This window comes from Hyla sarda, chromosome 6 (assembly GCF_029499605.1).
Source record: "Hyla sarda isolate aHylSar1 chromosome 6, aHylSar1.hap1, whole genome shotgun sequence".
NCBI classification, from domain to species: Eukaryota; Metazoa; Chordata; class Amphibia; order Anura; family Hylidae; genus Hyla; species Hyla sarda.
In genome coordinates, this window is record NC_079194.1 from 137196305 (window position 1) to 137458640 (window position 262336).

The 262336-nt window shown below is 43.7% G+C and overlaps 2 protein-coding genes, 1 long non-coding RNA gene and 1 pseudogene across 6 annotated transcripts; 2 read left to right on the top strand and 2 right to left on the bottom strand.

Moving 5' to 3' along the window:
• Window positions 1-25460: 25460 nt before the first annotated feature.
• IFRD2 (interferon related developmental regulator 2) lies at window positions 25461-75258 on the bottom strand. 2 transcript variants are annotated; one of them, XM_056525182.1, is made up of 13 exons: window positions 75179-75258; window positions 68763-68822; window positions 38481-38597; window positions 38300-38384; window positions 37210-37334; window positions 35438-35595; window positions 35146-35196; window positions 34660-34826; window positions 34351-34456; window positions 34117-34254; window positions 33879-34007; window positions 33704-33799; window positions 25461-28025 (listed from the first exon to the last, which is right to left on the bottom strand). In XM_056525182.1, coding segments are annotated over exons 1-13 (1314 nt in total). In that variant the 5' UTR covers window positions 75180-75258; the 3' UTR covers window positions 25461-27944. The 2 variants fall into 2 exon arrangements, with proteins under 2 accessions (XP_056381157.1, XP_056381158.1); XM_056525183.1 differs by lacking the exons at window positions 68763-68822; window positions 75179-75258 and adding an exon at window positions 47526-47661 and having other exon boundaries at window positions 25462-28025.
• Window positions 47792-206601, top strand: LOC130276182 (uncharacterized). 2 transcript variants are annotated; one of them, XR_008845039.1, is made up of 10 exons: window positions 47792-47918; window positions 81386-81508; window positions 134052-134162; window positions 148037-148233; window positions 148924-149067; window positions 151738-151899; window positions 152389-152472; window positions 171394-171499; window positions 171607-171742; window positions 205928-206601. It is a non-coding gene; the product is annotated as an uncharacterized LOC130276182 (long non-coding RNA). The 2 variants fall into 2 exon arrangements; XR_008845038.1 differs by lacking the exon at window positions 148924-149067.
• LOC130277948 (U2 spliceosomal RNA) lies at window positions 66756-66841 on the top strand (annotated as a pseudogene).
• Window positions 111912-172207, bottom strand: SEMA3B (semaphorin 3B). 2 transcript variants are annotated; one of them, XM_056525181.1, is made up of 18 exons: window positions 171674-172207; window positions 143945-144070; window positions 142090-142244; window positions 141582-141644; window positions 134094-134213; window positions 133626-133719; window positions 127995-128114; window positions 127469-127611; window positions 127223-127340; window positions 126319-126388; window positions 124517-124661; window positions 124215-124434; window positions 124048-124139; window positions 123768-123809; window positions 123520-123677; window positions 123292-123347; window positions 122811-122950; window positions 111912-114941 (listed from the first exon to the last, which is right to left on the bottom strand). In XM_056525181.1, the coding sequence occupies exons 2-18, from the start codon at window positions 144042-144044 to the stop codon at window positions 114462-114464; spliced, it is 2316 nt and encodes a 771-aa protein (XP_056381156.1). In that variant the 5' UTR covers window positions 144045-144070; window positions 171674-172207; the 3' UTR covers window positions 111912-114461. The 2 variants fall into 2 exon arrangements, with proteins under 2 accessions (XP_056381156.1, XP_056381155.1); XM_056525180.1 differs by lacking the exon at window positions 171674-172207 and adding an exon at window positions 149665-151484.
• Window positions 206602-262336: the final 55735 nt, after the last annotated feature.

A 262336-nucleotide genomic window follows, 5' to 3' on the forward strand; every position in this document is an offset into this window, starting at 1 on the left:
ATTGCTCCATGCCTGAGATCCAGGCAAGAGCAGTCAAGCGCCGATAACACTGATCACAGGCGTGTTAATACACACCAGTGATCAGCATGAGAGATCAGTGTGTGCAGTGTTATAGGTCCCTATGAGACCTATAACACTGCAAAAAAAAAAGTTTAAAAAAAGGTAATAAAGGTCATTTAACCCCTTCCCTAATAAAAGTTTGAATCACCCCCCTTTTCCCATAAAAAAAAATAACAGTGTAAATAAAATAAAAAATAAACATGTGGTATCGCCGTGTGCGTAAATGTCCGAACTATAAAAATATATCATTAATTAAACCGCACGGTCAATGGCGTACGCGCAAAAAAATTCCAAAGTCCAAAAAAGCATATTTTTTTGTCACTTTTTATACCATTAAAATGAATAAAAAGTGATCAAAAAGTCCGATCAAAACACATACTGATAAAAACTTCAGATCACGGCGCAAAAAATGAGTCCTCATACCGCCCTGTACGTGAAAAAGTTATAGGGGTCAGAATATGACATTTTTAAACGTATAAATTTTCCTGCATGTAGTTATGATTTTTTCCAGAAGTACGACAAAATCAAACCTATATAAGTAGGGTATCATTTTAACCGTATAGACCTACAGAATAATGATAAGGTGTCATTTTTACCGAAATATGCACTGCGTAGAAACGGAAGCCCCCAAAAGTTACAAAATTGTGTTTTTTCTTTGATTTTGTCGCACAATGATTTTTTTTCCGTTTTGCCGTGAATTTTTGGGTAAAATGACTAATGTCACTGCAAAGTAGAATTGGTGATGCAAAAAATAAGCCATAATATGGATTTTTAGGAGGAAAATTGAAAGGGTTATGATTTTTAAAAGGTAAGGAGGAAAAAACGAAAGTGCAAAAACTGAAAAACCCTGAGTCCTTAAGGGGTTAAGGACCAGAGCGTTTTTTGCACATCTGACCACTGTCACTTTAAGCATTAATAACTCTGGGATGCTTTTACTTTTCATTCTGATTCCGAGACAGTTTTTTTTGTGACATATTTTGTTAGACATAAATTGTTAGACTTAATGTTAGTGGTAAATTTTCGTCGATACTTGATACTTGCATCATTTCTTGGTGAAAAATTCAAAAATTTTATGAATTTGCTTTTTTCTAACTTTGAAGCTCTTTGCTTGTAAGGAAAATAGATATTCCACATACAGTGGGGATCAAAAGTTTGGGCACCCCAGGTAAATATTTGTATTAATGTGCATGAAGAAGCCAAGGAAATATGGAAAAATCTCCAAAAGGCATCAAATTACAGATTGGACATTCTTATACTATGTCAAGAAAAGTTAGATTTTATTTCCATAATTTACACTTTCAAAATAACAGAAAACAAAAAATGGCGTCTGCAAAAGTTTGGGCACCCTGCAGAATTTATAGCATGCACTTCCCCCTTTGCAAAGCTTAGACCTGTCAGTGTCATGGATTGTTCTCAATCATCATCTGGGAAGACCAGGTGATGTCAATCTCAAAGGTTTTAAATGCCCAGACTCATCTGACCTTGCCCCAACAATCAGCACCATGGGTTCTTCTAAGCAGTTGTCTAGAAATCTAAAACTGAAAATAGTTGACGTTCACAAAGCTGGAGAAGGCTATAAGAAGATAGCAAAAAAAATTTCAGATGTCAATATCCTCTGTTCGGAATGTAATTAAGAAATGGCAGTCATCAAGAACAGTGGAAGTTAAAGCAAGATCTAGAAGACCAAGAAAAATATCAGACAGAACAGCTCGCAGTATTGTGAGAAAAACAATTCAAAACCCACGTTTGACTGCACAATCCCTCCAGAAAGATCTGGCAGACACTGGAGTTGTGGTACACTATTCCACTATAAAGAGATACTTGTACAAATATGGTCTTCATGGAAGAGTCATCAGAAGAAAACCTCTTCTACATCCTCACCACAAAAATCAGCGTTTGAACTTTGCAAATGAACATATAGACAAGCCTGATGCATTTTGGAAACAAGTTCTGTGGACCGATGAGGTTAAAATGGAACTTTTTGGCCGGAATGAGCAAAGGTACGTTTGGAGAAGAAGGGGAACAGAATTTAATGAAAAGAACCTCTGTCCAACTGTTAAGCATGGGGGTGGATCAATCATGCTTTGGGGTTGTATTGCAGCCAGTGGCAAAGGGAACATCTCATGAGTAGAAGGAAAAATGGATTCAATAAAATTTCAGCAAGTTTTGGATGCTAACTTGATGCAATCTGTGAAAAAGCTGAAGTTAAAGATAGGATGGCTTCTACAAATGGATAATGATCCTAAACACACCTCGAAATCCACAGGGAATTACATCAAGAGGAGTAAACTGAAGGTTTTACCATGGGTGCCCAAAATGGGTGCCCAAACTTTTTATCCCCACTGTAAATTATTATTTTTTAAATCAGATATTTTTATGAAGGCATTTTCCAATTTGAACAAATACACACCATACAACAATAAACACCCTGCTCCCCAATCCCACCCTCCACCCAGGAACAGTACACCCCAGTGTCCACCAAATGTCCACAAGTAAGGCACAGGAGCCGTCAAATAACATGAGGCAAGTCCCTCAAATAGAAAGCATTAAATTAGCAATAACTGTCAACGTTAAACAGTACCCTAAGGCAGGCGCACAAATAGGAAGGAGAACATAAAAGTAGAAGAGATCACATACACGGAACAGCACGGTGAGCCAAGGATCCCAAGCAGACACACCAAGACTCCACTGTCACATTCATTCCCCAGGATAAGGTATTCCATTAAGTACAGATCAGATTGTCGATCAAAAACATGCATCCTAGGTCCCCAAACTGCCTGGAATTTACAGGTGGCTTTCCGCTTTTCATATATACCCCTCTCCATGCGAACAATAAGTGACAACCTAGCAGTAAGATCAGTAATAGTAGGGGGGTTAGCTCTAATCCAGTACTGGGCTATCAGTTTTCTAGCTTGGTACAATACCCGTAGCATCCCTATCTCTGCACCTGAGGGCTCAGAGTCACATCCAATAAGGCTCAGAAGACACAACTTAGGGGTTAGTGACAAATCAATTCCATACACTCTGTGAATCAAAAGCAGTACATCCCTCCAGTAAGGCACCAGATGCGAACATTCCCACATCATGTGAAGTAGTTGAGCATTCAATTGACCACACCTAGGACAGGCAGAATCAGTTTGTATACCTATTCTGTGCAATAGAGCTGGAGTTTTGTATACCCTGTGCACCAAGTATAACTGGGACAGACGATTCGCCTCCGAGAGAGACAAGAAGGGGGTGAGGGCCAGGACAGTAGTCCATTCGTCATCAGTCAAGGGACCTACATCAGCTTCCCATTTACCTCGCAACAACAGAGGAAAGCCATCATGGTAGGAGCTGAGCAGCTCCCGATATAGCCAGGAGATAACCCCCACCGACTCCCTCTTGGTAACCACAGATTCAATAACCACATTTGACCCAATCCCCAGCGATCCCGACCTGCCCTGCACCTCATACACATGGCGAAGTTGCAAGTACCGAAAAAAGGAGGAAAGGGGCAGGCCAAGCTCACTCTGGAGATCCCCAAACGATTTAAATACACCAGCCAAACACAGTTGGTCAAGAGTACATAGTCCCTTCCCCTCCCAAAATTCAGAATCATGGAAAGCATAGAACTCCCGCAAGCCTGGGTTATGCCATAGGGGAGTGAATTTAGTGTATCCCGTTAAACCTAGGATAGCTCTAACCCGTCCCCATAACTTACATAACAACTTAGTGGTGGGAGAATCATCTGGTGGTCTAGTGAGTACACCAATCTCAAAGATGTGTAGAGGGATCCTGCCCCCATGTTTGGCCATAAACAATATGCCTGCTGGGCCCACAGTATGAGCTCCCGCCCATCCCCTAATCTGGTGCAACTGGGAAGCAAGAAAGTAGAGAAAGGGATTAGGAAGGGCCAACCCCCCAGAGGATTTACCCCTCTGTAGTGTCTCCAACCTTATCCTAGCAGGCTTCCCCCCCCCCCCCCCCCAGACAAGCCGTCTGAAGAGACGCTGTATTCTGTGAAAGTGAGCCTTTGCAATCCATACCGGAGAGTTCTGAAAAACATAAAGGAGTTGGGGCATCAACACCATCTTTGTTAAATTAGTACGTCCAACCATAGACAGGGGCAACTTATTCCAAACTTCTACTTTTTGGGAACTCTTATCTAAAAGAGGAATCAAATTGTGCGATATATAGTCATGAATTGAGGGAGTTATCTAGATCCCTAGGTACTTAAATTTATTAACAACCTGAATACTAGAATCAGTTATCGGGGATAGGGGGCAACGTATCCAGAGGCATCAGCACCGATTTATTCCAGTTAACCATCAGACCTGAAAAAGAGCCAAAATCTGAGATCAACTGCATAACCGGAGCCAATGAGCGGGCGGTATCCCCCAAGAACAATAGCATATCATCCGCATAGAGTGCCACCCTCTCCTCTATCCTACCACAGCGAAAACCCACAACATCCGCTGAAGATCGGATAGTGCAAGCCAGAGGCTCAATAGCTAAGGCGAAAAGGAGCGGCGACAGGGGACAACCCTGTCGCATACCCCTACACAGCTTGAATGGCTCAGAGAGCCGTCCATTAACCCTAAGGCAAGCTACCGGAGACTGATAAAGCAACTTCACATAGGTCATGAACCTAGGACCAAACCCCATACATTCCATAACCCGCCACAAATAGTTCCACTCAACACTGTCAAAGGCTTTGGCAGCATCGAGTGAAAAAATAGACTGAGCACCAGCACCCTCCTGTGTCATTTGGAGATTAAGGAACACCCTACAAATATTATCCATTGTCGACTTCCCTGTCATAAATCCAGTTTGGCCCCCGTGCACCAATGACAAAACTACTTTAGCCAACCTGTTCGCGAGCGCCCGAGCCAGCAGCTTAACATCTGCACACAGAAGCGAAATTGGTCTATAGGATCCCGCAAGTAACGGCTCCTTTCCAGGTTTTGGGAGGAGTACCACAGTAGCTTCCATCATGGAGCGAGGGAGAGAGCCCTCCATCTCTGCCGACTGGAGCGCCCGCAACAGCTGTGGCAGTAACACACCCTGAAAATTTTTATAAACTTCACCAGGGAGGCCGTCAGGGCCTGGAGATTTCTCATTGGCGGAATCTTTTAAAGCCGCCTCCAGTTCCTCCAGAGCAAGGGGCGAGTCCAGCTCGCCCCTCTGATCCGAGGAAAGAGAGGGAAGGGAAATGCTCCCCAAATACTCCACAAGTTCAGTAGGGGAACAAGTAGTTTTAGAAGTATAGGTGTCCCTATAAAACTCTAGCATTACCTGCAGAATAGCTCCATCATCAGTAACCTCATTCCCCCTAGAGTCCCGAAGGCACCCAATAGAAGCTACACCCTGCTGAGCCCTAGCTATAGATGCAAGCAACTTGCCTGTCCCCTCCCCACTCTCAAAGTACTTTTGTTTAACAAAGAAGCGCTTGTGATCAGCAGCTTCCTCTAAAAATTGTTTATACAGTGACTGGACCTGAACCCACTGGAATTGTGATGCATCCGTGGGAGCATGAACATAGGTGTTTTCAGCTGTCACTACCGCTTTCCGCAACCGCTCCCCCTTCTCCCTGGTCATGGTCTTATGAATACTTATAGCTCTAATAAAAAGTCCCCTCAAATACGCTTTGAGGGAGTCCCAGACCACAGAGACCAACGCCGAACCGGCATTTAAGGTGATAAATTCACGCAACTCAGCAGTAATTATCTCTGAAGTTGATAAGATTTGCAACCAGAACGGATTCAGCCTCCACGGCAAGCGACCTCCCCCAACACAATCGACCAACTATAGTTTGAGGCGAATAGGAGAATGGTCCGATAGTCCCCTAGCTAAGTACTCCACCTCCCGTACCATATGAATCACATCCGTGTCACCAATAACCAAATCTATTCTAGACAACGTCCTATGGGATGCAGAAAAGCAAGAAAATTGAGCTAGGGATGGATTGCGATGGCGCCACAAATCTATCAAACCCACCTCCCCCACTGTAAATTATACATTGATTCACATATACAATATGTCTACTTTATGTTTGCATCATAAAGTTGACATGTTTTTACTTTTGGAAGACATCAGAGCAGCAGCAATTTTCCAATTTTTCACAACATTTTCAAAATCAGAATTTTTCAGGGACCAGTTCAGTTTTAAAGTGGATTTGAAGGGCCTTCATATTAGAAATACCCCACAAATGACCCCATTATAAAAACTGCACCCCTCAAAGTATTCAAAATGACATTCAGTAAATGTGTTAACCCTTTAGGTGTTTCACAGGAATAGTAGCAAAGTGAAGGCGAAAATTCAAAAGCTTCATTTTTTCACTCGCATATTCTGGTAGACCCAGTTTTTGAATTTTTACAAGGCGTAAAAGGAGAGATTTCTTCCTAAAATTTGTAACCCAATTTCTCTTGAGTAAGGAAATATCTCATATGTGTATGTCAAGTGCTCTGCGGGTGCACTACAAGGCTGCTCAGAAGGGAAGGAGCGACAATGGGATTTAGGAGTGAGTTTTTCTTAAATGGTTTTTGGGGGGCATGTCACATTTAGGAAGCCTCTATGGTGCCAGAACAGCAAAGGAATGTAACAAGGGGTACAGGGAACCTTAACACCCCACAGATGTTTGATGACTTTTTGTTAACTCCTTGGGGACGAAGGGCGTATGCATACGCCCTCACGTCCCGTCATTTAAGGACGGAGGGCGTATCCATACGCCCTCGGCATTTCCGATCACTGTCGCTCGCCGGGTGGGGATCGGACCGGGATGACTGCTGATATCTATCAGCAGGCATCCCGTGGCAATGCCTAGGGAGACCCCCCCCCCCATATCGGCGATCGCAGCAAATCGCAGGTCAATTCAGACCTGCGATTTGCCGCGATCTGGGCAAATCGGGTCACTGGTGACCCGATCTCCAGGAAAATAAGACTGATCGGAGCTGTCAGAGACAGCTCCGACCAGCCTAAAGCATAGGAGCGAGGTGGCAGTGTTGCCACCCCCTCCTATGCCCTGCCATTGGTCGGTCAGGCTGACCACCAATGGCAGGAGGGGGGGCGGTTAGAGTTAATTTCCCCCGCTCTGGCCACCGACCGGAAGTCGGTACAGAGCGTTGGAACACGGCCGGATAGGGGGGGGGGGCATGGCCCCGGCTTACCCGGACCTGCGGAGGCGGCATCTGGAACCAGCGGCACAAGCAGGAGGAGCGGTGGCCGGAAAGTGCGGCTGAGAAGGCTGCAGTGAAGATCGCAATAAATGATCTTCACTGTGGCCTTCTAAAAGCTGCAAAACTACAACTCCCAGCATGCCCACACAGCCAAAGGCTGTATGGGCATGCTGGGAGTTGTAGTTTTGCAACATCTGGAAGGTCACAGTTTGGAGACCACTGTGTAGTGGTCTCTAAACTGTGGTCCTCCAAATGTTGCAAAACTACAACTTTCTAACTCAGTGGTTCCCCACCAGTGTGCCTACAGCTGTTGTAAAACTACAACTCCCAGCATGTACGGTCCGTCAGTGCATTCTGGGAGTTGTCATTTTGCCACAGCTGAAGGTTTGGCCCCCCCCCCCCCCCCATGTGAATGTACAGGGTACATTCACACGGGCGGGTTTACAGTGGGTTCCCTTCAAGGAAACTTACTGTGAACCCCTGCCTGTGTGAATGTACCCTAAAAACACTACACTACACTACCAAATAATAAAAAGTAAAACACTACACATACACGTCACCCCCCCCCCCCCCCCCGCAATAAAAATGAAAAACGTCTCATACGGCAGTGTTTCCTAAACGGCGCCTCCAGCTGTTCCAAAACCACAACTCCCAGTGTTGCCGGACTGTCCTGGCAGGCTGGGAGTCTTGCAACAGCTGGAGGCACCCTGTTTGGGAAACACTGCTGTAGGGTTTTGGTGGAGACAAGCCCCATCCTTGTAACCGGGTCCACCCCTATTGCAAATTCCTTATTCAGGCCTCAAATGCGCATGGAGCTCTCTCACTTCAGAGCCCTGTCGTATTTCAAGGCAACAGTTTTGGGCCACATATGGGGTATCTTTCTCCCATTTGGGGATTTTTCTCCCATTACGCTTTGTAGAAATGGTAAATTTTGGGGGGAAAAACTGCACTTTAGTGAAAACATTCTTTTTTTCATTTACACATCCGAATTTAACGAAAAGTCGTCAAACACCTGTGGGGTGTTAAGGCTCACCGGATCCCTTGTTACGTGCCTTGAGGGGTGTAGTTTCCAAAATAGTATGCCATGTGTTTTTTTATTGCTGTTCTGGCACCATAGGGGCTTCCTAAATGTGACATGCCCCCAAAAACCATTTCAGCAAAATTCACTCTCCAAAATCCCATTGTCGCTCCTTCCCTTCTGAGCCCTCTACTGCGCCCGCCGAACACTTGACATACACATATGAGACATTTCCATACTCGAGAGAAATTGGGTTACAAATTTTGGGGGGCTTTTTCTCCCATTACCCCTTGTAACATTTCAAAAACTGGGTCTACAAGAACATGCGAGTGTAAAAAATTAAGATTTTGAATTTTCTCCTTCACTTTGCTGCCATTCCTGTGAAACACCTAAAGGGTAAACAAACTTACTGAATGTCATTTTGAATACTTTGAGGGGTGCAGTTTTTATAATGGGGTAATTTATGGGGTAATATGAAGGCCCTTCAAATCCACTTCAAAACTGAACTGGCCAATGAAAAATTCCGATTTTGAAAATTTTGTGAAAAATTGGTGAATTGCTTTTGAACTTTTAAGCCCTCTGATGTTTTCCAATAGTAAAAACATGTCAACTTTATGATGCAAACATAAAGTAGACATATTGTATATGTGAATCAAAATATTATTTATTTAGAATGTTTATTTTCCTTAAAAGCAGAGAGCTTCAAAGTTAGAAAAATGCTAAATTTTCTATTTTTTCATAAAATTTTGGAATTTTTCACCAAGAAATTATGCAAGTATCGACAAAAATTTACCACTAACATAAAGTAGAATATGTCACGAAAAAACAATCTCGGAATCAGAATGAAAAGTAAAAGCATCCCAGAGTTATTAATGCTTAAAGTGACAGTGGTCAGAATTGAAAAAAATGCTCCAGTCCTTAGGATTATAATAGGCTCCGTCCCCAAGGAGTTAAAGTTGGATGTGTAAATGATTTTTTTTTCACAAAAATGTTTGTTTTCCACCAAATTTTACATTTTTACAAGGGGTAATAGGAGAAAATAACCCCCAAAATTTGTAACCCCATCTCTTCTGAGTATGGAAATACCACGTGTGGATGTCAAGTGCACTGCGGGCGCACTATAATACTCAGAAAAGAAGGAGTCACGTTTGGCTTTTGGAAAGCAAAGTTTGCTGAAATGGTTTTTGGGGGGGCATGTCCCATTTAGGAAGCCCCTATGGTGCCAGGACAGCAAAAGAACAAACAAAAAAAAACAACCCACATGGCATACTATTTTGGAAACTACACCCTTCAAGGAACGTAACAAGGGGTACAGTGAACCTTAAACTGGGACCGATCCCGCCTCCTCCAGCTCAGCGACAGAGGACCGGCACTAGCGCCGAACAGCACACCTTCCACTTACCCACCCTGCTGGATCTGTCGCGGAGGACGCCTCCGACCCCCAGGACTTATTCCACCAGCCGCCGCTGCGATTGCTCCTGAGGCCTCCTGTTCTGCTACGCATGTGCCCGGGAGCTCTGCTACTTCCTCCCTCAGATGCCGGGACGACGCTGCTGGCGCTGACCTACAAGCATGTCTGCAGCAGACTCCGCTCTCCCCCTCTGCTCTCCAGGAGGGATGGATGGAGCTGGATGCCGCCTGCCCCCAACTGCATACAGGTACGGAGGGCCGGACACGGGAGGGACTGGCTCCACAGCCCCTGCCCTTGAGGGGACCGGACTCCCCATCACCCCCCTATAACACCATGAGGACCCTCTCTCCTTATCAAAGCTTCCCCTCCATATTTAGGAGCCCCCCCTGCTTCACCGGACCTGCTACTGTCCTCCTCTGAAGGGGAGCTTGCTGGGGAAGAAGCCGCCATGAAACCTGACACAGGCTAGGGGTGCCGGCCTCCACTTCCAATGAGCTACCAGGCCGCCACTCCCAGACTCCATCCTACTGTGTTCTAGCCGTCTCCATAAGACATCATTTGGGGACATGAGTTTGCCCGGCGCCATGACTCCCCTGCCCGGCCGGCTGGATTAGAGGAACCGCCAACTCCTGCTGTGGACCCCCTAAGTTCCACTCTCCCTCCTCCGGCCCAAGCAGTGGCTCTACTTCAAGGCTACCCAGAGCTCCAAGCTCTCCTCCCGACAAAATCAGATTTGTCGGCCCTGTCTATGGACCTGAGACAGGCGTGGCATCAGGACCTCCAACCTGTTCAGCAAGAGATGTCAGACCTGAGGGACCGCGTAGGGCCCTTGGAGGACTTTCAGACCTCGGTGATGACAACGTCCGGGAAATGCAGTCAACTATTACTACTCATACATGCACACATCAAGCTCTGGCAGACCATCTTGATGACATAGAAAATAGGAGCCGGTGGAATAATGTGCATCTTCGGGGCTCCCAGAAGCAATCCCGTTCCCAGGATCTGCTCCCAACTGTCACTGGGATATTTGATATGATCTTAGGCCAATCACCTGACTCTTCCATTGAGATTGCCAGAGTTCATCGGGCTCTGAGGGCCCCTAGCTTTGATCTCGCGCACCCAAGAGATGTTATCTGCCGAATCCATCGCTATACTTTGAAAGAGCAACTCATGCAGAAGGTGTGCCAAAATGGAGATCTGGACTTTGATGGGGCAACCATTCAGATATACCCGGACTTGTCCAGGCGCACCCTTTGCCAGAGAGCATTACTCCGGTCTTTGCTCCGCATTCTCCAGGACAGACACATTTCCTATAGATGGGGTTTCCCCTTTGCACTCCATGTGCCCTTGGAAGATTTGACAGCTACTCTCATGATGCCGGGAGATCTACCCCGCTTCTTGGAAGCCCTCAACCTACCGCCCATGTCGCTGCCTGACTGGACTGCCTTTCTCCAGGACCTGTGCATGCCTCCGCATATATCCAGGGGGAAGCAACGAGTAGCCACCAGACGTCCTCATCCCGACTGGCCGATGCCCCAGCGACAGAGGAGGCCACGCCATCGTTCGGATGGCCCATCAACGGAACTTTAACGGGCCTGACGGCACCCTGCTCACATTGATGTTGAGACTTGCAATCCTGCTTAGCCCACCTCGTTTTCCTTCCCATATTTTATAGTAGTTGTCATTCTCATTTCTCCCCTACCATAGTGGTATTATCTCACCGGACCCCTTGGGGACTGGAATTTCCCTAGCCGTGGCCATGGACAGTTCTCAGTGTCCACTTTGAGTGTTGTATCCCTCATATAACCAGTGTTAACCGTTTCTATAGTGCCCAACTTCAACTCCCTATCTGTTAAACGCCCCCCAATAGGGCAGGTGTGTGTGTTACACGCACCTATTTAGCAGACGGACCTTCTGTAATTAGTGTACACTCGCAAGTTTTCTTGTTTTGAGTTTAACATTGTTCTTTGTTTTTGTTTTCTGTTCTCCTTTTTTCTCCCCTCCTTGCTTCCCCCGCTCCACCACTGACCAGTGTTTTCTCCCCTTTTTTAGTCTCCTTCCAGGAATAGCTGCTCCCTGATCGGATAGATTGATCTGTGGTCCTGCTGGCGCCTCGATCTCCTGTGACTTGTGAGTATGACTGATGTACACTTAGCCACTTTAAAATGTCCAGGGGTTCAATGTCCCTGAAAAGGGAGCACAGGTGCTCTACCATATGCATAGACGGAAGATAGGCATCCATTGCCTCCAAGAGACACATTTCAAGACAGGCCATATACCTGACAGACATAGTCGCTACTACCCCACCTGGTTCCACAGCTCTAATCCCGAGTCCCACACGAAAGGAGTCTCGATCGGTTTTCACCGCTCGTTACCCTTTAGTGTCCAGGATGTTTGCTCTGACCCTGAAGCTCGATACCTTTATGTACGTGGCCAGGTCGTGGACCAGGTGGTGACAGTAGTAACTATCTATGCCCCCAATTCCTCCCAGGTCTCCTTTCTGACCCGAGCCCTAGAGACCTTGTCCTCTTTCACCCAAGGCATGTTAATACAAGGGGGTGACTTCAACATTCCGCTACAACCACTTCTAGACACATCCACACAATGCTCGACTGTCCCCTATCGCAAGCTTAGTAAACTCAGACGCCTCCTCCACTCTCTGCAGCTATGTGACGTTTGGCTTCTCCACCATCCAACTGACAGGGACTACACCCATTTTTCCAATCCTCATGGGACATAGAATAGACTAAATATTCCTCCCTCACTACTATCTCCCCCGCCTGTCCTCCATGCCCATAGGGAATCTGTATCTTTCCGACCATGCCCCGGTGTTTTGTTCGGTCCTCATCCCTTCTTTAAACGCTCCCCAATTCACATGGCGCCTTAATGAGTCCCTGTTACTTGACCCTCTCTGTATGACTGATTTAAAATCCACAATAGCTCATTTCTGCTCTGAGGGCCTGACCCCTCAGCTGGTACAATGGGAAGCATTTAAATGTGTCCTGAGTGGGGTGCTGATCAAACATGGTTCGTGCCTGAACAAGGCCAAGACAGCTAAACTGAAGCATCTGCTTGAGATGCTAAATGACCTAGAGACCCTTCATAAGCGTACTCTGCAGGAATCTACCTTGAGAGACCTGATAAAGGTTCGACATGACATCAGCACCCTCCTGAACAACACATGCAAAAGGTTTAAGCAGAGCTGCTCCCGCTCTTTCTAAAATATTTATCACTTAGAGACAAAAGAGCGGCGTTATACATCCCTTCCCTTACCACCCCTGAAGGCAGGCAGAGCTTCCTGACTAGTGATGTTTTAAAGACCTTCGAGTGATACTATACCGATCTCTATAACCTCCCACAGCCCCCATCGGCTCGCCACGCCCGAACCCACCACTTTCACTTGCGGACTACATTCAGGATTTGGCCCTTCCCACATTGTCTGAGGACGCCATAGCAGAGCTAGAGGCCCAGTTTACTGAGGAGATAGAGGGGGTGATAGCCAACCTGCCATCGGGCAAGAGCCCAGGTCCAGACGGGTATACCGGGAAGTTTTTTTTTAAACACTCAAGTCTGAACTGACCCCCCTATTATGTCAAACCTTTAACAGTATCACTCCCACTAGGGGGTTCATCCCCCCCTCTTTTAAGCGCACATATCACAGTCATACCCAAAGAGAGTCGCGACCCTAACCTATGCGCTAGTTACCGTCCCATATCCCTCCTTAATGTAGACATGAAATTGTTCGCTAAATTACTGGCCAATCGTCTGGTGGCGCTCCTTGGACCTCTGATTCACCCTGATCAATCCGACTTCGTTCGCTCGCATGAGGCGCATGATAATACCATCCATGCCTTCTCAGTTGTACATCGAGCCAGGATCCTGAATCAACCAATAATGCTCCTCTCTTTAGATGCCGAGAAGGTGTTTGATCAGGTCAGCTGGGGGTTCATGGAGGCCTCTCTGGCCCAAATAGGTTTGGGCCCCACAATGCTGAGTCGTATAATGGCCCTATACCAAGCCCCCCCGAGCTCAAGTCAGGGTTAACGGGTCTCTTTCCTCCCCCTTCCCCAACGGTACGAGGCAGGGGTGTTCGCTATCCCCCCTCCTTTATGTTTTGTGTATGGAACACCTTCTATATGCTCTGAGGAGGGACCTCTGAGTGGGGGAGAATGAGCACCTCTGTACAGCATTTGCGGACGACCTCCTCTTCTTCAACTCTTCTCCCAAACATTCCCTGCCTGCTATTACCCAGGCCTTGTGTACATATTCTCACTTCAGCAACCATAAAATCAACATGACCAAGAGCATGGACTTGAATATCATGCTACCGACAAACTAGGTGTTGGTTATACAGAGAGCCTACCTGTTTCATTGGGCCCCCCAAATCTCTTAAATACTTGGGAGTTCATGTCCCTGCAGACCCCCAGGATAGTTAAAAACTCAATTTCTTACCCCTGCTTGCCACTCTGGAGAGAGACTTATTGAAATGAACGACAGGGACATTTTCCTGGTAAGGCAGGGCCAACAGCCTAAAAATGAATATTCTCCCACGCTTACTTTACCTTTTCCAGGCGGTACCCCTTACGCTTCCTCTAATTTTTTTTTTTTAAAACGGGATAAGGCCTTCCTTTGGGCGGGGCGGCCATCGAATATTTCCAAAAAATTCTTACTAGACTGAAGCAAGCAGATGGACCGTCTGTCCCTGATTGTAGGGCCTACTATATCGCGGCTTCCCTAACACGGTTTTTGGGCTTCTTCTGTGGTCGCTCCTCGAAACGCTGGGTAGATATTACTGGGACAGACCTAAAAATTACGTTAGTGCCCTGGTTGCCTAGTGGGACTGTCTCAGCACGGAAAGTGAGCCTGTTGCTGTGGATATCCAAGGAATTGCTCACCACTAGAGATGAGCGAACTTACAGTAAATTCGATTCGTCAGGAACTTCTTGGCTCGGCAGGAAAAGTCATCAACTGCCGAGCCGAGAAGTTTGTGACGAATCAAATTTACTGTAAGTTCGCTCATCTCTACTCACCACCATTCAGCGCTACCTCCCCAGAACACAGCTCTTCTCCCCCGACAGTCAGTGGGTAACCCACGCTTTCCCCCGGGACTAGCTCGATCATCCTTCCTCGGGACCCCTGACCTTCCTATACAGCGATTTCTAGAGGGTACATTACTCCGTCCTTATGATCCCCTAGTCCCAGAACACCTTCGCAATCCAGCGAGACATATGAACTACCTACAGCTCGCACATTTTGCCAGGAAGGAACAAACACACCTGAGACTGGACAGGCCATTGCTCCCCTTTGAGAAACTCTGCACCTCCTCCTCCCAAGGCAGTCTCCTTAATCTATAGTTTACTCCTGGAAGAGGCAGATCAAAATCTCCCGATATATGTGGCAGCCTGGGAGGCGTAATTGCAGACCTCTTTTGCCCCTTCTGACTGGTCAAGGGTCTTCACTATATGCCATAAGCTCTCGATATCTTTTAGAGCACAGGAAACCAACTTCAAGCTCCTCTCACGTTGGTATAGGGTCCCCATGGTGCTCTACAGAATGTTCCCCTCGGTGTCTGACTTATGAAGGCGGTGTGGAGAGGGGCACGATGTCCCACATTTGGTGGTCTTGTTCTCTGCTTTCCCCTTTTGGACTGAGGTCATATCCCACATTGAGACTATCTCGGGGGGGTGGTATATCTGAATGACCCTGACTATCCTACCGCTATCCCGTAAGTCTCCCTCTAGCGTACTTGCCCACTTTCTCTTGATGGCAGCTTGGACAGTAATTCCCAGGTGCTGGAAATCTACAAGCCCCCTGACAATAACTGACTGGTATAAGGAGATACTCTCTTTGTTGTATGGAAGAATTGATGGCAGACTCATGTGGTTCAGGGCGATTTGGGGGGGCCTTGGTTGATCTTCCTGGAAACTCCTCTCTATAGGGCACAGTGAGACCCCCCCCCCTCCCCCTGCTACTGGACCTCAGTCACGCACATTTTTTGCATGATCAGAGGACGACAGCCAGCAGCGGATGTGATGATCACGATGACCGGGGACACACAGGTCAGTGACTCTTCCACCCTCCCTCACCTCCCTTCCCTCTTGCTTTTACTGATCCTCTCCCACTGTTTGCTATACTAATCTGTCTATTTCCGCTTACGTAGAATATCATATTAGTTGAAACGCATCGAGCTATGCTTTTCATGCACTACCTCCTAGCTGTGGACTCTTGCTCCATACGAGCATATTGTTAGGCAGCTTTTCTCCCGATGTTGACTGGAGCTTTGTACTATTGGACAAATGGTGATTTAGGTCTTTACTGTTTAACGTGTTTTTGATTAATAAAGAATTGTTTGAATACGAAAAAAAAAAAAAAAGTTAGAAGTGGCCTGTAGCCAGGACAGAAAAAAACAAAACAAAAAACAAACCACATGGCATACTATTTTGGAAACTACACCCCTCAAGGAACGTAACAAGGGGTACAGTGAACCTTAACACCCCACAGGTGTTTGACGACTTATCGTTAAGATTGGATGTGTAAATGATTTTTTTTTTTTTTTCACAAAAATGCTGGTTTTCCCCCAAATTTTACAAGGGGTAATAGAAGACATCGGGTTACAGACTTTGGGGGCCATTTTCTCCTATTACCCTTTGTAAAAATGAAAAATTTGTGGGAAAACCAACATTTTAGTGAAAAAAAAAATATCATTTACACATCCAACTTTAACGAAAAGTCGTCAAACACCTGTGGGGTGTTAAGGTTCACTGTACCCCTTGTTACGTTCCTTGAGGGGTGTAGTTTCCAAAATAGTATGCCATGTTTTGTTTTTTTTGGGGGGGGGGGGGGGGGGGTTGCTGTCCTGGCACCATAGGGGCTTCCTAAATGCAACATGCCCCTCAAAAACCATTTCAGCTAAATTTGCTTTCCAAAAGCCAATTGTGACTCCTTCTCTTCTGAGCATTGTAGTGCGCCCACAGTACACGTGACATCCACACATGTGGTATCACCATACTCAGAAGACATGGGGTTACAAATTTAGGGGGGCATTTCATCCTGAGTATGGTGATACCACCTGTGTGGATGTCAAGTGGACTGTGGGCACACTACAATGATCACAAGAGAAGAAGGAGTCACATTTGGCTTTTGGAAAGCAAATTTTGCTTAAATGGTTTTTGGGGGGCCAAATGCAGCGCCCTGAACCCCATATAGGGCAGGTTCATGCTGAAAAATCTGCGACGGACCTATTGGGGGGGGGGGTCAATGTTTTCACTTTTTTATTTTATTTTTTTTAAACTCCTACTTGTCCCTGCAGATAAAAACTCACCGTGCACTACTGGACACATGAGATCTGTTCTTCAGCCCTGAGGGGCACAGATCTCAGCTGAGGGGGGGGGGGGGGGGGATCTCTGGCTCCTTCTCACAGCTCTGCCCGCTGACTGAACTCAGTGGGCTAGCAGAGCTGCGAGTAGGGGACGTTAACCCCTCCCCTGCCTGTCCGACCAATAGCTGCGCTCTTGGGGGGGGGGGGGGTGTGACCAAATCGCCACCTCCCCATAAATACAGGAGGTGATTGGGGAGTGTATATTTTTTGCACCCCCAATCACCATGCATCTCCGGGTCATCGGGTCGCACATACTTAGGGTCCTTAGGGACCACGGGCGTACAGGTAAGCCCTGGTACTTAACCCCTTAAGGACGCAGGACGTAAATGTACGTCCTGGTGCGGTGGTACTTAATGCACCAGGACGTACATTTACGTCCTGTGCATAACCGCGGGCATTGGAGCGATGCCCGTGTCATGCGCGGCTGATCGCAGCCAGGGACCCGCCGGCAATAGCCGACGCCAGCGATATCGCGGGCGTCCGCCATTAACCCCTCAGGTGCCAGGATCAATACAGATCCCGGCATCTGCGGCAGTGCGCGATTTGAATGAATGATCGGATCGCCCGCAGCGCTGCTGCGGGGATCCGATCATTCAGAACGTCGCACGGAGGTCCCCTCTCCTTCCTCCGTCCGGCTCCCGGCGTCTCCTGCTCTGGTCTGTGATCGAGCAGACCAGAGCAGAAGATGACCGAAAACACTGATCTGTTCTATGTCCTATACATAGAACAGATCAGTATTAGCAATTATGGTATTGCTATGAATAGTCCCCTATGGGGACTATTCAAGTGTAAAAAAAAAAATGTAAAAAAATGTAAAAGTTAAAAAAAAAAGTGAAAAATCCCCTCCCCCAATAAAGTAAAACATCCATCTTAATGATACCGTACGGTGAACGGCGTGAACGGAAAAAAAAAAAAGTCCAAAATTCCTACTTTAATACATTTTATTTAAAAAAAATTATAAAAAATTTATTACGTTTTTTATATGCAAATGTGGTATATAAAAAAAAAAAAGTACAGATCATGGCGCAAAAAAATGAGCCCCCATACCGCCGCTTAAACGGAAAAATAAAAAAGTTAGAGGTCATCAAAATAAAGGGATTATAAACGTACTAATTTGGTTAAAAAGTTTGATTTTTTTTAAGCGCAACAATAATAGAAAAGTATGTAATAATGGGTATCATTTTAATCGTATTGACCCTCAGAATAAAGAACACACGTCATTTTTACCATAAATTGTACGGCGTGAAAATGAAACCTTCCAAAATTAGCAAAATTGCGTTTTTCGTTTTAATTTCCCAACAAAAAGTGTTTTTTGGTTGCGCCATACATTTTATGATATAATGAGTTATGTCATTACAAAGGATAACTGGTCGCGCAAAAAACAAGCCCTCATACTAGTCTGTGGATGAAAATATAAAAGAGTTATGATTTTTAGAAGGCCAAAATGGGCTGAGTCCTTAAGGGGTTAAGTGGTTAAAGATGATTTAACTCCTTCCCTAATAAGTTTGAGTCAACCCCCTTTTCCCATTCAAAAAAAAAAAAAAACTGTGTAAATAAAAATTTATATAAACATATGTGGTATTGTCGCGTGCGTAAACGTCCGAACTATAGGGGAAAAAAAATTATTAAGCCAGACAGGTCAATGGCGTACACATAAAAAAAATTCCAAAGTCCAAAATAGCGTATTTTGGGTCACTTTGATACCATAAACATTTTTTATAAAAAGTGATCAAAACAAAAATGAGACAGGCTTTATCAAGGTACAGGACACTACTGGGTAGCGTCCTGTACCTTGATAAAGCTGGTTCCTTCCGGCGAAACTATATCACATATTTTAATCAGCAACCTTAGTTGGACAGTGGAGGGAATGATAATGATCCCTACATAAAGGGACTCTAGTGTCATACAATTGACTTATGAAAATGAATAGAAAGAAACACTAGGGCAAGCCCTCCTTTACATTAGGGATCCTGAGGGACCCACAAAAACCAACCTAAGGTTGTGTTTTTAATACGCACTTTTCATATTATTTACACCTATTAGTTGGGATTTTAAAGATCAGAATAAAGGTTATATTTTAAAGGGGAAACCCTATTTGTTGTTTGCTTCACAATATATAAATAAAAATCTTCAAAGTTGTGGGTATGTTCTGTAAATTAAATGATCAAAATATTCAAACAATCCATGTTAATTCCTGCTTGTGAGGCACCAAAATGCAAAAAAAAAAAAGTCAAGGGGGTGAATACTTTTGCAAGGCAATGTACTCTTGTTTGCTATCTGGATCTGCTGTATAGAAAAAAACTCGTGAGAAAAATTCCGTCATGGAATCTCTGGTTCTTTCTGAATGTTTGGAGTTGGTTGAGAACTCTTCCATCCTTGTGCTGTAAAATTGCTAACATTCTCGCAATCAAGAAATCTAGCTTCCCGCTATTCAGCCAGTGAAAATCCTAAATCAGATTCACTTTACTGTTTGGACGTGAGACAAGCACTTCTCTACTTGAATAAACCGAAAGACTTCAAAAATTATGATTTCTGTTTCTCCAATATTTTGGTTCTAACAGGGGGGGAAAAAAAGGTAAGCAAAGCCTCAGAAAAGCATTACCATCTCCATTAAACATAAAAGATCTCTACTTGGGCAACCGCCACTTTCTGGGGTCGGGGTAAAGAGAATAACGATCACTCAGTGTATAGGAGAATCAGCAATAACCTCAGGAGTTGGACACCAGTTTCTAATAATGCAAATCCCTTGGTGCTCAGCAGAAGAATAGCTCAATATATGCTAACTAATCTTATATATCTTATATATTAACTAATCTTTGTCCTGGTGTTCTTTTTTCAGCAGCATACAAAATAAGTTATCTCTGGCTTTTACCAGTTGCAGTGTGGCCCGAGACACTACATCACTAGTTAGGTGTTGAAAGGGAGCATGGCTGGTGTCAATGAATGGAGCTATCGCTGGGTGAGAGGGAGATCATTCTCCAAAAGGGAATTTTAGCTTCAAGGACAGCACACATGGAAGGGAGCCCAGCTGTGCTGCAATGGGTAAAGTGGTTCATGTGTGGGAGGGAGACAAGTCACTTCCCACCTGAAAATTTACCACCAACACAAGCATGAATACTTGCTTGGCCGGTCCATTACTGTCTAGCAGGCATGTATTAAAGGAGTAGTGTAGTGAAAGTTATTTTTTCACTGCACTACTTCTTTAAAGTCACCTTATGTTGGATAACCCCTTTAAAAATCACACCACTTTTGGCATACTCTCGACATTTATGCACAATAAATCCCCATTAGGTTCTCATTTTGTAAAATCATAGCCCTGGCTAATTTAGCAGACCAGGACTTTTCCATTTTGGATTCACACTAAACCTGATCTACAGAAAGATTGCTCACTTGATTTTAAGCTGCAGTCCAGGGTCACAGGTGGAATTTCCATACAGAGCAGTTCAAATTGCAAAAAGGCCAGTGCCTCGAATAGTGGTCATAGAGCATGTTCTGATTTCTCCTGTCTTAGCACAATGGCCATACACATTAAATAGCTGTCAAATGAATGACATTTGGCCCACAGCCATTCCTCCCAACTTCACCATACACATGCATGCTCCTTTACGCATGCATGTTATCTAGATGGAAAGAGAGGAATGAGCTACTTGCAACATAATTCCTGTAAAGTTGAACATGTCCCATCTTTCTTCTTTCACTCGACAGCTACAATTTAGGAAAGTTGGGAAAACTCCTCATACACATAAGCTGGTTGGCTAATATGGCTTAAAGGGGGTTCTCCGGTGCTTAGACATCTTATCCCCTATCCTCAGATGCCTGATTACAGGAGTCCTGCCACTGGGGACCCCCGGGATCTTGCACACAGCACCCCGTTTGTAATCAGTCCCCGGAGCGTGTTCGCTTCGGGTCCGATTACTGACGACCACAGGTCCGACGGCATGTGATGTCACACCTCCACCCCTCAATGCAAGCCGACGGGAGGGGGGCGCGATAGCTGTCACGCCCCCTCCCGTAGACTTGCATAGAGGGGCGGAGCGTGACATCACAGGGGGGGCAGAGGCATGACGTCACACGCCGCCAGCCTTGTGGTTGTCGGTAATCAGACCCGGAGCGAACACGCTCCGGGGACCGATTACAAACGGGGTGCCGCGTGCAAGATCCCGAGGGTCCCCAGCGGCGGGACTCCCGCGATCAGGCATCTTATACCCTATCCTTTGGATAGGCGATAAGATGTCTAAGCACCGGAGTACCCCTTTAAGGTACAGCTTTAGGCTGCAGTTAACATGTCTTGACAATTAGGTCCCATTTAGAGAGATTCCTGCAGACCAGAAATTGCGCTGATGGCGATTGTTTTCTTCATCATGCACTACAAGGGCCCTGTTTACCATCATATACATTTCGTAAAATAAGTGAAAATTAAATATGCAGGTACTTTCAGCACCCTACCCCCAAAATACAATACAGACTATGTGGACTTTTTTTTTCTAATCTTTATTATTTGACATCTTTGGCTTGTGGCCAAACATATTAAACTGCAAGTATAAAATCTAAATGTTAAATAGATCTGACAATGCAGTTGAGAGTCACAACTCCCCAGGCACTGTTGTGAAGAGAGAGGAGACAGTCCTCAGCCATGTCACATGACTGAGGGAGAGGAGGGTAGAGTAAGATTAGAGCATTATAACCCTAAATCTTCAACAAATATTAGGGTGTTTTCATATTGAGGTTTTTTGATGCAGTTTTTGAGAATCAAATCAAGGAACAGAACATTTATCGTTTATTATGTAAATGTTCAGTGTCCCTCTGTTTGAAGGAAGCATTGGTCAGACATGCACGTGGCCATTTTCAACTCTATGGATCAGACAAGAACCAAGCACACATTTATCCTGCACATAGATGATCAGTGTTAAACGTTAGGCCCCTTTCACACTACAGGTATCATCCAGCTTTTTTTACTGCCGTTATTTTACAATAACGGATGCAATAACTGGTAATGGACGATGACTGATGACCATCAGCCGTTATATATATTTTATATATATATTTTTTTCAATCAGGTTTTTAACCCATTTTTTTTGTAAAGCTGTACTGAGCATGCCCTGTACAGAAAACAGATGTTAAAAAAAAAAAAATGACAATAGACTTCAATGTTAACTTTTAACATCCGGTTTTTCACAATTTTTTTTGCCAGACCAAAAAATTTGTGCATGCACCATATTTGGTGCCAGCAAAAATAAATTACATTCGTGATAACGGACATGCCTGCTGCAAAAGGATGTTAAAAAAAAAATTAAATCGCATTGACATGAATGGGACTTTTTGCCGGGAGTAAGAACAGAGGTTTTTTTTTACAGGATGATACCTTTAGTGTGCAAAAGTTGGTGCATAACTCAGGTGCGTTGTTTATTTTAACCCTTTTAGTAAAGTAACTAAGTTTACAGGAGAGTTACATTATTTACCCCTCTAAGCACTAGTAACCATAACTTTTTTTTATTTATTTGTTTTTTTTAAATGTTGTACGAAATTTTTTTTTTGTGGAAACCCCAAAAACAGCAATTCAACCATGTTTTTTTTTTTTTTTTTTTTTTTTTTTTTACACTTTCTAACATGGTAAAAATACCATGTGTCGCTGCATAACATTTTTCCCATTGACGCAGCCATGATAGTTTGTTTTTTTAAGATGAGCTGTAGTACAATAATTATGATAGTTTATTGATTGGGGGGGGGGGGTCTTATGGCAATCAAAATGTTATGTTTATTTTAGTCCCAATATAATGCAATCTGCAGCTAGCTTGCAATCTATTTTAGTATTAATATACCCAATTATTGCCTTTGTCAGGCCCCTAGTTACCATGGTAATCATTGGCACCTTTGATTTTGGGGTGCTGCTGGCATATCTGTGGAATCCCTTAGGGTATGTTCACACTGAGGAATTGGGGCGGAAATCAAGCAGAAATTTTCTGCCTCAAAATTTTGTTACTTTTGCGCAAATGCAGGTTTCATGCGGAGGAGGAGTATAAAGTATTTCTAGTCATAAATTTTTTCTCTTCATGCGGAAATTCCATGTGAATTCCGCGCGGAAATGCCTGACAAAAAAAACAAAAAAAAAGAAACAACAACATTGATCTCTATGGGAGAACGACGCTGATTCCGCCTGAAAGAAAGAACATGTTCTTTCTTCAAGCGGAACAGACTTCCTCATCAGAATTCTGCTTGAAGAAATTCCTCAGTGTGAACTGAGGGGCAGAAATTCTGTACAGCTCTATGGGTTTTTCACTGTTGAATGATTTGGAGAGGAAAAAGCGAGCAGAATTACTCGTGGAAATTCCTCTCCAATTCCTCAGTGTGAACATACCCTTAGATGCCATGGATGCTATTGGCCATGACATTTAATATATTATTTTGCCATGATAGGACTAGTGGCTGATGCCAGCAGTTTTCAAAGGTAGGATCACATTGCCTAGGCAAATGGGCACAGTGACAGTGCTCCAAAAATCAACCCCAAGCTCTGCTTAGGCTAAACTGTTATGACTTTACCATTATCTTAAGCAAAGCTTGGACAAAACTGTTAAGATTCCTCTCTTTTTATTGATAGTTTTTAAATCCAAAACCAGCATTAAAGGGGTACTCCGCCCCTAGACATCTTATCCCCTATCCAAAGGATAGGGGATAAGATGTCAGATCGCCGCGGTCCCACTGCTGGGGAGCCCTGGGATCCCGCTGCAGCACCCCTCTCTCATTACAGCACAGAGCGAGTTCGCTCTGTGCGTAATGACGGGCGATACAGTTGACGGAGCAGCGTGACGTCATGGCTCCGCCCCTCGTGACATCACGGCCCGTCCCCTTAATGCAAGTCTATGGGAGGGGGCGTGACGACTGCCACGCCCCGTCCCATAGACTTGTATTGAAAGGGGCGGGCTGTGACGTCACGAGGGGCGGAGCTGTGACGTAACAATTCTCCGGCCCCTGTACTGCCCGTCATTACGTGCAGAGCGGGGTGTCGCAGCGGGGATCCCAGGGCTCCCCAGCAGCGGGACCGCGGCGATCTGGCATCTTATCCCCTATCCTTTGGATAGGGGATAAGATGTCTAGGGGCGGAGTACCCCTTTAAGAATCTGAACATGTGAACACTCAATCCAAAAGTTGTTGCTTCTGTTCAGTTGTTACAAGTTTTACTTAGTTGTAAAGGTGACATTTGTTATCCACTTTCCTGAAACAGATATAATGTAGAAAATAAAACTGAGACCCAGCATGCGTTCACATGGCCGTTTGCCCCCATTCAGTTTATTAAAAAAAATAAAAAAAAGTAAAAAATAAAAAAAAAACTGATGGAAACGGCTGATCAATAGGGTATCCATTTTGAACAATTTTTTTAATCCTTTTTTTAAATGAAAAAAATCAGCCACCTACAGACTCCTGCAGCCAGGACTACTACTACTCCCATCATGGAACAGACTTGTTTCCATTGTTGGAGCAGTAGTTCCTGGCTGCAGGAATCTGCTGGCGGCTGGGGAGGCTACATTAGTGCTTGTACTACTACCCCCATCATGGAACAGACGCTGTTCCATGATGGGGGTAGTAGTACAGGGGCAGAGGGATTGATCGCACCGGGTCTCACTTCTGAGAGCCGATCAGAAGTTATTAAGCAGGGGAGCGGGCGGCATGGTCCGCAACGCTGCAATGTACGATGTATTTTACTTTCATTTTAAATTCCCCGCAGGAAACACTGAATGGCCCATACTGAGGAGCCAATCAGGGCTCCCTGTGGGATTTTTAAAATGGACAATGTATATTAAAAGCGCTGTGGGGGGGGGGGGGGGGCAAGATATATAGCGCTATATATCTAGCCCCCCAGCGCATTTTTAAAGATATAACCCCCGACAGCGCAAAAATATATACCCTGCAGTATATATGTGACCCCCCGCAGGCGCATTAATAATTATATACCCCCCCACCCGCGCATATGTCATTAATGCAGCACTATCTGTGAATAGTATTTTACTCACAGAGCATCGCACCAGCCCCCGCGATGCTGCTGATAGAATACTATTCATACATAGCGCTGCAGGGGCATGTTATATAGAAGTGCTCTGGGGGCCAGATAATACTATATATCTGGCCCCCACAGCACTTCTATATAACATGCCCCTGCAGCGCTATGTATGAATAGTATAAGTCAATAGCAACGTGGCGGCTGGTGCGATGCTCTGAGAGTAAAATACTATTCACAGATAGCGCTGCATTAATGACCTATGCGCTGGCGGGGTAGGGGTCACAAATGCGCTGTCGGGAGGTATATATTGATAATAGCATCGGCAGGGGGGGGTATATAATTAAAAATGCGCCTGCAGGAGGAGATATATATATATATATATATATATATACACATATATACACACTGCGGGGTATATATTTTTGCGCTGGCGGGGGTTATATCTTTATAAATGCGCTGGGGGGCTAGATATATAGCGCTATATATCTTACCCCCCACAGCGCTTTTAATATACATTGTTAATTATACATTGTCCATTTTAAAAGAAAAAAATTTAACACTTACCTAGCCCCAGTAAGGATGATTGGCTGATCTGGCAGGTCCTACTCTAAGCACTCCGCTCAAAAGCAGGAGGAAGGGAGAAGATATGGAGCTGCATGCAGACCTGCAGGAGTCCAGGTAAGTATGTTATTGACAGGGTAAACACTCTAAAGTTGTGCTGAGTGGTAGGTAAATCTACTAGACGAAACCACACAGGAGGCAGGAAAAAAAATGGGCTCAAAATCCTGTTTGTCTTCATAAAAAAAAAAAAAAATGTAAGCCTAAAAAAATAAAACTCCACCTCATAACTAAAGCTTCAACTATAGCACTCCCTACGTCACTAAATATTAGATTAAATCAGTCTTTAGCATATATGTCACCCAACACAGCCACAACTGTTGCCAAGAAGCAGCTCAGAGTCAACAATGGTCACCACCAAGTACCATTATACATGGATAATTTCCGTACACAGAACTTACTGTGTACCTAGAATAGGTACTATAGTGATCCCGAGTTACTCCCTCTCATTCTGTACATACATTACTGATCTAGAGTTACACTGCAGAGCTGCACTCTTTTGCTGCTGTTTTTTGGAATAAGTTAGGAAAGTGTGAAAACAGATATCAATAACAATTTCCCCAAGCTCTTGTAACACCGGAGGGCACTTGATTTTCTGTATGTGAAGTCTGTCTCCTTTCCATAACACAAATTACCAGAGTTAGTGTGGTGCAGACTCTGAACAAGCAAGAAATGCTAAGAGATTTTTAGTGCTGAAGTATACAGGAGATGGAACCTTGTGAAGATCGAGCATCTCCAAATACAATAAGGCCAATTTACTCATCATGCCCAATTCTTAAAAAGCTAAAGAATGCACTAAATTTATCACAGGTGGCCCATGCTGTATGATAAAGCTAGACAACCTTTACACTTGTTTTTTCATACCTACTATTGGCTTAGCTTGCACCCGAATTATATGCCAAAATTTTGCCATGTATTAGGTCATTTATTTTTATTTTTTTAAACCATGCCCATCCCTTGACGGAGGGTGCAGAGTCTAAAACTCAGTTTTAGGCTATGTTCACACGGAAACACTGTGCAGACATTCCACTGACAGCGGAGCGCCGACAGAACATGTGCGTGAACATAGCCTCATGCACAGCAGCAGCCATTTTCCATTGAACTTAAGCAGAAATACTGTTTTGTACCATAAAACAGCCAAATAACTGCTGTTTTTAGTGCAAAAAAGACCAGTATACACAGTAAGAATAGCCTATAGCATCTACAAGATGCACATTTTACATGTTCTATGGAATACGGTTTGCACATTTAGAATATGGTGCACATCCAACTCTGACCAGATCCGTGCAAAATCTTCACTTTGTACAAGCTCCAACCCCACCCTTTTTTCCCGCTTAATAAAAAGGTATGGCAAGACAAATGTAGAGGCATGGAGGTGCTCTATGCAAAACAAAAGAATGGTAACAGCTCTCTTTTTAAATCATTTCATTGTGTGTGTGTGTGTGTGTGTGTGTGTGTGTGTGTGTGTGTGTGTGTGTGTGTGTGTGTTGCAAGTTAAAATCTCCTTAAAAAGGCACCAATCACTTTTTAGCCTCTGGCTCTTTGGTGACATCAGCATAATGGCCATTGAAAACAGTAGAAATTGTCTGTAAGACCTGGCACATGCACCAGATGATCATTACTGTTTTAGGGTCACCTACAAGATAAACTCTAGAGCTAAGTAAATGATATGACAAAGTCAAGCTGGTATCAATAGAAAATACCTTCGGCACTGCTCAGATATTAGTGGTCTGTAAGACCTTTACCTTGCTGCACCAAGCACCAGTGTCATTGTTACCTATGGTCATGGAATGTAGCTGCAGATCCACATTAAAACCAACTCATAAAATTTCAAAATGCTCAATTGATGAAGCAATGCCGCAGAAGGAGACAACCCACAAGGTGTTAAAAAGCAGCATGTTCCCTTTAAAACCTCTTGTTTCTTTATATTTTCAGACTTTTTGACTGTAACTGTGTTAAAGTAACTCCAAGTAGACATTCTCCAATGGCAGCTAGTTGAATGATGGAGGACGTAGAGAGTTGTGTAAAGCACCTTGGTGAGGACAGAGCTCATTCATGATGTGTCCGTACTCCTGCCTTGGGCAATCATTACACCGCTCAATCTAAAAAAAAAAAATACAAGTCTTCGCAAAAATATTTTTCCTTCTGTCAGTTCAGCAATCACGGCAACAGTGATCCTCTTCTCGCTCACCCATAAAAGGGCAACGCTCTGGGCTGCAGATCACACTGGCAAAGGGATATTAAATATATAAAGAAGTCAAGGAAGGGCACAAGGTCCCAGTATAGTGGTGACTGCAGGAGGATAAAAATTATAGAATATCCGCTCTCTTGTCTCTGACCCGGTTACGAGCTTTTGTCCTGGCTTTGAAGGCAGCAGAATTGAACATATGCTATAAGGGGAGGGAAAAAAATAAATGTCAAGTTAGAGACCTAATATCTAGGCACAAAAGCAAAACGGCACTTCCATCCAGAACTGCACTGCATTCTCTGTATAGTAAACAGTTACAACTGGCCTGCTTTAAAAAAAAAAAAAAAATCTCATCAGAATAGTGTCTGCTGAAACAGCAGGGGATAGTAGTGAAATTAAATGTCCTGCAGCCTGAGAGCCTATAGAAAACTAGAAGAATTTTGAATGCTATTAAAATTCATATGTTAAAGGGGAATGCAAGGCAAGGTCTGCTTTAACCCCTTAAGGACTCAGCCCATTTTGGCCTTAAGGACTCAGACAATTTAATTTTTAATTTTTCATTTTTTCCTCCTCGCCTTCTAAAAATCATAACTCTTTTATATTTTCATCCACAGACTAGTATGAGGGCTTGTTTTTTGCGCGACCAGTTGTCCTTTGTAATGACATAACTCATTATATCATAAAATGTATGGCGCAACCAAAAAACACTATTTTTGTGGGGAAATTAAAACGAAAAACGCAATTTTGCTAATTTTGGAAGGTTTCATTTTCACGCCGTACAATTTATGGTAAAAATGACGTGTGTTCTTTATTCTGAGGGTCAATACGATTAAAATGATACCCATTATTACATACTTTTCTATTATTGTTGCGCTTAAAAAAAAATCACAAACTTTTTAACCAAATTAGTACGTTTATAATCCCTTTATTTTGATGACCTATAACTTTTTTATTTTTCCATATAAGCGGCGGTATGGGGGCTCATTTTTTGCGCCATGATCTGTACTTTTTTTTTATACCACATTTGCATATAAAAAACTTAATACATTTTTTTATAATTTTTTTTTAAATAAAATGTATTTAAAAAGTAGGAATTTTGGACTTTTTTTTTTTTTCACGCCGTTAACCGTACGGGATCATTAACATTTTATTTTAATAGTTCGGACATTTACACACGCGGCGATACCAAATATGTCTATAAAAAAATTTTTTTACGCTTTTTGGGGGTAAAATAGGAAAAAACGGACGTTTTACTTTTTTATTGGTGATGGGGATTTTTCACTTTTTTTTTACTTTTACATTTTTTTTTTTTTTTTTTTTCTTTTTTTTTTACACTTGAATAGTCCCCATAGGGGACTATTCATAGCAATACCATGATTGCTAATACTGATCTGTTCTATGTATAGGACATAGAACAGATCAGTGTTTTCGGCGATCTTCTGCTCTGGTCTGCTCGATCACAGACCAGAGCAGGAGACGCCGGGAGCCGCACGGAGGAAGGAGAGGGGACCTCCGTGCGGCGTTATGAATGATCGGATCCCCGCAGCAGCGCTGCGGGCGATCCGATCATTCATTCAAATCGCGCACTGCCGCAGATGCCGGGATCTGTATTGATCCCGGCACCTGAGGGGTTAATGGCGGACGCCCGCGAGATCGCGGGCGTCGGCCATTGCCGGCGGGTCCCTGGCTGAGATCAGCCGCGCATGACACGGGCATCGCTCCGATGCCCGCGGTTATGCTTAGGACGTAAATGTACGTCCTGGTGCGTTAAGTACCACCGCACCAGGACGTACATTTACGTCCTGCGTCCTTAAGGGGTTAAAGGGGTACTCTGGTGGAAAACGTTATTTTTCTATAAATCAACTGGTGCCAGAAAGTTAAACAGATTTGTAAATTACTTCTATTAAAAAATCTTAATCCTTCCAGTACTTATTAGCTGCTGAATACTACAGAGGACATTTTTTTCTTTTTGGAACACAGTGCTCTCTGCTGACATCTCTGTCCAGAGCAGCATGTTTGGGGATTTTCTCCTACAACAGTTCTTAAAAGAGGTTTCCACCAGAGTACCCCTTTAATTTACACAAATGACAGGCTTCTATATAAATAACAATCTTTACATAATGAGAAGTTCAAGACCCACCATTTTTAGCATCTTTATTTAACTGCCAATGAATTGTAACAAACAGCAAGTATCTTGAGTCCACCCCTCATATTTTTGTAAATGTATTATATTTTTTCACGTGACAACACTGGAGTAATCACCCTCTGCTACAGTGTAAAGTAATGAGAGCACAGCATGGATAACAGTGTTTAATGTTGTGTCCCCTTAAAAAGGAAAACTGTCAGCTTGCTCCCCCCACACTAACCAGTGGTACTGGCTGGTAGTGCGGGGCACGCTGATCAGTTTGATGCTTACCGTGCCGGGATCCGCCACGCCATTCTGCCGTAATCTTCGATTTTCTATATATGCTAATGAGATGCTATCTGGCACCGGCCGGGCTAACTGGCACTCTGACATCACTGCCCAGCTCATCACTATTCCTCCCCTCTCTCTCTCTGCGCATAATGATAAAGCCTGGCCTGCTAGGCTTTATCAATCAAGCGCAGAGCACACAGATCAATGGGATTGTATGTAATCCCATTGATCTGTATGAGGGATCAAGTGATTTCTCCTAAAAGTCCCCTAAGGGGACTAAAAATGTAAAGAAAAAAAATAAGTTTAAACACACAAACCCTTCCTAATTCAAAGTTTAAATCACCCCCCTTTTACCAAAATCCATATAAAAAAATATACAACCATAATAAAAATAAACATATATGGTATCGCCAAGTGCGTAAATGTCCAAACTATAAAAATATATTGTAAATTAAACCGCACAGTCAATGGCGTATGCGCAAAAAAATTCCAAAGTCAAAAATAGCATATTTTTGGTCACTTTTCATACCATAAAATTTTTTTTTTTTAAATTTATAAAAAAGCGATCAAAACAAAAACTGTACTGATTAAAACTTCAGATCACGGCGCAAATAATTAGCCCCGTACACAGAAATGTAAAGGTTATAGGGGGTCAGAAGGACAATTTTAAATGTATTAATTTTCATGCATGTAGTTACGATTTTTTCCAAAAGTACAACAAAATCAAACCTACATAAGTAGGGTATCATTTTCATCGTATGGACCTACAGAATAAAGATAAAGTGTCATTTTTACAGAAAAGTGTACGGCCCCCAAAATTTACAAAAAAATTCTCTTCAATTTTGTTGCACAATGAATTTTTTTCCATTTCGCCGTAGCTTTTTGGGTAAACTGACTGATGTCATTACAAAGTAGAATTGGTGGCGCAAAAAATAAGCCCTCATGGATTTTTTGGTGCAAAATTAAAAGGGTTATGATTTTTAAAAGTGGTTTAAGGGGTTAAAATAACACACAATCATAATAATGACCCAAAATATACCTCTAACACCAACACTGTCTTGCTAAAGAAACTGAGGGTAAAGGTGATTGACTGGCCAAAATTTCACCAGACCTAAACCCTATTGAGCATCTGTGGGGCATTCTTAAACAGAAGGTGGGGGAGCGCAAGGTCTCTGACATCCACCAGCTCCGTGATGTCATCGTGGAGATGTGGATGAGGATTCCAGTAGCAACCTGTGACGCTCCGGTGAGCTCCATGCCCAAGAGGCAGTGCTGGAAGATATTGGTGGTCACACACAATATTGAAACTTTTGGCCCAATTTGAACATTTCCACTTAGGGGTGTACTCACTTTTGTTGCCAATGTTTAGACATTTATGGCTGTGTGTTCTTTTGAGGGGGCAACATTAAACACATATAGACTGAACACTCATTACATTGTAGCAGTGTCATTTCTTCAGTTGTCACATAAAGATATAATAAAATATAAAAATGTGAGGGTGTCCTCACTTATGTGAGATACTGTATATCTAGAGGCCTATCTTTACAGAAGTTTGCTTACAACTCTGGGTTTGTTACAGTACGTAAGTGTAGATAGTCCTATGGGTAAAACAACAGCACAAATCTTGCTTGTTCTGAACTTCAAGCTGTTCGCTTCTACCTACACTGATTCGTTAATGTAAAACAAACCCTTAGTGGTGTGAACAGAACTAGGTCAAGGCAGATTTTCAGCCTTTCCATTTCCTGATAGAATGTTGAGATTTTAAAAAAACAGTGAGGAGTTGAAAAATACTAAGACTATGGCCCACATTTATCATTGTAGTGTAAGTGAAGCATTTTTTTATACCTTTTTTTGTGTGCTGTGATGTGTAGGAACACCAAATGTATTAAATGGTCACAGAGCATTTGATAAATTTTGTGCAGGTCACATTTTCTGAAATTTCTCTCTTCACATATACCAAAAAGCTACGCCAGGTCTGGGCTGGTGTAGTTTTAGACACTTTTCCGTGGCTTTGCGCCTTTTTACAAAAAGGCGCAGTTCATTAATCCCTTCTATATCATGTGTATTGCCAAAATCAGTGGATCGCAACTCAAAATCAGCAGAAATGTGTAATCCCTTAAGGACTCAGCGTTTTTCCATTGTCATTTTTTCCTCATCACCTTCCAAAAATCATAACGCTTTCAATTTTGCACCTGAAAATCCATATTATGGCTTATTTTTTGCGCCACCAATTCTTGCAGTGACATTAGTCATTTTACCAAAAAATCCACGGCGAAACGGAAAAAAAAAAATTATTGTACGACAAAATTGAAGAAAAAATGTCATTTTGTAACTTTTGGGGGCTTCCATTTCTACGCAGTGCATTTTTCGGTAAAAATAACACCTTATCTTTATTCTGTAGGTCCATACGGTTAAAATGATACCCTACTTATATAGGTTGGATATTGTCGTACTTCAGAAAAAAAATCCTAAGTACATGCAGGAAAATGTATATGTTAAAAATTCTCATCTTCTAACCCCTATAATTTTTTTCCACGTATGGGCAGCTATGAGGACTCATTTTTTGCACCGTGTTCTGAAGTTTTTATCGGTACCATTTTTGTATTGATCGCTTTTTATTCATTTTTTCATGATATAAAAAGTCACTATTTTGGACTTTGGAATTTTTTTTGCGCACACGCCACTGACCGTGCGATTTAATTAACAATATATTTTTATAGTTTGGACATTTTCGCACGCGGCGATACTACATGTTTATTTACACAGTTTTTTTTTTTATGGGAAAAGGGGGGCGATTCTAACTTTTAATAGGGAAGGGGTTAAATGACTTTTGTTAACTTTTTTTTTTCACTTTTTTTGCAGTGTTATAGCTCCCATAGGGACCTATAACACTGCACACACTGATCTCCTATGCTGACATAGCTTTGCAGGGATCAGTCAGATAGGCGGTCGATTGCTCAAGCCTGTAGCTCAGGCTTGTAGCAATTAATCGACGATCGGACACCGCGGAGAGAGGTAAGGAGACCTCCGCCTGAGTCCCAGCTGATCGGAACATCGCGATTTTATCGCGATGTTCCAATCAGCCCGACTGAGCTGCCGGGAATGGTTTACTTTTGTTTTCAGACGTGGCAATCAACTTTGATCGCCGCGTCTGAAGGGTTAATAGCGTGCCGCACCGCGATCAGTGCCGCGCGCTATTAGCCACGGGTCCCGGTTAGAGGCCGGGCCCGACCCGCGTTATAGATCGGGAGTGGACTCATGATGTAGCAGTACACCATGAGTCCTTAAGGGGGTAAACAAAAAGGCGCAAATAAACCCTACTTGCGCCTTTTTGTGCCTTTTGTAGACACAAAAAACTGTCTAAAGACAATGATAAATGTCGGCCTATATTTCAGTATACAGTGTTTAATGTATATTTCAAGAAGACTAGACAAGATATTAGACCTCTATCCACAGGTTCTCACCTTCTCCACTCTTGAGATTTTACTTGCTTTAATTGCTGCAGCATCCAAGACCAGTGGTGGCCCCAAGGAGAAGATGTCTCTCAAAACCTCGTTGTACTGGGTGGATAAAACATAAGAACAGGATTAGTATATGCGTTGCAGGCAGGCGTTCAGTTCTCAGCAGTCAATGATTTACCTGTAAGTGATGCCTCACTCCTGAGCCCAGTGCTTCTTTAAAAGAGCTGTATGTTCTCCTGCATGCCCAGCTGTCCACATACATCACTTCTAAACCAAACTTTATGGTCTCCTCTTGAAACTCGCTGCTCTGTGGAGGTCACAAAACAAGACATCAATTTACAGTGAATGTCCATTAATCCAGCACCAGTAGTCTGCACTGTTCACTAATCACACCCAACACATAGAAGGGATTTTACTTCAATGTAGTGTAGGACATCCCGGAAGATAGATCGCTGCTTTCGACGATCAGTCTTTGCTCTGTATTTGTTGCTGTCAGTTGCCAATTGCTTCAGTGTCACACACAGAGTGTCTGTATCTTCAGAATAGAAATCCTCCTACAGGAATTTAGGGAGATCATGAGCTACATAGGTAAAAAAAAAAAAAAAAAAAGACATGTGTTGTGTGTATATAAATTTAGAGGAATAACTTACATCCAGATCACGTGCCAGTTCATACAGAAGTGCAAGAGACTCTCCAGCAGCAATGCGGAGGCTGACAAACTCACATGCCAGGACTCCTGACAAACGGGGAAGATGACTGCAAGACAGAAGTAACAACTCCATATACTGGCTGTGTAGGGATGTATAACAATTACATAAGATGGTGAAGTTAAACCAGAATAGTCAATATAATTACAGTGCTTAGCCCATGTTCTTTCAATGTATCATTGTATACTAGCACTATACTTCTATATTTGTCACTGTCTTCTGTATTGCTCTATGCTCATTGTTGGCACTCACCTCTCCAGCATCTTCTTGACGTGGCTGGCAGGACAAATTGTTAACAGCAATGCCCAGGACTGAATGGCACAACAAACCAGGCCTTGCTGTGATGGTGGGGTGCCATTGTTTTCCGAGTATAACATAGTCAATATTCCCTCTAGGATGCCGAGACATGAGATGAGATCCTAAGAAGAGAAATGCAGACAATTCCAGTTACATCCATTTTAAATTTGGTCCCCCTTGGACCACTCAGTACCAGGCTGAAAACCTTCTGCTTGTACTTTGGAGTCATGGCATGAATCACATACCTCCTTCCCCATAGGACTAATGTTTAGCTATGCTATGGTATACATAGCTTGAGCAGAAGCCTAACACAGTAAGAGTTGCTTCCAGGAACCACTGTCATCTTCATGACCCTTCCATCAATGATTTTCACTGACATGTCAGGCAACTCCCAAAAATCCTGTGGGAAAGTGTATTTATATTATTATGTACAAGACTTACCTCCACATCAGCAGCAGCAATAAAACAGCACAGACCCAAAGCGGTGGCACACTGTGAGAAAGGAATGAAACTGATGAGGAGCCATTGGTTTGGGTATCCAATATCTAAAAAGGACTTATCACTTTTTTTTAAAGCTTAAAATATACTATAAAACCTTTTCTCCAATTTATATAAAATAAAAAAAATTAAAACCAACAACTTTGACCTTAAGTTTTCAGCTTCATTTGTACAAAAAAAAAATATTATATAATGTAATCTTTTGTCAGTGTGTTTTTCAGATTGGGATACTTACACTCTGCCGAGCTGTCAATCCAGCACTGGAATCAGTCAATATACTAATAAGAATCGGTTTTAGACAGTGGAAGACTTCTTCACCTTCCGGACCAGACCCCAATTGTATACAAAGAAGAGAAAGTACTGTGGCTGCCAGGGACTGCTCCTCATCCTTTCCTTAGAGATAAGCCAGAGAAGAAAAAGGGTTACATGGCAGCGGATATCCCTGCTGCTCTCTTACAGGTTGTATTCTCAGTGTTCTAACTTCTGATCTTTAGTAAATATATAGACTACATACTCTTAGCTATCAGCATTGCTTTCCAGTGGATGGACAGGCTGCATTCTGTGGGATGTCACTACTGGTCTCTTGCAAGTGAATAGGCTGCATTTTCAGTGATTTTGGGGGAGATTTATCAAAACCTGTGCAGAGTAAAGGTTGCCCAGATTGCTTCTTTCATTTTTCAAAGGACTTGTTATAAATGAAAGAAGAAGAAATCTGGTTGCTATGGGCAACTGCACCACTCTTCCTCTACACTGGTTTTGATGAATCTCCCCCTTTGTTCTCAGAAGCATTATCACCTCTGTTCTCTAACGAATAAGCTGTATTCTCAGGAATGTCACCCCTACTCTTCTTAGGTAATCAGAAGCACTACAGGGCCCTTAGAATTAGCAAAAAAAAAAAAAAAAAAAAGACACTATTAAAACCCTTAAAGATGCAGCCCATTTTGGCCTTGAGGACACAGGAAATTTTAATTTAGCGTTTTTGTTTTTCCTCCTCGCCTAAGAGGCATACATCTTATCTACCCATCTACAGACCCATATGAGGGCTTGTTTTTTGCGCCACCAATTGTTCTTTGTGAGTAGATCTTTCATTTTACCAGAAGATCTACGGTGGGAAAAACCCACAATTTTGCAACTTTTAGGGGTTTTTGTTTTTACGCAGATCACTTTATGGTAAAACAGACATGTTCTCTCTATTCTTTGCGTCAATACAACTAAAATGATACCCATCTTTTCATGCCTTTATTATTGTACTATTAAAAAAAAATAATAATTGCCCAAATATGACCCCCAATAAGTTTTTTATTTTTCCCGTATACAAAAATATATGGGGGCTCATTTTTTGCGCCATATTCTGTGGTTTTCATTGGTACCACTCTTGCGTATATATGTAACTTTTTGATCACTTAATTTTTTTTCTGGCATGTGAGGTGATCAAAAAAAAATCAGCAATTTTGGACTTTTGTTTTTCAAGCCGTTCACCATACAGGATCATTAACATAATATTTTTTTTCTTTACACTTTTAGTCCCCACAGGGGACTATTTATTGCATTGTTTAGATTGCAAATGCTGATCAGTGCTATTCATACGTGATTTACTTCTCTGGTCTGCTCAGAGGCAGACCAGAGGAGAAGTCACCATGATGACAGCAGGGGCCAGGTATGGAGACCTTAGCTGATCTGCTTTCCCTGTGGTCATGCCGCAGGCGATCAGATCAGCCATCAGAACCACCGCATTACTGCAGATGCCATGATCAATACTGATCACAGCATCTGAGGGGTTAATGTTGAACATCAGCACAATCGCTAATGTCCGCAATACCAGCATTCTGATAGGAGCCAGGACATGTGGTCTTTAATGCTAGAGCAGCTCCTGCACTCGCTTCATAGCCGCAATGGAACTCAGAACGTACATGTATGTCCTGGTGTGCCAAGTCCTAGGCCCCACTGGGGCGTACCTTTATGCCCTGCGTCCGCTAAGGGTTAAAGAGAGATAAATGCTATGAATACCTTTTTTTAAACAACGCTCTAGTGCATCGGTAAGGGTGACTCTTCTTTCTGCAAGGAAATCGCTGAGGACCTGAGAAGACAAAGAAAGCCGCAGGCTGCCCAGTGCAGTAACTCTTGTTTTCGTACTGTATAAAAAAATAAAATAAAAAAATTGATTCAGGTCAGCTGCATAAACAAGTCCCGGAACCAGAAAATCTCACTGCATTACAAATAGGGATGTCCCGATCCAATTTATTTATTTTTTTTTTTTAATAAGACCGAGTACGAGTACCGATACTTTAATTCTAGTACTCGCCGATACCAAGTACGAGTACTTTTATTTTAAAGGGAATCTGACACCAGGGTGACCCGGTCTCTGGCGATGCTTACTGTATGATATGTGGGTTCCTTGTTGTGCGCAATGGAGGCGGCTGCTGTAGTATGAGCCAAGATTTCTCTCTTCTCCATTGGGCAGAACAAAAAAATTGGCATTGGCGGTGAGACCGATGACCACATGGTCAGCAGCGGTAGAAACCGGGTCACCTGCACTACCTACCAATAAATTCAAGTTAGTGCAGGTGACTCTGCTGTAAGATTGCCTTTAATATTAGGTAGAATCCCCTTGCAGACACTAGCAGCAGCCCCCCTTGTCTACAGGGGGTGCCTGCTATCTACATTGGTAGCAGCCCCCCTGTAGGCCACAACCCCCTTGTAGACAGCAAGCCCCCTTTAGACATTAGTAGCAGCCCCCCTGTAGACCGCAGCCCCCACCCTTGTAAACAGCTCACCTGCGGCTGTCCTCTGACAGGTGCTGCTGCCCCGTTCTCCTGTCCTCATAATGGTGTTCTATGGAGGATCATGTGACATACACGTCACGCTGCTTCCTCTGTAGTGTTACGCTGGGCGCAGTGGAGGAGGAGGAGTGACGTGTGTGTCACATGCTCCTCCACAGAACGCTATTATGCGGACGGGAGAACGGGGCAGCAGAGTGGCAGCAGGTATCGGATTTGGTATTGGGGACATTGAACGAGTCCCCGATACCAGGGAAATGGCTAGTATCGGCCCGATACTAGTATCGATATCGGGACATCCCTAATTACAAATATATTACCTCTTCTCTGTAATATTGTCTATGTCTTCCTTCAGCTTGTCTTCCCGTTGCTCCTGGGCTGACAGAAAATCCTGTGTGTCATTTCCTAAAGGGGGATCACAAATAGGTTATATTTCATGTATATATTGTTATTATAGGAGTCTGTGTAGCAAAATAAATGTATCAACGCTTTCAGACTTACCTGACCCCTCCTCGGCAACACTAACATTTTCACTGGCGCTGCTACAGTGGCTAAGGATATCACTAGCACCTTCATCCTCACTGGCCTCAGAGTCTGCCCGAGTGCAATGCCGAGACCCTGAAATGCAGGTAAATTATTAAAGGTCACAGGCAACATCCAGTCACCTCAACAACACGAGTCCTAATATAGCCATAAATAAAGGACCGACAGAAAAAGCCTAACTGACATGCAAAAAAAAAAATTAAAAAAAATGAAGGAATCTATAATAAAAACACAAACAACCAAACAAAAGCAAACTATAGCTGATTGTTACTAAGTGAAAGTTGCGCAGAAGCATTAACTGGTCTTTCCGGTTGCATCAGCTTGTTTTTTAAAAGGTGGACTCAGTTACATTTTCTGTTTGAACATGATCGGCTTTAGGCCAGTGTCGGCCTGGTCTGAGTAGCAAGCAGTCATAAATCTGGTGACCTACAGTACAGCAAAACCTAAGGTCCATGCCCTGAAGCTGAGGTCACTGAAACCTTCCAACAATAGCAGGAGTTTATTCTGGAACCACAGCCGTGCCCATAGACTTTGTGGGACAATTGACAGGAATGAGTCACAATTATAAAAGTCCTGTGTGTAAAGCTGCATTAAAAGTTATGTGTTGAGTTCCAGAGAATGTAGAAGTCAATGCATTTATTAATAGATTACACACCAGAGTTACAGTCACTGGGCTGTAATACAAGTAGGGTTCTCCCTAATGTAATGAAGCTCAGGCACTGAAATAAAGAGGTCTGCAAATAACAGACTGTTTCAATTCTTCAACATTTTTCACATCTCTGGATGAGAATGATAAGTCGGGTCCTGGCCTTATCCTGCTTTTACCATGTTACGTTTCCATATAGAAAATACTTGTTGGAGATAAACATTGCTGCAGCACAAATATGTCACCTGTTTGGACTGACATCTCTTACCTGCACTAATATACTGCAAAAGAAAATATAAAAACAAGAATGTCTTCATTCACTGAAAGAATGTACAGATGTTACAAACAGAAAATGTTTATCAATATCATTTTCATCATAGTCTATTTGGTGAAGACTGGACTTAGCCATTAACCCTTTAAAGAAGATATCCCATGCAGCAAAGAAAAAATAAATACCTAGCCATTCCATAGTATATTCACCTACCACCTCTCTGACATGTTTGTGATTTTTTTCCCGGCCCCCATTCACCGGCTATTCAGCTCATAAATTCCAGTTACTTCCTGGTTATGGTGGCTATGCCTGTGATCTCAAAGACTACATTTCCCTGCATGCACTGCTCACATTTCCTGCTCTCAGCTGCCTGAGCAAAGAACTTGTTACCACCCCTAACTTATGTTAGCCACTCCCACAGCTCTGCTAGCTCATAACACTGAGCTCCAATCATAGCCCTATACAGCAGGGTGGCCACGAGGAAACAAACTAATCTCAGTGCTCAGAGAGAGGGACCCTGGAGTTGAAGCTACAGTTTTAAACACTATAAAATCACTCCCTCCCCCTCCTCTCATTGAAACAGCTTTACAGTGGCACAATCACCTCCCCCTTTCTCTGCCCTGCACTCCTCTCTCCCCAGTGCTCAGTGTGACAGCTCTACTCTCCCTCCCCTCCATTCTCAGTGTGACAGCTCTACGTTGGCAGCTCCCTCCCCTCTGTGTAAAAACATTAGCAAGAAGAGGGGAGAGAATCAGCCTGTTTGCTGGGGCTGCTATGATCTGAATCAGCCGGCATATAGGCAGTGCTGCTCAGCCAATCACTGCAGAACAGAGGGAGGACAGTGTGAATATTCATCAGATGGGAGGGGCTAAGGCCGAGCACAGGGAGCTCTCTGCAGCACAGGGGTTTTCTGGGTAATTGTCACTTCACGGCCCCTGGATGCTGCTGATAACAGCCTGAATAGGGGGTCGAAAGTCATGAAAACCTGGAACAGCTGAATTTCCTGTCAGACAGAAGAATGCAGATAAAGCTTGTTTCTAAGCAGCATTGGTAATGGAAGTGATTTACAAACCTGTATAACTTTACCTTCCGCACTAAAAGCTGAACAATTTTTTACTGTGAGATTTGTCCTTTAAGGCATTCAGCAGTCATCGCATGTCAATGCCCAGGGGGTAAATTCAGACTGGCGAATCACTGTGTTTTTGGGCCAACCGGGTCTCTGGTGACCTGGTGGCCCAGAAAAAAAGAGAGTGATTGGAGCTAGAGATGAGTGAACTTACAGTAAATTCGATTTGTCACAAACTTCTCGGCTCGGCAGTTGATCACTTATCCTGCATAAATTAGTTCAGCTTTCAGGTTCTCCCGTGGGCTGGAAAAGGTGGATACAGTCCTAGGAGAATCTTTCCTAGGACTGTATCCACCTTTTCCAGCCCACCGGAGCACCTGAAGGCTGAACTAATTTACGCAGGATAAGTCATCAACTGCCGAGCCGAGAAGTTTGTGACAAATCGAATTTACTGTAAGTTCGCTCTTCTCTAATTAGAGCTGTCCAAGACAGCAACAATCCCCCTTGCCCAGCAGGAATGAGGTGGCACTGGTGCCACCTCACAATCACCGTGACTGGTCAGCCAAGACCGGCCGACCAATCGTGGCTCCTGCTGGGCGGAGTCCGGAGGGCAGAGCAGGTGAGTGGCGGTGGGGGCACCTGAGTTGGCGGAAAGTATGCCCTTTGGCTGTCTGTGCATGCTGAGAGAGTTATGCAACAGCTGGAAGCACACTTGTTTCTATGAAAATGTGGCTCCAACTGTTGCATAACTACAACTCCCAGCATGCCCTTTGGTTGTCAGTGCATCCTGGGAGTTGTAGTTTTGCAACAGATGGAGGCAATGGTTGGGAAAGGTCTGTTACCTATCTCTGTTCACCAACCCGTGTTACTCCAGCTGTTGCAAAACTACAACTCCCAGGATGCACTGACAACCAAAGGGCATGCTGGGAGTTTTAGTTTTGCAACAGCTGGAGGCACATTGGTTGGGAAACAAAGTCTGTTACAGGGCACATTTACACGGGCAGGGGTTTACAGTGAGTTTATAGCTGCGGCAAATTTTCCGCCGCAGCTCAAACTCCCAGCGGGAAACTAGCTGTAAACCCCCGCTCGTGTGCATGTACCTTATAAAACACTACACTAAATAAAGAGTAAAACACTACATATACACACACACACACACACACACACACACACACACACACACTGTTACACCCCCCCCCCCCCCCACAAAAAAAATAAAAATAAATAAACACACACACACACATATATGTGTATGTATATATATATATATATATATATATATATATATATATATATATATATTTTATTAAATGGAGCTTCCAGCTGTTGCAAAACAACTACAACTCCCAGCATTGCCGGACAGTCCCTGATTGTACAGGCAGGCTGTGAGTTTTGCAACAGCTGGAGGCACCCTGTTTGGGAAACACTGCAGTAGCGTTTTTTTTTTTTTGGTGGAGGAGACAAACGCCATGTTTGCATCCGGGTCCACCCCTATGCATATCCCTAATTTAGGCCTCGAATACGCATGGAGCTCTCTCACTCCGGAGCCCTGTTGTATAGTTTACAGCCAAATATGGGTATTTCTGTACTGGGGAGAAATTGTGTTACAAATTTTGTGGGGCTTTTTCTCCTTTTACCCCCTTATGAAAAGGAAAAGCTGGGGGCTACACCAGCATGTTAATTTACAAAATTACATTTTTACACTAACATGCTGGTGTTGCCCCATATTTTTCTTTTTAACAAGAGCTAAAAGGAGAAAAAGAGCCCCAAAATTAGGCGATTTTAGTAGGTACCTGGCAGGCAGTAATGGACATGCTTAGGAAGGATCTGAGCTTGTCTTGGGGCTAAATGGTTATGTCATGAGATTACCATAATGCTGTGGATAGCTTTTTTGAACTTGTTTGACTTTTCTTTTTTGACTACAAATCCCACAATTCCATTTTCCCCCTCCCACATATCAGCCACCCCACCCATTGAAACAAGAGACCTGTGTTTTTCAATCAGGGTGCCTACAGCTGTTGCAGATTGATCTCTCTCCCACCAAGCAAACCCTCCACCCATTGAAGCAGACAGGCTCCCTGTCATCAGCTGACTAGTGAGACAGGTCTCGGCCGCATTGCAAGCTGGGAGAAATCCAAGACAGTCATTTTGTATGCTGGTAAAAATAGTGGGGTGAAAATCACAGAATAATTGTGAGAAAATCGTCACACACAGGTACAGACACTATATTATGAACTACACTAACTTTACAGCCCCTGTAGCATAGTAAAAAAAAAAAATCATGGAATACCCCTTTAATAATAAAAAAATTATTGGCGATAGTGCCCATTTAAGGGGTTAAAGTTTGGCCTAGACAATGACTTGGGTTAGGTCTGCAGTAGGCAGCGTTTGTGTGAATAATGACATGTCCACTACTCAGAGCCTTCTGAGAGGACTACACAGTAACTTTTCTAGTGTCCGCCTCACGTAGCCCCTTCCTTGTACCTTTTATTGGGTTCAGTTTTTTCAAAACCTTCAGCTGCAGCAGCTCAGAGCCTGAGGGTGGGGGATGGGAGTAAACAAGAGTTCACATGGTTCACAGAGGGTATGGGAATTCAGAGAGAAAACTTTACATACAGGAGAGAGAAAGGTGCTACTGCTCCCTCAACTGTGTGGATCAATATTCTGACTGGAATCAGTGGATCAAGGGCAAGACTTTGTTCTTTACATTAACCACATATACAAACAACAGCGAGTATAACCATAAACACGCAGTATACTAACAACAACCCAGAGAATAGTCCCCCCACAGCGCGGAATCGGAATAAAATAAGACGCGCATATCAGTTAAAGTCCGCCAAGTGTGCCCTCTACAGAGAGTATATTAACCCCTTAGTTTTTCTCATTTTTGCACTTATGTTTTTTTCTCCTCACCTTCTAAAAATTATAACGCTTTCAATGTTTCACCTACAGACCTATTTTTGCCCCACCAATTCTACTTTGTAATTACATCAATCATTTCACCACAAAATCTACGTTGAAACAAAAAAAAAATAAAAAAAAAATAAAATAAAATAATTAGCTGTGGGGCAAAACTGAAAAAAAAAAATATATACATAAAAAAACTAAATTTTGTAACCTTTGAGGGCTTCCGTTTCTACGCAGAGCAATTTTCGGTAAAAATTACACATTGGCCCTCATTTACTAAGAGTGTCAGGTTTATCTCTGAGTGTTTCTTCATTTACTCCCTGTATTTTTCTCCCTGATTTACTAATGTGTCGCATGGGTAGGAAATAGTGTTGCACGGTGAATTTTATATATGCCCCCGGCACGGCGTGCATGCATATATATATATATATATATATATACACATACACACACACACACACACACTTCGCTTCTATACACATATGCCTCAGATGCGCTATCATTGATAAGGAGAGCATTATCAGAGCATCGGACAGCGGCTTCCCGGAGAGATGCTCTGCTAATAAAATGCTTGTCCTTGATAGCGCTTGAGGCATATGTATATAGATGCGCCGGGAGCTTAGGTTTGCGCTGTGCGGGGGGGGCATATATACTGTATATACATGCGCTGCTGGGGGCATATGTTTGCGCTGTGCAGGCGGCATATATATATCTCAAACATAAAAAACTACTTTGTACAAACGGGAACATCTTTTTTTACAACAGCTTGCAGCTGTCGGGGGGAAAAAAAAAAAAAAAAAGGACAAAACCCAAGTAATGTGGTTGGGAAAATTGGTAAATCTGTGTGAAAGTAAGGTTTTCGTTGGGAAACGCCCCTTTTTCGGCTTTTCAGCAAGCCGAGTTGGGTGGTTCGGGAATTAGTGTCGCAACATGTCGCACATTGTCTGCGCCATGGCGCAGACAATGTGCGAAAACATAAACCCGACAAATGCTGTTGGTTGGGTGATGGTAAATGAGGGCCATTATCTTTATTCTGGAGGCCCATACTTGGGGTGCATGCACACTACGTTTCTTAAGATACGGGACCGTATACGGCTGGGGAGAGGGGGCGGGGCAACCGCACCCTGCCGTATGCGGTCCCATATCTAATGTATTTCAATGAGCGACCGGAGTGAAACGCTGCCTCCAGTTGGCTCCATTTTGCCCCGTATACGGTTTCCCGACCGGACCTAAAAACGCTGTTGACTACGTTTGTAGGTCCGGTCGGGAAACCGTATACGGGCCAAAACGGAGCCGACCGGAGGCAGCGTTTCACTCCAGTCGCTCATTGAAATACATTAGATACGGGACCGCATATGGCAGCGTGCGGTTGCCCCACCCCCAACTCTCCGCCCCCCTCTCCCCAGCCGTATACGGTCCCGTATCTTAAGGAACGTAGTGTGCATGCACCCTTATATAGGTGGTATTTCACTTTACTTTTAAAAAAATTGTAACTTTTCGTACAAAATTTTGTATGTTTAAAAATGTCCTTCCGACCCCTATAACTTTTTATTTTTCTGTATACAGGGATGTGTGAGGGCTCTTTTTTATGTGCTGTGATCTGTAGTTTTTATTAGTACCATTGTTTGGGGGAGGGGTAGACAAAGTTAAAAATACACAAATCTGGACTTTTTTTTTCTTTTTTTTCTTTTACGTATAAGCCATTGACTATGCGGTTTAATTAGTATTATATTTTTATAGTTCTGACATTTCCACACGCAGTGATACCATGTGTTTATTTTTGGTTTACTTTTTTTTAATGGGAAAAGTTGCCCATAGCAACCAATCGGGTCACTTCTTTCATTTTTATGAGGCCATTTTAAAAGAGAAAGAAGCAACTGCTATGTCTCGTGCCCATAGGTCTCTGTGCGTGCCCCCGTGCCCATCCCCAGGTCTCTGTGTGCGCTCCCCCGTGTCCATAGGTCTCAGTGTAATCCCCCCCCCGTACAGTGTCCATAGGTCTCAGTGTAGTCCCCCCCCCGTACAGTGTCCATAGGTCTCAGTGTAGTTCCCCCCCCCCCGTACAGTGTCCATAGGTCTCAGTGTAGTTCCCCCCCCCGTACAGTGTCCATAGGTCTCAGTGTAGTTCCCCCCCCCCGTACAGTGTCCATAGGTCTCAGTGTAGTTCCCCCCCCCGTACAGTGTCCATAGGTCTCAGTGTAGTTCCCCCCCCCGTACAGTGTCCATAGGTCTCAGTGTAGTTCCCCCCCCCCGTACAGTGTCCATAGGTCTCAGTGTAGTTCCCCCCCCCCCGTACAGTGTCCATAGGTCTCAGTGTAGTTCCCCCCCCGTACAGTGTCCATAGGTCTCAGTGTAGTTCCCCCCCCCGTACAGTGTCCATAGGTCTCAGTGTAGTTCCCCCCCCCGTACAGTGTCTATAGGTCTCAGTGTAGTTCCCCCCCCCGTACAGTGTCCATAGGTCTCAGTGTAGTTCCCCCCCCCCCGTACAGTGTCCATAGGTCTCAGTGTAGTTCCCCCCCCCCGTACAGTGTCCATAGGTCTCAGTATAGTTCCCCCCCCCGTACAGTGTCCATAGGTCTCAGTGTAGTTCCCCCCCCCCGTACAGTGTCCATAGGTCTCAGTGTAGTTCCCCCCCCCGTACAGTGTCCATAGGTCTCAGTGTAGTTCCCCCCCCCTGTACAGTGTCCATAGGTCTCAGTGTAGTTTCCCCCCCCCTGTACAGTGTCCATAGGTCTCAGTGTAGTTTCCCCCCCCCTGTACAGTGTCCATAGGTCTCAGTGTAGTTCCCCCCCCTGTACAGTGTCCATAGGTCTCAGTGTAGTTCCCCCCCCTGTACAGTGTCCATAGGTCTCAGTGTAGTTCCCCCCCCCTGTACAGTGTCCATAGGTCTCAGTGTAGTCCCCCCCGTACAGTGTCCATAGGTCTCAGTGTAGTTTCCCCCCCCCCTGTACAGTGTCCATAGGTCTCAGTGTAGTTTCCCCCCCCCCTGTACAGTGTCCATAGGTCTCAGTGTAGTTTCCCCCCCCCTGTACAGTGTCCATAGGTCTCAGTGTAGTTTCCCCCCCCCCCTGTACAGTGTCCATAGGTCTCAGTGTAGTTCCCCCCCCCCCCTGTACAGTGTCCATAGGTCTCAGTGTAGTTCCCCCCCCTGTACAGTGTCCATAGGTCTCAGTGTAGTTCCCCCCCCTGTACAGTGTCCATAGGTCTCAGTGTAGTTCCCCCCCCCTGTACAGTGTCCATAGGTCTCAGTGTAGTCCCCCCCGTACAGTGTCCATAGGTCTCAGTGTAGTTTCCCCCCCCCCTGTACAGTGTCCATAGGTCTCAGTGTAGTTTCCCCCCCCCCTGTACAGTGTCCATAGGTCTCAGTGTAGTTTCCCCCCCCCCTGTACAGTGTCCATAGGTCTCAGTGTAGTTTCCCCCCCTGTACAGTGTCCATAGGTCTCAGTGTAGTTTCCCCCCCCCCCCTGTACAGTGTCCATAGGTCTCAGTGTAGTTTCCCCCCCCCTGTACAGTGTCCATAGGTCTCAGTGTAGTTCCCCCCCCTGTACAGTGTCCATAGGTCTCAGTGTAGTTCCCCCCCCTGTACAGTGTCCATAGGTCTCAGTGTAGTTTCCCCCCCCCCTGTACAGTGTCCATAGGTCTCAGTGTAGTTCCCCCCCCTGTACAGTGTCCATAGGTCTCAGTGTAGTTCCCCCCCCTGTACAGTGTCCATAGGTCTCAGTGTAGTTCCCCCCCCCTGTACAGTGTCCATAGGTCTCAGTGTAGTCCCCCCCGTACAGTGTCCATAGGTCTCAGTGTAGTTCCCCCCCCCCGTACAGTGTCCATAGGTCTCAGTGTAGTTCCCCCCCCCCGTACAGTGTCCATAGGTCTCAGTGTCCATAGGTCTCAGTGTAGTCCCCCCCCCCCCGTACACGTGTCCATAGGTGTCAGTGTAGTCCCCCGTACACGTGTCCATAGGTCTCATTGTGGTCATTGTACTGGGGTCACTGAAGGTCTCAGAGTTCAAGCACTTACAACATATGCTACACACGGAGGTAACAAAGTATCAGTACTAGCAGCCGCCGCTGCCCATAACCCAGCCGGTGCCCTAAGAAGCTACCCGTTAATTCTTACCACGGCTGGCACTGCCCTTCTTAGTGGGCGCTCTGCTCCTCCGGGCCCGAGGCATGCTTTTAAGCAGCTGTCAGCGTGTGCAACTCTAGACCGGGGCTCGGCCTCCGCACAGACTTCTGGGATGTGTCGTTTTCTTAGCGCCATCTAGTGCTATTCAAGCCAATGTAAGAACCACAACTCCCGGCACTACCATCGCCTGTTATTTGCAGCACGCCGCGCTGAACGCCGAGCATGCTGGGAATTGTAGTTGTTAATCGAGTAGAGAGAATATATGATCCAAGATGCAACGCGTGATCGCCGATTGTCTCCCAGCAACCAAGCGCGGGAATACAGAGTGCGCGCGCCTGGGGACCTGTGAGGGGAGAAATGACCTGGTCTCTGGCATCGCCCTCAGTATGTAATGTCTGTGTATTACATCTAATGGTGATTTTATTGCTATTTATTGGTTTTCGCTAGTTTCTCTAGTGTTGTATATAATTTGAATAAAGAAAATACACATTTTGGTGGTTGTCACAGCTGTGGCCCATATGATTCTAGTATCCCTAAACTTCAATAAGGAGAGGGTCCTGGTCCAGATAGCATTCACCCCTTTGCCCTAAGAGATGGGGGTCTGTGCATCAGCAGTGGTGCCTAGCAAATGCGATGCCAGTGTTGGAGGGGGAGTGATCCCGAAAACTATAGGCCTGTATTAGCTTATCATGTGGGTAAAGTGGGACATACTAAAAGGAATGACAAAGTGGAATGCCCATAGACTTTAACAGGGGAGTGGAATGCCCATAGAGAATAATGGGCCAGAGTGGAATGCCCATAGAGAATAATGGGCCAGAGTGAAATGCCCATAGAGAATAATGGGCCAGAGTGAAATGCCCATAGAGAATAATGGTCCAGAGTGGAATGCCCATAGAGAATAATGGGCCAGAGTGGAATGCCCATAGAGAATAATGGGCCAGAGAGGAATGCCCATAGAGAATAATGGGCCAGAGTGGAATGCCCATAGAGAATAATGGGCCAGAGTGAAATGCCCATAGAGAATAATGGGCCAGAGTGGAATGCCCATAGAGAATAATGGGCCAGAGTGGAATGCCCATAGAGAATAATGGGCCAGAGAGGAATGCCCATAGAGAATAATGGGCCAGAGTGGAATGCCCATAGAGAATAATGGGCCAGAGTGAAATGCCCATAGAGAATAATGGGCCAGAGTGAAATGCCCATAGAGAATAATGGTCCAGAGTGGAATGCCCATAGAGAATAATGGGCCAGAGTGGAATGCCCATAGAGAATAATGGGCCAGAGTGGAATGCCCATAGAGAATAATGGGCCAGAGTGGAATGCCCATAGAGAATAATGGGCCAGAGTGAAATGCCCATAGAGAATAATGGTCCAGAGTGGAATGTCCATAGAGAATAATGGGCCAGAGTGGAATGCCCATAGAGAATAATGGGCCAGAGTGGAATGCCCATAGAGAATAATGGTCCAGAGTGGAATGCCCATAGAGAATAATGGGCCAGAGTGGAATGCCCATAGAGAATAATGGGCCAGAGTGGAATGCCCATAGAGAATAATGGGCCAGAGTGGAATGCCCATAGAGAATAATGGGCCAGAGTGGAATGCCCATAGAGAATAATGGGCCAGAGTGAAATGCCCATAGAGAATAATGGTCCAGAGTGGAATGTCCATAGAGAATAATGGGCCAGAGTGGAATGCCCATAGAGAATAATGGGCCAGAGTGGAATGCCCATAGAGAATAATGGGCCAGAGTGGAATGCCCATAGAGAATAATGGGCAAGAGTGGAATGCCCATAGAGAATAATGGGCCAGAGTGGAATGCCCATAGAGAATAATGGACCAGAGAGGAATGCCCATAGAGAATAATGGGCCAGAGTGGAATGTCCATAGAGAATAATGGGCCAGAGAGGAATGCCCATAGAGAATAATGGGCCAGAGAGGAATGCCCATAGAGAATAATGGGCCAGAGTGGAATGCCCATAGAGAATAATGGGCCAGAGTGGAATGCCCATAGAGAATAATGGGCCAGAGTGGAATGCCCATAGAGAATAATGGGCTAGAGTGGAATGCCCATAGACTTTAACAGGGGAGTGGAATGCCCATAGAGAATAATGGGCCAGAGTGAAATGCCCATAGACTTTAACAGGGGAGTGGAATGCCCATAGAGAATAATGGGCCAGAGTGAAATGCCCATAGACTTTAACAGGGGAGTGGAATGCCCATAGAGAATAATGGGCCAGAGTGGAATGCCCATAGACTTTAACAGGGGAGTGGAATGCCCATAGAGAATAATGGGCCAGAGTGGAATGCCCATAGAGAATAATGGACCAGAGTGGAATGCCCATAGAGAATAATGGGCCAGAGTGAAATGCTCATAGAGAATAATGGTCCAGAGTGGAATGTCCATAGAGAATAATGGGCCAGAGTGGAATGCCCATAGAGAATAATGGGCCAGAGTGGAATGCCCATAGAGAATAATGGGCCAGAGTGGAATGCCCATAGAGAATAATGGGCCAGAGTGGAATGCCCATAGAGAATAATGGGCAAGAGTGGAATGCCCATAGAGAATAATGGGCCAGAGTGGAATGCCCATAGAGAATAATGGACCAGAGAGGAATGCCCATAGAGAATAATGGGCCAGAGTGGAATGTCCATAGAGAATAATGGGCCAGAGAGGAATGCCCATAGAGAATAATGGGCCAGAGAGGAATGCCCATAGAGAATAATGGGCCAGAGTGGAATGCCCATAGAGAATAATGGGCCAGAGTGGAATGCCCATAGAGAATAATGGGCCAGAGTGGAATGCCCATAGAGAATAATGGGCTAGAGTGGAATGCCCATAGACTTTAACAGGGGAGTGGAATGCCCATAGAGAATAATGGGCCAGAATGAAATGCCCATAGACTTTAACAGGGGAGTGGAATGCCCATAGAGAATAATGGGCCAGAGTGAAATGCCCATAGACTTTAACAGGGGAGTGGAATGCCCATAGAGAATAATGGGCCAGAGTGGAATGCCCATAGACTTTAACAGGGGAGTGGAATGCCCATAGAGAATAATGGGCCAGAGTGGAATGCCCATAGAGAATAATGGACCAGAGTGGAATGCCCATAGAGAATAATGGGCCAGAGTGAAATGCCCATAGAGAATAATGGTCCAGAGTGGAATGTCCATAGAGAATAATGGGCCAGAGTGGAATGCCCATAGAGAATAATGGGCCAGAGTGGAATGCCCATAGAGAATAATGGGCCAGAGTGGAATGCCCATAGAGAATAATGGGCCAGAGTGGAATGCCCATAGAGAATAATGGGCCAGAGTGGAATGTCCATAGAGAATAATGGGCCAGAGGGGAATGTCCATAGAGAATAATGGGCCAGAGTGGAATGCCCATAGAGAATAATGGGCCAGAGTGGAATGCCCATAGAGAATAATGGGCCAGAGTGGAATGTCCATAGAGAATAATGGGCCAGAGTTAAATGCCCATAGAGAATAATGGGCCAGAGTGGAATGTCCATAGAGAATAATGGACCAGAGTGGAATGTCCATAGAGAATAATGGGCCAGAGAGGAATGCCCATAGAGAATAATGGGCCAGAGTGGAATGTCCATAGAGAATAATGGGCCAGAGTGAAATGCCCATAGAGAATAATGGGCCAGAGTGAAATGCCCATAGAGAATAATGGGCCAGAGTGGAATGTCCATAGAGAATAATGGGCCAGAGTGGAATGTCCATAGAGAATAATGGGCCAGAGTGGAATGTCCATAGAGAATAATGGGCCAGAGTGGAATGCCCATAGATAATAATGGGCCAGAGTGGAATGCCCATAGAGAATAATGGAAATGTTATATTTGAATTAGAGACAAAACTGTTTGACATATCTAATTAATCTTTATCAGACAAACTCTCTAAACTCAGTGACATTGTTTAATATTCAACTTAAGTAGAATTATCTTTGTTTTCTGCAGAATGACAAGATGGGATTACACAATGGAATGCCCATAGACTATAATGGGAAGTGAAATATGAGCTCATTTGCATGTAAATCTGTGTTATTCAGATAACAAGTGTTCCCCAGGTAGAGTAGCACATTGTTAAATGAAAATGATCTGGGATTACAGCTGTTTTCTATGGAATAACAGGGAAATGGTAGAATGGAATGCCCATAGACTATAATGGGAAGCAGAATTTGATGTGGAGTCTGAACCATATAAAATATCAAGTAAATGTTTAGCGGCCATACTCTACATACTCAGTGGGATTATATAAAAGTGAGATTTAGAGGGATTATCATTGTTTTCTATAAAATGACAAGGGTTATGACAAAATGGAATGCCCATAGACTATAATGGGAAATAAAATATGAGCTCATTTGCACGTAAATCTGTGTTATTTAGGAAATTCAACCTTGCCACAAGTGTTGTCCAGGTAGAGTAGCACATTCTAAAAGGATAATTACCTGGGATTATGGCTGTTTTCTATGGAATAACAGGAAAATGGTAGAATGGAATGCCCATAGACTATAATGGGAAGCAAAATGTGATTTGGAGCCTAAACCATTTAACATATCAAATTAGCCTTTACCACAGGTGTTCCCCAGTCAGGGTAGCATATTATTAAATGGAATTTACCTGGGATTATAGCGGTTTTCTATAGCATGCAAAAGTGAATTACAAAATGCCCATAGACTATAATGGGAAGCAATATTTAATGTGGAGCCTGGACCATTTAACATATTAAATAAATGTTAAGCAGGCGTAACCTTCATAGTCAGTGGGATTATTTAAAATTGTGATTGAGTGGATTTATAATTGGTTTCGATGAAAGCCTAAACCATTTAATTTTTCAAAATAGCCTGTACCACAAGTGTTCCCCGGGTAGTGTAGCACATTGTAAAATTGAAATTATCTGGGATTATAGCTGTTTCTTATAGAAGGCAAAGGGGGATGACAAAATGGAATGCCCATAGACTATAATGGGAAGTAAAATATGAGCTCATTTGCATGTAAATCTGTGTTAGGCTGGGTTCACACCTACGGTTCTCATATACGGCTGGGAGGAGGGGTTGGCGGGGCTTAATCGTGGCGCCCGCACTCAGCCATATTCGGGAACCGTATTTAATGCATGTCTATTAGCCGACCGGAGTGAACCGCAGCCTCCGGTCGGCTTCGTTTTCGGCCGTATGCGGTTTCCCGACGCGGTCGACCAAGTTTTTGCCTGCGGTCGGGAAACCGCATACAGCCGGAAAAGAAGCCGACCGGAGGCTGCGGTTCACTCCGGTTGGCTCATAGACATGCATTAAATACGGTTCCCGAATACGGCTGAGTGCGGGTGCTGCGATTAAGCCCCGCCCCCTCCTCCCAGGTGTATACTGGAACCGTAGTTAACAAAACGTGGTGTGAACCCAGCCTTATTGAGGAAATTTAACTTTACCACAGATGTTCCCCAGGTAGAGTAGCACATTGTTAAATGGAAATTATCTGAGATTATATGTGTTTATTTTGGTATGTTTAACGCCGAGCGCTCCAGTCTCTGCTTCTGGACTGGCGCGCTCCCGGCGTTCCTGCCCTGTACGCTCCCCGGGCAAACACGCTGACTGGGAGCGCAATTATGTTAACATGCTTGACGGGGATGCGGGTCGCATGGCAGGTCGTGCCCACACGTGATCAACGTCCCGTTCCTACTCACAGGTCCCTGCTCGGTCCTTTGTTTGTGCCTGGCCCAAATTAGTCAATTAGTCATAAGTATAACAGTGTCCTGCCCCTTCATGCCCTTGCCGGATCTTGGTCGCAGTATTGCTCTTGAGAAAGTTTTTATTGTGTATTCCTTGCCTGTTGCTGACCCGTTGCTATTGACTACCGCCTGTGAACTGTTGCCGCCTGCCCTGACCTTTTGCTACGTCTGACCTTGCCTCTTCCTGTCCCTTCTGTACCGTGCCCATCTCAGCTGCCAGAGAGGTTGAGTCGCTACTGGGTGGAACGACCTGGGGGTTACCTGCCACAGCAAGTCCATCCTGCTTTGCGGCGGGCTCTGGGGAAAACCAGCAACCCCTTACACTCCGTTCCCCTGATACGGCCCACGTCATCTCTGGCACAGCGGATCCACCACCAGCATCCCGCTTCTATCTCACAGTCCGGATCCTGACAGTATGCAAAGGTCAATGCAGAATGGAATGCCAATAGACTATAATGGGAAGCAAAATTTGATGTGGAGTCTGAACCATTTAACCCCTTAAGGACTGGGGGGGTTCCGTTTTTGCACTTTCGTTTTTTGCTCCTTGCCTTTAAAAAAAATCATAACTCTTTCAATTTTGCACCTAAAAATCCTTATGATGGCTTATTTTTTTGCGCCACCAATTCTACTTTGTAATGTCGTCAGTCATTTTGCCCAAAAATCTACGGTGAAACTGAAAAAAAATCATTGTGAGACAAAATTGAAAAAAAAAAACGCAGTTTTGTAACTTTTGGGGGCTTCCGTTTCTACGTAGTAAATTTTTCGGTAAAAATGACACCTTATCTTTATTCTGTAGGTCCATACGGTTGAAATGATACCCTACTTATATAGGTTTGATTTTGTCGTACTTCTGGAAAAAATCATGCAGGAAAATTAATACGTTTAAAATTGTCATCTTCTGACCCCTATAACTTTTTTATTTTTCTGTGTATGGGGCGGTATGAGGGCTCATTTTTTGCGCCGTGATCTGAAGTTTTTAACGGTACCATTTTTGCATTGATAGGACTTTTTATTCATTTTTTCATGATATAGAAAGTGACCAAAAATGCACTATTTTGGACTTTGGAATGTTTTTTTGCGCGTACGCCATTGACCGTGCGGTTTAATTAACAATATATTTTTATAATTCGGACATTTCCGCACGCGGCGATACCATATATGTGTTTTTTTTTTTTTATGGGAAAAGGGGGGTGATTCAAACTTTTAATAGGGGAGGGGTTAAATGATCTTTATTAACTTTTTTTTCACTTTTTTTTTTGCAGTGTTATAGCTCCCATAGGGACCTATAACACTGCACACGCTGATCTTTTACATTGATCAGTGATTTCTCATAGGAAACCAGTGATCGATGATTCTGCCGCTTGACTGCTCATGCCTAGATCTCAGGCACTGAGCAGTCATTCGGCGATTGGACAGCGAGGAGGCCGGTAGGGACCCTCCGGCTGTCCTGTAAGCTGTCCAGGATGCTGCAATTTCGCCACAGCTATCCCGAACAGCCCACTGAGCTAACTGGCACTTTTTACTTTCACTTTTAGCCGCGTGGCTCAGCATTGAGCGCGCGGCTAAAGGGTTAATAACGCGTGGCACCGCGATCAGTGCCGCTTGCTATTAGCGGCGGGTCCCGGCTTCACTATGACGCCGGGCCCGTCGTGATATGATGCGGGGTCACCATGGGACCCCGGGTTATATCACGGGAGCGAGACCAAGGACGTACTCATACGTCCTTGGTCCTTAAGAGGTTAACATGTCAAATAACTCTTCAGCAGGCATCCTGTGCAAGTTTAGTGGGATTATTTATATTTAAGATTGAGTGGGATTATAATTGGTTTCTATAAAATGTCAAGTGGAATGAAACAATGGAATGCTAATAGACTATAATGGAAAGCAAATTTTGATTTAAAGTATGAACCATTTAACATATCAGATACTTCTTAAAAGTACAGTCCCACATTCCACTTAAGTAGCCTATTTCATGCTGTGCAAAATCTCCTGCTGCAGCGGGAAATACGCTGCATATCCCTGATCACCATACACACAGGGCTCTCTGGCAGCAGCCCGTATGTGTACAGTGAGTTTGGGAGGTGAGGCCGCTTGTCACAGTCACACTGGTGCATAGTCCTGCCTCCAAGACTCGCTGCGCACACAGGGCTGCTGCCAGAGAGCCCTGTGTGTATGGTGATCAGGGATATGCAGCGTATTTCCCACTGCAGCAGGAGATTTTGCACAGCATGAAATAGGCTTCTTAAGTGGAATGTGGGACTGTACTTTTAAGATGTATCTGATATGTTAAATGGTTCCTACCTTAAATCAAAATTTGCTTCCCATTAAAGTCTATTAGCATTCCATTGTCTCATTCCACATTTTATAGAAACCAATTATAATCCCACTCAATCTTAACTATAAATAATCCCACTAAACTTGCACAGGATGCCTGCTGAAGAGTTATTTGATATGTAGAATGGTTCAGACTCCACATCATATTTTATTTCCCATTATAGTCTATGGGCATTCCATTTTGTCATAACCCTTGTCATTTTATAGAAAACAATGATAATCCCTCTAAATCTCACTTTTATATAATCCCACTGAGTATGTAGAGTATGGCCGCTAAACATTTATTAGATATGTTAAGTGGCTCAGACTCCACATCAAATTCTGCTTCCCATTATAGTCTATGGGCATTCCATTCTACCATTTCTCTGTTTTTCCATAAAAAACAGCTATAATCCCAGGTAATTTTCCTTTTAGAATGTGCTACTCTACCTGGGGAACACTTTTGGCAAGGTTGAATTTCCTAAATAACACAGATTTACGTGCAAATGAGCTCATATTTTACGTCCCATGATAGTCTATGGGCATTCCATTCTACCATATTCCTGTTATTCCATAGAAAACAGCTGTAATCCCAGGTAATTTTCATTTAACAATGTGCTACTCTACCTGGGGAACACTTGTGGTAAAGTTTATTTATCTGAATAACACTAATTTACATCCAAATGAGCTCATATTTCACTTCCCATTATAGTCTATGGGCATTCCATTGTGTAATCCCATCTTGTCATTCTGCAGAAAACAATGATAATTCTACTTAAATTGAATATTAACCCCTTCACGACGAGCGACATACATGTACGGCGCCGCGAAGTGTCACTTGGGACGCGGCGACGTACATGTACGTCGCGGGGTTCCGGGAGCACCGCGTCACCGGTAGCGGTGATCGGGCCTGGATGACTGCTGTTATCTAACAGCAGGCATCCCGGCACATCGCCGAGGGGGGTCCTGAGACCCCCCCATGACCGCGATGGGCGCAAATCGCAGGTCAATTCAGACCTGCAATCTGCGCGATTCCGGGTCATACGGGTCACTGGTGACCCGGAAAATAAGAGGGATCGGGGGTGTCCTAGACACCCTCGATCCCCCTGAAGGGATAGGAGTTTGGTGGCAGGGGTGCCACCCCTCCTATCCCTGCTATTGGTCGGCCGAGCGACCGACCAATAGCAGACCGGGGGAGGGGGGGTTAAAGTTCGGTTCCCCCGCTTTGCCCACCTATCAGTGTCCGGGCAAAACGGGGGAACTGTCCAGGGAAGGTTGGTGCTGAAGGTCCCTTACCTGGATCCCGGAGCGTGATCCTCCCCCACGTGCAGCGGCGGCAGCAATACTTCTGGGTCCTGCTAGGTAAGTTGTTGCCTAGCAACATCCGGAGGGCCACAGTTTACAGTGGTCTCTAAACTGTGGCCCTCCAGATGTTGCAAAACTACAACTCCCTGCATGCCCAGACAGCTGTTTGCTGTGTGGGCATGCTGGGACTTGTAGTTTTGCAATATTTAGAGGGGTTCAGGTTGTAGATCACTATGTGGTCTCAAACTGTAGCCCTCCAGATGTTGCAAAACTACAACTCTCAGTATGCCCAGACAGCAGTTTGCTGTCTGGGCATGCTGAGAGTTGTAGTTTTGCAACATCTGGAGGGCCACAGTTCTGAGACCACTGGACAGTGATTTACAACCTGAACCCCTCTAAATCTTGCAAAACTACAACTCCCAGCATTCATGAACAGCATAAGGCTGTCTTGGCATGCTGGGAGTTGTACTTGCGTGCCTCCAGCAATTGCATAACTACATCTCCCAGCATGCCCTTCCGCAATCAGTACATGCTGGGAGTTGTAGTTTTGCAACAGCTGGAGGCACACTGGTTGGAAAATACTGAGTTAGGTTCTATGACCTAACTCAGTATTTTCCAACCAAACTCAAGGTTTTCCAACCAGTGTGCCTCCAGCTGTTGCAAAACTACAACTCCCAGCATGCATGGTCTGTCAGTGCATGCTGGGAGTTGTAGTTTTGACCCCCCTCCCGTGTGAATGTACAGGCTACATTCACACTGGCGGCAGATTACAGTGAGTTCCCCGCTACAAATTTGAGCTGCGGCAAATTTTCCGCCGCAGCTCAAACTCCTAGCGGGAGACTCAGTGTAATCCGCCGTCAGTGTGAATGTAACCTAAAAACACTACACTACACTAACATAAAATAAAAAGTAAAACACTACATATACACACGTACACTGCCCCCCCACCACCCCCCTCCCCAATAAAAAGGAAAAACGTATTGTACGGCAGTGTTTCTAAGATGGAGCCTCCAGCTGTTGCAAAACAAAAACTCCCAGCATTTCTGGACAGCAATTGACTGTCCAAGCATGCAGGGAGTTTACAACAGCTGGAGGCACCCTGTTTGGGAATCACTGGCGTAGAATACCCCTATGTCCACCCCTATGCAAGTCTCTAATTCAGGCCTCAACTGCGCATGGCGCTCTCACTTTGGAATCCTGTCGTATTTCAAGGCAACAGAATAGGGTCACATATGGGGTATCACCGTACTCGGGAGAAATTGCCTAACAAATTTTGGGGAGCTTTTTCTCCTTTTACCCCTTATGAAAAGGAACAGTTGGGGTCTACACCAGCATGTTAATGTGAAAAAATTTACATTTTTACACTAACATGCTGGTGTTGCCCTATACTTTTCATTTTCACAAGAGGTAAAAGGGAAAAACGCCCCCCAAAATTTGTAACGCAATTTCTCCCGAGTACGGAGATACCCCATATGTGGGCGCAAAGTGCTCTGGGGGCGCACAACAAGGCCCAGAAGGGAGAGTGCGCCATGTACATTTGAGGTGATTTGCACAGGGGTGGCTGATTGTTACAGCGGTTTTGACAAACGCAAAAAAAAACACACCCACATGTGACCCCATTTTGGAAACTACACCCCTCACGGAATGTAATAAGGGGTGCAGTGAGAATTTACACCCCACAGGTGTCTGACGGATCTTTGGAACAGTGGTCTGTGAAAATGAAAAATTTTGCACAGCCCACCGTTCCAAAGATCTGTCAGATACCAGTGGGGGGGGGGGGGGGGGTAAATGCTCACTGTACCCCTCATTACATTCTGTGAGGGGTCTAGTTTCCAAAATGGCATGCCATGTGTTTTTTTTTGCTGTCCTGGCACCATAGGGGCTTCCTAAATGCGACATGCCCCCCGAGCAAAATTTGCTCTCAAAAAGCCAAATATGACGCCTTCTCTTCTGAGCATTGTAGTTCGCCCGCAGTGCACTTCAGGTCCACTTATGGGGTACCTCCATACTCAGAAGAGATGGGGTTACAAATTTTTTTTGTGAAGACGTTTTTTTTTTTTTTTACATATGCAAAAGTCGTGAAACACCTGTGGGGTATTAAGGCTCACTTTATTCCTTGTTATGTTCCTCAAAGGGTCTAGTTTCCAAAATGATATGCCATGTGTTTTTTTTTTCTGTTCTGGTACCATAGGGGCTTCCTAAATGCAACATGCCCCCCAAAAACCATTTCAGAAAAACGTACTCTCTAAAATTCCCTTGTCGCTCCTTCGCTTCTGAGCCCTCTACTGCGCCCGCCGAACACTTTACATAGACATATGAGGTATGTCCTTACTCGAGAGAAATTGGGTTACACATACAAGTATACATTTTCTCCTTTTACCCCTTGTAAAAATTCAAAAATTGGGTCTACAAGAACATGCTAGTGTAAAAAATGAAGATTTTGAATTTTCTCCTTCACTTTGCTGCTTTTCCTGTGAAACACCTAAAGGGTTAAAACATTTACTGAATGTCATTTTGAATACTTTGGGGGGTGCAGTTTTTATAATGGGGTCATTTATGGGGTATTTCTAATATGAAGACCCTTCAAATCCACTTCAAACCTGAACTGGTCCCTGAAAAATTGTGAGTTTGAAAATGTTGTGAAAAATTGTAAAATTGCTGCTGAACTTTGAAGCCCTCTGGTGTCTTCCAAAAGTAAAAACATGTAAATTTTATGATGCAATCATAAAGTAGACATATTGTATATATGAATCAAAAATTTTTTTTGGGGAATATCCATTTTCCTTACAAGCAGAGAGCTTCAAAGTTAGAAAAATGCTAAATTTTAATTTTTTTTCATCAAATTTGGGGATTTTTCACCAAGAAAGGATGCAAGTTACCACAAAAATTTACCACTATGTTAAAGTAGAATATGTCACGAAAAAACAATCTCGGAATCAGAATGATAAGTAAAAGCATTCCAGAGTTAGTAATGAAAATGGGCTCCGTCCTTAAGGGGTTAAACAATGTCACCGAGTTTAGAGAGTTTGTCTGATAAAGATTTATTAGATATGTCAAACAGTTTTGTCTCTAATTTAAATATAACATATTCCATTATTCTCTATGGGCATTCCACTCTGGCCCATTATTCTATATGGGCATTCCACTCCCCTGTTAAAGTCTATGGGCATTCCACTTTGTCATTCCTTTAAGTATGTCCCGGGTAAAGTACTTGAAGGTTTTCTAAGAGGGTATCTCAATGGAAATAAATATATGGCTTCATATCACCATAAGTTTATGAGGGATCGGTCCTGTCAGACTAGCCTGATCAGCTTTTATGAGGAGGTGAGCTGGAATTGCTGGATGCCGTATATCTGGATTTTTCCAAAGCATTTGTGCTATGTTAAGGTTAGGGACTGTCAGGTCACAACCTCTTGTGGTTTACTACACAAACCCATTTACTTTGCTTAGCTGCCACACAGCAAAGATCAATGTAGAACGACATGGTGATCTATAGTTGCATCATCGCATGTCCCTTTTTATGGCCAAAAAAAATAAAAAATAAAAGCTGTGTATCCCTGGCCTTAAAGGGGTACTCCACTGCTCAGCATTTGTAAAAAACTGTTCCAAACACTGGAGCCAGGGTGAGGTGGAATTTTGAGACCCGTGCAAACGTGCGACCGCTCCTCCCCTCAGTTCTCCAAAGTTTTCCGAAGCTAGAGCTGGGAGGTGGTCTGCATGAGAGAAATGACTGAAATAAGCCATGCCCCCTAACTCCTGAATGACACATGATGGTAGTTGTAGTCACTCTTGTGTGTGTATGCCAGTGTTTCCCAACCAGGGCTGAGTTATACAGTATTAGTGTGCTGTGTGTAACGCAGGTTTCCTCAGGCGGCAAGGGGAAGGACGAACTGCACAGGCGGGATTCTGCTTTTTCATGGGGTGTTCATTAGCCCCATAAAGAGGACATAGAAATGCATGGGGTTTGCACAGGACATGAACATCACTGTATGAACCCTGTGCATTTATATGTCAGCGTTAATACAGGGTCGTAGAAATGCAGACATACAGGGAAGCAGAGATGCACGGGGTTCATGAAGTGGCCTTCATGTCAGCGTTCATTGCACAGCAGCTTCGAGAGAAAATCATGTCAGGAGGGACATACAGGAGAAATAACACTGTAGCATGTAAATCTTCAAAATCTGATTTTGGCGGCGTCCGCCAATTGAAATCTACACTTGCAGAATTCTGCAAGTGGAGATTTAGATTAAATCATTAACCTGTCTAGGCCCAAGGGTGTAACTGTACACCTTAAGCGTTTCTGTTCACCACCGGTAACCGGGCGGTGAACGGAACAGGATGCCTGCTGAAATACCGGAGATGTGCGGCGATTCCAAGTCATATGGGTCTCCGGTGACCCGGTAAATAAGGGTGTTCGGGGCTGTCTCTGCTATTGGCCGGTCAGAAGCAGCCGACCAATAGCAGATCGGGGAGGTGGCGCAAGGGTTAAAGTTCAGTTCCCCCGCTCTGCCCACCCACGGTAATCCCGGCAGAGCGAGGGAACTGTGATGTGGGAAACCGTGGAGGTCCCTTACTGATTGTGGGCGGCGATCCTCCTCTAGGTGTTGCGGACGGCAATTGTGCTGCTGACGGGAGCCAGGAGGTGAGTAGTTGCCTAGCAACATCTGGAGGGCCACAGTTTGGAGATCACTGTGCAGTGGTCTATAAATTGTGGCCATCCAGATCTTGCATAACTACAACTCCCAGCATGCACTGACTGACCGTACATGCTGGGAGTTGTAGTTTTGCAACAGCTTGAGGCAAACTGGTGGGGAAGCACTGAGTTAGGTTCTGTTACCTAACTGGGTGTTTCCTCCCCAGCGTGCCTCCAGTTGTGGCAAAACTACAACTCCCAGCATGCACTGATAGCCAAAGGGCATGCTGGGAGTTGAAGATATGCAACAGCTGGAGGCACACAAATACAACTCTCAGCATGCCCAGACAGCCATTTGCTGTTCGTGCATGCTGGGAGTTGTAGTTATGCAAGATTTGAATGGCCACAATTTAGAGACCTCTGCACACCTAGAGGAGGATCGCCGCCTGCAATCGGTAAGGGACCTCCACCACTGCTCACATCACAGTTCCCCTGCTCTGCCTGGACTACCGTGGGTGGGCAGAATGGGGGAACTGAACTTTAACCCTTGCGCCACCTCCCCGATCTGCTATTGGTCGGTTGCTTCTGACCGGCCAATAGCAGAGATAGGAGGGGTGGCACCCCTGCCACCTCACTCCTATCACTTCAGGGTGATCAAAGCTGTCTTGGACAGCCCCGAACACCCTTATTTACCGGGTCACCGGAGACCCATATGACCTGGAATCGCCGCAAATCTCCGGTCTGAATTGACCAACATGGGGGGGCCTCAGGAGCCCCCCCCAGGCATTGGTACGATGGACGATTTCAGCAGGCATCCCGTTCAGTTTACCGCCCGGTTACCGGTGGTGAACGGAATCGCTGAAGGCGCACAGTCCTAGACAGGTTAATGGCTCCATCTAAATCTCCACTTGCAGAATTCTGCAAGTGTAGATTTCAATTGACGGCCGCCGCCAAAATCCGTTTTTGAAGATTTACATGCTACAGTGTTATTTCTCCTGTACGTCCCTCCTGACATGATTTTCTCTCAAAGCTGCTGACCTGAAGGCCTCTGTAAAAACCCAGTGCATCTCTGCTTCCCTGTATGAACCCCGTGCATTTCTGCTTCCTTGTATGAACCACGTGCATCTCTGCTTCCCTGTACGAACCCCATGCAACTCTTCTTCTCTGTATGATCCTCTTGCATCTTTGCTTCCCTGTACGAACCCCATGCACCTCTGCTTCCCTGTATGAACCCCGTGCATCTCTGCTTCCCTGTATGAACCACGTGCATCTCTGCTTCCCTGTACGAACCCCATGCAACTCTGCTTCACTGTATGAACCTCTTGCATCTCTGCTTCCCTGTATGAACCCCATGCATCTCTGCTTCCCTGTATGAACCCCGTGCATCTCTGCTTCCCTGTATGAACCCCGTGCATCTCTGCTTCCCTGTATGAACCCCGTGCATCTCTGCTTCCCTGTATGAACCCCGTGCATCTCTGCTTCCCTGTATGAACCCCGTGCATTTCTATGTCCCTGTATGAACCGTGTGCATTTCTATGTCCCTGTATGAACCGTGTGCATTTCTATGTCCCTGTATGAACCGTGTGCATTTCTATGTCCCTTTATGAACCCCGTGCATTTCTACGTCCCTGTATGAACCCCATGCATTTCTACGTCCCTGTATGAACCCCGTGCATTTCTACGTCCCTGTATGAACCCCATGCATTTCTACGTCCCTGTATGAACCCCGTGCATTTCTATGTGCCTGTATGAACCCCATGCATTTCTATGTGCCTGTATGAACCCTGTGCATTTCTATGTGCCTGTATGAACCCCGTAAGGAGAAAAGGAAGTTCCGGCTCCCAAGGCTGGGTAAAAATCCAAGTTTATTTCTTCATATTAAAATCCAGTGCATGAGCAAAAATAAAAACATAGAAAAGAGAACAACACCAAACGCTCCGACGCGTTTCGACTTAACGCTAACTCTTGCCATGATTAAGACTTAGCGTTAAGTCGAAACGCGTCGGTGCGTTTGGTGTTGTTCTCTTTTCTATGTTTTTATTTTTGCTCATGCATTGGATTTTAATATGAAGAAATAAACTTGGATTTTTTACCCAGCCTTGTTAGCCGGAACTTCCTTTTCTCCTTCCTGATTGCTTCACCTGAGGACTTGGCGTCAGAGACTATCCGAAGCTCCCGCTGGTGCAGGTGTATTGTGCTACGTTCCATATACCTTGGAGACTACTGGGTGAGCTGATACACGTTTTCCTTCTCATGTATGAACCCCGTGCATTTCTATGTGCCTGTATGAACCCTGTGCATTTCTATGTCCCTGTATGAACCCCGTGCATTTCTATGTGCCTGTATGAACCCCGTGCATTTCTATGTCCCTGTATGAACCCCGTGCATTTCTATGTGCCTGTATGAACCCCGTGCATTTCTATGTCCCTGTATGAACCCCGTGCATTTCTATGTCCCTGTATGAACCCCGTGCATTTCTATGTCCCTGTATGAACCCCGTGCATTTCTATGTCTCTGTATGAACCCCGTGCATTTCTATGTCCCTGTATGAACCCCGTGCATTTCTATGTCCCTGTATGAACCCCGTGCATTTCTATGTCCCTGTATGAACCCCGTGCATTTCTATGTCCCTGTATGAACCCCGTGCATTTCTATGTCCCTGTATGAACCCCGTGCATTTCTATGTCCCTGTATGAACCCCGTGCATTTCTATGTCCCTGTATGAACCCCGTGCATTTCTATGTCCCTGTATGAACCCCGTGCATTTCTATGTCCCTGTATGAACCCCGTGCATTTCTATGTCCCTGTATGAACCCCGTGCATTTCTATGTCCCTGTATGAACCCCGTGCATTTCTATGTCCCTGTATGAACCCCGTGCATTTCTATGTCCCTGTATGAACCCCGTGCATTTCTATGTCCCTGTATGAACCCCGTGCATTTCTATGTCGCTGTATGAACCCCGTGCATTTCTATGCCCCTGTATGAACCCCGTGCATTTCTATGTCCCTGTATGAACCCCGTGCATTTCTATGTCCGTGTATGAACCCCGTGCATTTCTATGTCCCTGTATGAACCCCGTGCATTTCTATGTCCCTGTATGAACCCCGTGCATTTCTATGTCCCTGTATGAACCCCGTGCATTTCTATGTCCCTGTATGAACCCCGTGCATTTCTACGTCCCTGTATCAACCCCATGCATTTCTACGTCCCTGTATTAACGCTGACATATAAATGCACAGGGTTCATACAGTGATGTTCATGTCCTGTACAAACCCCATGCATTTCTATGTTCTCTTTATGGGGCTTATGAACACCCCATGAAAAAGCAGAATCCCGCCTGTGCAGTTCATCCTCTCCCTTGCAGCCTGAGGAAACCTGTGTTATACACAGCACACTAATATAACTCAGCCCTGGTTGGGAAACACTGGCATACACACACAAAAGGGACTACAGCTCCCAGCATGTGTCATTCAGGAGTCTTTAGTCTGTGGTATAACACCAATATGCTGCCTCTGTAGTCTCCTGGGGGTTGTAGTTCACCACACCTCTACAGCAAACACAACAGGGACTACAAATCCCAGCATGTTGTGTCAGGAGTCTTCAGTCTGTGGTATAACACCAGCAGCTGCCTCAGTGGTCTCTTGGGGGTTGTAGTTCACAACACCTCTATTGTCTCTCAGTAGTCTCCTGGGGGTTGTAGTTCACCACACCTCTACAGGGCATACACCAGTGTTTCCCAACCAGGGTGCCTCCAGGTGTCCAGAACTACAACTCCCAGCATTCCCTGGTTGGGAAACACTAGCATACACACACATAATAGGGACTACAACTCCCAGCATGTGTCAATGTGTCATTCAGGAGTCCTGCCCCCCCTCCCCTTCACACATAGAAATCATTCCCGGTATAAGATTTATTCCCCAGTCCCTGCAGTGTATACATCCCCAGCCCCTGCAGTGTATACATCCCCGGCCCCTGCATTTTTTAATCCTCCCCTGCTCTGTCTTCTTTCTCCAGTGCAGACCTGCGCCCTCCGAAGGCAGAGCAGGGGGACAGGAGGTGCGTGCAGTATGTCCCCCTTCACACATAGAAATCATCCCAGCTTGCGTGCTGTGATGTCCCCCCCCCCTGATCCCCAGCCCGTGCAGTATGTGTCCCCCCCTTATCCCCAGCCCGTGCAGTATGTCCCCCCCACCCCCCTTATCCCCAGCCCGTGCAGTATGTCCCCCCTTATCCCCAGCCCGTGCAGTATGTCCCCCCGCCCTCCCTTATCCCCAGCCCGTGCAGTATGTGTTTCCCCCCCCCTATCCCCAGCCCGTGCAGTATGTCCCCCCCGCCCACCCTTATCCCCAGCCCGTGCAGTATGTGTTCCCCCCCCTATCCCCAGCCCGTGAAGTATGTCCCCCCACCCCCCCTTATCCCCAGCCCGTGCTGTATGTCCCCCCCCCTTATCCCCATCCTGTGCAGCATGTCCCCCCCCTTATCCCCAGCCTTTGCTGTATGCCCCCCACCACCCCGTGCTGTATCTCCCCCCCCCACCCCTTCCTTATCCCCAGCTCGTGCAGTATGTCCTCCCCCCTTATCCCCAGCCTGTGCTTTATGTCCCCCCCCCCCCTTATCTCCAGCCCATGCAGTATGTCCCCCTCACACATGGAAATCATTAGGCAGGGGAGATGAGGAGCCTTGTACGTCCTCACTCCCCTGCTCTTCTGGCTTTTTTACCCCGTGGAAACTTTTGTCCTCCGAAGGCAGAGCAGGGGGAGGGGAGGTGAGGGAGTTGTGTATGTCCTCTCTCCCCTGCTCTGCCTTCTGTCTGCCATGCAGAACTGCGTCCTCCGGGAGGGGGAGATGAGGGGGTGTGGCTTATTTCTCTGCTCTGCCTTCGCTCCTCCCACCTCTAGCTTCGAAAAACTTCGGAGAGCTGAGGGGAGGAGTGGTCGCACATTTGCATGGGTTGCAAAATTCCACTTTACACCGGCGCCAGGAGCTCATGACATCATAGCCTCGCCCCCTCATGATGTCACGCCCCGCCCCCTCAATGTAAGTCTATGGGAGGGGGCGTGACGTCATGAAGGAGCGGGGCTATGAAGTCACGAGCTCCCGGCTCCAGTGTTGGGAACAGTTTGTTCCAAATGCAGAGCAGCGGATTACCCCTTTAAGGGAATTAGTGTCCGACCGCTGGGACCAAGTACGAGTTGAGCGCTTAGGCTCTTCTATAGATATGTATGAAGGGGGAATGTCAGCTATCGCTTCTCAGCCTTTTGGCTAAGATCAAGTGTAGTATCTGTTCAGTGGTTTAGTCTCTGGCCATTGATGTAGGATGGATGCTACATGGAGGGTGCAGGTGTACCGGGGCGTTCCGGGGTTGGTGCCACATAACTAGCTCAACGGCTGTCCTGATGTGACCTGTCTGATTTCCTCTCAAAGGGAAGGGGCGTGGCCTCACTGTGCAGGTCTCTGCCCTCTCCCTCAGTATGCTGTCTGCTCTTATCTCCCCTAGCATTAGCAAAACTACAGTTGTTTGACTGACTTTTACAGTATGAAATACTCAAATTTTTTTCTAATGAAAGCAATTGCATAACCTATTTACAACATATCAAAAGTTTTTTATATCTGACAGTGCCCATTTCAGGATGCAGTGATTTTCAATTTTATCCCCTTGCGTTTTTCCTCCTTGTCTTCTGATACTTCCTACTTCTACATATGGGAGAGTTTTTTCTCCCACCAGTTGTACTTTGTAATGACATCACTCATTTTACCACCAAATCTATGGTAAAACAAAAAAATATATATCAAACATTTGAGAGAGCATGGAAAATAAGCGGCACTCACCACAAACAGCTAGCGACAACTTCTTTATTTCTTAGGCGTGCAGTAAAACATGCAGGTGCAGGGAGACAAGGACGCCGGGGAATCCGGCTGACTGGTCACAGCCGTATCGTGCTTCCGCACTTCGTCAGACCATCTCATCCACTGGGAGCTCACCAGGTAAATACCTGCCGGGCTCCACCCATGGGCGGTCATTTCTGTTACATACAAGTGCAAGTGCAAAAATACAAAAACGTAGAAAACGTATAAAAACATTTAAAAACAGAAACTTAGCCGGAATTCGTGTCACCGCATTAAGGACAGGATTAAAGAAATATACTTAGATCTAGTTTATCGTTCAAGCCGAGGTCTCCTTGTGCGTTCGTGCGCATTATCCATCGGGCCTCGGCTTGAACTAGCAATTTGCGCCTGTCTGAACCGTCTGTACTATCAATTCTTTCAATACCAAAGAAGACTCTGTCCTTTCCAGCGTTAGTGAAGAAATGCCCCTAGTTACATTTAAACGGGCCAAAAATTTGGGGGATGTTCTTACAAAAAGCAAATTTTCCTCTAGTAGATCTAACCCAAATTGGTTACAATCTAGCAGCCCAAAAGGAAATTATAAGTGTGGAGCATGCAAATGGTGTCCTTCTTTGATTTGTGAAAAAGTTATTATAATTGGAGGTGTGGATATTAAGTGCAGGGATCTCTTTTGCTGCAAGACGAAATTTGTGGTGTATGGCCTGGTGTGCGATTGCGGCCGATTTTACGTCGGCAGCACTACCAGACCAATGCACCACAGATTTCGGGAACATCTTTACTCGATTAAATCGAGGAAAGGATCACCAAGGGTGATCGATCATGTAATTAATATGCATGCAGGGGACCCAAAATCATTAAAATTCTTTGGTATTGAAAGAATTGATAGTACAGACGGTTCAGACAGGCGCAAATTGCTAGTTCAAGCCGAGGCCCGATGGATAATGTGCACGAACGCACAAGGAGACCTCGGCTTGAACGATAAACTAGATCTAAGTATATTTCTTTAATCCTGTCCTTAATGCGGTGACACGAATTCCGGCTAAGTTTCTGTTTTTAAATGTTTTTATACGTTTTCTACGTTTTTGTATTTTTGCACTTGCACTCGTATGTAACAGAAATGACCGCCCATGGGTGGAGCCCGGCAGGTATTTACCTGGTGAGCTCCCAGTGGATGAGATGGTCTGACGAAGTGCGGAAGCACGATACGGCTGTGACCAGTCAGCCGGATTCCCCGGCGTCCTTGTCTCCCTGCACCTGCATGTTTTACTGCACGCCTAAGAAATAAAGAAGTTGTCGCTAGCTGTTTGTGGTGAGTGCCGCTTATTTTCCATGCTCTCTCAAATGTTTGATCCATGATTCTGTCCTGGCTGAGCACCCCACAAGCAGCGACACACATACACACCTGTTCCATCAAGAGCGAATATCAGGCTGCATGGTTGGCTGTGCCGAACGCTGTTTCTCACTACAAGAAAAAAATATATATATTTGTGGGGCAAAAAAAAAACCAAACCGTAGCCAATTTTGGGGTTTTCTGTTTCTACATAGAGCACTTTTCAGTCATCAGCTTTTTTTTGTTGATATGTTGTATCATATGTTTTTTATATATGTTGTATAATATATCTCTAATATACTTCTTTTTCATTTATTTTTCACTTGAAATCCGGCCACTAGGGGCCTCTCTCCTAGTGGCCGGCTGCAGCCTGCTGTTACGTCATAGCTGAATTCGGACCGATCCCGGCCGGGCATTCGGTCCAAATTCAGTAAGCCTGTGCTTGGTCCCTGCCTGTCAATGAGACAGGCAGGAGCGAGCGCTGTGAACATCTAGGCTGTGTGCATTGGCTGCCTGGCCTCGTGCACCAGCTGTCCCCGCCCCCGGCATGTACAGTCTGGAGGCAGTGCGGCACTGAATTTCAGTGCTGCACTGATGCTCCAGGAAAGTACATGTCCTGTAAGGGTAAGTGAGGTCTTATTTCACTTACCCGTACTTCGTTTCGGTCCCGGGTCTCGGCGATGTAGAATAGCATGGCAGGTGGGCAATGCTCCTATACTCCTCCTGCCTGGATAACACTACACTACTAAACAGGGAGGAGGAGACCCCGGAGCAGCCTGCCATGCTATTGGCCGCTCATCTAAGCGTGCTCCTGACGGGAACGCAGCATAAATAAGCTAAGGGTGCAAGTCAGTCCCCCCAGCAGGTGTCAGTGATGTTGTGCCTGCTGGGGAAGTCTGCCTGGTGAGCACACAAAGTAGACAGGTAGACAAAAAGATATTCATAAGGTGGTAAAAACATTTTTAAAGGCAGGGATGGGGTTGGGGATAGATGGTCAATAGGCAGGGCCAGAATTATATATATTTTTTTACATGGTGGGAGCTACTCTGATAATGCGTTATCTTTACTCTGTAGGTCCATTCTACAGAGTGGGCCATTTATATGGATACACCTTAATAAAATGGGAATGGTTGGTGATATTAACTTCCTGTTTGTGCCACATTAGTATATGTGAGGGGGGAAACTTTTCAAGATGGGTGGTGACCATGGCGGCCATTTTGAATCCAACTTTTGTTTTTTTCAATAGGAAGAGGGTCATGTGACACATCAAACTGATGTGGTGGACTCAGTGGTTGCCACCATAAGAGACACCTTCCATCTAAAGGACCCAGGAACTTCGGACGTGGAACTTCTGTGCCTGACCGCCACTCAAGACTTTCAGCTCTCACGCTGAATTTTACGCCCTGCGGGTATCCGCCTGAAGTCACCCTGACAAGAAGTTTCAGGAAACGAAGAAGGTTCAAGCGCGGTATTCCTTCGCCAAGGACCTCATTGCTCGGTGGACCTCCTCTCCAACTGTGGATCCGCCGGTCTCCCGCCTCTCAAAGGTGCCTACCCGGCCGTTTGCTGATGCAGCTGCCTTCAAGAATCCAGCGGACACGAAGGTGGATATTTTGGCAATCTCTGCCCTTGAGGCAGCAGGTTTTTCCTGCTTTTGCTTCTGCCTGTGTGTCAAAGGCCCTTTTAGTATGGTCTTCCAACTCCGCCAGGGTAGTCTTCAAGATCCCTCCGGAGGATTTATATAATCTAGCTCTCTGATGCTCTGCAGCCAGAGAGTGTTCTGCTTCCATGTGCAGCCACTGTGCTGCCTTTACCACAAGCTACCTGGTAGCCACGGTCCCTTCATGTGGCTTTAAGCCTGGAATGCGGACGCCACCTTCAGGAAGTGACGCGACGGGCGGAAAAAGAGTTCTTTATTACCTCTGGTAAGACTCACAGAAGCGCTTTCTGTTGTAAGTTCTCCTTCCGGTTCTACGGACCTTTGGTACCAACAAAGGGTCCAGCCAGGCGCCTTCATGGGAAGAGGGCTCCTCTTTCCAATCCCATTCCTCTCGGAGGTCGGCTATCCGTTCCGGCCCTTTGGCGGCCCCATCAGGCACCCGTACGCCTTCCTCGGCCTGAAGGGTCGCCCCCACCTGCTGACCTCTCTCGGGTGGTTGGTCGCCTCTTACCCTCCGGGATGCCTCGACATGCAGCTTCAGGGGAACGTTTTCGAGGTTTATTCCAACCTCTCTGTGGTCTCCAAGAAAGGCGTTTCTGTTCGCCCAGTCTTGGTTCTCGAGTATCTCAGCCAGCATCTTGCGTTCCCATCCCGAATGGAGTCTCTCTGTTCGGTGCTGGCGTCCATGGTTCAAGGGGAGTTTTCGTTCCTCGATGGACATCAAGGATGCCTGCCTCCACTTCTCATTGTTTCCCGGTCATCAGCGGTTCCTCCGCTCTGCAGTTCCGGACGGTCATTTTCTATTGTGGCTATCCATTTCGGTCTGGCCACTTCTCTGAGGACCTTTACCAAAGTCCTGGCGCCTGTGATAGCCTTTTTTTACGGACAACAGTTTTTTCAGTGAGTCCTTATTTGGACTACCTCCTGATCTGAGCTCCAGCCAGGACCCAGATCCTGGAGAGTCTTAGCCTCAACCTCCAGACCTTGTCTCACTTCGGTTGGATGGTCATTTGGGACAAGCCCAACCGCTCTCCTAGGGCTCCATTTTGATGCGGCCTCTGCCCTCTTTCGACCCCGCCGACTCTTTTCAAGAGTCTGATGCCTTCGGCTCCCTGCTCCAGTTTCCCTTTTGCTTTTGCATGGATGTCCTGGGTCGATTGGCGGCGGCCGTGGAGGCCGTGCCATTTGCCCAGTTTCATGACCGACCTCTTCAACTGGTGATTTTCTTCCGGTGTGACAGGTCTCCATTGTCTCTCGGCCGCAAGATCGTTCTCTCTCGTCAGTCTTGTTGGTCCCTTCTATAGTGGCTTCGTTTTCCCCCTCATTTTTTTCGGGGGTGTTCTTTCCTGTCCATCCCTGCCAGTCTGTCAGACTGGGGAGGTGTTTTCAGGGACCGCCTGGTCTGGGGTCTTGGCCCCCCGAGAAACTTTTTCCCCTTCAACATTTTGGGGCCTAGGGCAATTCTTTCTTCGCTTGCTTCTTGGGAATTTCCCTCCTGGGCGGAACTCAGGTTTCTGGCCATCTCAGTTATCTTCAGTCTGGCCATCCCTTGGATGTGATCTTCTTGGCCGGTCCTCAGTTGTCCAAGGCACTGGTCCCTACATCCAGGGGGGTTTGCTGTGATCTGCAACCCCTGGGGCGCTCCAGGCATGGACCTCTGCTTGTCCCGCCACAACCGAAGCGTTCCTCTCTCTTGGTCGAGCCTTGCCCTACCTTGTCTATTTGGTGGTCGGGCTTTGCCCTACCTTATTTGTTTCCTCCCTTTCTTCTCTTTTCGGGGTCTTGAGGAAACTCTCAGTGGGACATTTCCGCCATTTTAGTTGCCCAGCCTGGGCCCGGCGGGCGTGGTACATCGTCATGGTCAGGCTCCTGAATGACTTAACGTTGCACCTTCCCTATAGCCCAGACCTCCTATCTCCTGTGCCACCCCTATTACCGTCTCTGCTTTGATGGCGTGGTGGTCGAGACCGCGGTTTTGAGAGCCGCGGTTTCTCTACCAAAGTCATTCGCACCATGCTCAAGGCTCATAAGTCCTCCTCGGCAAAAATTTACCGCCGTACCTGGCGGTCTTATTTTAGTTGGTGTGAAGCTCAGGTCTTGTGTCCTGTTACCTTTCGGTTTCCCGTCTTCTCTCTTTCTTGCAGTCGGGATTGGATTGGGGTTGTCTCTCAGTTCCCTTAAGGGTCAAGTTTCGGCCCTTTCTATTCCTTTCCAGCGTCCTCTGGCTTCTAATTCTCATGTCCGGACCTTCCTTCAAGGAGTGGCGCATGCTGCCCCTCCTTATCGGTCACCTTCTCCCCCTTGGGACTTGAATCTGGTTCTGGGGGTACTCCAAGGTGAACCTTTTGAACCCTTGGGGAGGTGTCCCTGCGCCTCCTTTCTTGGAAAGTGGCATTTTCTTGTTATCTCCTCCATTCGGAGAGTGTCTGAATTGGCAGCTCTCTCCTGCCGTTCTCCGTTTCTGGTGCTTCGCCAGGACAAGGTCGTCTTCCGGACAGAACCTTTTTGCCTAAGGTTGTTTTGGCCTTTCATCTCAATGAGGACATTGTTCTTTCGTCATTTTATCCCGCTCCTTCTCATTCTTGGGAGCATTTACTCCACAAACTGGATGTGGTTTGCGCTGTTAGGTATTACCTCTCTATCTCTTCTTCGTTTCGTCAGTGCGATTCCTTTTTCGTCCTTACGGAAGTTCATGATAAGGGACAACCTGCTTCCAAGGCTACCACTGTAGCTGTAGGGGGAAGATTCCTCCCTTCAGGGTTGTGGCTCATTCTACCCGGTTCTGTTGGGGCATCCTGGGCTCTCCAGAACAAAGCCTTGACCTCGCAGATTTGCAAGGCGGCTACTTGGTCATCTTTGCACACTTTCTCGAGGTTCTACCGGGTTCATACCTTCGCATCGGCTGATGCTAGTCTGGGCCGTAGACTGCTGCAGACGGCAGTGGAACAGCAGTCTGCCTGACTGATTATCTGCCCACCCAAGGGATGGCTTTGGTACGTCCCACGGTCTGTGTCCCCCAATGGAGCCGATAGAGAAAAGGAGATTTTTTAACACTTACCGTAAAATCTCTTTCTCGAAGGATCCATTGGGGGACACAGCTCCCGCCCTTTTGGATTCTTTTTTGGTTCTCTGTCCGAGGGTGTGTTCAGTTATATATTTCTTCTGGTTCTCGGACAGTTCGTGTTTTTTCCTTGACCTGTCGGTCCTCTCCTATTGCTCTGGCACTAAAACTGATTAGCTCAGGGCCTGGAGGCGGGTATATCCTGCTGGGAGGAGCTGACTTCTTTGTTGCCATAGTGTCATACCTCCTAGAGACAGCAGCATACACCCACGGTCTGTGTCCCCCAATGGATCCTTTGAGAAAGAGATTTTACAGTAAGTGTTAAAAAAAATCTCCTTTTTACCAATAGACAAGCAGGTACTGGAGGGGTTTGTTTAGTTAAGGACTATAAAAGAAAAGGAGGCATTGGAGTACCTAGGGATTAAGATAAGTGGAGCCCCAAATAGATTTATTGAAACAAATCTTAAACCGCTAATAACTAAATTGGAGAAAAAGATGATAATCTGGCAGAATTTGCCCTTTTCAATGGCAGATCGAATGGCCCTCATTAAAATGATAGTCTTGCCACAGGAATTGTTTCTCTTGAATGCTAGTCCAGTATGGCTCCCGGAATCTTTGTAAAAAATATTTCATAGAATTTTTTTATAAATTTATTTGGGGAAGGAAATGGCCCAGACTCAAATATGAAGCTTGGTGTGCCCCAAAAGGGGAAGGGGGGTTATCTGTGCAAATAAGATTTATTTTCTGGCCAGAATATTGAAGAATATTGCCCAGGGGGAGAAATCAATTAGTAATAATCAGTGTAATGTCTTAGCAGCCTCTAGCTGTAGTTCTGTACCGGAAAACTTGGAAGAGATTCGCTTTGAAAAATAATTTACTTATGCTAGGATGATGGATAAGGGGTGGAGATTATTTGAGAAATTGATTCATGCCCCCTCACATAGACTTGCATTGAGGGGGCGGGGCGTGACATCACTTGGGGGTGGAGTCGTGATGTCAGGATACTCCGTCCCTGTGGTCGGGAGGCATAAGACTTGGAGCCTCCAGCGCTTCCTGCAGTGCTCACAGGTGGGTGCTGCATGCTAGATTACAGGGGTCCCCAGCGGCAAGACCCACCCGATCAGACATGTTATCCCCTATCCTTTGGATAGGGGATAAAATGTCTTAGGGCCGGTGTACCACTTTAATCACTAAATTGTTATTCTGTGCTAAACTTTTGATTTTGCGGTATGGCTATCGGACATATGCCCTAAAGGTTCAGATTGGGTAAAATTAAGGAGTATAAGGGCCAGGGGTAAAGTTAAACGTATAGTTAAATTTGATAGTACTTGGCTGGTTTTGAGGCCAGGGTGAGAGAGATATGGAGAAACTGGAAACAAGACCCCTGTAGAATGGTGCTGCAGACTCCCAAGCATAGATAAAAGTAGACCAGGGTTATGGTACAGAGGTTCTCAGCAGAACCGTTTGTGAAGTAAAAAATAAAAAATAAACAAGTGATGACGCATTTCGGGAGGAGCCCTCCCTTCCTCAGATCAGAATACAACAGGGACAGAGCCTCATATAAATAGTGTACAACAGGGTGCCAAAATACAAAAAAGGGGCGTGGCAAAATGGCATCATAATATTATAAAAAATGCACATATTACATTACAATAATTTCCAGACAAAATTGGTTCTATTGCAAGGACAGTGTATAAAACTACATAGTTGTGTAAGATTACAATAAAACAGTCCAATAAATACATTATAATCCATATGAAATGGTACTTCGTTCGGCGCAGGACCGGAAGTGCCCACCGGCCCGTATCCTACATAGAAAGGATTCACTGCGTGTCCCGGCGCCAGGTTGCCAGGGACGCGTTGTTATGTGCAGGCGGACACATGACCACGCCCTGGCCAATAGTGCAAGGTAATGCTCGGCATGATGTAAACAGAGGACTCCGTGTCAGCGACTTGGTACGGTGCTGACCGCGGCTTCGTACGGCACTGACAGCCGCTGCATGTTTTCGCTATAACAGAGATTTATGCAGGCACAAAATGTATAAGCTGGTGTATTAACCTACAATTGGCATATAATAGAACAGAAGCTAAATAAATCAGGAAGGGCCAACCAAGAAGCTGTAATGCGCAAGGTTACATGAGCATATCTCACAGTTATAAACTGGTATACAGGAGGTTAAATAAGCATATTTCACAGTTATATAGTAGGGAATTAAAAGAGCATTTTTCACAGGTATATGACCGGGGAGAATATTCATATATATTGTGCAGAGGTTTACAGAGCATAGAGGGACAGTACGCAAGTGAGAAGGATGGCTCTATATAATGAGGACCACTAGGGTGTATATATATACTATAATATTGCATGGTAGGGGTAATACATAATAAAATAACAAAAAATATAGATAGCAGTAGCAATCTAAAAATCTAGTTAAGATACTTAAAGGAGTTACTTAGGAATAAATAAGGTGTGGCATTACTAAAATGAGACTACTTCGTTATACTGTAAGATTACATAGTGCATAATAAATAAATAAATATCAGCAGCAATGTATGATATAATAATGATGATAAATAAATAGCGTAGAGACTAAGTAGCAGCGTAGAAAAGTCAAGTTAAAGGGGTACTCCGGTGGTTAATTTTTTTTTACTATATGACCTCTTCTTTGTAAGTTTAGTTTTTTTGCAATATACATGTGTTATATGTTTTGGCAGCATGTGTGTGTTTTGCTTATCTGTTTGTTGGGCAGGAAGTTCTGTAGTTCAGAGGGTTTTCTTTTACTGTTGGTCACAATTCTGAGTCTGTTGTGGGCAAGATGTCATAGCATTTTTTTTTCTCTGCCTGCATGAGAGAAATAAGCCACGCCCCCTCATCTCATCCAGCTTTGTACACAGCTCCTCCCCTCCCCTCCCCCCGCTCTATATTCTAATGACGCAGATCTGCACAGGAGAAGGGACACAAATCTCATACTGGGAATGATCTCTATATGTGAAGGGGGAGGGGCGGCGACTCCTGAATGACACATGCTGGGAGTTGTAGTCCCTGTTGTGTGTGTGTGTATGCTAGTGTTTACAAACCAGTGTGCCTCCAGCTGTTGCAAAACTACAACTCCCAGCATGCCCTGACAGACTTTGGGCATGCTGGGAGTTGTAGATTTGCAACAGCTGGAGGCACACTGGTTGGGAAACACTGTTCTAGCCTATTCAACATACACATCATGTTACACCAGTGTTTCCCAACCAGTGTGCCTCCAGCTGTTGCAAAACTACAACTCCTAGCATTCCCAAAGGCTGTCAGGGCATGCTGGGAGTTGTAGTTTTGCAACACCTGGAGGCACCCTGGTTGGGAAACACGGGTGTATGCCCTACAGAGTGTGGTGAACTACAACCCCCAGGAGACTACAGAGGCAGTATGCTGGTGTTATACCACAGACTGAAGACTCCTAAGTGACACATGCTGGGAGTTATAGTCCCTTTTATGTGTGTATGACAGTGTATCCCAACCAAGGCTGATTTATATTAGTGTGCTGTGTATAAGGGGGCCGACCCGGGGAAATAGTAGGATGGGTAAAGGGTGGAACAAACAAACCAAAAAAATTTTTTAAAAAAAGGAGCCGCCGCATGCTGGGATTTGTAGTTTTCAGCACAGCAAGAAACAGGAAATAGAAGCAAAGATGGGAAAACAAACTGGGGGATAAAAAGACAACAAAGAATGGAAATAGAGTTGCCTAAACAACAAGAATAGAAATGAAACAAAACAAATAGGGTAAGTCAAAAACGGAAAAACACGTTGACTACCGGAATACCCCTTTAACTTAAATTTCAAAAGTTTAAATTTAAATAAAAAAATTAGGGATCGACCGATTATCGGTATGGCCGATATTATCGGCCGATAATCACGATTTTGGGCATTATCGGTATCGGCAATTATCTTGCCGATAAGCAGATAATGCCCCGCACCGCCCCCACCGCACCGCGAACGCCACCCCCTCGACCCGCCGCACCGCACCCCCGACCCAACGCACCGCGTCGCACCCCCCACCGTGATGCTAGGCGGTATACCGGTATGGATTTTTTCCCATACCGCTATACCGGTCGGGCCCCTCCCCCACCCTCCGAGTCAATAAAAAAATTAAACTTACCCGTAATGGGGGTGGTCCAGGCCATCCTTCCTTCATGTAGTGTCCGGGGGCGTTCCGGGTGGAGGGTGGTCCGGTCCGGGCTGTCCTTCTTCTCCCACGGTCTTCTTCTCCACTCCGGGCAGGCTCCGGCCTAGTACTCTGCATAGACACCGCTACGCTGTGATGTCAGGTGCGTCGCTGCGTACGGGCGTCACTGCGCAGCGACGTCTATGCAGCGTACTAGGCCGGAGCCTGCCCGGAGTGGAGAAGAAGACCGCCGGAGAAGGACAGCCCGGACCGGACCACCCTCCACCCGGAACGCCCCCGGACACTACATGAACGATGGATGGATGGCCCGGACCACCCTGGCAGGTAGGGGAGAGAAGCGGGTGGCGGCGGCGATCTCTGGCCCCGCAAAAGCCACTGCAGATCATTGATTTAAAGCGCCCGCTTTAAATCAATGATCTGCAGCAGTGTCGCAGGGGGTTAAATAGCCGATAACTTATACCGGAATATCGGTATAAGTTATCGGCTATCGGCCCTAACCTGCACCGATTATCGGTATCGGCCCTAAAAAACCGATATCGGTCGATCCCTAAAAAAAATCATACACTTCAAAGGTCTCCTCATGTTTCAGCCAACTCCAGGTTGTGTAATTCAGGAAATATATGGTTTACTGATACTGTGTCTGGGACTGAAAATTTTGTTATGGTAGCACTAGCTATCCAAAATCTTCATTTTAAATTTCAAAAATTCTTGTATTTTTTCTTGGGGATTGTGAAGCCCTAGGGTCTCTTCATGCTTCAGGCAACTCCAGGCTGTGTCATTCAGGCAATATATGGTTTCCTGATGTTGCTGCTGGGCCTGGGTCTGGGAATAAAAATGTTGTTATGGTAGGTAGCACTAGCTATCCCTAATCTTCCTTTTACATTTCAAAAATTCTTGTGTTTTTTCTTGGGGATTGTGAAGCCCTGGTGTGTACTCATGCTTCAGCCAACTCCAGGCTGTGTAATTCATGCAATATATGGTTTACTGATACTGGTGCTGGTCCTGGGTCTGGGAATAAAAATGTTGTTATGGTAGGTTCATTCATCTTTTATTCTTATGGATTGTGAAGGCCTAGTGTCTACTCATGCTGCTGCCAACTCCTGGCTGTGCCATTCAGCCACTGTATGGTCTCCTCATGCTGCCAACACCTCCACACTGTGTCATTCAGCCACTGTATGATCTCCTCATGCTTCTGCCACCTTCAGGCTGTACCATTCAGACACTATATGGGCTCCTTATGCTTTCCCTACCTCCAGGCTGTGTCATTCAGCCAATATATCGTTTTCTGATGCTGCTGGGACTGGGATATTAACTGAATATACGTTATGGTAACACTAGCTAACATAAATGCTTAATTGAGATTTAAACATTGATCTTTCAATGTAAGGGGTTGTGAAACCCTCGGGTGTACTGCTGACGCCTGCTCCTGACTTCTCCTGTGTCTTTCAGGAATTACTTGGCTTGCTAAATACATGCTTAATAGAAATTTCAACAATGATCTTCCAATGTAAGGGGATATGAAACCCTCTGGTGTACTGCTGATGCCTTCTCCGGACTGTGTCTTTCAGGAATTACTTGCCTTACTGATGCTTCTGGGCTTGGGCCTTACATTTTTGGATGGTAGCACTAGCCAACATGCATCTTCAATAGAGATTTCAACATTCACCTTTTAATGTTAGGGGTTGTGAATCCCTCTTGTGTATTCTTGCTGCTGCCTGCTCCTGTATGTGTCATATACCAACTACATGGTTTAGTGATGCTGCTGAGCCTAGGACTTACCTATATATGTTTATGGTAGCACTAGGTACCATACATCTTCAATTGCAATTTCAAAATTCATCTTTTGTTATTACACGGAAATCACAAAAGAAGCAAAAACCTGTCCTAAGAGGCACTGCTTGTTGAGGTCACAAATAGGAGAGACACAGGCCAGCAGAGGACAAGTAAATTTATCAGCAAAAAGGACAACGCGTTTCGGCACATACATACAGAGTGCTTTCCTCAGGTCCAAACGTATGCAGCTAAAAAAACAATAATGATTTAGGGAAAGGGATCGTACCAGGATGTCAGTAGACAGTTTGTTTATTGTGTGATAGATGGGTCTACAAAGATCCATTAGGTTATGTGTTACTATGTAGTAGGTTTTGTAGGAAGATAGAAACATGCGTAGTTGATAAAAAAGCAACACACGTAGAGCTGATGGTGTGATATATGGTATGCGTGAATTATATGGAGATGCGTATAAAGTAAACATGTGTCTTTAAAGAATATAATTTATGTCTAAAATTCATCTAAATGTAAGAATTATAAGATCCTGGAAACGTATATAGCGGGAAAAACATATATAGCAGGAATATGTGGGGAAATAAAAATAAGTATACGGCGGCAATCAAATATTACATGTGACCGTACACAAAATCTATAAAATACCAGGGTTAAGCAGAATTTGTGTAATTACACAGTAAATAAAATTTAAAATAAAACTATAACACATCACTATAGATATCAGATGTATTGATAATCTATCATATATGTGTATACAACCTTATGGCATAATAGATTTCGTTCAGCTTGGCACAGTTATGACCCCTTTAGTAAATTCTATTGGCTATGGTACAATACTATGGACTCATGGTGTAAGGAAGTCAAAGAGAAAGGGAACTTACCACTCTTCATATAATGATGGGTGCAAGAGATACTGCAAACAGAAAGGCAGACAATGTGTTGTAAGGGACAGGTACTGACCAAGTTAATGGTATAGAGTAGAGGGAATGGTAAGAAGAATACCTGGAGAGGATCCTGTGTGATGCGGTGCTGGCGTGGGTCTGACAGCACGTGTCTTTTATTATTAGAGATTATGAGGCCCTATTGTCTCCTCATCTGCCGCCAACTCCAGGCTGTGCCATTCAGACACTATATGGTCTCCTCATGCTTTAGCCTCATCCATGCTGTGTCATCCAGCCACTATATGGTCTCTTCATGCTGCCAACACCTCCACGCTGTGTCATTCAGCCACTATATGGTCTCCTCATGCTGCCAACACCTCCACGCTATGTCATTCAGTCACTATATGGTCTCCTGACACTGATGCCACCACCAGGCTCTGTCATTGTGCTGCTCTACGGCAGTGATTCTAAAAGCGATGCCGGTAATCTGCATGTTATTTTGAATAACAGTATTATTTCACTAATCTAGCACACTCCATATGTGTGTTAGAACACAGCGAAGTTTTCTTCACCCCTATTGAGGCTCTCTAGGCCAGAAATAGCCGTTTTTAATATAGATTCGACGCAAATAAATTCGGATCGAAACTAATTTTTTCTAAAAATTTGGCGAATCAGACGAATCGAATTTTTAAAAGTTCGCTAATCTCTAATTAAGAGTACATACTTCTATTGGGTCACCGTTAGGCTAGTATACGCTAATTTGGCAGGAATCCACATGGCAACTGACTACACTTTTGTGTAACTGTTATTTTTTCATCCACAGAATCATATGAGAGCTTGTTTTTTGAATGACCAATTGTACTTTGCAATGGCATTTTTATTTTATTTTACTATTAAATGTACTGGGAAACAAAAGTATTATTGTAGGGAGGATTTGAAAAAAGCATACTCTATTTTTGTTAACAAAAACTTTTTTATAACAAAATAAGTACGCTTAACATTGTCCTATTATGAGCCCTACATTTTTTTTAATTTTTTTGTCATTAGAGCTGTATGAGGGCAAATTTTTTGTGCTCTGATCTTAAATTTTGTAGGTACCACTTTTTTGTATATATGTGACTGATTACGTTTTATTCCAGCTTTACAGCCTGAGATGATGTGAAACATGTTGTTTGTTCCAGTCTACATCCACATTCTGAACTGCCCTTTTCTTATGGGATGTCCATGAAATAAAGCGTCTAATTTTCATCACTACACAGTGGGTGAGTGCGGCTTAGTCATTACTCTACTTATTACTAGTTAAATAGTTTATAAGGTTGCAAAAAAGACATCAGCCTATCACCGGCCGAGACGGGACATTGCTGTGGCCGGTGATAGGCTGAAGCTCCGTGTGACGTACTGGGCTAAAGGAAGTAGGAAGCAGACAGTCCGGCCAATCGATCAGCTGTTGCGGAGCTCCGGGAGAACATATGGAGGTAAGTGAAAGGTTTTTTTGTCTTTTTTTGCAGCTCGGGCAGGATGGAATAGAAAAAGTCTGTGCCGGACATCTCCTTTAATGTCTTATTATTTAGTACATAATTGTACATTTTGTTTTTACGACCCAAGTGCATAACCTTAAATTTATCCACATAAAATTTTATTTGCCATGTCTGTTCTTAAGTCCTAGATCCCTCTGTAATATTATGTTTTCCTCCTCCGTGATGATCACCTTACCCAATTTAGTGTCATTTGCAAATACAGAGATTCTACTCTGTAATAACTCTACAAGGTCATTAACCCCTTCTCGACCCATGAGATACATAGCAGCTGACATCTGCTGGTAATGACTGACTTCAGAGATCTATACAGGTCATGGCATTTAAACATTAAATGCCGCTATTCCCTGGTGTCTAGTGGCCCCATAGCCCCCCCCCCCCCCCCGTGATGTAATCGATGGGTTGCTAGGGAAGCCCAAGGCCTTAACTTGTCCTAGGCATCCTCCCTTGCTCTGTGATTGCTGAAGGCTCACTTTGGAAGCCCTTAGCAATAGAGCACAGATTTCATGGATCAATGTAATGCAATAGCATTACATTGATCTATGTAAGCCATCTGATGATGGCATATGATAGGCCCCTAGGGAGGGCCAAAAAGTGTGTATAAAAAAAATGGGGAAAAAAATGTTTAAAAAAATAAAATAAAAAATAAATCTCTCCCCTAATAAAAATTCAAATTACCCCCCTTTTACCATTTTGTAAATAAAACACAGTACAAACAAAAAAAAAATACACATATTTGGTATTGCCGTAATTGTCCGAACTATTAAATTATGTTTCTGATCCTGCACGGTGAACTGCGTAAACGCAAATAAATTTTGAACGCCAAAATTACAGATTTTTTGGTTACATTACATTCCAAAAAAAGTTATAAAAAGTGATCAAAAAGCTTGAACTACACAGAAGTGATACCATTGAAAACTACAGTTCATGGTGAAAAAAACAAACCCTAAAACAGCAGGTGAGACATTGGTAATGAACAAAGATGTAATGTCAGATTTACTGTATTTTGAACTTCGAAAACATTATTGCCCTAAAAGATTGTGCAATTCCATATTTTTTTCAAATTTTGCCCATCATAATTTTTTTTTTAACAGCTTTGTAATACATTGTATGATAATAAAAAGTGTATCAGTGGAAAGTACAACTTGCCACGCAGAAAATAATAATAAAAATTTGTCAGTGGAAAAATAAAAAAGTTATGGGTCTTAGAAGGTAAGGAGGAAAAAAATGTAAGCCAGAATTTTTTTTTTGCACAGTCATGAAGGGGTTAATAAAGATATTGAAACGAAGCCGACCCAGTACTGACCCCTGCGGTACCCCACTTGTAACTCACCCAACTAGAGTAAGTTAATTTACATATATCCTCCCCTAGTCCCAGCATCCTCATTTTATGTACTAACCTTTTGCGCATCAAACGTCCAGATACAACATCCACAGCTTCACCCCGATCCAATCTATAACTGACCTCCTCAGTGAAGCTGATCAGATTGGTCTGACAGGACCGATCCTGCATAAACCCATGTTGATGGTCTGTTAGAAGATTATTTTCATTCAGATACTCCAGAATAGCATCTCTGAGGATACCCTCAAATATCTTACCCACAACAGATGTTAAAGGGGTTCTCCGGTGGAAAACAATAATCTTTTTTAAATCAACTGGTGCCAGAAAGTTAAATAGATTTGTAAATTAAAATAATAGAGTTTCCAGTCCTCGAATACCTCAGCCAAAAAGGTTGTACAATGGATGTTTGGAAAGATGCATACATTTTATTATAAATAACTTTTACACATAACATTTCTCACAGGGCCTGGGTGATATAATATAAAATAACATAAAAAATATATACTTGACAATAAATGGACAATCTATAAAAAGGGATACCTGTAAGCTACAAGAAAAATGTCAAGTGGGTATGGAAGGACACTTCTGAATAAATATATATAACTGCAATAGTGATTGACCGCAATTCACATTTAATAGCAGTTCGTATTCAATAATGCGGTATCTGAATAACTGATGGTACTATGTACCGCTAACTGCTCCTTGAATAATCGCTGTCTACCACTCTGTAAAGGCTCCGCTGATGGTAAAATTGCCGGTGTACAGTAAATAATATTGCGACTCTGCCGGGAACAGTATACAGCCAAGGTGCTCCAGACCAGGCGCGTGTAGATGGTAAGCTGTTTCTTCTGTGGCCGGCAGCTACAGAGCTCCGGTGATTTTGAAGCGCTGGAGACACATGGTGGTATGCAAAGTAGTACCTGGCAGGGTACACAGATGGAAGCACACACAGTGGTATGCGGTAGTATATGAAATAGTACCTGGCAGAGTACACAGATGGACGCAGCTGGAGTAGTACCTGGCAGGGTACAAGGTAGGGTACCCAGATGGAGGCAGCTAGAATAGTACCTGGCAAGGATTACAGATGGAAGTAGTTGGAACAGTTTGGCGGCAGAATTTTCAATCTAATAGTGGTCAGATAGTAATCCATGCAAAGTTCCTAAATAAAAAGTCCTTCCTTAGCACCTTGTTCAGACAGAGGAAGTCCTTTTTTTTTTTCTTTTCAGTCTGACCACAGTTCTCTCTGCTGACACCTCTGTCCATGTCAGGAACTTTCCAGAATAGGAGCAAATCCCCATAGCAAACCTATCCTGCTCTGGACAGTTCCTGACAGGACATAGGCGTCAGCAGAGAGCACTGTGGTCAGACAGAAAAGAACTACACAACTTCCTCTGGAGCATACAGCAGCTGATAGGTACTGAAAGGATTAAAAGGGTACTCCGATGGAAAACTTTTTTAACCCCTTGGGGACGGAGCCCATTATGACCCTAAGGACGGGAGCATTTTTTGCAAATCTGACCACTGTCACTTTAAGCATTAATAACTCTGGGAAGCTTTTACTTATAAATTTGATTCCGAGATAGTTTTTTCCTGACATATTCTACTTTATGGTAGTGGTAAATTTTCGTTGATACTTGCATCATTTCTTGGTGAAAAATTCAAAAATTTTATGAAAAATCAGAAAATTTAGCATTTTTCTAACTTTGAAGCTCTCTGCTTATAAGGAATATGGATATTCCAAATAAATTATATATTGATTCACATATACAAAATGTCTACTTTATATTTGCATTCTAAAGTTGACATGTTTTAACTTTTGGAAAACATCAGAGGGCTTCAAAGTTCAGCAGCAATTTTACAATTTTTCACAAAATTTTCTAAATCGGAATTTTTCAGGGACCAGTTCAGTTTTGAAGTGGATTTGAAGGGCCTTCATATTAGAAATACCCCACAAATGACCCAATTATAAAAACTGCACCCCTCAATGTATCCAAAATGACATTCAGTAAGTGTGTTAACCCTTTAGGTGTTTCGCAGGAAAGTGAAGGAGAAAATTCAAAATCTTCATTTTTTACACTCGCATGTTCTTGTAGACCCAGTTTTTGAATTTTTACATGTGGTAATAGGAGAAAAAGACCCCCAAAATTTGTAACCCAATTTTTCTCGAGTAAGGAAATACCTCATATTAGGGATGTCCCGATACTGATACTAGTATCAGTATCGGGGCCGATACTGGCCATTTCCATGGTATCGGGGACTCGTTCAATGTCCCCGATACCATGACCGATACCTGCTGCCGCTCCGCAACCTGGTGTGAAGAAAACTGAAGAAGCGTTCTGTGTCCCGATCTTCACTAACACCGGTTCTCCCGTCTGCTTCATTGCGATCTATGGAGGAGCATGCGACACACACGTCACTCCTCCTCCCCTGCGCCCAGCGTAACGCTACGGAGGAAGCAGAGTGACGTGTATGTCACATGCTCCTCCATAGATCGCCATGATGCGACGGGAGGACTGAGCAGTGGAGTGGCAGCAGCCGACAGAGGACAGCTGCAGGTGAGCTGTCTACAAGGGTGAGGGCTGCGGTCTGCAGGGGGGCCCTACTAATGTCTAAAGGGGGCCCTGCTGTCTAAAGGGGGGTCCCTGCTAGCTGTCTAAAGGGGGGTCCCTGCTAGCTGTCTAAAGGGGGGTCCCTGCTAGCTGGCTAAAGGGGGGTCCCTGCTAGCTGGCTAAAGGGGGGTCCCTGCTAGCTGGCTAAAGGGGGGTCCCTGCTAGCTGGCTAAAGGGGGGTCCCTGCTAGCTGGCTAAAGGGGGGTCCCTGCTAGCTGGCTAAAGGGGGGTCCCTGCTAGCTGTCTAAAGGGGGGTCCCTGCTAACGTCTAAAGGGGGGCCCTGCTAATGACTAAAGGGGGGCCCTGCTAATGTCTAAAGGGGAGGGGGCTGCTAATGTCTAAAGGAGGGCCCTGCTGTCTAAAGGGGGGAGGGGGGTGCTAATGTCTAAAGGGGAGCCCTGCTGTCTAAAGGGGGAAGGGGGCTGCTAATGTCTAAAGGGTGGCCCCTGCTAATGTCTAAAGGGGGGCCCCTGCTAATGTCTAAAGGGGGAGGGGTGCTGCTAACGTCTAAAGGGGGGCCCTGCTAATGTCTAAAGGGGATACTCCCTACTATTAAAGACAATCTTACAGCAGAGTCACCTGCACTAACTTGAATCTATATGTAGATAGGTCAGGTGACCGGGTTTCTACCGCTGCTCACCATGTGTATATCGGTCTCAACGCCAATGCAAATTCCCTGTTCTGTCCAATGGAGAAGAGAGAAATCTTGGCTCATACTACAGCAGCCGCCTCCATTGTACACAACAAGGACCCACATATCATACGGTAAACAGTACCAGAAACCGGGTCACCCTGGTGTCAGATTCCCTTTAAAATATAAGTACTCGTACTTGGTATCGGCGAGTACTAGAATTAAAGTATCGGTACTCGTAATCGGTCTTAAAAAAGTGGTATCGGGACATCCCTACCTCATGTGTATGTCAAGTGTTCGGCGGGCGCAATAGAGGGCTCAGAAGGGAAGGAGCAACAATGGGATTTTGGAGAGTGAATTTAGCTGAAATGGTTTTTGGGGGGCATGTCGCATTTAGGAAGCCCCTGTGGTGCCAGAACAGCAAAAAATACCCACATGGCATACTATTTTGGAAACTACACCCCTTAACCTCTTAAGGACGCAGGGCATATGGATACGCCCTGCATCCCGAGCCGAGCCGCTAGCCGGTTGGGGACCAGAGCCGGATGCCTGCTGAAATCGTTCAGCAGGTATCCCGGCATATCGCCCAGGGGGGTCATTATGCCCCCCCATGTCGGCGATCGCCGCAGATCGCTGGACAATTCAGTCCAGCGATCTGCGGCGATTCGGGGTCAATCGGGTCTCCAGTGACCCGGAATTACTGGCTGTTCGGGGCCGTCTCTGATGGCCCCGAACAGCCAGAGCATGCAGGGGTGAGGTGGCACTAGTGCCACCTCACGATCGCCCTGATTCGTCAGCCGGCCAATCAGGGCGCCTGCTGCGGGCGTCACTCCCGCACCCGCTCCGCCCCTCTTCCGGAGGGTGTGAGCGGGAGCGGGAAGACGACCCCGGGTGCTGGGGACCCCGATCCCCGGCGTCCATGTTGGGATCGGGGCCCCAGGAGCGACGGTGGCGGCGAGGGACAGCCTGCGATGGAGCAGCAGCAGGAGGTGAGTTATAGCCTCCTGCTGTTGCTTAGCAACAGCTCCCAGCATGCCAAAAGGCATGCTGGGAGCTGTAGTTATGCAACAGCAGGAGGCAGACCACCACAACTCCCAGCATTCCCTTATGGGCATGCTGGGACTTATGGTTTTGCAACAGCTGGAGGCACATTTTTTCTATGGAAAAGTGTACCTTCAGCTGTTGTATAACTACAACTCCCAGCTTGCACAAATAGCTAAAGTGCATGCTGGGAGTTGTAGTGGTGCATCTGCTGGTTGCATAACTACAACTCCCAGCATGCCCGTTGGCTGTCGGTGACTGCTGAGAGTTGTAGTTTTGCAACAGCTGAAGGCACACTGGTTGTGAAACAGAGTTTTTTTTTTTTACCTAACTCAGTGTTTCACGACCGGTGTGCCTCCAGCTGTTGCAAACTACAACTCCCAGCAGTCACCTTACACCATGCACCGTACATGCTGGGAGTTGTAGTTTTGCAACAGCTGGAAGCACACTGGTTTTGAAACACTGAGTAAGGTCACAAACTCCGTGATACATAACCAGTGTGCCTACAGCTGTTGCAAAATTAAAACTCTTAGCATGTACAGTCTGTCAGCGCATGCTGGGAGTTGTAGTTTTGCAACAGCTGGATGTCCCCCCCAATGTGAATGTACAGGGCGGAGGCTTACAGTAAGTATCGGGCTGCAAGTTTGAGCTGCAGCAAATTTTCTGCAACAGCTCAAACTGCCAGCGAGAAACTACTGTGAACCCCCGCCCGTGCGACTGTACCCTAAAAACGCTACACTACACTACCACCAAAAATAAAATAAAAAGTAAAAAACACTACATATACACATACCCCTACACAGCCCCCCTCCCCTCCCCAATAAAAATGAAAAATGTCTGGTACGCCACGGTTTCCAAAACGGAGCCTCCAGCAGTTGCAAAACAACAACTCCCAGTATTGCTGGACAGCCGTTGACTGTCCAGGCATGCTGGGAGTTTTGCAACAGCTGGAGGCACCCTGTTAGGGGAATTCTACGCCAGTGATTCCCAATGTCCACCCCTATGCAATCCCTAATTTAGGCCTCAAATGCGCATGGCGCTCTCACTTTGGAGCCCTGTCGTATTTCAAGGCAACAGTTAAGGGCCACATATGGGGTATCGCCGTACTCGGGAGAAATTGGGCTTCAAATTTTGGGGGGTATTTTCTGCTTTTACCCTTTTTAAAAATGTTAAGTTTTTGGGAAAAGAAGCATTTTAGGTAAATTTTTTTTTATTTTTTTTACATATGCAATAGTCGTGAAACGCCTGTGGGGTATTAAGGTTCACTTAACCCCTTGTTACATTCCCCGAGGGCTCTAGTTTCCAAAATGGTATGCCATGTGGGGTTATTTTGCGGTCCTGGCACCATAGGGGCTTCCTAAATGCGGCTTGCCCCCAGAGCAAAATTTGCTTTCAAAAAGCCAAATGTGACTCCTTCTCTTCTGAGACCTGTAGTGCCCCAACAGAGCACTTTTCACCCCCATATGGGGTGTTTTCTGAATCGGGAGAAATTGGGCTTCAAATTTTGGGGGGTATTTTCTGCTTTAAGCCTTTGTATAAATGTAAATTTTTTGGGAAACCAAGCATTTTAGGTAAATTTTAAAAAATGTTTTTACATATGCAAAAGTCGTGAAACACCTGTAGGGTATTAAGGTTCACTTTACCCCTTGTTACGTTCCCCGAGGGGTCTAGTTTCCAAAATGGTATGCCATGTGTTTTTTTTTTTTTGCTGTCCTGGCACCATAGGGGCTTCCTAAATGCGGCATGCCCCCAGAGCAAAATTTCCTTCAAAAAAGCCAAATGGGGGGTATTTTCTGCTATTACCCTTTTTAAAAATGTAAAACTTTAGGGAAACCAAGCATTTTAGGTAAAAAAATTTTTTTTTTTTTTTTACATATGCAAAAGTCGTGAATCACCTGTGGGGTATTAAGGTTCACATTACCCCTTGTTACGTTCCCCGAGGGGTCTAGTTTCCAAAATGGTATGCCATGTGTTTTTTTTTGCTGTTCTGGCACCATAGGGGCTTCCTAAAAGTGACATGCCCCCCAAAAACCATTTGACGCTACTTCCCTTCTGAGCCCTGCGCCCGCTGAACAATTAACATAGACATATGAGGTATGTGCTTACTCGAGAGAAATTGGGTTTCAAATACAAGTAAAAATTTTCTCCTTTTTACCCCTTGCAAAAATTCAAAAATTGTGTCTACAAGAACATGCGAGTGTAAAAAATGAAGATTGTGAATTTTCTCCTTCACTTTGCTGCTATTCCTGTGAAACCCGTAAAGGGTTAAAACGCTTACTGAATGTCATTTTGAATACTTTCGGGGGTGCAGTTTTTATAATGGGGTCATTTATGGGGTATTTCTAATATGAAGACCCTTCAAATCCACTTCAAACCTGAACTGGTCCCTGAAAAATAGCGAGTTTCAAAATTTTGTGAAAAATTGGAAAATTGCTGCGGAACTTTGAAGCCCTCTGGTGTCTTCCAAAAGTAAAAACTCATCAATTTTATGATGCAAATATAAAGTAGACATATTGTATATGTGAATAAAAAAAAATAATTATTTGGAATATCCATTTTTCTTACAAGCAGAGAGCTTCAAAGTTAGAAAAATGCAAAATTTTCTAATTTTTCATCAAATTTTGGGATTTTTCACCAAGAAAGGATGCAAGTTACCAAAAAATTTTACCACTACGTTAAAGTAGAATATGTCACGAAAAAACAATCTCGGAATCAGAATGATAACTAAAAGCATTCCAGAGTTATTAATGTTTAAAGTGACAGTGGTCAGATTTGCAAAAAATGGCCGAGTCCTTAAGGTGAAAAAGGGCTCAGTCCTTAAGGGGTTAAGGAACGTAACAAGGGGTACAGTGAGCCTTAACTACCCACAGGTGTTTGACGAATTTTTGTTAAAGTTGGATATGTAAATGAAAAAAATATATATATATTTTTTTACAAAAATGCATTTTCCCCCTAAATTTTACATTTTTACAAGGGGTAATAGGAGAAAATGACCCCCAAAATTTGTAACCCCATTTCTTCTGAGTATGGAAATACCCCACGTGTGGACGTCAAATGCTCTGCTGGCGCACTACAATGCTCAGAAGAGGAGGAGCGCCATTGAGCTTTTGGAAAGAGAATTCGTTTGGAATGGTAGTCAGGGGCCATGGGCGTTTACAAAGCCCCCTGTGGTGCCAGAACAGTGGACCCCCCCCACATGTGACCCCATTTTGGAAACTACACCCCTCACAGAATTTAATAAGGGGTGCAGGGAGTATTTACACCGCACTGGCATTTGACAGATCTTTGGAACAGTGGTCAGACACCTGTGGGGCGTAAATGCTCACTGTACTCCTTATTACATTACATAAGGGGTGTAGTTTCCAAAATGGGATCACATGTGGAGGGGTCCATTGTTCTGGCACTCTGGGGGCTTTGTAAACACATTTGGCCTTCAATTCCGGACAAATTTTCTCTTCAAAATCCCAATGGCGCTCCTTCTGTTCTGAGCATTGTAGTTCGCCCGCAGAGCACTTTACATCCACATATGGGGTATTTTCTTACTCAGAAGAAATGGGGTTACAAATTTTGGGGGGCTTTTTTCCTATTTTCCCTTGTGAAAATGAAAAATTTAGGGTAACACCAGCATTTTAGTGAAAACATTTTTTTTTTCATTTTCCCATCCAAATTTAATGAAAATTCGTCAAACACCTGTGCGGTGTTAAGGCTCACTATACCCCTTCTCACATTCCATGAGGGGTGTAGTTTCCAAAATGGGGTCACATGTGGGTATTTATGTTTTTGCGTTTATGTCAGAACTTCTGTAAATTCAGCCACCCCTGTGCAAATCACCAATTTAGGCCTCAAATGTACATGGTGCGCTCTCACTCCTGAGCCTTGTTGTGCGTCCGCAGAGCACTTTACAGCACGTATGGGGTATTTCCATACTCAGGAGAAATTGCGTTACAAATTTTGGGGGTCCTTTTTTCCTTTTACTGCTTGTGAAAATAAAAAGTATGGGGCAACACCAGCATGTTAGTGTAACATTTTTTTATGTTTTTTACACTAACAGGCTGGTGTAGACCCCAAATTTTCCTTTTCATAAGGGGTAAAAGGAGACAAAGGCCCCCAAAATTTGTAGTGCAATTTCTCCCGAGTACGGAAATACCCCATATGTGGCCCTAAACTGTTTCCTTGAAATACGACAGGGCTCTGAAATGAAAGAGTGCCATGCGCATTTGAGGACTAAATTAGGGATTGCATAGGGGTATTCTACGCCAGTGATTCCCAAACAGGGTGCCTCCAGCTGTTGCTAAACTCCCAGCATGCCTGGACAGTCAGTGGCTGTCCAGAAATGCTGGGAGTTGTTGTTTTGCAACAGCTGGAGGCTCCGTTTTGGAAACACTGCCGTGCAATATGTTTTTTATTTTTATTGGGGGGACAGTGTAAGGGGGTGTATATGTAGTGCTTCACCCTTTTTTGTGTTAGTGTAGTGTAGTGTTTTTAGGATACATTCACACTGGCGTGTTACGGTGAGTTTCCCGCTAGGAGTTTGCACTGCGGCAAAAAATTTGCCGCAGCCCAAACTTGAAGCAGGAAATTTACTGTAAACCTGCCCGTGTGAATGTACCCTGTACATTCACATGGGGGGGGGGGGGGGGGTGCAAACCTCCAGCTGTTTCAAAACTACAACTCAAAGCATGTACTGACAGACCGTGCATGCTGGGAGTTGCACTTTTGCTGGAGGCACACTGGTTGGAAAACCTTCAGTTAGGTTCTGTTACCTAACTCTGTATTTTACAACCAGTGTGCCTCCAGCTGTTGCAAAACTACAACTCCAAGCATGTACTGATCGCCGAAGGGCTTGCTGGGAGATGTAGTTATGCAAAAGCTGGAGGTACGCAACTACAACTCCCAGCATGCCGAGACAGCTGTTTGGGCATGCTGGGAGTTGTAGTTTTGCAACATCTGGAGGGCTGCAGGTTAGAGACTCAGACTGTAGCCCTCCAGATGTTGCTAGGCAACTTACCGACTTCCGTAGGATCCAGGGAGCCATCCTCTTCTACCGCACCATATCGCCGCCCGCCGATCACCGTCGCCTACTGCCTCCGGATGGGTAAGTGGACTTCGATGCCTGGTCCCCTTCGATTCCCCGTTCTGCCCCGCCTATTGTGGGTGGGTAGGACGGGGAAAACGAAAGTTAACCCCCCCGCCCCCCGATCTGCTATTGGTCGTCGCTTTTGACAACCAATAGCAGGGATAGGAGGGGTGGCACCCCTGCCACCTCACTCCTATCCCTTCAGGGGGATCGTAGGTGTCTTAGACAACCGCGATCCCCCTTATATTCCGGGTCAGCAAGTCACTATAGATCCTGTATGACCCGGAATCGGCGCAAATCGCAAGTGTTAATTCACTTGCGATTTGCGCCGATCGCTGACAAGGCATCCCGTGCAAATGCCCCCCCCCCCCCCCCATTTGCACGGGATGCCTTCTGATCGATTTCAGCAGTGCATACACCCTTCGTCCCCAACAGGTTAAATCAACTGGTGCCAGAAAGTTAAACAGATTTGTAAATTACTTGTAATAATAATTCTTAATCCTTCCAGTACTTATTAGCGGCTGTATTCTACATTCTTTTTGGATTTTGTTTCTGTCATGACCACAGTGCTCTCTGCTGACACCTCTGTCCATTTTAGTAAATATCCAAAACAGCAATGTTTGCTTTGGGGATTTTCTCCTGCTCTGGACAGTTCCTGACATGGACAGAGGTGTCAGCAGAGAGCACTGTGGTCGTGACAGAAAAGAAATCCAAAAAGAAAAGAATTTCCTCTGTAGTATACAGCCGCTAAAAAGTACTGGAAGGATTAAGATTTTTTAGTAGAAGTAATTTACAAATCTGTTCAACTTTCTGGCATCAGTTGATTTAAAAAAAAAAAGTTTTCCACCGGAGTACCCCTTTAAGATTTTTAAATAGAAGTAATTTGCACCTGTTGTTTTCCATTGGAGTACCCCTTGAAAATTACAGGCCTATAGTTCCCAGGATCCCTTTTTGACCCCTTTTCATATATTGGCACCACATTAACCAAGTGCCAAAGTCCTGTGGAACAATCCCTTTCATTATAGAATCTTTAACCCGTTAAGGACCGAGCCCTTTTTCACCTTAAGGACCAGAGCATTTTTTGAACATCTGACCACTGTCACTTTAAACATTAAGAACTCTGGAATGCTTTTAGTTATCATTCTGATTGTTTTTTCGTGACATATTCTACTTTAACTTAGTGGTAAAATTTTATGGTAACTTGCATCCTTTCTTGGTGAAAAATCCCCAAATTTGATGAAAAAAATGGAAATTTTGCATTTTTCTAACTTTGAAGCTCTCTGCTTGTAAGGAAAATGGATATTCAAAATAATTTTTTTGGGGTTCACATAGACAATATGTCTACTTTATGTTTGCATCATAAAATTTATAAGTTTTTACTTTTGGAAGACACCAGAGGGCTTCAAAGTTCAGCAGCAATTTTAAAAATTTTCACAAAATTTTCAAACTCACTATTTTTCAGGGACCAGTTCAGTTTTGAAGTGGATTTGAAGAGTCTTCATATTAGAAATACCCCATAAAAGACCCCATTATAAAAACTGCACCCCCCAAAGTATTCAAAATGACATTCAGTAAGTGTATTAACCCTTTAGGTGTTTCACAGGAATAGCAGCAAAGTGAAGGAGAAAATTCTAAATCTTCATTTTTTACACTCGCATGTTCTTGTAGACCCAATTTTTGAATTTTTGCAAGGGGTTTTTACTTGTATTTGAAACCCAATTTTTCTCGAGTAAGCACATACCTCATATGTCTATGTTAATTCAGTTCAGTTGGCGCAGTAGAGGGCTCAGAAGGGAAGGAGCGACAAATGGTTTTTGGGGGGGCATGTCACCTTTAGGAAGCCCCTATGGTGCCAGAACAGCAAAAAAAAAAAACACATGGCATACCATTTTGGAAACTAGACCCCTCAGGGAACGTATTAAGGGGTAAAGTGAACCTTAATACCCTACAGGTGATTCACGACTTTTGCATATGTAAAAAAATAAAAATACATTTTTACCTAAAATGCTTGGTTTCCCAAAAATTTTACATTTTTTAAAAGGGTAATAGCAGAAAATACCCCCCAAAATTTGAAACCCAATTTCTCCCGATTCAGAAAACACGCCATATGGGGGAGAAAATTGCTCTGCTGGCGCACTACAGTTCTCAGAAGAGAAGGAGTCACATTTGGCTTTTTGAAAGCAAATTTTGCTCTGGGGGCATGCCGCATTTAGGAAGCCCCTATGGTGCCAGAACAGCAAAAAAAAAAAAAACACATGGCATACCATTTTGGAAACTAGACCCCTCGGGGAACGTAACAAGGTGTAATGTGAACCTTAATACCCTACAGGTGTTTCACGACTTTTGCATATGTAAAAAAAAATTTTTTTTTTTTAACTTATATGCTTGGTTTCCCCAAATTTTTACATTTTTAAAAAGGGTAATAGCAGAAAACCCCCCCAAAATTTGAAGCCCAATTTCTCCCGATTCAGAAAACACCCCATATGGGGGTGAAAAGTGCTCTGCTGGCGCACTACAGGTCTCAGAAGAGAAGGAGTCACATTTGGCTTTTTGAAAGCAAATTTTGCTCTGGGGGCATGCCGCATTTAGGAAGCCCCTATGGTGCCAGAACAGCAAAAAAAAAACACATGGCATACCATTTTGGAAACTAGACCCCTCGGGGAACATAACAAGGGGTAATGTGAACCTTAATACCCTACAGGTGTTTCACGACTTTTGCATATGTAAAAAAAAAAATTTTTTTTTTACTTAAAATGCTTGGTTTCCCAAAAATTTTACATTTTTAAAAAGGGTAATAGCAGAAAATACCCCCAAAATTTGAAACCCAATTTCTCCCGATTCAGAAAACACCCCATATGGGGGTGAAAATTGCTCTGCTGGCGCACTACAGGTCTCAGAAGAGAAGGAGTCACATTTGGCTTTTTGAAAGCAAATTTTGCTCTGGGGGCATGCCGCATTTAGGAAGCCCCTATGGTGCCAGAACAGCAAAAAAAAAAACACATGGCATACCATTTTGGAAACTAGACCCCTCGGGGAACGTAACAAGGTGTAATGTGAACCTTAATACCCTACAGGTGTTTCACGACTTTTGCATATGTAAAAAAAAAATTTTTTTTTTACCTAATATGCTTGGTTTCCCCAAATTTTTACATTTTTAAAAAGGGTAATAGCAGAAAATACCCCCCAAAATTTGAAGCCCAATTTCTCCCGATTCAGAAAACACCCCATATGGGGGTGAAAAGTGCTCTGCTGGCGCACTACAGGTCTCAGAAGAGATGGAGTCACATTTGGCTTTTTGAAAGCAAATTTTGCACTGGGGGCATGCCGCATTTAGGAAGACCCTATGGTGCCAGGACAGCAAAAAAAAAAAAAAAAACACATGGCATACCATTTTGGAAGCTAGACCCCTCGGGGAACGTAACAAGGGGTTAAGTGAACCTTTATACCCCACAGGTGTTTTATGACTTTTGTATATGTAAAAAAAAAAAATATTTTTTTCTACCTAATATGCTTGGTTTCCCAAAATTTTAACATTTTTAAAAAGGGTAATAGCAGAAAATACCGCCCAAAATTTGAAGCCCAATTTCTCCCCATAGTTGTAAAACTCCCAGCATGCCTAGACAGTCAGTGGCTATCTGGCAATACTAGGAGTAGTTGTTTTGCAACAGCTGAAGGCTCCGTTCTGGAAACAGTGGCGTACCAGACGTTTTTCATTTTTATTGGGGAGGGGGGCTGTGTAGGGGTATGTGTATATGTAGTGTTTTTTACTTTTTATTTTATTTTGTGTTAGTGTAGTGTAGTGTTTTTAGGGTACATTCACACGGGCGGGGGTTCACAGTAGTTTCTCGCTGGCAGTTTTAGGTGCAGCAGAGTTCCCCCACATTAGGTGCAGCAGAGTTCCCCCACATTAGGTGCAGCAGAGTTCCCCCACATTAGGTGCAGCAGAGATCCCCCACATTAGGTGCAGCAGAGTTCTCCCCACATTAGGCTAGCAGTGTTCCCCCACATTAGGTGCAGTATAGTTCCCCCACATTAGGTGCAGTATAGTTCCCCCACATTAGGTACAGTATAGTTGCCCCACATTAGGTACAGTATAGTTCCCCCACATTAGGTGCAGTATAGTCCCCCACATTAGGTGCAGTATAGTTCCCCACATTAGGTGCAGTATAGTTCTCCACATTAGATGCAGTATAGTCCCCCCACATTAGGTGCAGTATAGTTCCCCACATTAGGTGCAGTATAGTTCCCCACATTAGGTGCAGTATAGTTTCCCACATTAGGTGCAGTATAGTTTCCCACATTAGGTGCAGTATAGTCCCCCCACATTAGGTGCAGTATAGTCCCCCCACATTAGGTGCAGTATAGTTCCCCACATTAGGTGCAAGTATAGTTCCCCAAATTAGGTGCAGTATAGTTCCCCTACATTAGGTGCAGTATAGTTCCCCTACATTAGGTGCAGTATAGTTCTCCACATTAGGTGCAGTATAGTTCTCCACATTAGGTGCAGTATAGTTCTCCACATTAGGTGCAGTATAGTTCCCCACATTAGGTTGGCAGTATAGTTTACCCCACATTAGGTGCAGCATAGTTCCCCACATTAGGTGCAGTATAGTTTTCCCCACATTAGGCTATAGTTCCCCCACATTAGGTGCAGTATAGTCCCCCCACATTAGGCTATAGTCCCCCCACATTAGGTGCAGTATAGTCCCCCCAAATTAGGTGCAGGATAGTCCCCCCACATTAGGTGCAGTATAGTTCCCCCCACATTAGGTGCAGTATAGTCCCCCCACATTAGGTGTAGTATGTTCCCCCACAGACATACAGCCTCCAGCCATACATTGTATGGCTGGAGGCTGTATGCCTGTTTACTGCCCTACTTCAGTGCTCCGACCACTGCTCCTCTGGTCCGGCCACCATAGCAGTAGGTCCCGGTACTGGAGGAGCGGTGGTCGAGGCACTGAAGCTGATGTGCCGCTGGTAACCTACCATGCTGGCCAGCGCATGTCCTGTTCGCTGCTCCGCTTCTCCGAGTTTCTTTCCAATGGGCGCACGCACGGGATGGGGCAATTGCCCCCCCCCACCCTGGTTCCGCTACGGCGTGCATTATATACACACAATACACTGTACACATTACATACTGTACATGCATGCTTCATACACACAAAACATACTGTACACATTACAAACTGTACATGCATGCTTCATACACACACATACTGTACACATTACATACTATACATGCATCATACAAACAACATACTGTACACATTACATACTGTACATGCATGCTTCATACACACACAATAAACTGTACATATTGCATACTGTACATGCATGCTTCATACACACACATACTGTACACATTACATACTATACATGCATCATACAAACATACTGTACACATTACATACTGTACATGCATGCTTCATACACACCTACTGTACACATTACATACTGTACATGCATGCTTCATACACACAACACATACTGTACACATTACATACTGTACATGCATGCTTCATACACACACAAGACATACTGTACACATTACATACTGTACATGCATGATTCATGCACACACATACTGTACATATTACATACTGTACATGCATGCTTCATACACACATACTGTACACATTACATACTGTACATGCATCATACAAACAACATACTGTACACATTACATACTGTACATGCATCATACACACAACATACTGTACACATTACATACTGTACATGCTTCATACACACAACATACTGTACACATTACATACTGTACATGCTTCATACACACATACTGTACACATTACATACTGTACACGCATTATATACACACACAGATAGAATAGATCAGTGTTTCCCAACCAGGATGACTACAGAGTAGGGATCGACCGATTATCGGTATGGGCGATATTATCGGCCGATAATCACGATTTTGGGCATTATCGGTATCGGCAATTACTTTGCCGATAAGCCGATAATGCCCCCACCGCAGTGCTGGGCGGTATACCGGTATGGATTTTTGCCCATACCGCTATACCGGTCGGAACCCCCCCCCCCCGCACCCACCGTCCGAGTCAATAAAAAAAATTAAACTTACCCGTAATGGGGGTGGTCCGGGCCATCCATCGTTCCTGTAGTGTCCGGGGGCGTTCCGGGTGGAGGGTGAACCGGTCCGGGCTGTCCTTCTTCTCCAGCGGTCATCTTCTCCACTCCGGGCAGGCTCCGGCCTAGTAGCTGCATAGACGCCGCAACGCCGTGACGTCAGGTGCGTCGCTGCGCACGGGCGTCACTGCGCTGCGGCGTCTATGCAGCGTACTAGGCCCGAGCCTGCCCAGAGTGGAGAAGATGACCGCCGGAGAAGGACAGCCCGGACCGGTTCACCCGGAACGCCCCCGGACACTACAGGAACGATGGATGGCCCGGACCACCCTGACAGGTAGGGGAGAGAAGCGGGTGGTGGCGGCGGCGGCCTATGGCACCGAAAAAGCCACTGCAGTGCATTGATTTAAAGCGCCTGCTTTAAATCAATGCTCTGCAGCGGTGTCGAGGGGAGATAAATAGCCGATAACTTATACCGGAATATCGGTATAAGTTATCGGCTATTGGCCCTAACCTCCACCGATTATCGGTATCGGCCCTAAAAAAACGATATCGGTCGAACCCTACTACAGAGGTTACAAAACTACAACTCCCAGCATGCCCATGCTGGGAGTTGTAGTTTTTCAACAACTGGAGGCACCCTGGTTGGGAAACACTGGTATAGATACACACATGCACTTTACATATAGTCATCCACAGTAGTAACACACACACAGGCACAGTACATAGACATACACATATGTACACACATATATATCCACACACATGCTTATACACATATAAATACATGCAGGGACACCTACATTAGTCAGGCCCCATGTTGTACAGCCTCTGCGGTCTCATTTCCTTACAGCTCTCTCCTCCCCCCTCCTCCTGCTCAGACGGCTGAAGCCTGAGAGAAGCGTCCGGGGCTGAGGGAAGATTGTGGTGAGGTGAGAAGAACTCCAAAGCTGCAAATGAGTTTATTTTTAAAAAATGTCAGATATTCGGGGGCCCTCTTGTTTGACTGGGAGCCTGGGGCCCGGAGCTCAAACTCCAAGAGCAGGATTGTTAATCCGGCCCTGGTGATGGGGGGAATTGCCCCGTCGCTACAGGACAGGCAAGCACTGGCTGTGCTCGGGGCCCCCAGCCAGCTCGGGGCCCCAAGCAATTGCTTGGTTTGCCTGTCCTGTAGCGACGGGCCGGGTAATATGGACCCATTCTGCTAGCTGTCCCAACGATTGGGGCTTATTTTTGATTGCCAATCATTACTGTGATTGGACAGTCAGTACTGAGCAACTAGTCACGACTATAGGGGAGGTGCCACTACTGTCACCTCCCTCCTATCACTTGATGGAGATTTCACATCACCAATCACAGTTATCTTCATGGTCACTGGAGCCTGCCTTGACCTGTAAGAGCTGTGATTAGCTGGTCAGTATTGACCTGCTAATCACAATGATTTTTGTTATGGGGGTGGTGGGGTGGCTTGTTTGCCATATTAACCTCTTCAGGATGCAGGGCGTATGGATACGCCCTGCTTTCCGATTCCTTAAGGACGCAGGGCGTATCCATACGCCCGTGGGAATTCCGGTCCCCACCGCTAGCCGGTTGGGAGCCGGAGCCGGATGCCTGCTGAAATCGTTCAGCAGGCATCCCGGCATATCGCCCAGGGGGGGTCATTATAGCCCCCCATGTCGGCGATGGCCGCAGATCGCTGGACAATTCAGTCCAGCGGTCTGCGGCGATTCCGGGTCAATCGGGTCTCCAGTGACCCGGAATTACTGGCTGATCGGGGCCGTCTCTGACGGCCCCGAACAGCCATGGCCAGCACTGGTGCCACTCAGGCCGACCAATCAGGGCGCCTGCTGCGGGTGTCACTCCCGCAACCCGCTCCGCCCCTCTTCCGGAGGTCGTGAGCGGGTGCGGGACGAAGACCCCGGGTGCTGGGGACCCCGATCACCGGCGTCCCTGTAGGGATCGGGGCCCCAGGAGCGACGGCCATGGCGAGGGACTGACCTGAAGCGGAGCAGCAGCAGGAGGTGAGTGACAGTCTCCTGCTGTTGCTTAGCAACAGCTCCCAGCATGCAAAAAGGGCATGCTGGGAGCTGTAGTTATGCAACAGCAGGAGTCAGACAACCACAACTCCCAGCATTCCCTTTTGGGCATGCTGGGACTTACTGTTTTGCAACAGCTGGAGGCACATTTTTTCTATGAAAAAGTGTACCTTCAGCTGTTGTATAACTACAACTCCCAGCTTGCACAAACAGCTAAAGTGCATGCTGGGAGTTGTAGTGGTGCATCTGCTGGTTGCATAACTACAACTCCCAGCATGCCCGTTGGCTGTTGGTGACTGCTGAGAGTTGTAGTTTTGCAACAGCTGAAGGCACAATGGTTGTGAAACTCAGAGTTTCTTTTTACCTAACTCAGTGTTTCACAACCGATGTGCCTCCAGCTGTTGCAAACTACAACTCTCCGCAGTCACCGTACATGCTGGGAGTTGTAGTTTTGCAACAGCTGGAGGCACACTGGTTGTGAAACACTGAGTAAGGTCACAAACTCAGTGATACATAACCAGTGTGCCTACAGCTGTTGCAAAACTAAAACTCTCAGCATGTACAGTCTGTCAGCGCATGCTGGGAGTTGTAGTTTTGCAACAGCTGGATGTCCCCCGTCCCCCCAATCTGAATGTACAGGGTAGACTCACATGGGTGGAGGTTTACAGTAAGTATCCAGCTGCAAGTTTGAGCTGCGGCAAATTTTCTGCCGCAGCTCAAACTTCCAGCGAGAAACTACTGTGAACCCCCGCCCGTGTGACTGTACCCTAAAACACTACACTACACTAACAAAAAATAAAATAAAAAGTAAAAAACACTACATATACACATACCCCTACACAGCCCCCCTCCCCTCCCCAATAAAAATGAAAAACGTCTGGTACGCCACTGTTTCCAAAACGGAGCCTCCAGCTGTTGCAAAACAACTACTCCCAGTATTGCCGGACAGCCGTTGACTGTCCAAGCATGCTGGGAGTTTTACACCAGCTGGAGGCCCCCTGTTTGGGAATCACTGGCGTAGAATACCCCTATGTCCACCCCTATGCAATCCCTAATTTAGGCCTCAAATGGGCATGGCGCTCTCACTTTGGAGCCCTGTCGTATTTCAAGGCAACAGTTTAGGGTCACATATGGGGTATCGCCGTACTCGGGAGAAATTGTGTTACAAATTTTGGGGGGTATTTTCTGCTTTTACTCTTTTTAAAAATGTAAAATTTTTGGGAAAACAGGCATTTTAGGTAAAAAAAATTTTTTTTTACATATGCAAAAGTCGTGAAACACCTGTGGGGTATAAAGGTTCACATTACCCCTTGTTACGTTCACCGAGGGGTCTAGTTTCCAAAATGGTATGCCATGTGTTTTTTTTTTTGCTGTGCTGGCACCATAGGGGCTTCCTAAATACGACATGCCCCCCGAACAAAATTTGGTCTCAAAAAGCCAAATATGACTCCTTCTCTTCTGAGCATTGTAGTTCGCCCGTAGGGCACTTCAGGCCAACTTATAGGGTACCTCCATACTCAGAAGAGATGGGGTTACAAATTTTGGGGGATATTTTCTGCTATTAACCCTTGCAAAAATTTGAAATATGGGGACATTTTTTTATTTATTTTTTTACGTATGCAAAAGTCGTGAAACACCTGTGGGGTATTAAGGCTCACTTTATTCCTTGTTACGTTCCTCAAGGGGTCTAGTTTCCAAAATGGTATGCCATGTGTTTTTTTTTTTTTTGCTGTTCTAGCACCATAGGGGCTTCCTAAATGCAACATGCCCCCAAAAACCATTTCAGAAAAACGTACTCTCCAAAATCCCCTTGTCGCTCCTTCCCTTCTGAGCCCTCTACTGCGCCCGCCGAACACTTTACATAGACATATGACATATGTGCTTACTCGAGAGAAATTGGGCTACAAATATAAGTATAAATTTTCTCCTTTTACACCTTGTAAAAAATTCAAAAATTGGGTCTACAAGAACATGCGAGTGTAAAAAATGAAGATTGTGAATTCTCTCCTTTACTTTGCTGCTATTCCTGTGAAACACCTAAAGGGTTAAAACGCTTACTGAATGTCATTTTGAATACTTTGGGGGGTGTAGTTTTTATAATGGGGTCATTTATGGGGTATTTCTAATATGAAGACCCTTCAAATCCACTTCAAACCTGAACCGGTCTCTGAAAAAAAGCGAGTTTAAAAATTTTGTGAAAAATTGGAAAATTGCTGCTGAACTTTGAAGCCCTCTGGTGTCTTCCAAAAGTAAAAACACATCAATTTTATGATGCAAACATAAAGTAAACATATTGGAAATGTGAATAAAAATAAAAAATATTTGGAATATCCATTTTCCTTACAAGCAGAGAGCTTCAAAGTTAGAAAAATTCAAAATTTTCTAATTTTTCATCAAATTTGGGGATTTTTCACCAAGAAAGGATGCAAGTTACCACAAAATTTTACCACTATGTTAAAGTAGAATATGTCACGAAAAAACTGTCTCGGAATCAGAATGATAACTAAAAGCATTCCAGAGTTATTAATGTTTAAAGTGACAGTGGTCAGATGTGCAAAAAACATCCGAGTCCTTAAGGTGAAAAAGGGCTAAGTCCTTAAGCAGTTAAAGGCTCTTTTGTGCACTGAAAAGAACTTGTCAGAACCCGCCAATTTCAGTGAGATTGGAAGGCTACCTTCTGTAACATTTGAGCGATCTCTATTGAACACGTATGGGCTCTTTAGTTCAGCAGCATTTCTCTGTGATGGGTACAAAGGAATGCAAGGTAGATCAGCTCACCAACTCTTCAAATCTTGCAGGCATCATGGTGTAAAGTCCGGAAGCACGGATGCAGGACACCGCTCCTCCTTGATAGTAGCAGAGAAATGAAGGATAGAAAATCCAGCTCCGGATAGCAACATTTTTTTTTTTAAGCTTAACGTTTAATAGTGCATGTTAAAAAGGGAATGCCACATTAGTGGCAAGTGACATGTCACTCATAAAATCAGGAGTGAAACACCGACGCGTTTTGAGCAGACGCTCTTAGTCATGGATATGACCTAGTGTCTGCTCGAAACGCTCGGTGTTTCACTCCTGATTTTATGAGTGACATGTCACTTGCCACTAATGTGGCATTCCCTTTTTAATGTGCACTATTAAACGTTAAGTTTTTAAAAAATGTTGCTATCGGGAGCTGGATTTTCTATCCTTCATTTCTCAGCATTTCTCTGTGTATATGCTGAACATGGGGTAGAACAAGGTGTAAACATGGCTAAAGAGCCATCAGTCACGAGTCCAGGTTCGTGCTGTTTTAAAATGTACTGGCTTGACATGTAACCTGATCACCACTAGGTGTCACTGTTGTACCATAATTACAATCATGCATAGACACTGATGTGGAGATGTTCTTCTTCAGGACAATGGGGGAGATTTATCAAAACCTGTGCAGAGGAAAACTTGCCCAGTTGCCCATAGCAACCAATCAGCTTGCTGCTTTCATTTTTATGAAGGCCTGTGAAAAATGAAAGAAGCAATCTGATTGGTTGCTATGGGCACTGGGCAAGTTTTCCTCTGCACAGGTTTTGATAAATCTCCCCCAATATCTTTTGTTTTTTTTTGTTTACATGAAAAAGTGGATTTTACTACCAAACCTGTATTAATTAAGATGGAGTGCCCTGGAGTGTTTTCTGCTCTTCCATCTGTGCAGAGAATCCTACTGTTGATCTGATATCTGTCACTAGTGCCTGGCAATACTTTATATCCCCAACCTTGATCTATGAATATTAGTTGATGGGTGACGATGTACCACAAATTAATACAATATTTTTTTTCATTATGATGCATAATACATAATATTTTTTGTTGCTTTGTATTTTTCTGTGTTATGATGTGTTTCTTTTCGACAGTAGAATCTCTGGAGCAAAAAAATAGCCCTTGCACATCGGTGTATTACAAAACCAGGATGTCTAGATTATACAGAACTATGTACAGTAGTAGGATTTCACAAAATGTGTTTAGTAAAATGTATTTAGTGACATCTTCCCTACCATCTTTTTTTTTATTTTTATTTTTGCATGTGCGTGCTTTTTCTTTATTTCCTTAGAGTAGGATCACACATGCTTCACCCACAGCGTATTTCATAGTGCGGATGCGTGCCAATCTGCAATCCAGCCTCCTTACTGCAGACACAGGACTGCGGCTGGGTACCCTGTGCATATGCTTTTAGCAGATTCACAGTGTATTTCCCATAGCATGAAATACCTTGTGGATGCGTCATGTGTGACCCTACCCTTAGGGAATCTGTCCTTAGGTTTTACTCTATGAGACTGCTTACACTGTGCTATGTGCTGCCCAATGATTAAATAGCATATGGCACGTGAACGATTTGCAATACCACATAAAAGTAACTATTTTTTAAAGGCCCTTAGCACTGTGTGAGCAGTCTTATAAGGTAACACAATAAATGTGTTTGAATGAAGTTAAAAAACATAAGACCTGGCCAATAACCCTTTCCCTTCATCTAGGGAGTACCTCTCAGGTCTCCTGGCCTTGGAAACGGTCAGTTGAAGAGAAGAGCACCCCCACACTGTTCTTATCTGCTCTATGTGATGCTGCATAGAGCAAAAAAGAACTTTAATCTGGGCGCAGGGAGGGGGTAAAGGTTTCCTCTATGCACTCCTGTCAATCAAGCTGGTCTGGATAGGAGAAGGGCTCGGCAAATGCATTGAAATGATCCTCTCCCCATTTACCCACAAGGCTTTAAACAATATCTTTTATTGTATCCCTTTATGCTGTACTGACTGGGAAGGTAGTGGAAAAAGAAGTATGGTAGGACACGTGCTGATTCATGTCCAGCTCCATATCTCCTGCTTTCCATGACACAAAAGTTAGATATTAAAATTCTGTCTCTCTTAGTCACCACTAGAGAAAGCTCAATGTATACTGTTTTTATTATTGCGTTCAACAGTGCCTGTATAAATCTATATACAGTGAGCTCCCACTAGTGATGGGTGAAACACTCATTGAAAATGTACAGTATGGGGGAGATTTATCAAAACCTTTGTGGAGGAAAAGTGGTGCAGTTGTCCATAGCAGCCAATCAGATCGCTTCTTTCATTTTTCACAGACCTCTTTAAAATGAAAGAAACAATCTGATTGGTTACTATGGGCAACTGCACCCCCTTTCCTCTACACAGGTTTTGATGATTTTCCCCATAGTACATCACTACATCAAAGCTGTGTGTACATTGCTGCACTACACACAAAAACACATTGTTTGAGAAAGCACTCAATAATGTAAGTCTTCTCTGGTAAACCTCCAATCCCTTCTTTATTTCTCAAAACCTCATCATGCTACTCAACAGTGTCCTCCTCACGCCTTGCATTCTAATGCACTTCACATCTGTTCATACAAAAAAAATATATATATTGGTTCATGCAGTGTATACTACCCTATTGAGTAAAAAAAAGACTGCTGTGCTTTTGTACAAAATAGGGACTATTTTGTCCCCCCATTTTTTTTTTTTTTCTCTTTTTTTATTAAATTTGTTCAACATAAGTAGCATTTCATAACATCACAAGAAAAAGGCAAAAGGTGACACAAACGTCACTTAAATGATAGGCTATCTTGTGTGTTTGATCTTCTAGAAATTAAAGATGCAAATTCCAACTATCCAACTGTTTAAGTCCACACGGCACTACATACTGGAACAGATCACCAGGGGGGCTTTAGCACAGTATTCTGACCCAGTACAGTACCACAAAGTCCAATTACAGTATTTAGTCAGTTTAAAACTTAAAGGGGTATTCCAGTAAAAAACTTTTTTTTTTCATATCAACTGTTAAACAGATTTGTAAATTACTGCTATTAAAAAATCTTAATGCTTCCTGTAGTTATCAGCTGCTGAAGTTGAGTTGTTATTTTCTGTTTGACCACAGTGCTCTCTGCTGACACCTCTCTCTATCTCAGGAACTGTCCAGAGCATTTGCTATGGGGATTTGCTCCTAATCTGGACAGTTCCAGAGGCAGTCAACTTCAGCAACTGTTAACTACTGGAAGTATTAAGATTTTTTAATAGAAGTAATTTATGAATCTGTTTAACTTTCTGGAGCCAGTTGATATAAAAAAAAAATGTTTTTCATTGGAATACCCCTTTATCCCCTTAAGGACACAGCCCATTTTGACCTTAAAGAGTAGCTCCCTCCATCCCTTTTTTTTTTTTTTTCCCTGTCCCTGCCTATTGCCCATCTATCCCTAACCCCCTCCCTTCCTTTAATTTTTTTTTTTACTATATTAAAAAGCCTTTTTGTCTGCCTGGTAGTGTACTCACTACCAGGCAGACTTCCCCAGCAGGCACAACGTCACTGATGCCTGCTGGGGCAGACACTTCCGACCTTAGTTCATCTACACAGGGTGCCTCCAGCTGTTTCACCACTACAACTCCCAGCTTGCCCTGACATCTATTGGCCCCCCTTCCCCCGTTGCCGCCGCTCAAGCCACTTTACCCACCCCAACCCACCCCAAAAATCAATTACCAAAAGGCAGGGGTGCAGGGTCATGAGGCAGCAGCATCTGCTGGGAGGCAGGGCCGGCGTTCCGGGCCAGGGAGCCAATGGGCACAAATCCTCTGGCTCTCAGCTCACTCCCTGCCTGTCCGATTGACAGGCAGGGAGCGAGCGCAGGCTGATTGGCCGACTGAATGAGGATCGATTGCCCGGCCGGCATCGGTCCTAATTCAGTCGTGACGTCACGGCAGGCTGCAGTAGGCCACTAGGAGGGAGACCCCTAGTGGCCGGTTTTCAAATATAAAATTATTTTAATTTAAAAAAAAATTAAAAAATTTAAGTATATTAGAGATATGTTGTAGTTCATGAGTACTACAACATATCAAAAAAAAAGGTTGGTGACAGTGCCCATTTAAGGACACTGCCAATTTTATTTTAGCCTTTTAATTTTTTCCTCCTCGCCTTCTAAAATCCATAACTTTTATATTTCCATTCACAGACACATATGAGGGCTTGCTTTTTGTGTAACCAGTTGTACTTTGCAATTACAATGCTCAGTTTACCATAAAATGTATGGTAAACACAAAACATTATTTTTGTGTAAGGAAATTTAAACGGAAATCATAATTTTGCAAATTTGGGAGGGTTTCTTTTTCACGCTGTACACTTTACAGTATTTTTTTTTTCACGTTTGTGCCGTTCGCCGTAAGGGATCATTAATATTATATTTTTATAGTTTGGACATTTACGCACACAATGATACCAAATATGTTTATTATTTATCGTTTTTTAAACTTTTTAAGCATTTTATTTTACACTTTTTATGTCCCCATAGGGGACTATTTATAGCAATCATTAGAGTGCAAATACTGTGCAAATACTGTTCAGTGCTATAGGACATAGCACTGATCAGTATTATCGGCGATCTTCTGCTCTCGTCTGCTGGAAGGCAGATCAGTGCAGAAGACCCCAGGAGACGGACGGAGGTCCCCTCACCTGCCTCCGTCCATCTCCTGGGGTCTTCTGCTTCTGCAGCAGAGCCGCGGGCGATCAGATCATCCATTTTAAATGTCACACTGCCGCAGATGCTGTGATCTGTATTGATCACAGCATCTGAGGGGATAATGGCAGACATCAGCGCAGTCGCTGATGTCCGCCATTACCGGCGGGTCCGCGGCTGCTGACAGCCGCCGGGACCCGCTGCGAATTAAGCGAGCGGAGCTCCTGCGCACTTGTCACAGCCGCACCGTAAATGTATGGCGCATGACCTTAAGGGGTGGAGTCCCACCCTGGTTTCATTCATGTACAGGTACTACATTGTAAGTTGGAATCACTCTAATCAATGATCAGGTCTGGCTTGGTAAAAAGTCTATGAAACTTTACTAAACTTCTAAAACGTTTTACACATTTTTCCTTATGCAAAAATGATTTTCATCCAGTCCATCTTTATTACAAATGTCAGTTTTTCTATAACTAAACAGAAAGTTGGTGGGTTGGGGGTGTAGCCAAGTATGTAGGATTGTTATAGCTTTAACTGCTGCCAATATATATAACAATTGTTATAAATATTTGCATCTAAGGAGCCATAGAGGACATTTTGGGTCTTTAGGCCAAAATATATTACCTGAACGCTGTATCTCCGGCTCTACTATAGAGATACATGGAGAGGCCGTGTTGGCCACCTCTCCGTGCTGGGGTGGACACACCCTGTTCCTGTGGAGAGCCAGGGTGCCTCACAATTCTGAAGAGGGAAGCTACATTTTAAAGATAATTGTTAGGAAAATGTATTTCTCCATTCCACTTTGATTGATGTAGCAATTGCAAAAGAAACCTTGGACAGCCCTTTTTCCAAATTTATTTTTTCCTCATCTTTAAGCTTAAGACAGGGTCATTTTTTGTGACGTATGAACTTTATGATAATTTTTTTTCTGTGATGTGACTGAAAATCTGTAATTTGAGTGCTTGAAAACTTTTTTCACTCATGTTGTTGACCTTGTGGGATCAGAAATGTGGTGATTTTGACAATTCTGAATGTGGGGATACTACATGTTTTTTTTATTTTATATACAGTATGTATATATATATATATATATATATATATATATATATATATATATACATACACACACACACACACACACACACACTAATGCAGTATATCAGCATTTAAGTGATCTATGAGATTGTAAGGCTGTATCAATTGCCAACTCACGTCCTGCACCAAGGTACACGCCTCGGGCTGGCCTGAGAACCAATCTGCACCCTGCGATTACATCTCACGGGTGGGTTGATCGGACCACAAGGACGTATATTTGTCATGGAACAGTATCGGTCTATGAAGCTGCTGCAGGAGTTGCTATCGCTTCCTAGAATGTAAGTGACGGCTGTTAACAGCCTACACTTCACAGTCAATGACCGTAATCGTCGATGTCTGCAGTTCCGGGGTTTGGGAGCTCTAATTTAATAAGTTAAAATGACAGCAGGGGGTCTCTCCCTTGTCTCCATGCTGCTCAGTTGGTTCCCTGTATGTAGAGGCTGTTATAGCAAACAGTATTCATACACACCAGATCTGCTGTGGATTTAAAGTTGTAAAATCTGGGTTGTAGATCCACAACTGAGGATTTTACAAAAAAAAACTGCGCAATTGTGGTTCTGCAACTTCAAATCTGCAGTGGATTCAGTGTGTGGTGTAAGATACACCAGCCTTAGTAAATGTGGGCCAATGTGTTTAACCCAATGAATTTACATAGATGCTATTGGAATGCCTTGCTCTTGTACCACATTTGCATTGCCTTTCAGGTACAACACTTCAGCACTGCAACACATAGCAGAAGTCTCCTTGTAGCTTAGTCCTAGGGGCTCTATTCATCTTTGTACCAGTTTCCATTCATGCCCATTACTGCTTGTGTGTCACAGTTCACCTCTTTCTTCATGTTTGCAACACAGTTTTCAGTTGCATGTTTAGTTATGAAATTACAGTCTGGACTTCTTCAAACTAACATATCTTTTTCTTTTTTTTGTTTTGTTACACTGATTCGGTCAGTATTCCTCGACACAGGATATTGCCATAGGGTCACATGGAGGTATAGCCCAATTGCAAGTTGTGTCTTTCTGCGCTTTTATCAACTGATAAATGATTGTTTTATATAGTTCAGATAATTACAGGAAATTATTAACCCACAGCGATTCATGTCCCTTATTCAAATGTATAGCCATACAATAAAGAATACTGAGCAGTCAATCGGATTTTTGCGTTTACAGTCTGGACTCAGATGCACATGGCAGCATACATATCTGTTCAGCGCCGTGTGTGCTGCCATTATGTTTCCTTTCTGAGGCACCTAATTTTTCCTCTAGGGTTAAAAGATTAAAAAAAAAAAAAAAACCTCAGTCAAAATTAAAGGCACACATACAAGTATGGCTTTTTAGCAAGCTGACAATAGCCATGTGCATGGTGCCTAAAAGCCTTATTCAAACCAAACAATATAACAACCAAACAAGTCATGACAATGGCTCATGTCAAATATTTGGATATACTAAACAGTTCTTGAAGTCGATGTGTTGGAAGCAGAAACACTGGGAATGCATAAGGATCTGAGCAACTTTGACAACAGCCAGGTTGTAATGGGTAGAATACTTGCTTAGAGCACCTCCATTTGGGAGGTCTTGTTCGGTATTTTTGCTATGCATGGGTTAGTCCCTCCAAATGTGGTTCATGGAAGAACAGCTGGTGAACTGGGGACAGGTTTATAGACATGCAAGATTCATTGAAGCGTGTGGGAATCAAAGTCAAGCCAGTCTGGTATTGTGCCACTAAAACTATGGTGGGGCAAATTCTGAAAAGGTTAATGCTAGCTGCGAGAGTAAGGTGCTAGGACACACAGTGCATCTTGATTGTTTGTGTCCACGACATAGGAGCAGCACCTGTGTTCTTTAGCACAGTGTACACATGTGATGGCATACAGCCACCCTTATCTGCATGTCTGAGCTGTGACACACACACATTCTCCTGTTCACACACATACATGTTCTTGGAAGATGATCTGTATTTGTCAGGTCCAGAGCTGCCTTTGAAGTGAACATGCATGAGTCAGACTTGCTTCTGAATCCAGACATTTGTCTTTGAACTGCATCCAGCTCTTTATTCTGACATATGCGGACTCCAGTGGGCTCCAGACATTCGTGAAAGGAACATGAAAGGTTTCAGTAATGGCTCAGTTATGAAATATTCTCTGAAATCTATCATTGAAAGGATCTGAATGTTTACCACCAAATATCTACTTCCAGTGTTATTGAATCATGTGTGCCAGACCAAGCCTATTCAGTTTATATCCCTTTATCTACTGTTGAACCTGCCAAGTTATCACTAGGCAGGTAATACTGATATTGCTAGTTCTTTAAAGGATGGACCCCCAAGCTTTCACGCAAGTTTTTCATGCGTTAACTGAGATAGGTAAGTGGATACCTGACACCAAGCAATCTGTTAATTCATGCTGGGACTTGCGGTTTCCCACAAAGGATGAATCCCAGTCACCCGTCTGCTTTAGGTAATTTGTAAGAAGGCTGTGGGCTATATGTCTGTCTAATCATACCACTCTACATGAGCATCTTCAGGCTGTATGTGAGATTGCGGCTACCTCTGGCACTGTGCATGTGATCTAAATAATAATCTAGGGAGTGGGAAGATCCTGATAATGTGGGATAGGACTAAATCATCACATGCAGTCATGTTCCAGCACAGGATTATGTTCAGTATTAAGGCTCACACTGTCCATAGAACCCACCACAGTTCCAGAATAATTCACTGGTCTTCTACAGAATTGCTTTTATTGTGTTAGCTTAAAGGGGTAGTCTGGCCAATTAAAATATAATGTAATTACATGCACCATCAAAAGTTATACACCATTCCAATATGCATTCATTACATTTTCTGAAGGCATACCATTGTTTTCATTTTTGTGCTACCAACCAGATGTCTTGTAGTCCGTTCAGCCTCTGATGACTGACGAGCCCCGTTTAGCCCGGTTCAGTGGTCATTTTAGAGCCAAAACATAATTTCGCCATGTGACTTTACCAGTTTTTCTCACCCTCTGTGCTCATATTCAGCCCATCCCTGTAAGAAGTGTCCACTAGGGGAGTGACAGGGCATATATTACCTAACATGGGACACCCACAGAGTGGGCAAGGCTGTTGTGGCACAGTTCTGCCATGTTGAATCTAGAAGTGCAACATTTCATGATGAGCCAACAAGGGTTTTTGGGTCATCCAAAAGCCATAATCGGACCGAAAACAATTCTCTTAATGTAATAGGCACAACAGACACACATGTATTTTTAACCCCCACCCCCTGCTGGATAACCCCTTTAATAATTCTCTTTCTTTATCACACAGTATTATCCAGTTCTTCTCCGACTGTATCAATGACCAGCCTGGACTGGCCACTGAGACCTTTAGCAGCAGAAAGTGTTAATTTATATTTTAAAGATATTTACACTAACAAAAATAATATTCTGTCTGTACTTGGGGCACCTGGTTGAGGCCTTAGTAAAATCATTGGACACTGATGCGTTGTACTGGGATCATTTCTGTGAATGAAATGCACAAGACCATGGTCCTGATTTATCACAATGGCCCTCATTTACTTAGAAAATCGGGTTGTAAGTCTATTTTGCTTTCTTACCCGACTGCTTTTTTCCCCTGATATTTATTATGTCGCATCCTGTTTGTTGCACGTGGGTTTTGTTGGTTTTGGTTTCCAACTCCTCTGAGTTGTCGGGAAAAAATCCACAACAATTCAACAAATTCGGGTTGGAAACCTTTATAAATACGTGGGAAAGCTCAGAAATGTCGGGTTACGCCCCTTTTTCGGGTTTGGGAGAATCCACATCTGGTCCTTCGGGAAAAAATGTTGCATTGTGTCGCAGACTGGCGCACGATGTCTGCGACATGTCGGAGACAAAGATGCGACAAAAAAAACCGACAAAACAAGTTGGGTTTAGAATAGTAAATGAGGGCCTATGTGTGAGAAAAATGAGAGGCTTTGCTAATAGCAACCAATCACAGCTCAGCTTTCATGTCTTAACAAGCTCTAGTAAAGTGAAAGCTGAGCTGGGATTGGTTGCTGTGGGTAAAATCTCTCCACTTTTTCTCACACATATTGATAAATCAGGGTCCATATGTGTATATACGTATACTGTATCTAATCAGTGACTGAAGGGCTGGCAGCGGGCATGGCACTGAGCTCACATGCTGATTTAAGATAAATAATTATATTTTACAAATAAAAAAAAACAGGGTTTTCGGCACTTAGTGTCTCTAGCTTGAACAGTAACATATGCTTACAAGAACTGTGAACCTGGACATATGCAGACAAACCACATCTCAGTGGTTGGCCAGTCATGGAGCCTGTGTAGCAGTCCATAATGTTGTGGAACCACAGGGAATGATCAACTTGCATGTGGGGCATACAGCCCGTCAGTATTCACGAGAGCAGACCACTGCCTTTCACCTTTTTGTTTTCTTCAGGTCTACTACCTAGACCCAGTCACTATCCTGCCCTCACGTTGGCTATGTGCAAGGTTTCCTTTAAAATACATTTTTATAGACTTGCAAGAGATTAATTGAAATCCTGCCACTTTTGGAGTCAGTTTTGTGATGTTTTTTCTCTTTGAATTTAAAAATGTCACTAAAGTAATATTTAATACATTTCTTCCCATTGTCATGTTACCAGATAAGGCACACACATGTAGAGGACAGTTATGAGTGTAGATGGTAGGTGGCCATGCGCGCTGTAGTTAGTGATATCTTTTATGCAAAGCATTAGTTTCCGGTTCCCGGTGAAATCCACAACAGATGGTGCATATCTGTCATTGAAGTCATGCTTCTACCGTTTGGGTTTCTTTCTTCAGAATAGAAAATTCCCTTAATAAACATTGATTTAGTCTTGGAATGAATATGTCAGGAGGTAACAGTGCCAAGTCCAATGCTGAGATCCAGCTGTGGGCCTGTAAAATTGGGTTCTGTATTCTGCAAAATATTGACCAGTTCGGGGTAGAACCCTTCGTTTGCAGGCTGCGTAACAAAACAGCGGGTACCATAAGGTGATTGGAGTGCTCATAAATAGGGAACCTGTAGGGTGAACAGAGGGTTGAGCTCATGTATGCCAATTTTGTATTCCCACCTTGAACAGAAGTTATTGGAGCAGTACTCTTTGGTAGGCCACAGGGTTATAGAACAATGATACATTGCATTGCATTACAGTGATAAACAGCACATCTGCCCCTCCCAAAAGGTTGCCCCCTACCAGCAATGGCTCCATGTACAGTTTAAATGTTCATATGTGCAAGAGATGCAACCACCTAACTTGGGGCACTCCTCGGTCCACGTTCAGCCCTTTGATGTTCATGCGTCCGGCGACTTCGCACTTTTATCTTCTCTTCCAGGTGCTTCCATTTTTGTGCTTTTGCTTTCATATTAAGTGGAGGCAGTGGCCTTCCAGGACCCTTAGATGCTGGTAGTTGTGGTGCACCCTGGGGCCCTGGAGGGTGGGATGTCCGGCCCTTACGAGCCCATAGCTCTTCACACATTTGCTCTCCTTTTGAGCCTGGCTGCTGAACGAGCCGCATAAACTCATGGTACCATTTCATCTGTGGCACACGGTGACCAACCAATGACTCCTCAGCCCGAGAAGGTGGAATGACCTCTAGATTTAGCTGAAGTAATAGCTGTGTAAACCCATGCTCCGAGGAGTGACAGAGGTAAATGCCAGCATCACGACGCATTACACTGCGCAGGAGAATGCCACGATCCGTCTTTATCACTCGTTCATCAAACTGCACCTGGGAAGGAAAAATTAAATTTTTACACTAAAGCAACAGAAAGCAGTAACCAGAAGGGAGGTCCACCAAACTGAGAGCCAAAAATAGAAAATAAGACCTTGCGACTGCGGTTTTGGAAGTGACTATACCTGTGGTTCAAGAAAAGTCACAATCACTACAAAGTACATAAAGCTAAAGCTACTAAATGTTACTTAAGGGTCTATTCACATGTACAGTATTCTGCACAGATTTGATGCGCAGCAGGATTTGAAGCTGTGTTTAGTAATTTCGTTTACATTGAAACCTGCAGCAGAAAATCCTGTGCATCAAATTTGCGTAGAATACTGTACATGTGAATAGACCATAAAGGAGAAGTTTTATGGTAAAAAAAAAATTCTATAATGCCTGGGCTGCCTGAAATGAAAACTATTAACAGGACTCACCTGCCCCCTCGGAGTCCCGGTATCATGCTCTGCTACCCCGCCGCCATCTTTTTCCTGGTCCAGCCGTGGTCAGCTTGTCACACTGAGGCTCAGCAATCGCCTGCCACAACGATGTCCCTCCTCAGCCAGTGATCGGCTGAGTGGCAGTATGATGCAATGAGCCCCGGCTTGGTTGCCTAGATCAATTCATTACAATGCCGCTCAGCCTATTGCCGACCGAGGCAGGACATCACTGTGGCTGGTGATTTTCTGAGCCTCAGTGTGACATGCCGACCGCTGCCAGAGCAGGAGGCGGTAGAGGAGTGGAGCGAGCTACCAGGACACCGAGGGAGTGGTGGCAGATGAAAATGATCAGTAGAAATGTTAACTTCTGGACTGACCCTTAGAATTTGGTATGAGCAAGAGGGCTGTGTTGGCTTTAAAGGGGTACTCCCGTGGAAAACTTTTTTTTTTTTTTTAAATCAACTTGTGAAAGAAAGTTAAACAGATTTGTAAATTACTTCTATTAAAAAAATCTTAATCCTTCCAGTACTTTTTAGGGGCTATATACAACAGAGGAAATGCTTTACTTTTTAGATTTCTCTGATATCATGACCACAGTGCTCTCTGCTGACCTCTACTGTCCATTTTCGAAATTGTCCAGAGCAGGAGAAAATCCCCATAGCAAACATATGCTGCTCTGGACAGTTCCTAAAATGGACAGCAGAGGTCAGCAGATAGCACTGTAGTCATGACATCAGAGAAATCTAAAAAGTAAAGCATTTCCTCTGCCCCTAAAAAGTACTGTAAGGATTAAGATTTTTTTAATAGAAGTAATTTACAGATCTGAATTAGAAAAATGTGTGCAGCTCACAACCAGGTATTCGAGGTTATTGTGGTTAAAGGATTGATCCCCACCAATCCCAATGGGTAAGAACTAAAACAAAGATTAACCACACCTCAAGAATACTACCCTAGGGTACACAGTGAATAATTGTTTGAGACGTAAAGTTTTGAAAAAAAGTGCAGATTTTATTAAAACAATAAAAACCTAAATGGTTAAAAATATCAGAGCAATGTCAATGTTATCTTAAACTGTCATTGGGCCCTAATGACAGATTTAGAAAATATGAATATATGTATAGCAACCACCTAATATAGAATAATCTATAGATGTAAAAAACAAATGCAATTTTTCAACGATATATAATGATCCGGAGTCGACTATTAGTCCGGCACCTATGATGAATTAAAAAAAGGGCTGATAGTCCGGCACTTGTAATGAAAAAGGCAAAGTCACTTGATGGACTGATGTACAGGTGTATAAAAAGCTGCCCACAGTTGTTAGACAAATGCAAAGTTCAACCTCACCCTGGCTGCTGGTCCCGTACTGCGACGGGCCGATAGTTGAAATTCTTGTGTTGGCTGCAGCAATCCTGGCGTGAGAGCCTGGATGGATATGGGCTCCGGCAGGAGACTCTCTCGGGAACGGTCCGTGGTATCGGCAAATACCTGGATGTGTATCGGACCTTCGCTGGAGAGATCGTGGCTGGGTTCTGGTAGTGCAGGCAGCAGGTTGGTAATGTGCTCAGTAGGAGAGGATGTTTGATGAATCAGCAAGTGGTGCACAAAGTTCTGGTCCGGCTTCAGTCTAGGTGGTGCGTGCAAATTGTGCTCTGTTCAGATTAGATATCAGCCTAGACGCGTTTCAGGGTGCTAAAAACGACCCCTTCCTCAGTAGGCGAATGTAGGAAATAATGAATGTGCAGCCTTTATATGGTGGGTGCACATATGTTCTTGATTAATGGGACAAAAAGAACCTGTGGAGTGGACTTGACAGCAAAAACCTGGTAAGTGGACCAACTTGGAACACTGAATTTGAATCTACTATTAAATGAATAGTTATCATCCCTTAATCTTTCTATATCTCTTAGATGTTCAGTATAAAACAGATTAGAAAATATAAATCCATATACATTTATCAGTGTTATACTCGAATTGTCAAATCTAGCTATTTTTTGGTTTCACATAGTAAAACCTTCACACAAAAGAGAACTGATGTGTTGAGGAAACAGGTGGCACTCCAACATAGGTAACGCATGGAGACATCTGAGGTGTGAATTGAAGTCAAGAAGACATGTTTGTGAAAAATGTATATAAGTATGTAAATATGTTTGTAAAAGAAGAATCCTGTATATAGGTGTGTGAATGAGATCAAAAGGAATGTTATGAGAGAAAAAAAAAAAATTAATAAATAAATAAATTAAAATAAAATAAAATAAAAAATAAATAAAATATAAAATAAAAAAATATATATATATAAAATAAAGCAGAGAATAAAAAATAGTAAATAATATGTAAAATAAATATAAATTAAAAATGAGTGATGTGGTGTAAACTGAGGTGGATGAAACCAAGAAGATAATAGTAATGTGAATTAATGTGAGAGTGTTGAAGATATGTGACCAGTGAAAAAAGTTGATAGTGAATGTAAAGGTTTTGAATGGGGAAATTGTAGTGAGTGTCTGTGAATAAAAAATAAAAAAAAATTTAAAAATAAATAAATAAAATAAAAATAAATATATATAATAAATGAATGAATATTATATATATTTAAATTATATTAATAAAAAGAATAGGAATGTAAAAAATATATAAAATAAAAAGTAGTAAAAATATACAAAAAATAAATACAAATTGTGGTGAAAATGAAATAAAATCGGATGAAATACGTGTGAATGCATCATTGTGAATCAGTAGTCATAACATACTTTTATCCAAAAATACAAAAGACATAGCCATGATTATAAAACTCCGGAGAACATATAAGAGAGACCTGTCCTGGAACCGACAACCGCCGTGATTGGAACAATGGCGGGCGTCGGTGCCATAGCAGGTCTCTCAGAGAAAACCAAATAATTCAAAGCTGGAATTCAGCCCTTTGGGCTCTATAGTATCAAATTTGAAATTTTTTTTGCTCTCTGCTTTGGACATTCTGAGCATGAAACTTCCTCCCCGCCAATCTTTCTTAATGATTTGAAAACCTGCAAATTTTAAACTGGATGGATCCTTTTTGTGTACTTTTGCAAAATGGGCAGATAAGGGGTGTTTTTGTTCTCCCTTTCTTATATTGTTAATGTGCTCTGCTAGTCTAGTTTTTAATTGTCGCTTCGTCCTTCCCACATATTGTTTGTGGCACCCGCATTCCAGAATATATAGGACCCCTTTTGAATTGCATGTAATACATTCATCTATTTTCCACTTATATTCATTCACTGTGGAATGAATAGTGGTTATTCTTCTAACATCCTTGGATGTTGTACATCCACTACAGGATCCGCAGCGAAAAAAAACCTTCATATCCATCCAGGATTGAGTTTTAATCAATTTGGTGGGAGGTTTAATAGATGGAGCTACTGTGATACCTAAGTTGGGAGCTTGTGTATATATAATCGGAGGATGTTGAGGTATAGTATCACCAATTGTTTTATCCTGTTTCAAAATTTTCCAGTGTTTTTTTATGATTTGTTCTACCTTCATGTGAGTTGTATTAAAGGGCAGAACCAATCTGTATTCTGGAATGGATGTTTTTGTGTTTGACTCCTGAGGAATGAAAAAATCTTTCCTATCTAAACCTTTGATTTTTTCTAATGAATTTTGTAAGACAGCTTGTGGATACCCCTTTTCTCGGAACTGACTGGACAATTTACCCAAAACTCATAAAAATCTAACAAACCCACCGGGTAGACCGATCGTATCTGGGATAGGTTCCCTAACATCGAACCTATCCCAGTACGTAGATAAATTTTTACAACCTTTTGTACAACAAACTAAATTTTACCTCAAAGATACCTCTCAAGTAGTGGCCATGGTTGAGGCCTTCCCTTGGGAGGGGCACCACATCATGGCTACACTTGATGTATCTTCCCTCTATACCATAATACAACATGACCAGGGTATAGAAGCGGTCAAAAAATGTCTATTAGGAGGAAACATCAAGTTAGAATAGGTGGAGTTTGTAACACGGGCAATTTATTTCATTCTCACTCACAATTATTTTTATTTTGAGGGTGATTATTATTTACAGCAAACCTGTACCGCCATGGGCACCAGGTTCGCGCCAAGTTACGCCAATCTCTTCATGGCGGCTTGGGAGGACAATACCATCAGTCCCAAACTTGGCACGGACCTGGTGCTCTGGCGGCGGTATATAGATGACATTTTTTTTAATTTGGCAGGGGTCTTTAGAAGATCTTAATCACTTCATTTATAATCTAAACATCAACTCACTTAATTTAGTTTTCACTTCCACGATTAGTAGTTCACAAATAGAATTCCTGGATCTAGAAATTAAAGCTTTTGATGGTGGTTTAAAATGCAACACCTTCAGGAAACCCATGGCTAAAAATAGCTACATTGATTTTGAGAGCTGTCATTTACCCAGGTGGCTACTTAATGTCCCTGGAGGTCAGTACCTCCGCTTAAAAAGGAACTGCACCGACAATGGTAAATTTCTTGAAGAAGCAGACCAATTGTCCAGTCAGTTCCGAGAAAAGGGGTATCCACAAGCTGTCTTACAAAATTCATTAGAAAAAATCAAAGGTTTAGATAGGAAAGATTTTTTCATTCCTCAGGAGTCAAACACAAAAACATCCATTCCAGAATACAGATTGGTTCTGCCCTTTAATACAACTCACATGAAGGTAGAACAAATCATAAAAAAACACTGGAAAATTTTGAAACAGGATAAAACAATTGGTGATACTATACCTCAACATCCTCCGATTATATATACACGAGCTCCCAACTTAGGTATCACAGTAGCTCCATCTATTAAACCTCCCACCAAATTCATTAAAACTCAATCCTGGATGGATATGAAGGTTTTTTTTTACGCTGAGGATCCTGTAGTGGATGTACAACATCCAAGGATGTTAGAAGAATAACCACTATTCATTCCACAGTGAATGAATATAAGTGGAAAATAGATGAATGTATTACATGCAATTCAAAAGGGGTCCTATATATTCTGGAATGCGGGTGCCACAAACAATATGTGGGAAGGACGAAGCGACAATTAAAAACTAGACTAGCTGAGCACATTAACAATATAAGAAAGGGAGAACAAAAACACCCCTTATCTGCCCATTTTGCAAAAGTACACAAAAAGGATCCATCCAGTTTAAAATTTGCAGGTTTTCAAATCATTAAGAAAGATTGGCGGGGAGGAAGTTTCATGCTCAGAATGTCCAAAGCAGAGAGCAAAAATTTTTTCGAATTTGATACTATAGAGCCCAAAGGGCTGAATTCCAGCTTTGAATTATTTGGTTTTCTCTGAGAGACCTGCTATGGCACCGACGCCCGCCGTTGTTCCAATCACGGCGGTTGTCGGTTCCAGGACAGGTCTCTATTATATGTTCTCCGGAGTTTTATAATCATGGCTATGTCTTTTGTATTTTTGGATAAAAGTATGTTATGACTACTGATTCACAATGATGCATTCACACGTATTTCATCCGATTTTATTTCATTTTCACCACAATTTGTATTTATTTTTTGTATATTTTTACTACTTTTTATTTTGTATATTTTTTACATTCCTATTCTTTTTATTAATATAATTTAAATATATATAATATTCATTCATTTATTATATATATTTATTCTTAAATAAACTACAATTCCACTACAATTTCCCCATTCAAAACCTTTACATTCACTATCAACTTTTTTCACTGGTCACATATCTTCAACACTCTCACATTAATTCACATTACTATTATCTTCTTGGTTTCATCCACCTCAGTTTACACCACATCACTCATTTTTAATTTATATTTATTTTACATATTATTTACTATTTTTTATTCTCTGCTTTATTTTATATATATCTATTTTTTTATTTTATATTTTATTTATTTTTTATTTTATTTTAATTTATTTATTTATTTATTTTTTTCTCATAACATTCCTTTTGATCTCATTCACACACCTATATACAGGATTCTTCTTTTACAAACATATTTACATACTTATATACATTTTTCACAAACATGTCTTCTTGACTTCATCAATTCACACCTCAGATGTCTCCATGCGTTACCTATGTTGGAGTGCCACCTGTTTCCTCAACACATCAGTTCTCTTTTGTGTGAAGGTTTTACTATGTGAAACCAAAAAATAGCTAGATTTGACAATTCGAGTATAACACTGATAAATGTATATGGATTTATATTTTCTAATCTGTTTTATACTGAACATCTAAGAGATATAGAAAGATTAAGGGATGATAACTATTCATTTAATAGTAGATTCAAATTCAGTGTTCCAAGTTGGTCCACTTACCAGGTTTTTGCTGTCAAGTCCACTCCACAGGTTCTTTTTGTCCCATTAATCAAGAACATATGTGCACCCACCATATAAAGGCTGCACATTCATTATTTCCTACATTCGCCTACTGAGGAAGGGGTCGTTTTTAGCACCCTGAAACGCGTCTAGGCTGATATCTAATCTGAACAGAGCACAATTTGCACGCACCACCTAGACTGAAACCGGACCAGAACTTTGTGCACCACTTGCTGCATTCATCAAACATCCTCTTCTACTGAGCGCATTACCAACCTGCTGCCTGCACTACCAGAACCCAGCCACGATCTCTCCAGCGAAGGTCCGATACACATCCAGGTATTTACCGATACCACGGACCGTTCCCGAGAGAGTCTCCTGCCGGAGCCCATATCCATCCAGGCTCTCACGCCAGGATTGCTGCAGCCAACACAAGAATTTCAACTATCGGCCCGTCGCAGTACGGGACCAGCAGCCAGGGTGAGGTTGAACTTTGCATTTGTCTAACAACTGTGGGCAGCTTTTTATACACCTGTACATCAGTCCATCAAGTGACTTTGCCTTTTTCATTACAAGTGCCGGACTATCAGCCCTTTTTTTCATTCATCATAGGTGCCGGACTAATAGTCGACTCAGGATCATTATATATCATTGAAAAATTGCATTTGTTTTTTACATCTATAGATTATTCTATATTAGGTGGTTGCTATACATATATTCATATTTTCTAAATCTGTCATTAGGGCCCAATGACAGTTTAAGATAACATTGACATTGCTCTGATATTTTTAACCATTTAGGTTTTTATTGTTTTAATAAAATCTGCACTTTTTTTCAAAACTTTACGTCTCAAACAATTATTCACTGTGTACCCTAGGGTAGTATTCTTGAGGTGTGGTTAATCTTTGTTTTAATTTACAAATCTGTTTAACTTTCTGGCACCAGTTGATAAAAAAAAAAAAAGTTTTCCACAGAAGTACCCCTTTAATAACTTCAACCCAAGCAGGATATGTTATGACTGACTGAAATTACAAGGGAAAAGTTAAAGCAGTTTTAGAATTCTTCTTTCTTATTAGTCAATAACTAGATCCACCTCTATTTTGTGAGGGATTGTATCTATTACCTCTTTTCTTGGTGTTTCTGGAGCTTTTTGATGGACCCATGTAACTTGAGCTCGTAGAGATTTGGGGAGACACTCAAGGAACACTGTGCTTCCCTCTACTCCATACAGGCGCTTCTTCTGTATGCTGAGCCTCTGCTGCTCTGTGTGGGAAAAGTTGATATTTAGATGGTAATGAGACTAAACAAAAGGTATCTATTACATTTTCTGCACAAGGTTATAAATCTATCATTCACAAGTAAACAAGCACAAAAATTACTTCCCCACTCTCTCAGAACAGCACGTCTGTCATCTGTCTAATACTAATTGGGTCAGTGATGGTGCAGCCTTAGAGATGACGCACGCAACCCACCTGGATATGGCTGCCCTCTCCACAAGCTTATTCTGATTTACCTATAGCTCCGGTCAGGTGTTGTAATGGAGCTAATAACACATTAATAGAGCTAGTAACACTTATCCTGTAGCAGGGGCACACAAAAATTACCTCCAGAACACAGTGAATTAGGATCTCCATTCCTGACGTCCTGACGACGAGACCTCCTGTGTATAACATAATGAGTACATGTTTCATGTCATATTTTAGACCTTGGTTGTTATAGTAGCCTATCTGCCCTGGCAGGGACACAGGAACTGGAGTATTATTTAAAGTATATTGGGAAGGGTCTGTGGGAGCAGGTGCTGTTATACTTGTCTTCAAAAGGGTCTCTCTTACCTTTTAGTGTTGGGCAGGTAGCGGGTACAGCTTGCTCCATCCCAGGCACAATATGGATCCCTGGCTAAGCAGCACTCAGCACAGGCCTTTCCATAGATACCACAACGATGCAGAGGCACCTGGGAGATGCCATTTGCAGATCCTACATACAGTTGTTGCTATGGATAAAGTAAACATAATGTCAAGATGAGAGTAACAAACATTGACTTGTAAATTTGCAAAGAGTTTTTTTTTCTTCTTCAGCTTACCCGCTTAGATGAAATCTGCATGCTCGTGACAGGGGCCGCATTCTGCTCAAAGAGAGAAAGATGCATTCATATGAGATGATGTTAAGCACCAATAACCAGTGACATCACACAAACTACCATATATGATGATTTCTCTCTAAAGCATGCACTAATATGTTTATGACCATGACATTTGTCTTATCACTAATCTGGAGTGGGGCCCTCCCTAGACTTAGGGGCTTAGTTGTATTGCAGCCTTTGTAAACAATACTGCATTGTCATTGTTTTGATCTTCTCCTACCTTGAAGACCTGAAGCTCCTCCAACACCAGCTCTTCCCTCTCGTTCCAGCTCTGTTTGGGCACAGAGATCACTTTTAGCACGGTGCCCACATCTATTAAAGAGAAACCATTGTGTCATATGGACTATTAGACATTACTGACATAGAGACTGTGGCCTAATGCCTCACCTGTGCCAATGAACATGACATCATACTCTCCATCAGCAGCAGTCACCCTGTCTACAACAAGCTGGGTGGAGGTGAAGTCAGCATGACTGTGCAAGAAGATTGGTCTCCCAGTCCCAGGAGTTACAGGGTTAAACATAAGCGGATGATTTCGTGCAAACTGCAGCACATCGTCTGGAAAGTTCTTAGTGGATTCAAAACTCCCAAATGTTTTACTGGGGCACTAGAAACAAATGAGACCATTTATTGTGACAGCTATAAAACCACAGTTCCAGAATTCTGTTCATCTCTATCTGAACATTTACCATTCCTGGGCGAGGATAGGGCACTCTGCCTTGATAGGACACCCACTGGTAGTTGGGTCCCTCCTTATGGGCAAAGGGTCCCAAGAAAGCTCTGCGGACGTCATTCATGGTATAGATACAGATTGCAGTACCACGGAACACAGAACTATGGGAGAAATACAGGCTGTAACTCGGGATTCAGCACAAGATAAGTAATGTAGTATAGTATTCTATTTACTCTGGATCCGTACAGAATAAGTAAGGTATGAATACAATGACTTGGACCAGCAGAATAGTGAATTTACCTGCAGCATATAATTCAGGATGAGTACAAGTATTACTAATGTACACCAATCAGCCATATCATTAAAACCGCTTACAGCTCACAGTCTGAACAAGCATCTGTGGAATGTGCAGAGAAACAGGTCTTATCTGTGGAGGCCATGCCTCATAACTTACAGGGCTTAAAGGATCAGCTGCTAATGACTTGGGGCCAGATATGTCAGAACACCTGAATATGGTCTTGAGGAGTCCGTGTCTCAGCAGGTTAGAGCAGTTTTTTCTTGGCAGGAGTGGAGCCCTACTCAATGTTAGGTTTTATTGTTATGGATAGTCAGTGTATGTACACAGTGACTCCACCAACGGAATAGAGAAGGCAACTGTGGAGTATCATACAGGTTGCAATAAGGCTAGGTTCACACGGTCGTTGTCCCCCGTCCCGCTATTCATTCGTCAATGCTGCAGAAACGGACCGTACTACTAACTGATGCAAAGGGATGCCATTTAGTGGCATCCTTTTGCGTCAGTTTTTCATCCGTTAGTATGAAAAGACAGCCTACTGCAGACTTCCTCAGCCGGGACTACTACTGTCTCCATCATGGAACAGACTTGTATCCATGATGGGAGTAGTAGTTCTGCTGGCTGTCGCTGGGGAGACTACTGTAGTTTGTGTACTGCTATTCCCATCATGGAACAGAGTATGTTCTATGTTGGGGTTAGTAGTACAGCGCTGCTATATGTCTGCCCCCCTACCGCTGCACTATATATTTTGCCCCCACAGCACTTTTTATACATATGGCACCCGGTGCGCACTCACAATCTTCACTTTAAAAACCCAGCTGGGAGCCCTGGATGGCCACTCTGTGCCGGCCATTTAGGGCTCCCGGCAGGTGATTTAAAAATGAAAGTAAAGGCACTACATACATCGCAGGGGAGTGGAGCATGCTGCCTGCTTCCCTGATTGATAACTTCTGATTGCATCTCAAAGTGAGGCCTGGTGTGATCAATCCCTCAGCCCCTGTACTACTACTCCCAACATGGAACAGACTCTGTTCCATGATGGGGGAAGTAGTAGAAGCACTAATGTAGCCTACTCAGCCACCCGCAGCCAGGGTTATTACTACTCCCATCATGGAAACAAGTCTGGGAGTAGTAGTCCCTCTTTTGAGCATGCTCAGAAGTAATAATGGTTCAAAAACGCATATTAAATACCGTGTGCAAACAGATGACATTAATAGCTTATCTGTTTTCCATAGACTTTAATGCTAAATTTATAATCCATTTCTATTCCGTTATTTTTGATGGGAAAAAAATACTGCATGCCAACAAAAATAACGGATTAGGAACCAAATGGGTGCAAACAGCTAGCAAAGACCTGTAAAAAAAAAAAATTCCATTGACATCAATGGGATTCATTTACAGCCTTTTGCAAGCTGTTTGCAAAACACAAGAATGGATTTGAGAACGGGCATGAATTAACGGGGACTGACGTTAATGTGAATGAGCCCTAAAATTGATTCCTGACTGAATGCCTGTCATCTTACCTTGAGGTGGAGAATAGAGCATATATCAGGGGATTCCTTCTGTCTCGAGTTGACAGCAGGAATACATCTTCTAGAAGAGAGAAACACAAACATTGTGAGTTGGTCATGTGATTTTGTGTATCTTTTCTGGCATCTTACAGCAATTTTGAGGTCAAAGCAGAAAAATTATAATGTGAAAGGAGTAGAGATGAGCAAACTTACAGTAAATTCGATTAGTCACGAACTTCTCAGCTCGGCAGTTGATGACTTTTCCTGCGTAAATTAGTTCAGCCTTCAGGTGCTCCGGTGGGCTGGAAAAGGTGGATACTTTCCTAGGAAAGAGTCTCCTAGGACTGTATGCACCTTTTCCAGCCCACCAGAGCACCTGAAAGCTGAACTAATTTATGCGGGAAAAGTCATGAACTGCCGAGCTGAGAAGTTCGTGACGAATCGAATTTACTGTAAGTTCGCTCATCTCCAGAAAGGAAATATTTAAATAAAAATTGTACATTAAAAATCTGTGATTGAATCTTCTCATTGGAGGTAACTACTGTCAATGACTTTACCATAGTGAATGAATACATTTCCTATTTTTATTGCATTTTCCCTATCCTTCATATCTTTTAGTTGCCCCTTTTATAGGTCTCAACCATGTGGCTTGCCAAGTTTTGGGAAATTATCACTCCTAGTTTGAGGTCAGTGTCACAGCCACAGGTTGAAGACTCCTATTCTAGATTGTCATTTGTTCTGAGTAGTGTGGTCGATGCCTTATGTCTATGTACTGCTGTGGTTATGTGCTGCATAAATAACGTAATAATATAAATAATACTTAACCACGGTACCATAAAACCTGTCAGCCGTGTCCTCGCAGCATCAGATTACATAGTTACTGCTAACAAATCCAAAATAACCAATAAATACTTACTGAGCTCGTCAAAGTATGTGTCGCCACCTGCGTCCTTCCCAGGCACACTGCACACGAGGCGCGCCTTAAGAAACGTGGTCCATTTGTTCACTAAGGTTCGCTGGCCACCCATGTCATTCTAGAAGACACAGTAAACCCTGATAAATTATGATGACCACAAATGACATACAAGAAGAAAGTACAGAAGAGTGGGAGGGAAACCCTCATGGTTACAGATTAGCTATAGATTAACTATAAAGTAATTACCCGGCAGATCTGCCCTATCCGGGCATAAGACTGTTTAACCCCTCCTAGACCCTCTACCGGCGTCTCCCGAAAGAAGAAGTAGATTTTATCATCATCTGGGTTTTCACTCTCCGGAATCCAGAAAACTTTAACAAACTTGGGTTCTGAAATGGCAAAAAGGAAGTGTTACAAAGAGCTTCTTACAGAACTGCAGGAGCTTACCCTACAAGATTTATCTATTTGATTATAAGATTTGTGATTATCCATGTTATGACCTGATTATTCTCATACAATTACAGCCCCTCCCCCATACCACCATATAGTACTCAGCCAAGTAAGAGCCTCTTCAGTACCCACTCCATAGTGAGGTGATCTCAGACTGCTCTCTAGTACTGCATCAGTCACATTCCAGTATTTCACCGCCCCTATATGTAACCTGCATCTGACTCGTCTTGGGGCCACATTACCCTCCCAGCAGTACTCTATACATAACCAATGCTGATATGGTCTGTAAATATTGCAGTAAAGATAGAAGATTACAACTGACCATTCAGCCAACGTGAGTCATGCTGTTCAGTGCGAAGGGGGGGTCTCCGGCCCAGACTTCTGAATATGGTAAAGTCTCGTCCCATAAGATCAGTGGCAACCCCAGAGTAGAGTTCATCTCCTGTACAAAACCAAGAACCAGAGCAGAAATAGTTAAATCAGTCAGGAATGTAGGATAACATTATTGCACAGAAATGTTATCATTGATATATAGGCGGTGCAGTCCTGGATGATAATAAAGCAATGCACTACTTGTATATTGGCAACATATCACATAGGTGGAGACTCATCAAAACTCATGCAGAAGAAAAGTAAACCAGTTGCCCATAGCAACCAATCAGATCGCTTCTTTTGTTTTTGAAAAGACCTCTGCAAAATGAAAGAAGCAATCTGATTGTTTTCCATGGGCAACTGGTTAACTTTTCCTCAGCATAGGTCTTGATGAATCTCCCCATTATTTATACGCACTAAGGGGAAGGTTTATCAAAACCTGTGAGAGGAAAAGTAAAAGGGGTACTTCTGCTAGAAAGTTAAACAGATTTGTAAATTACTTCTACTTAAAAATCTTAATCCTTCCAGTACTTATCAGCTGCTGTATGCTCCACAGGAAGTTCTTTTCTTTTGGAATTTTTCTGCTTGACCACGGTGCTCTCTGCTGACATCTCTGTCCATTTTAGTAACTGTCCGGAGCAGGATAGGTTTGCTATGGGGATTTGTTCCTACTCTGGACAGTTCCTAAAATGGACAGAGGTGTTAGCAGAGAGCACTGTGGTCAGACAGAAAGGAAATTCTAAAAGAAAAGAACTTCCTCTGGAGCACACAGCAGTTAAGTCTTGGAAGGATTAAGATTTTTAAACAGAAGTCATTTACAAATCTGTTGAACTTTCTGGCACCAGTTGATAAAAAAAAAAAGTTTTCCAGCAAAGTACCCCTTTAACCCCTTAAGGACTGAGCCCTTTTTCACCTTAAGGACTCGGCCATTTTTTGCAAATCTGACCACTGTCACTTTAAACATTAATAACTCTGGAATGCTTTTAGTTATCATTCTGATTCCGAGATTGTTTTTTCGTGACATATTCTACTTTAACTTGCATCCTTTCTTGGTGAAAAATCCCCAAATTTCATGAAAAATGTGAAAATTTAGCATTTTTCTAACTTTGAAGCTCTCTGCTTGTAAGGAAAATGGATATTCCAAATAATTTTTTTTTTATTCACATATACAATATGTCTACTTTATATTTGCATCATAAAATTGATGAGTTTTTATTTTTGGAAGACACCAGAGGGCTTCAAAGTTCCGCAGCAATTTTCCAATTTTTCACAAAATTTTGAAACTCGCTTTTTTTCAGGGACCAGTTCAGGTTTTAAGTGGATTTGAAGGGTCTTCATATTAGAAATACCCCATTAATTACCCCATTATAGAAACTGCACCCTCCAAAGTATTCAAAATGACATTCAGTAAGCGTTTTAACCCTTTACGGGTTTCACAGGAATAGCAGCAAAGTGAAGGAGAAAATTCAAAATCTTCATTTTTTACACTCGCATGTTCTTGTAGACCCAATTTTTGAATTTTTGCAAGGGGTAAAAAGGAGAAAATTTTTACTTGTATTTGAAACCCAATTTCTCTCGAGTAAGCACATACCTCATATGTCTATGTTAATTGTTCGGCGGGCGCAGTAGAGGGCTCAGAACGGAAGAAGCGTCAAATGGTTTTTGGGGGGCATGTCACCTTTAGGAAGCCCCTATGGTGCCAGAACAGCAAAGAAAAACCACATGGCATACCATTTTGGAAACTAGACCCCTTGGGGAACATAACAAGGGGTAATGTGAACCTTAATACCCCACAGGTGATTCACGACTTTTGCATATGTAAAAAACAACAACTTTTTTTTACCTAAAATGCTTGGTTTCCCTAAAGTTTTACATTTATACAAAGGGTTGAAGCAGAAAATACCCCCCAAAATTTGAAGCCCAATTTCTCCCGATTCAGAAAACACCCCATATGGGGGTGAAAAGTGCTCTGTTGGCGCACTACAGGTCTCAGAAGAGAAGGAGTCACATTTGGCTTTTTGAAAGCAAATTTTGCTCTGGGGGCATGCCGCATTTAGGAAGCCCCTATGGTGCCAGGACCGCAAAAAAAAAACACATGGCATACCATTTTGAAAACTAGAGCCCTCGGGCAATGTAACAAGGGATTAAGTGAACCTTAATACCCCACAGGTGTTTCACGACTATTGCATATGTAAAAAAATATATAATAATTTTTACCTAAAATGCTTCTTTTCCCAAAAACTTTACATTTTTAAAAAGGGTAAAAGCAGAAAATACCCCCCAAAATTTGAAGCCCAATTTCTCCCGAGTACGGCGATACCCCATGTGTGACCCTTAACTGTTGCCTTAAAATACGACAGGGCTCCAAAGTGAGAGCGCCATGCGCATTTGAGGCCTAAATTAGGGATTGCATAGGGGTGGACATAGGGGTATTCTACGCCAGTGATTCCCAAACAGGGTGCCTCCAGCTGTTGTAAAACTCCCAGCATGCCTGGAGAGTCAACGGCTGTCCGACAATACTGGGAGTTGTTGTTTTGCAACAGCTGGAGGCTCCGTTTTGGAAACCGTGGCGTACCAGACGTTTTTCATTTTTATTGGGCAGGGGAGTGGGGCTGTGAAGGGTATGTGTATATGTAGTGTTTTTTACTTTTTATTTTATTTTTTGTGTTAGTGTAGTGTAGTGTAGTGTTTTTAGGGTACAGTCACATGGGCGGGGGGTTCACAGTAGTTTCTCGCTGGCAGTTTGAGCTGTTGCAGAAAATTTGCTGCAGCTCAAACTTGCAGCCAGATACTTACTGTAAACCTCCGCCCATGTGAGTGTACCCTGTACATTCACATTGGGGGGGACATCCAGCTGTTGCAAAACTACAACTCCCAGCATGCGCTGACAGACTGTACATGCTGAGAGTTTTAGTTTTGCAACAGCTGTAGGCACACTGGTTATGTATCACGGAGTTTGTGACCTTACTCAGTGTTTCAAAACCAGTGTGCCTCCAGCTGTTGCAAAACTACAACTCCCAGCATGTACGGTGCATGGTGTAAGGTGACTGCTGGGAGTTGTAGTTTGCAACAGCTGGAGGCACACCGGTCGTGAAACACTGAGTTAGGTAAAAAAAAAAAAAAACTCTAAGTTTCACAACCAGTGTGCCTTCAGCTGTTGCAAAACTACAACTCTCAGCAGTCACCGACAGCCAACGGGCATGCTGGGAGTTGTAGTTATGCAACCAGCAGATGCACCACTACAACTCCCAGCATGCACTTTAGCTGTTTGTGCAAGCTGGGAGTTGTAGTTATACAACAGCTGAAGGTACACTTTTCCATAGAAAAAATGTGCCTCCAGCTGTTGCAAAACCATAAGTCCCAGCATTCCCATAAGGGAATGCTGGGAGTTGTGGTGGTCTGCCTCCTTCTGTTGCATAACTACAGCTCCCAGCATGCCCTTTTTGCATGCTGGGAGCTGTTGCTAAGCAACAGCAGGAGGCTGTAACTCACCTCCTGCTGCTGCTTCATCGCAGGAAAGTCCCTCGCCGCCGCCGTCGCTCCTGGGGCCCCGATCCCAACATGGACGCCGGGGATCGGGGTCCCCAGCACCCGGGGTCGTCTTCCCGCACCCGCTCACGTCCTCCGGAAGAGGGGCGGAGCGGGTGCGGGAGTGACACCCGCAGCAGGTGCCCTGATTGGTCGGCCGATAATCCGGCCGACGAATCAGGGCGATCGTGAGGTGGCACCAGTGCCACCTCACCCCTGCAGGCTCTGGCTGTTCGGGGCTGTCAGAGACGGCCCCGAACAGCCAGTAATTCTGGGTCACTGAAGACCCGATTGACCCGTAATCGCTGCAGATCTCTGGACTGAATTGTCCAGCGATCTGCGGCGATCGCCGACATGGGGGGGCATAATGACCCCCCTGGGCGATATGCCGGGATGCCTGCTGAACGATTTCAGCAGGCATCCGGCTCCGGTCCCCAACCGGCTAGCGGTGGGGACCGGAATTCCCACGGGCGTATGGATACGCCCTGCGTCCTTAAGGACTCGGAATGCAGGGCGTATCCATACGCCCTGCGTCCTTAAGAGGTTAACCAGTTGCCCACAGCAACCAATTAGATTGCTTCTTTCATTTTTCGGGGCCTGTTTATAGAATTAAAAAAGCAATCTACTTGCTATGGGCAACTACACTACTTTTCCTTCACACAGACATTGAAAACTCTCTGAGTCCAGTTATGAAAGTCGAGAGCAGAGATCTCAAACTCAGATTATCTGGGGGTCACTGGAGGTAGAGGCTAGGTGAGGCTGGGCCGCATGCGCCCCTCACATATAATGCCCCCATCATGCACCCCTCACATATAATGCCCCCATCATGCGCCCCTCACATATAATGACCCCAGACAGGCCCCCAGATAGAGATGACCCCCATCAGGTAAGGCTCTCCAGTAGGTACACAGGCCCCCATATAGATACAGTACTTACATCTCCCTGCTGCAGCCTAAAACGAGCCTTCTTTGCGGGGATGCATGTGTTAGGTGACATCATCACATACGCCACATCTGTGTCTCGGCGTCCTGCGCTGTGGATGCGATGACGTCACCAATCGCGGCATCCCTCCAGGCAGGCTCGTTATAGGCTGCAGCAGGGAAATATAGGTACAGTAGCAGTGTGTGCCGACATGTGTAAAGTCTTCTGGCATTTAGCGCTGCTTGCCCGAAGCAGGGCAAAATGCCTGAAGAAATTACCTGCCTGGAGCCCGGGCCGCAAAATTTCATTCAGCGGGCCGCAAATTTGAGACCCCTGGTCTAGAGTGAGTATACTGATATTGCATTATTATGTGTATAAAGGAGATGTTGGCATTTACAGGTGATAGGTCATTAGGGTAGTCAGCGTAGTATGCTTACAAGAGGGCTCCACAGGACCCAGACAGGGGTTCTTCACAGCATTCAGTGGTTCTGGACTGGCAAAGATGCCTGTCCTTGGGACTTGTTTGGAGACCAGGGTTCTGTAGGAGTGGGAATCCAGAAGTGTTCCCAGATAACTGGTGCAGAAAGTGAGTCACCAGATCAGTGATGTAACCAAGCCTGGTTTGGCTTGGTCTGGCCATTGATTTCATCTCCTGTAATGTTAATGTCAACATCACCCTGTAGGAAATTGATGAGCACCCAACTAACATCCTGCATAGGGTCTGGTCAAAATTATATTAGGGTCCTGATTTCATTTAGGTTTGGTCTAGGGGTTTGGAGTTAATTTAATCTAATTAAAGGTTACATTTGCATTTATGGGTATTAATCACAACTAATATTGATTTTTATTTTAATATTTTTGCGGTGCAGTAGTTTGTAGGAAAAAAAATTATTGGTAGAGGATCCCTAAAATACAAATGTTTTTTTTCCAGGGGCCCCTTAACAATTAAAAAAATCAAAAGACAAATGGCCTGTAGGATAGTGCTAGCATAAAAATACTGGGTTGTCAGTACAGTATTGTGTGACTAGTATATCTGTGTATGTATAGAAGTGCAGCACATATATTGGGGGGGGGGTCATTATACAAGTCCAGCCCTTACAGATGGAGGAGCTGTAGAATAGTTATTTCTCACCTATAAGGACGGTGGCTGCTGCATGTTTTGGGTCATAAGGGCAGCGCCCCTTCCCATCCTCCAGCCTTGTGGTGTCCAGCTTAAACACTGTGTCCTGCAAAAACATGTCATACACATCAGCCAGTGTCCTGGTGTGTCTTCCATAGGTCATAATAATGGTTTATTATACTGATATCCTTGTGGTGTTAATACTTCAAAATGATGCAACACATAGTTTAATAAAAATAACTAACAACTTCTTTGTATAGAGCAGTCGATATGAAAATCAATTCTAATGTCAGAGAATTATCTTTGTAAGTACTCTCCTTTACATGTAACGTTGCTTGATTTTTGTACTTTGTATTACCATTGTTCAATTACCTAACCTTGAAAAATGTAATAAAACTTTTTGAAAAAAAAATAACATTTGTTTGTCCTTCACCACAGGCACAATCTACAGGCTATGTCATCACAAACATGGCTACTCACATCAGTGCGCTGTCCCACGTATAGGAAGCCACAGGCTGGGTGAAATGCTCCCGTCCCACAGGTGAACAGGTGAGTGCGGTTATATAGCTGCAGGACTTTCACATAGTTCACACATTCCAGCTGCAAAGGAGAAAAATATAAAGAGTCTGCAATGTCACAACTTGTACAAAATGCCAATTTACAAGCACTGAGACCCAGCTGGTGCCATATACAGTGTGTGCATCCCTCCCCCATGTCTCACACATAGCCTTCATCACTGAGATAACTGGCATACCTTACAGAGGAAGAGGACTCTACTGCTATAGAAGAGGAGGGGGAGTCATACCTTCAAGCTGGAATTCACTAAATCACACTTTCTCTCCATACTTGACCCTGAGTTCTCACCCCTGCAGATTAGCAATACAAATCTGTGCACAGTCAGATATTCTTCTGCAGAGAATGCAGGGGGTTGTGACTCCAATATAAAAACCAGCTGATTCCTAACACTGCTCCTGTGTGACCAACAGGCAGTAAAGGTTCATTCACATATGTCCAGCAATCTGGAGCCAACCTAGGCAGGAACTCCAGATGCAAGAAGCTCAATGCATTGTAGTGTTGAGCGGCATAGGCCATATTCGAATTCGCGAATATATAGACGAATATTCATCATATATTCGCTAAATTCGCATATTCGTAATATTCGCGCTTTATTTTCGCATATGCGAATATTCACGTGTGCGAAAATTAGCATATGTGAAAATTAGCCTATACAAAAATTAGCATAAGCGAAACTTCGCATATGCGAAAATTAGCATATGCAAATTTTCGTATATGCGAAAATTCGCACGCCAGTCTCACACAGTAGTATTAGAGCCTTCATTACACCACACAAGCTGGAAGCAGAAAGGGATGATCACTGTGATGTGTACTGTGATAAAAAAAAAAAAAAAGAATATTGGTAATTACGAATATATAGTGCTATATTCGCGAATATGCGATATTCGCGAATAAAATTCGCATTGCGAATATTCGCGAGCAACACTAATGCATTGCACCAATTGTCCGCTCCATATGCAGCAATAGGACACAATAACTAAGACACCTCACTGCATTTCTTTGGCCTAGCACAAGACAAGTGTCACGATGCCGGCTGGCAGGTAGTGGATCCTCTGTGCCAGAGAGGGATTGGCGTGGACCGTGCTAGAGGATCGGTTCTAAGTCACTACTGGTTTTCACCAGAGCCCGCCGCAAAGCGGGATGGTCTTGCTGCGGCGGTAGTGACCAGGTCGTATCCCCTAGCAACGGCTCAACCTCTCTGGCTGCTGAAGATAGGCGCGGTACAAGGGAGTAGACAGAAGCAAGGTCGGACGTAGCAGAAGGTCGGGGCAGGCAGCAAGGATCGTAGTCAGGGGCAACGGCAGAAGGTCTGGAATCACAGGCAAGGAACACACAAGGAACGCTTTCACTGGCACTAGGGCAACAAGATCCGGCAAGGGAGTGAAGGGGAAGTGAGGTGATATAGGGAAGTGCACAGGTGTAAACACTAATTGGAACCACTGCACCAATCAGCGGTGCAGTGGCCCTTTAAATCGCAAAGACCCGGCGCGCGCGCGCCCTAGGGAGCGGGGCCGCGCGCGCCGGGACAGAACTGACGGGGAGCGAGTAAGGTACGGGAGCCGGGGTGCGCATCGCGAGCGGGCGCTACCCGCATCGCGAATCGCATCCCGGCCGGAGGTGGTAACGCAGCGCCCCGGGTCCGTGGAACCGACCGGGGCGCTGCAGTGAGGGAAGTGTAGCGAGCGCTCCGGGGAGGAGCGGGGACCCGGAGCGCTCGGCGTAACAGTACCCCCCCCCTTGGGTCTCCCCCTCTTCTTGGGGCCTGAGAACCTGAGGATCAGACTTTTGTCCAGGATATTGTCCTCAGGTTCCCAGGACCTCTCTTCTGGACCACAACCCTCCCAATCCACTAAAAAAAAAGTTCTTCCCCTGACCTTTTTAGAGGCCAAAATCTCTTTGACAGAGAAGATGTCCGAGGAGCCGGAAACAGGAGTGGGAGGAACAGATTTAGGAGAAAAACGGTTGAGGATGAGAGGTTTAAGAAGAGAGACGTGAAAGGCATTAGGGATACGAAGAGAAGGAGGAAGAAGAAGTTTGTAAGAGACAGGATTAATTTGACACAAAACTTTAAAAGGACCAAGATAGCGTGGTCCCAACTTATAGCTCGGGACACGGAAACGGACATATTTAGCGGAGAGCCATACCTTGTCTCCAGGGGAAAAAATGGGAGGAGCTCTTCTTTTCTTATCTGCGAATCTCTTCATGCGAGAAGAAGCCTGTAAGAGAGAATTTTGGGTCTCTTTCCATATGGTGGAAAGATCACGAGAAATTTCATCCACAGCGGGCAGACCAGAGGGCAAGGGGGTAGGGAGGGGGGGAAGAGGGTGACGGCCGTACACCACGAAAAACGGAGATTTGGAGGAAGATTCAGAGATTCTGAAATTATACGAGAATTCGGCCCAAGGTAGAAGATCTGCCCAGTCATCCTGGCGGGAGGAAACAAAATGTCGTAAATAGTCACCCAAGATCTGGTTAATTCTCTCTACTTGTCCATTGGATTGAGGATGGTATGCAGAAGAAAAATTTAATTTAATCTTGAGTTGTTTACAGAGAGCCCTCCAGAATTTAGACACAAATTGGACGCCTCTATCCGAGACGATCTGTGTAGGCAACCCGTGAAGACGAAAAATGTGTACAAAAAATTGTTTAGCCAACTGAGGCGCTGAAGGAAGGCCAGGAAGAGGGATGAAATGTGCCATTTTGGAGAATCGATCAACGACCACCCAAATAACAGTGTTGCCATGGGATGGGGGTAAGTCAGTAATAAAATCCATACCAATCAGAGACCAAGGTTGTTCGGGGACAGGTAGAGGATGAAGAAAACCAGCGGGCTTCTGGCGAGGAGTCTTATCCCGGGCACAGATAGTGCAGGCTCGCACAAAGTCCACCACATCAGTCTCTAGAGTCGGCCACCAATAGAAGCGAGAGATGAGTTGCACAGATTTCTTGATGCCCGCATGACCTGCGAGATGGGAGGAGTGACCCCATTTGAGGATCCCAAGGCGTTGGCGTGGAGAAACAAAGGTCTTTCCTGGAGGAGTTTGCCTGATGGAGGCTGGAGAAGTGGAAATCAGGCAGTCAGGAGGAATGATGTGTTGAGGAGAGAGTTCAATTTCAGAGGCATCTGAGGAACGAGAGAGAGCATCGGCCCTAATGTTTTTATCAGCAGGCCGAAAGTGAATTTCAAAATTAAATCGGGCAAAGAACAGAGACCACCTGGCCTGACGAGGATTCAGCCGTTGGGCAGACTGGAGGTAGGAGAGGTTCTTGTGATCGGTGTAAATAATAACTGGAAATCTTGATCCCTCCAGCAGATGCCTCCATTCCTCAAGTGCTAATTTAATGGCTAGAAGCTCTCGATCCCCGATGGAGTAGTTCCTCTCCGCCGGAGAGAAGGTCCTGGAAAAAAAACCACAAGTAACAGCATGCCCGGAAGAGTTTTTTTGTAGAAGGACAGCTCCAGCTCCCACTGAGGAGGCATCAACCTCCAATAGGAAGGGTTTAGATGGGTCAGGTCTGGAGAGCACGGGAGCCGAAGAAAAGGCAGACTTGAGTCGTTTAAAGGCGTCTTCCGCTTGAGGAGGCCAGGACTTGGGATCGGCATTTTTTTTTGTTAAAGCCACAATAGGAGCCACAATGGTAGAAAAATGTGGAATAAATTGCCTGTAATAATTGGCGAACCCCAAAAAACGTTGGATGGCACGGAGTCCGGAGGGGCGTGGCCAATCTAAGACGGCAGAGAGTTTATCTGGGTCCATTTGTAGTCCCTGGCCAGAGACCAAGTATCCTAGAAAAGGAAGAGATTGGCATTCAAACAGACATTTCTCTATTTTGGCATAGAGTTGATTATCACGAAGTCTCTGAAGAACCATACGGACATGCTGGCGGTGTTCTTCTAGATTGGCAGAAAAAATCAGGATATCGTCCAGATATACAACAACACAGGAGTATAGTAGATCACGAAAAATTTCATTAACAAAGTCTTGGAAGACGGCAGGGGCGTTGCATAGACCAAAGGGCATGACCAGATACTCAAAGTGTCCATCTCTGGTGTTAAATGCCGTTTTCCATTCATCCCCCTCTCTGATGCGGATGAGATTATAAGCACCTCTTAAGTCCAGTTTGGTAAAAATATGGGCACCTTGGAGACGATCAAAGAGTTCAGAGATGAGGGGTAGGGGGTAGCGGTTCTTAACCGTGATTTTATTAAGACCGCGGTAGTCAATGCAAGGACGTAGAGAGCCATCTTTTTTGGACACAAAGAAAAATCCGGCTCCGGCAGGAGAGGAGGATTTACGGATAAAGCCCTTTTTTAAATTTTCTTGGACGTATTCAGACATGGCAAGAGTCTCTGGGACGGACAGAGGATAGATTCTGCCCCGGGGTGGAGTAGTGCCCGGGAGGAGGTCAATGGGACAATCATAAGGCCTGTGAGGAGGTAGAGTCTCAGCTTGTTTTTTGCAAAAAACGTCCGCAAAGTCCATATAGGCCTTAGGGAGACCGGTTACATGAGGAAGCACAGGGACACGGCAAGGTTTACTGGGAACCGGTTTTAAGCAGTCCTTGGAACAAGAGGGCCCCCAACTCTTGATCTCCCCAGTGGACCAATCCAGGATTGGGGAATGGAGTTGAAGCCAGGGAAGTCCAAGAAGGATTTCAGAAGTGCAATTGGGGAGGACCAACAGTTCAATCCTCTCGTGATGAGATCCGATGCACATTAGAAGGGGCTCCGTGCGGAAACGTATAGTACAGTCCAATCTTTCATTGTTTACACAATTGATGTAGAGGGGTCTGGCGAGACTGGTCACCGGGATGTTGAACTTGTTGACGAGAGAGGCTAAGATGAAATTTCCTGCAGATCCAGAGTCCAAGAAGGCCACAGCAGAGAAGGAGAAGGCAGAGGCAGACATCCGCACAGGCACAGTAAGACGTGGAGAAGCAGAGTAGACATCAAGGACTGTCTCACCTTTGTGCGGAGTCAGCGGACGTCTTTCCAGGCGGGGAGGACGGATAGGACAATCCTTCAGGAAGTGTTCGGTACTAGCACAGTACAGGCAGAGATTCTCCATGCGGCGTCGTGTCCTCTCTTGGGGTGTCAGGCGAGACCGGTCGACCTGCATAGCCTCCACGGCGGGAGGCACAGGAACAGATTGCAGGGGACCAGAGGAGAGAGGAGCCGGGGAGAAGAAACGCCTCGTGCGAACAGAGTCCATATCCTGGCGGAGCTCCTGACGCCGTTCGGAAAAACGCATGTCAATGCGAGTGGCAAGATGGATGAGTTCATGTAGGTTAGCAGGGATTTCTCGTGCGGCCAGAACATCTTTAATGTTGCTGGATAGGCCTTTTTTAAAGGTCGCGCAGAGTGCCTCATTATTCCAGGATAATTCTGAAGCAAGGGTACGGAACTGTACGGCATACTCGCCAACGGAAGAATTACCCTGGACCAGGTTCAACAGGGCAGTCTCAGCAGAAGAGGCTCGGGCAGGTTCCTCAAAGACACTTCGAATTTCCGAGAAGAAGGAGTGTACAGAGGCAGTGACGGGGTCATTGCGGTCCCAGAGCGGTGTGGCCCAAGCCAGGGCTTTTCCAGACAGCAGGCTGACTACGAAAGCCACCTTAGACCTTTCAGTGGGGAACTGGTCCGACATCATCTCCAAGTGTAATGAACATTGGGAAAGAAAGCCACGGCAAAACTTAGAGTCCCCATCAAATTTATCCGGCAAGGATAGTCGTATTCCAGAAGCGGCCACTCGCTGCGGAGGAGGTACAGGAGCTGGCGGAGGAGATGATTGCTGGAGCTGTGGTAGTAACTGTTGTAGCATAACAGTCAGTTGAGACAGCTGTTGGCCTTGTTGCGCAATCTGTTGTGACTGCTGGGCGACCACCGTGGTGAGGTCAGCGACAACTGGCAGAGGAACTTCAGCGGGATCCAGGGCCGGATCTACTGTCACGATGCCGGCTGGCAGGTAGTGGATCCTCTGTGCCAGAGAGGGATTGGCGTGGACCGTGCTAGAGGATCGGTTCTAAGTCACTACTGGTTTTCACCAGAGCCCGCCGCAAAGCGGGATGGTCTTGCTGCGGCGGTAGTGACCAGGTCGTATCCCCTAGCAACGGCTCAACCTCTCTGGCTGCTGAAGATAGGCGCGGTACAAGGGAGTAGACAGAAGCAAGGTCGGACGTAGCAGAAGGTCGGGGCAGGCAGCAAGGATCGTAGTCAGGGGCAACGGCAGAAGGTCTGGAATCACAGGCAAGGAACACACAAGGAACGCTTTCACTGGCACTAGGGCAACAAGATCCGGCAAGGGAGTGAAGGGGAAGTGAGGTGATATAGGGAAGTGCACAGGTGTAAACACTAATTGGAACCACTGCACCAATCAGCGGTGCAGTGGCCCTTTAAATCGCAAAGACCCGGCGCGCGCGCGCCCTAGGGAGCGGGGCCGCGCGCGCCGGGACAGAACTGACGGGGAGCGAGTAAGGTACGGGAGCCGGGGTGCGCATCGCGAGCGGGCGCTACCCGCATCGCGAATCGCATCCCGGCCGGAGGTGGTAACGCAGCGCCCCGGGTCCGTGGAACCGACCGGGGCGCTGCAGTGAGGGAAGTGTAGCGAGCGCTCCGGGGAGGAGCGGGGACCCGGAGCGCTCGGCGTAACAACAAGGACTACTCCAAGGCAATTATAAGAGGCAATTACCATTGCTGGCTCTAAATTAACATACAGTACATACATAAATGAATGGGGAATTGCAATGTCTTATGTGGGACATGATATCATTTCCTGCACATCAGAAATAACTCTTCTCTTCCATCTCCTGCACCTTTATTTGATTACATCCTACAAACATAAACCCCAGTAAACTCATGTATGGCTCAGAAAGTAAACATGCTGATGATTTGGCCACAGTGCATGCTGGGAAGCTGGGGTGTGGGCTGATCTTTAGGGCAGAGAATGCTGTGATAAGTGTCACCTTGCACAACCTAAGATTTTAGTTATAGCTTTGTCACCAGCAGATAGGTCTTTATTTTTATGTAAACAAAGCTGATTCATTGTATAATAAAACATTTTTTTACTTTCTTATATACTTTTTGTGTCAGTTCCTTACTAGTTTCAAGACCTATGCCTGCATTTAGAGCCAGAGGTGCAAAACTCACCCTACTAATTACCTGTCACATGTGTATTGGTTATTTCAAAAAGAAAACCTTATGATCAGGATTGTTCTTATGGACTTCGAAAAATAATTTATCCCATTAACTTACAGCAACCAAAATCTTTGGAAATTGTGAAAAACTGATTAATTGCAGAACTTGTCACTATGCAATGAATCATTTTTCCTTACAGAAAACTGGATGTACCCTATTGTGAAAGCAGTAAAGGGCGACACTTATTGTGGACTCACATTTATGTCCTTTCCTGCCCAGTTGCACTCTTCTCTCCACTCTACAGGAGCGTGCCACGGAATCTGCAGTAAAAAAAGAGATGGCATATGGGTTGCACATAGAAACATTATATTATCAAGATGTTATTCACACAGTGGAATGTTTTATCATTGATCTATCTTTCTGAGTGTATAAAGAAAATCCAACCAGTTACATGCCTTTCATAAAATGCTATGGGGAGAGTCATGTAAAAGTACTGGGAGCTTCAGTCATACAAAGTACTATAAGGTATTATAAAGGTATTCACCACAGCATGGCATTGTCCAGTAGTGAGCATCTTATTCCCATAGAGGTGGGTGTCTACACTGAAAAACCAACTCAGGTGCTCAGTATTAGTGTATCTGAGTAGGGGTTTGTTACATGTTGCACTTACATTGTGGTTTTTACTACAATAGTACTACAATGCAAATGCAACTGCATTTGAACACAACCTAAAGCAATAATAATAATGAGTTAAGCTGTTCTTACCACAATCTCATTCTGTGTAATGTTATCCAGACTCAGCGAAAGGAGATAATTCTTCCCACCCACAAACAGACGGCTGCGCTCCTCATCCAGTAACAGAGCATCAAAACAGCAAGAGCGATTGATAGTGTACGTGCGCAGGCCGTGGAGCGACAGATCTGGGGGAGACAAAGACTGGATGATGAGGAAATCAAATTAGTAATGCTAGTGAAAACCTGCAGCTCAGACTTTTGACTATAGTAATGGGTGTCTATATCCCACCGCCATATACAGGGGTAGTTCTACAATGTATTCTGACCATAGCCTCTGGTTTCCCTGCGGCCCCAGTTCTACTGTGTGGGGCTTTCAATCAATGTTTGGATGCTTCCTTGGATAAATTGTGGGGCGTGTGTGCCTCTCCTCCATCTAGGCCCACAGGCTTAGCTCAGGAAAAAAAAGAAAACCTGCAGCTCAGTCCCATGATAGAAAATGACAAGTTTCATTGAAATCTGTGTCCAGTAACCCAACTATAAGGGCAGTATTGGCTGTCTCTGTATGTTTTACTTTTTTAAAGGTTAAATCTCCAAATGGTTCTCAGTAAATATATAAATAACATTGTGCTTTTACCTTTTAAGTACTGATCCCCAATTATATCAGGTAACATACAGAGCTGCAATTGCACTTGTGCTGTTAAAAATTTTTCATATCAACTGGCTCCAAAAAGTTAAACAGATTTCTAAATTACTTCCATTCAAAAATCTTAATCCTTACAGTACTTATCAGCTGCTGTAAACTATAAAGGAAGTTGAGTTGTTCTTTTCTGTCTGACCACAGTGCTCCCCTGCTGACACCTCTGTCTGTGTCAGGAACTGTCCAGAGTAGGAGCAAATCCCCATTGCAAACCTCTTCTGCTCCGGACAGTTCCTGACATGGACAGAGGTGTTTGCAGAGAGCACCGTGGTCAGACAATAAACTCAACTTCCTCTGGAGCATACAGCAGCTGTAAGTACTGGAAGGAATAAGATTTTTTTAATAGAAGTAATTTACAAATCTGTTTAACTTTCTGGCACCAGTTGATTTGAAAAAAATAAAAATAAAATAGTTTTCCACCGGATTATCCCTTTAAGCTTTGCAGACTATTTCATAACCTACTCTATACTTCTGGGGTGATTTGTGGAAAATGTAGTTTTGGAATCAGGCATCCTACAGTGTGTCTTGTGTTGTTTTGTTCAATAACATGGCTCCTGTTTTAGCACCAGCTTTCCTAAAGTCACAGTTAATAGTCTTTTAGTTTTTTTTTGTTTTTTTTGGAAAGTGTCATTTAAAGGTCAGAGGTTAAGTGCACACGGCCTGCAAATCAAAGAGTCATTCAGGATGCTGTTTTATTCCTCCAGTGCTCTCAATAAGACGAATGAGGGACAATTCCCCCCTACAGTTCCCAACTACAGTGATTCATCTATTCTAAACCACTTGAAATTACCAACAATCAGCAAAGAAGAATTGTAAAAAGTAAATATAATCCTGAAGTTGCCCTCCTCTATTGTATTGTTAAGCACTCTCATTTTTGTGTCTCTGTGAGAAAGCTGAGTGACAATCCATGCATTGGAATTCCCACTTGCTCCAGCTTCACCAGTCCTGAGTGGCAAATTCACCATCGGTACTAAGTAATATTGAACAAGAGGATGGATCTTGTTAGAGTTGCCATTTGTGAGTTTAGAAAAGCTGTGTGACCATTCAAGTGGTCACCGTAATGGTGTCCCTATTGCTTTTACACCCAGCTTTCTCAGAGATAATTAAGTTGCTGACTGGAATTTTTAGCATGATAAAAGATGACACAAGGATTTATATTCACAAGAATTTTCTTTGTAGTGGTGCTTACCGTGATAAGACAGTTTCAGGCGAGGGGTGACTGTGCTGTTCCCTTTGACACCCCAACAGAGCAAAATGCAGGTCAGGATGTGACTGTGGAAGACTCTCATCTTCAAGGGACAGGTGGCTCACCAATCTGCAAAAAAGCCAAGAGGGCGGTTATAGAGGAGCTGGAATATAGAAAATAGTATTATTTCATCTTAGATCTGTGGTTAATCATACATTATGGGGTTATTCATTCATCCTGCATCATGCAAGCCCCCCCCCCCCCCTCCTGTATTACACCACATAGTATCTAGCACTGGCTGATCGTATCTGCCATGTGGCCCAGAGCCAATGTCCTCCCCATCACAATACATCCCTGGATGCTCTCCAGCGGAGGATTCTCCAGCAGGACATGTTTATATTCTTACTGTCTTATCGGGGTAGTCACCTGTAAACACATGCAATGATTTTTCATGGGATCCACCTAATAAATAGGATTCCTTAGGGTATATTCACACTGTGTGGTTTTGATGTGGTAAAAATACATCAAAACTGTAACCAGAAAAACATACGGTTTTACCATGACTTTAAAGGGAAACTTACAAATGGACCGACCCCACTAACCTGGTGGTTAGTGAGGGTGAGCCTAAGTAAAACAATGGATTTCTTACCCCCAATCCGTTCAGTTGTTCCAGAGATGTAGCACAATCTTTCAATATACAAATTAACTCTTATCTGCACTGGAGGCAGGTTTAAAGACTATCTGCACTTCTGATGTCATCCCCTGGGTCCCGTTCACGCTACCTCGCTTATCTAAGGGAAGGAGATGAATCTTGATAGTGCAGATAGTCTTTAAACCTTCCTGCGGTGGAGTTAAGGTTTCATTTTTGTGCTATATCTCTGGACCAACTGAAAGGATTGGGGTAACACCCACTGACCACTTGTATAATCAGGTTAGTGGGAATGATCCATCTGTCAGCTTCCCTATGAAATGGCATGTTGTAATTGGTAGCAATGGGGTAATTTGTAGCCAGGTTTTTGCAGGTGAAATGTAAAATGCACCAAACCTGCACTATGCAAACACACCCTTATTTTCTTGGTCCATCTGAAATACTTTACATGTCATGGTTATTGTGATACTTCGACCTGATGAGTTGTACACTTTGACCTCTAGTTTACATTACATATCCACATTCACACAATTTCTATCCATCAGAGAAGAGGTGGGAATGTATTTTTAAATAATAGAAATAAAATGGCAATACGCAACCATACCCCTCCCTGAATGTAGGCATGACAAGCAAAATGAATACCTCCATTCTTTACACTGCAGGCTGTATTCAGCCTGCAGGTTAAAGAATTCCATGTCTAAACACATTAAATAAGTAAACCCTTTAAAGCACATTTTCCATTAGACCAAATGTTCCTTAAGAAGTATTCTATGATTTTGAGTCATGCAGAATGAACATATAGATACAGGTGATTGACTACACATAGGCACTGGTTTCCTGCTTTCAGCCATTTAAACTCCACAGGGAATATTTATCATTGTATTTAGAGTTTTTTTTTTTTCCTTTGGCGCGTGAAATGTTACATGCGTGTCTAAGCACTTTTTTTTTTTAGCTGAAAGCAGAAACCTGCAAACAACCTTTCAAAAGTCAATTTCAGTTTTTATTTTGCACTAGTAACGAATTTGTGCGAATGTTGCACAAGAAGACGCAAACCCCTCAAAAGCAAATGTACACCAGAGCTTTATCTGGCTTACAAAACTGCCTTTGGATATAATCGTAGTGACCTAGGGGCCGTCGGATAAGTAAAATACCACATAAACGAGAATATTAGTTATACATTCATTATATATACATCAGATTGACATAAAAATTCTATCCAACGTGTTTCTCCGGAATTAAATATTATACTGTAGTTCTTCAGGGATTAACACTGTAACAAAGAACAATAAAAAAAAAAAAAAAAATACAGTCCCATAGTAAAATGTTGATCCATCAGCCACTGTTCACAATAGAAATACCGTTTGTGCAAATTCCATATAAATACCTTATGCGGTATATGCGTCATTCAAAACCAAGATGGTAACCACATAAAATGCTAAATTAGAAGTTTAGCATTGCAACCCTATAATCGGCCTTTATAGGATGAATTAAGAAAAAAGAAATGCCAAGAATCTACGTGATGAACAAAGATGATCAAATCACCCTTATTATATCACTTTATTATACCACCATAACAGTGGTCCAACAAAATTCGAATGTACTAGAAGTTTTGATAGTTTATGTAGTATTGATGCATATCTTCCTGCTCAAAATGTCTGATGAGACTGGACGGAATGACACTGTCAGAGTGTGTAAACTCCTATAAAAAATGCAGACTGTTGATAAATAGCTTTACCAAATGTTGCTGGAAGTTAGAGTCCTGGATAGCAGTGAAAAGGTCAGGCAACTGATAATGGCCAGACTCATTCTTATGGACCAAGTCCGTCCAGAGAGAGGGTGGCAGGTGCTATTAGCAGTGTACAGAGGTGATGAGCAGTGCACTGTGAGAGCAATGTTTTTGATGGTTTTTTTTTTTACAAGCATCAGTAAAGGTTATGCTTTAGAGTTTCAAAACTACCTTTGGACAGAATGTTGCACAAAATGTCACAAGAGTAGAAAGCTTACAAAGGGATGTACTAATAATCAAGTATACAAATAGGTACCAGCACCATATTTATCACATGCCATGCACCATTTAATACGTTTGATGAACATATACATTTCCACACCACAAATTAAAAGTGTAAAAAAAAGTTTACCTACACCAACCTTGATAAATCCCCCCCCCCCCTCAATGGGCCCATTGCCAGTACACCACTGTGTATGTCAGCATACCTTTTTGACAGATTTGGGATGTATACCAACAATGTACTGGTACAACATGATGTGAATCCAGCCTGTGATGTAATAGACGGTACAAGATACATTTTTGGCTTTTCGGTGAAGATAACATAAAGATGTCCATTTGTAAAATGCTGACTACCATGGGTGCTCAACCTTTACAAAAAGGCTGGAGACCGCAGCAACTCAACTTCATTCATCGTAACCTATTGTACGTTACACACACACCAAGAAATTCCAGAAAAGCTTTCATATAATGAGGAAAGCTAAGACAGGGGGGCAAAAACTGAAAGAGATAATCAGATAAGGTGACATGGATAACGGGAGTAAGTTGGTGAGGTTAAAATGTCCCTCATAGATTTGCGATCCAGCAACATGATATGGAGTTAGGGCAGTATTTACCCTGCTACTTCCAGATAATCAGGAGACAAGAAAAGGGAGGGGGCAGATGGAGAACTTGAGCTTTTGAAGAAATCTCAATATTAGTTTCAAAGAGAGATTCCCTTTTGATGTCCTTGTGAAGTTTAATGGCTACCTGGCGGGAATCCAGCAATTATTTAACCCATCTTTATTAGTGCTGCATGAAATACAAAAATATGAGCAGACATCTTTGCAAAGATTAATGCAGAACTGAGAGAGTGCAGTCAGTGGCCTGAACCCGTAATTAATGACAGGTGAAGGGGCCAGATTAACACCTAACACGATTACTGGGTCCAGGGAGTAGTTACAAGGTTATATAGACTTTTCTGTGACCATTTGATAATACAGAATATTTACTGAGTCCTATTGATACCAGATTAAAGGAATTTTGAACTATATTATGTGTACACTGTAGCTGCTGCACGCTTTACTACATACACGTATTATGAGAATATTATCGTACAGCATGGTGGTTGATCTAATTCCCCGTGTGACTTGGTTCTGAATTCCATAGAGACACTCATACTGAAGGATTCAGGTTCTGCCATAGCTTAGAACCTTTTATTTATGTAATTTACGGATATAACAAGCTATTGTTGTTGTCTGTAGCTGACGTCACATAAAACAAGGGGGTCTTTATGAGTATAAAATAGCGGTCACACAGTACGTATGTGACTCCATGACCTCACATGAGACTGTGTGTGTGCTGTGCTGAGATCAGGAGAACAGTATTAGCTGCTAATTCCTCCATCTGCATTATTTCAAGATTAGCATTTCCCAAGAATTTTTTTAACTTCTTTCCTCAGAGCTGGACGATTATGAAAATTCCACAGATTGAAAAACCTGCTTGATGGATTGAAATCTTCTATGCCTAGAAATGGCCCCTCCAGGTCACCGCACCTGAGAGATCAGAGGTCAGGCACATTGCAGGACAGAGGAGGGGGTGAATCTATAGACTGAGGCGGATGATGCACTATTTCCTGGGATCAGTTTCCTCATAAAGGTAATAATTTATCTTATCACCTTGGGCAACAAGTATGTAGGTGAGCGCCCATCACATGATACAGGGACCATTGTTCAGTAACTGTAACGTTAGTGTCCATAGCAGAACCAAGGCTTCAGAGTGTCTAGGGATGTTATCCAGAATTTGAATATTGTTGAAATCCCAACAAATGTGCTAAACATTAACACTTTTTATATTATTCGTAACTATTGATCTTTCTTTTTTATTTTATTGCAACTTAAAATCTTAAATTTGTTCTAATAAACTTGTCAGGATTACATTTTCTCCATCAAATCTACCCATGCATAGAAGAGCAATGGTTAACAAAGGGATCTGTTGCAAATATAACAACGTAACTAGATGAAACGGTGGGTTGAAAAGGTTTTGGCTGTTTCATAAATCAGTGACATCATTTGCAAAATAATTTCCATCACGGATTTGTGCACAACAATGCACTAGGGCACATCTGCGCCAAATGTTTTCTATGTTTCTAAATAGCACAAAATTTACCAGACAAGCAAGAAATGTAAAATATTTCTACAGCTCAGAATTTCAAACTGAATTTACAACATTTTGCTCCAACATTTGATTTATAAATATGGAACTAGTTTGTGATAAAATCCTGGAGTGAAAACTGTTAACACAATGAAAATATTACAACAATGGTGTCTGGATGCTTAACAACCACAGTGCACCTGCTGAGTATTTACAGAACAAGAACAGGTTGCGGCAAGAATAAGGAACAAAAAGGACTGTTTAATTCACAAGGTGTCGTCTGTGATGTCGATGGGCTCAATATGACAAACTCCCACAAGTGTACGGAGGCAGCAAAAGGTATGCCATTTTCTTAAAGGAACATAAGTAAACTGTGTACGCCTTGTATATGACACTACAGTGTCATCTATGCTTTCACTATGTAGTGTCAGAACAGTGTGGTGTGATACATGCTCAAATACAGAGAATTTACAATGAAAACACAATGTCAGTGAAACACCCACACACATAAATACAGTATGTGCGATAGTAGTATAGGTCTTTAATATACAAAGATACTGAGCATCCAGTCTACATACAGCCAGTAAACCAGAGTATGCCACAATGTACTCACAGCTCCAACTTCATTGTCGTTCCTTGCACGCATTTAAATCAAAGGTCAAAGCTCTGGGATTATGGCTTTAAGTGCAGCAGTCACATTGTATACACACAGTACTTTAAACACATAAGAGACTGCAGCTTCATAGCCATACTGTATGTCACACCAAACTACCTGTTATGTGTAAAAGCACTATATACCCCTCTGCACCTGCAGACAAGCTTCCTTCCTGGATATCTACAGAACTAGCTCAGCTGCTACGCTTTGTGCCCTTAAGAATCACCATTGTGTCCCAAAGAACTGACATTCACAGCATATATCTATGTAGAACATATTACCTGCTGCTGCTACTCCAATTTGAGAAGTTACAGAGTGTTGATGACAAGACATTCGCCCCACTGAACGTGTAGCTGTGGGGTCTGCCTGTGAGTCCGAGAGGTGAGCACTTTGCTTCTTAGTCTCAGTGTGTCCCACTCTCCTCCCACTCTACGTACTATTCACAGCTCCAGAGAAAGAAAGGGAGGAGAGACATCTATGAGGAGACAGACCAGAGAGTGCAATATTGTGATCCTGCAGGGGGAATGTGAATTATCCCGTGTCTGCTGCCCCATCCCTCCTCCTACTCCACATCTACCTGAGCTCACACCTCAGCTAACAATCCACCCAGCACTGAAAGGGACAATAAACTGCTAATACTGTAATAGAGTTGGTTCACCCAAAGTATTTGGTCAGTATTTTAGCCAGAACTAGGAATGGATCCTAAATGCCACCAAAATAAAGATTTGCACCTTTTTCTGTGTTTTGGATCCACAAATGGTACCTGTGAACCCAACCTTGCAGTGGGTTAAATTGGTTTCTGGCTTTCTATACATGAGGCTAAAAGATAATAGACTTTCTGTAAGCCTTTACTTTTCAAGATCTCTGCTTGCTCACATTGACTGGAAATATTCTCATTTACTTCCAGAGACTTAAAACCTGTATACTTCTTAGGCTATGTTCACACTACAAAATGTCCATGCGGAAAATCTCTTTGCGGACATGCCACAAACTCCGCACCCCGGCATAATATGCCGGCACTAGGACTACACAGGAATGTGCCGTCTCATAGATGGCTATACATTCCCTGCGGATCTTTCTCCCTGCGGACACGGAAAATGGAATTTCCATGTCAGAAACTTGTCATGGAAATTCTGATGTGTGCACAGCGCAGCAGAATCCCATTGAATTTAATGGGACTCTGCTGCAGTGGAATATCCGTGCGGACATTTCAAGCAGAATTCCGCATGGAAATTCCAATGTGTGAACATAGCCTTAGGCCAGAAGAAGCGCAACTAGCGCAAAACTTCGCCGGCAGTCGCCTCGCTTCTGAGCACCCTGCTTCTGAGTCAAGCTACTGCAGCCCTGCTGTGAATGCGGGTACCCTGTTTGTTCTTTTGTTGGTACTTGATTTATAGCCTTAGGCTATGTTCACACTACGGAATGTCTGCAGGGAAAATCTGTGCGTACATTCTGGAGACTGCGGGCACCGGCATAATATGGTGGCAGTAGTACCGCACAGGAATACGTTGTCTCATAGAAGACTATGCATTTCATGCAGAGTCCGCAGAAAGAATGAACAGGCTAATTCTTTCTGCGTACATGGAAAAGGGAATTTCCATACCGGAAACATCTGGCATGGACATTCCACCATGTGCACACCGCAGCAGAATCCAGTTGAATTCAACAGGACTCTGCTGCAGGGGAATTTCCAAGCCGAATACCGCACAGAAATACAGACGTGCGGACATGGCCTTGCAGTTGAGCATTTGTTGCACTTATATCCAGACAACCCTCTGTGAGCTACACGTGGGCACATCTTAATCCTGTCCCAGATTGCTACAATATATCACTGCAATTAAGATATACTGTGTGTCTATCTGGAGATCTTCCTGTCAGCTCACAGAGGATTGTGTACAGACTGAAGAAAACTTTAGCAAATCCTTAGCTGTAAACAATATTGGGTCAAGAAAGTGTTTCTGCCTTGGATGGTTTAGGTTATGCCAGATTCATCAAGAAAGAGTGTGCCATGCTGATGAATCTGGAGCTCATTGCAAAAAGGAAAGGTACAGCACATCACAGCATTGACACGCTGTATATGTTAAGGGTCTATTCACACATACAGTATTCTGCACTGATTTGATGCGCAGGATTTCAAGCTCTGTTCAGTTTACATTGAAATCTGCAGCAGAAAATTCTGTGCATCAAATCTGCATAGAATACTGTACATGTGAATAGACCATTAAAGTTAATTTACAGAAATCCTGCAAATTACATAAAAAGCAAGAAATCATTGTCACAGCCTAGGAACAGACTGAATCCTAATATTATAAGATGGATAACTATTATATCACTTTTGTCTCCCCAAAATCCAGGCTATCCTTGTGCCTCTGTTCAGCTGTGCCAAACACATGGCCACCAGCCACAAATTCTCAGAATGCTCTTCATTCTGGCATCTCTCACAACGCCCACTGACTGGCAGCAAATATGATGGCAGCTTTGGACAAATTGCTAAATACTAAGGGGTATTTATAATTGTAAGTGTAAATCAAGTAAATTTTCCTGCTGTTTTTCTGTTCATATTAAGTGTAGTTCCCTCAAATTTATCTAAAAGGTACACAGTCTTCATAAATAGCTACAGTAAATAGCTTAGATCTAAGCAAGCTTTAATGTGTGGTTTGGTTGGGCTGGAGTAAGTTTATAAAAAAAGTTTATAAAATGTTAAATTGTCTCTAATAAATCACCTACCACTGTATGAGTGAAAGCTCTTTTAAATGTATCTAAACTACTTATTGAAAAACAATGTATGCTTAATATTCACCCATTGCGCAAAAATGTATTTCTGACTCCAATATGGCAATCAGTCCTTGGATCAATGTTCTATCCACATAAGTCTAGCATCCATAGCTTGTAATATTTATTATATTTTTCTAGAAAAACATCCAGTCTTCCCTTGAACTTGTTTATTGAGTCATACATCACAACATAATGTGGCAGATAGTTCTACAGTCTCACTTCTCTTACAGTAAAGAATCCCCAACTGTGATGATGGTGAAACCTTCTTTCCTCTAGACGTAGAGGATGCCCTCTTGTCATGGTTACCGGCATAGGTATGAAAAGATCACTAGAAAGATCTCTCTACTGTCCATTCATATATTTCTACATAGGAAAAAATACGTTTTAGGAGTTATTTGATTACAAACTAAATTACTCTAAGCTTTATAACCTGTCTTGGTACTGTAACCCTCCCATACAATTAATTATCTTGGTCGCCCTCCTCTGCACCCTCTCCAGTTCAGCCATGTCCTTCTTATATACAGGTGCCCAAAATTGGACACAATACTCCATATGTGCTCTAACTAATGATTTATACAGATGTTCCTGTCACAATCCTCTATGATTCTGTTGATACATCACATGACTTTGTTAGCCTTGGCAGCAGCTGCCTGGCACTGATCACTAAAGTTGCGTTTACAGTCTGCCAGTACCCCTATGTATTTTTCAGTAGAAGTTTTACCTAATGTTTTATTATTTAGCACATAATTGGATATGTTTTTACTGCCCAAGTGTATAACCCTACATTTATCCACATTAAACTTAATTTGCCATGTCTGTGCCCAAGCCTCAAGATTCCTCCGTAATATTATATTATCCTCCTCTGTGGTGATCACTTTACCCAGATTATTGTCATCTTCAAATATTGAAATTCTACTCTGTAATCCCCCTATAAGGTCATTAATAAAGATATTGGGGGACATTTATCATAGTTTGCTTCGGTAAGCGAGTTCTGTAGGAATTTTTTTTTGTTTTGGGTTTGCTTATGTGTGACATATTTATTATACTAGGGGGTTGATAAATTTGGCTTACATAAGTAAAAACCAATAAAATAGCTTTGGAATACCATTTTCTTAGCACACATAAGCAAAAAAAAATGTATGTGTGTTTATTACATTTTGCTACCACTTTTTCCCCCTAAATGTACTAACCCATTTTTTTTTGTGTTTTTTTCTTTTCATTTCGGATCTTTCTATCCTGTGGGCTACTTCAGATTTGGTGGACTACGATGACCAGCATTTTTTTTGTTTGTTAAATATTAACAACATTTTGTAACGAGGGCTTGTGGGGGAGTGTTTTTTGGAATAAATGTTTTTAAAATGTGTTTTTTTTTATTTACTTTACAGGCTTAGTAGTGTAAGCTGTCTTATAGACGGAGTCCATTACTAAGCAGGGGCTTAGCATTAGCCCCAAAAACAGCTAGCGTTAACCCCCTCTTATTACCCTGGTACCCACCGCCACAGGGGAGTTGGGAAGAGCCGGTACCAACAGGCCTGGAGCATCAAAAATGGCGCTCCTGGGCCTAGTCTGTAGCCAAATAATAACCAAGCAGCAACAGCCTCACATTAACAGGGTGGGCGAGGCCCATTGTTACTGGCCCTCCCTAGCCTAAATAACTCCAGCCTGTTACTGCCTAGGCCCAGGAGCGCCATTTTTGACGCTCCTGGTCTGTTGGTAGCGTCTTTTCCTGGCACCCATGTGGTGGTGGGTACCGGGGTAATAATTGGGGGTTAGCGCTAGCTGTTTTTGGTGCTAATGCTAAGCCCTGGCTTAGTGGAAGACAGCTTCCACTACTAAGCCTGTCAAGTCAATACAAAAAAACATGTTTAAAAACTTATTCCAAAAAACACTCCCTCTCAAGCCCTCGTTAACCATTTTATTAACATTAAACAAAATAAAAAATAAAAAACACTGATCATCATCGTAGTCCACAGGATACACAGATTTGAAATGAGAAGGAAAAAACAAAACAAAGAAAATAGGTTAGTACATTTATTGTAACCCATCCTCACATTTCCCGCCTGCACCGCATGACTACAACTCCCAGCATTCCCTTACAGTAAGGACATAATGGGAGTTGTAGTCATGCAGCAGGGCTGGGGGAGATTGTCACCCACCCACTGCATGACTACAAAATGCTAGCATGCCATTACAGTAAGGACATGCTGGGAGTTGTAGTCATGCGGCGCAGGTGGGTGACAAGCTTGTCATCCGCCCGCCCATCTAACACACTCCCCCCGTGCTGCACAACTACAATTCTCAGCATGTGCTTACAGTAAGAACATGCTGGGAGTTGTAGTAGTGTTGCGTGGGTGGGAGATATGCGGGCTGGTGACAAGCTCGTCACCCTCCTGTAAATCTCCTACCCACTCTTCCCACCGTGCCTCTGAAAATGAAAGTAGAAAAGTTGCACGAAAAGTCTCACCTGCGACTTTTTGTGCGACTTTTGCACAACTTCACTCCCCGCCCACATCTACCACCTGCCTGCTAGCTATTTCGGGACTACAACTCCCAGCATGCCCTTACAGTGAGGACATGCTGGGAGTTATAGCCCTAACACCTTGCAGGCAGGTGGTAGATGTGAGTGGGTGCTGGGGAACAGAGCTGTGCAAAAAGTCAGACAAAAAGTCTCACGTGTAAATTTTTTCAAAATGCTGTCATAGACAAGTTTGTAAGCCAGGCCTGACCTTGCTTACACTTGCGACTTTTTGAAGGGGGTCTTTTTATTTGTTTACGTGTGACTTTCGCAATGATAAATCTAGGACCACTGCAAAGTAAAAACTGAAAATTGCTTCAGTAGGGAAGATTGGTATTTTTTGCTTACCCACAAAAGTTGCAAAAAAATTGCTTAGGCGCACGTGCAACTTTTTGTGCAACTTTTGTAAGCAAAAAAAGATGCTTAAATCCCTTGATAAATCTCCCTCATTGAAAAGTGGACCCAGTACTGACCCCTGCAGGTCTTCACTTGTAACTGTCACCCAACCAGAGTAAGTTCTATTGATACCCACCCTCTGCTTCCTGTCACTGAGCCAGTTCCTAACATTTTTAGTTTTAAGCTTCTTATTATTTATGTAGGTGAAGGATAATTTGGGGTTCTTTTTACGACATTCATTCTCTCTGCTGCAATTTTTGCTAATTTTATTTCTTCTTTACAGAATTTATTCAGAATTTTTTAACGCCCCTCTCCACTACCTTGTGTTAGTAGTCTAAATGATTGCCTCTTATCATTTTTGCATCCCTAAATGTTTTGGCTAACCAAATTGGTCTTCTCCTTTTTCTAAAACGTTTTTTTACTGTAGGGTATACAGTCATGGATGTAAATGTTGGCACCCCTGAAATGTTTCTAGAAAATGAAGCATTTCTCACAGAAAAGGATTGCAGTAACACATGTTTTGCTATACATGTGTTTATACCCTTTGTGTTATTGGAACTAAACCAAAAAAGGGAAGAAAAAAAACTAATTGGACATAATGTCACACTAAACTCCAAAAATGGGTTGGACAAAATTATTGGCACCCTTTCACAATTGTGGAAAATAAGATTGTTTCAAGCATGTGATGCTCCTTTAAACTCACCTGGGGCAAGTAACAGGTATGGGTAATATAAAAATCACACCTGAAAGCAGATAAAAATGAGAGAAGTTGTCTTAGTCTTTGCATTGTGTGTCTGTGTGTGCCACACTAAGCATGGACAATAGAAAGAGGAGAAGAGAACTGTCTGAGGACTTGAGAACCAAAATTTTGGAAAAATATCAACAATCTCAGGGTTACAAGTCATCTCCAGAGATCTAGATTTGTCCACAGTGCGCAACATTATCAAGAAGTTTGCAACCCATGGCACTGTAGCTAATCTTTCTGGGCATGGATGGAAGAGAAAAATAGATGAAAGGTGTCAACACAGGATAGTCCGGATGGTGGATAAGCAGCCCCAAACAAGTTCTAAAGACATTCAAGCAGTCGACATTTAAATGAAATGCAATGCTATGGCAGGAGACCCAGGAGGACCCCACTGCTGACACAGATACATAAAAAAGCAAGATTACATTTTACCAAAATGACTTTGAGTAAGAAAAGATCACAGTACCTACAGTGAAATATGGTGGAGGTTCAATGATGTTTTGGGGTTGTTTTGCTGCCTCTTGCACTGGGTGCCTTGAATGTGTACAAGGCATCATGAAATCTGAGGATTACCAACGGATTTTGGGTCGCACTGTACAGCCCAGTTTCAGAAAGCTGGGTTTGCGTCTAAGATCTTGGGTCTTCCAGCAGGACAATGACCCCAAACATATGTCAAAAAGCACCCAGAAATGGATGGCAACAAAGTGCTGGAGAGTTCTGAAGTGACCAGCAATGAGTCCAGATCTAACACATTGAACATCTGTGGAGAGATCTTAAAATTGCTGTTGGGAAAAGGCGCCTTCCAATAAGAGAGACCTGGAGCAGTTTGCAAAGGAAGAGTGGTCCAATATTCCGGCTGAGAGGTGTAAGAAGCTTATTGGGTGTTATAGGAAGCGACTGATTTCAATTATTTTTTCAAAAGGATGTGCAACCAAATATTAAGTTAAGGGTGCCAATAATTTTGTCCAGCCCATTTTTGGACTTTGGTGTGACATTATGTCTAATTTGCTTTTTTTCCTCCCTTTTTTTGGTTTAGTTCCAATACACACAAAGGGAATAAACATGTGTATAGCAAAACGTGTTACTGCAATCCTTTCCTGTGAGAGATACTTTATTTTCTTGAAAGATTTCAGGGGTGCCAACATTTATGGCCATGACTGTATGTCGTTCACAAAATCTATTCAGGATGACTCTGTCATTGAGCTCCTCTCTTAGTTGGTGAAAATTGGCTTTCCTAAAGTTTGTTTTTTGTAGCCCCACTAGTAGACATCATCTTATAGGATACATAAAAACTTATAATGTTGTGGTCACTATTACTAAGATGACCCCCTACCTCTACTTCGGATACTATGTCTGGCCTATTGGTTAGTATAAGGTCCAGAAGGGACCTCCCTCATGTTTGGTCTAGCTGGGACAGGTAATTGTCCTTTATTATTGCCAATAACCTGTTTCCTTTGCTGGACCTGCAGGTTATAGCTTCTCAGTCTCTATTCTTGTAGTTTAAGTCCCTCCATAATAATAACTTCACCTTCCTTTGCTGCCCCATCTAGTTGTCTTATTAGTTGGTTTTCTGCTGCTTCCATTATACTTGGTGACTTATAACAAACCCCTATCAGTAATTTATTATTCTTACCCCTTCCTCCTACTTCCACCCATAGAGACTCCATTTCCTCACCTATGTCTTTGTGCTGAATGGGCCTAAAACAAGATTTTAGGTATAAGCAAACCCCTCCCCCTTTCTTATATGTACGGTCATTTCTTAACAAACTATAACCCTGAAAATTAACAGCCCAGTCATAGCTCGCATCCAGCAATGTCTCGCTTATTACAACTATGTCCTAGTCTACTTCCAACATTAAAGGGGTACTCCACTAGAAAATATTTTTTTTTAAATCACCTGGTACCAGAAAGTTAAACAGATTTGTAAATTACTTCTATTCTAAAAATCTTAATCCTTACAGTACTTATCAGCTGCTGTACACTACACAGGAAGTTCTTCTCATTTTGAATTTCCTTTTTGTCTGACCACAGTGCAGGATACGTTTGCTATGGGGATTTGCTCCTACTCTGGACAGTTCCTAAAATGGGCAGAGGTGTAAGCAGAGAGCACTGTGGTCAGACAGAAATGAAATTCTAAAGGAAAATAACTTCCTGTGGAACATACAGCAGCTGATACGTACTGGAAGGATTACGATTTTTAAATAGAAGTAATTTACATATCTGTTTTAACTTTTAATTAAAAACATTTTTTTTTTCCAGTGGAGTGCTCCTTTAATAATTCCAGTTCATCCATCTTATTATTGAGGCATGTACCTGATGTTGTGGTTAGTATACATGCATCTGATGTTTTTATTCATATTTCCTTTCCTTTTGCCAGTTATGTCTGGGCACAATCCAGTCTTAGAAAAGGTCAAACAGAATTTGAATCTAAATTTGAACAGGTATGATCATCTTCCCATTCATGATTAGGGTACAGCACACAAATCCCCCCATCTAAGGTACCATACACATTGTGCATTCTTACATGCCCTTGTGGGTGTAATTTAAGAGGTGGTAGTGCCTGGAGTCACACACACTCACTAGACAGAAAGAGACATTCCAGCAAGTGACAAGTGTGGGCCTTATTCACCCCACAACAAAGGGATAGAGCACAAGGATAGAGAGAAAGGGGGGGTGCTATATAGACAGCCAGGAGAATGGGAAGACAAGTAATGAGAAGAGCATTTTCTTACAATGAGAGCCAGGAAAATAGAGGGGTAAGACCCCGGGGGTAGGAAGTAATTAATGTGGGAGGTAAAACTAGAGAGAAAGCCAACAACAACAGAGGCATTAATTAGTAGTAGAAACGAGATGCAGGAGAACATAATGAAGGCAGAAATTAAAAAGGTGGAGGAGCTGGGGCTCTTTAATAAAGATGCTTGTAATTGTTGTGTAAAGGTCAGTAAAACAGATAGAAAGCAGTTGCTGAACCAGAGAAAATTTACAACACCCCCTAGTGGTTGATTGGCTGTGAAAACAAAATCATCAATCTGTAGAATTATTTTTGTCTTTTTAGGTAGTGACTCAGGACACTATGTTAGAACCAAGGATGTACATGATTCACAGTGTGCATAAATAATTCATTTAATAAGTGGAAATAAGAACCCCAATGGAGACTATTTCTAAAGTGTACACCACTTGAAACGTTTAGCAGTTAGCTCTAATTTTGGATGTAGTGTAAGGATGTAATGTATACTCTTTTCTCTGTGAATAGTCCAGTAACACGAAAGCCTTATCCTGTTATCCATCCCCTTTCATGTCCATCAGAGTGCACATCCAGAGAAAAAGATTTGTAGATACACAGGATTATATATTGTCTCTATGGATTCCTGTTGTCAGCTATGTCAGACTGGGAGAGGTTTACTGTAGGATGAGGGAATACAATCTATTGCTCCCTAGTGTTTAGGCTGAAGAGGGGTCGACTGTAGGAGAGGTGAGTACAGTCTATTTATTCCTGTTCTTAGCAATTGTAGGATGAGCAGAGGTGTTTAGTATGTGATAGCCTGGGGGTGTAGGGTATATGGGGTGTAGCTGTACGGTAATTAAAGGGTGTCTGATTAACCCTTTCTATTCGTGACGCCAGGGTGAGGGCTCCTCTGCAATGCTTGTCCTACCGCCACCCTTCCCAAGAGCGATAGGGAGGTATGGAATAATTGAATGTCCACAACCGGAGAGTTTGTTGAAAACCGTCGTAACTTTTACTGAAGATTTTAGTCTCTTAGAGATTGACAGTGGTTGGGACCTTAAGCGTTTTAGAGTCCGTAGACTGATATGTGCTGTTCCGCTGGATTTAGGGGATTTAGTTGAGGTCCAGCAGTCACGCTAGTTTTAGCGGGGATTTAGTTTAGGACTCACGGTTTGATTGAGGCCGGCAGGCTTCAGGCCTAGAGTGTCTTTGTAAGTCGCGCAGATCCGTCCTGCTAGTCCGGCATCCACGAGAGCAGCAACCCAAGAGAGCGATCATTGGCTACAGCTCCCTTATATGGGCAGGGGCTGGCCTTAAGCTGATTGGTCCAGTACTTCTGTCTATCATCTTTACAAAGGGTTATGGGTAATCATGTGACCCAAGGACCTCCAAAGGTCCTCCAACATACCATAGAGGAATTAACATAGTCAACAAGTCCTGCGACGCTACAAAGGTAAGTATACTAATATACATTATATTAAATATACCCATTATTAAATATGTACACATAAACATTATAAAATTAGAGAAGGAGGAAGCGACTAGGGGCTGTCCCACCTGGGGGACCCTACCTGAACGTAGTAACTCTGATTTTGGGGACCACCATACAAGGTACGGTATGCAATACGGTACTGGGACACCACAAGTATTTCTCAATGGAATTTGTGACAGGAAAGGTAGAAACTTAATATTTACTACTTTATATAACGGATCGTTTAATATAGATATAGATTTAACTGGTGACAGTCAACAAGATTGATGTTGTCTTGCTAGACCTGTGGGGTTCTATATTAGGGGTACATTATTGTGTCATAGCTTGGGCATGTGGGAAGATCATTGCTTGTCTGGTGGGCCAGTCTGACCCTGCACAGTGGGCCCAGATTACTTCATGTTTATTAGGGGGGTAGGCACATATCTTTTATTGATAGCTGACATTGCAGGTATTGAAGGATGACTAAAGAATGAGCAGGTGCTATAGCAGCTTTAAGGATCAAGGACAGGAGGGGGGAAGGGAGCAGCATGAAGAGCATTTCCCTGCTGGGTGGAAACGGACACAGAAGATATTAAGTGTCCCTCCCAAGTCACAGGTCATTTACTGCACATTTAACACATTGTCACCTTAGTGACCCACTGCAGTGAGTGGTGTCAGAGGTCATGGCTCATAGTGACCTGGCTCACTCCCCATCCTCAGGGAATGCTCTTAGTGCTGGATCCTATTGAGGACCAGGAGCTGAGTGCAGGAGGTCAGAACTGCGCCTATTCTCTGCGGAAGATGAAGAGAGGCATGAACACATTAAGGTGACACTAATACCCATGAAAGCTCTGCAGGTACCCAGCACCCCCTTACCCACTGCCCTCCTCCCTAAGCTGCCTGGTCACATATTGTATGTTTCAGCTTTTTTCCTCCAGCTGTCTCACACATGCCTGGATCTCCCCCAGCAACTTAGAAAGAACATTCTTTTGATGCCTTGGATTTTCCAGCCTCTTTCTCCAGCGTTGAGATTCTTAACTAGCAAGTGCAAGGCCAGCAACACCCCGCTTCCAGTTCAGAAAATTTCCAGAAAATTCTCCCTCCAGTGACAACACTGTGACTTCACCATGATAAAACATTGGAACAAGTTAGTACCAGCCCTGTGACAGCTCCCTTGAGTCAGCTGTGAGGGCAAAGTTCAGTCTCCGTGACACCAAATTATGAAGGGGGTGGGGGTGTAGGAAATGATGACGTCACTTACTGAACAAGGGACCTTGCTCCCAGGATGAATGATGGGTCTTGGCCACTTTAGAAACAACATCATTCAGGAGACCACATAATAGACTGATAACAGCTTATAATCAGCACAAACCCAAATAATAACAAAAAGCAGACGGACATGATGCTGCTTGATGATGGCCGCCCCTTCTCCTTGACATACACTTTTGTATATATAAAACAATCTGTCCTTTCCCTTTATATACCAGCTCAGGGTTATGTTGTGTTAACTCCTTCTATGCTGACATTCAAAACAAATAAGACAGATGTACTATTCAGTGGATCTAAAAATCTGTGACAACATCAAGTTACCCTGTAACAAATAGAAGTAGCAGATCTGATAAGTATATCAACTTAGAAGCTGTAGTTACTGGGATTGGGCTTAATGTTAGGGGTACATTTTTCTTCCCAGTTACATAGTACAGTATATGTTGTCATACTCCTTAATTATCTGGCAGCAAGGGAGTTAAACATACCGCAAGCGTCCCGGTAAGGATGGGGTTCAATTGGCAGCAGTGAAGGGAAGGTTACAGTCAGAACCAGACCTCTGATATCTGCCAGAACTTTGTATCCACTGTTGGTTACTTAACACCTCAAGTACCAGAAATTTGTAATATAGTAAATTAGTGATTATATGTACAATAGTACATAACAGCATCATAAGGAAGTATGGCCAAGCAACAAGACAACTATTCTTCAACTGGAGACCACCAACGTCTTTTTGATGGAATCGTAGGGATATAACACCAATACAGATTCCAGAATAAGAAATAGACATGCTTCCCATAAAGCAGTGGTAAGAATCTGTTCAGGCCTGACGTATTAAAAGGAAAATGGTTCATCACCTGGTCATATTACCTTTACTACTGAGGAAAGAGCAACAGCACAAAGCTGTGGGGGTCAAATTAGCATGAAATCTCTCCTCTATAACAGGCTTTAGTCCCTTGGATACAATAATGTTCTACAAAAAGAGGGAACCTGCTCCATCAGTCATCCCATATGTCATATAAGCTGTAATGTGTCTCTTTGTTGCCACTCATTTCTCAGGGCAATAAATACATTTCTCCTGTCTCCTACAACTTTTTTTTTTTTTTGGGTGGAGATTTATCAATTAGCTTGTGCCAGTATTTTGGAGCAAAAAAATTTGTGCTAAATTATTCAACTTTTTCTGCTTTGACCACTTTTTAAAACTGGGTGGGGTTAACCGAGATGATGATGGGCCAGCAATTTTCCGCTAGGTTTATCATTATTATTATGAGATACGATGGTGCAGATCATAGCTAAATGTATGCCTGCTCATTAGAGGCTGAGTAGAGACTTCTTTTCAAACAGTCCAAAAAGCACCACATTTATTTAGAGGTGTGCGTGTTATTAAATATATTTTTAAAATCTCGTTTAATTGAATGGGAGAATTAATTGGCTAAGATGTTGTTAAAATTACACAGACCAAGAATCAACTATGAAGTCTGTATGGTTTTCATTATTGATTAGCTACATTTCTGGAACAAAATAACATTAATGCTTATGAAGAAATATAAAATCCCATCCCTTCCCCAATATCGCGCCACACCCCTACCCCTTAATTCCCTGGTTGAACTTGATGGACATATGTCTTTTTTCGACCGTACTAACTATGTAACTATGATTTTGGTGCTAGCAGGCGTAACTTGAAGTAAATTTAGCATGCCCTCTTCATGGATAGCCCGCCCACTTGGCAAGCACAGGGGAGATCATAAATTATATACATACATTTTGGGCTTTTTATTTATCTGTGCCAGGCTCAGAATTTATTTCATTTACCCTATAGAACGTTTCATACAATGATGAAGCTTTGTTCACGTCACGCTGGATCAGCCTTTTATCTCAGATGTGCCATAAATCTGTGGTTTGTGGTTTTCCCGCAGTAGCAAATGTCAGACTGATTTGCAAGATATTCATATCTGTAGTGATTGTCTGGATCTGTGTTTCGGTGTCGCCACCTCCCACTCACACTCATCGTCATGCTTCATTTCTTGGCCTCAGACGTTAACCAACAGTTACACATTAATAAAATTAACAGCTAATTCAGGAGCTGCCATCAATTAAACCCTCTGTGTCTTCTACAGAACCAGATCCCACAACCCTTGTAAATCATAGTACAGCACCCACACCCTTCCTTTCTATTCCACAACCATAAGTGGGAAGGAGGGGGGGGGGGGGGGGTTAAAACCATGTACACCACCGTGCTACCTGATGATATCGAATTGTGGTGACAGAGACACAGTCCACATTAGCATCACCTTATCCATGCACCAAGCTATCACCTTTACCGTGGGAGGGACAGAGACTATGGAATGTATCTTAAAGCAAAAGTGCAGGCTCATAAACACACATGTATATACAGGGAGATACGAAGGGCCAGTAATGTACACAGTTCAGAGATTATAATGGTACAGAAGCATTTTAAGAGGAGCTGTTTTAATGTGGGGCTTTCTCTGCCAGTAGCTCCCTGTGAAAGAGACTCTCACAAACCAATGCAATTCAAACAGATCATATTTACTATTAGTGTCCCTGTCATAAAAAAAAAAAAAAAAAATTTTGACATGTCACATTTTTGATCGGTTATAGTTTGGGCATTCAGACCCCAACCTATTGTTAGAACAAGCCAGGAGAAGCACATGGCTGAGCACCTCGGTCTCTGGCTCGCTGCTCTTCCTGTCTTGCTGAAGTCTAAGGAACCCATCTCCTGCAGCACGCCAGGGAGAGATGCTGTAAGCCACACACTTCTCCTGGCTTGTAATAGTGATTTGTTGGGGTTTAACACCCAGATCCAGACCGATTGTAACATTTGACATTTCTTTGTGACATGCCAAAGGTTTTTTTTTTGTTGTTAAATGACATGGACAATTTAACCCTTTGCATACAGGGACACAGCAATTGTTTTGGTTTAAATTCTCAAATGAGGCAAAAAAGTTTAATGTATACATTCAAAGTAGGCATTGCTTAACACCTTAAGGACCTAGGGCGTATGGATACGCCCTGGCTTTCTGGTACTTAAGGACCCAGGACGTATCCATACGCCCGTGGGAATTTCTGTCCCCGCCGCACGCCGGGCGGGGACCGGACCGGGGTGCCTGCTGATATCGATCAGCAGGCACCCCGCCCAAATGCCCAGGGGGGTCATCAGACCCCCCCATGTCGACGATCGGCGCAAATCGCAAGTGAATTCACACTTGCGATTTGCGCCGATTCGGGTCTATGGTGACCCGATGACCCGGAATAGAAGGGGGATCGCGGGTGTCCATGACACCCACGATCCCCCTGAAGCAATAGGAGTGAGGTGGCAGGGGTGCCACCCCTCCTATCCCTGCTATTGGTCATCAAGATGCGATGACCAATAGCAGATCGGGGCGGGGGGCTTTACTTTCGGTTTCCCCGCCCTGCCCACCCACAATAGGCGGGGCAGAACGGGGAAACAACACAGGACCGGCGCCGAAGATCCACTCACCCATCGGCGACGGAAGCGGGTGACGATCAACGTCGGCAGCAGGCGACGATCGACGGAAGAAGAGGACGGCGACGCAGCTCCGTGGATCCTACGGAAGTCGGTGAGTTGCTTAGCAACATCTGGAGGGCTACAGTCTGAGACCACTATAGAGTGGTCTCTAAACTGTAGCCCTCCAGATGCTGAAAAACTACAACTCCCAGCATGCCCAGAGAGCTGGTTAGGCATTCTGGGATTTGTAGTTTTGCAACAGCTGGAGAGCTACAGTTTGAGACCACTGCACAATGATCTCTATACTGTCGCTCTCCAGATCTTGCAAATCTACAACTCCCAGCATGCCCATGGAGTTTGCTGTCTGAGCATGCTGGGATTTGTAGTTTTGCAACATCTGGAGGTCTACAGTTTGGAGATCACTGTGCAGTGGTCTCTAAACTATAGCTCTCCAGATGTTGCAAAACTGCAAATCCCAGCATGCTCAGACAGCAAACTGCTATGTGGGCATGGTGGGAGTTGTAGTTATGTACCTCCATCTGTTGCATAACTACATCTCCCAGCATGCCCTTCGGCGATCAGTACATGCTGGGAGTTGTAGTTTTGCAAAAGCTGGAGGCACACTGGTTGGTAAAGACTGAGTTAGGTAACTGAAGGTTTTCCAACCAGTGTGCCTCCAGCTGTTGCGAAAGTACAACTCCCAGCATGCACGGTCTGTCAGTACATGCTGGGAGTTGTACTTTTGAAACAGCTGGATGTTTGCCCCCCCCCCCCCCCCCCCCCCCCCCCCCCATGTGAATGTACAGGGTACATTCACACAGGCAGGTTTACAGTTAGTTTTCTGCTTCAAGTTTGGGCTGCGGCAAATTTTTCGCCGCAGCACGTACTCCTAGCGGTAAACTCACTGTAAACGCCCGCCAGTGTGAACGTACCCTAAAAACACTACACTAACACATAATAAAGGGTTAAACACTACATATACACCCCCTTACACTGTCCACCCCAATAAAAATAAAAAACGTATTGTACGGCAGTGTTTCCAAAACGGTGCCTCCAGCTGTTGCAAATCACCAACTCCCAGCATTTCCGGACAGCCACTGACTGTCCAGGCATGCTGGGAGTTTAGCAACAGCTGGAGTCACCCTGTTTGGGAATCACTGGCGTAGAATACCCCTATGTCCACCCCTATGCAATCCCTAATTTAGTCCTCAAATGCGCATGGCGCTCTCTCACTTCGGAGCCCTGTCGTATTTCAAGGAAACAGTTTAGGGCCACATATGGGGTATCACCGTACTCGGGAGAAATTGCACTACAAATTTTGGGGGCTTTTTTTCTTTTTACCCCTTATGAAAAGGAAAAGTTGGGGTCTACACCAGCCTGTTAGTGTAACATTTTTTTTATTTTTTAAACTAACATGCTGGTGTTGCCCCATACTTTTTATTTTCACAAGCGGTAAAAGCAAAAATAGACCCCCAAAATTTGTAACGCAATTTCTCCTGAGTACGGAAATACCCCATATGTGGGCGTAAATGTTCTGCGGACGCACAACAAGGCTCAGGAGTGAGAGCGCACTGTGTACATTTGAGGCCTAAATTGGTGATTTGCACAGGGGTGGCTGATTTTACAGCGGTTCTGACATAAACACAAAAAAAGAAATACCCTCATGTGACCCCATTTTGGAAACTACACCCCTCACTGAACGTAACAAGGGGTATAGTGAGCCTGAACACCCACAGGTGTTTGACAAAATAGTTGGATGGGAAAATGAGAAAAACCTTTTTTTTCGCTAAAATGCTGGAGTTACCCTAAATTTTTCATTTTTACAAGGGAAAATAGAAAAAAAGACCCCCAAAATTTGTAACCCCATTTCTTCTGAGTAAGAACATACCCCATGTGTGCATGTAAAGTGCTCTACGGGCAAACTTCAATGCTCAGAAGAGAAGGAGCGCCATTGGGATTTTGAAGAGAAAATTTGTCCGGAATTGAAGACCACGTGTGTTTACAAAGCCCCCATAGTGCCAGAACAATGGACCCCCCCACATGTGACCCCATTTTGGAAACAACATCCCTCAAATAATGTAATAAGGGGTACAGTGAGCATTTACGCCCCACAGGTGTCTGACAGATCTTTGGAACAGTGGGCTGTGCAAATGAAAAATCTAATTTTTCATTTTCACGGATCACTGTTCCAAAAATCTGTCAAACGCCAGTGGGGTGTAAATACTCACTGCACCACTTATTAAATTCTGTGAGGGGTGTAGTTTCCAAAATGGGGTCACATGTGCGGGGGTCGACTGTTCCGGCACCACGGGGGGGCTTTGTAAACGCACATGCCCTCCGACTTCCATTCCAAACAAATTCTCTTTCAAAAAGCTCAATGGCGCTCCTCTTCTGAGCATTGTATTGTGCCAGCAGAGCACTTGACGTCCAAACATGGGGTATTTCCATACTCAGAAGAAATGGGGTTACAAATTTTGGGGGTCATTTTCTCCAATTACCCCTTGTAAAAATGTAAAATTTGGGGAAAACACAGCATTTTAGTGAAAAAATTATATTTTTTCATTTACACATCCAACTTTCACAAAAAGTCGTGAAATACCTGTGAGGTGTTAAGGCTCACTGTACCCCTTGTTACGTTCCTTGAGGGGTGTAGTTTCCAAAATGGTATGCCATGTGTTTTTTTTTGCTGTTCTGGCACCCTAGGTGCTTCCTAAATGTGACATGCCCCCCAAACACCATTTCAGCAAAATTTGCTTTCCAAAAGCTAAATGTGACTCCTTCTCTTCTGAGCATTGTAGTTCGCTCGCAGAGCATTTTACGTCCAAACATGGGGTATTTATATACTCAGAAGAGATGGGGTTACAAATTTTGGGGGGCATTTCCTCCCATTACCCTTTGTAAAAATGAGAAATTTGGGGAAAAAACTGCACTTTAGTGAAAAAATTTTTTTTTCCATTTACACATCCGACTTTAACGAAAAGTCGTCAAACACCTGTGGGGTGTTAAGGCTCACTGGACCCCTTGTTACGTGCCTTGAGGGGTGTAGTTTCCAAAATGGTATGCCATGTGGGGGTTTTCTGCTGTTCTGGCACCATAGGGCCTTCCTAAATGTGACATGCCCCCCAAAAGCCATTTCAGCAAAATTCACTCTCCAAAATCCTATTGTCGCTCCTTCCCTTCTGAGCCCTCTACTGCGCCCGCCGAACACTTGACATACACATATGAGGTATTTCCTTACTCCATAGAAATTGGGTTACAAATTTTGGGGGGATTTTTCATCTATTACCCCTTGTAAAAATAAAAAAACTGGGTCTTCAAGAACATGTGAATGTAAAAAATGAAGATTTTGAATTTTCTCCTTCACTTTGCTGCTATTCCTGTGAAACACCTAAAGGGTTAAAAAAAACTTTCTGAATGTCATTTTGAATACATGAGGGGTGCAGTTTTTATAATGGGGTCATTTATCGGGTATTTTTAATAAGAAAGCCCTTGAAATCCACTTCAAAACTGAAGTGTTCCCTGAAAAATTCAGATTTTGAAAATTATGTGAAAAATTGGAAAATTGCTGCTATATTTTGAAGCCCTCTGGTGTCTTCCAAAAGTAAAAACATGTCAACTTTATGATGGAAACATAAAGTAGACATGTTGTATATGTGAATCAATATATAATTTATTTGGAATGTCCATTTTCCTTATAAGCAGAGAGCTTCAAAGTAAAAAAAAAAATGCAAAATTTTTTCATCAAATTTTGGAATTTTTCACCAGGAAATGATGCAAGTATTGACAACATTTTACCACTAACATAAACTAGAATATGTCACGAAAAAACATTCTCGGAATCAGAATGAAAGGTAAAAGCATCCCAGAGTTATTAATGCTTAAAATGACAGTGGTCAGATGTTCAAAAAATGGCCGGGTCCTTAAGGTATATTTAGGCTGGGTCCTTAAGGGGTTAAACATTTCTTAAATACATCATTTTTATTTTTCAACTGCTTAGAACTTCAGAACCCTGTTCTCTTTATGGGAACATCTTCTACTATGGTTTTACTTCATGCGGATCCTTACCAATAGTTTTCTCATTTTATATCAGACAACAGTCTCTTTTTTTTCTTTTAGGTTGTGCTCTTAGATGTTCTGTCTTTTATATTGCTTTCCCTAAGGTACCATCCAGTAGGCTATATCTCCCCACTGGACTAAGTTACGTCTGAGAAATATTTAAAGGGGGTACTACCATGGCAAGACAGTTTGTGTTTCGTGCTTTATCTCCTATTGAGCTATATTATAGTTTGTTTGTTTTTTATTATAAATGTGTGTATAGTTTGTTTTGTCTGACCTTTGTTGTTTGGAGGAAGTCTGGTAGTTTCAGCTATTTCCTACTCATGCCGACCCCTTTTTTTTTTCAGTGATCGTTTTGTCATCATGGGGATGGGTTCCATGATTTCAGCCTGCCTTCTATGTTCTGCCTTCCACCGCCCGTCTGTTTATTATTCATACTTTCGTTCTGTGATCCTCCTCCTCTGCCCGCGGACATGATCTCATGACTTTACAGCCTCGTTTTCGCTTAACCAATGAACATTCCATAAAGTCATGTGACTTTAGCAAGCCTCGTTTTGGAAAACTCTGCGAGGTTTTGCGAAAGTCATGTGACTTTTCAGCCTCATTTCCGCAATCAAATGATGCTGCCAGGCTGTGATGTGAATTTTGTGCTGCACCAAATACACATTGTGCGCAGCGCATGCGCATGCAGCTGTTCCATGGTGGCTAAAGGAGGATCATGTGTAACGAGCCAATAAGAACAAGACAGCAACAGGGATGGGGAAAAAAAAAGACACAGATGGCGAACTAAGTAATGAAGGAGGGCAAACCAGGGGTGGATACCAAAATGGAGTAGGAAAGGCCAAATATGAAAAAAGGGAGGACACAAAAGAGAAAAAAAAAAAAGATGCACGGGAAGGATGGGAAATGTAGTTTCACCTAGCCCACAAACAGGAAGGAAGGGAAAGGAAACCAAAAGACGAACGCTGAGTTAACTGAGGTAAAAAAAAAAAAAAGCACAAAAGGAAAAAAGGTGACAAAAGGAACGGTTAGACAGCTACAATACACACAACCATTAAAGCAAAATAATAAGAGCAGGGTAGTACCCCTTTAACGTTTTTTTACTCCTCCAGACAGAAGGGCAGCATCTTCAACCTGAGATAGCTGATAACATGGAGCAATAGAATACTTTTTTACCTGTCAGTCAGCCTCTACTCAGATCTTAGTGGCTTATAATAGGGATCAATATATTTGATTAACCTGCACATCACATTTTTAAGGAATAAGACCTTGGTTATAGGGAAATCTACTGACATAATCTGCAGCTTCAGAAAAGTGGAATGACACAGCACAGTTTCAGCTGATTGTGATCTGACTGGATCGATGTGAATGACTGATCCTGAGCCCAGTTACACACAGCTGCTGGTCCATGGACAATAACCCAGAAACTCATCAGATACATTCCTGTTTTTTTTCTTTCTCTCAGCAGTTGTTCCCAGTGTTGTCGCCTTTTGTACCATTAGAAAAATCATTAGAGCTTGTATCAACACATCAGGTTTAACCCGTTATCTTTCAGTATGTAATATGTTTTTTTAAAGGGCCAGGCCAGTGTAATGGAAGTAATGCTTCATCCTTCTTCATTGAAACTCTGTGTTTGATTACTGCCACTAAAAAGGAACCTTTTTATTTTCACTAATATAGTATCAAGCCATTTATTTGTGTTTGCAGGACTAGTACAGTTTGGATTTTTGTTGCATGCATTTTTATTACTTTACTTTTTGTACGGCATTTTTTTTTATCCTTGCTTCGAACCTTTAAGGGTGCAAAAACATTTGGACCATATTAATTAATGTGTATTGGTCATTAATTTAGAGCAGGAGTATTCAACTGGTGGTCTCCAGTCCACATCTGGACTGGGAACACTAGCTATTTGGACACTGCAAACCTGCCATTATAGAAGAAGGGCAGTGTTACCCGCAGATTGGCTGCTACTGAATTCAGCCCCATCCACACATGTACCATGTTACTGGCAAACATAGCTTGCAACACTGCTTCCCTGGTAAAATGCACATTGCAGTAGTTACACATAGCGGCAATATGGATGCCAATTTAGCTAGTACACCTCTCTCAGAACAGATGGGACATGTGCCCACGCCAGTCCTGCATACGTTTTTAAACATTATGCAGCCATGATTTGGTCAACTACCACTCTGCTACCCTATTATCCAGATCAGATTTCCTGTGAGATTCTTTAGTTATACAATATCAATATTCTACTTATTATATTGTACAGTATCTATACTGGCCATCTTCTTTGTGAAGACCACCCCCACTTGGTTTTACTGTATTTCATTATATTAAGTGTCTGGCATTGGGTAACCTTTGGATTTCCATATTATGCTACCATTGTCTTATATCTTGCAAAAGTAAATACCTCGCACCATTGATTAGTCTCAAATCATTTTATAGTCTGGTTTTGGGTCTGGAGTACAAATGAGTTTAGCGTCTGAAGTGTGAATACATTTAGGAGTATGGGGTCTAAAGTTTGAGGTGTCCTCTCAATTAGGGTCTGGTCTGTTTTTCTTCCATTAACAGATATTAAATCATGATGTAAAAAGCTCAATGAGTTAGAAAATTGTTAATAAGACAACGTCTTTATTGTTGGTGTTGAGCTCGGACCTTTACCTGACTGTATATCCAGGTAAGTGGACCTTTACCAAAACTAACTACCCATGTTTAGAGTATAAATATGACTTTTTATAAATCTTCACTTTCAGCAGTGCCAACCTCTGGTATTTGTGTTATTAGGTCATAAATATACATGTTCATGTGTAATTTACGTGCCCCACTGAACCCCAAGCCACAGATCACATACCTTGTGCTGGCGTGACGGAGAGGTCACATATGAAGGTTGACTGCCATTACAGTCAGACCACACATGCAGGTAAGAGGCACAGGTAATTCTCTGTATCAGTGCTGTGACCTCTGTTCTCTGACACACACACTCAGCTTCGCAACCCAGCATAAAGATCGTAGGACACAGGGATGTGGGGAGCAGTGTCTGGATGGAGGGGTATCTGTCTTGTTGTTGCTTGTTCTCCCCCAGGGAGGGACATCTGGTGGTTTCCTAATGAGAGGCGGGAATAACGTTCTTCCCCTTCCCCTGACTCTCACATGAATTTACCTGCAAGGTAAAAACATAGGAGATAAGATTCCCAGACGCTTAAAGCACGCACTGCGGACAATGCTTAACCTGTGCATTGCCAGAACACCTGAGTGCAGTAAACATAGGCATCTGAAAATACCAGAGACCAACACCTGAGGGGTAAGTATTATTCTGTGAAGTCATAAATTAAAGGTGACAGGTGATGGGGAATGAGGTTGACAGTGTCCACATAGGGTTACTAACAGGGGCGTAGCTATAGAGGTAGCAGTCGCACTGGGGCCCTGGTGCCTAAGGGGGCCCCAAAACAAATCTGCCCCATAAGAGACCAGTAGTATATTTGTCATTTGGGGCCCTGTTGCAGATTTTGCATCAGGACCCAGAAGCTACAATCTATGCCTCTGCATACTAACCTGTTTATCATAGAAAGTAACCCGTCTTTTACATGTATATTGTATTAGGCTGCATTCTAAAAAAAAATCTTTAAAAACGAAATATAATGATGTATCTTTTTTTGCAAAAACAGCATCACTTCTGCCCACAGGTTGGGTCTGGTATTGCAGCTCAGTTTCATTGAAGTGAATATGACGGAGCTGCACTACTTCGTAAAACCTGTGGATAGGTGTGGTCCTGTATTTGCAAAAAACAAAGCAGAGTTTTTCTAATGCTGAATAACCCACTTAAACAGTCCAAGCAAAAAATAAAAATACATTAGTCCCAAAGATTACAAACAACAAAATCCATAATAACTTCAAATTTTTTTTTTTTTTTTTTTTTTTTTATAAATAGTATGTTAAAGCATCAAATTTGCAGCAATGGGTGCAAAAAAAATACCTTTCTGTTTTAAATTGCCTGTAGATTTCCTTGCATAAACTCTCTACAAAAGTGGTAATGGATCTCATTAAAAATTGAGACACCTGAGCAAATGCCATGAGTTCCCCATACTTATACCCTTATCATCTACATCTTCTTAAACACTTTGCCCTGAATTGGACACAGTCTCAATTTATTTTCATTGGAGCAAATGGGGCATTATTAATGGTTGGCCTAACTTCTGTGTTAGGACACAAACTAGGGTCTTAACTACTAAGGGGGGGCATTATTAATGGTGGGGACACAAGAGGACTCTATGTAGCACTGTTACTGCATGGGGCCCAAAGGAGGACACTTATTATAATTTTGTGGGGCATCAAGGGCATTATTAAAGTTTAGGCCTCTATAGGTGGGGAGGGTGCTGAGAAAGCATGGCGCCTAAGATGCTTGTCTTGCAAATTCCTTGGAGATATGGCTGAAAGAAGACTTCATGGCAGTCTGAGAAGAGAAAGGAAAAGGAAACAACTCCTATCAGGGGAGATGTCACCTGTAGTCACTGGATGTAACCGCATGGTCTATAATCAGATATACAGTCTGCAGAACGCCTATGTATGACTGGTATCTTCCACTATATGATCACAGTATTGGGGGAATTTTGGTCTTTTTATAGTGGATTTTTATTAAGTAACAGTATGGTGGTATTAATCACTAGATATTAATGTGTGTTCATGGTCTTGTGGTATTACTAACCCTTGTATAGGAGTATTATTTGTAATTTGTATGCTGAAAATATTTGCTCTTTGTATTTTGGGATTTTATGGTAAATGTATTTAGAGGTTTTATTATCATACAGCAAAAAATGCCTTTTAGCCATGTCAACTAATCTTTATTTGTGTGTGTTTTTACTTGCTGCAGTTCAAGCTGCATTTCAAAGCAAGTGAAATTACTTTCCTCTGCACTGTTCTTCTGCCCCAAAGATCTGATCGCTTTCTGGTTTCCTTGCTGAACTGTGACCCTGCTGTTGCCAGGCAACAGAGCACACACTTTCCCACAATTTCCCATGCTTGCATACACAGTAGAGATTAACAAGCAATGTTTATTGTACCCAGCATGCCTGGCCATCCCTAAATGGATGCCCTAAAATGGTCATAACAAAGGGAAAACCTGGGGGCTTATTAAGTACAGTGACCCCCCGACCTATGATGGCCCTGAAATACAATAATTTCAACATACGATGACCTCTCAGAGGCCATCGCATGTTGAAGGCAGCATCAAGATACAATGCTTTTGCATGTCGGGGCCATCGCATAAACGGCTATCCGGCAGCGCAGACTGCTTCAGCTGCGGCCGGATAGCCGTTTAAGGTGCCCCGTATGGCCCGGTGACAATCACTTACATGTCCCCGGCGCTCTGGACCGTCCTCTTCGGGATCCCCTGCATCGCCTGCGCTCTTCGTTGTCGCCATCACGTTGCCGCGCACGCCGTCTCGTCATCCAATAGGAGCGGTGTGCGTAGCGACGTGATGACTGCGATGTGAGAGTGATGATCCCGGGCAGCAGAGATGTTTCGGAGCGGCGCGGACACCCCGGAGACGCAGGGACAGAGATGGAGGGCGACATCCAGGGCAGCAGTGACAGTCCGGAGCGGCGAGGACAGGTGAGTATAACTTCCTATACTTTACATTGCACGGATCCCTCAACATACGATGGTTTCAACAAACGATGGTTCATTTGGAATGGATTACCATCCTATGTTGAGGGACCACTGTATATGTATCTCTTAACCCCTTAAGGACACATGACGTACTGGAACGTCATGTGTCTGCTCCCGCTCTATAACGCGGGGCCAAAAAATTTAAAAATTCGGATAGGGGTTTGCTATAAGCCACCAAACATAATGGAAGAGGCATAAGATCGGTTACTGAGGCAAATAAACAAGGCAGCAAATCAGAATGATGTGATAATAATGGGGGACTTAAACTTTCCTGATATAAACTGGGAGACTGAGACCTGTGAATATCATAAAGGAAGCAGGTTTCTTACTATAGCTAAAGGTAATTATCTGTCGCAAATGGTGCAGGGCCAGACCAGAGGGGGCGCCCTACTAGACTTAATATTAACCAACAGACCTGACAGAGTATTATGACTTGTTCTGCAATAAGGTAACCTCTTGAGGGGCCACAAAAACAATGAACTTTAGGAAGGCACAGTTTTATCAACTCAGAGAAGCTCTTAACAATATAAAATGGGATAATGTCCTCAAAAACAAGAATACTGACACTAAATGGGAGACTTTTAAGATATTTTAAATTCTCACTGTAAGAGGTATCTACCTTATGGGAACAAAAGGGTCAGGAATAAAAGAAAACCAATGTGGATGAATAAAAATGTTAAGGGGCCAATAAATTACAAAAATAAAGGATTTAAACTACTAAAACAGGACGGCAGTGAAGAAGCATTAAAAAGCTATAGAGAAAAATGTAAAATATGTAAAAAAAAACTAATAAAAGCAGCAAAAATAGTGAAAGACTCATTGCCAAAGAGAGTAAAACTAACCCCAAAATGTTCTTTAACTATATAAATAGCAAAGAAGGTCAAAAATGAAAGTGTAGGCCCTTAAAAAAATGATGAGGAAGAAATTATTGACGGGGATCAGGAAAAAGCAAATTTATTAAACAAATTCTTCTCCACTGTATTAACTGAGGAAAATGAAATGCCAGGGGAAATACAGTGAGATAAGATAAACTCCCCAGTACAGGTCACCTGTCTAACCCAGGAAGAAGTACAGCGCCGCATACAAAAAATCAAAATAGACAAATCACCAGGTCCAGATGGCATTCACCCCCCGTGTTCTAAAGGAATTACCGAATTTATCGGTGTATACCACGCACCGGCCTATAACACGCACCCTCATTTTACCAAGGATATTTGGGTAAAAAGTGTTTTGTATCCAAATATCCTTGGTAAAATGAGGGTGCGTGTGTGTGCGTATACCCCGATACACTGTTTCTGACCCCGCCGAAGCCCCCAGGAAAGGCAGGGGGAGAGAGGCCTTCGCTGCCCGCTTCTCTCCCCCTGCCTTTCCTGGGGTCTAGAGCCCTGCTGCCGCCGCTTCTCTCCTGCTGGCTATCTGCGGCGCTGCCCGTTCTCTCCCCCTGACTATTGGTGCTGGCAATTATTTCCATCATTTACACTTTCAAAATAACAGAAAACAAAAAAATGGCGTCTGCAAAAGTTTGGGCACCCTGCAGAGTTAATATCTTGTACTGCCCCCTTTGGCAAGTATCACAGCTTATAAACGCTTTTTCTAGCCAGCCAAGAGTCTTTCAATTCTTTTTTGAGGTATCTTTGCCCATTCTTCCTTACAAAAGTCTTCCAGTTCTTTGAGATTTCTGGGCTGTCCGTCACGCACTGCTCTTTTAAGGTCTATCCATAGATTTTCAATTATGTTGAGGTCAGGAGATTGTGAAGGCCATGGAAAAACCTTCCGTTTACACCTCTTGATGTAATTCGAGGTGTGTTTCGGATCATTATCCATTTGTAGAAGCCATCCTCTCTTTAACTTCAGCTTTTTCACAGATGGCATCAAGTTAGCATCCAAAATTTGCTGAAATTTTATTGAATCAATTTTTCCTTCTACTCGTGAGATGTTCCCTGTGCCACTAGCTGCAATACAACCCCAAACAGGATTCATCCACCCCCATGCTTAACAATTGGACAGAGGTTCTTTTCATTAAATTCTGTTCCCCTTCTTCTCCAAACGTACCTTTGCTCATTCCGGCCAAAAAGTTCAATTTTAACCTCATCGGTCCACAGAACTTGTTTCCAAAATGCATCAGGCTTGTCTATATGTTCATTTGCAAAGTTCAAACGCTGATTTTTGTGGTCAGGACGTAGAAGAGGTTTTCTTCTGATGACTCTTCCATGAAGACCATATTTGTACTAGTATCTCTTTATAGTGGAACAGTGTACCACAACTCCAGTGTCTGCCAGATCTTTCTGGAGGGATTGTGCAGCCAAATGTGGGTTTTGAATAGTTTTTCTCACAATCCTGCGAGCTGTTCTGATATTTTTCTTGGTCTTCCAGATCTTGCTTTAAAGGGGTATTCCACCCCTAGACATCTTATCCCCTATCCAAAGGATAAGATGTCAGATCGCCGCGGTCCCGCTGCTGGGGACCCCTGGGATCCCTGCTGTGGCACCGCGCTATCATTACAGCACAGAGCGAGTTCGCTCTGCACGTAATGATGGGCGGTACAGGGGCTGGAGCATCGTTACGTCACGGCTCCGCCCCTCGTGATGTCACGGCCTATCCCTTTCAATACAAGTCTATGGGAGGGGGCGTGGCGGTCGCCACGCCCCCTCCCATAGACTTGCATTAAGGGGACGGGCCGTGATGTCACGAGGGGCGGCGCCATGACGTCACGCTGCTCCGTCCCCCGTCTCGCCCGTCATTACGCACAGAGCGAACTCGCTCTGTGCTGTAATGATAGCGCGGTGCCGCAGCGGGGATCCCAGGGGTCCCCAGCAGCGGGACCGCAGAGATCTGACATCTTATCCCCTATCCTTTGGATAGGGGATACGATGTCTATGGGCGAAATACCCCTTTAACTTCCACTGTTCCTGATGACTGACATTTCTTAATTACATTCCGAACAGAGGATATTGACACCTGAAAACGTTTTGCTATCTTCTTATAGCCTTCTCCAGCTTTGTGAGCGTCAACTATTTTCAGTTTCTGATTTCTAGACAACTGCTTAGAAGAACCCATGGTGCTGATTGTTGGGGCAAGGTCAGATGAGTCTGGGCATTTAAAACCTTTGAGATTGACATCACCTGGTCTTCCCAGATGATGATTGAGAACAATCCATGACACTGGCAGGTCTTAGCTTTGCAAAGGGGCAGTGCATGCTAGAAATTCTGCAGGGTACCCAAACTTTTGCAGACGCCATTTTTTTGTTTCCTGTTATTTTGAAAGTGTAAATGATGGAAATAAAATCTAACTTTTGTTGACATATTATAAGAATGTCTTATCTGTAATTTGATGCCTTTTGGAGATGTTTCCATCTTTCCTTGGCTTCTTTATGCACATTAATACAAATTTTTACCTGGGGTGCCCAAACTTTTGATCCCCACTGTATAGTAACAGGGACTGTTCCCCAGGACTGGCGCATAGCAAATGTGGTGCCAATATTTAAAGCGCAACTGTCATGAGGTTTGGGGCATATAACCTAACCACAGTGTGTGTATGATGTGTAAAATATGTCTCCAGCCTTACTTTTATCCCCCTTATTACGGCTTTTATTTGCTCAAAAACACTTTTATGTGCAGCCACTGACAGTCGGATAGGCATGGCCAGGGATTCGCTATGCCCCGCAGCAGCCACGCCTATCCCCTGTACACCAGCACTGGGACCGCTGTGTGATTGACAGGTCCCAGTACATGCGCCCCTTATTTTTCCTATGTAAGTGCTGACCGACATTTCTTTACAGAGCAAGCGCCTGCTACCTCCGTGCACCCGGGCAATACTGGAGGTAGAGAGTGAGTGCAGAATGCAGAAGATTCTAGTGTGTCTCCCACATGGGGCATAGCATACCCCTGGTCACACCTATCCAACTGTTAGTGGCTGCATATAAAAGTGTGTTTGAGCTAATAAAAGCTGTAATAAGAGGGATAAAAGTAAGGCTGGAGACATATTTTACACACCGTACACACACTGTGGTTAGGTTACATGCCCCAAACCTCATGACAGTTGCGCTTTAAAACGGGGTTAAAAGGTGACCCTGGGAATTATAGCCCAGTTAGTTTAATCTCTGTTGTATGTAAATTGTTTGAGGGTTTTCTAAGAGATGCTATTTTGGAGTATCTTGATAAAAATAAATGTATGACTCCATATCAGCATGGTTTTATGAGGGATCGGTCCTGTCAAACTAACCTGATCAGCTTTTATGAGAAGGTGAGCTCCAGACTGGACCAGGGAAAATCTCTGGATGTCGTATATCTGGGTTTTTTCAAAGCATTGGATAAGGTGCCACATAAAAGATTGGTACATTAAATGAGAAGGACTGTGGGAGAATGTGTGTAAGTGGGTAAGTAACTGGCTCAGTGATAGGAAACAGAGGGTGCTTATTCTGATTGGGTGACTGTTACTAGTGGGGTACCACAGGGGTCAGTCTTGGGTCCTATTCTATTTAATATATTCATTAATGACCTTGTAGAGGGGTTGAATAGTAAAGTACCATTGTACACAGACTATTATCCCCCCATACAGTGACCATATAGGGGTGATTTATGCTCTACACAGGCTCTGCAGACCATATAAATGATTACATACAGTTACATCACGTGATGTCTTCTCTGATTGGTGTCTGGCGAGTTCAGGTAAAAAGAAAGTATTCTGCTGTGGCGCTGCCTTAGTAGATTCACATGCAAAGTCGAGTCAGAGTTAAAAGTAACAATGTATTTTTATTAACACATGAAACTTTCACAGGGAAAAGCCAGACGCGTTTCGAGGGTAAACTCCCTCTTTCTCAGTTGCATAAGGTGTAGAGCTATCACAGTGCGAGTTTAAATAAAACAAATTTCTGGCGCCAAATAATTGTCGGGGGTCAGGGTGGGCGGCACTGTAAACTCATGCCGTACAAGTAAAAAAAATAAAAATTTTAATAAATATATATAACATTGTGTTGTTTTTACATGAGTTCATTTGCAGTCCACAAACAAGTGGCTATGAAGATGTAATGTATTTTCATATACGTGCTGGTTTCAATGTTTTATAATAAAGAGAACAGAATTTTGTAAGGATTTGCCCGCTGAAAAGTTCATAAAAAGAGTGACCAATCAGAACGTTATGTTGTACTGACGTCATTTGTTGTGATGTTATGGCAACCAGTAAGAAAACATTGTGGCGTTTAGTTTGTATCTTAGTTTGTCCCCCCCCCCCCCCCCATTATGTAAATCCCTTCACATAGTTTCACCCATTAAGGAGGTTCCCCAAGTAGGTAGGTCCCCGTATAGTTAGCTGTAGGTATTTACTCCCTGTAGGCCCCTTTAGGTAGTATTAGTAGCAGCCCACTTTAGGTAGGTGGTAGTAGTAGCAGCAGCAGTGCCTTTTAGGTACACACATACACAAATCACACATACATACACATCACACAATACATACACACACATCATACATACATCAATCTAGCTTACACACATCTAACATACATGCACACACATTATACACACACGTCATCCATCTAGCTAACACACTCCTATCATACATACCCACATCAAACATATACACACACATAAATACAAACCTCATACATACATACATACACACACATACATACACACATCATACATACTGTGGTAAGGAAAGGTGTATTTCCTTGGCTCACCATGAAGTAACCTCCACCTGTGGCCTAGTTAATGAGGCAGCAGAGAAGAGAGGTGTGTTTATAACGAAGAGAAACAGTGTAGTCTTTGCTCTCCTTAGGAAACAGTAAGCTGGCTTTAGGGGAGAGACACGGGTCCTGCTGAGGAACACACAGCCCGAGCGTGTGATTGGCCCAAAGAGTTGTGTGAACTGTCAGTAGAAGGTTACAGGAGGCATATGTTTATATGGGAAGCTCATCAGTTATTAGTCAGGGCATGCTGATCTTTGTAGTTAGTGACCAGACGGTCTAGGATTATATTTTGTTCCTGCTTTTGTTTATTTTTCCTGCAACCTGTCTAAATAAAGCTGGCAAGGTGTCAGACTTATATTAAGAACTGTTGTCTGCCGGTTATTGAGAGGAAACGTGTCCCATGGCGGTGTCCAGGACGATCCCAGAGCTATCCCCAAGGAGGAATTTTTACAATACATACACACATCATACAGTGAGGCCGAAAGAAGTGCGCACTGTCGCGTGAAATGACCGGTGTAGCCTCTGAGCGCTTCGGCGATTCCTTCTATGCCGCCCCGTGATCCCGGACCTCCGGACGCCTAAACACTGTTTGAGCAGTGTTTACAAATCAAACAGTCATGGCTGTGAATGTTGGCACCCCTGAAATTTTTCTGGAAAATGAAGTATTTATCACAGAAAAGGATTGCAGTAACACATATTTTGCTATACACCTGTTTATTCCCTGTATTGGAACTAAACTAAAAAAGGGAGGAAAAAAAGCAAATTGGACATAATGTCACACCGAACTCCAAAAATACGCTGGACAAAATTATTGGCACCCTTACAAATTGTGGAAAAATAAGATTGTTTCAAGCATCTAATGCTCCTTTAAACTCCCCTGGGGCAAGTAACAGGTGTGGGCAATATAAAAATCACACCTGAAAGATTAAAAGGAGAGAAGTTCACTTAGTCTTTGCATTGTGTGTCTGTGTGTGCCACATCCAGCATGGACAACAGAAAGAGGAGAAGAGAACTGTCGGAGGACTTGAGAACCAAAATTGTTGAAAAATATCAACAATCTCAAGGTTACAATCCATCTCCAGAGATTTAGATTTGCCTCTGTCCACAGTGCACAACATTATCAAGAAGTTTGCAACTCATGGCACTGTAGCTAATCTTTCTGGGCATGGACGGAAGAGAAAAGTTGATGAAAGGTGTCAACGCAGGATGGTGGATTAGCAGCCTCCAAAAGATATTCAAGCAGTCCTGCAGGTTCAGGGAGCATCAGTGTCAGCGCGAACTATCCGTCAACATTTAAATGAAATGAAAGGCTATGGCAGGAGACCCAGGAGGGCCCCACTGCTGACACAGTGACATAAAAAGGTAAGACTACATTTTACCAAAATGAACTTGAGTAAGCCAAAATCCTTCTGGGAAAACGTCTTGTGAACAGATGAGACCAAGATCGAGCTTTTTGGTAAAGCACATTATTCGACTGTTAACCGAAAATGGAATGAGGCCTACAAAGAAAAGAACACAGTACCTATAGGGAAATATGGTTGTTCAATTATGTTTTGGGGCTGTTTTGCTGCCTCTGGCACTGGGTGCCTTGAATGTATGTAAGGCATCATGAAATCTGAGGATTACCAACGGATTTTGGTTCGCACTGTACAGCCCAGTGTCAGAAAGCTGGGTTTGTGTCCGAGATCTTGGGTCTTCCAGCAGGACAATGACCCCAAACATACGTCAAAAAGCACCCAGGAATTGATGGCAACAAAGCGTTGGAGAGTTCTGAAGTGGCCAACAATGAGTCCAGATCTAAATCCAATTGAACACCGGTGGAGAGATCTTAAAATTGCTGTTGGGAAAAGGCTCCCTTCCAATAAGAGAGACCTGGAGCAGTTTGCAAAGGAAGAGTGGTCCAACATTCCAGCTGAGAGGTGTAAGAAGCTTATTGATGGTTATAGGAAGTGAATGATTTCAGTTATTTTTATCCAAAGGGTGTGCAACCAAATATTAAGTTAAGAGTGCCAATAATTTTGTCGAGACCATTTTTGGAGTTTGGTGTGACATTATGTCCAATGTGCTTTTTTTCCCTCCCTTTTTTGGCTTAGTTCCAATACACACAAAGGGAATAAACATGTGTATAGCAAAACGTGTTACTGCAATCCTTTTCTGTGAGAAATACTAGATTTTCTTGAAAAATTCAGTGGGGCCAACATTTACGGCCATGACTGTACATATACACATAGGGGGAGATTTATCAAAGCCTGTGTAGAGGAAAAGTTGCCCATAGCAACCAATCAGATTGATTATTTCATTTTTGAGAGACCCTTTGAAAAATGAAATATGCGATTTGACTGGTTGCTATGGGCAATAGAGATGAGCGAACTTACAGTAAATTCGATTCGTCACAAACTTCTCGGCTCGGCAGTTGATGACTTATCCTGCATAAATTAGTTCAGCTTTCAGGTTCTCCCGTGGGCTGGAAAAGGTGGATACAGTCCTAGGAGACTCTTTCCTAAGACTGTATCCACCTTTTCCATCCCACCGGAGCACCTGAAAGCTGAACTAATTTATGCAGGATAAGTCATCAACTGCCGAGCCGAGAAGTTCGTGACGAATCGAATTTACTGTAAGTTCGCTCCTCTCTAATGGGCAACTTTGCCTCTTCACAGGTTTTGATAAATCTCCCCCATACATCCTACACACACATCATACCTACACATATATACAAGCATCATACATACATGCATTATGCACACATCATACATACATAATATATATACACACACATCATACATCTAGCTTACACACATCATACATATATTCACACATCACTCATACATCCTACACACATACATACATACACGAACATCATACATACACATGCACATCATGCATACATACATACATCATACATGCATACACACATCATAGATGCATACCCATTCATCACAGAATATACCAAGTAGGTATGTTGAAGATGGAAGAAGTATCTTACCAGCTTTGGAATTTAAAGTTTTTGATCAAAAAAGCCTGTATATATCGTGTTTGAATAATAGTATAGATGGAGGACACAGGACATGTAAGAAAAAGCTAGGGGGATCAGAGGGAGGGGGATGTTGGGATTTAAAGAATGGATACATGCTAGTGGGAGTGGGCAGGTTCGGACATACATGCTACGGGAGCAGACAGAGTGGAACACGCACCTTGCAGGAGCAGGCGGTAATGGTCAAAAATGCAGCTGGATTAAAATAGAACATCGCTCCGGCCGGCAATACACTGAGTGCAGTATGAATCACCGAGCCCAGGAACCAGACCAACACCAGAGGAACGGGACGCCGATATCGGGCAACAGGGGAACGTAGGAAGGTGAGTTAAAGGTGGGCACAGGGGAAGTGAAAAGTGTTGCGCCACTGTTCTCCTTTAATAACCAGTCCTGGACAGGGTTTTACTGCAGGTGGCACCTATTTACTTGGGGCACCTGCGTAATGGGGGAAACTACGTGAAGGGATCTGTCTACCTTCTGAAGAAACCTACCTACTTAATGAGGGGGGAGGGATCTTCCCTAACTAACTTGTCTAACCTGTGTGGGACACCAAGGGGGTTATTGTCAGTGTTTGGGGCAGTATAGGTGCTGGAAAAGGATGGAGCTTAAAATGTTTGTCTGGCATGTTCTGTGGAGAGGAGTTGTGGCTGTAAGAAAATGTCATGACTGTCTGGGCTGGATGGAGATGAAAATGAACAACTCTAACAAATGAGAAGATGTCATCTGTGAGCACAGAGCTGATATCTACCACTATATGGGGGTAATATTTCCTCCTTGTGTACTGGTATTATTGGTAATATTGGGGAAGATTTATTAAAACCTGTCCAGAGGAAAATTTGCTGAGTTGCTCATAGCAACCAATCAGATTGCTTCTTACAGTTTTAACACGGCCTCTGCAAAATGAAAGAAGCAATCTGATATTGGTCTCAGTAAACAGGATTGGTCAGTTACAGCTGCAGAGAACCGGATGAAGTCACATTGACCCGAGGGACCGGTGTAAGAGAGCATGTTTTTTTGTTTTCCTATTTTGATGCTATGCCTTGCAATATATGTGCCTTTTAGTATACAGATAATCCTCTTTAAGCTAATTAAGCTAAATATAACTGATTATTACACTATATATCTGTATGAATTTCTGTTTTAGATCAGTTGGTTTAGAGGGAACCATGTCCAGGTCAAAAGCTTCCCCTACACACTAGCTACAAGGCTTTGAGAAAATATTGGCTTCTGCAAAAACATAACAGGCGTTAAAGGGGAACTCCAGTAGAAACAAGTGGAAAACAAAATGTTTTCAAATCAGCTGGTGCCAGAAAGTTAAACAGATTTGTAAATTACTTCTATTTCAAAATCTGTAGCCTTCCAGTACTTATTAGCTGCTGTATACTACAGAGACATTTGTGAAGTTCTTTCCAGTCTGACAACAGTGCTCTCTGCTGACACCTCTGTCTGTGTCAGGAAGTATCCAAATTAGAAGCAAACCTCATAGAAAACCTCTCCTACTCTGGATAGTTCCTGACATGGACAGAGGTGTCAGCAGAGAGCACTGTGGTCAGACTGGAAAGAACTTCACAAATTTCTCTGTAGTATATCTATAGTATACAGCAGCTGTTACGCCGAGCGCTCCGGGTCCCCGCTCCTCCCCGGAGCGCTCGCTTCACTCTCCCCGCGGCAGCGCTCCGGTCACGTCCTCTGACCCGGGGCGCTGCGATTCCGCTGCCAGCCGGGATGCGATTCGCGATGCGGGTAGCGCCCGCTCGCGATGCGCACCCCGGCTCCCCTACCTGACTCGCTCTCCGTCTGTTCTGTCCCGGCGCGCGCGGCCCTGCTCCCTAGGGCGCGCGCGCGCCGGGTCTCTGCGATTTAAAGGGCCACTGCGCCGCTGATTGGCGCAGTGGTTCCAATCAGTGTGTTCACCTGTGCACTTCCCTATATCACCTCACTTCCCCTGCACTCCCTTGCCGGATCTTGTTGCCTTAGTGCCAGTGAAAGCGTTCCTTGTGTGTTCCTTGCCTGTGTTTCCAGACCTTCTGCCGTTGCCCCTGACTACGATCCTTGCTGCCTGCCCCGACCTTCTGCTACGTCCGACCTTGCTTTTGCCTACTCCCTTGTACCGCGCCTATCTTCAGCAGCCAGAGAGGTGAGCCGTTGCTAGTGGATACGACCTGGTCACTACCGCCGCAGCAAGACCATCCCGCTTTGCGGCGGGCTCTGGTGAAAACCAGTAGTGGCTTAGAACCGGTCCACTAGCACGGTCCACGCCAATCCCTCTCTGGCACAGAGGATCCACTACCTGCCAGCCGGCATCGTGACAGTAGATCCGGCCATGGATCCCGCTGAAGTTCCTCTGCCAGTTGTCGCTGACCTCACCACGGTGGTCGCCCAGCAGTCACAACAGATAGCGCAACAAGGCCAACAGCTGTCTCAACTGACCGTTATGCTACAACAGTTACTACCACAGCTTCAGCAGTCATCTCCTCCGCCAGCTCCTGCACCTCCTCCGCAGCGAGTGGCCGCTCCTGGGATACGCTTATCCTTGCCGGATAAATTTGATGGGGACTCTAAGTTTTGCCGTGGCTTTCTTTCCCAATGTTCCCTGCATCTGGAGATGATGTCGGACCTGTTTCCCACTGAAAGGTCTAAGGTGGCTTTCGTAGTCAGCCTTCTGTCCGGAAAAGCCCTGTCATGGGCCACACCGCTCTGGGACCGCAATGACCCCGTCACTGCCTCTGTACACTCCTTCTTCTCGGAAATCCGAAGTGTCTTTGAGGAACCTGCCCGAGCCTCTTCTGCTGAGACTGCCCTGTTGAACCTGGTCCAGGGTAATTCTTCCGTTGGCGAGTATGCCGTACAATTCCGTACTCTTGCTTCAGAATTGTCCTGGAATAATGAGGCCCTCTGCGCGACCTTCAAAAAAGGCCTATCCAGCAACATTAAAGATGTTCTGGCCGCACGAGAAATTCCTGCTAATCTACATGAACTTATTCACCTAGCCACTCGCATTGACATGCGTTTTTCCGAAAGGCGTCAGGAACTCCGCCAAGATATGGACTCTGTTCGCACGAGGCGTTTCTTCTCCTCGGCTCCTCTCTCCTCTGGTCCCCTGCAATCTGTTCCTGTGCCTCCCGCCGTGGAGGCTATGCAGGTCGACCGGTCTCGCCTGACACCTCAAGAGAGGACACGACGCCGTATGGAGAACCTCTGCCTGTACTGTGCTAGTACCGAACACTTCCTGAGAGATTGTCCTATCCGTCCTCCCCGCCTGGAAAGACGTACGCTGACTCCGCACAAAGATGAGACAGTCCTTGATGTCTACTCTGCTTCTCCACGTCTTACTGTGCCTGTGCGGATGTCTGCCTCTGCCTTCTCCTTCTCTACAGTGGCCTTCTTGGACTCTGGATCTGCAGGAAATTTTATTTTGGCCTCTCTCGTCAACAGGTTCAACATCCCGGTGACCAGTCTCGCCAGACCCCTCTACATCAATTGTGTAAATAATGAAAGATTGGACTGTACCATACGTTTCCGCACGGAGCCCCTTCTTATGAGCATCGGATCTCATCATGAGAGGATTGAACTTTTGGTCCTCCCCAATTGCACCTCGGAAATTCTCCTTGGACTTCCCTGGCTTCAACTTCATTCCCCTACCCTGGATTGGTCCACTGGGGAGATCAAGAGTTGGGGGTCCTCTTGTTCCAAGAACTGTCTAAAACCGGTTCCCAGTAACCCTTGCCATAACTCTGTGGTTCCTCCAGTAACCGGTCTCCCTAAGGCCTATATGGACTTCGCGGATGTTTTCTGCAAAAAACAAGCTGAGACTCTACCTCCTCACAGGCCTTATGATTGCCCTATCGACCTCCTCCCGGGCACTACTCCACCCCGGGGCAGAATTTATCCTCTCTCTGCCCCAGAGACTCTTGCCATGTCCGAATATGTCCAGGAGAATCTAAAAAAGGGCTTTATCCGTAAATCCTCCTCTCCTGCCGGAGCCGGATTTTTCTTTGTGTCCAAAAAAGATGGCTCCCTACGTCCATGCATTGACTACCGCGGTCTTAATAAAATCACGGTTAAGAACCGCTACCCCTTACCCCTCATCTCTGAACTCTTTGATCGCCTCCAAGGTGCCCACATCTTCACTAAATTGGACTTAAGAGGCGCCTATAACCTCATCCGCATCAGAGAGGGGGACGAGTGGAAAACGGCATTTAACACCAGAGATGGACACTTTGAGTATCTGGTCATGCCCTTTGGACTGTGCAACGCCCCTGCCGTCTTCCAAGACTTTGTCAATGAAATTTTTCGTGATCTGTTATACTCCTGTGTTGTTGTATATCTGGACGATATCCTAATTTTTTCTGCCAATCTAGAAGAACACCGCCAGCATGTCCGTATGGTTCTTCAGAGACTTCGTGACAACCAACTCTATGCCAAAATTGAGAAATGTCTGTTTGAATGCCAATCTCTTCCTTTTCTAGGATATTTGGTCTCTGGCCAGGGACTACAGATGGATCCAGACAAACTCTCTGCCGTCTTAGATTGGCCACGCCCCTCCGGACTCCGTGCTATCCAACGCTTTTTGGGGTTCGCCAATTATTACAGGCAATTTATTCCACATTTTTCTACCATTGTGGCTCCTATCGTGGCTTTAACCAAAAAAAATGCTGATCCCAAGTCCTGGCCCCCTCAAGCAGAAGACGCCTTTAAACGACTCAAGTCTGCCTTTTCTTCGGCTCCCGTCCTCTCCAGACCTGACCCTTCCAAACCCTTCCTATTGGAGGTTGATGCCTCCTCAGTGGGAGCTGGAGCTGTTCTTCTACAAAAAAACTCTTCCGGGCATGCTGTCACTTGTGGTTTTTTCTCTAGGACCTTCTCTCCAGCGGAGAGGAACTACTCCATCGGGGATCGAGAGCTTCTAGCCATTAAATTAGCACTTGAGGAATGGAGGCATCTGCTGGAGGGATCAAGTTCTCCTGTTATTATCTACACCGACCACAAGAACCTCTCCTACCTCCAGTCTGCCCAACGGCTGAATCCTCGCCAGGCCCGGTGGTCTCTGTTCTTTGCCCGATTTAATTTTGAGATTCACTTTCGTCCTGCCGATAAGAACATTAGGGCCGATGCTCTCTCTCGTTCCTCGGATGCCTCAGAAGTTGAACTCTCTCCGCAACACATCATTCCACCTGACTGCCTGATCTCCACTTCTCCTGCCTCCATCAGGCAGACTCCTCCAGGAAAGACCTTTGTTTCTCCTCGCCAACGCCTCGGAATCCTCAAATGGGGTCACTCCTCCCATCTCGCAGGTCATGCGGGTATCAAGAAATCTGTGCAACTCATCTCCCGCTTCTATTGGTGGCCGACTCTGGAGACGGATGTTGTGGACTTTGTGCGAGCCTGCACTATCTGTGCCCGGGATAAGACTCCTCGCCAGAAGCCCGCTGGTTTTCTTCATCCTCTGCCTGTCCCCGAACAGCCTTGGTCTCTGATTGGTATGGATTTTATTACTGACTTACCCCCATCCCATGGCAACACTGTTATTTGGGTGGTCGTTGATCGATTCTCCAAAATGGCACATTTCATCCCTCTTCCTGGTCTTCCTTCTGCGCCTCAGTTGGCTAAACAATTTTTTGTACACATTTTTCGTCTTCACGGGTTGCCTACGCAGATTGTCTCGGATAGAGGCGTCCAATTCGTGTCTAAATTCTGGAGGGCTCTCTGTAAACAACTCAAGATTAAATTAAATTTTTCTTCTGCATATCATCCCCAGTCCAATGGACAAGTAGAAAGGATTAACCAGATCTTGGGTGATTATTTGCGACATTTTGTTTCCTCCCGCCAGGATGACTGGGCAGATCTCCTCCCATGGGCCGAATTCTCGTATAACTTCAGGGTCTCTGAGTCTTCCTCCAAATCCCCATTTTTCGTGGTGTACGGCCGTCACCCTCTTCCCCCCCTCCCTACTCCCTTGCCCTCTGGTCTGCCCGCTGTGGATGAAATTTCTCGTGACCTTTCCATCATATGGAGAGAGACCCAAAATTCTCTCTTACAGGCTTCATCACGCATGAAGAAGTTCGCGGATAAGAAAAGAAGAGCTCCCCCCGTTTTTTCCCCTGGAGACAAGGTATGGCTCTCCGCTAAATATGTCCGCTTCCGTGTCCCTAGCTACAAGTTGGGACCACGCTATCTTGGTCCTTTCAAAATTTTGTGTCAAATTAATCCTGTCTCTTATAAACTTCTTCTTCCTCCCTCTCTTCGTATCCCTAATGCCTTTCACGTCTCTCTTCTCAAACCACTCATCCTCAACCGTTTTTCTCCCAAATCTGTTCCTCCCACTCCTGTTTCCGGCTCCTCGGACATCTTCTCGGTCAAAGAAATTTTAGCTGCCAAAAAGGTCAGAGGAAAAAATTTTTTTTTAGTGGACTGGGAGGGTTGTGGTCCTGAAGAGAGATCCTGGGAACCTGAGGACAACATCCTAGACAAAAGTCTGCTCCTCAGGTTCTCAGGCTCTAAGAAGAGGGGGAGACCCAAGGGGGGGGGTACTGTTACGCCGAGCGCTCCGGGTCCCCGCTCCTCCCCGGAGCGCTCGCTTCACTCTCCCCGCGGCAGCGCTCCGGTCACGTCCTCTGACCCGGGGCGCTGCGATTCCGCTGCCAGCCGGGATGCGATTCGCGATGCGGGTAGCGCCCGCTCGCGATGCGCACCCCGGCTCCCCTACCTGACTCGCTCTCCGTCTGTTCTGTCCCGGCGCGCGCGGCCCTGCTCCCTAGGGCGCGCGCGCGCCGGGTCTCTGCGATTTAAAGGGCCACTGCGCCGCTGATTGGCGCAGTGGTTCCAATCAGTGTGTTCACCTGTGCACTTCCCTATATCACCTCACTTCCCCTGCACTCCCTTGCCGGATCTTGTTGCCTTAGTGCCAGTGAAAGCGTTCCTTGTGTGTTCCTTGCCTGTGTTTCCAGACCTTCTGCCGTTGCCCCTGACTACGATCCTTGCTGCCTGCCCCGACCTTCTGCTACGTCCGACCTTGCTTTTGCCTACTCCCTTGTACCGCGCCTATCTTCAGCAGCCAGAGAGGTGAGCCGTTGCTAGTGGATACGACCTGGTCACTACCGCCGCAGCAAGACCATCCCGCTTTGCGGCGGGCTCTGGTGAAAACCAGTAGTGGCTTAGAACCGGTCCACTAGCACGGTCCACGCCAATCCCTCTCTGGCACAGAGGATCCACTACCTGCCAGCCGGCATCGTGACAGCAGCTCATAAGTACTAGAATTGTTAAGATTTTTAAATAGAATTAATTTGCTTATCTGTTTAACTTTCTGGCACCAGTTGATTTGAACACATTTTTTTTCCTCCCGAGTTCCCTTTTAATACCCTCCTAGTCCCGAGGTGAATTTATTTAAACAAGCAGAAGAACATAATGGACCTCATTTATTAAAAGGGTATTAAAGAATAGCATTTATTTGTTCATAGTAACCAGATCATAGGTTTCAATTTACCACAGCAGTTTTATAAATAAAAAAGTTGTGTCCTGACTGGTTGCTATGTGTAACACAGCTTTTATTCTAGACACTTTTCATATCTAGCTTTTATTCTAGACACTGTTTATCCAGAAGTTAACCTGCTAACACAGAAAGGTGATGTTGACTATAGACACTGTATGAATGGCAGTGGTGGAAAATGGGGGCCCCAAGTTTGGGAAACAACGCTCTCAATTCACTTCATTCTTGGTGTAGTTCAACCCACAGCAACTGCAGACTTCCAGCAGCTCTGACCTCACAGCTCCTCTTGCTCTTTTATTAATGGCGACATCTCAGCACTCTTGTCTACCAGCCTCAGACAGACCAGCAAGGTAGTAGCCGTTTTGTGTTGGACCTCTTTATCATGCAGCATGTCACACGTTTTCCACGCACTCCCTAAGTCACGTGTCACACCCGTTATATGTGCTTCTGACTCTTAGGGGATCTATACACAAGCCTCTACATGCCAGCAGCCTGGGGAATGTGGTGAGAATTCCCTGTCCACTTGACATCTAGGCACAACCAACAATTAAGACAAGTTAACATCATAAATTGCACACATACACACACACACACACACACATATATATATATATATATATATATATATACACACACACAAGATGACCTAGTGCACACATTAGGTACACTGTAGCTTCTCCAGCAGAGAGAAATTCATGTAAAACACTTTTTTATTTTCTTTTAGCAAGTATAACTGAAAGGGAACACTGGTACTTAACAACTTATCCCCTCCACTATCTCCCGCTCGGCACCCTGACTCTACCCATGCATGGAGCGGTGGAGACCACCGCTCCTGTGGATAGAGGATAAGTTGGATGTACCAGAGTTCCACCTTTAACCTCTTCAGGACATAGGGCGCATGGATACGCCCTGCATTCCGAGTCCTTAAGGACCGAGGGCGTATCCATACACCCGTGGGAATTCCGGTCCCCACCGCTAGCCGGTTGGGGACCGGAGCAGGATGCCTGCTGAAATCGTTCAGCAGGCATCCCGGCATATCGCCCAGGGGGGTCATTATGCCCCCCCATGTCGGCGATGGCCGCAGATCGCTGGACAATTCAGTCCAGCGATCTGCGTCGATTCCGGGTCAATCGGGTCTCCAGTGACCCGGAATTACTGGCTGATCGGGGCCGTCTCTGACGGCCCCGAACAGCCAGAGCCTGCAGGGGTGAGGTGGCACTGGTGTTACCTCACGATCGCACTGATTCGTTGGCCGGATTACGGGCCGACCAATCAGGGCGCCTGCTGCGGGTGTCACTCCCGCAACCCGCTCCGCCCCTCTTCCGGAGGACGTGAGCGGGTGCGGGACATGCACCCCGGGTGCTGGGGACCCCGACCCCCGGCGTTAATGTTGGGATCGGGGCCCCAGGAGCAGCAGCAGCGGCGACGACGAGGGACTGACCTGCGCGGCGAGGATCGTTGGAGGTGAGTGACAGCCTCCTGCTGTTGCTTAGCAACAGCTCCCAGCATGCAAAAAGGGCATGCTGGGAGCTGTAGTTATGCAACAGCAGGAGGCAGACCACCACAACTCCCAGCATTCCCTTATGGGCACGCTGGGACTTATGGTTTTGCAACAGCTGGAGGCACATTTTTTCTATGGAAAAGTGTACCTTCAGCTGTTGTATAACTTGTATAACTACAACTCCCAGCTTGCACAAACAGCTAAAGTGCATGCTGGGAGTTGTAGTGGTGCATCTGCTGGTTGCATAACTACAACTCCCAGCATGCCCGTTGGCTGTCGGTTACTGCTGAGAGTTGTAGTTTTGCAACAGCTGAAGGCACACTGGTTGTGAAACTCAGAGTTTTTTTTTTACATAACTCAGTGTTTCACGACCGGTGTGCCTCCAGCTGTTGCAAACTCCAACTCCCAGCAGTCACCTTACACCATGCACCGTACATGCTGGGAGTTGTAGTTTTGCAACAGCTGGAGGCACACTGGTTTTGAAACGCTGAGTAAGGTCACAAACTCAGTGATACATAACCAGTGTGCCTACAGCTGTTGCAAAACTAAAACTCTCAGCATGTACAGTCTGTCAGCGCATGCTGGGAGTTGTAGTTTTGCAACAGCTGGATGTTCCCCCCCATGTGAGTGTACAGGGTACACTCACATGGGAGGAGGTTTACAGCAAGTATCTGGCTGCAAGTTTGAGCTGCACCAAATTTTCTGCCGCAGCTCAAACTGCCAGCGAGAAACTACTGTGAACCCCCGTCTGTGCGACTGTACCCTAAAAACACTACACTACACTAACACAAAATAAAATAAAAAGTAAAAAACACTACATATACCCCTACACAGCCCCCCTCCCCAATAAAAATGAAAGCGTCTGGTACGCCACTGTTTCCAAAACGGAGCCTCCAGCTGTTGCAAAACAACAACTCCCAGTATTGTCGGACAGCCGTTGACTGTCCAGGCATGCTGGGAGTTTTGCAACAGCTGGAGGCACCCTGTTTGGGAATCACTGGCGTAGAATACCCCTATGTCCACCCCTATGCAATCCCTAATTCAGGCCTCAAATGCGCATGGCGCTCTCACTTTGGAGCCCTGTCGTATTTCAAGGCAACAGTTAAGGGTCACATATGGGGTATCGCCGTACTCGGGAGAAATTGTGTTACAAATTTTGGGGGGTATTTTCTGCTTTAACCCTTTTTAAAAATGTTACATTTTTGGGAAAACAAGCATTTTAGGTAAAAAAAATTTTATTTTTTTTTTAACATATGCAAAAGTCGTGAAACACCTGTGGGGTATAAAGGTTCACTTAACACCTTGTTTCCAAAATGGTATGCCATGTGTTTTTTTTTTTTTTTTTGCTGTCCTGGCACCATAGGGGCTTCCTAAATGCGGCATGCCCCCAGAGCAAAATTTGCTTTCAAAAAGCCAAATGTGACTACTCCTCTTCTGAGACCTGTAGTGCGCCAGCAGAGCACTTTTCACCTCCATATGGGGTGTTTTCTGAATCGGGAGAAATTGGGCTTCAAAATTTTAGGGGTATTTTCTGCTATTACCCTTTTTTAAAAATTTAAAATTTTTGGGAAAACAAGCATTTTAGGTAAAAATTATTATTATTTTTTTTACATTTGCAAAAGTCGTGAAACACCTGTGGGGTATAAAGGCTCACTTTATCCCATGTTACATTCCCCGAGGGGTCTAGTTTCCAAAATGGTATGCCATGTGGTGTTTTTTAGCTGTTATGGCACCATAAGGGCTTCCTAAATGCAACATGCCCCCCAAAAACCATTTCAGAAAAACGTACTCTCCAAAATCCCCTTGTCGCTCCTTCCATTCTGAGCCCTCTACTGCGCCCACCGAACACTTTACATAGACATATGAGGTATGTGCTTACTCGAGAGAAATTGGGCTACAAATACAAGTAAATATTTTCTCCTTTTACCCCTTGTAAAAATTCAAAAATTTGGTCTACAAGAACATGCGAGTGTAAAAAATGAAGATTGTGAATTTTCTCCTTCACTTTGCTGCTATTCGTGTGAAACACCTAAAGGGTTAAAACATTTACTGAATGTCATTTTGAATACTTTGGGGGGTGTAGTTTTTATAATGGGGTCATTTATGGGGTATTTCTAATATGAAGACCCTTCAAATCCACTTCAAACCTGAACTGGTCCCTGAAAAATATCGAGTTTGAAAATTTTGTGAAAAATCGGAAAATTGCTGCTGAACTTTGAAGCCCTCTGGTGTCTTCCAAAAGTAAAAACTCATCAATTTTATGATGCAAACATAAAGTAGACATATTGTATATGTGAACCAAAAAAAATGTATTCGTAATATCCATTTTCCTTACAAGCAGAAAGCTTCAAAGTTAGAAAAATGCTAAATTTTCAAATTTTTCATCAAATTTACGGATTTTTCACCAAGAAAGGATGCAAGTATCGACAAACATTTACCACTATGTTAAAGTAGAATATGTCACGAAAAAAGAATCTCGGAATCAGAATGATAACTAAAAGCATCCCAGAGTTATTAATGTTTAAAGTGACAGTGGTCAGATGTGCAAAAAACGCTCCGGTCCTTAAGGCCAAAATGGGCTTGGTCCTGAAGGGGTTAAAGGGTACCTCTCATCAAAAAAACTTTTGATATATTATAGATTAATGTATGCAGAATAACTTTACAATTGCATGTTATAAAAAAAATATGCTTCTTTCTATTTAATTTTCCACTTTGAAGAAATTACCACTAGGGGTCTCCCTACCAGTCCTGGCAGCAAGCATTTCAGACTCATTCTCCAGTCCTAAACACTATGAGGTGCCAGGCTGCTTTGTTCACAAAGGAGAACACTCAGAGCTGCCAGCCTGCTTTGTTCACAGCCTGTTTGGCTGTGAACAAAGCAGGCTGACAGCTCTGAGTGTTTAGGACTCCAACATGAGTCAGAAATGCTTGCTGACAGGACTGATCCGAAAAAATACAATAGAAAGAAGCATATTTTTCATTAACATGCTATTGGAAAGTTATTCAACATTCATTAATCTAAAATATATCAAAAGTTTATTTGATGAGAGGCACCCTTTAAAGGAACAAAGCACATTATATATAACAGCCCAGGCACACTCTACAGTTTTGAGGAGTTGTATGGAAATATGGGCATTCATATATCTGAAGGGGCTGAAGGCTTATAATTTGGTCCTCTAAATTTTAATTCAGCCCTTTGCTCCTTCAGGGCTCAACACCACAGGATATTGAAAACCTAGTGAGCTTGTCTCTTTCCCTGTAATATTCCAATGTCCACACCTGTGTGGATCTGAGACCATTGGTAACACCTAAGGCATATGTGGCAACAGTTACACTGCTTATCCTGTGCATAAAAATGTGAAGCATATTGATCTCTATCAGCGAGTTCATGAAGAGTCCATATTTTAACTCTGCCTGCTCATGGTGGGACTGTAGAAGTCAGAGGTTGGCACCAACACTGTACACATGGCATGTAAAGGATAGCGACACACAGGAGGAATGCTCTGCAGGGAACACATACTTAAACACTGAAATCATTAACAGGCCAGTAATGACTTTTCAATGTGTGTTAAATATCCAGAAAGAAAGTTAGGAGGAAAAAGGGTTGAGTGATGAGATGGAGTAGTTGAGGAGACTGGCAGCGGCCAGTCACTGACCTATACATGTGATGACTATAGCAGATCTGCAGCCTCTGGCTGATCCCCTGCTGCACCATTCCTCTCTTGCTTACATTCTTCTAAATTTACTACCACACCCCCAAGAAGTTTTATACAGCAGTTACACATGAAGCCCTATGCGTTATGATTCCACAACAATTGTAGTTACTTAGGTGTTTGTCACCATCTCATACTATTACCCTATATATCCTGAGTTATAACCTGAATAATAACACAATATCAAAGAGAAAAGAAAAGCCGTCAGGCACTGCCAATGCAGCAAAATATATACCAGTCTGTGCAATGCAATATTATCAGCTGCCTTTTATAGTAACAAACTGCTGAACTGGACCCGGTGAGCGGTCCGGCTTCAAAAGTGGTTATGTAATCCAAGCATATAGGTTAACGGAAAGCAAGGAATGAATCGCACTCACCACGTTGGATGTCCCAGGTAGGAAAATCTTTTATTCCATGTAATATGGTGCACTAGTTACAGGAGACATAAATTCATTGAGCGGGGAGTGAGAGCAGGCGCTCTCAGACGTAGGGGCACACCACAGGTGGCAACTAGTTTCGCGTCAGCCGACACTTCTGGCCGGAAGAAGCGTCGGCTGAGGCAAAACTAGTTTCCACCTGTGGTGTGCCCCTGCGTCTGAGAGCGGCTGCTCTCACTCCCCGCTCAATGAATTTATGTCTCCTGTAACTATTGCACCATATTTCATGGAATAAAAGATTTTCCTACCTGGGACATCCAACGTGGTGAGTGCGATTCATTCCTTGCTTTCCGATAACCTGAATAATACTCCATAGCTATAGTCACTATTCTGCAGATGTAGCTGTTTACACGTACACATTACTCATTCTGCAGTAATCCTGAGTTACAGTCTGTATTTAACTCCCCATGCAAAATAATGGGGAAGAGTTATCAAAGCCTATGCAGAGGGAAAGTGGAGCAGTTGCCCATAGCAAGATTGTTGTTTTTTTTTTTTTTTTTCTGAGGCCTTACTAAAAATTATAAAAACAATCTGGTTGCTATGGCCATCTGCTCCACTTTTCTATGCACAGGTTTTGATAAATTTCCCCTAAAGGATATGTTCAAAGGCCAGAATTTCCATCAAGAGGAAAAATTAGGTTGAAAATTCTGTTACATGAAGTTAACATTGAGGTGAATGGAAATTTTACTGTCCCAATCACACGGCATATTTTCTGCTGCAGAACTTCCCCTACGGAAATTCTACATTCTGCAAAAACATTGAACCTGTCAATAGTTTTTGCAGAGTTCCTCAGCAGGGTCCCATTGACTTCCATATTGGGTATCTGTGATGAATGCCTAACAGTGGCATTTGTCACCTACTGGCTATAATGGCATCCATTTAATAAAAAAGTCATATGCAGGGCCAGAATGGGACTGAAAATAGGCTTATGTAATTTAGACTAAGCAGCCCATTTCGGTTATGGTGTGACTGTGAATGTGCAGCCAAAAAGGGGATAGGCCTATATAAGTAGGAATATTATCAACATACCTATTACCATCATACTGTTACTCGCCAAATCCTGTATGCTTATACCAATATTACCAATATACAAGGAAAAATATTACCACCTCTCCCTGCAGTGGCATCCCACCTGGCTTAGTGGGCCGTCACTTAAGAGAAGACCTTTTCTCGGAAATACTAAGTATATAGAGCTGGAGGGGATCAGGTGATGTAACAGTGGGAGCATAAAGTGACCAAGTAAGGTGTTTTTTCTTTGTTTTCTTTAGATGCACCCCCCAGCAATATATAAAGTTTACAGTATCTTAATAACCCCTTTAAGTACTTACAGGGTTTTTAGTATTGTCCCTGGGGTCTAGGGCAATGGAAGGAGTTAATGTCTGCAACAGGTGATGCAAGGCAGTAAAGGGACTAATGTATGTGTCACTGATGGGCAAAAAGGGTTTAATTACACAATCCCTGGACAGTAAAGGGATTATGCCATGTTTTCAGCCATAATAAAAACTATATTTTTTTTATCAACAAGGATCGACTGTTTTTTTTTATCCATAAATACATAAAAATCTGTTGTTTCAATGGCTGTTAAAATACATTTTGATGTTTTACCTCATGTGTGCCCCCTTGGCGTTCTAATTTGTAATCTTTTAAAAAAAATGTTTTTAAACAAGTGAAAAAAGCATTTTATGCACAATTTTGTGGCTCGAGAAATGGGTGTCTGTCTGTCCATCAGAATTTCAAATGTATGCTAGCTATGAGCTGTTGTACAATTTTACTTCAATTTGTTGCATAAATGATAGTAAACCGATCTGGAGACCATACTCCGTTGTTAATCCCCACACACTTTTGTGCATTGAGGGGTACAAAAATGTTAAAGTTTTAAAATGTTTGCACATAGTAGGGCTTGTGCATTTTTTTCTATTTCTTCACACCAGAAAATTGGCATATACAGTATATCAAATAAATAATATACAATGGAATCATAAGAAATTCCATAGTACATAAATCTCTCAACAATTGGTGTTGATTAATGGGATTATTCTTATTATCTAGAGGCTAAAAACCCTTCCAAACTTGCTGAAGGCTTGTTACAATGTATCAATATAGATTTGAGCTTTGAGTGCATTAACCTGGTAAACAGGACTAGATTATGATGTTTTTTTCTAGTCATTGACAGCAAGCAAAGATCTTTAGGCATTTATTAATCTTGCTTTGCATACTGGGATTAGTCACTTTGATCGCCAAAGACCAATTCTGAAGAGGAGTAGAGTAGGTGGAGGAATTAGCTAATTCTGAGCGTCTGTCCTTTGTATAGATTGTAAGCTTCTAGGATCAGAGCAGAAAGCAGAGCTCAAGTTTATAATAGTGAGTCATCTGTGAGGAGCGGCGCCCCTCGGGGGATCCTCCATCAGTCACTTCTTGCTCAGCAGCGTGGGGTGAAAAGTGCACCTGAAAAGTCTTACCTGGAGGGATAGAATTCCGTGTGGTGTGCCATCAATCACACATGTGACAGAGCCCACAACAAATAACCAAAGCACTGGTTGCTGTTTATCTGCATCCCAAAAGAGCCCCTGGAATATACTGTATACAGTCTTGGATTATTCCCATTTATTCTATTATATAAAGCAGATTATAGAGGGATTTTCAGCACTATGCAGCAGCCCCATCACTCAGGAGTACAGCTGCCTCAGACATATTGGATGGAGCAGGTGGCAGCTACATCCAATCTGATCAACAATGGCGGATTGAGTGCAAAGGCCTGCTACCTACACACCTGAGTAACTACTGTAACTACTTGCCAATGTATACAAAGGGCTAGGCTATCAAGACACTATATCTCGATACAAATAAAGATATAAATAAATACATATCCATACATATGAAGAAACCAAACAAATGGTTGGGGCTGCTACAGCATACATTGGCATCCCTTTTTTGACATGACTCCAGCGGACACCTCTTACATACTGCCCCCCCCCCCCCCCAACAAAATAAAGAAATCATTTTTTTAATGATTTTTTTTTTTTTTTTTAAACTCCCAATGATGGATATATTCGCCATGAGCGGGTGCTTATGCCCACTACATGACGGATATATCCATCAGGAACTTCAACTGTCACAGACAGCTGCACGTCACTGCTAGCTGACCAAGGACCAATCAGAACGGTCCTTGGTCCAGCTAATACATGTTTCTGCCAGCTCCGATCCTTTGCAGGCATGGAGTGGGGTCTATAATTTATACAATGATGTCCTGAAAGCCAAAGGGGGCTCCTCTCCTTCTGGGTCCTAACAGGCAGTAATGCAACCAGATATGGCGTAAGTGGGGGTACTGCCCAGCACGGGACAAACAGCGTAATAAAATATGGGGAGCATTTCCTTCATTTCATGAAGCGATGTACCAAAATGATGTCCCACAAATAAAGCGTTGGTGGGGAAAAAAAAGCTAGTTTCTAATTTTTCCACTGACCTTGAAATAATTCCAGTCACACAATAAGGGCTCAACATACTCACCTTTGCCCTAGGTGAATACTTAAGGGGGTGTAGTTTCAAAAATGGGGTCAATTCTGAGGGTGCAGTATTGTTCTGACAGCTAGAATATTTAGCAAGGTGAAGCGGGGCATATAATTTGTATAATGATATCCTGAAAGCCAAATATGGCCAAAGCAGGGGTAGTCACTAACAGCGTAATAAAATTTTGGGTGCATTTCATTCATTTCAGAAGCTATTTTTAAATAATTTATCCCACAAAATGATGTATATGTGAAAAAAAGAGATTTTAAATATTTCATACTGACTTATGCTAATACCATCAACACAAAAAGGCCTCAAAGAATGCACTACTAACCCAAGTGAATTTCTTTAGGGGGTGTAGTTTTTACTTTTGGTGGTGCTGTATTGATCTACTAGCTTCAGTCCTTTGCAGGCATGGAGTGGGACCTATAATTTTTATAATGATGTCTTGAAAACCAAATGGGGTTCCTTTTATTCTTGTATCAAATGCAACCAAATATGGCCTAAGCGGTGGTATTGCCGAACACAGGACAAAACAGTGTAATAAAATATGGGGTGCATTTTCTCCTTTTTAGACGCAATGTACAAATGATGCATTTGTGGGAAAAAAAGAAATGTTTTTTTCCCACTGACTCTCTAACCATTACAGCCACACAAAAAGGACTCAAAGTACTCACATTTGGTCTAGATGAATACTTTCGGGGGTGTAGTTTCCAAAATGGGGTCACTTGTGGTTCTGTATGGTTCTGGTAGCTAAAACCCTTTGCAGGCATGAAGTGCGGCCTATAATCCATTTGGCCTAAAATGATGCCTTTTGAGTCCTTTCACAGGGCTAAGGAACCAAATGCAGAATAAGCAGTTTAATAAAATATAGTGTGCATTTCTTTCAATATCAGAAGCAATGTACAAAAATTATGTCCCACAAATAAAGCACTTTTCGAAAAATGCTAATTTTGACATTTTTAACACTGACTTTGTAATAATTTGTGCCAAAAAACTATGCTGTTAGAATACTTACTCTACCCCTTAGTGAATACCTTAAAGGGTCTAGATTTTAAAATGGGGTCATTTAGGGGGGGGGGTTTCTATGTTTTACCACCTCAAATTTTCTGAAAACCTTGCATAGCACATCAAAAATAGATGTACAGGGTGAGCCATTTATATGGATACACCTTAATAAAATGGGAATGGTTGGTGATATTAACTTCCTGTTTGTGGCACATTAGTATATGTGAGGGGGGGAAACTTTTCAAGATGGGTGGTGACCATGGCGGCCATTTTGAAGTTGGCCATTTTGAATCCAACCTTTTTTTTTTAATGGGAAGAGGGTCATGTGACACATCAAACTTATTAGGAATTTCACAAGAAAAACAATGATGTGCTTGGTTTTAACATAATTTATTCTTTCATGAGTTATTTACAAGTTTTTGACCACTTATAAAATGTGTTCAATGTGCTGCCCATTGTGTTGGATTGTCAATGTAACCCTCTTCTCCCACTCTTCACACACTGATAGCAACACTGCAGGAGAAATGCTAGCACAGGCTTCCAGTATCCGTATACACTGCTATATACTACTATATACACCGCAGGAGAAATGCTAGCACAGGCTTCCAGTATCCGTGTACACTGCTATATACTACTATTTACACCGCAGGAGAAATGCTAGCACAGGCTTCCAGTATCCGTATACACTGCTATATACTACTATATACACCACAGGAGAAATGCTAGCACAGGCTTCCAGTATTCGTAGTTTCAGGTGCTGCACATCTTGTATCTTCACAGCATAGACAATTGACTTCAGATGACCCCCAAAGATAAAAGTCTAAGGGGGTCAAATCGGGAGACCTTGGGGGCCATTCAACTGGCCCACGACGACCAATCTACTTTCCAGGAAACTGTTCATCTAGGAATGATGACCTGACACCCATAATGTGGTGGTACACCATCTTGCTGGAAAAACTCAGGGAACGTGCCAGCTTCAGTGCATAAAGAGGGAAACAAATCATCATGTAGCAATTTCGCATATCCAGTGGCCTTGAGGTTTCCATTGATGAAGAATGGCCCCACTATCTTTGTACCCCATATACCACACCATACCATCAATTTTTGTGTTCCAACAGTCTTGGAGGGATCTATCCAATGTGGGTTAGTGTCAGACCAATAGCGGTGGTTTTGTTTTTTAACTTCACCATTCACATAAAAATTTGCCTCATCACTGAACAAAAACTTCTGCGTAAACTGAGGGTCCTGTTCCAATTTTTGTTTTGCCCATTCTGCAGCACCTGAAACTACGGATACTGGAAGCCTGTGCTAGCATTTCTCCTGCGGTGTATATAGTAGTATATAGCAGTGTATACGGATACTGGAAGCCTGTTCTAGCATTTCTCCTGCGGTGTTGCTATCCGTGTGTGAAGAGTGGGAGAAGAGGGTTGCATTGACAATCCAACACAATGGGCAGAAACTTGTAAATAACTCATGAAAGAATAAAGTTATGTTAAAACCAAGCACATCATTGTTTTTCTTGTGAAATTCCCAATAAGTTTGATGTGTCACATGACCCTCTTCCTATTGAAAAAACAAAAGTTGGATTCAAAATTGCCGACTTCAAAATGGCCACCATGGTCACCACCCATCTTGAAAAGTTTCCACCCTCACATATACTAATGTGCCACAAACAGGAAGTTAATATCACCAACCATTCCCATTTTATTAAGGTGTATCCATATAAATGGCCCACCCTGTACTTTTCAAATTTCCAAAATTTTCTAAATTTCAAGTAAAATTGTTAGGCTTCTAATTCATTTAAAATGCTAATTAAAAAAAATGAATGCTGTCAAAATAAAGTAGACATTTGAAAGTATAAGTTTTATAAACTATTTGCTCATTAAGTATAAATGTATGCAACCTATTAGTGTTAAAATAGCAAAAAAGTTTATTTTGAAAATGTTATGCAAATTAACTACAAATGATATAGGCTTACTTTACTACGTACATGAAGTACAACTTGTGGCAAAAAAAAAATGTCAGAATTATCGTGATTAGCAAAACGAAACCAGAGTTATTCTCTAATAAAGTCCGACATCTCCAATTTGAAAAAACAGGCCTAATTATATTGGTCCTTAAAGGGTTAAACATACTAATTTTCATTCAAACAGTTATACTTTTATAACAGAAGTAAAACAAAATCAAACCTATATAAGTTGGGATCATTTCAATCCTATGGACCTACACACACTCATTATACAATGGTCATCCCGGAACCAATTTCCAGTTTTCCATAGAGATATGTACTCAACATACAATGGTTTCGGGGCTCCAGAACCAATTACCAGTTTTCCATAGACATATCTATTCAACATACCATGGTTTCAACATACAATGGTCCTCCTGGAACCAATTAATATCGTATATTGAGGGACCACTGTACTTATTTAACCTGCTGTATATACAGTATCTCACCCCCCACATTTTTGTGAATATTTTATTTATTATATGTTTTTATGCGATAACAGTGAAGAAATGACTCTCTGCAACAATGTAAAGTAGTAAGTGCACAGCCTGTATAACAGTTTAATGTTTTGCCACCTGAAAATAACTCAACACACAGCCATTGAAGCGTAGCTGTCAGATCCCACAAAAAAATAATTTGTTACTCAGTACCTAATCCTGACACTTTAAGTCTCTTGGGCATGGAGTTCACCAGAGCTTCACAGGTTGCCACTGGAGTCCTCATCCACTCCTCTATGACTACATCATCGAGATGGTGGATGTTAGAGACCTTGCACTCCCCCACCCTCCGTTTGTGGATTCCCAACAGATGTTTAATAGGGTTTAGGTCTGGAGAAATGCTTTGCCAGTCCATCACCTTTACTGTCAGCTTCGTTAGCAGGGCAGTGGTCGTCTTGAAGGTGCGTTTGGGTCGTTATCATGTTGGACTACTGCCCTAAGGGGATCATGCTCTGCTTCAATAGGTCACAGTACATTTCATTGTTCACTCAATATACAGCAGAACTCATGCAGCCCCAGACCATGAAAATTCCAAAACCATACTTGACTGTAGGCAAGACCCACTTGTGTTTATGCTTCTCACCTGATTTCTGCCACACATACTTGACACCATCTGAATCAAATAATATTATCTTGGTCTTTTCGGACCACAGGACATGGTTCCAGTAATCCATGTCCTTAGTCTGCTTGTCTTCAGCAACCTTTTGCATGCATTTTTGTGCTTCATCTTTATAAGAGGCTTCCTTCTGGGACAACAGCCATGTAGAACAAGCTGATGCAGTGTGCGATGTATGGTCTGAGCACTGACAGGCTGACCCACCCCTTCAACCACTGCATCAATGCTGGCAGCACCCATATGTCTATTTCCCAAAGACAACCTCTGGATATGACGCTGAGCATGTGCACTTCTTTGATCAACCATGGCAAGGCCAATTCTGATTGGGACCTGTCCTGTGATACTGCAGCTCAGTTTTAGGGTTTGGAAATCTTATTATATGTAGAGCAACAATTCTTTTTTTTTTTCCCCTTCAGATCCTCAGAGAGTTCTTTGCCAAGAGATGCCATGTTGAACTTCCAGTGACCAGTATTGGAGAATGTGAGAGGGATAACACAAAGTTTAAGACACCTGCTCCCCCATTCACATCTGAGAGGGAAAAAGCTAATTGGGTCCAATTTGGACATTTCCTTTTTGGGGTGTACTCACTTTTGTTTTGTAGCAGAGTGTTATTTCCTCAGTGTTGTCACATGAAAAGATATAATAAAATATTAACAAAAATGTTAGGGGTCACTTATGTGAGATACTGTATGGTCACCACAGTGTCCCTATAGCATAGTTAAGTCTCTGTGGTAACGTTATAGCATGCAACACCAGTGTAGATACTTTGCAGCATGCAACATAACACAGCTACAACATAACTGTTGTCAAAAGTCCAAACCTGCTAGATTTTTGGTCACAGCTCATGCTGTCATAGACCGCAATGGACATCACGTGACTACAACTTGCTTGTGACCTGTGTGAGATTTGGTTGTTTGGAAAGTCGGAAATTGAAAATAAATAACACAAACTCTTTGGGTGAGCATCTTTTTCTGAGACTTCATGTGACAATCAGTTGTGCTGTGTAATTGTAGTTTTTTTTCTTTATTATAGAAGGATGAAGTGTTTCTACTTTTTCGAAATGACTGAATGTTCCTTGCCTCATTCTTGGTAAACACACAAATATAAAGCCCCTTTTACATTGGGGTGATTATTGTGCAAAAATTGAGCAAACAAACTCTTGCAGTAGTGAACAGTCTGCATAAAATATATGTTTATGCATTAAAGAATATTGCAGTGTTGCTGCTGTTAGAACATTTTTTGTCTTGGGGGTGCATTACTTCCTACATGTACACATGATCTAGGTGCAGTGTGCATTTGAATACATCAGAACACTTTTTTTGTTGTTGTTTTTATTTTTTTTAAAAGGGCCCTATTACATAGGGTGATTATCGGCACAGCAGGCCAATATCACTCTGTGTAATAGGGCCAGCAAACAGTTGACGACAGAACGAGCAAATGCTTATTCGTCGGCAGATCGGGTTGTTGTGGACTGGCATAAATTAGCAGCAAAGGGCAGAGCTATTCATCTAAAGATCGTTTATGTGGCTTTTGCAGCAATATTACCAAGCTGTGTTGGGCCTTTTTACTTCTGCATCCAAGGCTCTACTTTTTTAGGGCCTGAAAACCAAGCAGGAGGATCCCTTGTACAATGGGCACTGATGGATCCCAAGAGATTACATTGACTTAAGTGGAGTCCTTTGACTTTCCATCTGGTATCCGTTTATTTTGCAGAATTTGAAGTATTTTTTTTTTTTGGCCCATCAGAACCTGCAAAATAAACATTGAGTCTCCCCAATTGGAGCTAGATTAGGATGGGTTTTTCTATTCACTGACTGCAAGCAAAGATCTTTAGGCATTAACTAAGCTTTGTTTGCCTACTGGGATTAGTCACTTTGAGCTTTGCAGACTAATTCTCTGTGGAGGAGTAGAGGGGGTGGAGGAATTTACTAATACTGAATGTCCTTTGTAAAGATTTTTACCTTCTAGGCTCAGTTCTGAACATTCTGGATCCACTATTAGTAAAAATGTTCGAGGGGACAGTCCGTCAGGTGTCAGCAATCCTGTTGTGAACAACACAGCACCAGTATGTCATTGGTGGGAAAGAAATACACAGTAGCAAAACTAGTGACCTTTTACATCAAGCGACAAAGCTATTGGAGTAAGGAGATGGGAATATGAGGAAATAGGACTCAATGGTGGTGGAAAACTCAGCTGCATGGCAGACAGCAAATTACAACAGATTGTGAAAAACTGGCTTACAGATCTCTTAATGAAAGCTTTATAAACGAGGGCACAATTATAACCAACAGGAGGCATGTATCTTCCATCCCTCAAGCACCTATACCTTATTTAGACTACATGGTCTGGACCGATTTTCACCCTCACCCATATGTGTACAGCAATTATTACTGTATATGGTGCACAATTTGGAACATGTACGCTTTTTTTTTGTGGGATTTAAAATAGCTGTTTAACAGATTTTATTATAAAATGTTAACATTTCACAAGTTCAAACACACATAACAGTGATAAGGCAATAAAGCTAATTGTTCACTGTGTGTCCGCTGTTTGCATCTGAACACTGCTATGGTGCTTGGATCACTGATTCTCTTGTAAATGTGTGCTATTCACTTCAGACAATAAAACAAAATAGAGACTACCACACGGTTTCAAACTTTGTTAACAAAGGGAGGTGCTACTTTTTTTCTTTTTTTTTTTAACTTGCAGACTCCAATATTCTTGGTGGGTTGTACTGTGTAAACGACATATTAAATTATCTTTACCTAAGTATCGTTGAAATAAAAAATTGACGTTTATTTGTTCAAACGATCACAATTTATATGTACGTGTAAAAGTACTCTTAGCCAGATCAGGTTTTGCAGCACGTGATAATAATGGTGTTTTCTCTGTAGATGTGCAGACTGGCAGGTTGAGTGCCTGGTATCTTTCTGTGACCATCATAAATGTGAGCAGGTTTGTTGTCTGTGATTCTCATAGTTCAGTCTGGGTATTGCTTCGCACAGTGCATGGGCTTTAAGGTGGGTAGAGTTGTACAATGATCTATGCTAATTGGTGCCCCAATTTCCTGGCCCTTCCTTATCTGGCATTATTGGCTGAGTTCACTTGAGTTCACAGTCGCTGGTACCCTCATCTTATTAACCCAATCATCCCTTTTGCTGCAGAACCCCCTCCCCTGTGGGTACCAAGCTGACACAGCCCCTCCCTCACTCCCCAGCAGCAGGATCTCTCATTAATCACTTAAAACGAGCCTGGGGGGAGTATAGAGGAGGGGGATTCCTATGCCCCCCTTCAAAGCTCCATGGCACCACATCTCCCCTCCAAGGAAACAGCAGCTCTGCCCTGACCAATCTTGAGCTGAGACAGGAACATGCGACACTGCCACCCACTCCCACACCTGCAGAGCATTGCACCCTAAACATGCTGGACACAGTTATGCTTTTGTAATAAGACCAGTTAGCAGCAGCCCTTATAGCATATTATAACAATACAATCTTTTATATCACAAGTCATTCCTCTGTTTAAAAAAAACAAGTGTATAATACACAAGTCATGCTATTATATCATTTATAACTGTATAATACACATGTCATGCTATTGTAGTGATATATTACATTATAACAGTGTAATAAACAAGTCATTCTTCTCCATAATATATAACATACCTGTATAAGACACAAGCTGTTACCATATAATATATAACATAATAACTGTACAATAAACAAGTCATTCTATTGTAGAATATATAACATTATAACAATATAATACAAAAGTCATTCATATATAGTGTATAACATTACAACTGTGTGATACAGTCACACTACTGCATAATATATAACAATATAACCGTACAATATACAAGTGACACAACTGTATGATATACATAACTATAATACATCATTCTATATAGTGTATCACTCAAAAAGTGTAATACACAAGTAACACTGCTGTATAATATATAACATTGTAACAGTATATATATACACAGGTATTTTTTTCCCTTCACCCATGACATTACTAGGAGAGGAGGGTCTGCCTCCCACCTGCAAATAAAAAAAGGTGGAGCCTCCCAGCATAGTCACTGGTTTTTCTGTCCTTTGGAGAGGACACCTGCAAACCAGGTGCTACTTTTGAAAGGAAGGGGGAGTTGCTCCCCTGTGGGGAGTTCCCTTATTGCTTGGCTGGGCATACATAGGAGATCCAGTGTTAGCTCTGGTACCCCCAATGAAGAAGGTGAGGTGCATGGGAAAAACCTATTACCTGCTGCAGGGTTTGCGAATGGTGGGGAATGATGATACGTCCAGCGATGGAAGCACCAAGGGTTCCTTTCATATAGAGAAGATTCAAGCAGACCAGGAGCCTCAGGGAAATTTTGAAAATCAGATCCCAACTGTAGAGGTAGTCAACATTGACACCAGGCTAAGTAGGGGCAGACTAAAGAACTTCCTACCAGCATGGCAATAATCTCCAACTGTTCTTTTATCTTGGACATTCTAGAGGATGGCCTAAGACTAATATATTCTTAATTATCCCCAGAGAGGATAGTAGTTACAAATCTCTAAGGGAGTGCCTTAATAGCTTTGGAGAAGGAGAGTTTCCGTCTTTTGGAAACGCGCATTGATTGTCTGTTGAAAATCACAAGAAAAGTTTCCACTCAAATTTATTTTTAGTAAAAAAAAAAACAGACAAACTGAAATTTTTGGATTATCATAATCTTAAAGGGATTAAACAAATACTTAATGAAAATTCTAACTGAAGACTATCGATTCAATGGTAAATCTGCTGTACCCCGGTGGGTCCTTCGGTGTTCAGAAGTGTTTCCTACTGAAGGAGAAATCACTAAAGGTCTAGTCAGTGTTGCAGGAAATAATTTTAGGTGCTCAAATTATGTTAAGAAAGGGCATGTCAGTATTAGGCCCCCCTTACCCCCTGTATTCCAGCAGTTTTTTTTGGCCAGGATCCACACAAGACCCCTGAGACTCCTCATACCTAAACCCCTTAATTTTAATATCTCAGGCTACTCACAAGAGTACTTAAGTTTAAGGGGAATTCCCTGGAGAAGAGGGGCTTACAAAAAGGACCTTTATTTCCAGGGAAATGGGAATGTTCCCTTTGGGGGAACATCTTCAAATATAAAGGAGTTGACACCAATTATAAGGGCCACACAGACTGCTTCCCAATCACTAAAAGATATATGGTATGGCTATGATAAATGTAACCAGTGGCCACCGCATTAATCACCAACAAAGAAAAACATTAGTATTATACATGCTCCCTGACTAAGCAAAAGGGCAAAAAACGTGCGTTTGGGGCTGAGGTGAGGTATCTCCACACAGGGTACACAGTCTGATATTTTGGTTTATTTACACCTGATTTTTCTCATAGGGTTCATTTGTGTTTGTGCACAGCTTTCCTGAGTAATGTGCACTTTGTTCCCTCATTTATACTTTGTGTCCCTGGTACATATGTAGTCCATTTTTGAGTATACCCCGACCTTTTCTTTTCTGATATCTGCATTGCCTGTATCTATTTTTAACATTGTATGTCTATTTTTTATGGAAAGAAATGGAGTTGTCCAGAGCAGGATGTCAAGCAATACGATATTTATTCAGCGGTAACTGTGGGTGATGACAAGGTGACGCGTTTCAGCCGCACTCAGCAGCCTTGTCAAGCTTATTATCAAACATGAGGAGACTGCCTTAACCGAGATTACATCTAAAATATCGGAACTACAGAATTCTATCTCCAAGTACGAACATCATCCCACTTATGTGGACCTCAACCAAAAAATCAGTGGGAACATTGTTAAAATGGAGACTCTGATATCTCAAACCAAGGAGAATAAGTTCCTTCGAGATCTGCAAGACTATAAGTCCAACCGTGTCTATGAGTGGCCACAGAACAGATCAACAAAATCAACTCCGAAGTCAATCCTGAAAAACCACAGGAATTATAAAAAATATAACAGAAACAACAAACCAGCAAGGGTCAGCTTCAGTGAAACGGATGTGGATTCCATGTCCGGAACGGAGCCAAATGAGATGTCTGTTCCGCATACTCCAGAAGCAGCGTCTTCCCCTCTTCCTCAGTCCCGTAAAGCAAAGTCTGCAAAAAACGACGCCGGGGCCGCAAGCATCGCGGCCGTAAAGAGAACCCGAAGACATCAAGTCAAACCGACCTAACATGCATTCCGGTCTTCAACCTCTCTGCGTGGATCCTGTCCGAGCCGCAATTAAAGGTACTTTCTAAAGGATTATCTTTTTCTCCATCATGCTCTTTCGATTTCTACAGAACCATGTTGGATGTTAATCGTTTTGTCCGCTCCATTACGGTGCGAAAACATTTTGCCAAGATTCAGGATCAGAGATCCACTCAGGAACTTGTGCTGGACTTGGGGAGGGAGGGGGAGGCGGGAGGTGGTGGGAATCCGGGCACGGGTGACTATGTTTTTTCTGATTACTTTTTTGATTCGAATACAGCATTTATATCTGTACCAATTGTCAATCATGATGTTTCCCTCATAGCACCCCAGCATCCCACTCATGGGGGTATATCCGACAGAGTGGAGGGATTCTCTTTCCGGGACCTCTCCACTCTCTCGGAATTACAACAATTGACCACATCCAGAAAACATATAGAACCCTCCTTCCCTACCCCTAACCCCGAATTTTATCCCATCATGTCCCGCACACCTGTATTGGAACAGTTTCAGAACTTAGTGGAAAGGGATCTATACAAATTATCTCAAAATGTCACAATAATGAAACATAATTTAACAAAATGTGAAAGAGTGGCCCTGAAAGAGTTGTCTGAAACCAGAGATATAGTGATTCGTGGAGCAGACAAAGGTGGAGGGGTTGTGGTATTGGATTCTAAATTATATAGAAAGCTCAATATGGATATTTTGTCGGATATGAATACATACAGAGTACTAAAAATGAATCCAACACCACAATTCAAATTGGTATTATACAATCTGGTAGATTTGGGAGTAAAAGATGGCCATTTCACCTCTAAGGAGGCAGATTATATTAAAATAACTAACCCCGTCATGGCAATTTTTCATTCGCTCCCTAAAATCCATAAGAACACATTTCCTCCCCAGATGCGTCCTATTGTAGCGGGGATTGGCTCTCTCAATGAGAGACTCTGTGAGTGGGTCGATTCCAGACTTCAGCCGTTGGTCCCTCTCATCCCGGGTTTCCTCCAAGACACCAGGGATGTCCTGGTTGCCATGGACAACATCCGGTGGGAACCCGGGATGAGATGGATAACAGCTGACGTCACCGCTTTATATTCCGTGATTCCCCACAAGGAGGCACTGATTGCCCTGAGATGGTTTTTGTCCATTCATGCCCCATACTCCGGTGACCTGCAGAATTTCATTATTTTGGTGGTGGAATATTTACTTACCCACAATTTTTTCATGTTTGATGGAGATTATTTTCTGCAGATCACCGGAGCATCTATGGGTGCTAAATTCTCGCCTTCATTGGCAAACATATACATGTGTTGGTGGGAAAGAAATTTTCTTTTCTCACATGACAATCCATTTGGGGAGCACATCCTGTGGTATGGTCGGTATATAGACGACCTCCTGTTTATCGGGGGGTCGTCTATGCCGACCATACAGCAGTTTGGCCTGTACCTCAATCAGAATCCTTATAACCTCAGATTCACACTTCATAGTGAAGAACATGAGGTTAGTTTTTTGGATCTGATATTGAGGGGTGATCCTTTGAATTATAGGGTCACCACTTCTACATACCGTAAAGAATTGGCCACCAATTCGATTCTGCAAGCAGCACCGTGCCACCCACCACATGTGGTCAAGAATCTCCCGGTAGGAGAAATGATTAGAGCCAGGAGGAACAACTCCACATTGGAGCTGTTTGAAAAGGAGGCGGAGGATATATCAGTGAGGCTGAGCCAAAGAGGTTATCAGACTTGGTCATTGAACCGAGCCAAGGACATTGCTAGGAGAAAAAATAGGTCTGACTTGGTATATGGCATTAAAAAGCCATTATCCCAAGTTCCTAAAAATAATAGTGAAGCAAAACCCCTTGTTTTTTCCACAAATTATAGCCAAGATTTCAAACCAATATGTAAAATAATTGAGAAATATTTACCAATGGTAGCTAATGATAGCCAATATATAAAAATTTTTGAACATGGGTATAAATTTGTGTCACGGAGGGCCAAAACCATTGGCCAATGTGTTTCCCCGAGCTTGTTCAGTTCTGGTGAGATTAAGAAACCAACCTGGCTGAATACCAAGGGCAATTTCAAATGTGGACATCTAAAGTGTATTTGTTGTAAAATCATGAAGAATTCCAAAACCTTTATGTCCACAGTAACTGGAGAAACATTTGGTATGTCAGAATACATTAATTGCAACACGAGTCATGTGGTTTATCTAATGACATGTAACATCTGCCAATTACAGTATGTGGGGTGCACCTCCAATCCCCTGAAGGCTAGGACCAGAAAACACCTGTCGGACATCCCCCATTTCCAGACCCGACATCTTTCCATGGTTAGTAAGCATTTTGCCGAAAAGCATGAGGGTGATTTTTCTGGTCTCAGCCTTCAGGGGATTGAGAGGGTCACCAATAATATTAGAGGAGGCAATATCAAGCAAAAATTATTGGATAGAGAAGTCTTCTGGATCATTAAACTTCAAACTAGGTGTCCCCTTGGCTTAAATTTAAGACAAGATGTCATTCTCCATTACTGATCTGCTGTTGTTCTCGTATAAAACTAGATATTTTTGGTTTTCCTTGGAGTTTGGGGGGAATTTTATTTTTATATAAATAAATTCTTTTTCCCACAATCATTTCCCGCACATATGATAATTGATAATTAATAGCATATATATAACTGAGTATTAAACAATATTTATACCACATGTGGGGATATGTTTGAGACAATTCAATTGTTCCATATTAGTCCGTATATCCATTTGCGATCCTACTATATAATTGGAATATAAAAAACATAAAAAATAAACTAATTTTTAAAAAAAATGTCTTTCATGTCCTATGGTAGTATATACAGCCATATAGGTTACTTGAATTCATTTAGATTCATATGATATTATATAGGGTAATATTTATATAGATTTTTCCATTTGGAAATTCTCCCTTTTTTCCTCTTTCATTTTGGGATCGCACATGTATATATGTTATCTGACATTTTGTAATTTGTTCTTGTATTTTTAGTACTAACGTATGTCTTTTTCTACATTATTGCTTGTAATTCAAGCGTTTTAATATGTTGACTATTGTTCACACTATATGTGCGTTTTTACTATATGTACTATACTTGCTGGATGGAGGTGAATAATGGGTTAAGCCCTGTGAATACTCCCATCGGGGCGGACCCCATTTTTCCACCCCCATATAAGCAAGCCATTTGCACTATTGTTTTGTATGACTAAGGCTGCTGAGTGCGGCTGAAACGCGTCACCTTGTCATCACCCACAGTTACCGCTGAATAAATATCGTATTGCTTGACATCCTGCTCTGGACAACTCCATTTCTTTCCACTATTATATGGACTGAGGTCCGGTCCGGTCCGTGAGCAGGAGGGGCGATCGAGTGAGCTGTGCCGCACCTGTTGCACCTATTGGTCTATTTTTTATGGATGATTAATAAAGGTATTATTGTTTTTGCATTTATGGTTACCGTGTGGCCTTTTTTTCTTTGGTGGTGCTTCCCATCTATGTTAAAATTGTCATATTAGAATTTTCTTGAACAACATGACTATAGCATGCATAAATCATCAGGGAGTACCCGTTCATTTTTAAGTTCTTTATAGGGGGCTTTTACAGGACTGTCAGTCTGCTTTCATTTTGCCAATCTAAACAGATTTCCTGACTTTGCACCAGCTAAGTCACATCAAATGGCCCAAATGTACCCATTGATATTTAAAGGGAATGTGTCACCAAATGTTATTTATTTCTTTTAGAGGTTAAATGATCACATTTTTAAATAGTTTTGGAAATATTTGTTAAAATGTTTATTTGTCACAAAATATGAAGAATTAAAAAATAACTTGTCATATTTCTCACTGTTGACCAGCAGAGGGAGCTAACATGAGGAATCTGTTGAAAACAAAGGACTTGCTGCAAAATGTGGCCTTGCCTGTCTATACCTTCCTCTTGAGTCTGTATGCAAAAGAAAGGGGGAGGGTAATTTGTAGTTTTTTCAATTCCACTAGGCAGAGCCATTTTGTTGGTGATTGAAGAATGGTAAAGTACAGACTACCAAAAGTGTCTTACACACTCTTCTGCTCTAACATCGCAGCTGTGTTAAAAATGTGAGATATACTCATATACACACATATATATATATACACACATACATATTCATACATATATACACATATACATACACACACACATACATACATATATATATATATATATATATATATATATACACACAGATATATATTAGGGCCATACGATTTGGGGAAAATGTGCAATTGCGATTATGGAGGTAAATACTGCACTTTCGATATTCTATTGCGATATAATAAACAAATGGTGAAATCCCTACTATATCATGTCCAATCCCCTCATGTCATATAGTCAAACCCCCCCCCCCCCCCTGACCCGATTGACTTCCTTTTAGGAACAGGAAGGTGTGTGTGGGGGGTTCATTTTTTCTGTCTGACCATCTTATAGCCATAACTTAATTTTCCACCAATAGACCCATATGAGGCTTGTTTTATGCACCACCAATTGTACTTTGTAAAGACATCACTCATTTTACCAAAAAAAAAGAGTGGTGATTTAAACTTTTATTATGGGGATTAAACAGTGCGATTAAACAGTGGCCCGTGGAACATGGCCCGGCTCGGCCCCTCCACTGCCATGGGGACTATTACTTGCATTCTTGTTATTGCAGACACTGATCAATGCTGTGCCATAGGCAGAGCATTAAATCAGTGCTATCAGCCCTCCATTACTACAGGCTGCCTGCATTTTTGGAGTGCCGGATCAGACAGGATGGACGAAAGTAGGGAACTTCCGCCCGTCCTCTTAGCTGATCAGGACCCGGCGGCATTTTGACGCAGGTGTCCCAATTAGCTCCACTAAGCTACCGGCAGTCATTTTAGATGCTGCAACCAACTTTGATTTCAGCATCTAAGGGGTTAATGCCAGACATCACTCGGATCAGTGATGTTCGGCATTAACCGGTATGAAGTGAGCTCCTTTCATACACCCACCGCACGACCACCAGCCGTGGTGGGGTTAACCTCCTCCCAGCACTGTGTACTGCTAGGAGGAGAGACAGTCTGCCACACACACATATACACACGTACATTTTATATATATATATATATATATATATATATATATATATATACACACACACACACACACACACAGTGTGACCCCTCGACCTACGATGGCCCCGATATACGACAATTTCAACAGGCCATCGCGTGTTGAAGGCAGCATCAACATACAATGCTTTTGTATGTCGGGGCCATCGCATAAACGGCTATCCGGCAGCGCAGACTACTTCAGCTGCCACCGGATAGACGTTTACGGTGCCCCGTGTGGTCCGCTGACGATCACTTACCTGTCCTTGGGGCTCCGGCGCTTCCGCTTCAGGATCTCCTGCATCATCGGCACTCTCCATCGACGTCATCACAGAGAGCAAGGATGCCGGGGAAGCAGAGGCCTTGCCGGAGCATCGGGGACACCTCGGGGACGCGGCGACAGTGATGGAGGGCCACATCCCGGGCAGCGGTGACGAGCGGTAACGGTCCGGAGCAGCGGGGACAGGTGAGTACAACTTCCTCTAACAGTGGTCTTCAACCTGCGGACCTCCAGATGTTGCAAAACTACAACTCCCAGGATGCCCGGACAGCCGTTGGCTTAGCATTAGCCCTAAAAAACAGTTAGCGCTAACCCTCAATTTTACTAACATTTTTCAAAACGTGTTGTGTTTTTTTTTTTTTCATTTACTTTACAGTCTTAGTAGTGGAAGCAGTCTTATAGATAGAATCTATTACTAAGCTGGGAGCTTAGCATTAGCCCTAAAAACAGCTAGTGCTAACCCTCAATTACTACCCTGGTGCCCACTGCCACAGGGGTACTAAGAAAAGCTGGTACTAACAGGCCCAGAGTGTCAAAAATGGTGCTCCTGGGCCTAGGCGGTAAGAGGCTGGCATTATTTAGGCTGGGGAGGGACAGTAACAATGGTACTCGCCCACCCTGGTTATATCAGGCTGTTGCTGCTTGGTTGGTATCTGGCTGAGAATGAAAATATGGGTCACCCCACGTTTTTTTGCATAAATTATTAAATATTAAAAACAAACATACGTGTGTGGTTCCTCGTATTCTCATTCTCAGCCAGATACCAACCAAGCAGCAACAGCCTGACGTTACCAGGGTAGCGAGGACCATTGTTACTGGCCCTCCCCAACCTCAATAGCGCCAGCCTGTTACCGCCTAGGCCCATGTGTGCCATTTTTGAAGCTCCAGGCCTGTTGGTATCTGCTCTTCCCAGTACCCCTGTGGCGGTGGGTACCGGGGTAATAATTAGGGGTTAGCAGTAGCTGTTCTGGGGGATAATGCTAAGCCCTGACTTAGTAATGGATTCCATCTAGAAGACAGCTTCCACTACTAAGCCTGTAAAGTAAATCAAATAAAAAACACTCCCCCACAAGCCCTCGTTTACCATTTTATTATTAGTAAATAAGAAAAAAACTCAGTTCATAGTCAACCAAATCCGAAGTAGTCCTCTGCATACACGAATCTGAAATGAAAAGAAAAAAAACACAAAAAATTGGTTAGTACATTTATAGCGCTCTTCCCCGCGAAGACTTCCCATAAAGCAGGGTTTTCAAACGGAGCCTCCAGCTGTTGCTAAACTACACCCCTCTTAATTTCCAGACAGCCTTTGGCTATCTGGGAATGATGGGAGTTGTAATTTAGCAAGAGCGAGCCTCCAGTTTAGCAACAGCTGGAATCTCGCTGGTCCTAAACTACAACTCGCATCATGGAAGTTGTAGTTTAGCAACAGCTGGAGGCACCCTGTTTCTAAACTACAACTCCCAGACACTTAAAAGCTGTCTGGGCATGCTGGGAGTTGTAGTGAACATCCTGGTTGGGAAACACTGCTTTACAGTGTTGCCGCTTCATACCAGTGTTTCCCAATCAGGGTTGTTCCAGATGATGCAAAACTTCAACTTCCAGCATGCCCTGGAAGCTAAATGCTGCATGGGCATGCTAGGATTTGTAGTTTTGCATGATCCTGGTTGGGAAATACTGGTATGGAGGGTCAACCCTCCATACCAGTGTTTCCCAACCAGGATCATGCAAAACTACAAGTCCCAGCATTCCCAGACAGCATTTAGCTGCTTGGGCATGCTGGGACTTGTAGTTTTGCAACATCCTGGTTTGGAAACACTGGTATGGAGGGTCACACAGTGTCACCCCATTGATGCCATTGTTTCCTAACCAGGATTTTGCAACATCTGGAGGCACCCTGGTTGGGAAACAATGGCAGTGTTTCACAACCAGGATGTTGCAAAAAGTCACACATGTGCAGACAGCATTTAAATGCAGGGTATGCTAGGACTCGTAGTTTTGAATCATCTTGGTTGGAAAACACTGATATGGAGGGTCGAACATCAGCAGGCACCCTGGTGACACCAATAAATCCCACCCCCCTCCCTCGGGAGACACCACCCTCCACCACCAACTAAACTCAGCCTGGCCCCCCAGTACACCCCCCCCCCAGCCTGGCTCGGATACCACAACCCTCCGAACTCCAGCTTACCAGCGCTTCTTTTGTTTAATAGCGCTACCTGATTCAGCCGCCTGACATCTAATGAGAGCGGCGCCTGCTGATGACGTCACGCTGTGCGCCGCTCTCAATATACGGCTTCCAGCTGAAAGCCACAGGGAGGTGACAACTCAAAGCTGTGGGTGGTAGCCAGGGAGAGACATGTGTGATCATTTTCCCAATGTTCTGACCAGTAATTTTAGAGAAAACTATGTTTGCAGAATAATCCACAATCCAATATGGCTGCCAAATCTGGTGATCAATTGTAGTACAGAAAGTGATTACTGTACCATTGTGCAAAGAAACATAACTTTTAGATTAACAGTGTACCTATTACACACATTTAAAAAAGTTGCATATTATTATTAGTGCTATCTAAATGTTATTGGGGAGCGGTGGCCATATTGAATATGCAAATGAACCAGCTTTAACAAACTTGGTACAGGAGGTAACCATGAACATGTCTGCCAAATTATACATTTTTCTAACAAACGGTTTCAGTGAAGATGTTTGTAGAATATTGTGCAATCCAATATAGCGGCCAAACCATGTGATCAATAGACTTGTTATTCACCACATACAGCAAGTAATATATCTGTAGCTTTAGCGGTTCCAGAGAATAAAGATTTTTGAATATTGTGCAAAAAATGTCACAAAAATCAAGATGGTGGCCTTACCATGTGACCTATGACCTTTACATTCCAAAGATTATGCACAGCTCATGGATCTACCACTATGCAAAGTCTCATGTGTTTTGGAGTTACAGTGCAGCAGATATAAGCATTTGAATTTTGCTGCGGAATAATAATAATAATATTCTGAGTAAAAACATTAGGTGTCGAGTGCAACCTAACTACTCACCAATTATTTGATTGTGTTTGGTTTTTGCTGAATTTTCTTTTCTTTTTTTATGGTAGAACTGATATGTTATTTTTATTTTGTGAGTCAATACGATTAAAATGATACCCATGTTTAAATGCTTTTCTATTATGGTAAAAAAATAAAAAAAAATAAAAATCTAGCTTTTTTTTTTTAACAAAATAAGTATTCTTAAAATTGCCTTATTCTGACCCCAGTAACTTTTTTTTCTGTATACGGGACATGTGAGGGCTCATTTTTCCGCTCCATGATCTGTCGTTTATAGTGGTACCATTGTTGTTTTTTTGGGACTTTTGATCTCTTTTTATTCAATTTTTCTGAGACCACAAATCAGCAACTGATATCAGTCATTTACTAATAGCAGATGTCTTTCACTGTCTGAGAAACGAGTGCAGCTACATGTACATCGCTAAATCATTTCTCCTGATCTTTATAATAATTTTAGAGACTAGAACTACAGAATCCTCCTTGTTCCGTGTTCATTACTTTATATCACATATCTCCAGGTCTAAGGACCTTCTGTACATCTGACTGACATAAGTTGTAATGCTCTATTGTATTGGCTCCAGAAAGCTGAGCCTATATTCACTTCTTGGTACACATTGCAATGACAGATAAGTAATGTAGCATTAAATGATTGGTTCTGCGTAGAACGTCACCCAGCATCAGAGACTAAATTATATAGAACAACTAATAAAGTGCTACTGGTGTGCCTAAAATATATTTTAGGCACACCCGGAGCACTTTATTAGATGTTCTATATAATTTCGTACACATTGCAATGACCATGGTACTGTAGGTGGTACTGGTCCCCAGCAGTGCGCTGGACACTTCTGAAAGGAGTTTATAAGTTCTCCTGATACTCTGTGCTGTACAATCCTAATACAGACTGATAATTATTCATGCTGTCTGTTAAACATAGGGAAATTAGATTGTGAGCTCTTGGGATAAAGGATTGAGAATCATGCATTATTTATGCATACATTAGATATTGAGCTTCTGGGGTCATAGATAATTGGAGAGATATATTTTGTGTGAAATAGGGAGCTAACATGTGAGCTACATAGAAGTAATAACAATGTGCCCACATTATAAATAATGGGAAGTAAACCCAGCAATATCCAGTCATAAATAGTTTTAATAAACCTGCTAAGATATTTGTGGGCTCAAGTTTGACTACTGAAGTAATAAGAGAGTGACTGCCTTGCCCTATAACCCTAAATGGGTCATAATGCTGAATTGAGCAGCCAAAGTGAAAAACACATCTTCAGAAACAGTTCGTTCTTTCATGGAAAGGGGAGAAGAGTCTATTGTTCCATTCAGCGGAGAGGAAGGACAATGGCAGCTCCTCTGTGAATAGCTTCAGATGGATCCCAACATAATGCAGACACATTGCTATAGTCAGAAGCGTGTATGAAATCAGTGGGACAGAGAATATTCATAGAGCGGCCACTCTCTGGCCACCCAGCACCCATTGTCTCCCCTAATTAGTGGTTATTTTGTGTGACTGTTACATATGCTGAGGCTACAAGAGACACAGAAAGCCATAGAGAGAGAGATATCCCAGACAATGGTGAAGCAGTGACCAATTCCAAGGCGGCTATTCATAGTGCCACCTCTCGCCTCTCCCATACACTGGTACCGCTGCGAGGGCGGTGGGGGCAGGGCCAAGAATTGCGCTTGTGGTGGGGTAATTAAAGAGTGATAGAACATAGAGGGAGAAGAGAGACAAAAGATGCCCCATCACCCGCGATCGGTCATGCTGTGGGCTGTATGGACTGTACAAGGTTTTAGTTTATTGTTATTCTCTTTTTTTTAGTCCTTGCTTATTGCAGAGTGGACAAGCACAGTGTCCTTTCCACAGCTGGGTTCACACACAGATATTTTGCACAGTCCAAAATATTCTAATCACATTTACAATCATAACTATTGTATGTCAAGAGTAGTGACTGACAATAATTAAGCCCCTCTTAAAGGGGTACTCCACCCTAGACATCTTATCTCCTATTCAAAGGATAGGGGATAAGATATCTGATCGCGGGGGTCCCCTGTAATGTAGCACACAGCACCCACCTGTTACTGCTCCGGAAGCGCTGGAGGGTCTGGCTCCAGACCACAGGGACGGAAGATCGTGACATTACGACTCCGCCCCCGTGTGACATCACGCCCCCTCAATGCTATGGGAGGGGGCGTCATTGCAATGTGACCCTCCAGTGCTTCCGGAGCAGTAACAGGTGGTTGCTGCTTGCTATATTGCGGGGGTCCCCAGCGGCGGGACTTCCGCGATCATACATCTTATCCCCTATCCTTTGGATAGGGGATAAGATGTCTAGGGGTGGAGTACCCCTTTAAGGCCGCCACTATAGGAATGAAAGCACCCCCAAAGGAAATAATCAAATCTCATGGGGAAATCCAAAAAGTCATACCCATTTGTAATGCAGAGATCTGAAAACATGCAATGTAGCAAGCCAAACAAGGACATGTTATCAAGATAGCATGTAAAATATTGGGGGTTATTTACTAACTTATTCCCAGGGGTTTATTAGGTTTTGCAGTTGAATTTTGGCACACAGATTTTGCACCCCAAAAAATCCAATAAACCCAATCAACTCTCCACTTTTATCAGAAAACCGAAAAAAGGGGTGTGCCCCCGACATATTTGCAAAGGTTCCCAGATAAAATGTGGTGGCTTTGAGCTCTGGAAAACCTGACAGCTGAGAACCGTTTTTGTGAAGCACACAGCAGCTGATAAGTATTGGAAGGATTAAGATTTTTAAATAGTAGTAATTTACAAATCTGTAGAAAAGGGGTACTCAGTCCTCAGCTACCTAACCAAAAAATAGGAAATATGGTGGATGAACAGTTCAAAATTGGAAAAGGAGAACAGATTTCCAGATATTGTTTCAATAAAATTTATTACATATAAATCTCAAATCCTGTAAAGAAGAAGTGTGACCACAGAAGTCCTGGTATCAAATGTAGCACAAGTCCTGATACATAAAAATAATGCTACAAAAGTAACAATTTCCAGTTTGTTCAATGTATCCTATAAGTTGTACTGTGACATGGATCTTAATATGGAGAAAAGAAAGCCTTTTAGCAAGCAAAGTTATGTGCATAAGATGTCAATGACTAGTAGTAACACTTATGAGCCCGGTGGTCCGGCTATAAGCAATATGCCGGTAAAACAGTTCTTGGAAAATAAATGTCACAGGCACTACGTGCCACTCACCCACTCCATGGGAGATCCCGCAGATGTTTGCTTTTGCTCTAGCTGAAAAGCGGCGAACGCTTGTGCATTCACCCGCTACCGCAAGCTCCCGGCGTGTGACGTGAATCGTGGGTAGTCACGTGACTTCGCTTCCAGTCAGCTGATCAAGTAGATGTTTAAACTTGCACGGGCTCCATAGGATGACTCTACGTCAGGATGGTGTAGGCAATCAGGTGTTACCAATGAGCATCTCAGCATAGGTGAGAAAGTGTTGTAATCCGGCACAGCCAATTCTCCAGTAGATTCTAATAGTCCGGAAAGTCCGATAGTACGGCAATGTATGAACTCCACAATGTAAATTGAGTCCAACAGTAGGATTGTCCAATTAACCACTTGTGGACTTGTATTGGAGAGCAAGTCTAATAGACCGGAATGTCCAGAAAGGCGGCAATATGTCCAGCGAGACGATAGCAATATGTCCAGTGAGACGATTGAAATATGTCCAGTGAGACTATTGAAACCGATGATAAGAGTTTCCCACTCATTGTGCAAAGTGAAAATAAAATAAAACCTCTCCAGGGTTTAAAAACCGCATATATATCGGTCCATACATAAATCTAAAAGCACCAAACGCGTTTCAGGGTGTATGTCTGAACATAAACCGTTCAAAACCCCTTCCTCAGTGGTCAATAGCATAATAAAAACTAAATCTTGGTGGATTATATATGGTCTGGAAATCTAGCAGCTGTGGTTTCACTAGGTTTGAGATAAAGCAAAAGATGGATTCGGAACAGACATAAAACCTGGTAGGATACCTCAAAAATAAATCATAGGGAACCACACACATATATAAAGCAAATGTATGTATATCACAAGATGACTTATTGGATAGTGGATCCGCAAAAAATGTAATAGAATTATATGTAATATGTGATATAAATAAATGATTAAAAAAAATTGGGAGAAATAAAATAAAAATGTAAATAATAATAGGAATAGAAATAAAAATAAAAATATTATAAAAAATATAAAAAATTAAAAGATAAAAAATAATAAAGTAAAACAAAAAAAAAGGGGAAAAGATGGGAATAAAAATAAAAAAATAAGTGAGGGAAAAATAAAAAAATGAAATGATATGAAATAAATGAAAATAAAAATGATAACAATCCTAAAAGGCACATAGGGGGCAAGGGATACCCTAAAGGAAACCAAAGAGTTCCATATTTGAATCTAGACCCAAGGTTCCATACTATCAAACTCGAAGATCTTTTGGCTCTCAGCCTTGAACATACGTAGCATGTGGGACACCCCCCCCCCCTCCAATCTTGTCTTATAATCATTAACCCTACAAATTGTAGTCCTGATGGATCCCTACTATGGAACTGTAAAAAATGATTGGATAAAGGATGTTTGGGGCAACCCTTTTTGATGTTGGAGACATGCTCCGATATTCTAACTTTAAGGGGTCGTTTAGTTTTACCAATGTATTGTTTTGGACAACCACACTGCAGAACATAAACGACCCCTTTGGTGCTACTAGTAATAAGTTCAGGAATTGTCCATTTAACCCCTTAAGGACTCCGCCCATTCGGACCTTAATGACTCTTATTTTTAAGGACTTTTATTTTTACGCTTTCGTTTTTTCCTCCTCCCCTTCAAAAAATCATAACTATTTTATATTTTCATCCACAGACTAGTATGAGGCTTGTTTTTTGCGCGACCAGTTGTCCGTTGTAATGCCATCACTCACTTTACCATAAAATGTATGGCGCAACCAAAAAATTACTATTTGTGTGGGGAAATTAAAAAGAAAACCGCAAATTTGCTAATTTTGGAAGGTTTTGTTTTCCCGCCGTACAATTTATGGTAAAAATGACATGTGTTTTTTATTCTCTGGGTCAATACGATTAAAATGATACCCATGATTATACACTTTTTATTAATGCCATATTTGCTTATACAAAACTTTTATTACATTTTTTATAAAAAATTTTTGGAATAAAATGTTATAAAAAAGCAGCTATTTTGGACTTTTTTTTTTTACGTTCACGCCGTTCACCGTTTGGGATCATTTACATTTTATTTTAATAGTACGGATATTTACCCATGCGGTGATACCAAATATGTATATAAAATAATTTTTTTACACTTTTTGGGGGTAAAATAGGGAAAATGGAACAATTTACGTTTTTATTGGGGGAGGGGGTTTTTCAAATTTTTTTACTTAATTTTTTTACTTTTTTTACTTCTATTTTTACACTCTTATAGTCCCCATAGGGGACTATTTATAGCAACCATTCGATTGCTAATAGGACACAGCACTGATCAGGGTTATCGGTCATCTTCTGCTCTGGTCTGCGGGAAGGCAGATCAGAGCAGAAGACTCCCGGAAGACAGCGGAGGCAGGTGAGGGGACCTCCGTCTGCCGTGCAGGATGATCGGATCGCAGCGCTGCGGGTGATCCGATCATCCTGTTAAGTGATCGCAATGCTGCAAATGCCATGATCTGTATTGAGCACGGCATCTGAGGGGTTAATGGCGGACATCCGCAGGATCGCGGGTGTCCGCCATTACCGGCGGGTCCCTGGCTACGATCCACAGCCGGGACCTGCCGCGCATGATGCCGGCATCGCTCCGATGCCAGCGGTTATGCTCAGGACGTAAATGTACGTTCTGGTGCGTTAAGTACCACATCACCAGGATACATTTACGTCCTGCGTCGTTAAGGGGTTAAAGGTATTGGTTATGGACTGGACCTCTATGATTTTCTTAGGACCCCTTGAGATACAACAATTAGAACAAGACCAACACCGGACAAAACCTTTGGCAGATAACCAAGTCTGCGTAACATCTAGTTTTTGGGGTGGCTTAATTGTGGGGGCAATGGTAATCGCTAGATTGGGAGCCCATCTATATACAATCTGTGGTCTAGATGGTATTAAACTGTCAATAGATTTATCCTGCTGAATTAAGTGCCAGTGTTTATGTATAATCTGTTCTACTTTTTTATATTCTTTGTTAAATGGGAGGATCATTTTTAATTGCTGGTCCATGGATTCTGATCTTTTATCTTGATCAATGAACAAATCCGTTTGGACAAGTCTATTGACCTGGCCGAGGGACTCTTCTAAGATATTTGGTGGATATTGTTTTTTCAAAAATTGATTTGTTAGATATCTAGCTTCTTCTTGAAAATATGAATCCAATGCAATTACGCTTTAGCCTTTGATACTGACCTTTAGGGACATTAATTAACCACCTAGTTAGGTGACAGCTATTATATTCTATAAAGCTATTTTTTGCAGTAGGCTTTATATGGGTCTTACAATGTAACTTATTAGCTCTTGGAAATATTTCTAGATCCAAGAAAGCCAACTTCTCCTTACTTATTGTAGAAATGAATTTAAAATGTTGATTGTTGGAATTTAATTCCTCTATGAATTTTTCAAGTTCATACTGGGCACCCCACCAAATAAAAATAATGTCGTCAAAATAACGTCTCCAAAGCACCAGGTTCGCGCCGAGTTTGAGGGTGATGACATCTGCCTCCCACGATCCCATGAAAAGGTGGCATAACTCGCCACGAACCTGTTGCCCATTGCCATACCTGTCAACTGTAAATATTAACTATAAACAATTACATTAATGTGGTCTATGGTGATAGGAGGTGCTCCAAACCAAAGTGCAGTTGTGCACCTACATTGGAGTAGAGGACCTGCACTTGTGGACCACAATATGGGTTCACTCCTGTGGTAGATGTAAACAATGACATTAGCTAACCCTCAAAACTGATGTAAAATTGAGACATTAGCCAGTGTATCCTTATATGAAGGACGTACCTCAGCCCGCACACTACTCCAAGGTTTCTCAAATGGTGCGGGACCTAACACTAAACTACTATCCTGGCCAGATAAGTAAAGCCAGAAACCAAATTAGAACAGCCTTAGATCCGGCTTTCAGACTGCTCCTCATTTACCTCCAGTGTGGACTAGGCACACATACAATGGGAGGGAGAGGCAGGTTACAAGCCCCATCCTGGTTGGTTCATTTATAGCCGGCCTCATTTGAGAAACCTTGGCGTGGTGTGCGGGCTGAGGTATGTCCTTCATATAAGGATACACTGGCTAATGTCTCAATTTTACATCAGTTTTGAGGGTTAGCTAATGTTATTGTTTACATCTACCACAGGAGTGAACCCATATTGTGGTCCACAAGTGCAGGTCCTCCACTCCAATGTAGGTGCACAACTGCACTTTGGTTTGGAGCACCTCCTATCACCATAGACCACATTAATGTAATTGTTTAATGTTAATCATGTTTTGCACATCCACACACATTTATCTGGTGTCAGGATGCCACTGTGGTACTTGTGACCGTTTGCAGGCATCCTCCATTGAATGCATTTTTTTTTTGCTGGGGATCGTACATAGCAACGGATCACAAGTGCAGGACCTCTACCCCAGCGAAGGTGCACAACTGCACTTGGGGTTGAGGGTTCCCTGCTTTAACCACGTTCATGTAAATGTAAATAATAACTACCCTCAAAATAAAAATAATTATGTGTAAGTATATACTCTGTTGCTGATGTGATATAGTTGATTTGTTCTGGTTCTATATTGCCTTTTTTTCAAAAATCTGCCAACTGCTGAAATACCTGTTTTATGTTCAATGACGGTATATAATGAATAAAGTTGTGTTCAGTTAATTTGTTTACACTGAAATGTGCAGCTTTAAATAGTGTGCATCAAATATGCAGAAGATCCTGTACATGTGACCCTACCCTTAGAACAGATAAGTGCATTCCTCTTCTATTAACTCTGTTAATACTATCAGGATGAATAGAGGAGGAATGGGGGCATTTTTCTATACCAATAGTATTTTATATATCTAGTATATACATATATATCACTGCTTTGTATCTGGCCACAAAAGATGTAAGGGGTGATGAACGGCATTGCCTCTTAACTCCTTCTTGGCTGACATGGCAGAAGGCTTCTGGAAGCTCAGGAGCCTTCTTCTGGAAATCCCTTTTAGAGCAGGGACTCCTGTCAGGTGCGCTGTACACCGCTGTTTACTGTACAGGCTGTGGAGTTAAAAGCATCACTATTGAACTCCTTACACTCCATATTCTGGGCACTCTGCAATAAACCCATGGAGTGCAGAACCCACACAATTATTGAGAGTTTTGTAGCATATTTGCCTAAAATTAAAGTCTATGGGGAAGATTTATCAAAACCTGGGTAGCGAAAAACTGGAACAGTTGCCCATAGCAACCAATCAGATCGCTTCTTTCACTTTTCAGAGGCCTATTTAAAATTAAATGAAGCAAACTGGTTCCTATGGACAACTGCACCACTCTACACTGGTTTTGATAAAATATATATTTTACACTACACTAGAAAGAAGATGGAGGATGGCACTCCAGTGATGTGGTGTCCAAAAAGTTTCAAGTTTTATTGGCCCATTAATATACAAGGTGATGCGACGTTTTTACCTGACAATAAGGTATTTCTCAAGCATCACCTTGTATATTGATGGGCCAATAAAAAGAGTACCTGTCATTTTTGAATTTGAAAAAAGAGTACCTGTCAATAAATAAACTTTTCTAAACCAACTCATGCTATGTTCCCTAACTACTCCTACTTTTTTACCCAAATTTCCTTGGAAAAATGTGGGTGTGTGTTATACGCTGGTGTGTGGTATACCCTGATAAATACGGTACTTACAGATGCTCTTCATATGTCCAGAGAAAATGCCTATGGGCAGTGCACATCAGTATGGGTGGAGCGATTTGGTATGGATGGGGTATATTGGCATGAGTGTGGCATACCTTGTGGGGGAGGAGCTTAGGGCCTCCTCAGTAGGTCTCGCAGGAGGGGGGGGGGGGCAAATTTATTGTTACCCCGATGAGTGTGTCCTCTAACTAATGAACTATTACAGCCTCTTAAAAGATGGGATGAACTTTCTACTAATTCGCTATAAATTGATATGAACTATTGGTCTAAGATCTAATGACCTAGATTTTAGATCTAATAACCTTGAATATAGATTTTTCTGAATTTTTACTTTGATCTTATGCTAATATATATACTGTTTAATGAAGATTGAATCTAGTGAGCTGACAATTGGTTATTAGCTTGAAAGCCATATCCTGTCATCCACCTGCTCCACATGTCAATCATTTTGCATGTATTTTGAGGGATAGTAAAATACTAGCTATAGTTAGGTGAGGAAAGGCTATTAATTGTTGGGATTACCTAGAGGACTGATTCTCTTAGTTGTTAAATATTACCAGCACTCCTTGGCCCTGTTCAATGCAGATGTCAGCCAGGTACCAGTACAACCCCCAGCATTACACCATTTATTCAACACCCATTAATGTCAATAGAAGTTATGCAGATTGTGTATTACAGCCAGATGTTTTTGACCTCTCACCTATCCCTGGTTGCACAAACAGGCTGGATGTGCCCGGGAAGCCATGTTAGGGCTTTGTGAGCACACCCCTTTAATATTCAGGTAATTTGCATGACATGTTGGGGCTTATTAGTTTATCCCACTTCCTTGCTTGGCTTGGGGCAACCTGCAGTCTTAAGGTGGCCATGCACATTAGACTTTTGTCAAAATCCACCAATTTCAGTGGGACCTGTCCACAGTGTAATGTGTATTAGGTGTTCGGCTGACATTCATTTGTCATGTGTCTCTCAATCCTTTTGTTCTCTAGGAAGATGAGCTACTGCTTTGAGAACACATGCATGCTCAACCAAACTTAGGCTGGGTTCACACTACGTTTTCTCCCATACGGGAGCGCATACGGCAAGGGGGAGCTAAAACCTTGCGCTCCCGTATGTCACCGTATGCGCTCCCGTATGTCATTCATTTCAATGAGCCGGCCGGAGTGAAACGTTCGGTCCGGTCGGCTCATTTTTGCACCGTATGCGCTTTTACAACCGGACCTAAAACTGTGGTCAACCATGGTTTTAGGTCCGGTTGTAAAAGCGCATACGGCGCAAAAAGGAGCCGACCGGACCGAACGTTTCACTTCGGCCGGCTCATTGAAATGAATGACATACGGGAGCGCATACGGTGACATACGGGAGCGCGAGGTTTTAGCTCCCCCCTGCCATATGCGCTCCCGTATGGGAGAAAACGTAGTGTGAACCCACCCTTAGAGTGAATTATTAAAAACTGTTATAAATTGTTATTAGTTAACATTTAGCAATTATTGAAGGCATGTGGCCAATTTTAGATATGTTTGCCCAAACTGAGCAATCCCTCTAATACTATTCACATCCACCAGGAAAGTCTTGCAGAGGAACAAGGGCAGTGAAAGGACACTATTCTCCAGGCTCCTTAACCAGATTTACAGCCCTCTTCATTGTAATGAGTGCAGCATTATTCTGACTCTCTTTATACTATAGTGTGCGCCCGCTGCACCGTGTGCTTATTCATGGATAGGTTAGGGATGTGGAACTGACTGTGAGATCATTCTGACTCACTGTTGATCTCTGACCCCCGAACTGGAAATCACAGGGGGGGGGGGAGGGGGGTGTAGAATCTGTTTTGCCCTATGTACCACATACAGGTGTAGTACAGACACTAGCAGGTGAAAGTGAACAATCACAACCATCCTTGTTCATAACACAGCAGGACTGAGTATCGCACATAAGTGCTCCTCTGCATTCTGCATGTCTCATGTCTCGGATGACGGTGGTGGAGGCGTCACAACAATAGGTTCTTTTGTCCTTTCAGGTGGCTCTGGTCCAAGGGACAAAAATCGACCCCTCCCCATTCTAGGGACAGAGGGGCTCATTGTCACTCTAGTCTGCGAATAGGGAGTGGGGGTCATACAGGTCAGGGACTAATCAACACTGCACCCTCTCATATCAGCAAAGAAATGAAGTCACTGGGGCGCCGGTGTCTACCATGAAGAACGCAATCCACAAGCTCCAGACCAGGCCTGGAACAGGGATCTTGTCTATGTGAAGGGCAGGGAGCAGGAGTTCAGGTCTAAAAGGAAATGGCACAGAATTCTGTTTTCAGAACCAACTTAGACTGGAAACACAAGGGACGAGTGCAGTTTCTGCCCTGTTGGCCTCCATCTTCTGCTAAATGGGAGCTCAGTACAATGATATAGAATCGTGAGGAAGGTCACAGCTAATAATCCACCCTTCTCTGTGCTAATTGTTACAATGGATGCAGTCTAAACATTTCTCTGTGAGCTAAACTCTTCAGAAGCACAAATCTCACTCTTTCTGAACATCATCTAATATATCTTACCATCACTGATACATTGTATCAAGCCCATGAGTGGTGAGAATTAGGATATTCTGCAGTATTAACAAATGCTTCCATTGTTTTGTTTTGTATGTCATTGATCAAGTCACTCCACAATAAAGAGAGGGAGTTGGCACTACCACAAAGCCCCCTTAAAGTGTACCTGTCGTCAACAAAAACTTTTTATATAATGTAGATAATACCATTATATGTATATATGTAATATACATTGATTAAAAATGTGTATATTTTTGGGTGAAAAAATACTGTCCCTGCAGCTATTGCCTGTGTGTCTCTGTGAGGAGTCCAAATACAGGAAGTGAGGGCAGGAGAAGCAGGGCCCGATGCAGGCTCCTGGCTTTTTTTTAAAGTATTTATTTAAAACCTTTTCAAATAACAATAGACAGATACAGTACCGCACCAGTCCAGAGTTTCTCCGGGCATTGTGACCAGTAACGAAGTGCAGGAAAATTATATAACGAGCATATAAAAGAACGGTCAGTTGTGAGGCCCAGCATTAGGCTGTACAGTGACACAACATACAGACACCCAGACACTCCTCACTCACTAACCCAGAGAAGCACCCCCCCCACCCAGCCCCTTATCTTAAGGAGAAAATGTATTATTGTGGAGAACTAACTTGCTCCTGAGGGACCACTGACTCACCCAAACTCAGCCACGGCATCCACACTTTATCAAATTTCTTTGGGCATCTGCAACTGATATATAACAATCTATACAAGGGGCTATATTTGTTAACCATTTTAAACCACCGAGAAATAGGGGGAATGCTAGTGTCCTTCCACGCCATGATTACAATTTTATGTGCACAAAACAATAGGAAACAAATCAGCAGGCGTCTATGTGAACCCGATTCCAGGTCATTAATGACTCCCAACAAACAAACTACGGGGGAAAACACAAAGGGGAATTCTAACTGGTCAGACAGGAACTGCATAATAGCTCTCCAGAAGGGTTCAACACACAGACAACTCCACACAGCATGGAGAAGGGAGCCCACATCCGACAGTGGTATCAGGAGAGGAGACACCTATACGAAATAATTTAACAGGAGTATAGTATAGACAAAGTATTAATCTAATCTGTATAAGCATATCCCTGGCACTTACCACAGTAGGATAATACATTTTCACAACCTCCTTCTCACTGGTCATCTGTCAACTCCAGGATATCAACCACCCATTTTAAAAACGCTAAAGCAAAGGGATCAGGACCCACCTACTACAGAAGCGCATAAGTATGTGTTAGCTGGAGTCACCGAAAAAGCTGGAGTCACATCAAGAGAGCCAAATTGCGCCGGTGCATTGCCGTGGAATGAGATTTGCCATAGAATGAGATGGTCCGCCTCCATCACATCCTATTGGCTCTCTCTTGTCACGTGACATATTTAAACGTCACGCATCGATGCGCACAGCAGTGTTAATTTGGCTATCACAGGGAGAGGATCTCCTCACCCTGTGATAGCTGAAGCTGCACGGAGCTCTCATGGCCTCTGTGGCCCGACAGAAGTTCACACATGTACGCAGCTCATACGGCTGGCTCATATACATTTACTGTTGATCCACAGCGCTATCGGGATCCCGATGCCCAATGGCGCTGTCATCAGTGTGCGTCCCCGCGAGCGCCCCACGCCTGCAGCTCTACTCCCCGTCCTCCGCAGCTCTACTCCCCGTCCCCGCAGCTCTACTCCTCGTCCTGTTAACGCTCAGGGAGTGGGGAACAAAAATTAGAGCATCGGGCGCAGGTTAAGTTATTTGCGTAGTGCTGCGCATGCACAGTACTACTTTACCTGCGCCCGATGCTCTACTTTCTGTTCCCCGCTCCCTGAGCGTTAACGGGACGGGGAGTAGAGCTGCGGGGGACGGGGAGTACAGCTGCGGGCATGGGGCGCTCGCGGGGACGCACACTGATGACAGCGCCATCGGGCATAGGAATCCCCATAGCGCTGTGGATCGCTCCCTGAGCGTTCACAGGGGACGGGGAGTAGAGCTGCGTAGGACGGGGAGTAGAGCTGCGGGGGACGGGGAGTAGAGATGCGGGGGACGGGGAGTAGAGATGCGGGGGACGGGGAGTAGAGCTGCGGGGGACGGGGAGTAGAGATGCGGGGGACGGGGAGTAGAGATGCGGGGGACGGGGAGTACAGCTGCGGGGGACGGGGTGTAGAGCTGCGGGCGTGGGGATCCTGATAGCGCTGTGGATCAACAGTAAATGTATATGAGCCAGCCGTATGAGCTGCGTACATGTATGAACTTCTGTCGGGCCACAGAGGCCATGAGAGCTCCGTGCAGCTTCAGCTATCACAGGGTGAGGAGATCCTCTCCCTGTGATAGCCAAACTGACACTGCTGTGCGCATCGATGCGTGACGTTTAAATATGTCACGTGACAAGAGAGAGCCAATAGGATGTGATGAAGGCGGACCATCTCATTCTATGGCAAATCTCATTCCACGGCAATGCACCACATTTGCATGTCTCAGTTGGAGGTACCGATAGTGGGCACTCCATGGAACATGAAAGTGCTCACAGAATTTGTGAAAGGAGGGGAAAGACAGAAATTCACAAAATAAATGTATAGCAAACTTGATCCCATGATCGCTCCAGAAGCCGGCCGCCACCTACTCCCGTAGGTGCTCAAAGTGAGGGTTACCCCACTGGGGTGCCCTGGGAGACAAAGCTGGCAACGGGAAGCACCTGCAGACCACCGCCCACACCTCTGCTACCATTTTAATAGGAGATTGTAACCTAGAAGAAGGAGTGTATCTACACAGGGTGTTAGTGAGAGTCTCATACAAACCCATAATGGCTCCTGCCAGTGGCGTAGATGCATTCGCAAGATCCAGGTCGATCCACCGGGTGGTGTACATGAGCTGAGATGCTAGAAAATAATTATGCATGGCAGGGGCAGCAAGACCACCTCTTTGTTTTTGGCGCCTCGAGCAGTGCCCAGTCTTGGAAGTTTATCTTGCCAATAGAAGAATCTCAGAATACCACCCAGCTTCACAAAAAAATGCTTAGGGGGGATCAAAGGGGACAAATGGAAGACATATAGAAACTTAGGAAGATAGATAATAAAAAAAATATTAATTCTACCCGCAAACGACAAAAGCAAGGAGTTCCACGAATGCAATCTATTAGCCGTAGAGACCAGCACAGGGTCCAAATTCAGTGCGATGTAATCCCCCAGACATTCAGTCACCTCCATCCCCAGGTACTTAAATTGAGTAACCACCTGCATCCCATGAGGAAGAGGAGGCAAATGTTCACCAGCCACCAACAGAGGCATCAGGGAAGACTTTGCCCACCCTCAGGCCTGAGATGGTACCAAAGCTATCCAGTAGACTAAGTAACACCCCCAGGGAACCACGTACATCTGCAAAATAAACGAAAGTGTCATCTGCATACATGGAGACTTTTTTTTTGAGGGACTCTCTACGCAACCCATGGACTTCAGGTGAAGCTTTGATGGCCACTGCCAACAGTTCCACAGCTAAGGCAGACAGAAACGGGGACAGCGGACATCCCTGCCTAGTACCCCTACCCAGCTCAAACGAGTCAGAGACATCCAGGTTCATAAGTATCTTAGCTCTCGGATTATCGTGCAGTAGCCTCACCCAAGCCCTGAACCTCGGACCAAAGTGAAGGATCCTCAGCACAGTCCAAAGATAAGGTCACTCCACCGAATCAAAAGCCTTGTATACATCAAGACTGACCACATATCCCGGAGAAGAATCCCTCTCCGCAGCAGCTATATTAAGATGTAAACATTTACCATTAATGTCTGTGGATCACCCAGGCATGAATCCAGTCTGATCAAGGTGAACAATAGATGCTATGACCCCCTTCAATCGATTAGCCAAAATCTTAGCCAAAAGTTTAATATTAAGTTTAACATTAAGGAGGGAAATCGGTTGGTAAGAACCCTGTAGAGTCAGATCCTTCCCTGGCTTGGGGAGAACTACAATGAGGGCCTCCCGCATGGAGTCCGGAAGCCTCCCAGTCTCCGCAGCAACACTAAAAAGGTTTTGCACCATACCATCCAAACCTGTAGTTTTCCCCGACTGCAGTGAAGCAATAGCCTGAGAAACCTCATCAGCAAAAAAGGGGGCATCTAAAGCAGATATCTGTACCTCAGGTAAAGCTTTAAGGGGAAGTTCTTGCAGAAATGAGAGTAGGATCTCTGGAACAGCTGATAAACGGGAGGCATATAGACTGCTATAAAAGGCCCGGAAGACACCATTAATAACTAAAGGATCCGTCTCCAACACCCAATGTCCCTCCAGTGTCCCTCTTGATACAAGGAATAGATATTACCGGCCTACTCTCTGTAGCTAAATATGCCAACAGTTTGCCATTTTTATCTCCAAATTCAAAAAGGGCCACCTTCCTGTCCACCATTCTCTTTTGAGTTTGCTCCTGTTGACTAATCAGTAAAGCCCTCTGTGCTTTAGCCTGCTTCCTTTCTACCTCGGTGGTGGGGTCCCTCACCATCTCTGCTTCCAAAGTTCCAATCTCCACCTGCAATGCCCTCTCCCTAGCAGAATAAGCACTCCTCTGCCCAGCAACCCCAGTCAGGAAAGCACCCCTAACATACGCCTTATAAGCATCTCACTGCACCAAGTTATCAGGGTGAGACCTATTGTGCTCCCAAAAACAATTGTAGGCTTCAAGCAAAGATGCCGCTACCACCTCCTCCCGCAACCAGCCAGGGTACATGCACCATAGTTTAGAGGAACGACTAGGGCCTAAAGATAAGCTAAGTATAAGAGCTGAGTGGTCCGAGATCCCCCTAGTGGTATATGTGACGACTCTTACTTTGGACAGAAGATCGGACAGCGCATACGCCAGATCAATTCTGGAGAAGGTTTTGTTGGCCGCTGAATAGAAGGAGAACACTGGGTCAGACGGGTGCTTCCAGGGCACCAAGACCAGGAGAGCCAGAGTCCACTACGCCAGTGTGATCGACACCTAGATCCGGAACAGCATTAAATATATAAGAACAGGGAGAGAAGGAAATGTAAGCAGTTTAGTTGTAATAGACTCCAAGACATCAACAGGGAATGGAGGGGGGGGGGGACATACACCGACACTAGAAGAAAACTAAAAGCATGGAGAGAGCAGTGGACAATCACAAACCTACCAAATTGGTCACAAGACACCTGTGCAACTTCAATGGGAAGGGATTTAGACACCAGCACGGACACCCCCTTAGCAGAAGATGAGTAAGTGGAATGATAAACCCTTGCAATCCAAGATCTTTTAAGAGCTAGGATTATTTGTCCCGTGACGTGTGTTTCCTGTAGAGAGATCAAATGCGGGGCCTGACTTTTGACATAAGCTAAACATAGAGAGCATTTAAACTTGGAATTAAGGCCCCTGACATTCCAACTTATTACCTTAACCCCTTAAGGACCACGGGTTTTTCAGTTTTTGCACTTTTGTTTTTTCCTCCTCACCTTTTAAAAATCACAACCCTTTCAATTTTGCACCTAAAAATCCATATGATGGCTTATTTTTTGCGCCACCAATTCTACTTTGCAGTGACATAAGTCATTTTACCCAAATATCTACGGTGAAACGAAAAAAAAAACTTATTGTGCGACAAAATTGAAGAAAAAACGCCATTTTGTTACTTTTGGGGGCTTCCATTTCTACGCAGTACATTTTTCCGTAAAAATTACACTTTATCTTTATTCTCTAGGTCCATACGATTAAAATGATACCCTACTTATATAGGTTTAATTTTGTCGTACTTCTGCAAAAAATCATAACTACATGCAGAAAAATGTATACGTTTAAAATTATCATTCTGACCCCTATAACTTTTTTATTTTATCATGTATGGGGCGGTATGAGGGCTAACCGTGAGGTTTAACCGTGAGGTTTAATTAATGATATATTTTTATAGTTTGGACATTTACACACGCGGCGATACCACATATGTTTATATTTATATTTATTTACATGTTTTTTTATGGGAAAAGGGGGGTGATTCAAACTTTTATTTGGGAAAGGGTTAAATGACATTTATTAACTTTTTTTTTTACACTTTTTTTTTTTTGCAGTGTTATAGCTCCCATAGGGGGCTATAACATTGCACACACTGATGTTATACACTGTTCACTGCAAAGCCATAGCTTTGCATTGATCAGTATTATCGGCGGTCGATTGCTCAAGCCTGCATCTCAGGCTTGGAGCAATCAATCGCCGAAGGGACACACCGGAGGAAGGTAAGAGGACCTCCGCTTGTGTCCGAGCTGATCAGGACACCGCATTTTTACTGCGGTGGTCGCGATCAGTCTCACTGAGCAGCGGGGCAGCTTTCACTTTTCTTTTAGACACGGCGTCTAAAGGGTTAATAGCGGCGTCTAAAGGGTTAATAGCGTGCGGCACCGCGATCGCTGCCGCGCGCTATTAGCCCCGGCTTCAGATACATGCCGGGACCGACCCGATATGACGCGGGGTTGTCGCGTGACCCTGCGTTATATCGCGGGAGCCGGCCAAGGACGTAAATATACGTCCTTGGTCGTTAAGGGGTTTAGTGACCCCATGAATCCAATAGAAAATCAAAAACAGGAGGAAAAACCGGCCGGACTGATACCTCTTATCTGGGGGACTCTCTGGGAACACAGACCACACACACCACACACACCACACACATGACAACGCTCCAGACAAACAAACATCAGACCAAAACAACACAGAAACAAATCAAATGCAGAAAATAACATTAACATCCCCGAAAAACCCTGTCTAACACTGAGAACTCATGCAGACCTAGACCCTAATCTTTAACAGATGGGCAATAGCAAGAACTTAAGTACTTAAACCATCTCACTCCGTCCCCCCATCCCAACCCCAACTTAGCTAGCTAAATGGGCCAACTCACTATGGAGCCCTTATAATCGGTCAAAGAACAAAGGTAAGCATTTGTAAGTAGTCCCTCTGTAGTGATACCTAATGGATAAGCCCTAACCCCCTAGCCTAACAAGACTAACTAAGACGAGAGGAGCAACATGTGTCTCTTCAGGAAAGTCAATCTGGAGGGCTTGCCACAGGCGCAGCATCCACCCACTGAAGGACCTCAGCTGGTGATGTAAAGAATTTCCTGGTCACTCCATCCACCACACGAAGTCTGGCCGGAAATAGCATTGCATAACGATATTGTTGCGTAGGCGAAGTCTGGATAGAAGGCTACTATGGAGTCATTAAAGCGCACCTCTCCTCAGGATAGGATCTCTATCACGGTAATGAAGCAATTTCGCCAGGAACGGTCTGGGAGGGACTCCCGGCGGAGGGGGTCTAGCCGGGACCCTATGCGCCCTCTTCACCGTAAAATATGAGGAGAAGGTGTCAGCAGGTAGGATTTCCTTCAGCCAAGATTCCAAAAAGCCTACAGGATCCGAGCCTTCCGCTTTCTCAGGTAGTCCCACCAGACATATATTGTTATGCCGCAGTCCATTTTCAAGATAATCCGCCCGATCAAGTACTTAATTTGGCGCTGTACTGATGACATCTGATCCGACAAAGGATAGAGGGTGTCCCCAACAGTTGATAGTCTGCGCTCCACCTCTCCAGTGTGTTTTCTCAGCTTCTGACAGAGGATAACAAATTCCTGTCTAAGTTCATCCACCTTGGACACCATCATAGTTTGACAGGAAGTGAATGCAGCCAATAGTTGATTAAACTTCTGATCAATGGACTCAACCTGGCAGGAAGCATGTGGGGGAGAACAGCGCCCCTCCGGGCTCGGGCAACGCAAAAACATAAAGGGAGAAGGTTCAGGTGAAGCAACCACCAAAACCTCTGCCGACCTAGAGAATCGACTGAGGGCTTTGTGTGGAAAGTTTATAAACCATAGGGGATGGAACACTGGAATTCCATCTGGAATGACCACTGGCTCTGGAGTGGCTCTCATCGGAAGATGAGGCCTGGCGGCCTCAGCTGCTTGTTTAGCCTTTTTAGCCTTGTTTCTCGAGCCACCCATAGTTCTTTTAGGATAGCGACCAGCTATAGTATAGACACCACAAGGCACAGCAGAACCACACAGTCCTGGTTGCAACAGTCTGTTTCTGACTGTTTGAGTGGACACATGCACATTTGTGGCCTGCTGGAGGTCATTTTGCAGGGCTCTGGCAGTGCTCCTCCTGCTCCTCCTTGCACAAAGGCGGAGGTAGTGGTCCTGTTGCTGGGTTGTTGCCCTCCTACGGCCTCCTCCATGTCTCCTGATGTACTGGCCTGTCTTCTGATAGCGCCTCCATGCTCTGGACAATACGCTGACAGACACAGCAAATCTTCTTGCCACAGCTTGCACTGATGTGCCATCCTGCATTAGCTGCACTACCTGAGCCACTTATGTGGGTTGTAGACTCCGTCTCATGCTACCACTAGAGTGAAAGTACTGCTAGCATTTAAAAGTGACCAAAACATCATCCAGGAAGCATAGGAACTGAGAAATGGACTGTGGTCACCACCTGCAGAACCACTCCTTTATTGGGGGTGTCTTGCTAATTGCGTATAATTTCCACCTGTTGTCTGTTCCATTTGCACAACAGCATGTGAAATTGATTGTCAATCAGTGTTGCTTCCTGAATGGACAGTGTGATTTTACAGAAGTGTGATTGACTTGGAGTTACATTGTCCCCACATTTACTATTGCAAACCCTACATGTTTTGTAGGGTTGTGCACCAGATTCTGGCGCATTGCACCAGAAATTCTGTCTGTGCCAGAATTTGCACCCATATTGAAAAAAAACAGACTAACTCTCCATTTTACTAAGAAAACCCGAAAAAGGGGTGTGGCCGTCGGGAAAAGGGGCGTGTTCCCAAAATTTTCAGAAAAACCCAACATATTTACTAAGGTTTCCACAGAAAATGTGGTGGATTTCAGCTGAGGAAAACCCCACAGATCTGAGCATGTGTAAAAAAAAAAAAAAAAAAAAGGGAAATGTAGGGAAAGTGGAAAGTGTAGGGAAACATTAGTAAATACCGTAGAAAAAAAATTGTAGGGAATTAAAACCCACAAAGAAACCTACACAACACTCTTAGTAAATAAGGGCCATTGTGGGGAATATATCATTCTTTTTACCCTGGTTTTGGTGTACATTTGTCTCACAGTTTGTCTCAGATGCTGTTTTGAGACTTTTCATTGCAACTTTTGCTTTAGGCTGGAATTCCACTGAGGTTTTTTTTTTTTTTGCATAAACGCCGTAAAAAAGCCGAAAAAACGCTGCGTCCAGATGTTAGCTGCAAGTCAATAGTAAACTGCAAAATGACAGATTCACTTGGCGTTTTTCAGTCTAGCGTTTTTTTTAAATCCTTTTGGCGTTTTTCAGCAATTTCGGGCTCAGAGGCTGGATTTTCAAAATCCCCGACAAAATCTAGTTTGGCGCTTTTGCACAGAAATCGTCGTGTTTTTCTCCCATAGAAGTCTATGGGAGAGCCAAAAAAAAAAAGCCAAGAAAAACGACATGTTGGTTTTAACTTTTGCATTTTTGCAGGCGGTATTTATTCTTTTTTGGATCCAAAAAAGTGATAGAGATACCTTTTTTTATTAAAATTTTGTAGGGTACCATTAAAAAAAATTATAAAGATACAATTATTTCCATCACTACTGTACTAACAAAATGTATCTTTTTTATTTCAATTTTTTTAAAATAATTTTTAAAGGGATCAATTTATGTGGGCGGGTAAAGCACTAAAAATGTAGCCGACAATAATAAAAATGTAGTGTGCGTGTTTTTTTTTATTTTAGTTAGTACTACTACTCCCAGCATGGAACACACTGTTCCATGATGGGAGTAGTAGTACCTGTACTAATAGACAGATCGCCTGTTGCGATCCTCCTGTATAATTTATAGATGCGGCCGGACGCTCTTCTATGGTCCCCTGCACTGACGTATATATACCTATTCATATTTCCCGCAGAGAGCTGTGATTGGTCAGATTGTTCCAGCCAATCACAACTCTGTGGGAAATATGAATAGGTGTATATATATGTCAGTGCAGGGGACCACAGAAGAGCAATCGCCCGCATCTATACATTATACAGGAGGATCACAGCAGGTGTCAGGAGTGACACTTGCTGCGATCTGTCTATTAATGCAGGTTCTACAACTCCCAGCATGGAGCAGAGTGTGCTTACCTGCAGTAAGAGTGTGCTTACCTGCAGTAAGGTACAGATCACAGCGGATGTCACTTCTCCTGACACCCACTGCTATCCTCCTGAAGTGACTGTCGGGATCAGCTGTTCAAGGCTACAGAGCAGAGAGAACAGCTGATGCTGAGCAGTAGATATACATCGTATATCTGCTGCCCAGCAAGAACTTACAGTGAGCCTGCAATGTGTATACAGTATACACATTGCTGGCTCACTTAACCCCTTGCTGAACTGTGCGCTAAGCCAGCCCGGCAAGGAAAGAGTTAACTTACACTGCTGGACAGTGTAGGTTAACCCTTTAGGTGGTATACAATATATACAGCTATCTATAGATAGCTGTATATAGTGTATACAGAAGACGAAGAAGTCCCCTTACCTCCCTCCAGTCCACGCGGGTCCGTGTAGCTCTGCCCCCTAGTGATGATGACATTGCATTATGGGCGCTCTCCCCTGCGGAGAGTGCAAAAAATGTCCTAACCCATTTTTGGTGTTTTTTTTTTCCTTCTTTTTTCAGATCCGTGTATGCAGAGGATTACGGCGGATTCAATGGATTACGACAGATTAAGTGGATTTTTTTATTTTAATAAAAGGGTTAACGAGGGCTGTGGGGGAGTGTTTTTCAAAATAAAATAATTTTTCCAATGTGTTGTGTTTTTTTTTAATTGAATTTTCAGGCTTAGTGATGGAGGCTGTCTAATAGAAGGAATTCATTACTAAGCTGGGGCTTAGCGTTAGCCCCAAAAACAGCTAGCGCTAACCCCCAATTATTACCCAGGTACCCACCGCCATAGGGGTGCCGGGAAGAACCGGTACCAACAGGCACGGAGCATCAAAAATGGCGCTCCTGGGCCTAGGTGGTAACAGGCTGGCGTTATTTAGGCTGGGGAGGGTCAGTAACAATGGTTCTCGCCCACCCTGGTAATGTCAGGCTGTTGCTGCTTGGTTGGTATCTGGCTGAGAATGAAAATATGGGAAATCCTATCCGTTTTTATTTATTTATAAAAAAAATAATAAAAAACGCATAGGATTCCCCGTATTTTCATTCTCAGCACAATACCAACCAAACAGCAACAGCCTGACTTTACCAGGGTGGGCGAGGACCACTGTTACTGGCCCTCCCCAGCCTAAATAACCTCAGCCTGTTACTGCCTAGGCCCAGGAGCACCATTTTTGATGCTCCGGGCCTGTTGGTACCTTGTGGTGGTGGGTACTGGGGTAATAATTGGAGGTTAGCACTAGCTGTTTTTGGGGCTAACGCTAAGCCCTGGCTTAGTAATGGATTCTGTCAAAAAGACAGTCTTCCACTACTAAGCCTGAAAATTCAATAAAAAAAAACACAACACATTGGAAAAATTATTTTATTTAAAAAAACACTCCCCCACAGCCCTCGTTAACCATTTTATTAAAAGAAAAACAATCCAGTTCATCCTCCGTAATCCATCGAATCCGCAGTAATCCTCTGCATACACGGATCTGAAACGAGAAGAAAGAAAAAAAACACAAAAAATTGGTTAGTACATTTTTAGCACTCTCCTCTGGGGAGTGTGCCCATAATACAATGTCTACCCAAACAGGGAGCCTCCAATTGGTGGAAAACTAAAACTCCCAGCATGCCCAGACAGCCTTTCGCTGTCTGGGCATGCTGGGAGTTATAGTTTAGCAAGAGCTGAAGTCTCCCTGTCTGGATAGACACTGCCAGAAGAGTCTGTTCACATTATACAAAATGGACAATGTGAACAGAGCTTCAGACCCTTACTAGCCTGACTCCCGTCTGTAGCTCCGCCCCTAATGATGCCATCACTAGGGGTGGAGCTACACGGACCCGACAGGGACAGGTAGCGAGGGAGGTAAGTAAGTGGACTTCGTCTTCTGTATACACTATATACAGCTATCTACACTATATACAACCAACCAAAGGGGCTATAGGAGCAGGGAGTCCTGTCAGTCTGGTGACAGGATTCCCGGCTCCTGTATAGTATACACGGGTTCACTATGCCCCCCTGTATACTATACGGCCGAGGAGGTGAGTAGTGATGCTGTACATCACTCCTCATCTCCTTACACTCTGTGGACCGACCGCTCAGCATTTGACCCACAGAGTGGTACCCAGAAGGCAGTGAGAAATCTGCCACAGGGGACAAAACTGGCTGTTTCCACACACCAGGAAAAATGCCAGAAAAAACACCAGAAAAACTACCAAAACGCAGGAAAAATCCGTGGCAGTTTTCCTGGCAGTTTTTCCTGGCGTTTTTGCTTGGGGTAAAAACCTCAGTGGAATTCTAGCCTTAGAAGGTTTTTCTAAAGGAATATACCAAGTTATGATTTCAGTAGAATTCATGCAGTGGTCAGGAATTCATGAAATGCGACTTTTCAGTTTGTCGCATCTTTTGTTGTAACTGTGCTCAGTTAGGCGCAAATCTACACTAGCCCTGACTTGGCTTACAAAACTGTTGACATCAATATTAAAAAGTCACACATTTTGTTGCACGGGATAAAAAGTCGCACAGTAAGTCGCAGAGGAATCACCATACAAAGTGGAGTACTGAAGTAAGAAATGTGATCAGCACCAGATTTATCACATGCCCTGCACCGTGTAGTACATTTCGTGCAGGTACACAGTTTCCTCCACATGAATTAATGGGGTAAAAAGACGTTCACCTACACCACTCTTGATGAATAACCCCCATTGTGTTGTTTAAGTGTTCCCTTTATTTTTTTGAGCAGTGTACATTACAAATATACATATGATGATATTATATACATTATATAAAAAGTTTTTGTTGACGACAGGTACACTTTAACTGTATACAAAAAGCACCAACTTCCTTGAAACAGCTGCAGGTCCCCTGGGGGTGCTCAGCTATGTAGGAAAGGCAGCTCCATAATGCAACTTGAGAGAGGTGAAGAAGCTGCAACTCACCGGCTTGGTGAAAAACTTTTATTCCTTAAAAATGTAAGTCAAAGTTGTAGAAACATTGCTTCAATGGCGGTAGGGAAGATGCTCCATTACGCCTTACTGTAAAAACAGGTTTACCTTAAAGCGCAACTGTCATGAAATCTTGGTGCAATAACCTGCACACAGCCTTTGTACTGTGTGCAGGTGGTGTGTATAGCAATGTTTTTACCTGATATTGGCAGGCTTTCATGAGGCCAAAAAATGCTTTTAATCAAACCCACTGACAGTCGGATAGGCGTGGCGCGAGGTACGCGATGGTCAGCACTGGGACCGCTGTGCGATTGACACACAGGTCCCAGCGCATGCGCTCTTCAGCTAATCTATCGTGCGCGCCACTGTGTGTCATCCAGCAAGCGCTCGCTCCCCCAGCGAGCGTTCGCTTCCACCGCCGTCTTACTCCTCAGTGGGCCCGCGCAGAGCAGTGCGCAGTCAGGTTAGTTCTTGATACTAGGTGCAGAGAGGAAGCACACTCTCTGCACCTAGCACTGCGCAGGCGCACTGAGGAGGAAGATGGTGGAGGGAGTGAGCGCTCGCTGGGGGAGCGAGCGCTTGATGGATGACACACAGCGGCGCACATGTTAGATTAGCTGAAGGGCGCATGTGCTGGGACTTGTATGTCAATCACACAGCAGTCCCAGCGCTGACATACTGGGTAGGTGTAGGGGTGGCGACGGCGGGGCATCGCGTACCTCGCACCACGCCTATCTGACCGTCAGTGGCTTTGATTAAGGGTACGTTCCCAAACGGCGTATTTGCTGCTGCGTATTTTATTTTCCCTGTTGAAGTCTATGGGTAGGAAAATATGCAGCACCAAATACGCAGCAAATACGCAGCAAAATACGCCACGTGGGAATGCACCCTAAAAGCATTTTTTGGCGTCATGAAAGCCTGCAAATATCAGGTAAAAACATTGCTTTACACCCCACCTGCACACAGTACAAAGGCTGTGTGCAGGTTATTACACCAAGATTTCATGACAGTTGCGCTTTAATCTCACAATGTGTGATAAATAATGCGGAATTCCTCCAAAATAACAAAATTAGTCCACAATACCATTTCTCGCGTTGTAAAGCAAGTTTTTAGGATTGCGCTCTAATTTTGCTTTTTTTTTTTTTTTAAATGGCAAATAATAAATGAATGACTACTGTGTGTAAAGTGGCCTACAAAGACACATATTTAGAAATCAGTTATATTATAAGTAAAAAAAATAAAAATACACCCCAAAAAACCTTGCAAAAGCAACACTGCTGAAAGAAACCCACACAAAATTGACCACTTCCAAGTAAAAAAATACTCAGAAATCTCCCCCACAGTATATTAGAAAGTTTATCAACAATGATGCAGCAATGTTTATGTAGGGTTGGACTGGCCATAATATATGCCTCTCCTGTGGTTAAACTGGTGTATCTTCAATTAATGTTTATTAGTAAAAGCGTAATCATAAAAACATCCCAGGAGCCGAGGAGATGAGGTTTCCAGTCAGAGACTATAAATGGACAAACTGCATTCCAGATGTTCTGTGAAGCCACAATAACTACACCCGATCCACGTGACCTTCCTCTTGCCAAAAACAACTTGACCTGATTGTTACTACTCCAGTAGGCGCAGATGCTCACCATGGCCAACAACTGGCTGATGAAGCCACCATACTGATGTCAACAGCATTTACTATATATTGATGAGATTTAAAATCACCTCCAAAATTAAAAATAAACATAAACATTGGACAAAAGTAACTGACTATTACTAACTGTGTGGGAGTTTACTGACATTGGGCAGCCCTGTACCTGCTGCACAATTTCATTCCTATATACATAGCGCCATCTGCTGGACACTCCAAAAAATCTTTTATTACATCAAGCACTAAAAATTCACTGGCCCCACAATAAGCAGCAGAATTAATTTTTAAGATAATATAAAAATCTGAAATCTAATAGAATAACCACATAAAACAAATAGGGGCAGAATTACTATATTCTAGAATTGTGGCATAATTTGTACTAAAATATGGCTTATATGCTCTACATTTATAATGTGCTTTAGAAACACTTTTTTCTTAGAATGATTTTTTTTAAGTAATAAAAAAAAAAAAAAAAAGTATCAAAACCATATGAACAACCACAGGTATATAGTTTCTGTGGCAAAGACAATGTTACTTTTAGGCACTTTATAATTTACAAGACAGAATGAAGAGGAGGGATTCTTTGCCAACACTAACATTTCAGTTCACCCAGAAGTAAATGTACTTAATAATTACATTAAAGTGTAAGGGTATCAAGGTGTTTTGAAGCTGGACTAGAGTCTTCCTTAACCCCTTAAGGATCGGGGGGTTTTCCGTTTTTGCATTTTCGTTTTTTGCTCCTTTAATTTAAAAAATCATAACTTTTTCAATTTTGCACCTAAAAATCCATATTATGGCTTATTTTTTGCGCCACCAATTCTACTTTGTAATGACGTCAGTCATTGTGCCCAAAAATGTATGGTGAAATGGAAAAAAAAATCATTGAGAGACAAAATTGAAAAAAAATACGCCATTTTGTAACTTTTGGGGGCTTCCGTTTCTACGTAGTACATTTTTCGGTAAAAATGACACCTGATATTTATTCTGTAGGTCCATAAGGTTAAAATGATACCCTACTTGTATAGGTTTGATTTTGTCGGACTTCTGGAAAAAATCATAACTTCATGCAGGAGATTTTATACGTTTAAAATTGTCATTTCTGACCCCTATAACTTTTTTATTTTCCCGTGTATGGGGCGGTATGAGGGCTCATTTTTTGCGCCGTGATCTGAAGTTTTTAACGGTACCATTTTTGCATTGATAGGACTTTGGAATTTTTTTGCGCGCACGCCATTGACCGTGCGGTTTAATTTACGATATGTTTTTATAATTCGGACATTTCAGCACGCGGCGATACCATATATGTTTATTTTTATTTACACTGTGTTTTTTTTTTATGGGAAAAGGGGGGTGATTCAAACTTTTAATAGGGGAGGGGTTAAACGATCTTTATTCACTTTTTTTTTGCAGTGTTATAGCTCCCATAGGGACCTATAACACTGCACACACTGATCTTTATCATTGATCACTGGTTTCTCATAAGAAACCAGTGATCGATGATTCTGCCGCTTGAATGCTCATGCCTGGATCTCAGGCACTGAGCAGTCATTCGGCGATCGGACAGCGAGGAGGCAGGTAGGGGCCCTCCTGCTGTCCTCTAAGCTGTTCGGGATGCCGCGATTTCGCCGCGGCTATCCCCAACAGCCCACTGAGCTAGCCGGCATGCTTTCGGTTTCACTTTAGACGCGGCGTTCAACTTTGAACAACGCGTCTAAAGGGTTAATAGCGCACGGCACAGCGATCAATGCTGCGCGCTATTAGCCACGGGTCCCGGCCGTTGTTAGAGGCCGGGCCCGACCCGCTATGACGCGGGGCCACGCCATGGCCCCGCGTTATAGATTGGGAGTGGACATATGACGTTCCAGTACGGATAAGGCTATCTTCCCAGCATGGAATGTCCGCATGGAATATTTCCGGGCAGACATTCCACAGAAAGCGGAGCACCAGCAGAACATGCTGATGCTAGGACTGCTTGGAAATGTGCCATCTCATAAACAGCAATTTTTTTGCAGACACTGTAATCAGCATTTTCGAGGCAAATGTGTGAACAGTGCTGCAGAATCCCATTGAAATCAATGGGACTCTGCTGCTGCAGAATTTCGGTACGGAATTCTGCCATGTGAACAAAGCCGTTACTATCAAGTTTAAACAAACTTCAATCTAAGTAATTAGGAGTAGGAGATCATTAGAGAAATCTTACACCTGAAAAGATGTGAAAGATACCTATACATATTGCAACATATATCTTTGTAATTTCAAATAAACATAAAATGCCCTAGAGATAAAAAAATAAAAATATAAATAAGACAAAAACAACAAAAAACTACTTCTTAGATCCATATTAATATTGTGCATTTAAAATGTGTTGTAAATGGTATACAGTATCCATATACAGTCTAAACATATAATTTACTGCAGATAACAAATAAATAATAGTAAAAATGTTGCTGTGAATCATGGAATGCTGTAAATGAGAGAATAGATAGCTCTATGTCTGAAGAATATATATTTGAGATTTTTCCTCTGATTCCTAGAGACCTTTCTTTACTAAATTGTGACTGTATTTGCTATACCTATACTATTCAGTTATATTATCATTCTTATTGAGTGATATAGAGAACATTTAGATTTCTATTCAAATCTTAGACTGGATAGTTTAATTAAAAGGAAACTTCTCTTGTTAAGTATAGAAAGGTTTTCATATTATGTAAGAAAGTCGCATGATGTATTCTAACAAATCAAGGGACCCTGTGATTCTGATTGTTGTTCTCCATCACTGTGATATAGAGGATTTTTCACATTACATCAATGTGACAACCAGTTACAAACAGTCACAGGATTTTTTTTTTTTTTTTTTTTTTGTTTCAAAAAGGAATTTGGCATCACAATATTTTACATAATAGCACTTTACAAATAATGGGCCTATCACAATCCAATAGTAAGTCCTGTGTGGACCAACCTACATGCACAAAACACCCAAAATTATAATAATAATTTATTGTCTTTAATCACTTGCTTAGCCTCTAAAATTTATCGAGGGAATTTAATTAAGGTATTTAATTAAGTCTGGGATCCCGCGGAGGAGGGCACTGTATAATATTTTTAAAGATATATCTGTGCTGTCCCAGTACAGGATGGTGTGGCCCCGTACTTTCCTTCTGCCCTGTCAGGCAGAGTCTCTGCATGTCCCCAGGGTCCCCCTTATAGTATCACCATAATGCATATATGTTTGCATTATAAAAGTGTACTGTTTCTTTAATGTTTGTACCACATGGTTGTTACCCAGGAAGCACTAGTGACCAGGTGACCCCCCCAAGTAACCTGTAGGCTCCTTGCACAGCCCCCCTATATAACCAGGGGAGGGGCTGCAATCTCTCTCTTAGCACATTGCTACTTCTGCTGAGGTCAAGTCCAGTCAAGTTGTTCCAGTATCTGTCCAGAGCATTGGAGGCATCAAGCATAAAGTCCTGCAGCCAAAAGTCGCTCATCAGTAAGTCAAGTCATCTTATTATCAGTCATCTCTGTCAAGTCAAGTCCATCTGTAGTCACCATGGCCTGCACTAAAGTCAGTCTAACTACTGCAAGTCCCAGCAAGCCTGCGAGGTCCTCCTGTGTCACTGGTCACCTCCCTGGGATATTTGGCTGTACTGCAAAGACTATATCACCTGTCTTGCCTCAGTAAAGCTGCCATAATCCTTAATCTAGAAAGGCACAATAGAAGGATTCAGAAGATATCCCGTGCTGCCAATCTCTCGGAGGTAGGTAGAAGTCAAGGAGTATTAGAGAAAATCTTTATTATACCATACAACGCGTTTCAGAGCCGGACTGGCTCTTTCATCAGGCATTCCAGGTAAGTTCGACAGGTGGAGGAAAAGGACATTCCAGGTAGAATAGCAGCAAAAAATAGTTCCTTGGATAGCTTATAAGAATTAACAATACAAATGTATATATCTATTTCCATAAAGCATATAAACTATAAAGGAAAAGACTTGAATAAATACAGTATAAGATCAATATAAAACAGGTATAAAATATATATATATATATATATATATATGTGTGTGTGTGTACCGTATATACTCGAGTATAAGCCGACCCGAGTATAAGCCGAGACCCCTAATTTCAACCCAAAATCCCAGGAAAAGTTATTGACTCGAGTATAAGCCTAGGGTGGGAAATACATCATCCCCCCCTGTCATCAACCAGACCCGTCATTAACATCCTCATCATCATCACCGCCTGTCATCATCCAGACCCTCATCATCATCACCTGTTATCATCCCCTTGTCATCATCCCACACATCCCCCCTTCATCATCCCCTTGTCATCATCCCACACATCCCCCCTTCATCATCCCCTTTTCATCATCCCCACCCCCTTCATCATCCCCTTGTCATCATCCCCACCCCCCTTCATCATCCCCTTGTCATCATCCCCACCCCCCTTCATCATCCCCCCCCCCTTCATCATCCCACACCCCCCCCTTCATCATCCCACACACCCCCCCCCTTCATCATCCTCTTCTCATCATCCGCCCTCAGTGGTCTTCAACCTGCGGACCTCCAGAGGTTTCAAAACTACAACTCCCAGCAAAACCGGGCAGCCATCGGCTGTCCGGGCTTGCTGGGAGTTGTAGTTTTGAAACCTCCGGAGGTCCGCAGGTTGAAGACCACTGCGGCCTTCGACATCATCCAGCCCCCTCTAACCCCCTTTAGTTCTGTACAGTACTCACCTCCGCTCGGCGCTGGTCCGGTGCTGCAGGACTGTCCGGAGAGGAGGTGGTCCGGTGGGATAGTGGTTCCGGGCTGCTATCTTCACCGGGGGCGCCTCTTCTCCGCGCTTCCGGCCCGGAATAGAGGCGTTGCCTTGACAATGACGCAGAAGTACGTTGGCAATGAACGTACCTCTGCGTCGTTGTCAAGGCAACGTGACTATTCTGAGGCCGGGCCCGAAGCGCTTAGAAGAGGCCTCCCCGGTGAAGATAGCAGCCCGGAACCACTATCCCACCGGACCACCTCCTCTCCGGACAGTCCTGCAGCACCGGACCAGCGCCGAGCGGAGGTGAGTACTGTACAGAACTAAAGGGGGGTGAGAGGGGGTTGGATGATGTCGAAGGCCGCAGTGGTCTTCAACCTGCGGACCTCCGGAGGTTTCAAAACTACAACTCCCAGCAAGCCCGGACAGCCGATGGCTGCCCGGGCTTGCTGGGAGTTGTAGTTTTGAAACCTCTGGAGGTCCGCAGGTTGAAGACCACTGCGGGTGGAGAGTTCACTCGAGGGGGGTGTTTTCAGCACGAAAAATCGTGCTGACAAACTCGGCTTATACTCGAGTATATACGGTGTATATATATATATATATATATATATATATATATATATATATATATATATATATATATATATATATAAAAATATATCCGTCATCTTGTAGTCCTTTCGATCATCTCGTTTAATCCCTCTGGATTCAAAGAATGAATCTTAAAAATCCAGAAGGACTCTCGGTTGATCAGTTGTTGTAAACGGTTTATATTATCCATAGGGATGGAGTCTATTACACAAAGGGAAAAACCTTGTGTATCATCGCCATGTGATAAAGTTACATGGCGGGATACGCTGTGGAGCATGAATTTGTTATTAATGTTAAAACGATGCTTATTCTTTCTAGCACGCAGGGTTTGTGTGGTGCGGCCAACATACTGAATGCCGCAAGTGCAAGTTCAAAGGTTTTTTCCTTTGTGTAATAAACTCCATCCCTATGGATAATATAAACCGTTTACAACAACTGATCAACCGAGAGTCCTTCTGGATTTTTAAGATTCATTCTTTGAATCCAGAGGGATTAAACGAGATGATCGAAAGGACTTCAAGAAGACGGATATATAGATATATATATATATATATATATATATTTAATACCTGTTTTGTATTGATCTTATACTGTATTTATTCAAGTCTTTTCCTTTATAGTTTATATGCTTTATGGAAATAGATATATACATTTGTATTGTTAATTCTTATAAGCTATCCAAGGAACTATTTTTTGCTGCTATTCTACCTGGAATGTCCTTTTCCTCCACCTGTCGAACTTACCTGGAATGTTTTGTCGTCACTTCCGTTGTTACCCATGTGTCTATCAGATCCATTTTCTCTACCTATATATACCGGCTTAAAAGTTATACTTGCATGCCTGATGAAAGAGCCAGTCCGGCTCTGAAACGCGTTGTATGGTATAATAAAGATTTTCTCTAATACTCCTTGGCTTCTACCTACCTCCAAGAGATTGGCAGCGCGGGATATCTTCCGAATCCTTCTATTGTGCCTTGCTTCATTGTCCACTGCACACCAACTTGGCTTGGGAAGTCCGCAGCAGCCGTGCAGCACCTTTGGTGTGATCTCTGATATATCTGCTGAGCGTTGTGCCTCGTTCATTGCACAGCGCTACAAGGTGAGCACAACTCTCACCTTTTTCTTCAGTTCTACTGGTGATCCCACACATGGAAGCGCTCTTGTCCTATTTTGTTTTCTATTATCCTTAATCTGGCATTGGTGTCTTTATAGCCCCTGCCTAATCCAGGATCAGCGGTATTACCTTTGGGTGGTTAAGGCTAAACCATGCCCTGGAATCACGACAAGAAGGGGTTAATATCATCTGCCCCTTGGGCCATAACATCTGCCCTGCATCTACCTTGCATTGCACCCCAACTCCACAACTTTTTGGTGTCACGAACAGGATACGGGTGTGCGCCATTTACCACAAGCCCTCCTCCCTAGTCTGAACTGTGTCCGAAAGTGACTGTAAAAATCTCATGCTGATGGACAGAATTTGCGCCAGATAAAGTGCAAGGGACTGTTGTTATTGCAAAGTGTTACTAGCGGTGCTTGTGAAATAGAGAGGTGAAGGAAAGACTGTTAAGTGTCACTGTGGAATGTAAGAAGTCAGTACCTGAAAGGGTTAACGTAGTGTGGCGTTTCCTGCGCGAGCGAGTGGTTGCAGCTCTGCCCCGTCAGTCCCCAGTGGTGACGCACCTCTTCAGTGTTACGTGGAGGAACTAAAGATCCACCCCATGTTTCATGGGATAGACTTTACCAACCGGACCACAACAAGAAGTTCCTGGGGCTGCGTCCGGCTCCACTGTCCCCAATCAAGCACCCGCTGCAGCGCAGACTCTGCATATACTAATAATAATCATTAGCAAGTCTCTGGTACCGGTGGCAAGTAACCCCCTAGTGGCCAGCAGCGTTACTGGGTACCTGCCACATAGTGGGGGAGCGCCACCCAGAGTGTTCCCGTCAGTCAAGACTAAGCTGCTGCTGCAGCACCTCATCAAGCATCTTAAAGGGACATCGCACTCAAGTCATCTTAAAGTGACGGCGTACTCAAAAAGTCTACAAGATGTCAGCAGCCAGCTCTCCACCTCAACCAGGAAACAGTGGCCTTTCATCTCCAGCAGCTGGATCAGCTGCTGCCCCAGTGGCCGGAATGCTGCCAGTCCTGCCTGCAGTCCACATCAACAACCTCCAGCATCAGCACTGGTATTCATGGGGAACCCTGTCTTCCCTACCTACAATGGAGACCCCTTCACCCTGAGGGATTTCAAGGAAAGGATCCAGAGTCTGTTTGTCTTTTACTCTTTCCCTTCCAATCAACAGGTGCCATTGCTCACAGGACAACTACAGGGGGTCAGCACTAGAGGAAGTCAGCACCTGACCAGCCTCCGAGAGGGCAACTGTAGAGCAGATCTTGGAAGGCCTGTACCAGGTATTTGAGTCACATTCTCTGTCAGAGGTATGTCTCCGGCTGTATGAAAGGCGACAGAAGCCAGGTGAGACTAGAGCAGGGATACTCAATTACTTTTAGTAGGGGTCCGCTCATCCAGGTCTGCCATCCGGTGAAGGTCCGAGCTAAACGCTAAGACCTGGTTCACACCTAGCGGTCGCAGTGCCATGCCAGAAATAGGTGCTGCCTGTTGTAAAACATTTATTAAGTCACTAGCTGAGTACCCCGCGTTGCCCATTTTTCCTTCCTAATCCGTGTTGGGGAGAAAAATAAACAAAGGAGGAAGCTTTTGACTTCATATCCCATCCTCATATATTGTTGCCACATCCCGACCTCCTATCCCATCCTCCTATCTCGACCTCCTATCCCGTCCTCCTATCACGACCTCCTATCCCCAGACTCTGTTCCATGATAGGAGTAGTAGTCCAAGGGCAGAGGGGCAGATCACTCTCCTGCGCATTTATTAACTATACAAGCCGGCGGTACATGTGTCTACACTGTGCTGCCGCGGGCTCCTATATACAGTTCTTATAAATCATAATCCCCGCTGGGAGAGGGGACATCTGATTGGTGGATAGCTTTTGACCAATCAGAGCTCCTGTCTCCCGGCTGCGGGGATTGTGAATTATGACAGTGTATACAGGAGCGGCGTGCAGCGCAGTGTAGCCGCATGTACCGCCAGCTTGTATAGTTAATAAATGTGGATCGTAGCGGGTCTCTGGATAATGACCTGCTGCGATCTGCATCTCAGCCCCTGGACTACAACTCCCATCATGGGCAGTCTGTCCATGATGGGAGTGGTAGTCCTTACTGTGTCAAAATAGACACTTTGGTACGTGTCCTCCGAGGTGGTGTATATTTGCGCAAGAAAATGCCAGACATCATGACCCCTAGAAATAATACTGCCAGACACTGTTTCCTCTGTTTGTCAGAATCCCACCCCTGTACTCCCCCCCCCCCCCCCCCAGATCCATTTTCCCCCTCCTCCTGAAGACCCCTAATGGCTTCTCCACACTGTGGACATATAGTTGGCAGAATGTTCGCTTGCTGCAGGCGCCACAAAAGCCATTGGCGGTGGGACTGCACGGATGTGCGCCATCTTTATAGATGACTATGCAGTCTGGTGGAATTCCACCAGCAGAATGGACGTCCACCTAAAGAACGAACATGTTTGTTCTACAGTATGCATAGAGCAGCAGAAAACCATTAATGTCCTCAATTTGAATGGGCCCCCTTAGTTCTCCTTCAGACTCCTCTGCCCCCCAAGACCCGTGGATTATTTATCTTTACACTTTTCTGTCCCCCCCAGACCCCTCTGTCCCCTTCTGCCTTAATACTGCCTACCCTGCATCATTCATCTCCCCCCCAATACCCTTGCATCATTCATCCCCCCCAAGACCAGACCCCTGCATCATTCATCTTCCCCCTCCACACAAAGACCCCTGCAGCATTCATCTACACCCCCCACCCAATAACCCCTGCAGCGTTCATCTCCCACCTCCGCCCCTGCAGCATTCATCTCCCCCCCCCACCCAATAACCCCTGCAGCATTCATCTCCCCCCCCCACCCCAAGACCCCTGCAGCATTCATCTCCCCCCCCCCCCCCAAGAGCCCTGCAGCATTCATCTCCCCCCCCCCACCCCAAGACCCCTGCAGCATTCATCTCCCCCCCCCACACCCCAAGACCCCTGCAGCATTCATCTCCCCCCCCACCCCAAGACCCCTGCAGCATTCATCTCCCCCACCACCCAATAACCCCTGCAGCATTCATCTCCCCCCCACCACCCAATAACCCCTGCAGCATTAATCTCCCACCGTGAATGGCCCGGCCCCGCATACTTGCCTGTCCTAACACTGCTTTTCTGTGCCAGGTCCCAAGCTGCTCCGCTGCTCTGGCCTCTTCTAGTTAGGCCTGGCCAGAGCAGATGATGCAGGCAGCTAATCGCGCCGCATGCATCATAGGGGAAACGCTGGCCGGAGAACCGGACGGAGGTCCGGGTGCTGGGCGGCCATGGTCCGGATGTGGACCGCGGTCTGCCAGTTGAGTACCGCTGCCCTAGAGCCTGTCCAAAAACTAGATGGTATAACTCCTGAGCAGGGCAATAAGGTGTTAATGGACAGATTTATCAATGGGGCTCATAATTAGCTAGCATTCTCAAGTGGGACAAAGCCCAGTTGAGAATGCTAGCAGTTCAGAACCCCAGTCTGTCCTTCCCCGCTTTTAAAAGACTGGCTATTCAAGTAATAGAATCCGGGACAGAGTTAGAGGAAGTTTGTAACACAGTCCAAGAGCCACTAGGGGAGGTATGGAAGGCCCATACCACCACCATCACCGCCCCAGTGTCCCCTGCTTTGCCAATCAATACAGTCTCTGACCTATAAGGTGTTAAGCAAGACATTGATAAGTTGACTAAAGCTGTGAAGGAGCTTGCCACCCGGGCCACTCCCCCTGATCATGAACCACCCGTACCTAGAAGACCTGCTCCTGCTCCCTGTAATTTCAACCCCTGCAATCCTCCACCCAATAGGCCCTCGGGGACTCAAAGGCCCTTTTGTACTTACTGCAATAAGTCAGGACATTGGAAGATGCAGTGTTGGGATTTAAACGGATTTCCCCTGAGGTCCCAGGCCGGCCCTCAGGAAAGTAGTCACCAGGTCCAAAACCCTAATGACCTAAGTCAGGACTCACACTTTATACTGCCTCCTGCCCCGATGTAAAAATTGTTGTAGAAGGTGTACAGTTGGAGGTGCTGATAGATACAGGGTCACAAGTGTCTACTATACCTAAAAAAAAATTCTATAAGTATTGGGATGCCAGTCTATTGTGTAAGCCTGATGATGTTGATTTCAGAGTAGTTGCGGGTAACGGGCAACCAATACCCAGACATGGATATTGGGAGCCAACCATTCAGTTAGAAGAGTATGTACTTATAGGGCAGGGAGTGATTGTAACTAATGTATCAGATAGGGGATCTGCTGAGTTTATATTGGGGATGAACATTATGAAAATCTGTTTCGCTGAAGTAGTGGATTCCTTCCATGCCTTTCTCCCCTACATGTCTCCTTCAGGCCAGCAGACTGCACCGCACCACTTGAAAGTTCTCCAAGCAGAGCAGAAGTTTGCCAACAAGCAAGTAAAATCTGCAGAGTGCAAGTACAAGACATCAGGTCGGTTACCTTGCAACCTAACACAGAGACCATCATCTGGTGCTCTACACGTCCTGCTGGTGCCTATGCAACTGGAAGATCATCCCCTTGTCCGAGCTGCAAGAAACCTTGTCACAGTTACGAATGGTAGAGTTCCAGTCCGGTTAGTCTATCTGTATGATGCTGCTACTGTGTTACCTAAATACACCCCAGTCGTCCAGCTGTATCTCATAGAGTCAAGGGACATCCTAACAGAAAGGCAAGTGGCCCAACAGCATGTAGCCCAAGTGGCTGAAGGAACCGATGCAAGTACTCCTGAGCCCTGGTGGGTGCAACTCCAAGTAGGAGATGATACTACCCCCCCAAGGGATCAAGTCAAGGGAGTCGTCAATGTCCCAAAAGGTACCATGAGGTTTTAGTAAACATCCCACAGACTTTAGACATACATCTATGATGCAACACAGAATACTCACCGGCGACAGTCCACCAATTAAAGAAAGACATTGCCCAGTCGTGCCAGGCATGTATCAGACTGTCAAGAAGATGCTGGCCGACATGAATGAGGCAGATGTCATTCAAGAAAGTCAGAGTCCCTGGGCGGCGCCCCTTGTTCTGGTCAAGAAAAATGATGGAACTATCTGCTTTTGTGTTGACTACAGTAAGCTAAACAATGTCCCACATAAGGACTTATCCTGTGCCAGGAATCGAAGAGCAACTCACAGCCCTCAGGTCAGCTGCTTACTTCTCCACCTTGGACTAAACCATCGGGTATTGGCAAGTACCTATGGCCATGGAGGACCGAGAGAAGACTGCCTTTGAGACACTCATGGTACTGTGAGTATGCCGTTTGGGCTATTTAATGCCCCTGCTACATTCCAGCGTCTGATGGAGCGGTGCCTGGGCCATCTGAACTTTCAAAGTGTCCTATTGTACCTGGACAATGTCATTGTGTATTCCAAATCCTACCAGGAGCACCTCAGTCATCTGTCAGACATCTTCCAAGTCCTGATCAAGCATGGGCTGAAGATCAAGTCGTCAAAATGTCATCTGCTTAAGCTGCAGGTACACTACCTGGGTCATGTTGTCAGCGCAGAGGGAGTCCAGCCTAATCCTGAAAAAGTGGAAGTTTTTAAGAACTGGCCTACCCCGCGCACAGTAAAAGATGTCAGGAGCTTCCTGGGATTTGCTGGGTACTACTGCCGCTTCATTCCTCACTTGCCCAGATTGCAGAACCTCTCACAGCTCTCCTGCGGGGTATGCGAAGGAGGACTACAGTGGAAGATTACCTGTTGAATGGGCCGAAGAGCAAGAGACAGCGTTCCGAGCTCTAAAAAATCTGCTGACAGAACTACCCATCCTGACGTATCCAGACTCCAGTCAGCCAGCAAGGTCTGGGCACTGTCCTGTCCCAAGTTCAAGAGCGAGTGATAGCCTATGTCAGTCGTAACCGGTGAGGAGCAGAAAAAAACGATGGAAACTACGGCTCCTTCAAGCTGGAACTTCTCGTGACTGAAAAGTTTAAGGACTACTTGGCTGCCACACCATTCACTGCCTACACAGATAACAACCCGTTGGCCCATCTCAATACTGCCAAGTTGGGTGCCATCGAGCAGCGTTGGGCCTAAAGATTGGCCAACTAAAGTTTCACCATCAAGTAGAGGAGCGGCAAGTCAAATGTCAACGCCGATGTAACATCTCAGATGACCCCCAGCAAAGAACGATGAATAGTGGGAAGACGTGGAGATGCCCCCATTTTACCAGAAGTTTGTGAATCAGAATGCTGTGACCGCCCTTGGGGACGGTGAATCCAGGTCAGAGAAGGTCTAAGACGACAGGTACACCTGGAAGACTCTACAAGACGAAAGTCGAGTCATGGCGGATCTGTTGGACTACCTCATGATGAAAAAGGTACCAACCCGTCTACGCCGGGCCTAGTGTGACTACGAGTTGAAACATCTGTGGCGACAGAGGAAGTGACTGTTCGTGCGCAAGGGACTTTTGTACCGGAATTCTTTGGATCCGGTCTCAACTTCATCAGATTCTGGTTCCCCGAAGAGATGCGGAAATGGTCCTCAACACATATCATGATCAGTCGCTTGATACTGTCAGGCGAAGATTCTACTGGATTGGGATGCAGAGTGACATTGAGAAATGGTGCAGTGAGTGTACAGTCTGCAACTTCACCAAGAATGTGCGCAAGGACGCAAGAGCACGCCTCCATTCACTCCAGAGTAAAAGGCCTAATCAGTTGGTTGCGCTAGACCATGTCAAGTTGTCTCCTACCTGGTCCGGGTACACTTATGCTCTCACCATGGTGAATCACTACTCCAAATGGGTTGTTGTAGTACCTGTTAAAGACCTCAAAGCCAAAACAGCAGCCCAGTTTGGTACTCCAATTGGGTACAAACCCTTGGGTGTCTGGAGTCTGTCCAAACAGACTGATGAACGGCTTTCGAGGCCCAACTCTTCCAGGAGCTGTGTCAGTTCTACGCCTGTAAGGAACTTCGGACTACAGCTTACCACCCTCAAGGGAACAGGCTCTGTGAGCGCATCAATCAAGTCTTCATCCACATGTTGCGAGCAGCTTCTGTATCCAAGCAGGAAGAGTGGCCTCGATTGTTGCCCGAATTGTTGGAGATTTAAAACAACACGGCCCATTGCTCTACAGAGTATACCCCTTTCTACCTGATGATGGGGCGGCATGGGCAGCTGCCGAAGGACCGAACGTTTGGGCTTCAGGCCCCATTCAACAACTCACCTCAAGACTCCATGAAGTGAGTCTCTGACCATCAAAAGAGGATCCAAGAAGCAAAAGAGATTGTTGGCAAAAAGATGGGCAAGGCTCATCGAAGACAGCAACCCCTCCAGCTAGGTGACAAAGTCTGGCTGCAGAAGTTCCTGAGAACTCACAAACTAGACTATCTGGAAGAGAGAACAATATACAGTGACGGCCGTACCCTATCCAGACTCTGACATGTACGAGGTACAAAAACGTGGATATGAGCCGCAAGTTGTCCATTGTAACAGAATCAAGCTATGTCACAAAGAAGACCTACCTGTGCTCCCCGTACCTTCACCACCAGCAGTCAGACCTACGAGGGAGTACATGCCAGGAGAAGGGATCCATCCATCCATGGATGTTTCAATGTTCTCTCCCAGCCAACCTGCAATCTTCTGTATCGCGCCAACACCGGGACCTGTGCAACCAACCTTAGTCTCCACACCAGCCCCTGTTCTGTCACCATTGGCACCAGAGTACACCCCGGTTTCCAGGTCTCCAATGTCTCTACCAGCCAGCCCGAGTCCTAATAGTCCAGAACCCATTAAAATCCTGGAGTCGGACAACAGCGAACCCATCGCAACTCCTGTGATGACAAGAGCTCACAAGGAGGTAGCTGTTCCTTACTCGTAAGAAGTGGTGCTGCGTATGTCCCAGAGGTCTACACAGGATCAACTGCAAGCAAGATTTAAAGAATAAAACACCAAGTAAAGTCATGTACTACACAGTCACTAAGTACACCTATAGTCATGTACACATATGTCACTACAATTGGGCTGTAGCACTAACTACATACCAGTCCATTCAAATGACTTTAAGTTGTCATAAGTCTAATGTATAATGTCTTCTTGTCTCCATGTGCTCAGGATACTTTGCTGGCCAGAAGGTATTCCTGTACCCACTACACACGTATGAAAAATAAAGGTATCAAGTGTCAATTGTTGTCTAGGAATGTTTATTCTAATCTATATATCTAGTGTTTTGGGGAGAAGTGTGTTATGCAAAGGGACCCCAGTAGCCAAGGCATTGGCCAAAAAGCCTCCGGTAACCCAATCCATCAGAAGTGTGTCTAAAGTTAAACATAATGTCATAGTCATATGTATAATGTCAGTCATAATCTTCAGTAGTCTTTATAAGTTCAGAGCATGTATGGACATTTCATATACAAGGACTCTAAGTCTACCAGTTCAAGCAAGTTCAGCCTGGATATAGACGTTGAGTGTAATGTTCCAGGACTGTATGTGGCCCCTGTGGTAATTTCGCTCCTCTATCTATCTTTAACGTTTTCAATGCACTACTTTTTGTGCAGCTGTTTCAGAAATAACGGTACCACATCGCCGGTACCAACAATCTGCCCACGAACAAAGACGCAAATTTCAAATGCTGCCTACTGCCAGACACTGGAGAGATCAGCACATTATCTGTGAGCCAACTGTGATGCGGCCACCATGTGATATTGCATTATTGGTCAAAAAAGTGCCTAATGCAACAATATTCAGGTACATAATGATGTGTGCTGACATGCATTGTTCAACCCTTATACAATATTTCTGTTATCTCAAATCAGTCTGCCCTTTCTCCTCTGACAACAATGCATTTCCCAGTTAACTGTCGCTAACTGGCCATTTTCTCTTTTTATTTTTTTACCATTTTCTGTAAACCCTGGAAATGGTTGTACATAAAAATCCCAGAACAGCTCTTGCACCAAACAACCAAATCCAAACCAGGGAAACGGCACTCTATATAGTGAACAAAAAGTGAGGTTTATGCAAACATCATATACAATTTTTTTTCAATCCAAATTGCAGGATTGAAATGTCATTCTTGTATATGATGGGTGAATAAACATCACTTTTTTCACTACTTTGGAGTGCTGCTTTAGACAGTTTCCTTTATGCTAAGTGGTAACCCTGCCTATGTTAAAGGGGTACTCCCTTTTTTTTAATTTTTTTAAATCAACTGGTGCCAGAAAGTTAAACAGATTTGTAAATTACTTCTATTAAAAAAATCTTAATCCTTCCAGTACTTTTTAAGGGCTATATACTACAGAGGAAATGCTTATCTTTTTAGATTTCTCTGATGTCATGACCACAGCGCTCTCTGCTATGAGGATTTTCTCCTGCTCTGGACAGTTCTTAAAATGGACAGCAGAGGTCAGCAGAGAGCACTGTGGGCATGACATCAGAGAAATCTAAAAAGATAAGCATTTCCTATGTAGTATATAGCCCCTAAAAAGTACTGGAAGGATACTAAGTAACCAAGTGGTAAAGTGCGACAACTTGTCCCAAAATAGACCACAACAGAAAAATAAAAGTTGTAGTTCTTAGTGTAAAAGAATTAAATGAAAATGCTGTTGCCAAAATTCACTCTTGTGGTTAATAGTTAAGGGGTTAACAGCTAAATATTCTGGCTTTCCAATTCATGCATCAAAAGGAAATTATTTGAGTTCAAGTGGTATTCCGGGATTTCGATTATGCTACAGGGGCTGTAAAGTTAGTGTAGTTCATATTATAGTGTCTGTACCTGTGTTTTATGGTGGTCTTGCAATTCTTCCGTATTCTTATGTTTATTTTTAAATGACTATTTTAGATTTTCCCAGGTTGCAGTGGCCCAAGACATTACATCACTAGTCAGGTGATCAGAGGGAGCCTGTCTTTGCTTCAGTGGGTGGAGCGATCACTGGGTGGGGGTGATCTTTCAGCAAGAATTGTAGTTTTGCAACAGCTGGAGGTACCCTGGTCAGAAAACACTGGTCTATTGCATTGAAAGGATCACATGTGTGTTTCAATGAGTGGGGCGGCTGATGTGTGGGAGGAAGAAAAATGACCTCACACTTAAAAACAAGGAATCATTGGACTTATAGTCTGAGGGAACGAACTCCAACAGGAAATAACCAGTTCACAAAAAGCCTCAGCGTTATGGTAATCTGACAACATAGCCATTTAGCCTTAAGACAAGCACGGATCCTTCCTAAGAATGTCTATTACTGTCTGGCAGGTATGTAATAAAATCATATAATGGTGAATAACCACTTTAATCGCATATTTTTTCCCAGAGTTAGTAGAGGGGAAAAAATTGCCTGTCTAAAAGGAAACTGGCCATAAAGTAATTCTGCAGTGGAAATGGAAATGTGCATTCAGATCTCACTGAGGTGTGGAGAGAGTTTATTATAAGCACACACAGGCCAACAATATTTAAGTGAAACATTATAAAGTGCCTTTAGGTTGTATTCACACATTGGGGCTAAATAGATGTAGAGCAACTATTTTTGGAATGCATTTTTTGCCATGTTTTACCACACAACGGAAATTGTGGTCAAAATTATGCATTTTACCATAATTTCAGCCATTTGTGATAAACACTTGCAGTAATTAGTTGCAGTACTGTTCACATGGGGAGTTTAATTCGCATTATTGCCATTTTACTGCTATTTTCCAAAATTGCAGTAAAAATTGCATGATTTGCCTGACTTGTGTATTTGCTGGGTAACCTCTATGGGGGACATGTATCATTTCCAGTGTATAATAGAAGTTTTTTTACCCCTCTGCCTGTTGTGTAAATTTGGTGCAGCTGCGTTAAATTTATCATTCTTGTGCAGCTACTTTCTTGAATTGCGTTTAAATTTAGAATTCTCCTCAGCATAAATTTACACCGCAGCTCTATTTAGTAGGACCTTTGTCTGCAGCGTATCTGCACCTAAACAGTAAGTGTGTCCTCGTTATTAGTTTAAGAA

Excerpts from the sequence above, each read along its gene's own strand:
- IFRD2 (XM_056525182.1), bottom strand. Across the intron at positions 35,197-35,437 it reads GATTGACAGCTCGGCAGAGT|TGTGCCACCGCTTTGGGTCT; the intron begins GTAAGTATCCCA and ends CCTTTCTCACAG. Across the intron at positions 34,008-34,116 it reads ATGTCCTACACTACATTGAA|AGCAGCGAGTTTCAAGAGGA; the intron begins GTAAAATCCCTT and ends TGACCTCCACAG.
- SEMA3B (XM_056525181.1), bottom strand. The coding sequence starts at position 144,044 with ATGAGAGTCTTCCACAGTCACATCCTGACCTGCATTTTGCTCTGTTGG. Across the intron at positions 123,348-123,519 it reads TACCTGCCCAACACTAAAAG|GAGGTCTCGTCGTCAGGACG; the intron begins GTAAGAGAGACC and ends TGTTATACACAG. Across the intron at positions 114,942-122,810 it reads CAGAAACACCAAGAAAAGAG|GTGCAGTTTGATGAACGAGT; the intron begins GTAATAGATACA and ends TTTCCTTCCCAG.